The sequence below is a fragment of the Thunnus maccoyii genome, chromosome 20, assembly GCF_910596095.1.
Source record: "Thunnus maccoyii chromosome 20, fThuMac1.1, whole genome shotgun sequence".
Classification (NCBI taxonomy): domain Eukaryota; kingdom Metazoa; phylum Chordata; class Actinopteri; order Scombriformes; family Scombridae; genus Thunnus; species Thunnus maccoyii.
Window position 1 is genome coordinate 4589727 of NC_056552.1, and position 279998 is coordinate 4869724.

The window sequence follows — 279998 nt, forward strand, 5'->3', positions numbered from 1 at the left end:
TCTGACGGCGCTACAGATGTTTCCAAGCAGCTGATTTAAACGTCACTCAAGTGTTTACTTCGTGGCAACAATCTGATTCAGTAAATCAGAAGTTTGAAACTGAGGAAGGACTTTATGCACAAACTAGTGATGGATTTGTGAACAGCTGGTGCAAGCCGGTGGTCCCTCCCTGAACTTAACTTTAACTGGATTATATTGTGAAAACATGTGAGTGAATGTGAGTTATTTAACAGTAATCCAGGGGGGAATTATCACAACTCGTTTGTCTGATTCGGATCAAGCCACATTACACAACTTTCTTTTACTTTCCTGTGAGTGATGGTCAGTTCCTCTTCACGTATTTTTAATTTTTACAGACAGATGAGCTTGAAGACTGAACTGGCATCCAGAGAACTCTTAACTGTGATGTGAAGTTCTTTGTACAGTCATCACTGATCTGCATCTACTGTCACAGGCAGCTCCCAAATACTTAAGCCAAGTCTTTCCACTCTGGCGTCGCTTCAAAGAGCCAACTGTTGGTATCTAAACATGCCTGTCATAGTCAAAGATGTAATTATCCGACAGCAGAAAATGTTATCCGCGCAGCATCGTTTCACCGCAGGATTCTAAACAAAAACATTGTGGGGGAAATCCAACTAAATTTTCTTTTCAGTTCGAAAAAAAAGCCCATAAATCATTCAGCTGTAAACAGAGCACATTCATTCTTACCATACAGGCTGGTCTGTGTTCACTTTATAAACCAACACAGTTTTCTTTCACTGGAGTCACTGGTTTCAGGACACAGCTGATGTTCATTCTTTAAAAGGACCACATTTGGCATGTTCTAGGCCATTTACAAAGCAGTTATACATGCAGTTGTACATACTGTATACACATAAAAATGTTAAAATCAGGCTGTTATGTGTAAATGTTTTTATCCGAAAGAGTTCAGTCAACAGCAGCTGGACTCCTGGAAGTTCTGACAGACTTATTTAACCATGTGGTTCGTTAGGCCTCTTGTCTGTCATGTGACAGTCGTTAAAGTCATTAGAGTCGCACGAGTGAAAGGTGTGAATTGGTGTTAAAGGACAAGTTCACAATTTTTCAAGTGTGTCTTAAAACAACAGTCAGGTGTCCGTATGAACACTAAAGGAGTTTTTCCTCGTTGTAATCATTCCTCCTGTTCGTACTGGATATTAAAAGATCCTTCAAATGTGCTTTAAATGTAAGTGACGGAGGCCAAAACCCACAGTGTGTCCACACAGTCATTTAAAAGTTGATGTGAAGCTTATATGAGGCTTCAGCAGTCTGAGTTAGTCATATCAAGTGGATATCTGACACATTTACAGTCTTTGTGTTTCCTCAGACAGTGTTTCCCTGTTGAGCTGCGGTGGAAGTATAGTAACAAAAAGATGGACTTTGACACTAAAAAGACTGTAACGTTGAAAGATATCTACTTGATTTGACTCATTTGGACGCCGAAGCTTCATATTAGCTTCAGATAATCTGTTGAAAACTTGTGAACCCGTCCTTTAAACTTCCTGGGAAGGGCTGAAAGGGTTCTGGTTATTGTTATAGATGGATGATAAGTGGTGTGGTAGACCACTTCCTCTGTTGAGTGCACTTGTGGCACTTGTGAGAAAAAAAATGCTGTAATGTGAGGATGCTTTCAACAACAAGGCCATGAATAATAATGCAACATTACATGCTGAAGTACATCCAAGTGACTCAGATCTGATATTGGATGTGTTACAGTGTCACAGTTTCATTTAGCAGATGCTTTTATCCAAAGTGACGTAAACATGAGAGTTAATACAACACAAGTAAGTGCCATAAAGCTAAGTTCAGGTCAGATAGGATGTAGGTGCCAACGGGCAGTACATAGAGGCGATGCATAGAGTGCATAGAAGCAGATAATAGTTCTTTTATGTTATGTTTTCATTATTTTATAAGTTCATCAGGTGCTTGCGAAGGAGCTGGGTCTTTAGCTTTTTCTTAAAGATCGAGAGGGACTCTTCAGATCGAATGGTTTGGTAACTAGTTCCACCATCGGGGGAACTACAGAAGCCTTTCATTGGCAGAGTGTAGTGAGCAGGAGGGGGTGTAGACCTGAATGAGGAAGTTCAGATAGTCAGGAGCAGTTTTAGTTGCTGTTCTGTAAGCAAATGTCCAAGGTTTTTGAATTTGATGCAGGCAGCAACTGGGAGCCAGCGGAGGCCCTGTCAGCTGGCAGCGGCTGGCTGGTTATTGATAGCAGAAACCTTATCAGTAAAGAACGAGGTGAACGTGTCTGCAGTGAGCAGAGTGGAGGTCAAAGCAGGAGGCAGATTGAGGAGCGAGTTAAAAGCAGAAAACATTTTTTTGAGCATCTGCGGCGCCACAGATCTTGTTCTGATAGTAAGTGATCTCAGCTGTTTTTAACCTGAAGGAGAAGGATGCTCGGAGACGCTGATAGTCTGTGAGGTCAGTGGACTCTCTGGATTTACGCCATTTTTCTCTCTGCTGCTCTGAGCCCCACCCTTTGCTCTCTGATGATCTCAGAGAGCCGTAGGGGGGGGGGGGGCGTTATGAGCAGATTTGAATGGAGAGCCTGTGTGCCCGAATACAAATACATTATTCGGCAAAGCACAAATAGTGGGTTTTATACGAATATTTGTTTCTTACAAATATTTAAAAAATTATTTGTTGAGGGTGTTCCCCAGAGATAAAGCTGAGCTACTGACAAGTGCTCCAAAGGGACTCTCCATAACCTGTTGTTCCCCTTCTTTCTTTCCACAAAGTTAGGTTGTAAAAAATAGGCAATAAATGAAAAGTGCAAAGCAATAATCGTCTTTGAAGTTCTTCCCTATATGTTACATGGTGTGCTGTCTCTGTGTTATGGGTGTATAAATAGGTAGAGGTCTGTCTGTAATAAGGCGATGAATAAAGTTTTAGCTCAGCAATCAGTTCAAGACCTGGTGTGGGGACCTCCTTCGTAAGGTAGTTTATTCATGAACACTCATTGTAACACTTTAATTTTCTAAAATTAAAAGTGTCATAAAAACAAAAACAGGATTTTTAGGCCTCTTTGCACTTTTATTCAAATACAAATACAGATACAAATACAAATATTGGGATCTCTGCACATCCCTAATTAGTATTACAGTGTAAATTTCTCAAAGAACTTAAAAGACAAGAAGTTGTGATATGTAGCGCAACAAGCTAGCGAAGACCTGTAAACAGAACCACGTTCCCGCACATGCTCAGTATCATCCACCTTACACAGGACTACTCTCTAGAGACTGAAAACATGATCGCTGTTATTAGCTTTTGTAGCTGTTTCTAGAGAAACTAACTATCTTCGTGATGAAGGAACATGTCATCCAGTGCAGCAGTTTGGCTCACTGACATGTTTTTAATCATTTTTGGACAACAACGGAGGTCTACAGCACAGAGCAGTGAGATATATCAGGCTTTGGATACACACGCAACACTTGTAAGTGGATCAGTCCATTGCCGGTTTGGCGCTGCATATGAGATCTGTTGACAATAAGAACCAAATCCTTTAAGTGCAACTTTAAACCTTCTTCTAATTCCATTACTCCGAACTCCACTCCTGTTAATGTGGCTGGGAAACGTCCTCTAGTATCTCCTCCAGGTAGCCTCAGATTGCTCACCACATGAGGATTTAAGGGGTGTGTAAAGGGAGATTTTAAGCCTCAGACAGATCCTACGGCAGCACCTGGCCCACACTGAACTCTCACCACAGGATCAATCCAAATCCTCTCCAGCTACACAGCTAGTGGCAGCTGTTGTACTGGGCAGATTTCCAAAAGGAGAGAAGGAGGAAAAAGGAAAAATGGAAGAAAGAAGGCACAAAGAGTCTTGTCTCGCCAACACACATCACGGCCGCCTCGACATTCCCAAACAGATCTGACCGTCAATAATTCCACTGCTGTTTTTCCGGAGCTGAATGGTTTCTCGACTTAGTGTAAAAGTTGGCAGCCAGTGTGTGACAGTGAGAGGCCACAGGCAGGCCAGTGAAAGAGAAGTGACACAAGGGTGCACTGTTTAGTCCCCCAGGCCTCCGCTGTTTTATGTGCCAAGACTCGACCTTTGTGTGTCCGACCACACTGATCTTTTACAGTACTTCTGTTCAGCCTGGCTGTTTCTCTCTCTCACAAAACCACCACACATGTCAAAATAAAACTTTTGAACCCTTAATATAGATTTTTTCTCTCCTTTTATTTCCCCCTTAAAGTCCAACTGCATTGCTTTTCACTCGTCCTGTGTCCTCCTTTGAGAAACCAAATTTTAAGCTCTTTGATTTTATGATGCAAACAGTGAAATTAAATGTGATTTTAGTTTGACTTTGAAATAACTGTGTGAGGTTGTTAAAATCATCTTATTCCACTCTGTCTGATATTTCAAACAGATGGAAATATTTCAGTTGTCTTGTGCATCGATTCATACACAGCCTGAAATATTTAAAGATTCATTAAACTTCATTATCTGTCACATAGTAACAGAAAAACAAGTAGAAACAGTAAAACAGTAAAAACATCACAGTAAAAATAAGTTGAATGTTAACATCAATGCTGTTAAGTTTAGGTGTGAATATCTGTATGTGCCCAGTTTGATTTGTTTAGGACATAATTTGTCATTTTTGGGAACTTTGGGCTCCATTAGAGTTTAAATAAAGTTTTGTGGGTTTGAACAATGTTGGCTGCACAGCATGAGTTTATAATGATGCACCAACATCAATTAACCCTTGTTAAAGGGGTTAATTATTTGAATACATTATATAGATATTGATACAGAAAGATACAAAATGTATTCATAAACTGAAAATGCATTCATAAAAAATAAAAAAATTAAACAACATTGAATTAATGAGCAAATTTTAAAATTCATATAACTCATTTGTCTAAAAATGATATTTAATGTCTAAATTATATTCATTGAAATTTTATTCCTATTTCAGGTATATTTTCAGTTTAATTTTAGTTTATTTAATTGTCATTCTAACCACATTCATAAGAATACACACATGACAGAATGAGATATGAATCCTCACTGGAACAGGTAATAATTAAAAATAAATAAAATACAAATATTTTATTTATTTTCATAAATATGTTAATAAACATATTAACAATCAATCGATCATGCAATCAAAATCAATTATTTTTTTATTTCAGACTTGTGTTCTATAGAAGTTCAACATACAAACACAGTGTGTCCATATAACATAATAATACAATAATGATAATAATATGTATCATATATTTGTTTTAGGTGAACAGTTTATGTGCTTTTTGACACAACATGTAAACAAGTGATGCAGATAAGTCATATAAATATTGTACCATATATAACATACACAACATGGCCAAAAGTATGTGGACACATGCTGCTATAACAGCCTTTATTCTTCACAGACAGCATTAAAGTTCATCTCAGAGGTGCAGGATGAGGTTGAGGTCAGAGGTCATCCTCTTTATAAACCTGCATGGCTTTTTGTACGAGGGCTCATGTTGAAACAGGAAATGGTTTTCACTAAGCTGTTGCCATAAATATGGAAGCAAACTATTGTCTAAAGTATCGACTGCATGCTGTAGAATTGAGATTTCTCTTCACCTGACAGCAGAATTATAACGTCTATAAATTCAGTTTCCCAGTATGAAGACTTAATGCATTTAGATTTAGTGGACAAAATAATCTACCAGCACATTTCACAACAGTGTCGCAGCTCTTTGGAGATTTTGATCCTATCACATGGTCAACATCAGCAGATTGATATATAGCCTCTATTTATTCAGATTAGCATTTAGATTTAAAGCCTTCCCCATGCTGCCAGGAAGATAATACAGAAAGGAGCTGAATCCTTTCATTTTTATTTATTTGTTGATGAAAAAAGTTGTTAAATTTCAGTCCAAAAACACTGGAATCAGACTATAAAATAGTCTAAAAAGTGTTCAATTATAGTGTATTTTAAGCAAAAGTTTCCCTGAATAAATGGCATCAGTGTCCCTAAAGCAGGGGTGTCCACATACTTATGGCCCCATACTGAACAATGCAACATTCAACAGAGTATTTCATCATACAGCCTATATAAAGTAGTGAAATCATTAGAAATATAATCATATACCAGTATTAAAGCGGTCATAAAGTGTGTTTTTTTTTAAAAATATTTCTGATATAATAAGTGTGTGATAAGGAGCAGGAGGGTTTCTTGTAGAAACAGTGTCTTCGCAAAGCTCACACCTCTTTGTTTATGAAGGCAGATGGACTGAAGGCTGCTGAGAGCAGACAGGTTGCATTTCACCGCTCCGCTCCGCGCCTCACCGCGCCTCGCCGCGCCGCTCCGCAGCGCCCCGCTCCGGCCTGCCGCTGCACTGCGACCAGAAGCTCTGTGCGCCCGGTGAGCGACTGCCGCTGAAGAGACAACACCGCTGTCTGCACTCAGGTAAGAAACCCCGACATATTTCTTTTATTTGACCGATCCAATATACGTGCAATCGCACCAAAACATCCCGACGAGCGTCCGACACGCGAACCAAACGCTGCGTCGTAATTCTCCATCGGCATTCGTCTTGTCACTTAATATTTTTTGCATGAGGTGGGAGAGGTTGGGCCTCTGTGCGTTACACGTATAGAAATATTATGCACATGAATGAAAGGCGTTTTCGTGCATCATATGGCGACACAGATCCTCCTGCAGCAGCTTATTTCACACGTTTTAGGGTTTTCAAATCAGACTTTAATCGCGTGCGCCCTTCATCTTCATCGATCCTCTTCTTACAATAAACACTGAAACGTGTTTTTGTTGCAGCCGTCATCGCTCCGACACTGGAGGAGCAGTCACCTCCCTACAAACACGGCATATTGCATGTTTTCTGCTCATTCCTAGTAAAAAAAAAAAAAAAATGTCTCCATCATCCTCCGGAGCAGGTCCTGGTTTCGCTTCAGCCACACTGATATCGTCCTTGCGCGCTATAACAAGACTAATCCGCCAGAATATTTAGCCTATAATCTCATTATTAAAGGATCCCACGAGGACAATAATGTAATGTTATATCTGTAATGTTTCCTCCTGATTATGAGCTGTGGACACCTCTTTCCTTTGTCGTCTGATTTGAGCGCAGTGTGTGTCGGTGTGTGTGTGAGTGTGCGTGTGTTTGTGTGAATTTGTGTCTTTTTTCCCTCCGTTATTCTGGATCTTTCGTTTCTTTCTTGCATCTGAAGGCCTGAAGGGGTTTCCTGCATAGCTGTGCGTGTCTCACAAATGGATTCCTTTATTGTATAATGTGATATTCTACATCCAATCCGATGCATAATCAAGCCCCTTGTGTATTGCATTCATTAACGCGCCTCTCTGCTGCGTTTTCATATCCGCACATTATTTAGAGAGCAGATAGGGAATCCGAATGATGCGGCGCTTGTGCGCAAATGCCAAGCCCATTTTTCATTTTTCCAACAGTGGAGACAGTCCGCACAGCAGCGCAGCGTCTCCACTGTCACATACACAGCCTGAGCAGTGAACCAGACTGCTTATCTGACACATATGGGCTCTTCAGTAATCCGCCCAGGGTCAGTGGACAGGATCTGATCCACAGAAGGTGCATGGAAGCCTTTCAAACCTCTTTCACTCACCCAAATGAAAACAATAGGGCTTCATTTGATGTTTGCATGCCCGTGATAATACCTGTGCTCTGATGGACTGGATGGATTTGCTGGAATAAGGATCCCTTGTCCTCTTTCTTTGCCTCGGACACACCTCTCTGCAGCCTCTCGGGGAAGATCCTGTTTCTTGTTACATTGATGTCTGCGACAAGAGGGCATGTTGTAGTCTGTAAACCACAGCTGGAAGCCATTTAAGCAGCCGGATGATGAGCTGTAAGGAGTGAAAGACATCTCAGTGTCATTTAAATCATGTTTTGATACATGCAGACAGCTTTCTGCAAGTTTCTGCAGCCGCTGGCATGAGCTGTTAGCTGGAGAAATGTGCACACAGTGAGGTCTCTGGGTTGCACGTCTGCTCCACCCTCACAAAGAATTGCTGAACATGTAGTTCACTTTTTCAAATCTATTTTAATACACATGGCACCTGAGTTGTTTCTCCTGTCCATGAGTGTTGTATTAAAGGATCATTGTGAAAGATTTAGGAGGATCTATCGGCAGAAATGGAATATAATATTCACAAGTATGTTTTAATTAGTGTAAAATCACCTGAAACTAAGAGTCGTTGTGTTTTTGTTGCCTTAGAATGAGCCCTTTATATTTACATATGGGGCGGGTCCGCTTCCATGTAGCCCGCCATGTTGCTCTGCCATGTTTCTACAGTAGCCCTGAACGGACAAACCAAACACTGGCTCTAGAAAAGGCCTGTCACGTTTTTCACGGCCACTGTGGGTTCTCCTACACGCTTGATAGCGGAGGGGGAGGGGAAGGGGTGTTCTCACTACTAGATGTCCCTAAATCTTACAGACTGGTCCTTTAAAGGGACTCCAGTGATTTAGAAGTGTACTTTCATAAAGTTGAGGGACTCACCACGAGATTAAAAAAAGAACGGTCAAAATCGAAGCAGCAGATTCAAACATATTAGCCTAATGGATGATGGAAACTATCATTAGTTCTCATTAGTGGCTCTAATCTGCATAAAATCTGTACAAAACCTCTTGTAGCTGTGTTAAAGCAGCACTTCAGGGATTTAGTTTTGCACTCAGGAGTTGTGAAAGACAAATTTAAAAAACAGAACGATTGAAATCAAAGCAGTTTCCAGTAAAGTAACTCAACAGCATCTTTCAACAAGCGCTCCTTCCCTCTGAGGAGCAGGAAACACTCGTCTCCCTCAGACTCCTCGCATCCATTTGTATGCAAGCCCGAGAGTTAAACGAGTTGACCCCGATGACATCACTATGACATCACCAGGGTTATTTTCTCAAACTTACTTGTCTTAATTCACAGAAGACATTATATAACAGTAGTGCTCCACATAATGAATAAACTGATCTTCATCATGTGTAAAATCTGAGAAGTGTCAGTTTAAATCTGAAGGGATCCTTTAATTTTTAAATTGGAACTACAAGTTATTTTTTTTGTCGTCTGCTTTTATGATTTTCATTTTCCAGGATTTAATTTCCAATATCTCTCTGGTCGGACATTAAATGTTTCTCATTTTCTTGATTTTCTTGGTTTTTTGAACTGAGAAAACACCAGGGACGATGATGTACAGAGGTTCAGTCATTTACAATCATATTAGAATGTTTTTAATTAACCAAAACATCCTGCATTCAAACCACAGACAGTTATAATATAGTCATATCCTCAGAGATGCAGATTGAAACAGTCACTCTTCTTAATTTGGCTGCTGACTTTATTGAGTCATCATCGTCAGTGACATGGCCTCAGGCACCAGCGTTATGAAATGAATCCGCACTCAAGTGCTTCGTTCTGCAGAGACTGACAGGCTGTTGCCTCCCGCAGGCTTCGGTCCAAAGGTGACGGCATCAGGAGCTTGAGGAGCTTATGTTGGCAAAAACAAACAACATCACTTAATTTGTTTCTCTGCAGTCGAGCTTTTATTTCCAGTTTACTGTATACAACTCAGATATCTGCTGGAGAGCTGGAACAATTAGTTAATTAGTTGATTAGTTGAATGGCTGAAGATTAATTGGCAAGTATTTTGATAACTGATGAATCATTTTAGTTGTTTTTCAAGCAAAAATACAAATATTCTCTGGTTCCAGCTTCTCAAATATGAGGATTTGCAGTGTCTTTTGGCTAAAAAACGCAATTAGAAGATGTCAGTTTCAGTTTTGGATAATTGTGACAGACATTTTTCACTATTTTCTTTTACCTTCTTTCTTTTACATCTCACATGTTATAGACAAAATGATTAACAAAGGAAATAATCAACCGATTAATCGATAATGAAAGTAATGTTAGATGCAGCATTCTGTTTCTTCTGTTCTGACCTTTTCAGATAATCAAACATCAATTCTTTTAACTGCATATTATTTAAAATTAAACTTTTAAGCCATTTTTTTTTTTTGTAAATTGATTCTCAGGCTCATCCTGTTGTAGGTGTGTCATAAGAAAAAAAAAAGAAAAGATAAACCTGATAGAGTTTTAATATTTAAGAAGCTGTTCAGACGTCTTTCTGTCTGCTCGTTAAGAGAAGAAGAAATGCCACAGCGGGATTTAAACTGCATTCTTGTACGCGGTTAATTGGCACCATGCTGGTGGAGGACTTTGGCTCATTACATCCGTAGATAAGTGTGTGCGTGCGTGTGTGTGTGTGTGTGTGTGTGCGTGCTGGCAGATCAGATCTTGTAGCTCTGGGTTTTGTGTACATATTGAAACACGTAGCAGCTGGAGTATCTGAGGTCTATTGCACGCTGCGTCATGACAACACAAGAAGAATATTTCCAATTCCATACTGACAGATTGTCGTCTTTCTTTCCTCTCTGCAAACTGGAACCAGAAGTCAAGCATTGATAACGTAACAAACATCTTGTTTTAAGAGGCTGAGATGTCTTTAAGCTGAAAGGAGGATGTATGGAAAGGTAGCAGGGTGTGGTTTACATCCTGGAGGTATGAAAACAAAGGTGGAAAAGCTACTAAACGTGCAGGTTTGTAGCTGCTGAGAAGGAAAAGGCCGGTCCTGCAAGATATCCCCCCCCCCCCAGCAGCTCCACCTTCACTTCAGCCCCTCCACTGCAGGCCCACATTAGAAAGGTAGAGTCAGTCTGTGGCTGCCAGAGGCGGGGAGGCTGGGCGAGAAACGCAGAGAGAGGGAATGATGAGGAAAGTAGGTCAGAGATACAGAAGCAATCAAGCATGAGAGCAGCATCCTCGTCTCTTAGCTCAGCTACAAGCAGCGCTGGTGAGCAGGCAGGCTCATACTCAGCATCCAGACGAGCCCCCTTTGTTTTTTTGGTTAAATCGGCTTTAGCGCTGACATGATTAGCCGATGATTGACACAAAATTAGTTTGAGATTTTAAGTCTTTTATTGAACAGAAATGTAAAAGATGCTTCCAGATTCTGAGATGTGAGGATTTGCTGTTTTTCTCTGTTTTTTTTTATCATCATAAATGGAATCTCTCTTTGTGTTTTTTTTTGGGGGGGGGGGTCAGACAAAACAAGCATCTCCAAGATGTCCCCCTCAGGCACGCTGCTCTACTTTTTCGACATTTTGTAGATTAACCCTTTAACATCCACCTGACTGAAGACATCGTGTTTTTAAGGTTTCAGTCGTCTGATGTGTATTAGTGTTTAATCAATTAATGGCTGCAAACAACAATAATTATTTTCATTGCCAGTGAATCTGCAGATTCTTGTTTTGTTTATAAAATGTCATAAAATAGTGAAAAGTACACATCACGAGTGACTAAATCCCAAGGTGATGTCATCAAACTGCCTGTTTTGTTTGGCCAACAGAACAAAATACTAAAGATATCTAGTTTACTGTCAAATAAGACGAAGAAAAGCATCAAATCATCACATTTGAGAAACTGGAACCAATTAATTTTTAGGGTTTTTTGATTATTAAAACAGTTGCTGATTAATTTTCTGCAGATCAATGTATCCAGTAACTGAGTGGTAATTTTATTTTGATAATCAATTAATCATTTAAATTACTTGCTAAGCAAAAATGGTAAAAATATCACTGGTTCCAGCTTCTTAAATTTAAGTATTTCCTGATTTTCTTCATCTTATATGGTAATAATCTTAATATTTTGGGGTTTTAGTCTGAGAAAACTAGTTTTGAATAAGTCACCTCACACACTGAGAGCTTCTGTTGGCATTTTTCACTGTTTTCTGACATTTTGTAAACTAAACACTCAGATAATCGTCAGATTTAAGTCATTGTTAGTTGAAGCTCTTCTGTTCTATTTGAAAATGACCACAATAACCAAACTACATGAGTCAATTAATCTATTCAAAGGAGAGATCAGTTGAGAGAGTATGCCGATATTCATTGAGGTGAGCAGAGAAAGACCCTCTTTGTAAGCGTGGGACTGTATGAAGATCAGAGAAAGGACTGGATCCCCCAGAGTCTTGACGCTAGGTGGTGATGATGATGGAGGTAAAACTATCAGATTGAATCTTCTGAGACATCCTGAAGGTCGTGCTGGTGACGGGGAGGTGGTGGGTTGCTGATGATGATATTTAAAGAACAGTAAGATACACGAGTGTCACTGGTCGGATATGCTGATGGGATTTTGATGGAAGAAATGAGCAGAGATTCCCTCAAAGACAAAACATGAAAGAGCAGATCTTCCTCACTGAATTTTTTGCCAGTGCTTCATTTAACACGTCTTTCAAATTAAATGACAGAAAACAGTGTTTGTAGTTGAGCTTTAGAGCCATAAAAAATAATAATCATAATGTAAAACAAGCAAAAATGAAAGTGTTCCTCTGACCTGACGCTGCTATGGTTACAGTCTGGTTATGTTTAGGCATAAACAAAGGTTGGTTATAGTTATAAAAACAACAGTTGTGGTTACAAAAACCATGTTGAGAAACAAACAAGCAGTCTCTTGTGTCAGAGTCTGATGTTTTGTTGACCTTCTCAACCACCCTGAACTCCCTCTGTTGCATCAACATCACACAACTTCCTCCTTCGCTCTCAACCAGAGTCCTCATTACTACGACCGCTGACAGGCTTCGTGCCCTTGAACATAAACATGTCGTTTTGGGACATTTACTGAGAGGATAGTCTTGTCTTCATCACACTTTTTATTTACGGTCTTACTAACAGTCCATGATAGTTCTACATAACGCTAGCATCCTGCAGGCACACTGTGTGTTGTAAAATGCTAAACAAATAGTCAAATATTATTGTTAATCAATAGATAATCAACAGATTAATAGATAAAATCTGTAATTGTTTTAAAGCAATACTTGTACAGTTTAGTATTGCACTCAAAATTGAAGCAGAAGAAGCCGAGACATCCTGACTTTTAGTCCCTATTATGCAAAAATCACTGGATCCTACATTTCCCATAATGCAACTCAGTAGCATCTGTTCATTAGATCCACCCTGTCTACTGTCTCTGCCCTCATCTTTCCAACTCTTAATCTCCCATTGTAATCCAATCTAACTACATAATTTGATAGTCTCCGAGTCTAAGCCGAGCCTGATGACATCACTATGACATCATCGGGGTTCTCAGATTATCCCGCTGCTCCCTTCTGAAACAGGTGTTTACTTGTAAAATCTGGTTCCCTTATGAGAACATTTATTTCCAAATTCTTTGTCGCCTCTTTGATGCATCTCACGTTGTATTTAATGTCAGGAAACACACACACACAGTCCGAGGTGGCGTCATCGCTACGCGCTCGGCCCTCCTGGCGCTGTGTCAACACGGTTGTTGACCGTACTCCTTGCAGAGCCATCTGAGTGGTTTGCTCGGGCGCCGGGGCCTGTGCCAAGATTACATTTTCACACGCCCCTGAGAGGAACAAGCTGCATCAGCAGACCTTTTGGGCCTTTTCCCCCTCATGAAGCTGCGACAAAGACGGCTGTCATGTTCTCTTTCTGCAGCAGGTGAAATGTGTGTGTTTGTTTTTGTCCTAAAGCAAATCATCATGAGGCCTCAAAGCAGTGAGTGACAAACTGGTGTGTTGATGAAAATAAAAAGAGTAGACAGCTCTGAGAGGCTAAATTCCATGCAAGGAATGAAAAAGGTTTATTTTTCTGCAGTGCACAAGTATTTTGCATCTTTTATACAAGCGTCAGAGAAACTTAACTATGATCCGGACTATTTAATTCCCTCTGTACATATAATTATCAGCTGATGGATCCAACTCTTATCAGTCTTGAGTTTGTTTGCTCTCCAACTGTCGGAGCTGCCGGATGCAGAGTGAACGGCCTCTCAGAGGGATTGTCTTCGTTGGCAAGGGTGCAGCTTTCTTGTTGTTTGGATTCTGTCATGTGTAATGCCACAATGGGAGTTTTGTCTGGGAACTGTGTGTGTGTGTGTGTGTGTGTGTGTGTGTGTGTGTGTGTGTGTGTGTGTGTGTGTGTGTGTGTGAGGACGCTATTCATGAGAATTTCTATGGGACACACAAATGTCACTCTGCCATTTATAATATATCAGGACCTCCACTATTTTTTAATGCATTTTAACCTGTTTTAAAAGATAAGGTTGGTGTTATTCTATATTTTTCTTATTATCAACAAATCCCACAAAAAAAACAAACAAAAAATAATCTCTGTGCGTCTCCCTTTATGACCTCCCTGCCCCGTCTGTGACTCTCAGCCTTGCTGGGTTGCAGACCTCTGAACTGTCGCCCACATCTCCGATTTTTCCAGCGCTGGTGGCTGTTTTCCACTGTTTGGAAAACCGACTGAGCCAATCAGAGCTTTGTGGGCAGGATTAAGACATGGGGACGTCATGTTCCTGTGGCAGAGCCAGAAAAATTGGCAGGAAAATTACGACAATCGTGGATGAGATCGATGCAGCCGTACAGGTTGTTGTGAGTCAGCTTACAGAAATAACAACTCTAAAATCAGCATATTGCTGCAGCTCACCGGACAAACGTTAACTGCTACTAACAACCTCGACTTCTGTATCGAATGAAAATGCTAGTTTAGATTATGTCACTTGCAACTAATCGATTAGCAAACGTGCTAACATGAAGACAGTGAAACAAAATGGTAATTTAGTCTGATTATGAGGCTACGAAAGGCACAAATATCAAGTTTCATTTTTACAAAAGCTTCAGTAATTTCCTAAAACAGTTTGGTTCTGTAGTTTGTAGCAAATGTTAGTAAAAGAGGAGGAAATAGTACATTTGTTAGGGACTATTTTCAGCGGTGGATGAATCCACATTTGGTGTTTTAATGATTGATTCAGACTAAACTAGAGTGTGTGTGTTCATGGTAATAAAGGAACATGTCACCACCTGCAGCATTTATGTGTTTTTTAATAGTTTTTGGACAAAAATTGAGCTTTTATGACACAGAGGAATATGAATATCAGGCTTTTGATAGAGAATATTTGTTAGAGGGATCAATTTATTGTTTGTTTTGTCTTTTCATGGGATTTGTTGATATTAATATAAATACAGAATAGCATCAGACTCGAGCTTTATGTGTCTGTGAGGAGCATTTCGAATCCTCTTTGTGGTTTTTTTTAATGAGTTTTTTTTTTTTTTAGCTTTGATCTGGTTGCTGCTTTGTCTCATTCATGCCGGTTTTTTTTGTTGTTTTTTTTTGCCGAGTGTGGAATGTTGTTTAACCATCAAGGTCAGAAGATATGAAGCTACACAGAAGGGAAGGTCACATAGCTGAGCCTGGTGAGCCTTTTAGAGGAGGTTTTTATAGGTTGGAGTAACCACGGCAACAGTTTAGGCATTGCCGCCTGTAAAGAAACAGTTGCATCACTGGATTGCTGCGTATGGAAAAGCCTAAATAGGACACACATTTATGAGACTTGCATTTAATGAACGTTTCATATTTTAAATGCTTTGTATTCTGTAGGTCTAAACTATCTCTGCAGGCTTTAAGCAGAAGCTCTGAGAGATTAAACTGAGTTTATGTGCCAAACTGGGCATGAGGGTAAAAATAAAGATCCAATTCTGGCAAATCTGCATCACGATACAAACACGGTAAGAGCAGTTTGGATGCAGAGACTGATAATGCCATAAGCTCTCTGCTCTGGCTCAGTTTATGTGTGTTTTTTTTAATGTGTCTGATAGAGAGAGTGATTGTGTGAGAAGGCAGTGAAAAAAAAAAAAACATGATTCGAACTGAAAACTGCTGATGTAACCAGAGGCTTGGGTTTAATCTGATATGTAATCCTCTTTTTATGAGATTTGACACAATTCACATCTCGCTGGTTGAGGGAGCGTGTCAGGGCTGTGAAGGGTTATTTCCTGTGGAACAGAACTCACTATTAGCGTATTTATTATTTATTTTATGTGCAGTTCTCGCTGTGAAATACGGCGCCACATGAACCAAGTTCTGAAATTCTGGTTCTGTTAAGCGAGAGTGACTGAATCAGTTGAGAAGTGGTCCAGTGGTTGTTTAGGAAGTGCAACTTATCACAGCGGGGACAGCGTGCACATGAGCATGAGGGACTATTTTTGTCTGTGAGGCTGTAACATGAAGCTCCGACCCCACGTCAGGATGTATAAATAACCAGTTTTCACAGACAGAGTGTCTGTTTACATTTTGTGGTGACAGACTGGATTTTGCACGCCGGAAGACAAAAGTGTCCATGAAGTACGGCATCATTATATATTTAATCCTTTTAGTTTGTCATGCAGTGTGTTTGAAAGCCATCATGTGACCCGTCCTGGACGTCCTGTCCTGATCTTCGTTTATTGAACTTGCTTTTGGGGTTGTGCTCTGTTGTAGCCTGACCTGCGACCGGCAATGGACTACACGAACAACGCCTCCAACAGCTACAGCTCTGGAGACACCATGAGCTCCTCCTTAGCCAACATGACCATCAACGAGCAGCACCACCAGGAGAACGGAGTCCAGATGGGACACAGAAGCCCCGGAGATGCCAAAATGAAAGGTCAGACATGAGAGAGAAAGACACGAGCAACACAGAGAAGCTGTGAACAGTGAACACGCCAGATATAGAATAAAATGACATAATTTCTCCTGACATTATTTATATTATCTTCTTATCATTACATCATAGAGACGTGTGGTCAGCTCTGATGTCCAGAAATTTACCAGACACTTGGATAAAACCACTATTTCTCAGTCTGCAGCGAGCTGTTCATGTTCATGTTTGCTGCAAAAAATTAAAATCTCAGAAGTAATAGTTTAGTTTCCAAACATTAAACATGCAGTGTTGGACCAGTGTACAGTTTCCATGGCTACAACAGGTTTATTAACTTATTTAGATTCTCTTAATTAAACTCTGCAATAAAAATGTCTGCCTATGTTGAGATAAACAAAGGTTAATAGATCAGTTGCTTGAATGTTTATTAAGCACCCATGAAAATAAGTAATAAGTAAAATATAATTATACTCTGCAACATAAACTGGATTAGATTACAAATTGCATTTATTTTTATTATTTATATATCTAGACAATATGTTTGAAGCCATTCTAACAATATTATTAAAGACATTTTTCAGTAGACATACAGTAAATCACAGTATGGTGAATGTCTGCAGAATCAAACTGATGCTCAAAGCCATAAATATACATAACCAGACACCAAACTCTTCATATCTGTGCTTTTGTTAGTTGTTGTGGCCATTTGTCATCAATCAAAATAAAAACTGGAACAAACTTAGAATCAAAGCGTCACTGATGCACTATGGGAGATGTGATGTATGCACGCAAAAGGAGTCCACTGTCTAAACAATGTTCTCAGGTTTTCTGGAGGTTTATGTGTCAGTGTAACCAGAGATCTTGGCTCCCGCTGCGTCTCTCACTCTGGTAAAAGAGAAACATGGATCCTCCCAGGTGCTGCTGGTCCAATACCTGCCTGCATATATATATACACTCACATCGGTACTTAATATACAAAATACAACAAAATACTAGTAAACTTAAACTAAACATGATAAACAAAGCAAATAATTCAGCTAAGTAAATAACTAGCAAAAGAAAATACTATTGAAATGAGTCTAAATGGACAAACATCAAGAGTTATCATGTAGTATTAATAATACAACAGCAAAAAAACAATTAACAGCTCCTGCATTATGGTTAATTACAACTCGCTTGTAATCATTCATCATTACAGCAGAAATTTGTAGAATTAGAACATGATAAGATCAAATCTTAGAGGTATGAATCTGCAGAAATGCAATCTTTCCTGTTTGATACAGTTTTTTTTATTTCTATACATCATTTTATTATCAATTAGCTTAAAGTCCAGATGAAACGGCATTTCAAGAGCATCTAACTTCTGTGTTGTGACACACGTCAGACACGTCAGGACAGACAGGAGGGACGTAACGTTGGGAGGAAGTTGATTTGAACATTGAAAGGTGTCGTAATGAATCTCAAGTCTGTGCTGCTGAAAGCTGAGGATTGATTGATGGGTGGATGTCAAGCCTACATAAGCACACGTCACATTTTGTTTTACAGGAAGAAACATGATTGGATTTTGATATAAGAATACAAAGAAATCTTTTTTTTGGTATATGTTTTTAAATAGGTGCACAATATGATTTTAAAGGGTTAAACAGGCATTTTTCATTTCATCTCAACTTTAATATTATTATATATTCTTCACTTTTTAATCATCTGACCCAGCTGACTTGTAGGTGAAGTTAGGAGGTCAAAGATCAACCTGAATGTAAAGGCTTCATGTTAGAGGAGCATTTCTATTTCCATGTGTTTCCTAAAAGTCGCTGTTGTGTGTTTAGAGTCGGGGCAGAGGCCGTGTGTTTCAACCGGGGAGTTTCAACTGTGCTTTGTTTTAATCCCTCTTTACATAATGGATACAAGACATGCTCGACCGGCCCTGAGAGGCAGAGACTGCAGCTGCGTTGTAATCCCGGCATCTGGGTCAGACCCCTCAGAACGAGTCCTGTCTCCACGCTCGCTGCCGATTCAGCTAAACAATCAGGCTTTTAACGACACGCACACACACAACGTCAACTTCTTAAAGAGAGGCAGACTGTTATTAATGTGAAAAAAAAGCATATAAATGGCGACGGAGGAGCCGCTGTGTTTGTAAAAATAAATAATTGCAGCCCCGGATCGCTCAGCTTGTAGCCGATAGTCACTTTCAGATTGTGTTTTTCTCCTCCTGATCCCAATCAACCATTATGGCCAATTAGTACGTAGCCTAGCCTTCCCCAGTTTACAGCCCTCACTAGTGCTTTCGTTCTTCCCGTTTCCATATCCCATCGCCTCATGCACGAGCAGGAAGCAGCACTCAGAGTCAGGTCCATCTGCAGAGGTAAACAGCACATTTATCAACGGGGAAACACATAGTGAGTATCTCAACGACCTGTTTGAGTAGGAGACGTAGACCAGTAGAAAAAGTATTTGTAGTGTTAAAGTTAGTTGTGTGGTTAGTTTAGAGACAGTGTAGAGCAGTCATTGTGTTTTATATGGATGGTTTAAAGTGGTTTAAATGGTTTAAACTAATTAGGAATTAACTTATCATTTGATTTTATCATTTAAGTGCTGATGAGGGTTCGTCATTTTCTGTAAGAATCGTAGATTTAACTTGAACTTTACCTTCGTTTCAGGCCTTTTTAAAACTCCTGCGCACCCACACAGGTGTTTTCATTCACTCTGTCTGATTGGACGTCTCCTCAGGACTGTGTGGGGTTTATACGGAGCGTGATTTCCTGTTGGAAAGCTGTCAATATCAAGCAGCCCTGGTTCCACAAGTAAAAAGTCCCATTTAATATCCCATAGATGATGTTACATGACTGGAGCTCTGCTACAGCTGGGATCAATATAAAACTCTCCTGTTTCTGTTTCTTCGATGAAAACATTTATATTGTATAATTTGGAAGATGCTTTAATACCAGTTTAAGTTTATTTATTTGTATAGAACTTTTCATACAGTGGTTATAAGTCAAGATGCTGTACACGTAAGAAAAACATTAAACATAAGGAGACATTAAAGGTGCAATAAACATACTGAAGGCCAGTACATGGCTTTTAGAAGTGCTCAATCAGGTGTTTATTCTTTTCTAATTATAGGACAAGACATACACATTTACAACAAGAGTACATATACCCAACAAAAAAACAAAAAAACCCAACCCCCAAATTGGTCAAGAGCAACTTTATCCCAACGTGTACATAGTCACATCGGTTTAAGAGTCACTTTCTGCTGGTAAAGTTTTCCAGATTTGAGGCAAAACAATGAAGCATCAGAGGACAGTGACTCAAAACAGCCATGGTACGAATTCTCAAGTAGCTGATTAAGTACAAGTACAATGAGAAGTAGTGCAACAATCAACAAAAAAAAGCTGCGTAAAGTTGATTTTCTCTCTTCGCCCTGTAGTGTAGCCTGGCACCTTTTAAAGGTGTCTGTATTCTCCTTCAGCCTGTTAAAACTCCTCCACCTGCACCTTTCCCACAGAGGATAACAGGGGAGGCTGTGCGAAGCCATTTCTGTAACTTTACAAAACCGACAAGCCGACATTCACACCCGCCTCACACCGTGATTGGCTGGCTGTGCGGAAGTGAGAGAGGATTCTCTCTAGCTCTCCTATTTCTGTCACTTTTCATGCGAACGGCTTCCAGGAGAGACTGTCTGAAAATATATCCCCGTATTTCAACGATATCCCCCTCCTCCTCTCTCTGTGACGGTTGACTTTTCACTCCACCTTCAATTGAAGCCGGTTAGCACAGGCTATTTGATTTCCGACACGGTCGTTCAACACGTCGTAACAACCGGTCCTGAGCGACCGTAAATCGAGCTTAACTGTCAGCGATCAGCTGCGCCCAACTTCAACCTGAGCGGAGGTCCAATCAGCCTTAACTGAAAACACCTGTGATGGTGTGAAAGGAAATGACTGACTGCAACAGCTGATTTAAGCCCAATATGTCAAAGTGAAGTATTTTATATGTGATTCTTGAACATTTATTTCTGTTTATTTGACTGTTCTGAGTGAAATTAAACAGTTAAAGCCTGTAACTGCTGTAATATGATTCACCAAATATTGTCACATTAAGTATTTGCTCAGCAACGGTGCCTTATTTGATTTTGTCCTAACTGTTTGTTCTTGTTTGGAGTCAAATCCTAACTGATAATAATGTGTTTTCTTATTTCCTGAAACAGAGTTAAGTAAACATTTCTCATTTCTCTGGATTTAGCAGCTGAATAACACCGACTGTTGTCATGATTTTAACCGTTTTCTGATCCCTGTGCGATGCCTCCTGATGTCTTCTGTCATGACCTCCAACTCAACCTTTAATTCACAGAGAACGAAGCGGCGCTCGGTGAAAACGGGGACAAATCTGTGTCTGAACTCTCTGAACCAGAGATCAGCCACTGTGATGACGAGGTGCAACCCGGTACGCCTTCCTGCATGCCTCTCCTCACAAAGCTTGAATACCAAAGACCACTGTTAATACAACTTAACCCTCATTTAACCCTCAATTTGTGTTCAAAGTTCTCTCCTTTTACAAATAATTTTCCTTTGTTTCAGAGATATAATCGGAGAAATGTTCCTCTTGGTTTGTTGATTTTCTTCTACCTCACGGTTTTCATTATTTTCAGCCGTCCAACTCTAACACTTCTTGTTTTAAATATGGGTTTTTTTCTGCCTGTATGCTAATATATGCTGTAAACCTGCTCATTTGCCTGATATTTATAGCCCACTTGTCACAGCGAGGCACATGTAGCTGTGTCGTCACCACAAACAAAGTGTAATAAGAGCCGATTACCCGGGAACATGTAGAATGACCTCCTCATGAGCCACAGATCGCTGACTAACATGGAAAATAATGCCTCTCTGTGCTTGTAAAAGAATTAGCCACAGTAGCTCCACTCAAGTCTGGGTCAAGCATGCTTTGATCACAAGTATAGAGAGTGACAGCTTGTCCAAAGCATAGTGGGAGGGTTGAAAAAAGGCTCCTTGATCTGTTAAACAGCTCCTGAGTACATGAACATGAGAAATACCACAAGTGACCCGTCGCTGCAAACACGAGGTCGGGAGCTGTCATTCCAGCGCAGATTAAAGATGAATAAACTTGAGGAAAGTCTGTTAAATAAGGGTTTAAAGGGGTTTTAACAAATCCTATTTTCTGACTTACTGACATCTATTTGTCCAACAGCTGAAGTGTCTGCAGAGAAAGCTGCGTCTGAGCATTCAGAAATAGAGAGCGCCTCATGTGAAGATGAGGGGCAACTCGGTATGCCTCCTGCCTTCGAGCTCCCACCGCTTTGCAGCCGCTTGTGCATTTGTTTGTTTTGCCAGCATGTTTTAAAGGAATAGTTTGACATTTCGGGAAATGCACTTGTTTGCTTTCTTGCCGAGAGGTAGATGAGAAGATCGATACTCTCGCTCTCATGTTTGTATGGTGAATGTGTAACTGCAACAGCTTTGCATAAAGACTACAAACAAGGGGAAACAGCTAGGCTGGCTCTGTCCAAAGGTTAAAAAATCCACCTTCTCACATCTCTAAAGCTCACTAATTAAAGCTTCATTCAGACTGAAAACAGCCCTGCGTTTAAGCTATGCAAGGGGCTGCGTTGGTGGAGGCGTTTAACATGCTGGTGATGAAATACAAATGAAATACAATCCACATTATATCTCGTTTATTTAGTTTGTACACAAACTGAAGTGATCAAAACTCCACCAACACTTGTTGTATAAGAACAACTTTATTATGAGACCGACGCATTTCGGCGTGTAGCTGACCCTGATGAAGGAAGCTTTGACCTCTTTGGACTTCTTCCCTGCTCCATGCACCTTGGAAGTCGGTCAAGTTGTGCCAAAAATCCCATATCATCATATTTTTACACTTGTGTAAACTGTTTTTAAACAAACAAACATGATTATTGAGCTTTAGAGGTGCTGGGAGCCATGCTAGCTGTTTCTCCTTGTTTCCAGTCTATATGCTAAGCTAAGCTAACTGCTGCTGGATGTAGCTTCATGTTGAGCATCTAACTCTCTGCAAGAAAGCAAGTAAGTGCATTTCCCAAAATGTTGAAATTTTGCTTTAAGTTTTCAGACCAAAGTAGCCTGCTGCCTTCATGTATTTACTGCTTAATGACTCTCTTGCTTTTATTTCAGCGCCATGCTTTGGGATTCAGTGTGATTTTGGTTTGTTTTCCTCTTTGGCTTCATTCTTTTTTTTTTTCATGCTCGCTCTGACAGTTTACTCTCTGCTCCTTTCAGAACTGCAACATGATCATAAACAGACTTGAGAGGCAAACATCTCCCGTTTTTTTTTTTTTTTTAAACAAAAAGATGGTTACATCCTGGCTATTTCAGAATGAAAGCAATGTCCAAACCGCAGGCAGATTTAAGACTCCTGTGATCTGTTAAACAGATGCAGTGCTCCCAGTCGCGGGGAATGCCAGAATAATGTTAAAAACAGCTGAAGTACCACACTCAGCGCCAGTTTAAGTGTGGTACTGCTGCAACATGTCAGACTTAAATAAAAGCTGTGGCAACCTGATCACTTTGTGCGCTTGCATATTCATCCCTATGGTTTTTTTTGAATAATCTATTTTTGCTTTGGGCTTTCTCTCTGCGCTGACTGCAGACATGCTGTGTGTGGGCTTTGCATTGATTTCTTTGCGGTGCGCGAGTGTATTAATCAGTCACGAATGACAGAAACTCATTACTGACTTGCTGTCATGTCTTTTCCATGTGTCTCATCATGTTCAAACTGCAGCAGGAGGAGCAGCTTCAACAGGTAGGCTGTTATATGTTTTATTGATTGCACTTAGACTGTAATTATTATTATACTGCAGGAGTTAGACATCAATAGACTTTTAAGTGTAGGTGGTTAGAAAGTAGCCCAGAGGGGGAAAGAGCTGTTCTCTGTAATCTGATTTTTATAATATGTTTATTTATATTGGAGAGTCTGCAGTGTGCCCCCTGAATAATTATAGACTTTTACAGAGTTTAAAGGACCAGTGTGAAGGATTTAGTGGCATCTAGTGGTGAGACTGCAGATTGCAGCCACCTCAGTACCCCTCCCCCTTCCCCTCCACTTCCAAGCATGTAGGAGAACCTACTGTGGCCGCAAAACTCGCAAAAAACATGAAAGGTCCTCTCTAGAACCAGTGTTTGGTTTGTCTGTTCTGGGCTACTGTAGAAACGTGGCGGTGCAACATGGTGGGCTCTGTGGAAGAGGATCTACTCCATATGTAGATATAAAGGGCTCATTCTAAGGTAGCAAAAATACATCAATTTTTATTTTTAGGTGATCATACACTAATTAAAACATTCTTAATATTCTGTTTCTGCCAAGTCTGTTCCGCTGGCACTCAATTCTACACACTGCACCTTTAAATATAATTAGTTAATAGATTTGTCCAAAGTAATTATAAATTAATTAATTAAGTTTGCATTTAAAGGATGTAGTAATAAACTAAAAGAGAAAAATCTTTATGTTTACCAATCAGTAATTATTGTTGCTCTGTAACTGCTGGATGTGTAAATAAATAGCCAACTACTTCCTAACTTTGCTAATTTGCTGTATCAACTTAAACCTGCATTAACTGCTTTATTTTGTCCACTTGTTTTCAGCAGAAACAAGTTCTGAACACAACACTGATGTATCATCACATTTTAAGTTGATATGTTGAACTTGTTAGCAAACAGTTGCTTATTTACACATCCAGCAGTTACAGAGCAACATTATCATTCATTTGGAGTCCTGCTTGTGACCTCCTGGTGAATTTAAATCCAATATTCACTCTCGTTTAGCTCTGTTTTTGCTCTCTACCAACTCCTGAGGGAAATATCTGCCTGTTTAGCTGCTAAATGCTCCACTTTGTTCACCAGCTAGTCTACAGCTAACTGTGTCTGTTTGCTGTTTGCTGCTGAGCAGGTAGTGTACAGTGGCTTTTTACAGCTTTTTCTCTGAAAACGAAGCTATGAGAGCGCTGTTAGTGAACCAAAACAGTAAAGTTACAGATTGTAAAACCAAAAACAATAAACTGAAAGATGCAAAAGCTCTTGGAAACACATACACGACTCTTAGTGAATGCTAACATTAACACGTCTGTTGGATGTGTAAAATAGGCAAATCTTAGCTAACACGTTTGCAATAAGAATTTTAAAGTTCAATTATTGATTCATAAATTAAATACAGAATAAGTAAACAGAAGTATTAATTAACTAATTTAAATGTACACAAATGTGACTTTTGTTAATTGATTATCATTAAACACTGTTAAAGTACATATTTAATCTAGTGGCACACTCCAGACTCCACACTGTATACACACACGTTTTCAAATATTTTGCTTTATCATGAAAAACTAAGTTCAAAGATTATGTTTTTTTTTAAATATGGGGAATGCATTTTTTACAGTGTGAAAATCAGAACAGGAAGATTTAATATCACATTTCAATTACTTTTTTACAATGAAAATGCATAATTCAGCGGTCTGTCGTTCATTACGTTCACTGGAATGCATCATGTGCTGTCTGTCACCCCAGTGTGATGCATTATGTCCCATTTTCATCTCATTTTGTTTTAATGTGACTTCAGGTTGTTTTTCATATCACTTCTGAGTTCGTGGGTCTTGCGTTATCACCTTTTTATAGTTCTCTCATTTGTTTGGTGTTTTTCTGAAATACAAGAGTCTTTTATTTTCCTCATGGACATCAAGTGCCCAGTTTTGTTCACTTCTTCTTTCATTTTTCCTTTTCAATGGGGAGATGGAAAACAACTGCTATGAATGTCATCATTAATCTGCTTTCCAAACAAATTAGCAAAGCCTGATACTGGAGTCTGCAGTGAGTTTGCGGGCGACGGATCAAAGCCTGCTGTAGACGGAGCCGATGGGGCTGGCGTTGGCTTCATGGGAGTTTCCTGCTCCCCGGACCCCGGAAATGAGGCGGTTGGGGAGTGTGGGAAGAGGCTAAGTGACTCTTTATGGGCCTCTGAAGACCTCAGCTGTGGATCAGAGATTAGACGGGATGTGCCAACCAACAGGGGGAGCCCACAGTGGAGCGGAGCTGTGGATCCTCAGAGGGCCATCAGCCTCGATGCCTCTGGGTGCCTGACTGAAATGAGCAATCTGTCCGAGGTGTCTTTGGTCCGGAGTACGGCCTTGGAAGACCTGACATCCATCGAAGACAGACGCTCGTGGGTTAATAAGGGAGAGGAGGTCGTCTCTGAGCAAACACCAGATGAACTGACTGCTGATGGAGCGGCTTTTAAGTCCTGCAGTGACTCTGCAACCAAAAATATCTCCCCAGAAACTCAAGAACAGTCCCCTCGTACCCAAAACATGCCAGATTTTAGCTCTGCTTCTCATTCAGAAGATCCTCATCCAGCACATAGTGGTAGCAATGTTTCTGAGACGGATAGCCTTTTAACCAAAATGCCATCTGACACGGCCACTGAAAACGGCAGCAGTGACTCATCGTTACATAGGGGCAGCTATTCAAAGCCTGACATTTCTAATGACTCAGAGATGAGGAGCAGTGTGGCTCAGACCACCAGTACCGCTGAGCTCCAGAAAACAACCCGCCAAAGCTCTCCAGCCAGAAAGTCTTTGGTGCCGGTCGCTATTTTCAAAGGTCTGTTTGCTGTCATGTTCACCACTTCAGAACCAGTCCTCCTCAGTTAACTCCTTCCACTTCTTTGATTTACAAAGCAGCTTCTACTGTATGTTATGCAGCACTCTCCCTCCGAATTTTTTCCATGGACGTTATCTTTGACCTGAGGAGAAGCTTGTTGTCCTCCCTCCCCACTTTAGCTTTTTTGTGTTTTTTCATCCATCTGGCTCACTCTGCTGGTTATGCAGCCCTGAAAAGCCACTTTTCTGGTTTACCACAAGCACTATGTGTACATTATGTGTCACGACGCATGCTGCATCCCCCTAAATCACCGATTTCATTTCATTTCTTTGTGAATGTAAATAGTCACACACTTGGAAGCAAAAGTCTTACTTTGTTTCACTTGGAACGATATGAAGGAAATAAAAAAAAAAAAAAAAAACTGGATCAAACATCTTAAGTCTGCCTCTCTCTCCTCTCTGTAGCTCCAGCAAAGATGGATAACGGCTCTGCAGATAAGGTATGTGACCAAGAACATAGAAGATGTGTTGATCTTTTCTTTTAGACTGTTAAAGGATCATTCTAGTTTAAGGCGACTTGGGTCTTATTGTTGTAGTTTTGTCCATCATTTCTATAAATTACAAAGAACATCATACCCACCAAGTTTATTTCTGATGTCTGGAAATGTGGCGACATTGGAGCAAGAAACACAAACAGTCAGACTATCGGACAGATTAGCCAAACATGAGTGGAAGATCATTATCTAAGCTGTCTCTCCTGGTTCAACACAGTTTTCCAGTGCAATGATGGATGGTCCATTCAACCTCCAAATGAAGTGTTTGATATAATCTTGATAAACTGTTAACTTCATTGCAATCTGTCCGATCAACTGACTGCTCATATTTGGAGCTTGTCCTCAAAATGACAGTTAATGGTTTGTTCAAATGCCTAAAATAGTTTTACATTCACCCGACAAAGATCTCTATCAGCTGTCTGAATTATGACTCTTGTTTGTCAAGAGCAAAGAAAGAAATAGAGATTTTATTAGTGGTGCAAAATCTCTCCAGAGGAGTTTAGGGTGGATAGTTGAGTCAAAGAAACTGCTGTTTGCTTTCTGTTTCCAACCAACAATCAACATTGGTTTCTTTTCAGGATGGGCAATACCAAACTTTTTTAATTCAATATGATACTGAAACTTTTTGTTACAATTTTACCGACACAGATCATTTCTTAAATTACTTACTTGGTCGTGTTGCTGTCGTGTGGCACTTCTTTGTCACAAATAGTTCATCTTGCTCTATTTTTATCTACAGGTGAAAAGTAGCGACGCACCACGCTACGTTTCCGTTCTGCCATTCTGTCACAAGTTTGATGCGCGGCTGCGTCCTCAGTTCTAATGTCACATAGGTTTCCACCATCAGGGCTGTTTATTGGCACCAACATTTTACAAAAGTACTGAAAACATTTGGAGGTCATGCAGCCACCCACATTTTATATGTATATAATTTTATTATCAATATTTTTTTTAAAGGAATTGATACCAAATGAGTAGCTTGTGAGTATCGAAGTATCGATCTCGCAGTATTGATCCGCCCATCCCTAGTTTCTTTTATGAATGACCACAATCATTAGACAAAGTGATGTGAACTATGATATGTTGAACTTGTTCGTAAATTTCCACATCCAGCAGTTACGGAGCAACATTGTCATTCATTTGGAGTCGTGTTTTTGTCCACCTGGTGAATTTAAATCCAATATTCACTCTCTTCTAGCTCTGTTTTTTCTCTCTACCGACCCCTGAGGGAAATATGTGGCTCTTTAGCTGCTAAATGCTCCATTATGTTCACCAGCTAGTCCACAGCTAACTGTGTCTGTTTGCTGTTTGGTGCTGAGCAGGTAGTGTACAGTGGATTTTTAGAGCTTTTTCTCTGAAAACAGCTGCCTGCTGCGGCACAAAATGACAATCAGCTAAAAGATAATAAACTGCTCTGTAGAGCTGAGGGGTGATAATTCTCTGAGAGTTTGTCACTATGAGCGACCTATTTCTACACAAAAGAAGTGATTTTGTGATCATTGTTAATATAAAAATATTGATTACAGCCACATTAAGGTAGGTTGTGCCTACATCTAACCATCATATCAAAAAAATGCACATATTTGTCATTTTGGAGGATATTCTGACATTTATTTTGGAGGATTTGTTTCATGTTTCCTGCTGTCAGACTTCACATGTTCTCAGATCTCAGCAGTTATTTTGATGAGTACAATCTTATCTCAACAGACCCGGAATGATCCTTTAACATTATGTTCATGAAATGTTTCCTTCACATCATCTTTTATTTGTTTAATCGCTCCTCTGTTTTTATGTTCATTGTCATTAGAACTTTTGTTTTTTCGTTCATTTTTCTTCTTCATGAAAAAAAGACACAAACTGCCACCAAACCAACCTCTTCCCTTAAAAGACCATCAGTAGTCACCAAGGGCACCAAAACACACGCTTCCTCCCGAAACGGTCCCAGCTCGATCCCCATTAAAGCCAGCAGCACAGGGCCCAGGCAGCCCGGAGTAAGTACAGGACTGACCGGTCAGGGTTTCAGAAGGGATGGATGGATGCTCAGTTTCCTGGACTCTCCCTGATTTGTTTGAGAGATCACGGAAACATAACAGCTAAGGAGGTTTTTCAGACAATTTGAATGCACTCAAACCTGCACTGATTTCTTTCTTTTGTCGCCTACTTTAACAAAAACACTAATCAAAGCTTCATCCATTCATCACTGATAACTGTTTGACATTTGTTCTGCCAGACTAGATGTCCTCATAATGATTGGTGTGATTAGTGTATTCAAACATGTCTTGAAGTGCAAGTAGAGTAGAATAAAAGCACCTGCAGCTTTCCATGGAACAGTAAAAAGAACATTGTTGCTTTGCAGAGTCTTGCTGGTGCAAAGTCTCAAACCCCAGGAGCCAAAACTTCTGCCAGACCCGGAGCTCAACCAGGTATGAACCTGTTGTTACGACACGACTGTTTAAACTTCATTTAATTTCTACTTGTTTTCATTTATGTGAGTTTATAAGGAGTAAGATTTAAGATTTATTTATGATGTGTCATATTTTTGTGATACAGCTAGTGCCAAGAAACCTCCCACTCCAAAACATGAAAAAGGTAAAAAAATAGAAAAAAAAAAAAAAAAGAAGCACAAATCTGTAGAGATCAATTTCAGTGTCGCATGGCCACCAAACCACAGTCTGATCCTGTTTACTCTGGATCAGACTTGGTCAGCTTTTAGCCAGCAGAGCTCCTAGTTCGCTTTTATTTTTTATTATTGATTATTATTTCTTTATTATTTTCCTATCATCCATCACCTTTGATATGTTTAAATCTCTGATCCGTTGCCTCTCTGATTGCTTAAGATGAAAAGAGTGGACAGAGCAGCCCTGGTACCCCCAAATCTCCCTCTAGCCAAGCACTTTCTGCCAAGGCGGCGGCTGAGGCCAACAAAGTGAAGAAGATCGCTGTGGTGCGTTCCACACCCAAATCCCCAGGCTCCCTTAAGGGCCGCCCGCCGGCTCCTCTAGCTGCTCCGGCGGCCATGCCGGACCTGAAGAACGTCAGGTCCAAGATCGGCTCCACAGACAACATCAAACACCAGCCTGGTGGTGGAAAGGTAACGAGACTCTGACCACAGCTTTTACACTGAGAGCACCTCATACAGCACACAGTCCAAACCACGACTGCAGTTTGCAGATGGGAGTTTGAGATTCATTTATGCAAACGTATTTCAGGCAGAGCTCTGGAGGCAGAAATAATCTTATTGTTTGATTTAAATCTCAACTGGCAGATCAAGAGGTGCTCTGTTGTTTTTGTCAGAGCAGAAGCTGGATGTATGTCCCCTATAGACATACTTGTCATTCCAGACAGTCAGTCTCTCATTTCATGTGCAGTCCTGCACCACACAGTTGTTTTTATGTTTCCCTATTAAAGGCTTGTGATATTAGCTTTAGATATTAGCATTTGCAATCCTATAATATTGTCAGACTCATGATGGATAGTTTTTAAAAAAGGATGAAAATTGATGCCGCAGAACTACAGATATCATCTTTTTATTTCACACATTCTTCTTCCCTTTCAAAACCTGGTGCCTACATTAACCACAATACAACTCAACCGCTGACAAGTTGGAGATTGTGGAGTGTGATGCTAGTGGCTGTTAATTTAGCCCTTTTTGTTGTCCAAAAACTATCAATGAGTCACACCGCAGCACAGGGTAACATGTTGATTCATCATGAAGAGTTTGGGAATGGTAGTTTGTTAGAAAAGGCTCCAAAGAGTAAAAACAGCGATCACATTTCCACTCTCCAGAGAGTAGTTCCTTGTACAGCAGACACCATCTGCAGGAACGCGGTTCTGTTTACAGCTTCGCTAGCTTGTTGTGCTACATATCACAACCTCCTGACTTTGTACTGAAGTTCTTTGAGAAATTTTCAAGATCAAACACAGAACAAAGAACTACTCTCTGGAGACTGAAAATGTGATCGCTGTTATTAGTCTTTGGAGCCGTTTCTATGATCTTCTACATAATCTTCAGGTCAAGATCCTTCATTTCACTGTTGGTTTGGCTCTGCACATGAGATTTGTTGACAATATAAGAAAAATATAGAAAATCACCGGCCTTATCCTTTAAGTCAACTAACTAATCTCTAAATATTATTTCCCACTTCTCTCACCTCTTTTCTTTTTCGCTTGGCTTCAGTCTGACTCTGGTCAGTCAAAAAAACAAAAACAAATAATGTTGTGATTTGGCTCTGCTCAGTGAGATTTCAATCAACCAGAATATTTCTTGTTTCCAGAGAAATGTTTGTGGTCCTAAAACTCTCAATCTGTCTTGTGATCTTAAAAATACAATGTGCTTCCATGCCTCTGCGGAAGTATGTCAGTGTTTGTGTGCACTTGTTTTGTGGTTGAAGTGTGTATCGTCCATATTAGCATGAAAGACCCCATGAAACGAGCATCTTTAGCTTCTGTACTGTGACGTATTTCCCTGTGAAATCCCACTCCATATCGCTCTGTGAACTACTACGACCCACAAATGGTGAAATGCGGTTTTATATGACCGGTGTGGCCCAAACTCACATATGATTGGATGAACTTTTGTAATTGCTCCTGAGTGCAAGATCAGTCATCAAACATTTTAAACCACTGTACAGGAAGAGGAAAGATGTAAAAATACTCTGATACTAATTTTTTTTTAAAAAATATATACATATTTAGCATATAACAAGAGATAAATGAACAAGGTCACAGGATTAAAATGGGGAAAATTTATTTTTTATTTCATGGGGCCTTTAAGCACCTCAAGTCTTGCAGTAGGCTACAGTCATGCGTTGGGTGTTTTAAGGCTTAAATTGAGTTTCTTTTGTTGTGACATTTATGGACTGAAATGTATAATTTAATTTAAAAATTCTGTTCACTGCTGAGGACGGGAATCTCTTTATCTCACTGACATTTAAACAGCAGATCAAATAAACAGAAAAGAACATGAAAACTCTGAAATATAATCCAAAAATTCATTACAACAAGGCAAATGTTGTAATATTCCTCTCTGATTGTAATGATTCCCTTCCTGTATTTAGCCTCGTTGTTCTTCCTGGTCAATATTAGACTGAGGGAATAAGAACATATTCAGTTTCTTTCCTCAAACTGCATGCAGACACACAAAAGCACTGCAACACAACTCTGAACCAGTGCGATCTATTTCTCACAGGCTTCACAGCTCTTGTAATCAAACATTCATCTACACTTCAAATATCTAAAAGCTAACATTTTCATTTTTTCAGGTACAAATCTTTGATCAGAAGCTGGACTATAGTAATGCGCAGTCTAAGTGTGGCTCCAAAGGCAATATGAAACATGTACCCGGTGGCGGCAATGTGAGTAACTGAGGGATGAACTCAACACCAAGACTCTTGAGTATCTCTGCAGTTATGATCATCAAAACCAACTTTTGGTAAAAACAAAACAGAAAGTGCTCTCTTGTTTGTTCAAGGTTAAGAAGATGGACTTTAATGTCCGGTTTAAACAGATTAGTAAATTTGAGAATCTTTTCAGTCACTAATAAATTTAAATATCTCTTGAACTATTTAGTTCTTGCACTAAAAGCTCAATTATTAGACAAAAACCCACTGATTTAATATATTAAAGGTGGCATCTGTAATGATTTATTTGTTAAAATATCATTGATATAGCCATAAATATGGTCACGCACAGTAAAATGTGCAAAATAACAGCATATTTATGCTGATAATAAGCCCAGTAGTGTCATAAATCATTATCCAAGTTTTGTAGTGGCTTCCACACAATCTCCTGCCTCGACTTTGTCATCTTTAATACAGTTAAAACATAATTTCTGTTCATTTTCTCTCGGACATAACAACAACGTGCAAAAAGTTACGGATGCCAGCTTTAATGAAATAAATGGAGATATGTGTAGTCTTCATCCCTGTAACATCTTATTCCCTCCTTTTGGGCTGATCCTCTCCTGCAGCTATTTCCATTTTAATTCCTAAAAAAAAAAAAAAAATCTCTTGTTTTTGCACTCTCCAGGTGCAAATCCTCGATAAGAAGCTGGACCTGACTAACGTCCAATCTCGTTGCGGTTCGAAAGACAACTTAAAGCACACGCCTGGTGGAGGCAAGGTGAGAAAGCCGGACTTTTAAGTTTCACTTTTGAAATAATTTGTCTTTAAAATGAAACCTGTTTTATTTCTTCTGAGCCCACGTCCGTGATGCATCTGCCACAAGTAGAAGAAACGCATGGTATCATTTATATATTCAGTGCAGCAACATTATTAGTGGTACAAACATCTCTTCAGTTTTATTTTTTCTTCTTCTTATTATTATTTTCTTATTATCTTCCCTTCACCTCTGTACTTTTCCAGGTTAAAATACTTGAACAGAAGTTGGACTATAAAAATGTCCAGTCTAAGTGTGGCTCCAAAGACAATATCAAACATGTACCCGGTGGCGGCAATGTGAGTAACTTAAGGGATGAACTCAACACCAGTTTTGAGTATCTCTGCAGTTATGATCATCTAAACCTACCCTCCAGTAAATGGAAAGTGGTGTTTTGTTTTTCCAGGTCAAAATATTTGATCTGAAGGTGAATTAATGTGTCTAAAACAAAATAAAACATGTACTCGGAGGTGATGATGTGAGTAACCGAGGAATCTACTCATCATGAGAGTCTTGAGTACATCTGCAGTTACGATCATCACATCAAACCTTGTTAAAAAAAAACATGAAGAGGTCCTTCCTTTCCTCCTTAATCAGCCTTGTTCCCTTGAGCCTCCTTCCAAGATCTATTTTCCTCTCCAGCAATGGTCCTCATTTGCAGCTCTGCTGCTGTTGCTTCCTCCAGGATAACAGTCTTTTTTCCCCACATATTGACTTTCCAGGTACAAATTCTTGATAAGAAGTTGGACTTAAGCAATGTGCAGTCCCGGTGTGGCTCCAAAGATAATATAAAACATGTCCCCGGTGGTGGCAATGTGAGTAGATAAGGGATTGGCCCGTGGCAGGCTGCAGGTATGCAGCTGTTGCCAAAAACCCTCCTTCTTGCTTCTACTGAATGCATCTTCACCAAGAAGCAGATGTCAGACTGCACGAAACCTCCTGTCTGTGTTCAGCCCTTCTGACCTCGATACTCCCAACACTCAACTCTGACCTGTTAACACCTCCTATTAACAGTTTTATCATTCAACTTATAAACAGCCATGAGCATTTCATATTAACTATTGTAGCACTAAACTGTAGATTTACGTAACTACCAGTAGTTTTCTTCTATTGTGTGATTTTAACGATCATAAATGAGTGTTTTCATTAGTGTACAGTCATGGTTTAGTGCTCACAATGCATCTACTGTCACAGCTAACAGCGTTATGTAATGCTCATGGTCTAATGTAAGCTTGATAACTCTGTTGAATCTGTGCTTGATGTGATTAGTGTTCAGAAAAAATGTTTATCACCCAAACTGGCCCCTAAAACGACATGCATGATTCCTGTGTGTGTTTTTATTCTCAGAGTGCCCGAAACTGATCCGAGCCTCAAGTTGTATATTTTTTACAAACAGAAAGTATATTTAAATAAAATCATTAGTCCCTTATGAATCATGCCTTTTTTTAATGGAAAAGCGAACTAATTACGCCATAAAATGTAAGTAGAAAGAGCTTCTAGAACCGGAACAAAGAGTCTCTGTCCTCTCCACCAAACTGTGCCTGTTGTCGTGAACACTGTGATGATCTCAGCCGACAGAGACTGGGCGCTTTGTGTTACGAAACAAACGGCCATGACAGGAAAGCCTGAGATGAGGTCATTTTTTTTTTAAAGGCTTGTGTTGTGATGCATGTCTGAGAAATACAGCTCGGAGACTCGAAGGTGAGTTTATGATGACGCGTGTAACTCCGAACTGTCTTCTTCTTCTTCTTCTTCTTCTCTCTGCACAGGTCCAAATTGTGCACAAAAAGGTCGATCTGAGCAACGTGCAATCTAAGTGTGGCTCCAAAGTCAACATTCATCATAAACCAGGTAAAACAAAAGCTTCATATTAGCTTCAGATAAACTTTTAAATACATTTTTGCACAGAAGGAGGACTGTGGATTTCATCCCCCATCACTTCCATTGTAAGTGCGTTATGAAGGATCTTCTAATGGTCAGTATGAACAAGAGGAATGATTACAGCAAGAAAAACATGTTTCAATGTTCATTTGAGCTCCTGACTGATTGTTTTAAGACTGACTTAAAAAATTGTTTTTCACTCTCTGATTGTTCGGGGGAAAATCCATGTAATTTACTTGCTGATGCTCATGCGTGTTACCATGGTTACAAATATACAGCGCTTATACAGATCACTTCCTTGACAGTCCATGTCCAGAAAGTGGATTTAAGAATCTAAAATCAAACATCAATAATATATCTCTTATTAAAAATCCTGAGGTTGTCTGCTTTGCTTTGGTCTGTTTGTCACAATTAAGGCACCTGCTACTGTATTATAAGAAATATTTATCATTATAATTAATTTCATAATAAGGAAATACATTTTCTCATTAAAATAAGAAAACTTTCTCATTGTACATTAAGAAACTTTTTTTGTCATGGTGGCTTGTCGAGTACAATAATTTGATATAATTTAATTGTGAACTACATTGTTTTTGAGCATCGGAGTTCACTCTGGACTTTTGGGGAACAATATATGTAACAAAATAGTCTTGACTCAAAGAACCACTTACTAGCTTTTTGGGAACTTTCAACCAGATGTGTTGTTTGTCTCTTTTTGTGAATTAAAACAAAAGGCACAAATTATCCATATTTTATTACTGTGTATTTTAACAGGCTGTATATACTGTATATAACCATTTATTATATGTATATAAGTTAGATGTCACTTTTTTTACTTTATTTATTTATTTCAGCACTTTTCACTTCTTTGCACTATTTGTTCACAATCCATATAAACAGTTTCACCTGTTAATAGTCGTTCTTTGTGTAATTTTTGAAGATTATTGTATTTTTATTCTGTGTAAATACATTTAAAGCCACTAAACCGGAGTCTAAGTCCTTGTGTGCGTAAACATACTTTTATAGAATGTCTTTTTATGTGTGTGTATTTTTATATTTGTATATTTATATTTTTACTAGGTGGTGGAAATATTGAGATCAAAAACGAGAAGCTGGAATTCAAAGTCCAATCTAAGGTCGGCTCTCTGGACAACATCGGCCACGTTCCTGGAGGTGGACAGAAAAGGGTAAAAACATCAGTTCAGCAACAGTTCTCCCTGTTGAATAGCCAGAGCTTCATCTGCATCTCTGGACAGCTTGACAAACAGTTTTCACTCTGAACTAACTTGAAAGCAGCATTAGTAGCAGATCCTTTACAGATACAGTATGTATCATGATCAGGGTTTACTATTAGTGGATGAAACATGGTCAGCACCAAAAAGGTTAAAGGATACAGCTGGTTTTATTTCTTTATTGTCAACAAATCCATGAAAATACTAAAACTAACGATGTGTTAGTCTGTCTCTCAATGACTTCCCTTCATCTGTTGCTCTCAGCCCCAAAACCACTGATTCCTTCTGAATTTGTAAATATTAACAGAGATTTACAACAGCTCACAAATATATAGTGTCATTTAAAAAAAAAAAAAGGTTAAGTAATTTCCTAGCTGTAGTTTTTAGTAAACGTTATTCAGGCAGGAGGAAATTGTGCATTTGTTGGGGACTATTTTACGCCGTAGATTAATGCGCATTTTGTGCTCTAATGAGTTTTTACAGCAGCATATTGGTGATTGTGGGATTATCTTGATATAAAAACACGTTAATGAGCCACACTGCTGCACTGGGTGACACGTGGTTCTTCACCCTGAGGATTACCTTAGATCTTTAGTCATGTTAGTTTATTTAAAAATGGATCCAAAGACTAACAGTGATCATGTTTTCAGTCTCCAGAGAGTAGTTCTGGAGTTTGTGTTTGAAAAACTTGTGTTTCAAAACTTCAGAACTTCAGTGCAAAGTCAAGAAGTCGTGATTTGTAGCACAAGAAGCTGGTGAAACATTTTAAACAGAACCGCGTTCCTGCACGTGCTCAGTGGCGTCTGCCTTACACAGAACTGCTCTCTGGAGACAGAAAATGTGATCGTTGTTATTAGTCTTTGGAGCCATTTCTAAACAAACTACCGTGACTGTAATCTTCATGATGAAGGAACATGTCACCCAGTGCAGCAGTGTGGCTCACTGACATGTTTTAAATAGTTTTTGTAGAACAAAGGAGGCACAGAGGAATAAGATATATCAGGCTTTGGTTACACACACAATACTTGTAAGTAGATCATTTATTGTTAGTTTGGCTCTGAACATGAGCTTTGTTGACAATATCTCATATCCCTTAAGGAACTAAAAGCTTTTCAAGAACTAAATTTTGTCTTTAGATGCATTTTGGTGTTTATCCACTTGATGTTAAAAGGGCAGGTAGACTTTTCCAAATCAATAATGCTGCATCTGATCTTAGATTTAAAAGTTAAAACACAGAAGTGATCAACACTGGTGTTACAAGGGGTTACAGTGTATAGTGTGCCCGCTAGGTGACTGTGGCTTCCCACACACTCCCTTTCATTCATCTCTCATCCTTTCCTCTCCTGAGTTATCACTTCCCTCCGTCTCTTTGTGCGACTTTCAGCCGCTTCCATCATCACCATCCAGCTGATTTTCATCTTTTTTTCTCCATCATAAATTATTGATTGTTGCTTTTTCTTGCCATTCGCCAGATTTCATTTTGTTTTCATACGTATATATTGTGTTGCATTTTGATTTCTGTTGATTCCATCACATGTATTTTTGTTGCATGCCTTGTCATTCCCTTGCTGGGGCTCCTGTATAGAGGCAGAAGGGGAAGGAAGGAGAGGGCAGCACCTCAGGCAGCCCCTCAATCCCCTCCCCAGCTCTCACCCCCCCTCAATCACCTCAGACTGTCCCCTCAGCACCCGTCACACCAATCTTGACGAATCCTCTCATAAAGATTGAGGACTCCTGTAAGTACTGACAAGCTGTGTGCTGCTTTAAACTGGTAGTTAGAGGAGATTATAATTGTTGGTATGTTTCTGTGTGTATCTATGGTGAAAGCTCACAAAAAGGTGAGTCTATATCAAAAAATGCAAAGAGAAAAACATTTTAACTCACAGCCTTAAGGAGGTAAATATACACTTTCTAATAAACATTTATAATAAATCAATATTTTCTACTACTATGGTATTTTCACAGTTTCATCCAAAACTGTCAAATCAATATATGAAACACACACTGAGGTTGAGATATGAATTGGTACATGTTCCAATCTTTAAAGATTAATTTAACACCCCTTCGAAAATCCTGTGTTTGCTGACTGACACTGGTTTAACTGGATGTACTCCAGTTGGGTGTGGTCATAGGTGAAATATTCTATTTCAGGCTGGTGTTAAAGCTGGAGTCCGAGACTTTTACATATAAATGAACGTCCTTTACATTCAAGCCCTTCGCCAGACGAGTTCACACAATAAATCTCTTTATACAGAGTTTTTAAATCTGGTGTCTGGTATGATATTTATATGATATGCATTTTACATCAACCAGCAATGAAAGTAATAATTTAGATTCCCAATATGTGGTCAGTTTATCCAACCCCTATTTGGAAATTTGCTCCAACGTTTTTGTAGCTGTGAGGAGCTGCTGGCTGGGTGAAACCAGCTGGTTAGCGTACATCACAACGTCACATGCGTCGAAAGTGTTTTTGTAATTACGCTCACTGCCAGAGGGGGGAGACGAAAGTTCCACATTGCAGGTTTAAGTTAGGCTTTAAAGGCGCTTTGTGGAGTTTTTGATCGTTAGTAACGCTATAGAGTAATGTTTTTATAAGTGGGTCATGCTGTTCCACTGATTGACAGTTGGCGGTAACGTGCAAAGACGTGTAGCAAAGGTGGTGAAGAAGAAGTTTGCTGACAAGGAATCATGGATGTAAAAAGTGCAGGATTTTAAAAAATTCAGTTTGATTAAAAAAATCGAATGTTTCTTGAGGAAGGAAATGGAGGAGACACGCAGTTTGCCTTGGTGGGAAACACTGAATGTAAACACAACTTATGTTTGTTGACATGAAAGGTTTTAATCGGGGCTGGAATAACCTGTTAGGAAGCTCTGGGACAAATATTTACTTTTCAACCAGTTGACTAGAACTCCAGGAGTCCTGAAAGATCCAGGACTACTGTGTATCAACTGGTTTGAGGTAATTTAATCAAACATTTGTTTGGAAAAAAAGTACATCAGCTGACATGAGAAGGACCTTTGGGTGGCTTTAATACCTGATCTTGATGTCCTATATTTAAGTGTTCTCATGTGAAAAACTAGTTTTAGAGCCTTCATTATTTCAGTATTCCTCCTCTTTGTTCTTATGGATTTTTAAATAAATGTGTGAAATCAAAGTACTTAAGAATAATAACAGGGTTTGCACCTTTAAAATCAGGCTTTTCAAAAAGATGGTGTCAGGTGTGTTTGTGGCCAAAATCAGAAACAGATCACCTGCACACTGATAGAAAAGCAGAAGAGGCTCTTAAACTGCAAAACAATCAATTTATTTCATGTGCAAAACATGATACAGTGAGAAAATGAGACAAAATGTGAACGTTTAGGTCAAAGGACGATCGTCAGTACAACTTACAGACAACATGATTCTAGAGAATTTATAAAAAGACAATACATATATAGGAATGTGTATACATGCATATATACACACATGCATGTGTCTTAGGGCTGCCACTAACGCTTATTTTCATTATTAATTGTCTGTAAAACATCAAATAAACTTGAAAAATAACCATAACAATATGCTAGAGCAAAAAGTGGCACCATTCAGTGTGTTGCTTTGTCCCATTAACAGTCCAAAATCCCCAAATATTTTATTTACTATGATCTAAGACCAAGAAAAAACGGGGCGATGCAAGCAGTCGTTTTATGAAACGGGTACCACGGAGCAAATCTGGGATCAGTTAGTAGTGATGGGGAAACAAAGCTTTCTGAAGCACTGAATCAATATGAAGCAACTGTACTGAAGATAGTTCACAAGCGTTTGATGCAGTCAAAATATCTGCTGAGCAACTACTGATGTTACATTTGTATGGATGAACAGTTAGAATATCAGTGATCTTACTGCTTTCATTATTGTTATTTTGTTCAGTAAAGTCTTTACTATTAAAACTGATCACAGCTCTGTTTTTAAAGATACAAGTGTGATGTAACGAGGCCTCGTTCGGGTCAGTCAAGTGATTTTTGGTTAGTTGAACTGAGGCCTCAGAACATCTTGCCACAATATTTAGAAGGAAACTTGAGTTAATACGCAATAAAAAACTGTGGGTTAAAATTTTACCCAATTTGGGTGAATATAACCGATACAACACTGAGTTAATGTTACCAAGAACGCCACTCAAGACAAGGGGTTGTTTCAGCCCAGTTTTATGTTATTTTTTTTATTTTACTGTTGCTTATTTACTAAACTTGCATGTTACAGTTTGTTATTGATTGTTAATAACTTGTGTATCTTTTGAATGTCATATGCATATCAATTTGTAGAAGAAAACTGTGACAAACTTGGTCAAAATAACAGATTGCTAAAGTTAACCCAATGTTGTATTGGTGCTATATTAACCCAAACTGGGTAAAATTAACCCAGTGATTTTGGGCCTCTACACACCAAATTTTTTTGCCCCAGGGCCCCAAGCAGGTTAACTTTTTGGTTAAAATCCTTCAGCAGGCTCACAGACGTATTGTTGTCCTCTTACTACATGTAACTGTAACATTTCCCTGCTTTTATCACCGACTCATCCAGCATGTTTCCACCTGAACCTCTGATCTGACCGCAGATTGAGAGCCACAAACTGACCTTCCGCGAGTCAGCCAAGGCCCGCACCGACCACGGCGCTGAGATCGTCTCCTTGGAAGACTCCCCCCACCAGCTCAGCACCGTGTCCTCCTCCGGCAGCATCAACATGGCCGAATCTCCGCAACTCTCCACACTGGCCGACCAGGTGTCCGCCTCTCTGGCCAAACAAGGCTTGTGAATGCACTACCACCACCTCCCCACCCTCCTTCCTCCTCCTCCACCACCACCACCTCGAACCACACGACCACGTAGAGGAGTTGTGATGCCTTCCTCATTATGTTCACAGGACTTTTTTAGCTATCCATCACTGTTTATCCTTCACTAACCTTTGAAACTGTTCTTGAGGCATTACTGGTAGAGGTCTTAAGAAAACAAAAAAACAAAAAAAGGATTAACGAGTAGGCCAAAATGTATTTAATTTCTCTCTCTGTGGTCTTTGATCTCTTCATTTGCCATTATTTCTACCTTTTGTAAGTATCCCTTTAAGAGTTAAAGCAACCCAGCAGAGCAAAATTTTCCTTGTGAAACCAACTAATTATCTTATCTTTACACATTTCCTGGTAAATCTGATGTCATATAAGACTTGGTTTCCTGTCACATTGACTGTAAACCCTTTTTTTGTCCCCTTTTGGTGGGTGTCCCCCCCCCCCCCCCCCTCCCTCTTGGTAAAAATACAGAATATCAAGTTTGGAAAAAGGAAGGAGATGGAACAGTTACAGGGTACGGTGAGGGATGATTGTGGGAGGAAAAACTGTTAAAGAAACGTAGCAAATTTCTTCGTCAAGGCAGTAAAAAAAAAAAAAAGAAAAGAGAAAAATGCTTTCAGACCTCACTGCTGTCTTTGCTTTGTGAAGTCCCGACATGTGCTGCACCTCCAGCTACTGTAGGTGACAAGAGGTGTAACCTGGATTTAAAAAACAAAAAAACAAACAAAAAAAAAAAACCGGGCTAGAGTAGAAACTTTGGTTTGTGTTGGGCACAGTTTTATAATCGTATTCTGTGGATATATGACATGTATTTGATATGAAGAAAACATTTGTATTGTGCCTGCTACTGTCAGTGTTCTTTCTTTCTTTTTTTTTTTTTTTTTTTTTGTTACTGCTCTATTGTAAATGCGCTAAAGCTTGACTTGTGAGGAGGAAAAATTAACCTTAAAGGCATTTTAAAGTGTAACTTTCATGGCCAAATTATCACAAGAAGGATAGAGGCTCATCATTGATTACAGTATTTAAACTGCATTTATATGCACTTAAACGGTAGGTAGACTGTTGTTCATTGCAATTATTGAAAAAATATAACGATTCTGTAAAGGTTGAAACAACTAGTATTTAGAAAATGACTCAACCAGAGTGAATATGGCTGTCTTGCAAAGCGGATGGATGGATGGATGGATGGATGGATGATGTTTGGATTGAGGGACAAACTGTACAGCAATGAGTTAATTTAATCATTAAGTCTTTATCTGCACCAGCAGGACGATGCAGCACTCAGCTGGTTGCCTTTAAACTACATGGCCAAAAGTGTGTGGACGCCCCAAACATTGGACGCCTAAATTGTGATTGTTGAACATGTCATTCCAAAACTAATCCGCTATTAACAGCTTCCACTCTTCTAGTTTCTGACTTTAAACCAGTTTTTGTAACCCAGCTGCAGAGATTTGCTCCCATTTCAGCCACGAGAGCATCAGTGAGGTCGGACACAGTGAGGTCTGGCTCCCAGCTGGCGTTCCAGTTCATCCAAAAGGTGTTGGATGAGGTTGAGGTCAGACCTCTGTGTCCATAAACCATTTCTTTATGGAGCTGGTAAAGTCAAGTTGAAATAAGAAACAGACAAACACAAAATTGGAAGCTAATTACTGTCTAAAACTGCCCCAAAACTACCCGTGACCACTTCCTGTTGTTCAGCTGAAGTAGAGACCTGACAATGTGAGATTACTCGTTGTTTTGCTGAATTGCTGTGCTGTTTATCATCTTGCGACCCCTAGTGGTGACCCTGACCCCAGGTTGATCTAAAATATTATTAATTATATCTTAAAGTGCTTCTCATACTGTAGAATCGTAGATAAGAAGACACAACAATACAAGCAAATTAAAAGAATAAAATACTCAGCCTGACAATAAATTCAAATAGAAAGATTGATAAAAGTAAAATCATGAATTTCCTGCAAACATTGCAGATATTTTAAAACTAGAACTAAAGGGCCTAGACCACAATGCGGATAGGGGGGTGTCCACATACTTTTGGCCGTGTAGTGTGTTTCATATTCAGGCTTCATGAAAAGATTAGAAAAGATTATGAGGTTGTTGTTTAAATTTTTCAGTTCAGGTTTAACAAACTTTTACTTCCCTTTGATGCATGCTTTGATGATGTATCTCGGGAGTTTTTTTTTTTGTGTGTGTGTTTTGTATTGAAATTAATGCAACCAGCTGGAGATTAATTACCTGTTTGCTTTCTTCATTTGTTTTCAGCAACGTCCTGATCAATATTCCCAGTGATTCATCACTATTAATCACGTTAATATGACTTCTTGCATGCACCTCATGTAAGACAAGAGCTGTCTGCTTGTTGCCTCCCCTTCACAAAGTGGTCTCTTTGTATATCCTGTTTATATATGCTTTCTGAATTCGGAAGGATATACTGAACCCTAGGACTAAAAAAAAAATAAAAAAAAATGTGTGTGTGTATGTGTGTGTGTGTGTGTGTGTGGGAGCAGATGTAGGGCAACCCTTCATTCACAGGTGGTGATAAAGAGTCCAACAGTTTGTCCCCACTGTGTGTGTGTGTGTGTGTGTGTGTGTGTGTGTGTGTGTGTGTGTGTGTTCAACATGTATTGCCAACATGCGTAGATATAAAACAGCATTTTATCTCTATGACTGCAAAGATGCTACTTTAAGTTAAAAGAGCAGCCACAGTAGGACTTAAGGGTGCGCTCGCTTGCAACATAATCTGCATGCTAGGATTCTTTTTGGGTCAAATAGATTCATTCATCTCAAGTGTGCAAGACAGACCGTGTGAGTGCTGAGCGATGGCGAGCTGCTCCTGCTGTGCACAGAGAACAGTATAAAAAGGGGGGAGGGAGGGAAGGGGGAGGAGGAGAGGAGGAGGAGAGGAGTTTGTGTCCTCTCCATGTACCGGAGCAGGTCAGAGAGAGAGAGAGGGTTTTTTCTGCAGTAACAAAACTAGATCACCTTTTTGGTTACTTCTGACGCTGTACAGTTGTGGAAATGTGATTGTTCTTGTTATTGTGCATTTTATCAATAACTGGTTTATGATGATACTTGTTGCTGTATATGTGTATTTGAAAATAAATGCTATGAAGTCACTGAACTGTCGTTGTGAAGGAGTGAAACCCCCCGAACTAGATTTACTGTCCGCCATATTAACTCCAATCTACACGCTGTCATTTCTGCAACATGTCATATTTTATCAGTGGTGGAAAGTACATTTACTCAAGTACTGTACTGTTCTGGAGGTACTTGTACTTTACTTGAGTATTTCCATGTGATACTACTTTATACTTCCACTCCACTACATTTCAGAGGGAAATATTGTACTTTCTACTCCACTACATTTATTTGACAGCTTTAGTTACTTTTCAGATGAAGATTTGACACAATGGGTAATATAACAAGCTTTTAAAATACAACACATTGTTAAAGATGAAACCAGTGGTTTCCAACCTTTTTGGCTTTTGACGTCTTACAAAAAGCAGTGTGTAGTCGGGGTCACATTTCACATGTCTATGAGTTGTTAACAGCTCCACCAAATAGTGATTTTTCCCTCTAAACTTCTCACATGCTTTCATTTCAATAAATGTTCAAATGATCCAATATTTCAGCAAAAATCAAAGATTAGAGAAAAATTCCAAAAACTGAAAACAGATTTGTGTATCAGAACTTTGTTTTTTCTTCTTTCCTCTCCCATTAATCATCTCACCACCCCTCAGATTCATCTGCTGACCCTTTGGAGGGGCCCGACCCCTAGGTTGGGAACCACTGGACTAAACTAGCTAACTGTATATAAAGTAGTGTAAACTAGCTCCACCTCCAGCAGCTACAACAGTAACATGCTGCTCTAACACTGATGCTTCAGTATTAATAATCTAATGATGTCATATATAATAATATATCAGTCAGAGGGACCAAACCACCACTTTTACTGCAATACTTTAACTACATCAAGCTCATAATACTTACTGTATATATTATAATATTACAGTATTGGATCTGAATACTTCTTCCACCGCTGCTGTTTATAGATGCTCATTACATGTAACTTATTGACTATTTAGGTGAAAAAGTGAATGAGTGAGAAAACAAACCTGTTTTTTTAAACCAGGTGTTGGACTTTAGCTTCTGTGCATTTTTATTTTATTAACTGTGATGTGTAAAACTGGTGGAGTTCACCATGAAATTACCAAATTATTCTTAAAGAGTCTTAAGTCATGAAAAGAAAAGTCGTATCAGGTTTTGAGTGATTTCAGACACATCCAACGTTTTTGCTCTTAATGACTTGAGGCCAGAACAGTTACGCCAAGTTAAACATAAATGTTTTAATGGTACTATTTACAAAAAAGAAAAACAACAAAAAAATTTTTTGATTAGGTTAACTGCTGCAACAATCGAACAGGTACATTGACATCTTGCTTAACTACAAAATAAAACAGTGATTGAATGGCTGTGGCATAAAAACAGGTGAAAAAAAAAAAAACAACCAGATTTTTTTTGCATAGCAATTAGTTACTTAAGGGGGGGGGGCAAGAGTGTGTGTGTGTGGTTATGACATTGTGGGGTGGTAAAATCAAAATCCTTCTTGCAACAGAGTAGTTTAGATCGTATCAATCTGATATTGAAACTATTTAACAGCAGAAAATATTCCCTTAAATTGAAGAACCTGAGCTTGGGGTGGCTTCTAGCTGAGAGCTGCTACATTTTAAAATGTTTGCAAGAGAAAAAACTGATCAAGCTGACCCAGAAAAAGAGAGGAAGGGGAGCGGGGGGGTAATTTTTATGTCTTTATTTTGCCACAATTTGACTTTTCTAAACGTAATACAGCAAAGACTGTATGCGAAGAGGAAAAAGGGAGTGAAATTAGCAGATTGTACAATCATCCCTGTTACCTTTATTTATTTATTTTTTCTCTTAATAAGTGGAAATCTTCTGTGTGCTGTTGTGATAAGACTAACATTAGCATGTTTCTCAGCATGCAGCAGCGCTTTCTGCCGGGCAAGTGCTCAAAAAGACACCCCAGTCCTCTATGCCGTCACCGTCTTTTAACAGAACTGAGAGAGAGTAAGAGACCGCGAGGGGCGGGGGGGGAGGGGGGGGGGGGGCGACAGGAGCCGACACTGTCCCGAAAGAGAGACTGTAAAAAGGAATGATTTTACTATTCAAAAAAAAACAACACAAAGAATGTGTTACGCTGGAACAGACAGAACAGATTACAAATAAAACATGTCAGGAATGAAAAAAAAAAAACAAACAAAGAAAAGCAAACCGACAAAACTAGACTTGGCAGTTGGAGAAGTGCTCTGGTGATTTCAGGCGACCTCTAGAGGGAGAAGAAGAAGAAGACGGAGGAGGGGGGAAGGGGAGTGGGGGCTTGGGGGGGGGGGGGCCACATCTCAAATGTACCTGTTTATTTGGATGAGGGTGTAGGGGAGGAGGAGGGTGGGAGTGGGAGTCGATGGCGGGGTGGTAGGAGGGTAATTTTTTCTTGTTTTGTTATTTGTCACTCCACTAAAAATGTACATGGGAATTACAAGCAAACTAGTCAATAGAAAACACCCTTTGGCCATATTTTGAGGAGTCCGCTACATAGTGCGCTACAAGTGTACACGCGACATATGAAACACCACTAAGCCCCCATGTACATTGTTTAGCCTACTACAGAAATCATTTTTTGTAACGTGTTGTTTTATACTTTTTTTTTTTTTAACATTTATCCTTTTTTTTTCCTGTGACAAAAACAAGTGTAGGGAAAGGCTTCTATCTCCATAATGTTCACTAAAAACTGTGAAAAGTATTAGACTGATGTTTGAATATCAAACAACAGGAACCCATTTAATATCTTTTTGCCATTAACATAACCCATTTTTTAATATCTTTATTCAGCTTTTGAGGTTCAGCTTGTTAATGCCAGAGAGGAGCTGTGGGTGGGGAGCCGTGGGACCTCAGCCTGTCAGTCATTCATCGGTGGGTGGACGCCTTGTGTTTGGGGCCGCTGTCGTCGTCGCCGCCGCAAGGCAGGTCCATGTCATCTGAATCCAGTCGTCCGTAGGCTGTTCGGCAACCTGAGATGCTGCGCATTCTGGGCCTGATGTGGTGATCGCTCTCCGGCTCGGGCTCCGGGGCCGGGTCTTCTGGCAGGGGGAAGCCTCGACGTTCCCATGGCGCCACCGTCTGAAAAACACGAGACGGTGAATTATAAGTAGTTGCCACCAGGTTTTACACATGGATGTCAGTTTGATTGTAATCAGGAGAACTACTCAGCCTCTAATGTCTCAACACGGCTGATCATGTGACACAGGGAGGATCTAATAAAAAGATGTTACTGGTTGATTTATTGGAAGTGTAGAATCCAGAGATTTTAGACTTATTAGGGACTAAAAGTCAGAAGGACTCAGCCTGCTTCATCTGAGGTCAGTTTTATTTATAAATCCCAAATTTGTCTCAGACGGCTTCACAATCTCCAATTCAACACGCTTCAATTTGAACCTTCCTCTCATTCATCTCTGCAAAGCCTCTTCAAAATAACACAAAATAAAAGTCTGAGAGGTTGGTGATGTAATGTGTTTTTGAAGGATTCATTTCCAGCGATGTGTTCCTTCACCTCATGTTGGTGTGAAGTAGGGGGACAGACTAATGTAATCACAAATAATATCATATGTTTCCATGGCGACTTGCTGTTGAGCTCTCGCTCATTCAAAGAAAAAAAAAAAAACAAACCTTATTCATTCTCTGGCTCAGAAACAGATCTCTAAGTAACGTTATAGATGAATTATTTGTATCCTGTTTGATGTGTTGATGCTGATTGGGTAGAAATATTGAGTCACTCAACCATGAATTCCTATTGCAGACCCTCGATCAAATATTATGCTTTCAGCCATCAAACTCACATGAAAACAAACATAATTTGCAGGGGGCTTGTTTACTACATACAGGCACCAAATAATGAATTGATAGCATCAGAAACTACAACGGGAGCTGATTGACGATCCTATCTGATGTTGACTGAAAGACCGCCATCACAGTACCCACCCTTTCTTCGAAGGTGAAGTCCGGCGTGGAGCACCGTGTGTCCTCGCTGGACAGCAGCCGATGGGAGTCCCTCGAGCAGGGCGTGTGGGGGTTGGAGGCGGTGTCGGGGCTGGCCGGACTCATTGGCGAGGGCACGTGGCTGTAGTCGTGGAGCATGGGGCAGTGTCCCGGGTCTGGGGATGCAGGCTGAGGGGTGGGAGGGTTGGTCCCGCACAGCAGCGGCGTGGTCCGCCCGTCGACAGATTTGTACGACCTGAAGGATGAGACGAGTGTTACATCTACGTTCTACGATCAGGTGCTAGCGTGTCACTATGTGTTTCAGTAGTAGTTGTTGTAGTGACCTGCTGCCCCTCCTCTTAGCGGGAGCCAAGGCCATCCAAGTCCAGCGGGTCCGCTCCTGGTCCTCATAAGGCTGATGGAGCTGAGTGAAAGCTGCGTCTGACAGATCCTCCACCTGCAAACACACAATAAAAACACATCAGGAGCCTGAAACCGAGCCGGTTCTTCCGACTGTTTCCTCGATCAATCGTTAAAATAACAGAAAACTGAGAAAAACGCCTGTTATAGTTTCTTAAAGTCCAAAGTGACGTCTTCAAATATCTTGTTTTGTCTGATCAACTGTCTGAAACCCAAACGTGTTCAGTTTACTATCATGTGACACATAAAAGCTTCACATTCAAGAAGCTGCAACCAGCAAACGTTGCTGCATTTTACTGTGTAAAAAGACTAAAATGATTGATTATTGAAACAGTTGCAGCTGAATAATTTTCTGTCAATAATCAACCAATCATTTGAGCTGTAATTAAGTTAATCTGTTGAATAATTTTGACAAATAATTTAGCATTTAATTGATTTTTTTTGTCTTGTTGCAGCTTCTTAAATGTTTTTTTTTGTTGGTTTTATTTGTTTTCCCTGAGTTTACTCTATGACAGTAAACTGAATATGTTTAAGATTTTTTTTTATCATGTTCTGACATTCTTACACCAAATTACTTATTAATAAATAAATAGCAGATCAATCTATAATGAAAAAATCTTTAGCTGCAGCTCCACTTCAGTTTTAAAAGGTCATTGATCTGGATTAACTGAAAGGAGATAATCTTGCGACTGTTAAAAATCTGACCACCAGGTGTCACTGTTCACTCGCTGCCACTCAGTATATTTAAGTTGAAGTATTAGGAGGTAAAATACTGAATCTTCAGTGCATTAAATAGTGAACATGTCCATTAATCTCAGAAATTAAGAACACGTGAGCAGACAGGTGTGACTTGGTGGATCCTAATGAAAGACAAGTGATAATTTAAAAAAAAACAAAAAAACACATCATCTAAGAAAGAGACTAAATCAGGAAGTGGGAGTAAACACTTACCTCCCGTTCGTTCTCCTCTTCAGTTATGGGCTGTGAGAAGATGTCCACTCCTCGCCAACTATACAGGCAAAAAATAAACGTGAGTACAGGAAACCAGCAGTTACATGCTTCACTAGAGCTTACAAAAACAAAAAAAAAAACAAACAGGCAGTTAGTTACTGGAAGATTTGACCAATAAGGCCACAGGACAAACATCCTGAGTGGCAGCAGTGCAGGTTATTTACCTGGGTGTGAGAATCTCTTTGTACTGCAGCTTCTCCACTCTGGTGGTGGCGGCCACAGACATGGGGATTACTATGTTGTTGATGTCAAAAGAGCTTTCACCTCGCCTCCTCTTAATGGGCTGCTGCTGGGGGAGGGAGGGGGGACAACGGAAGATGTAAACATATAGTATTTCAGGGGATGTACGTAATAAAAACACCTGTGACTCAATATAGCAACACCGTAAATAGTGTGAGCATCACACGGTTGACTCGACTCTGACACAGTCTCAATAATATCAAAAACAATGAGAACTTGACAGAGGTTGTAGTTATTGCAGGAGTATATTTCATGTCATATATGTCAAATCTAGTTATGGTTTCTACTTTTCATGTCTGATGAAAAAAAAAAAAGAGTGGTGAGCGAGTGTGTTTCCTGGTGCTTTTTTCTGCTTCAGTAACCGCCAAGAAAATAAGTTGTTGCAAAATCAAATTAGGTTTCAGTTTGAGTTGAGTTTCTCTTTCCTTCTTGCCTCTTTTTTTTTTCAGTCTTGCTTGTCAAGTCTCTTCATATTATACATGACATTACTCTGCGTGTGCACTCAACAAAGTTGTGCCTAAATGAGAGTTTTCAAATTGAATCTGATCGCCAGTTTAGCCCAATATTCTTCTTCTTCTTCTTCTAATATTACACTACAGCGCAGTTCACAACACACTCCTACGAGTCGCATCAAGCCTCGTCTTTGATCGCCAAGACTCAAGTTTTAGTGCCTTCAACATGATCATCATCTCGTTTGAAAACATCAGATTTTCACACAAAGAAATGAAAAAGTGTGCGTCTCCATCATAGTTCAGTAATGAAATCCTGACACGCTGCCAGCCCCTCCTGCATGTCATCACACCAGACAGTGAACTGCGGTTTAGCAGATGTTTCTCAGATTTAGAAACGACGTGTGCTGTGGTGCTCTGCTACATGTGCAGTCAGTTCATTTTGAGACAAAGCTGGGTTTGTAAAAAAAAACAAAACAACCTGCTGTCACGTCGGGGAAAGAAAAGTCTGATGCTTCAACTGACAACTATGAGGCTCAAACTTGGGCTCCCAAAGTCCAAGTTCATTATCAGCTAATGAAGTAAACAAATAAGTAGTGACAAATGGTCCAGTGTTTCCTTACAGGTGTGTTCGGGACGCTCTGGCTGCCGGGGCCCAGTGGTGTGGAGTTCTCTGAAGACGTGGACAGCTGGCGTGTGAGGGGGCTGTGAAGGGACGAGTGCATGTTGGCCAGTGTTGGGCAGGGGCTGCTTGAGTCCAGGAAAAGTTTAGGGGAGGCTGGAGGACAGGAAACAGATTTAAATGACTGCTATGTTCCTATGAGCCAGAACAAACTCATCACTCGGATTTAATTTTTTTTTTTTTTTTTTTTTCACACCAGGAAACCTTCAATATGCAGATATGCTGTACACCACAGGCTTCGTTCACATAAGACTTACAGTCAGTCCTGTCCATCGAGTGCTCTCTTAATCTCTTGCGGCTGTAGTTCTTGTCGTAGGGCCCTAAGGGGGTGGAGAGGGCCTGCAGTCGCTCGGTCTTGCACACGGCCTGGCCCTCCAGCCTGGCTGTGTTCAGCACGGCGGTACTGCTGCTGCCACCGCTGCTGCTGCTGCCGCCGCCGCCGCCGCCGCCCCCCACGCCGCTTTCCGCTGTCCTCGGCTTCTCAGCACGGTTCTTATAGTGGCCCAGTCCTGCAACACCAGCAACACCAGGAACAAGTCGTGTTATCATTAGAGTAGTAAATATCTGTATATGTTGTCTACGACCCCCCAAATGTACGACATTCACACACTGATTATGTAATGTTTGCATGTTTCACCACTAAAAATGAATCTAACAATGCTGTAGACTTGTAGGTTGATACTACTGAGGGGGGGGTGACCAAAGCAACAGCCAATCACATCACTGTCTCTGCCCTGTGACATAAATAAGTAAGATAGTCACTGGAGAAAAATGGCGTTGTGAAATATTAACAGCTGGAGTGAAATAAACTCAACGGGCAATAAACTCTGTTATTGTGAAAAGAAGCAGGATGAAATAACATTTCCCAATAATGAGGCGAGGTTTAAAGATGTATTGGATTATTTTACAATGTCAGTTATGTGACACATTCTGACTGTATTTATTCACATGATTACATACAGGATATGGGTCTCCATATTGATCCTAAAAGCATGAACGTAGGCGTGTCTCTTTGGGTTAGCAGCATGTGTACTTACTGACTGCCATGAGTGAATTGGCGAACTTGTGCTTCTCTTTGGACGAGGAAAGCTTGTGTTTGAGGGAGAGCTTCTTCAGTGGTTTGCTCCTCTCCAGTGACTTGGTCTGCCACTGGCTCTTCATCACCTGCTGCAGACGTAGGCCTATACAAACGTCTGAGGGGACAAATAAAAACACTAAATGAAGATTTTACCCAGTATAAAACCAAAGCTGGATACTTCAGATTTTGCCATCTGTAGCTCAACATTAGAAATTTACGATGGTATGAACAATTTATAATACGCCAAAGGCAATCTATTATATGAGCGGATGCCAAATCCATTGTTGTGCTGTGGTTGTAAATACCGCTTTGTCTCAAATATCTATCGGTCTAATGCAGTTTTGTGTTTTGCATTTCGGAACAAAACATGACAAATTCCTCAGGAATGAAAAAAAACACCTCGATTTGTGGAAATCCTGTGCCTGACTTGAAAATACAAAAGGGAAGACAAAGACTGTGAAACTCCAGGAAAAGGCGAAAAGGAAACATCATCATTAACAAGAGCTCAGCACTGAGAATACGACACTTATTCAGGGGGGATACAATACCCACTACAGATAGAAAAGATTGTCTAAATCACTGAAAATATTCTAAGAACTTCCTGGTTAGAAGTATCTCTGCGACCACTCCTTGTTTGTCTTCCCTTAGATGTAAAGTAGGAAATGACTGCGTAAACGGAGGAGTCTGGCACTGACCGTCAGGGAAGGAGAGGATGGGGTGGACGCCAAGATCCAGTCTTGACAGGCGCTCCAGGGTGGGCAGCTCATACTGAGGGTCCTCTCTGGGGGTGGGCCAGCCACCGCACATCACACAGCTGGGGTTAACCCTGCAGTTACACTGGATACAGCTGCTTCTCTGGGCCTGTGGGGGGAGAGAGGGCGGAGAGCATGTCCCAAATCAAGTAAAGCTAAGCTGTGAACATTCATAATTCAACTTCATTAACACAACTAACTAATTAAACACGTATTAGTCTGAAGAACAAGTTACTTGTGGACATTTTCTACCGTTTTATACAGCACAGGAGTTAGATAAGTACCTGCATTTTACAGAAATAAGTCTAAAATTATTTCTACCGGGGAATGAACCACAGACTAATTTAAAACCAGAAACAACACTTCAAAATTATCCAACTTCAATTATGTCCTGAAACTTTTAACTATGTAATTTAAGATTGAAAAGAAAAGAATCCTTTGGCATTTAGTAAAAACTGATACAAGGAAAAATGGGATTGCAGCAAAGAGAAATCTGCATATAAAAAGACATTTTAATAGTTTTAAAGGCCTTACATTCACATAATTCTAAACCTCAGTGACCTGCAGACACCCTGAACTGGAATGTCATTGGGGGGAGAAACATGATCTATCAGCCCGTGTTTCTATTTTCCTTAACTAAAACTTGTGAGTCGTCACAAGGGCGATTACTCTTCTTTGTTGTTTCCACTCTGAAGTAAGATGCCCTACTTTTTCATGAATAAGTCAGCCATCTCTTGTTTACTCAGCTATCTGGTTACAAACCACGGACCTAATCAGTGAGTGCAGCCTCAAACACTAAACGTCCAAGAATGAAAGTCTGTTTCGTCGGCCTCAAACACGCAACCGAGCGAACAAAAACCTCTCAGTTACTTTTAAGGTGAAGGCACTGGATGTGTGAATCTTAAATAACTAGACGTTTGCACAAGCCTACAAAGACAGCCGATGAAAACTCACCTTGCCGTTGAGATTGGGCACAGTGTTGGGCTGAAGGAGCCGCCGCCGCCGACAGCTGACTAGTGGTCGTGTGCGCGCAGCCACGCATGTGCTGTCGTACGGCTGCTGGTGCTTGCCGTCTGCACTCTCTGCCATCCTGTCATGAGGACAAACCGACAGAGCAAATGAGGTTACGGATCTCACATCTTCAAATTAAACACACACACACTTTACCTCAAATGACATCAAAGTCAATTAAAGATGTGAGTAACACATAGAAGAATATATAATAGTAAAATCCTTTTAACTTAATTCCAATGTAAGATGCTGTAGCAACAGTAAAATTGGCATCTCGTAATTAAAAAATCCCCCCAAATCCGTTTTAATCAAGAAGTCCCCTCCTGTGTTTCTCAGAAAGCAGATTCCCTTCTGGGAGCTTGAAATGAGGTAATCGTTATCAGCTGTACCTGCTGAGGACGCCGTTAACTGGCTGTCCGTTTTGACCTTTCCAAGGCCCGGGCTCTGTGTTGGTGACGTGGGCGGTGCCCGTGTGCTCCAGCCGTTCTGAACCGACATCCTGCATTGACAGATAAGACAAAAGCCAGTGAGACTACACCTCATGTTAACTGGCAGGAGAACACAGACTGACCAACAGCACTCAGCGGAACCGGGATATTTAAAGAAACTACATAATAGACAAACTGAATCATCCCGGTCCTCTGGCCTTGAATTATTCAGACTAGATTTGTGAGAGAGGGTAGGCTCTCCCCAAGCTTTAAACTCTATTCTGCACTGTCATCAAGATGTATAGCGTACAGCTCCTTCTTCATAAGCTTTCACACAAATGAACATATTTAACTGTTTCAATCTAACCAAAGTTATTCCAGCTCTTGCTATCACAATTTGGAGAATGTCTCACACAACCCATTAATATCTCACTAATTCCACGCTTGCAAATTCATAATTTCTTTATATTTATTCAGAAATGTGTTTGAGAAAACATTTTTTTCCATTCAGACCAACAGCAAAGAAGCAAGATCATTTCACAAGGATGACAGAAAGGTAGAACTCACTGCATGACTAATCAAAAATCCAGAACTTCAAACGTAAACCACCGAGATAAGAAGCCAAACCTGCAGATGTACCGGTCTAACAAACATTCCTATAAACAATTTCAGACATATCCAGAGAGACAGAATCTCCCTGCAATAAAATATTTGGCAATTATTTGGATAAGGATGTTGAAGCAGCGTATTAAACAAAAGCTCTTTTGTCTGATTCACTTCAGACCTGAGGGGCAGATCAAAAAATATTTCCTGTGAACGTTTAACTTCCACCAGATGCTTTGATTTACAAGAACAAACAAGTCGAACGTTTCGCTGATTAACACGCACCTATGAATGAATCTGACAGTCGACAGCTCGCGTTTACGCTCAGACAATCAAAGTGCTGAATGAGGTCTGGTTTATCTAATATTTAGTGTGAACTTTATAGATTTATTAACTCAGAGCTGATGTCTCTCGTTCCGTTCGTTACGAGTGTTATTAATATTTCTACACACTTTAATTGTAGGTAAATGAGCTGAAATGTTATTCAAGCAGCAGCATATGGACGACATATGAATGTTCTTTTATGAGAGTGTTTGATGCTTAAAAGTTTAATTTCCGTTTGTTGCATAATGATGATTACCTACTGTACAGCTGCAGAAACTGTTCTAAAGATCATTTTTAATCTTAATGCCATTTATTACACATTAACTGAGCTCTTTAAACAAGTGCATCATTAGCACAATGTCATTTTTTTCCTCAATAATCACAAAAAAACCTCCACAAGATCCTGGTAAGACTCAGTGACTGAGATGTAGCACACAATACTGAATAGTCATTACAGCATGTGAGAGCCGGATCTGAGAACAACCGCAAACTGTTGACGACTCTTAATTGAAGAGTCTGCTTAGAGGCCGCTGACGTCACAAAACCATTTGGTTTACATTTAAAGCACCGAGAGACGACGGTAGAGGGGAACGCGCCCCGTTGTCAACCTTCACTCCGCTTACCTGAGTATTTACAGGCTCCGCTTTCACTTCTGGCCCACCTGCAGGCACCACACCGGGGGCGACACCTCCTAACTCTACTGAGCCCTGTAGGATCAAGACCTGAGCGTTACACTTTCACCCCAAAGACATATTGTGACATATAAGTGAGTCTCAGTCACACGACAGATATAGAAACATAACATCACAGCAGCTCCTTCATCATAGACAATCCATGGAAATCGTTATTCTCTATTCTTGTAACCGCTGATAGAAGAACATTTAAAAGACACACACACAGAGAGAAATCCAAACACTGACCTTGCTGGCGCGGATCTGTCTGTAGATGTCGGTCTGCTGTCGGATGCGGTACTCCAAGTCCGAGATGTGGGCCTGGAGCCAGTTCCAGTGGCTGATGATGGCAGCTCTCTCCACTGTGTAGCGGCTCTCCGCCCGCTTCCATCTGCGGGGTCAAAAAAAAAAAAAAAAAAAAAGGGGTGTGAGTGCTTTAAAGGCGAATAGATGACATTCTGGATGAAACTGTGCATGAATCAGCCTGTCCACCACGAATACACAACAAATATAATGTTTTATACACATTTATGTCTATTTGTTTTCCTTAATAGATTAACACAGTTATAAGGAAGCGTACAGGCTGGTGTGGTGATTGTCTGGTCTGGCATGAGGCATCCTATTAAGACACTGAAATTCAACACAAAACACTGATAAAACACTAAAATTGATCATTTAGAGCACACTGTCTAATGAGCCTCCAAGCATTTCCCCTGTCAGACTGCAGAGGTCAGTGAATCAGCATTAAACAAAGCTCCCAGCGATGGCAACTGCAGGCACCCAGTAAAAGCATTCAAATAAAAAACACAATGTGATCGGACTTATATCTTAAGTGTAGGAGAGGTATAAAAATGAGGATTTCAATTTCACAGATTTATTCCATGGCAAAGAATGAATGCCAACTGAGAGCAGAGTACTCCATTTTACCAGTATGACACACAGAATGGGCATTTCAAAGGCAGACATGAGAGGAAAATGTCTGCTCTTGCACTGTGCGGCAGCGACCACAGAGGGCGCCGTTTCATCAAAATATAGGGGCTGCCGTGACCGTGGCTGAACAATGAAAATAATGACTCAGATGGCAGACAAAGATAGACCTTGCACTCCTCTGTGCTTTCTCCTCTCTCCACACCCGTCTCTGTTTTCAATTTTCAGTGCTCCACCAGGATGGAGGAAGTCGAGAAAAGCTACTGCTGGGAGAGGGAGAGGAGACGTCAGGGGGGAAGGAGGAGGGGCGTTAAAAAAAAAAAAAAAAAAGAAGGACAACAAGGACTGGGAAGCTCTGGCAGCCTGGAGAGGAACAGACGGGCTTTAAAAGCAATCTACAGGCCACAGGGTGCTGGAGGGGGTGGGGCTGGGTCAGGGAACAGTGCAGCAGACACTGGGATAACCAATAATCCAACCAGGAATCCTGTCTTAATGTGAAACTGTGCGGAAGGAGAGTTATTGTGGGTTTGATGCAGACATCAGCTACCAATCAGTGTGATGAAATATGTCTTGATTCCTTCCTTTACTCAGAAGCGACACTTAGCCATCTATGGCTTGTTCACTGCAATACAGTATATCAAGGACACTGCTACAAATACAGCTGCAGCACTTCCTGCTAAATGACACTTCCTATTGCTATTCTATAGACTCCGGCTCTGTTCTGCATAGATAAACAAACACGTACTGTTCTTACACATTGTGTGGTGAGTGTTCATAAACACTGCAAGGCTCCTGAACACGCCCATGGCTGGCGCATCAGATCAATGCACTGGCAATTCATTTGCATCCGTGTGTCCCTGTGGAGACTCTCAGAAACAACGCTGGTGGCGCAAAGTGTGTCGCACAATCTATCGCACCGATTGCTGTGCCTGTGTCCCATGATTCGCCAAGCGGTGGGTGGACGACTGATCTAGCAAAAAGGGAGATAAAGGCCCAGGTGTAACGTCCCTCCGGGTGAACTGGAAAATGATCTCAAGGAGGATCATAATCCCTTTGACAGACAGGACCATATATTCATATTATACACTACAAAAGATACTCAAACCACTGAAGCAGAAGCAAAAGAACTCAATGTTGGCCTGCTCACAAAGGCTGGCAAGGCCATCCAGAAACATCAAAGCAGAGGAACACTGAAACCTGACCAGGAAAGGTGGGGAATTAAGGATGGAGTATGTGAAGGACAATTTATCCCAACTCATAAGGACTGGCTGAGTCCTGACATGCCAGGTGAATTCAAATGAATAATCGTCCACAGTGAACTCAGCAGTACCAGGATCCTGCGGAGAGCTGGCAACCACTAATATAGAGAGTGAAAGGGATGCAGGAAGAGCTGAATCTTGAATTTAGCAAAATATAAACACGCAGAGGCCATTAGGAGTCCAATGACCTTAATCATCACAGTGGAGGAGGAGGATGACGAGGAGGAGGAGGAGGAGGAGGAGGGGTCGCTTCGCAGCATTGAGAAATTCCTCCTCCCGACACTAGGAGCTCCACCCCCTCCTCTAACCAGGACATATTTTCCTCCCCCCCACACCCCCCCCCCACCCTCCCCCCGACTCCCACACACACAAAGCACCAGCGGCAATCACTACAGCCACCGTTTTCTGGCTGTCAGCACATTCTCCATTGTGGTGCTTCTCTGGATGCAGCACATATGTTGTATGGTGTGCTGGGCACCCCTATACCATACTGACCCTTTCCAAAACCAACATGACCGCTCAAAAAACGTGGCCCTGCTCTCCACCAAAAACAACAGGCCCCTCGGCTGATGGCTGGCCACTGAGACAGTCTACACCTGGTATTCCCTTCCTCTGGAAATTTACCATGAACACAGGACACACGTGTGATGTTCCTTCATGCCAAGAGAACCCATTTTCTTATGAGAAAACACCCTACAAGCGAAAACGCACAGAAATCACATTTATATCACATTTTATGTGTCAAGAACTTCATCATCTTTGATTAAATTTGCACAGACTGTCTCTCTCCACACTCTGCTAGCCATTATATGAAAATATCTTATGCCATCTTTCATCTTCCTGCCGTCTTTCCCTCCATAGTGTGTTTGTTAATACTGGAGGGGGTGCACTTCCTTTCCATATGGAGGCACAATTGGCTGGTGGAAGGAGATTAATTCTCTAACTGGGGAGGTATTTGTCCGATGCTTGTAAGAGGTTGTGTAATTCTGCAGCACACTTTACCAAAAATGGCTGAGGTGATTGGAATTTCTCTAGCAGATAAACTGATATATTGTTATTGTTTCATCAGCCAGCACTATGAATGGGTCAAACATGGGTTGAACTAACCTGATGCACCAGATGGTTTGTTACACAGAACCAACCGAGAAGTCGTCCTTAGAAACTGTTTGGAAAAGGGCCGGTGATTTCAAAAAATATTTGGCGATTGGATGAATCATCTGTATATCATTGGTTAACTTCAACCAATCAGATCAACAAACCGTATGATATAGTAGGAGAGCACTAAAGAGGAAACAACAAGCCGCAGTCTGAGGAACTTTGAAACCTAGCAAGTCAGTTTAGCTCCCTATGTGGTTATATAAACACTCTCCAGTTCTGACATTACTGATGCATCTACATTAACCTCTTCGTTTCTGTTTCAAACCAACAGTCGCTTCTCGCTTTCGTCACACGTAAACCACGCCCGCGACTGCCAGTAGTTTCTCATAGGACGCAGATTGGTCTGAACCGCTGAGTTTCGGCCACAAGTGCATAACTTGAAGCCTGACAAGATGGATTCTTGCAAATCCAGCTGCCTTGCAATGTAAATGTTGAACACATGTTCGGCAGACTGTGCACATGCTGATCTGCTGCATGAAAGGATACAAGTATTCAGAAATAAGGGTTCTGACGTACCCATGATACTGTCTCCAACACTCCTCTACAGGTGTTTGTTTAATAAAAGATGGACATGACTGCACTATTGTTAGTTTACTGCTGCGTTCTATAATCAATATATTACTTGATATTAAATGAGAGCGAGCAATACTTCCAAGGAATGCGGCATAAATTCAACTAAACACAATTCAAGATTTTTCATAGCAACCTTATGAAAAACCTTTAAAAATACATTTACAATACATTTAAATACTCAGTTAAAAAAATCTATCATTATTGTAAAAAAACAATGTCATATAACTGTCTTCTGTAACACCCAGGCACAAAAATGCCAAAGATGAATTTAGGGAGAAACAGTAAGTACAGACCGCAAAAAATGTCAATGAATACAGAAGAGGAAGTGAATTGAGCTGCATCAGAACAGCATGAAATATGCAGCCATGCAACGTTTATGTCCATCACACGCTCGCTGCTGTGAACATCACCTGCGCTCAGCTGATTTCTGACACTTTCATGCAAGGAATACAGACCAGACAGTTTTGAGTTTTAGTTGGAAATACAGCTTGCGCCTTTCCCTTTTCCTTAATTAGACTTAAGAGGACCTATTATGCTCATTTCCAGCTCTTTATTTTTATTTTTGGACTCTGCTGGAGTAGCTCTGCATGACTCACAGTTCAAAAAAACCTGCTTATTTATCTTATACTGGCCCTTTCTGCTGCCCCTCAGTTTAGCCTCTGTCTCTAACAGGCAGTCTTAGCTCCTGTCTCTTTAAGGCTCCCCTCTCATCTTTGATTGGCCAGCTTTCCGGAAGCCTGGTGTTTGATGACGAGCTACAGATGACCAGCACGCCTCCAACAGGTAAACAACTTTATTTTACTCTGCCCTGCTGTGGAATGGAAAAACACTCTCAGAGTGCCAGCTCGACCCGAGTCATGGCTCGGCCTGACTCCCCCCAAAACATTGGAAAAACACCATAACGGTAGCTGAGGGCAGCAGTGAACTAGCACACTGTGCGTGGAGCAGATGACCATATAAAGAAATCCCTCACAAGCCGACGTCAGCTTGGACTGAAAGTGGAAAAAAAATGTTGGAAATGGAAAGTTCAGAGCAGTTTGAAGCAGGTGCTTTTTGTTCACAGGGATTAAGGTACTTCCACAGATATTTACCTCATTATTTGACACTTTGGCCATGTTTAATATGAACATCCGACATAACATTATATATATATATATGACTGAAAATAAGGAAAAGCATAAAAGGCCCTCTTCAATGTAAGGTTACGCAGATGTGCCACATTGACTGAAAACAGGATATGAATGTCCAGATATTGCTCTGGCTGGCAGAGAACAGAGGTTAAGAGTCTCCAAACCTTCCTGCCACAAGAGTTCAACCTTCTCTTGAGGACTTACAAAAGAACAGGATTATAATGGGCCATTAAAGCACAGCAGTGCGGTACTGGGCTGTCAAACATATCTAATCTAAACTACACTGGCATTTTAATTCAGGCTATTATGGTGGACTATGTACCTAAATATATTATGAGGGGAAAATCTAACTACTCTATTGTGATTAATGACAGATAATCAATATCAAAAAACAGTTGATCAGGACAGCCTATGTCAGTACACAACGTGGTTAACTTGATTTGCTCAATTATGTACATTAGGTAACAGCTAATTCTATGATTTCCACTTTATTCATACCCATGTTCACATTTTGAAAAATGAGCTCCTTGTACAGAATCTGACAGAAGGACACTGTTATGAATAGAGGTAAGGCAAAACAAAAGCCTGCAGACATTTTGCTTTTCCATACAAAATGAAATAAAACCACTTTTCAATTATGCTTCACTAACCAGTCAGTCATCATTCATGCTCACTAACGAGAACAAGAGAAATCAAAGCAGCAGCTGTCATTTTAATTTCTTTGTTCTCTAGAGTCAAGGATTTTCAAAGCGTGTTGAAAGAGCAGAAAATGATCCAAACACTGAACGGTTTTGGGAGATTGAAACAACAATTTCTCAGGTTTATTCCGATTTGCCAGGATGGCTGGTTGAAATTTCACAGGCCAGCTGGTTAAACTCGTCTTTTTACAGGAAGAAACTGCTCGGGAGTCGGGATTGAACGAGGTAGGCCGACAGGGTGTGGGGCAGGAAAAACTAGAGAGGGCAAACTCAGCCAGAGAGCTGCAGCAGTCATTACATAAAAGAGGGGGGTTATGTAACGCCTGTGGGTTCGTGTTGAGGAACTCGGGCCGAGCTAAACACATCCAGATGTGTCAAACAGGACAGAAACCTATACATGCACTCACATACATACATAAGTACACACACACACACACACACACACACACACACAGACACACACACAGAGGAATGGAAAGAGGGGAGAAAAAAAAAACATAGCTAAGCTACTCAGACTGCAGAGTAATGCTGAGCCATAAGCATGAAAGGCACGCTGTAGTCTCGGCCAACCCAGTTACCCTAATTCAAGAGCAGCAGGAAGACAGGCATTTTAACAGTCTCACTGCATAAAGACCATACAAGCAACACTCTGGATCCTCTAGCCTTAGCTTTATCATTTGGCAGACAAAAAGCCTGCAAACCTGGGTACATTTTAGCGCTAGTCAGATAACAATTTCAGACATTTTCATTGGTCAGTCTACGAGCCATTATGTAAGATCTGAGATTTCCTGATGAGCATTATTGTTGCCTCAGAAACAAGACACAGTGCCCACTCTTTTCTCAACACAGCAACCCGTGTTCCGTGTAACGTGCCCTAATGACAGACTTTCCATGAATATGTAATTCTAAAACGTATTCACCAAGTAATTGTGCAGCTAGTATTAAAAAAAAAAAAGGAGACTGGCGTATTAACATTCATTTCTGAGGCTAGCAGCACCCACACCCTGCTAGAGGCCATTATGGACGTCACATTCACAGACAGACACACTGGCTCGAGCATAAAGGCCCTGCAGCATAAGCATGGCAACAGATGTTGGCTGGCCCCCAATCCTCTAAGATACGGGAAACCACGTATACAGTATAGATAGGGATGACGGGATTAGTTGTAAGCAATACACTGCATCCATACAAGCAGCCCAAATAGGTTATTTTCCACACTGCTGTCAACTCAGCTGACGTTGAATAATTGAGGTGCTGCTGCCTGAAGAAGACATTACATTGTCTGTAGTGTTTACTGGTGTAGTGCTGTAAGCCATTAATTGGTGACTGAGGCAAAATGTCAGTTGTGAAAATGTGACATTATGGTTATACGCTCACACACCCTACTTCCTGGAAGACTACTAACTTGTTCACAGTGAAGTAAGGTTTCTCCTATGTAGAGAACCAGTTTTTAACTTGTTGTGGGGTGGATGATTATACAATGGCATCGGGCAGCTGCTTATGAGGGCATTACAGACAGACAATTTTAGATTTCCATGGCAGCTTTCGCTCGGTGTACAGGGAATTATTAGGCTTACATGTGCTACCGCTTGGCAAACATTGGCAAACCTATAAAAATGATTGGTGCTATTGTGACGGCGACACAAAAACTTTCAAACGCGGCTTATTCAAGATCTTTTGAGCAAATTAACATGACCGAGTTTTATTTTGTTATGCTCAAATTGCATGATTTTGAGGCATTGTGTTGCAAGTAATAGAGGCCAACACGGCTGAACCGGTTGCCAGGTGCTCTCAGGTGTGGGTTATTCACATGGCTGAAAAATGACATCGGTTCTGCTGATGCAACTCATGTGGGAAAGTGAATCATTATTAAAAACAGCCACCATCTCAATATCAGCAGGACATTATGTGGGTCTACATCTAAAGATTATACTGAATAATCAGATTCCCCTCCCAGTCAACTAGATTCATTATCAAATGAATCCACCTTTATAGGATTGTGGTGTTAAAATTACATTTTAATAAGCCATATACACAACCAGAAGCCTGAATTACTACTGTACTACAGTTATCAGTGACTGCATCTGTGTTACATGTAGCCATACAAACGGAAACGCGTAGTAGACCTGGTTTGGTTTAGTTGTTTAACAGGTTCAGGGGAATTTAGTCTGAAAGTAAAACCTGTCACCATGTCAGCAACTTCAATTTGCCTGATGTTTTGGAGGTGGTGGTTCACACCAACAGTAGTAGACTTTCACTTTCACCTGCGACATTTAATACTGGTAGAATAAAAAAAAATTTAAAAATCCACTTTAAAAAAAAAAAAAAAAAGAAAGAAAGAAAAGCACTGAAAAATGTCAGTATGTGCATGGAGTCCTATATTTACACAGTGAGGACTTAGCAGTTGTTAACAATGGTGAAAATAAGCTCTAGCTGCTTCACAATAAAACCCTCATAATGGCTGGCTGCTGGAGAGCTTTCATGCTAAAGCGGCAACAAGATGTGTCATGTTTGCTATTACAAAAGATAACCTTATCATGGCAAGATGGCTGCCGACAGCAGGGTTGATTTGTTAGGCTCCACACTTTCCTCTACATTAGCGCTGGGCGATAAAACCATAACAATATTTATCTCAATATAAATGTTTGATATAATATATATACTGAGAGGGAATGAGAGCAGCCGTCACTAACTGCTTAGGTAAAGTAACTAGCAGATCTGAATAGTATGTAAACAACCGTGGGAGTAGTGAGAAAGTTGCTAAAAGAAGAAGAGAGCTATGAGTGCTTGAGCAGAACTAGTGTAAGTTTAAATGTACTGCAGGTAATTAGCTGCTGTAAAGAGAAGAATACAGCAAAATGAAGTAGGTTTAGAGCAGCAAAAACACTACCTGTGACAGGAAATGAGACAATACGCTTCCCACAGCACATCAGTCACAACTTCATCAGGGCAGAGGTGATTTCTGTAGGTTATGTACTGGGTTTGTTTTCATTTCTGTTATTTAGTTGGAGTTTAAATGCTTACATTATCGTGTGTTACTGGACATGTAACTCACTTTGTGGTCCGAACCATCATAGATGTGTGGAAATAGGATTTTACTTAATTTTACTCATACATATTTTGATGTTGAAAAAAGATTATCATTACAATTGTTTTGAATGTTGTACCTCAGATTTGTATGAAATGTCTGGCTGTCTGATAGGTGTTTGTCATGTTCTGACCATAAAACCACAATTAACTGTCTGGTTTCTTCAACTTTAACTGGGGAGCAAACTCAGCCTTTAAACGTGAAAGAAATAATGATTTGACTTCTCAAACTATATTATCGGTATTGACTGATATTAGGGATGTTAACGGTTAACCATTAATTGGTTAACCACAGATAATATCTTTGACTGGTTACACATGTCAGTTTATAGGTTACTTTGCATACTAGGGTCGGGTACAGAACTTATTACTTCACGTGAGATTGGTCGGTGCCAAATTTCGGTGCCTTGCCGGACTGAGAATGAGCGCAACCCTGAAATAAGTTTTAAAAACACACATTTACCAACCAAAGCTCCTCACACGGAGGCTCCAACACCGACAGAAACACCAACCCGCAGTCAGTAAGAGACGTGACGCATCCCTTTTACCTACCTGCACGGCAGCTAGCTGCTAGTTAGCATGGCTAGCATCGTTAGCATAGCCCTGCCGTGCGTAGCCCAAATATTGTGTAAGGTGTAGCTACGGTGTCTCTGGTTTAACAGAACCATACTGGTCAGGTGACAGGTGTGTTCACGGTGCTTGTGTGCTCTGAAAGACATTACGGCGCGAACATTAAGTCACACAGCTGACGGACTGTTAGCCTAGCGCACTAATCCTACGGTCAATCGGTAATAACAACATAGGTGTTACTTTGTTTATTTGGCCATCACCCAGTCGGTGTGCTGAATATTGAGACCGATATGCTGGCAATCAGTGTGGTAGAGGGTGAAGGATTGAAAGAGCTAGTTCAGTAACTCAAGCCTGAGTACGTTATTCCATCAAGAGCTACTGTGACTGAACGCATTGAAAACACAAGCTAGCTCTGACCACCTCTCACAAACAAAAGCTACATCAAATTTCTTTAAAACTAACCGGTTAGTTACCAGTTAATGGGCGTCGGTCTATCCAAAGCAAAATTAACTGAAATTAATATCCCTAATTGATATGAACATCTTTATGGCCCAGCCCTACTCTATATACCGCCTTTTCTTGCCATTTTTATCTACCTTGGTGTGTGTTTTGGTGAGTGTCTTTAATCCTCACCCATACATAAGCTTTGTCCAAGTGGAAAAGAACAAAAGCCAAAAAAACAAAACAGCCATAAGCAGGCTTTGATGATTTAAGTTTTCCTTTGAATCAGGAAGAGATGAAACATCAAACACCTCTGCCAAAATTTCACTCTTACCGGACAGAGTACAATTGAACTTTTTTGGCGACGGCATACTTTATAATTTACTCCACTTTGCAACAGGCAAAGACCAACATTACAAAGGAAATAACACATGGTGTGTCTTAAACACAGTACTGTTCCTACTTCTGCTGAGTGGAGATGCACAGATGAACCCAGGTCCAGCCCCAGACCTTTTCCATAAAACATCAAGTGCTCAGACCGACAGTCCTCCACACTTGATTACGGAAATAAGACAAGGGAAAAGGACTGCAAAAGGCTACAAGTCCTATATACACTGCATCGGTTGCATTTTATTTAAATGCAACAATGCCTACATGCATCATCCTTGCCAAATAAATAAAAATAAAACAGATTAAGGCAGATGATAAAAAATGCTACTAGTATTTTTTCACAATAGAGACAAAAGCAACAATGGCTGTAATGAGCAAGGTAGGAGTCATATTACCATTGTATTATTGAGGCAGCTACCCTAGCCCTGCTATTAAATCTAAATAATACCTCAACATCTTTCTTGTGCCTTTTCAAAAGATCTAACTACATGTAGTAGTGCTACATGGAGTGTGCGGAGGCTGCGAGAAATATGATTGGTCTCAGCAAACAACCAGAGCCGGATGATTTTGATCAGAGCATGAATATGACAGAATGGAGATGATTACTCTGGGTTTGTAAAAAATATGCACAACACTGCTAGATAATGTATGACTGTGCTGAGGTAGTGTTACAACAAAGGGTTAACTACTATGCATCTATAAACCAATCCTCCATAACACCGTGATGACCTTTAATTAATGCAGCCTTTAACTTAATTTGCCTTAGTAGGGTATTTATATTTATGTGATTTAATTATTTGCTGTGTTTACAAAATATGCACATGATAAACACTGTCGGTTCCAGCCAAATACAAAATAACAATTCATGGCTGTCCAAGATATTAAATTTGATCATTTTCATCTAATCATTTTATTCCTAAATTAATGAGAAAATACTATTTAAAATGTTGCCATTTGCTATTTTTATCATGAGTCTAATGTAGCTAACCCTCTCAAATGCCATTTACTATAACAAACAAATAAACTGATTTATATCTCCTGCTATATTTCAAAGAACATTTATAAACTGTGGAAAACACCTACTATTCCCAAGAGTCTCAGTTTTCAAAACTCCTCTAGATGGGTACATCTCTGACTACAAGAAAAACAACCAAATCATATGACTAATATCATAAAAAGAGTGGGGATGCAAATAATATTTATCCTTTAGTTATAAGTAACAAATGATTAGTCAACTGATTATCATACAGCTAATTCCAAAATAAAAAATATCAGACTGTGTATCAGAATATACTCATTATTTAAGGGCTTTGATATTTAAGCTTGAATGATGTGAATAATCATCAATCTTTGATTTATTTTGTACATTCATAACAGCTTATTTAAGTCTTTACTTACAATAAAACTGCCAGGGTAGGGCTTTTATTCACAGTCAAATTAGTTCACCTGAAAGGCTTTTTACTGCCTTAATGTCTAATTTTATGATTCACAAATAAAAAACAAAAACACCCATATCATGGAGGACAATATTCCAAAATTTCTACACTGTTGCTAATTTACTATAAATGGATCTTACATAACAACACCCAGCTGTCAGATCTAAACTCCTTTTCCATGTGAAGCTGTTAACACACTGATCTAATACCTCCTCTGATCTTAAATTGGATAAGAAAGTATGAATACGTCAACGAGGAACTTTTTTTTGTTGCTATTGTGTCATTCATGCAGCACACACGGCTTCCTGTTAGGTTTGAAAAATATTTAGGTCAAAGGTCTAAAGTCAACACAGAAAAAGGATAATAAAAATCAGTGTTCTCAGCGACTTTGTTAATAATCTACCCAATCCTACACAGGCCAGTTAGTCCATTAACGCTGCTGACCCACCTGCTGGAGTTTTTTTCCCCCTTCCCAACACTAATGACACAGAAACAAGTACTGTGATGTGAACTTCCCATGGAATACATTTGCAGGCTCCTGCTGAGGTAAACCTGACATCACAACAGGCAGCATGTAAAAACATAAAACCTGCACCTTCTACAAAACCACTGCCGCCCGAGTCGGCGTTTCTTTTCGGTTTCAGTTAAAACCAAAACATTCACTGGCTCTGTAGGCGCTCACTTGTTCGCTATGCAGATAAACAGAGCGTTCAGTTTCAGCCGTGGCCCTCTCAGGAGGAAGCACTGTGTGACGAGAGAGCTTTTTCACTAAGAGTCCATTCGAGCCTTTGTGTTCTCCACAGGATGATACCACCCACACCACTGTACATGCTCTCTGGGGGAATGGTATCTCTCTCCCCTCCCTGGAGTTTCAACCAACCACTACTGAGGCAGATGAGGCAGTTATAATTGTCATTAGCACCTGCTAGGCCTGAGTAGCGTTTTGCAGAGCCTGGAAATACAGGGACTTTAACAGGACATTTGAGCTATGAGCACCATGGTTGTAAGAGTAATGTGAGTTACTTTTGGTAGGGGGCAAGTGTAGAAAACAATATAGTCAATTTTTACTGAATCCTACAGAGGAGGTTCATTATAAAACCTTTTTTCCCCACATAAATACTGAATTCTCTGCTGGAGTGAATTCTCCATTGCTGCAGAATCACATACACATGTATGTAATGAGGGACACTTTACTTTACAAAACTTACATTTTGACATGTCGCTGTTCAATGTCCACTCTGGTCAGCTCCTCCTCCTCCAGGTCAGAGTCCCCTCCAGAGCTACTTTCTGTTACATCTGAGTCAAAGGCGCTTTCTGCTGAATGAAGGTTGGCTGATCCGCTCAGATACAGCCTCTCCAGTTCCAAGGGCATGGAGCCACTTTTCAGGAAGCGACTGAGACCGTCTCTGTTGTTTGAGGAAGAGTGGCGTCCAGTCCTCCATGTAGCTGTAGGGGTTGCCGCCTCTTTACGGTTCCCAGCCAGCAGCCGGCTGAGAGCCGAGTCCAAGAAGCCACCTAGCTGCTGCTGAATGTGCCGCTCCACTTGCTTAGCCTGTACCACCTGAAGACGTTTGCGCAAGCGCCGCAGCCGGCTTTCGATCTCAGCTTGGCGGCTGGTGTTGAGAAGGGTGCGCTCCCTAACGTGGGCCTCAAGGCTGTCCGAGGAAGAACTACAAGGAAGAGGAGGCTGTGGTGAAGGTGTGCAAGAAGGGGAGCCCTGCTGGCTGCTACCTGGTCTCTCCCTGTCCGAACCCTGTGGCTGACTGGTAGGCGTGTGTGAATCAGCCTCCTCCAAATTCACTTGTACAGAGGGGTTAGGGTTGTCATGGGTAAAGGGGGAAAGTGCAGCAGACTGAAGCACTGGTGGTTCAAGGTTTTTTCCATCTGTATTTTGAGAAACCCCAGAGGAATGCTTCTGTTTAAGGGTTCCTTTCACCGGGATATGCCCTGATAAGGTAGCTGTCAAGGTCTCAGAGTCCAAGGGCAGGTTCTGGGACTGGGAGTCTGTGGTGGCAGAAGGCTTGTCACCATTCACTGCCATCACACAGCCAGAGCCAGACATAGTGGCCAGCTTCTTGGCCAGGCCATTGACAGGTGCCATGGGCTGGCCACCTCCGTTCGTGCTGCCACTCATGAGGCTTTTGAGCTGGCCGCCAGAAAGTTCTATCGCCTGCCTCTTCCTCAAAAGGAAGTCTCCTCCGCCGTTTAGCAGAGAGCTGGGCAGTATTCTGTGGCTTTTCAACACAGACTGTTTGATGAGGACTCCTTGAAGCTTGATTGACTCCTTAGTTGAAGGGACAGGTGTCACATCAGAGCATAAGTAAGAAGCCACCAGTGGCTGGAGCTTGCCCAGGGCCGAGGCCTGGGCCACAGAGTCGGCTTGGGGCTGCTGTTGCTGCTGCTCCTGGTCGCCGCCACAAAAGTCAAGAGGACACTCTTCGGGGGCGGCTTTGCACTTAGCGGGGCCGCTGCTATGGATGAGGATGTTGCTGGCGTTACCGTTGTTCTCTGCACTGGCCGGTGAGAGACTTGAGGATGGGGCAGCCAGTTTGAAGCGGATGTGGTGAGCTTCGGCTGGGGCGTCGGTGAGAGCGGGCGCCATCGCAGCCATGCAGTGCAGAGGGACGGGCACCGCGGCCTGCTCCACACCACCCGCTTACTGCCCCAGAGGACAGCCTGGGAATAACAAAAAGAAGGAAAAAAAAAAAAAAAGACAGGAGAAACGAGAAATAAAGTTTAACAAAGTCATCTAATTAACTAAAAAACTTCAGCGTACATAAAACATTATTGCATCGAATTCTGATCCAGTTGGCACCAGAGGGTGTTGGGTGGAGATATTTTCCTATCAACAATTCAGAGGTAACATTCCCAACCTTGTACAGTGATGCACCCACAACCACATAGCGTAAACAAACACATACAGACACTACCTACAACATGTTCAAATCTTGATTTAATACTGCTCTACAGAAATTTAATTTGTATTAGAGAACTCACAATTATTCTTTTTTTTTTTAGTGCACTCAATTATTTAAGTTAGAAATGACAGCTAACTTGATAGCCTAAATACATGTTACACAATAGCTTGGTCTCAAAGGCAATGAGAGTGCTTTGTGACCAAGTGGACTCAAAACTTAAAATTAATACAAAAATATAAAGTATCTATTTATGCACATTTCTCCATAATATTACATATTTCTTCAGTGGGGATTTTGTGAAAAAACAACAGGAAGTCAAGCTGTACCTATATATAATAGAAACATACAACTGAAATACTTGCACTACAGGTTCTGTAAGCCTTAACAGTGAGTGGAAAATTACTTCAACACCACCCAAAAAGAAAGGAGCATTTGTTAAACATCTGACACCAAATATAAACTGTGAAAATGCACTAATACCACTGCATAAAATTAAGTCTCATATACTAACTCAAGCAGAAAAGTAAATATCTACGACTCATGTAGTTAAAAAGCCTCATTAAATGAAGTGGTGACATTTTGTTGACCTGGTTGACAAAAAAAAAAAAAAAAAAAAAATCCAGAAAATGTAATTTGATTCCACTGTAATCACAATAATGGATTAGGGCTAGGTCCACAAACACCCGTCTTCCAAGACTAAGTAGACACAAAAATACTTGTAATATGCACTGACCTTGGGGAGTGGGATGCTAACCATAAAGATGGAATAACAGCAGACATCTGAGCTAAATCCCAAGCCAATAAATAATTCCCACTACACCCATGCTTGTGTGAACAAGCCTTCATTGTAATTTACTTACAAGGCTCCTCTTCAAAGAATAAGCTTTGGAATTCAATTCTGATGTAGGAAGAAAGAGAAAACCAATGCAAATTGTCCAAACCCCACTGCCCTACATGTGGCCTGGCAAGTCAGTGTGCAGCAGGGTTCCACACAGGGAGTGTAAGTAGGTGGATTTAGGCCCCAGCATTAGTCCAAAGCACATGATGTCATCCTCTCTAGGTCCCTGTGTCAATTTCAGCTCAACCTATTATACCTTCTTAATTTACCAAATATTATTACCAGCTAATATGTTTTATTTATATACATATATTTATATATGTGTATATATATATACATAAATATATATAAATATATTCAGAACCACAATGCCTGTTTCACTGGTTAACATGTCAGTTACAACAGCTGCCTGTCTATCCATATCAAGTTGAAGAAAGACTTGCTTCTAATAAAACACTAGATGAAAGCGAGCTGCATCTCCGTGTATCGTCTGCAGGGTCAGATGAATGGGGCTCAGTATTTCACCGCAGTTTCTAGTCAGCGCGCACTACGCCATGTTGGTATTTCCGAAGCAGATTATGCAATGCAATTCATCTACCTAAAACCGCCCATTCCGCTCCAAACACACCGACCTCGTTCATGCTACAAGAAAGGAAATTGAATAACTATCGTCAGTAATCGCATAACCATGATTAATATGTTCGATAACTACTGGATCTCTTTAAACTGTCTGGCTAGAGATGCGACAAAAACGTCCACATCCACCGTTAGCCAACCATAACGTAATCACCAAAATGTCTTCCTGGTGTTTACAAAAACATTTGTAAATTTAAAAGGACGGCTGGCGCCTCTGTTCTTGGTGCGTAACAGTTACAAGTGTAATAACGCTATTTCACAACCTTGAATCCTTAACAGCTTCCGCGGAAAACCTTTTAAGATCAGACTGTGTTTTGTTGTTTCATTGAACCGTGCCAGTAAAGGGGGGAGGAAAAAAAAAATCCGCCACCGATCAACCACATCAACCTAACACGAAGCGAAAGATAAATATCTGGTTAAACCGTGTCACCCTGTACAACGGAGTGCGCTTCGCTTCTGGCTAACGTTAGCTCGGGAAAGCTGCTGATGCAAGAAACAACCTGCTCGCAAGCTAGCGTGCGGGATCTCTCAAGCCAACTGCAGTGTAACGCTACCTTCCCCTCATCATATTATGTGTGATTTTGTCGCTTTCGTTTCAGCAACTAAACTTGGCGATTTCTGGTATTATTTTTTTTGTTTTGTTTTTTAAGTGAAACCCGACTTGTGCAGCTTAACGCAAACCTCGTTTGGGCAAGTAAACATTTTAAGTCACTGGCTGCGTAACCTACGCTCACCTCGGTAATAGTTTTAAGTCAATAACGCCCCAACGTAAAATGCATTACACGTTAAAAAAAAGCCACGGTATCACATGCATTTGCATCACAGTTAAAATCCAGATACTGCAACATCGCACGCGTTAATATCTGACCACAATAACGTGACACACACGCACAACTTATTTTAAACAACGCGTTAAGACCTAATGCATAGTGGAGACATGGTATGCATTGCAATTCAAGGAAATACATACAGGAAGCCTGTTGTTGTAAATCTATGGTGACCGTCATTTGCCCTGCTTGAGCATACTGGCTGGTGGGCAATCAAACAGTGCGTAGCGTTAATGCAGATATGTCAAAAGCTGAGAAGTTGGGAGTAGACCTTGCCAGTCTAGCTAGCTCGCTAACAAAGAAAAAGGAGGAACCTACCACGTGACGAGGTTGCACTATCCGAGGGAATTTCGGCAACAATCCCCTGCAGTTTTTTGGTGAAAAAAACCAAGGGTGCTATCACAAAAACGCGTCTTGACTCGATCACTATGCCATCAACGGGTCCAAAAATGCAACCAGAATGCCAGAAAAGGCCCAGTTCACAGAGCCGCCCGGGTCCGTTCCGGATTCAGGCGACGGGCGAATCAACGATCTACACCTCGCTCGGCTGCTAGCTCGCCTCGCCGCTACAGCGAATATAAGACGAGGCCGTGAAACAGTCCTTTCTAATCCGAAATACTTCACATGTAGAGGATTTCACGGCACTCCTGAACAAAAATCCCGATTCTCAGTAAGCGAAATGTAATCCTGATGGCAGTTTGTCGCGAGCCCTTTTCTCTCGTTTTAGGGAGAGACGCTTAGAAAATGGCGGCTAGCTCCTCTCCCTCGGATTTGAGTCTGACAAACACAGAAGTGCTGTGTGTGTTTGTGTGTGTGCGTGCGCGCGTGTGCGTGTGTTGCTTGCTGGTAGGCGGGAGACATTTCTCATACTCACCACTAGAGTAAAGGGCAGATAAGAAACGACATAAAAGCTCAAAAGAAGATACCACAGGAGGGCATTGTCTTCCAAAAGATAGCGCAATGTCAATTCTGCACTTGTTAGAACCAGGCTGTTATAAAAAGCTGCTGCCGGAAGGTAATGTGGAAATATTTCCACTGCTATTTATGACTCTCTCATCCACCGTACGTGCAATAAATATTTCCCGTTATTGCACATGTTTTGTATCCACATAAAGCACATGGACACAAAACCAAGCCAAGATTAACATATAACTGACATGTCCCTACATAAAAGGATTGATTTGCTCTTTTAAATAGCTAAATTATAATTGGTACTTTTTTCTATTAGGTATTACATAACAAATAATTGCATTAAAGTAACGTGTACATTAAACTATGGCACAGTATAGTAATTATTTGTAATTTTACATTTGCACACTACATGTACCATTTATACTGTTTTTATAGTTACTTTTAAGCAATCCAAGTCAATATCTTGTGAAATAAATGAATATATTTTTACTATATTTACAATATTTCACATTTTAATTGTACATTTTTATTCATATCGTTATATCTTCTATCTTTTATGGTTGTATTTTTTTTCTCTTTCTTTGTACAGGTACTTGTGTTGTATATTTTTTGACCGCTATGCACCATATCACCAAGGAAACTTCCTTGTTTGTGTAAACCTATTTGGCGATAAATCTGTTTCTGATTCAGATAACAATAGAGGGGATTAACCCTATAAAGAAAACTGAGCTGAGTCTAGATCGCCTCTTTTCTTTCATGTCACTTTTCAAAGGGAACTATAGATCACCGTCCACTACAGCAGCCTTTGTGAAGGTACAGCTAGTGGCCACTTGAAGGAGCTCTAATACACATGATTGTTAAATTCAGCTGTAGCCCAAATAGAAAACAACGTCACCTGCTGTGTACGGATCGGGGGAAAGCACCCAGTTGCACCCAACCTAACGACCTACACTGATCTCAACATATCAAACTACAGGGGGTGGACATAAAGCAAAAACACTAATATAATGCAGTCAAATACATGATTTGTTTAGTCTGTAGTCTGTCTCAGAGGTTGCTAATTTTTCATTTGAGGTTAGCTGGTTGAGTTGTAGTAGATTAAGATGAACCTAATATTTTATAATGTAGTACAACACCACCTCAAACTGTTATAGTTATAATTAAGTTATAATGATAAACAATTATGATTACAGTCTCAACAAAACTGTACAAAAAAGCTTTAAATAGGGCTGGGTATTGTTTAAAACTGATATTTTTGATACTAATACAATACTTGAGGTTTAGCACCAATACTAAACCGATACCTTGTTTTGAGAAAAATGAGGCTAAAGTTCTCAAATATTAAATACTGTCTAAGAACAAGCAGCTGTACAAAAACTTTAGTCCTAAATTGGCAAAATTGTGATTCAAATTGGGAATTGCCTGGTCAAATAATAAGTCAACAAGGCAACAAATTGAACCTGACATCTGGATGCCAGCCTTCAGTACTTGACAGTGTTTGATACTTGGTGTTGTACCCCGCCCTAGCTTTAGGAAAGTAATACTTGTTGCAGAGATATTGGATTGGACTGTAGGTATTGCTTTACTTGTGCCCATCCCCTATAATTATTAACTGTTAGAAATAGGACTTGGCATCTAATTTATGAATGTATACAGCCTTGTATTTCCATTTAGCTTTTTCGGCTGATGAGAGAATTAAGAAAATTTAAATTTTGCATCATGTAGCTCAAAATTAAGTTTAAGAATTTAACACATTTATTTACATAGATGATGAAAGTCTGTCTTAGCATTACAATGATTAGTATTAAAATGTGACGCCGACATTAGAGGTGGAAATATGATCTAAGGAATTTTTCGTTCAGTCACTCAGTGTTTGTTGGTACTTATTATGACTAAATCCTCATGTTACAGTGTAGTTGTGGGGCCTCTGTAACATTATACGAGTATTTATGTGAACTGAACTACGTGTTCAGTTCTGTGATATCTTGTCTTGAATTTTAAACTGAGGATTAGTTACTCGCCTATTCTTTGTCTGTGTAGTGACTATCATTGCTCATGCTAATCCAGTTTATCTTATGTAATATTGAAATTAACAACTGTTTATCACTTCCTGTGCACTAGAGGATTTTCACAGGAAAGACATGTCACACATTGGATGTTTTATGACATTATTTGACAGGTTATAACACATAAATGTCAATATGTTAATGTTGTTTATCATTACTTTAAGCCTGCTAATCATCAGAAATGGGTTACGTAAGTGTTGTGAATTTGGATGAGTTCAGTACCCCTGATCAGCCGGTGCTTGAGACTCACACTGACGTACACCAATGTTACTGTTAAGTAATGCAAATGAATGCATACCACTTACTTCCAACAGGTCGGGCATGGCCTCTGTTCATTATCAGACTACCAGAGTAGACATGCATAATTAGTTATTATCAATGTGTGTGCATGTGTGAGTGAGAGAAAGAGAGTGAGCTGTCTAATTGCCTGTGTCGAAATTATATCAAATCTATATCTACATAAAAGCCTTCAAATGCCAGCATCAAATTGCTGACGTCTTTGATAATTATCCAACAAGCTGCATTTATCCTCTTCTGCTATACAGGGAAATGCCAAAAAAACAAAACAAAAAAAAAAAATCCATTCATCCGTCTTCTTATCAGGTTCTGACTCATGGTGGCAACAGGCTGTGCAAAGTTGCCTTAACTTCGAGCTCCTGGGCCATATCCTCCAGCTCCTCTTGGGGGCTCACAGGGAATTCCAAGGCGTTCCCACACTTGCTGGAATATGTAATCCATCCAACATGTTCTTGATCTCCTCCCGGTTGGACATGCCCAGTGTCCCAGTGGGATGAGTCCAGTGAGTATCCTAAATGAGATGCTGCACCTCATGTGGCTCCTTGAGACGAAAGAGCAGCCGTACCTTTAGGGTGAGCCAAGGCACCCTAAAATGGAAATTAATTTCGGCCGCAAGTATCCACAATCTCATTCTCGTTCTGGCCACTTCTAAGAACCCATAACCGCGGGTGAGAAGTGGTTAAGAGCACGCCCTCCGGCTCACTCAAAAATAAAAACTAAATAGTAGTAATGCTTATTTAGGAATACCTTTAACTCCATTGTTGAAACACTCCGTTTAATAATCCAAGAGGCCATAATCCCAGTGTCCACACGTGGAAATAATATGACACCTAAGAACAAAAAGAATGAAGAGACAAACATTAGTTGAATATTTCGGCACAGAGCCAGGCTCAGTACATAAAGTTAATTAAAGGGCAGGTTCACAATTTTTCAAGTGTGTCTTAAAACAACAGTCAGGTGTCCATATGAACAGTGAAAGAGGATTTCCTGGCTGTAATTATTCCTCCTGTTCATACTGGCTATTAAAAGATCCTCTTCAAATGTGCTTTCAATGCAAGTGATGGAGGCCAAAATCCACAGTCATTTTGTGCAAAAATGCATTTAAAAGTTGATGTGAAGCTTATATGAGGCTTCAGCAGTCTGAGTTCGTCATGTCAAGTGGATGTCTAACACATTTACAGTCTTTTTAGCATCAAATTCCCTCTTTGTGTTTCCTCAGACAGTGTTTCCCTGTTGAGCTGCGGTGAAAGTATAGTATCAAGAAGAGGGACCTTGGCACTAAAAAGACTGTAACGTTGAAAGATAGCTTCTTGATTTGACTCTTTTGGACGGAAAGCTTCATATTAGCATCAGATAAACTTTTAAATAAAATTTTGCACAGAAGGACTGTGGATTTTGTCCCCCATCACTTACACTGTAAGTGCATTATCAAGGGATCTTCTAACGGCCGTTATGAACAGGGGAGATGATTATGGCAATAAAAACAGTTTCAATCTTCCTTTGGGCACCTGGCTGTTTTTTTGACAGACTTGAAAATTTATGAACCTGTCCTTTAACTGTCTTGTTGAGTCTCGGTGTTTTTTTTTTTTCACGTCCAGCTGGCAGGCTAACGCTAGCTGGCTAACGATGCCTCCACTCACGTTATCATTGCAAATTTATAACGTTAATGAAAAAGTTTTAGATATTAAATGATGTCAACACCAAGCTGCGAAATTTAAACGTTAGTTACGAAAGGGGCTTCTTTATTGACTGTCGCGTCAAAGAGTTCACTGCCAGTAATTTTTGTGGTATAACTACTTTCTCTAAGCTAGTGTTTGGGGTACACCGACGTAGTGGAGCTAACGCTGAGCGGCTGGCCAATAACAGCCAACTTAGCTAGCAGGCTAAGCTAATGCTCGTTAGCTTGTTTGCTTCCCGATCCCATCCTGACTTCTCAATGACTGCCGTTTTTTTTGCACGTTTGGCTGAAAAGTGCACTTAAAAAATACAACCTACTCAAATCAAACAGCCGACGGTTTAACCAAATGAGTGTTTTTTCCTGACAAGCGGAGCGTTTGTTAATTTTGAGGAAAATAACAAGACAAAATCTTACTTACCTGCTTGTCCTGTTACTAACCGTTTACGACTTGATAACAACCCTCCCCCCCTGCGCTGCTATTGGTCAATTCTTACATTTGAGGCTATCTATTGGCTCCCGTCGCTGTCAGTCTGTACAAATGCCCGTACAGCGGAAATGTGGACGAAAGTTCATAGCACGAAACTTCATTATCCCAAAATATTGTTTTCATTTGAAAATGTTTTCTTTAGTGTCCCAACATTTATAAATGACTGCTTTAACTGGCCCATTACACGAATGTTACTTACACCGCTCGCATGCTAGCTACTCATAGTCCAACCTGATGTATTTTCACTCAAAGTAACTACAGTATCTAATATTTTTAATGCTTTGTCTTTGAGACTTTACTTGTAAATAAACCGCTCATTTTTCAAAGCACAGTGCGAATTACAAGCAGATACCGCTGATGGCTGCAAATGAGTTTGTTCATAATGTTTAATTTGATCTTATTTCGTGCATCCAATGCTAAAAAGATGTTGCTGATTTGAATGGTAAGGGTCTTTCAATCCATCCTCCCAAAGTAGGAGAAGGGACAGAATTGGAAGCATATGCTTTACATGAGTGGACAGAAGCTGAGACAGGAGATAAGTATAGGCAAGGGACAGAGGATGCATGTAAATATAAATTAGTGAGGCAGCACTGGGCTAGTGGTATAATAATCCAAGCTGTAGCATTGCAGTGGGACAGTTACAAAACAATTCTGAGGGATCCTGAGAGGTTCCTATAAAGTGATCGACCATTTCTCCACAGTTTCATTAATGCTTAAAGCCTCCGGGGTCACATCTGCAGGTAAATATTGAGTTACTGATATCCCACACCTATGGCAGCATAGCAACAAGGCCTGTATGAGAAGGATGGCCTTATAGATATAGAGCAATAATGGCTACAAACACATAATGGAAATGTGGGAGTCCCAGCAAACCTGTCAGTCAACATGTTATATTTACATGGATGTTTTTTATGTGTTGGCTTGGCTTCAGCTGATCCATCACCTCTTAAATTGTTAACACCTTCCTTGTCTTTAAATCTCAAGGGTCAAAGTTGGACAAGAATGATGTAGTCATTAATGACATCAATCAGTTTTATTATTATGCAAGACAGACAATGGTGGAGGACATATTCAGATCCTTTACTGGAGTAAAAGTAACAACACAATGTAAAAATACTTCAGTAAGGATAAAGCAGATAAAATTTGCAAGTAAAGGCCCTGAATTCCGATTTTACTCAAGAAAGGCGCAGAAATATTATTGACAAAATGTAGCTAATCAAAGTAAAAGTGCTGATTATGCCAGCCTCTATCATATATATTCTTATATATCATAATATTGGCATATTATTACTAATTAATTAATTCGTAAGTAGCATTTTAATGTTGTAGCTGGTCATGATTGAACTCATTTTAACTTGATGTACTTTCAGATAGCTTAATCCTTGACATTGCATCATATTTACTAAAATGATCATATGTATTATGTAAAATTTAAAATAAACAGCTGTCAAACAAATGTAGTGTATTAAAAAGTATAGTATTTCCCTTTGAAATGTAGTGGAGTAGTATAAAGTACCTCAAATTGATCTTAGGTACAATACTTGAGTAAATGTACTTAGTTAAATTCCACCGTGGAGGTTAAGTGATGAGTTTATTTTTGTTAATTTCCTCACTTTCCAGATTCAATTAAAGGTAATTCAATATTTACACATGTCTTCATAAGTGTAGGTTTTAACTTTAAAAGCATAATATAGATGATAATGTATTCTTCTGTTGTGGGAGTTGGTGCTACTTCACTTTTTTTACTTTACTTGTATTTCATGGTTCATTTCACGTTATGGTATGTGGCCATAGATCAGCATTTTTGCCTGTGATAACTTGTGAATGTAGTTCCTCAGATAAGGTGGAGAAGTGCAGCTGTAAAGACATGGCCCCAACCAACGTCTGTTAGTGTTCTAGTGAAGTGTGACTTCTGCATTTTCAAAATATTCTTGGCACATTTTACAGAATGTCAACTTGGGATGTGACCAGATAAAAACTGGACTTGTCCTAACTGCATTATTGATGCACTATTTCATTTACCACTGCCAGAAGCAAAGTTGATGTTGACTAAGCTTTGCTAACAATAGCTCAATCTGACATATTTTTTATCATGTCTGAAGCTTTTCTCCATTGATTCTCTCCATCTGGCATCTTTGATATTCCTGTCTTTATCTCTCCTCAATCTCTCCATATTTCTTCCCTCAATCCAGCTTCACCCATGAGCTTTCACTTGTCATAGTGTGAGTTACAGTAGAGTGTGTATCGGTATGAGAGTGGTATCAGGAGTTTATGGCCTTCATCCTCGTGATCTGACCTTTGTGTGAATGGATTTCCTTCTAGTCGAGCTGATTGAAAGTTCCTCCTAACTTCTTTCTGATTAATACTTTTGCCTCGTAATGAAGATCTCCCATTTCAAGGGCTCGAAACGCTGATGAAACATGTACATGTAGTTATAGTGAATCAACACTAGATGGAGCTGAAACATCACGTTCAATAACATCAGGTAATGCTCTCACCCTGTGCTCACTATGGAATAATTCAGTTATTGGCCATACTCTAGTTAACCACTTGAAGCCTGATGTTTCCAAAACTCCCCTTTAATTTCCCTCGAGGCAGTGACAACATAAGGTAATCATTTTTCCAGGCTGTTGAGAGGCAACGCTTATTGTAATGTTTATGGTGTGAAATATTCTAGTCAACGACACGTTCTTCAAGGTCTGCAGTGCAATCATTTTGAGATTATATTATCAAATACCATTTTAATGGGAAAAAACTTGAACATGATTATAAGAATAGATGTTTTATTGCCATTCATGATGTACTGTATGGTAATTTCATCATATTGTCTTCTGCAGTGTCTGTGGACAACACTGTGTGTTATTTTTCCTCTTCATATAGGAAAATCCAGTTACTGTAAGTGATCTCATCTGCATAATAACATCCATCGTTCCATGAAAGCACACTGCACGTGATGTGACTGTGATGTTTGCTAGAATTAGAATGTGCGTCTGCACGACAAGAGTTTGTAGTAATGGACCTACCGTAGAGTCTGTGAGGTTGAAGAGGTTATCTGGATTAAGCTGTCAACTTCCCATTTTCACTGACCAAATAAAACAATATACCAATATGTGCTTTATTAGTGGCCAAAACCAAAAGTAAATGAAGTAAGATTTTTAATTCACCAGTAAGACGTTCACCAGGTTTCTACAATGGAGAAAATATGAGCTTAATTGGGTTATTCTAACAGAGTTACATTGTTTTCATGTGGAAACCTGAAACTGGTTAGTTGATAACCATGTTAGGAGATAAACTCTCATGCATATAAATGCACCATTGAGACCGACAGTTTTAGCCAGTAGGCATGACAACTCCCTCATGGGACAGATTTCCGGATCATCTGGAGTCCGTAGTTTTATGACCATTGCATCAAATGGAAATATTCTAAATGTCTTGTGCATCAGTTTATACAAATTTCCCAAAATCCAGCCAGAGATATTTGGTATGCTTGGGGACTTTGGAGACTGAACTAGAATAGAAAATAATGGGTTTGAACAACATTTAGCTGCACAGCATGAGTTTGTTTAATGGCTGACTCACCATCAGGTCAGTGAGGTGTAATAGATTAAATTAGGAAGGGACGGACATGTAGATTTATTGATTTTCCTTCAACTCTTTCGTTGAATTGCATTGTTGTGAAGGAGCACAGCTTGTGATTTGTACTCTGAAAGAGATTTATCTTTCTCACTACAAAATACACAACACCAACACAACAGCGGCGGCACTAATACTGCTCCAGAAAAACAAACAGTCATTATGTAATCACCGGAGAAACCCTGGCTGTGAAACTAATGAGAATACAAATGAAATCATCCTGGCTAAGGCTTATCAGTAATTGTAAAGATGAGCAACTCTCCCAAAGCTAGAAACCCTGATTGTAAAAAATGAATCCTTAAGATGGCAGTAATAGTTAGCCTGAAGCTGCTCTGTAGGCGATGACTAACCTTCTTGGTCTCTTTAAGTGTTTGCATGAAAGTTCACATCCGTTTTAGCATTATGATAGCGCCAAGAGCTAGAAATCACAGCGCATATTGTGATCATCTGAAAAGCATCATGAATACTGTCACAGTCAGTATTTTCAACTTGCATCCCCATATTTCATGATTAAAAGCAGGAAAAAAAGTCCTCTCTTGTTCCTGTTCATGGGAGAAAATAGTGGATGCTCACTTGGGCAGAAGGATCTTATTTAAAAGCTGATGTTGAGCTGCACTCCCCTTTGAGACACACAAACACACACACACAAAGCTTAAAAGGATCACACGATGCTCAAAATGTATTTCTTGTTTGTTTTTGTCTCAGGGGACTGTGGAGACAAATGGCAGTGTGATCCAGAGCCAGGCTCTAAAGCCGGTACCCCATAATAGTAGCTGAATGTATATATGTGTACTTTTTATGGAAAGCGTATTGTGTTGTCTCTATAAATAACACTTGGCTTGACAGCTCAAACCATTTGTTAAATTTTTCATTCAGTCAAATGCAACACACAGTTTATTATCTCTTGACATCTTTTCAAGTATGAAAATAACAATATCGAAAATAAATAACAATAAATAATATCGTGAATTACACTGTGATTTTGATCAATCACCACATGTACCACATAAGTATAAAGGCGTCATTGTCTCAGCTGGAATGACAGCAAGTCACCAGCATCCTATGCCGCTTATTCCTGCTGACATGAAACTTAAATTGCTGCATTAAAAAAAAAAAAAAAGACATTAACATTAACTTTTCTTATCGGGTAACTTTCTTTACATTGCAAAAAGTGCATGATAAATAGACGTTTCTTTAATATGAGCACATCTGGTGTTCTTGTACCTCAAAAAACCTCTGATCATTCAGGAAACACAGGCTGCTTATAGTTTACAACAGACGATTAACATTAGATTAATACACATCACAGTGGCATGTGAAATTCAGTTGTCTTAAAAGTTTTTGATGTTTTGCCACAACCAGAGCTCACACATCACTTGAAAGGGTTGAAAACAAAAAGAAAAACAAAAAAAAAAATCATGATTTTAGGGCGACAAAAAGATGAGGTTCATACACAACTGGACATAAACTGCAGTTCATAGAAATGCACATGTGCTAGGCATACTGGTATAGTAGGAATGTGGATTGTGAAATGCTGATCACATGGATAATGTGCCCATATGATTTACAGTGTGTGGTTTGTGTTTTTGGTTTATATTTGTGACGACTCCACTGGACGCCCCCCCCCCTCTCTGGTATTTATATATTTACAATAAATCAGTAAACAGAGTTACTGCATAGCCCACTCGAATGTCGTGCTTCAAGTCAACCAAACACCACAGAAAGTCACTTGGTAGATATGAGAATGAACAGCATCTTGATTGGATTCAGTGCATCATTCTCAGCTGATGATGCTCCGTATGTGGCTCACTGGTAGAGAGGCAATAAGTCTAGTAAGTCTCTTTATTCAGTTGAAGAGTTTTGCTCCAAAACATTATGAATCCATGAGCATGAAAGTTCATTCTTGGCCTTGTTGATAGAAGTTTAACAAAAAAAACCCTGACTCAAGACCTACTTACTAGCATTTTCTAGAGCTTTCAATTGATGATTGACCACCAGATGTACAACACAATCTGGAACCTAACTTAAAGCTGCACTAATCAATATTTTTATATGAACAATGGGTCAAATGACAATGTTTAATGTGAAAGAGGTCAGGTAGTGACCAACCAACCGATAATTGTCATCTGATTCTGTGGCTCCACTGAGGTTTATGGAGCATTTTAGCCTCTTTCAGCTCATTGTTTTGGTTTAACTGCCCACAGCTTTTATATTTTGGTTCTAATCAGCATCATTTAAGACGCAGCAGGCATCTATATTAGTAAAAAAGCTCTGAAAATCCACTTTTCTTTCCCTGTCCCCCCACACAAAACAGCAGACAGACAAAGTTAGCGACTAGCTGGTTGATGTAGTGGAGCATTTAGCCGCTAAAAAGCCAGATATCTCCCTCAGGAATTAGTGGAAACCAAAACAGCGCTAAAAGCAGAATGAATATCTGGTTTACATTCATCCGGTGGACACAAAAACAACTTGAATGCTAACGTTGCTCTGTGTCTGCTGCATGTGTAAACAGGCAACTGTTTGCTAACATATTCACCAAAGCAACTTTAGATGATAATATGTCAATGTGTTTGCCCCCAAGCCGCCAAAGGTTTAAAGGTGCAGGGTGTAGGATTTAGTGGCATTTAGTAGTGAGGCTGCAGATTGCATCCAACTAAATACCCCTCCCTCTCTCCTTCCACGCATGTAGGAGAACCTACGGAGGTTGCGAAGCGAAACTCATTAAAAACACAAAAGGCCCTCTCTGGAGCCAGTGTTTGGTTTGTCCATTCTGGGCTACACTAGAAACATGGCGGGCTCCGTGGAAAAGGACCCGCTCCCTATGTAGATATAAAGGGCTCATTCTAAGGTAACAAAAACACAACAATTCTTATTTTCAGGTGATTATACACTAATTAAAACATACTTATGAATATTATATTCCATTTCTGCCAAGTCTTCTGCTAGATGCCACTAAATTCTACACGTTGCACCTTTAAGATTATTTTGTCAAGCTACATATTAAGTTTAGATACAGTAGTTGCTCAAATTAGGCAGTATGTGAAAAAAAAAGATTATAACCACAGAGGAATATTTCAACATTTTGGGAAATATGCTAATTTGGTTTTTGTCTGGGAGAAGAAAATGAGCCTTTACACCTAATAAAAACCCTATCTTACTCACTAATTAACACGTTATATCTTGTTTGTTTAATCTGTACATAAACTGGAAAATTGACAATTTGGGATTTTAGGGAGAGTTACATGCTGTAAGTATTTCATATGTGTATTTTTGAACATCATAGGTAGCCGAGTTAGCTGTTGCCCACTGCCTCCAGTCCTTATGCTAAACTATGTTGATTGTCTCCTGGCTCTAGCTCCTTACTTAATGCACAGACATGAGAGTGATATTGATTTTTTCATCCAACTCTCAAAATGAAAGCGAATGACTTGAAATGTCACTACTAACCCATTATCGGCTTGACTTAATTGATAGCGGTGTTTGCCATACATTTATGTCATGGTGGGAATATTATTTTGGAACAAAACTCTTCAGGTAGAAAGTATGGAATGTGTTAAACCTTTCTGGAAAGTTAACGAAAGCAGCACGACTGCACCAAGCTGATAGAGGACAGAGAAAAGTAGCACAACACCAAATTAACAAACACAACGACCAGACAATAATCTTTGTGACAGCAAAATAAAATAATAATAATAATAATGATAATAATAATAATAAAAAAAGAAAATAAAATCACTTAATCTTTGCCCCAGTAGCATTTGAGTCCAGCGTCCGCTGGGATGGGATCCAGTTCAGTGCAGTCCAGCGGCACAAGCTCCAAGTTCCCTCACGTGTTAGAAAGCAAAAGAAAAAGTGTGCAAGCAGGAATATAACAGAAAATGTCTATGGCAAGCAAACAATGAAAGAAAATGGAGTGCTGTACATTCACACCCAAATTCCAGATCCAAACTTAGCTTGGTCACATGCATCTTTTGATCCACTAACCTCTCATCTCAAAAAGTCTGCAGTGTCCTCTATCCCTGTCCCCATCTATTTTCTCCTGAAAGTCTGTATAATGTCCCTCTTGAGGTTTAGGAGACTGATGCAGTCTCTTTCTCTCTTGCTCTCTCTAGCCTTGCCCCAGCTCAGAAAGTGTTTTAGTGTACTCCAGTGATGTGGCAGAAAATGATGACAACGACAGCTGGAGGTTTCTCCCAAAGCACATGTCTAGGACAAAGCTGGTTTCCTCTCTCATAGCGATGTGGACTGCTTGATGCTGTGAAAGCTGACCCGCGAGGGTGAAGTGGGGATGGACATAGCCTGGGTCATCCTGGCTCGGATGGAGTGCTGCTCCTGCCATCGATGGAACCGCTTTCTTACAGCTGAACGCACCTGTCAGTCACAAGAAAGACCAATTAACAAACTAGATACGCAGTCAGCTGATTACATTTCGTTAACATGGTCACGATTTAATTTATTAACAAGCACAGTTGTCTTATTGTGAAAAATGTGCTTGTTAATAAATTAAAAATGAATGAACTTAGTTTTATTGTTCTGTTAATAATTAATAATAATATGTGTATTCAAATATTCCACTTACATGGATGCTAAAAACCTACATTAAAAACATTCTTAATAATTCTTCAAGGTCACTGTGGGGTATGTATGTATAGGGTTTAATTTTATATAGTTCATATATTAATATTTAATTAACTAGAAAGGTCTGACACATGTGAAGCCTAGACAATTGTTAAGAGTATTAATCGGTTTAGTATTAATGTAGGTTAATTACATTAGAATCTAGAAGCCTGTTACTGATGGTAAAATAAAAAAGTAGATAAATAAAAATAAATAAATGGATATAAATAAATAATAATAAATAAATATATATATACGTCAAAATGTTGATTTATTTAGTCAAAAATAATTTTACTGAGATTTATGAAGAAAAAGTAAGCGATACTAAGTGAAAATATTAAGTAAAAACAACAAGTCAAAATGTTGACTTAGTAAGTCAAAATGATAAAATGATTAGATGTACTAAGAAAAAATATGAGATACTACATCAAAATTGTAAGATAGTAACTAACTGTGAGATTTATCTTGATATAATAATGCAATTTTTTAAGATATGGAGTCAAAATTATGAGACGTGGCTTAATATCTCATTATTTTGATTTAAAAAGTAAATCTTTGGATTTATGTCATAATTTTGACTTACTATCTCATAATTGTAACCATACTATGATTTGACTTGGCATGGTCATCCTTATTTTTTTTTATTATCCCTTTATTCCTTTTTTTTCTTTTCTTGGCAGAAATGAGCTTCCATATAAAATCAGCCTCTGTGATGTAAAAACTGCCTTTACAGGTCCAGTTCAAAACACAATCCTTGGTAACAACACGCCATACATCATTTTAATGATGATTAAAAAAGGTTCCTCCGCTCCTCTCTCACCCCCCCAATCCCAAAATCAATTGCCCCATATGTCCCACTTCATCCCTTACCCTCACTAATCACAATATAGTTTGAAAGCAAAAAGCTGATCCTCAGAAAATAACAAAAACCCCCTCATCTTAATGCACCGAAACATTTTACAGCTCAAATCATTGGTGCACTAACCAGCATTGTGTTTGGCTATTGTCCTTCGGCTCAATGTTTGATAATTTAATCCTCTATACATGTTTGAGGACTAAATGTTTTCTTTTTCTCTTGAGTGTGACCGCCGCTATCCTCTGTTCATCTGTCTCATTTCTTCCCCTTTGCTTTTCCTGTTACTCTCAGCGCGTAACAAAACACTAAATCAATATCCTCTGTAAACTACACATACTGCTTAAGCCCCTTGTTGGAGCTACAACACGGTTCATGATGAGATATTCATTTATCATCCAGCCGGCTAAAGCAGTGTGGGATGGTAACCAAAGGGCAGCAGTCAGCTGATGCATCCACATACTACTCCAGGAATAACTTGTAAGATAACAGTAATGGTTTCTCTGTGATATGATGTTAAGCTTCGTAGCCAGATGGAGCTGTACAGTGGACTGGAGAACCAGATTATGATTCAGCTGACGAACCAGCAGCTTGCCTTGATTAAACCTAAAGATCTAACAAAATCCTCATTATCACGATGAAAAGGTCAAGCGTTAATATAATTATCTTTATGCGTAGCTTCTGGCTCAGGTGGCCCTATTAGGAGCTATTCGGTAACATCAGGCAGTATGTCACAGGTTGCAGTCGAAGCTAAAATGGTATTGATTGAAACTTTGAAGAGTATGATGGCGTAATTAATTAAAAAAAAATGCTTTTAAGTACTAAGCTGTCCTTTCTGAGACAAAACCTTTTAAGTCTTTGAAAATCAATTCTTTTCAATCTTTCTGCTTTTCCCACTTTTCCCACAAGTTTTTTTCACATGAGTGACTTTCTGTATTTTTTTGCTCTCGCTCGTTTGAAGCGAGAGCTCAGAGCTCGTTTCATATTTCTGTGAATCAGTCAGAATTAAAAACATTTAGATGCAACATTTGGATCAAAATGTGATGACAGCATTAAACTTTTAAGATTCAGATTAACAATATTATTATCCCAGATGGAAATGTGCACAACATTTAACATGCAGAATAAAAACATACGCACTAAAAGAGAGAAACAAAGAGAAACAATCTGCATTAGTCCAAGACAGTAAAAGTACACAAAACTACACGGCAACGTCCTGCAGTGCTTTGTAAATAATTATATAATAACAATAAAACCAAACCAACTTTGACTGTTGCACAGTTAGTAGTAATATTTAATGTTGCAAGAAATACTTTTTTTTTTAAAACCACATTTCCACAAGCTTTAAAAATGGTTTCCAACAGGAAGCCAGAAAGGAAAAAAAAAACAACAAGGGTCAAGAAGTTGCAAAGTTTGCTTTAGTATTTCCACACTGCTGCGGTTTAGGTCTACAGCTTCTTTTTTTTCCTCTCCTGTTTTACGCTGTTTGTGTGGTTAAAAAAAAAAATGAAATAATTGTTTGCGTTAGGTGCTGGGAAACATCTGGAGAGACGGAGCAAAGAGGGGAGGGGGATAGTTACAGATAAAGGTGGGAGGGAGGACGGGAGGGTTATGAGTTCTGGATGGGATTAAAAGGGAAGACGGAGGATTTACTTTCCTAATTTGTGTTGTCGGGAAAGGAGAACACTGCATGCATTTGTTATTGCATGTGGTCACAAAAAACAACAAAACAAAATACTGCTACTACACACAATAATGACATTAGTACTAATAAAAATGATAAAAATACAACTACTGCTACTACTACTAATAATGAGAGTATTACCACATATAAAATAGTACAATTTCTGCATGCATCTTAATATTTCTGTGCTATTTTGAGAGGTTTCACCCCTGATTTCTCCATGGAATCAAATTAGGGCTGACACTGTCATAAAGCGTCAAAAGTGATGTCACTTATGTTGGTACATGACAAGTCTTAATTGTGCCCTAAATATAAGTGCTTCGAGCTTTATCGCTCAATTCCCTGCAATAACACACAGCAACAGCCACCAAAAGGGAGAGTGGAAGCGCCAGAAGCGGAGGAATTATAAATAAGTGTTTGAAGCAGGTTGAACATAAAATGTTAGATCAATAAGCGGATGTGAATGTGCTTACCTCACTGTTTAGGAAGCAGTAAAACACTGACACAAAGAAGCCCTGTGTGAGAGGTGGAGAAAGATAAAGACAGGAACAAAACATCATCAAAAAGGAGGGCATTCAAAACATCAACGCCCTGATCCTGTTTTAAATCGCTCACACAGCAGCTTATCACACACACACGTTACATTCATTCAATCATCTCCTGAGAGGAACAGTAATTTCACCGTCCCTTCATTACAATTACTGTGTTTTTTCACATATATATATATATATATATAAAAATCCACCCACACAATGATGAAATTATACTCTCTCTGAAAGCCATCTAATCCTTTATTGTTTGCAGGATAAATCGTACCTGGAAGGATTCCAAAAATGAGTTGAAATATATGAAGACAATTTGAGAGATCTCATCTTCCCCCGGGTTCACAAAGAACAGCATATAGGTGATTCCCAGGAGAGGAAGAAGTACCAGTGTAGCCTTCACCGCTTTCCTGTAGACGAGGAGAGCAGTGAGCAGGAAAGCATGTCAGACAGCCACAGCAGACTTTTAGATGGAGGCAGGTAATAGCTGTACGACTGTATGTTTAGGCCCTCTTGACTCCCTTCACCACACTCCACCGATCAAGTATAAAACATGAATAATTTAAAGTGTGTACATGCAGGAGCATCTGAAAAGGTTTGTCTTTTGACTTTCTTTCTCGCAGGTATACAACAGAATACAGCAGGTTACAGCACACGTACCTGTATTGGATTGTCTCCGATGTGGTAGAGGCTCGCAGTTTGGTCATGAGGATTCTCACAATGTTGAAGAGGAAAATAAAATTGATCTGTGGGGGTAAACAAACAAACAAAGCACAGTGAGACTCTTTATTAAGGCGCTACAGTGGTCTTCATTGAGTGGTGCGGCCTGAACCACCTGAAGCTAAATGTCAGCAAGACGAAGGAGCAGGTCGTGGAGCCAACTCTGACCCCTGCGTCCATCCATGGGGAAGATGTTGAGATAGTCCCCTCCTACAAATACCTTGGAGTGCACCTTGATGACGGGCTGGGGCGGACTAAGAATACAGAGGCTCTTTACTTCCTGCAGAGGCTATGATCCTTTAACGTTTGCAACAAGATACTGCAAATGTTCTATCAGTTAGTTGTATCCAGAGCCATTTTCGACACAGTGGTGTGCTGGGGGGCGGATTTGAACAAGCTTGTTAGGAAAGCCACCGCTGTCATAAGAGGTGTGATTGAGCTAGACTTCCTGGGGGGCGACAGCAGAGATAAGGATGCTAACCAAGCTAGTGAGCAAAGTAAACAACACCTCCCTTTCCCTCCATGATGGGCTTGTTAAACAGAAGAACACCTTCAGCTTTCCCCTTTGTCACAATAACTGATAACTGGCTAAGAACTGTACTATATGATTATTATTATCGTTCTGCTCAATGTAATAATAATAAGTCTACTCGTTTTATTTTTTTAAAAATTATATTTCATTATATACTACATATATAATTACTTTAACTATTTATCTTGTTTTATTCTATTGGGTGTGATGTGTGCTGGTCAGTGCTGTTATGACACTAATATTTCTCCAAGGATTATTAAAGTTTTTCTTATTCTTATTCTTAACAATGTCAGAGATACAGAAGGTTGTTTTCTGTTCCACATTGTTGTTCTCAGCCGTTGACGGGTTTCTAATAAACAATGGACACATGTGCAGAAGGCGGGTAGAAAATGGGTAGAAAATTCATTGTCACAATGTTCTTATATTATAAATGGGTGTTTTCAGTGGAAACGTTAGTGCATAATGTTCGTCTGCAATTGTATTTCCCAAGGTTTAAACATATGATATAACACACCTGAGGACAGAATATATCAGGAGCATTAGATAGAAAGGAAAAACAAAGCTGTCATATAGTACATACATTTCTCAAACATATGGGTTTTCCATTTACAAACAACGGATACAGACGCAGCAGGGAAGTAGAAAACTCAAAGCCATAATGTCTTGATGGCTTATATATGTACATTTTCAGAATTTTGAAATATGGCAACTTGCTGCAAACCGAAGGGGTAAATGTGTATGTTGCCTCTAAAACTTTTTCTACCACACATTGTTGATAGATAACTATAACGTTAGCGTATACTGTTTCCTAAAGTCTGAAACTCCACAGATACAACAAAAGTAAAGTTACATGCATTGTCTGCAATTGTAATTCCAAAGGTAAAAACTCCACATTCAATATATCACAAAACACCAGGAAAGCCGTCAAGTGCAATACTACAACACATGAATAAAGTACATCTATAGATGGGATTCCCATTTATGTACACTGGGGTATTCAATACCACAATACCATGATAGATTATTGAGATGTTTTTAATGTTTAGAATTAAAACAAATAGCTGGAAACCAGCAAAATTACTATTAAGAGGTACATGTATGAGTGGCTCGTGTCCTCACATTTCTAAAACTTTTTTTTACCACATGTTGATAACCACAAACTATCGGCTCTAACTAGCTAACGTCACTAGCTAACGTTAGCATAGATGGTTTCCCAAACTCCAAACATATGCTATTTGCCTACAAATGTTGTTCCCAGGGTTCAAACTGAAAACTTCATAGATAGGCTACAACATATTACAAAAACGGATGAGAGAAATGTCAGAAGGAAAGGAAAATATATCAGGAAGAAAGAAAAAACACTGGGAAAGCTGTCATACAAATTTCAAACACATTAATCATCTATAGACAGGTTTTCCCTTTATAAACACTGGGGGATGTGGGCGCAGCAGGGGGGTTGAAAACTCAATGCCATAATGTCATGATAGCTTATATATGGACATTTTCACTATTTAGAGATAACGCAACTTGGAACCCTGAAAATTACTGTTAAGAGGTAAATTAATTTGTATGAGGCTCCTATTCTCACATTTCTAAAATTATTTTACCACACATTGTTGATAATGTATATAACTATTCCAGACAGCAGCTACTAGCAATAATGCTAACCCAGACACAAAATGAGAAATGTGTATGTCTGATCAAGGGGCAGCAGGTTAAGAGAACAGACGTTTAGGCTGTTTGCCAACACAGAGGCCCCCACATCCTGGATATCAGTAATGTTAGCATTATTAACTCTGAGCTGAAACAAGGGTTTCCTTCTTGGGATACTGAACATTTTCCATGAAATTGCTTTTGATTGGTGCAGTTCATGGCACAAAAACATCTTCTCACGTTGATCACACCCATAAGCTCTATAAATATTTTTAAAAATCCATAAGAAATATTTTACGGATAAGTCATGGTGTTTTGTTTCTGTCATCACATCACATGAAAAGACCAAAACCAGTGTCAGTCTATCTCTCATTAACGTGTTTCTCAAATATCTAGGCCAGACTGCTCACTTGAGCTAATGCATTTAATATATTCATCACCTTTATTAATCTGTTGTTTATTTATTCATCTGTCCAATACATTTGTCTGTTTCGCTTGCACTTTTTAGACCCAGCAGGTAACCATTGGTCTATACAGAAGTAATACTGTCCAATGTTTCAGTATTATATTTAAGTATGTTACCTGATATCCTTACATCTGTATTATTACATACCTGTATATAAAACACTACCTGTATAATATACATATTTAATGTGCAGTTACTTTTGTTTGAATCGATGCAAACTCAGTCCAGCACCCTGATATATAGTACACAACAGATCCTACTTGGATTAATGTATATGGCGCCATCATTGTACAGTACAAACTAGAGTTTTTGGAGTGGTTGTTGTTTTTAGTTCAGTTTCTATCCTCAGACTTAACTTCATTCCAGTTGATTGTTTATTATTTATTATTCATGGCTTTTGTTATATTTGTTCCTCACCAACCTCCTTGATTTGACAGCTATAATGCGGCAATTTCCCAATGGGATTAATAAAGCACTCTATCTCTCATTACTTTCTGACATCCCAACCCTATCAGTGGCATGCAGCCACAAGCCCACAACCCAAGTTCCTACAGAAGACATAAATCTTCAAACAGCTGTGCACTGTAGTTTCTAGAAAATGATACTCAAACGGCAGTAAATAGTGCATTTGTTGCGGACTATTTTCAGCTGTGGATTAATACACATTTAGTGCTCCAGTGAGAGCAGCAAGAGGTGGAAATCAACTGAATACATTTACTTAAAGTGGAAACAACAACTTTTCAACTTTCCCCCACTAGTGTTTCAATATTGTTTGCGCCACTATCGCAAAGACAACCAGATAAACTTTCCGTTTTCCTCAGAGTGTAGCTCCATGAAGAAATGATCAACACCACTTTGGAGATAACAGAGAAGAAAGAAGCATGTTCACTGAAGAGGTAAATTGAAATTGTCATAATTTTATACTGAATTTGGAAACAGGCAAAAGCTATTGTAATGATGTGCACTGCATAGTAATAACATAGTTTGATTAACGTTATTGCCTCACACAAACAAGTAACTACAGAAGGGGTCGATGTCGGGGGGAGTAACATTTCCAACCTTTTTTGGGCAAGCGCCCCCCATCAATTATATCCAGGTCCCTTTCCGCCCCCCATCAATTAAAATGTAGGCTAACCATCTTCATTTAATATTAATGTCATTATTATTTTGTGTTATATCATTAAACAAGCATGTCATTGAATGCCAAATAACAGATTTGATTTAACTGGACAGTTGGAATATGATTATCATTAGTTTCCCATGCAGGGAGCAAAAAAGCCCTGTGAATAGAAATTATATTTATGAGTGTTAAACAAATGCAACGGTTAGAAATTAGGTCTTGTTATTGATCACAAACAGCAGCCAATCAGAAAGTGGTACTTTGGTGCTGGTGCCAAACAAGAAGCATTATTATTAATTGTTCCAACTGAAAACAAGAGCAGTCTGCCAAGGAACTGGAAAAAAGCAGGTGTTCAATAGAATACTGGCACCATTTTTTCTTGTTCTACACCATTTTGCTGATTTGATGTGATTATTGTTGTTTGATTATGCCATCCAGTTGATCAGATAATCGGACCTGCAGCGGTCTGGCAGAGAGCATCAAATAAAATAACCCAGTTCAAGGCCCACAGAGGCTTTCGGTCGAGGGATTTGGGGGTCCTCCTCAAGAAAATTTGATATTATTTTACTATAAACCATGCATTTTCACATTACGATATTTATTAAAAAAACACACTGTGTGCCATAAAAAATAATAATCACAACACAGTGGTAAAACAGGCTTATAGTGAATGGATTTGAACTGTAATTTTCTCGTCCTCCCACAGTGTTTCCCACAGGATTTTGTGAGACTGTGGTGGGTGGACCTTGGACCCTCTAGGGGAAAAAAATGTGTACATTTTAAAGTTAAATGCATCAATCTGGTGCACTTTGAGAGCAAAAGAAGAGGCTACTTCTGTGAAGAACACTGTCCCATGAAGAATGAAGAACAAGGACATCAGTCACTGTCTTCATCCTGTCTTCCTCTTTCTCCTCCTTCCTCTGCAGCTGTTTGAGAGGAGGGTCTCTTTCAGCCAGTAGCTAAGTTTGCAGGAATTTGGCAAATTTTAATGTAAGGCTACAAACTAAGCTAAACGCAAACACCGACAAATAGAGAAGAAGAGAGGCACGGATGTATTATAAGAGCTGGATACCATGTTGCAGCTCAACCTTGCAGCCAATTTCTCCCAGTGGCCACTTGTAGTATTACAGCCAAAAATCCCCCTGCGGCCCAAAAAGCATTCTCCCCATAGACCACCACTGTAAAAGAGACGTCTGTAAAACTGTTGACAGACACCTTGAACTGCAAACATATGAATTTTTGATCCATGGAGGTTTTATATTAACTTTACTCGAGCCGAGAAAAGCAATTTAAAAATCTGTGACGACTTGCTGGTGGGGCCAGCGGGAGAAACACTACTGCACATATTGAGTAGGCTCCAAACCCCCCAGAAGTAAACGCGGAAGCTAGAAACTTTTTTAGCATATGTACCAGACGAGCAATTCTAATTGAACTGAAAAGGCACCATTTTCAGTCTGGTATCCAGCTCTTATAATACATCCATGAGGAGAGGTCAGAGAAGGTAGCGTGACCATAAATGACAGCAAACTGCACTATAGACTCAGCTCCCCTGTGTCTCCGCAGAAACATAGCACGTTTAGCAGAGCAGCATCAGCGAGTTCTCTGTGAATCTACACAGGGCATTGAGGTGCAGGGTAGGTCACCCGTGTTTTAGAATCGCTCAGAGCCCTATACACAAATTTGACTGCAGTTACATAAAACGGAGGAATATAGACTTAGGAAAAGCCCAAAGTCCAATGATAAAATTGTGAGAATAATAATGCTAAAATTGTGAGAATGTACAGGACTAAACTGGCATTAAAAACACAAACGCTCCCTAAGAACACCTCGATGCACCCCTTTCAAAAATATTGCTGCCAACGCCCCCTAACGTTCTATGAACGCCCCTGGGAAGCGGTACTGCCCCTGTTGAGAAATGTTACATTAGAAGAAAACATTAGGAGAAAAAGCCTGAGTTTGTTCATTCATTTGGTCTATAATGGAGACATGAAAGCAGGAGATCGTACCCGCTGGCAGACAGAACGGCATAGTGACAGTGAGGCTTATAGGGAACCAATCTAAACGCCGATGGTGTCATTATTCTATAGCCGTTACACTGTGCAATCAACATTGACTTCATAATGATAAGTGAAAGCAAAAAAGTTGTCTATTTCCACTTCAAGTACTGTACTGTTAAGTACTTTAATTATTTTATACTACGTCATACTCCTACTCTACTACATTTCAGAGGTAAATATTGTACTTTTAACTTTACTACATTTATCTGAAATCTGTAGTGACAGCTGTAGTGAAGTTACTTTGCGCAATAAGATTTTACATACAAAATATATGATGAGCTTATAAAATAGGATGCGTTTGCTACAAATTAAACTATCCAATACAAATACATAAACAAAAAAATGCTCAACCTTTATAATAAGGCTGCTTACATGTTAATGCATCTGTAACTCTATATGTAATGTACACTACCAGTCAAAAGTCTGGACACACCTTCCCATTCACTTGAATGAGAAACGTTTGACTGGTACTGTGTATATATATATGTAATAAAACTTTGAGAGGGGGCACTCAGCATGAAGATTACTTTTGCTTTTATTATGTATTTCTGGTTTTTTACCTAAGTATAATTTTAAGTGCAGGACATGCAATGGAGTATTTTTAATTGGTGGTATTACTTTTACTGACAATACGAACGATGCAAAATATCACCAGCCTTATACGTTAGTAATGCAAAAACACAGTATCTTGATTATCTGAGGTGCTACTTAAGAAGAGCAGAGAAGCACAATGTGATGAATGACAAAATCAATAGCTCATGCAATACGTGTGAATGATGTAACATGGGAGTAAAAATAGCTGTTGGAATACTTTCCAGGGCCGGTTGACCTGACCTTGGCCTGAACAGATGTACTGTATGGCAATCATTCAAGAACTATCCATTCTACTGGTCTTCACCAACCTCATGTATTTGTGCTTCTGCTAACATTTTAATAACATCTTGTATTTATTCTTTATAGCAGTACATCATTTATGTCTGACATTAAAAGCCACCAATGGTAAGGCATGGAAAGTTCACAACCACAGCTACCTAACAAGAGATACCACAAGTATTCCGACGACCCGAAAATGATCCTGCAGGATCAAGTGCTAGGCAAAAAAATAAAAGACTGAGAGAACATGCTATTGTAAGCAGGAGAGATATTGAAGGAGGCAGTTATGTGCTTTAGGGGAAAGACAAGGCAGGAGAGACAGAATCATAAAGTGCCTCTTGAAGAGACGACTTTTTAAACTAAGGAGAGAAGATAAGGGTATGTGCTGTTTCTGACTCGGACGTGAAGGTCATTCTACCACTGGAGACCCAGCAGGGAGGAAGTGGTCGCAACTGAGCAGAGAAATGGCCAAATTGCCTCAGCGAAGGGACTTCTAGCAGAGGTAGTGGTTGGAGTGTGAGGGCACGCATGTGCATAAGGGCTAAGGACAATATTTTGGAAGCCCAGTCAGGAGGGAGTTACTATAGTTCAGACAAGAGATGACTAAACCTTGTACAAGGAGCCAGGCTAAGTCCCCGGCCAATCTGCAAATCTGCAGGATCATTCACACATGAGCCTTGCCCAAGGTCTGGTTGTCTAGCATCACATAGATTGTTAGCATGGTGAGGAAGAGTCACAGTAACACAGCTATGTTCTGAATGCTGAAGGAGAGGTTTTGCAAGTGGTACATATCCAGTTTAAGGTGATTTATTATCTGTCTTGTAATTTAAAGCATAGTAGCTGAATGTAGAGCTGGATCCAGATGAAAGAGTTCAGTTGAAGTGACAATACCGGATTCACAATAGTTAAAACTTTATAGAATGAAGGAATAAAGCATTAATAACTTCTCCTGGGGGTATGGAACTGATCCAGTGTCAGAGATAATTCCTAATAGGTACTAACAAAACTGAACATGTCCTTGGATTACGTTCCTGTTTTTCAGTGCAGAGTCCAAAATTGATTCCCATATTTCTTGCAAAGTGTCAAGTTGCAGAGATTTAAACGTTACACTTGGTAGGTAAAGTGTTAGAACTTCACATTCATCTTTTCTAACATTACGAATGGGTTGACGTATCTAACATTTCATGCTTTCTAGGCATCCTGAAGATTAAAGAGTAAAGACTAATATTATCAACGAGTTACGTAAAACTGGTTCTGTGCTGAACGCTGCTACTGCAGGACAAAGAAGAAGATCTTACCACTAACACAAGAATCATGGGACCTTGGTAGATGTAGTCTGTGTATACTCCAGCTCGCTTCCCAAACCAGCACCTGAAACGTCAACAAAAGCAATCAGTCATGTCTAGTTCTAACAGGCAGATGTATTTATGTTGTCAGTCATCATTCTTAATAAAGAAAATCCCCTTCAAAGTTGAGTGTGTGTGGGCGTAAATTAGTGCTCAGGGGTGTAAACATATGTTTTTCAGTCAGTAATATACCCAAAATATGAATTACAGAGAGTTCAGTGATTAAGTATTTGAAAGCAATGCTTCAACTTGAACTCTTTTACATACCACATTGTACAAACAGCTATAAATAATATCATCAAGTTGTTTCCATCTGTAATTGAGTCGTAAAAAAACCTTTCCTTAAAGCAAATGAAAACATCTGCCAGTGTAATGACTATATTTCAGATAGAGCCAGGAGAACAATAGAAATCTAAAACAATTTGAATGCTTGCTGAAATATTAAATAAAATAACATAGTTAGAATAAATATTCTTACTACAATTGTAGGTTTCGTCACTTCACACTAAATAAGAGTTTATGTAGTTCTGTATTTTTCATATTGTCAACAAATTCCATGAAAAGACCAAAACTTTATGACTGCTCTCAACCCCAAACCCACTGATTCCTACTGGTGGCTCAGTACAATTCCTAAAACAGCTGGGCAGTGTCTTTTTTAAAAAATAAGACTCAAACATAAGTAATTATTCCACTATTTTCAGCTGCGGAATAATTCTTCTTTCTACTGCCAAAACTTTTACACTATCTGTGCCAAAACCCCATTTATAGCCAAGTCGAATTTACAAATTTATTTACAGAGCACAGTTAAAAGCATCAGGAATTGAGAATCAGTTCTATCTTTCACTGGTAACCAGTAGAGCGAGGCCAGTCAGGGGTGATGTGGTCTCGTTTTTTGGTGCCAGTGACGAGTCTCGCTGTTGCATTTTGAACCACTTGCAGACGAGACAGGGAGGACTGACGGACGCCCACATAAAATGGGTTGCAGTAGTCGAGACGTGAGGTGATAAAAGCGTGTAAAACTGTCTCCAGAGTGCCAAATAAAGAGAATATATAAAGTACAATCTGGCCTTTATATAGATTGTTGTCCAGCTCCTGTTATATGTATTTAATTAGAGCTGCAACTACTAAATAAGTCGATTAATTGATTAGTTGATCAACAGAAAATTAATCTGCAACTATTTTGATAATCGTATCATCATTTTAGTCATTTTTTAAAGAACAAATATCAAACTTTACCTTTATTCAGTATCTCAAATGTAATGATTTAATGCTTTACTTTGATTACTTTATGATAGTTACTGATTATCTTTGAGTTTTTTAAAGTGTCCTTTGACTCTGGGAAATTATACTAGGCATTTTTCACTTTTTTTTGTAATTTTATAGATAAAATAATGAAAATAATTATTAGTTGCAGCCCTTAATGTAATATCTATATGATTCAAGATGCACTAATCAATATTCTTATATTAACGATAGGTCCCATCACTATGTTTAACATGACAAGAGTCGCTCATAGTGATGAACCCACAGAGAATTATCAGCAGTTCTGCAGCTCTACGAAGCATTTTAGCTTCTTTCAGCTCATTGTTTTGGTTTTATGGCTGGAAAATTTATTGATTTGTTTCAGCAGTAGGCAGCTATTTAAAAAAAAACAACAAAAAAAACTCAACCCACTTTATGCTACCTGCTGAGCACCAAATGGCTTAAAGGCAAAGTTAGTGGTGGAGACCAAACTGGAGCTAAAAGGAGAGTGAATATTGGACTTAAATTCATCAGGTGGACTCAAACACATCTCCAGATAAATTCGAACGTTGCTCCATGTCTGCTGGTCGCCATAACAACCGTATAAGATAATAATAAGTCAATGTTATGTTTACAGCTTTTTGTGCAGCCCCAAGTGGCCATAAAATCTATTCATAGTGCTTTAAGTTTGCCCATATTTGTTTGGCTTGTTAGCTTTTTAGCTGTATGTAAGTACATGGAAAACCACTGGAAACACTTGGAGTCAAATTCCTTGTATGCATCAACATATGAGTTAGTATTTCCGGCAGCTGACAGTGTATGTGGAAAAATAAACTAGAGCGGCTCAATTCATGATCATTTTTAGTAGTTTTTTGATAACAATGGAGCGCTATGGCTAATACGCTTTATCAGGCTTTGGATATACAAACAATACTTGTTAGAAAGAGTAACACATTGTTGGTTTTCGCCTTTTCATGGGATGTTTTGACAATTAGAAAAATATAGAATATTGCCAGACAATAAACAGTAAATATGCCAGAAGTTGGATAAACACTCCACTGAAAGCCCAACATTCATTTAAATTACAGAAATTCCTTAAAAAAAATAAGGATTTTTTTTTTCTTTGCTCACTTTTAAAATTGTTGTTCTAGTAGGTGCAAAAAGAGACCACTAATATCAATCAAGCACTTCCCAATCAAAGAGAAAACGGTTGCAGGGGTAATGTGCAATTAAGAATATCGTACAATGCAAATGTGATTACATCAGGTTATTAATAGATATTCATCTCCTTAATGCAACACAGTTTGACTTTGCCCTTGTCCTGCTTTTATTACCAGGCGAAGAAAAAAATACTTAATTCTCTTTGAATATAGAAGAATCTCAAGAGTCACAACAGAGGACTTACTTCTCATTGTCGTAATACAGCTTCCCAATGGCCCAGGCCACAATTATAGGGAATGGTATACCTGTGAGGCAAAAAAAAAAAAGACAAAGTGACAGATTCTTCTTTCATCTTTCTCTGCTATTCAAATCACAAAATATCACTCCAGGGATTTCCCGCTGGAATATGAAAACCTTTTCTTTTTTTCAGCATGGCACCAGCGCTTGCCAAGCTCTGTCACAAGCAATTGTTGCTTGCGTGCTGTGATCTACAGATACAAGCCAAGACTTGTCACCGTCTGAATTTTTCTTTGTGAATGAATGAAAAGCTGGACTCCGGTTGATGATAATGCAGAGTGATCTGTGATTTACTGACTTATAGGAGTATAATAACGAAGACAAACAGCCATTACTCATATCTAAATGACTAATAGGAACACTAAGACCTTGCCAGCTGCCACGTCACACATGTAAGTCTCACGTCTCTGGAAACTTTCCACTTCATTAGCAATATACTGTCATCAGTGTAATGTTGAGCCTCAGGAAAATCTACTCTCTCAGCCCCCAGATTACTTGAAAAATGTGATTTTTCTTGTTGTTTCCAGCTCTCGTCCACACCTTTCTGTCTTAGTCTTAACATTTCAGCTCTTGAAGCCTGAGAGTCAAAGCTAAGTGAAGCAAAAAAAAATTTGATCTTATTTATTTTTTCACAGCGCTTCTGAAATATGCTGCCATTTCCCATTCACACAGAGGCTTCACACTGCCCTGAGGGAAATGTAATCCAGCTGGCACAATACACCTAATCTCAACAGCACATAGTTTAGTTTGACAGTGTGAAACGGGGTGTTAGTGAACTCCACACCAATACATTTCCCAGCTGCCAAAAGAAATTCTGCTGTCTCCATCAAGTCAACTGAATCCCATTGTTGGGTAAATGTGTATCTGACCTTCAGTTTTTTCTTTTTTTCTTTTGAGAAATATTATGAGTTTACGTTGAATTTCTATCAAGTTGAGATGAAATCGAATTGACCAGAGTTATTAAACGAATAATTTGACATCTTGGAAAATACACTTGTTCGCTTTCTTGCCGAGTTAGCGAGGATTCAGACCGAAACAATAAAATATGATCCAGGAAGTCCGGTTTGAGTAACAGATTTATGCTTTTAAAGGTTTATTAGACCACAAAACACTGCTCAACGTTTTGTATTACTCACAGACAGGAAATTTACATCTCTGGAAAGTTATCACGGCAGCAACTATTTTATCTTTCATTGCGACGATTGAGAGGTAAACAGTAGGAATTGGCCAATGTTGGTCTGAAAGGTAGCTTAGCTTAGCATAAACACTTGAAACAAGGGGAAACAACTAGTCTGGCTTTCTCTAATGTATAAAAATACATCTACCAAGACCTCTAAAGCTTATGTCGTATCTTGATTGTTTAATCCATACACAAACAGAAATGTAAAAACAAATTGAGGTCTTATGGGGTGTTACATTCCAGGCTAGCTGTTTCCCCCTTGCTTCCACTCTTAATGCTAAGCTAAACAAATCACCTCCAGGCTCCGTGCTTGCCCACAGACATGAGAGTTTTATCAGTCTTCTAACCTAACTCTTTGCACGAAAGCTGATAAGCGTATTTTCCAAAATGTCAAACTATTCCTTTAAAGGTTTCATACAACTGTAGGGGTTAATCGTGCAGGTCAGTTGAAGAGTTGAACAGTAGGCGTACGTACACCAGCCGATGCAGATGAACATCCACTTGCGCAGCTTGTCGGTGGAGTAGGTGAGGACGATGGCGGTGTGGAGGTAGCAGCCTTCGCCAAACATCCAAAAGAAGTTGGTGGAGTGGAAATAGTTGAAGGAGGCGGTGACCAGACGACACCAAATCTACAAAATAAATCATTCTGTTATTCGTCTTTCTCAAAGATACAATAAAGGCTGATTTGTTTAAAGGGTCATAAAATATCTTACTTTACCTTTATATGACATTTTTCAAAGAATTATCTTCATTTGAGCAGGAAGTTACTCCTCGTTTGTACTTTTGAGTGAGCTCCATTTAATATTTTAGTGTTGACAGCCTTTTTAACTATTTTTCATGACTTCCATGTTTGCTAATTATTTGTTTTCCGAGTTTTATCTCCCAGCAACATACAGACATGTGACAAATTAAAGGAAAAGCCTAAATAAATGAGTGGAGAAACATAAAAAATGCAGGTGTTTCCATATTCTATATACTGTGGCCTTCAAAGTCACCAGATCTCAACCTAACTAAAGGAGACCACCATCTTCAAAACATCACTTGAGGGAAAATCTTTAGGAAGAACGGTGTTCATCTTTCCGGTAGAGCTCCACACACTTGAGAAATCTATGACAAGAAGCATTGAAGCTGTTCTGGCGACGACCCAACACCTTACTTAAACACATTTTGGCACTTTTTTGCTCTAATTTGACACCCATCTGAAGTGCGTGAATGCAGCAGCAGACTCTCAAAACTCAAAGCGAGACACCAGTAAGGAAGAACTTTGAAAACAGTCTAGTTAAAATATGTTGATTGTCATTGTTCATTTCTACAAGAGAATAAAAAGGTTTTTTGCCCCACTTAGTTTTTCTGCAATACACAACAAAACCGTAAAGTCAATTTTCAAATAGATTTGGTACAAAGAGAATGATTCAGTTTTGTGGAGCGTGTATGAGATTGGTAATTTCTCCCATTAAGGGAGGATCATGTTTAGCCAGCAAATACAGGTTTGATTAGAAATCCAAGCGGTCTAGTTGCTTAATGGAGGAAAGGATAAGCTGTCGACAAATCCCATGACAAGATTGAAACCAACTATGTGTTAATCCGTCTGTCAATATAATCTGACTTTTCTATCCTGTCTGTGACGCTCAGCCTCAAGTTATTGGTTCCTACTGAAGACGTAAATCCTAAAAAAATGTCTCACAAATACATTAACGTTCGAAAGTTTGGACACATTTTCCAATTCCCTTGAACGAGAGAGTGGTATTTTTAATAAAAAGCATACATTTCCTAATTTGTGCTCTGGGGGGTTAAACATATGTTTTCCAGTAAGTAATTTTATCCAAAATATGAGTTCCAGTTGAACTCTTTTAGATACCAAACTGTACAAAAATTACCATATTATCAAGTTGTTTCAATCTATTGTGCTATAAATGTTGTTTTCTTAATACAAATGAAAACATCTGCCAGTATAATGATTATATTTCAAATAGAAACTGGAGGACACTTTGGAATACTTGTTGAAATATAAATTAATATATATTACTAGAAATAAACAGGACTTTAAAGGATAAGGTTGATGTACTTCTCTATTTTTCATATCATCAACAAATTCCAAAAGTTGTCTCTCAATAGTTTCTGACTTCTGTACCTTGGCTCTCAGCTCTAAACCCACTGAATCCTACTAAAGACATTAATCTTTAAAAAGGGGTTTCAAATATATATCTTCATTTTTAAAAAAGACTCAGTAATTTCCTAAAAAAAAGCTGGGCACTGTAGTTTTTAGCAATAAAGCAACTGCCTTTGTTAGGGACTATTTTCAGAGGCAGATTAACACACATTTGTAGAATTTTAATAATCTTTATAGCTAAAACTAAGTGTTTTTTGTACTTATATAGTATATTATATAGTGACACGTACCACATTGCTCTCGTGCACCTCGGGGCTCATGGTCAGCTGGACGATGAACCAGGTGGCGTTCCTCAGGATGAAGGCGGTGATGAGGTTCCAGTGGATGATGTTTCTCAGGCAGCGGATGCTCCTGTGAGAGAGAGAGAGAGAAACAGAGGAAAATAAACCCGTGTGCTGAAATGTTTATGCCGTTTTTCCAACATTTCTCCTGCGGTGCCTGGGAAAATAATATGATATCATACTGAGGAGATAAAAACAAAAAAAGATGGGAAAAACAGTCTAATGTAAAAGCAAACATGTGACCATACTGGTGGGAAATATCTGAATGAAATATCTCTCCCTGCTGAGTTTAAGTGTTCTAGTGTATTTTATACAAAGACATTAAACTCACGGTATTTAGCTTTTCTTCAACAATGAGATAAATGGAGATGATGACTATGAATAATGAAGAGATTTAGCCTCAAAGTAGCATTTCAACATCACTTCCCAGTACCCTTCACGTTTAATATAATATAAAGTAACATTTCATTCCCACTGTTTGCACTCTTCTTTGTGCCATGTCTTGAAAGTCTCATGTTTTTTTTTTTTTTTAATGCTGTAAATAAATCGACCTTAGGATACAATTAAAATCTGCCCAACTGCCTCTGAGCAAGCGGTCGAAAATAGAAGCTCACAACTGAACGGACAGAACAACCCAACCTCGGTCACTGTAGTGACAGCTTCGTTTGTTGTCACCAGCTGACGGCATTATCAGCCAGCAAAGCCTGCTTTCTCCTCTGCCAACCATGAATGACTATTTCTTTTTTAGCATGCATTAATTTTTAATAGGTGTCACTTGCACTGGCTTTGTGCTGACTGAGCAGACGTGCATGAGTAAGAATTTTCCACAGCGTATTATCATCCATTTTTCCATTTTTATTAACCATGGAGCTCTTATAAGAAAATAACCCTCTTATTAACACAATAACAGCTGCATACAGATGCAAAAACTACTTTAGTTTCGAATAATTATAATATTACACAAGAGTTTTTAAAAAAGCAGCCTTCAGGGTAGAAAAACGTTGTGTTGTCCTACAAACAAGCAGCTAATTTTCTCCCACTATGTCACACTGTTACTGGAGCTGCTATTAGTATCACAAAGGCAGCGACTGCCACGCCAGAAGCACAGAGAGGGAGGTTTTCTCAAACAGTTGTATTCGTTACGCTGTGTGACCTCACGTTGGCATCATGCCGGTGGGGGCAGCATGGCCTGATGTGTATTAATTAAGAGGAAAGCCGAACCCTCCTGCAGACAGGTCTTTGTTCGAGACACAGTGAGACAAATAAAACATATTTTTCACAGCGTTAATTTTGCTCAGATGAAACACTCCTGTGTCTTTGCGTTAAGGGAACATAACAGATTTTATGAAAAGAAAACCTTTAAGATAATTAAGTGTTTGTTGTGTTGTGTTTCACTCTGTGATTGTAACTAACTAATTAGTTGTTTTGTCTCTAAAATGTCAAAAGACGGTGAAAAATGTCCATCGTTGTTTCCAAAAATCCCAAAATGCAACCTGAAACGTCTTGTTTTGTCCCAACCAACAGTCCACAACCTGAAGATATTCAGTCTAGCATCATAAAAGACTGAAGAAACCAGAAAATATTCACATTTAAGAAGCTGAAACCAGAGAATTCTTGTCTTTTTTTCTTAAAAAATGACTCAAAACAATCAATCAATTATCAAAATAGTTGGTCCAATACTTTTGTCCATCGACTAATCGATTAATCGACAGATCATTGCAGCTGTATTTGACTGAGAACACATCACAGAAGCTACAGATGCTCATTTCACTGTCTTTAAGATGAACGTAGGGAAAAAATACTCCTCACCGCAGATTTATCATGTTTGACTCAACTAACTATTATTTTCATTGTCGATTGATCTGTTGATTATTTTTATTTATTCTTGATTAACCGAGTCGTTTTGTCTATAAAATGTCAGAAAATGATGAAAAATGTCGATCACTGTTTCCCAAAAGCTGCAAAGGTGCAACCTAAGATGTCTTGTTTTGTCCAAAACCCAAAAATATTCAGTTTACTGTCATAAAAGACTAAAGAAACCAGAAAATATTCCCTTTAAGAATCTGGAACCAGAAAACTCAATTAATCAATTATCTAAATAGTTGGCGATTAATTTTCTGTTAATCGACTAATCGCTACAGCTCTATTTGACTCAGAAAACACATCACAGAATCTAAAGATGCTCTGACTATCACTATCACTGTCTTTCAGATGAACTTTTTTCTCAGTTGCCCTTGAAAATCCTGCTCCCTTCCTCTTCCTCTTCCTCTTCCTCTTCCTCTTCTTCTCTCTCCTGTGATTCTCTAACTTCTCTTTCCAGTTCCACAACCCTGAGCAGGAGTGTCAACCTTTCTCTCCATCACACTGACAGCAGCACCCCCTTTCTCCTAAATGGTTCCCAACTCAATCTCATTACCAAGTGGGGAAGGTGAGTATTAAATGCCAAACTCCTTCACTGCCCTAATGCAATTTTTAGCGGTCCGGCCGACACTCGTCCTCCCTCCCTCCCTCCCTTCCCCTGCTGCTGCCCTCCCTGTCCAAGCCACTGTGGCCCACAAACACGGGTTGTGCATAAACGCCGTTCTGTAGAGCTTCTATTCATTATTCCTCTCTGTGGCCTTTCACGCTTTTCGCACTCCCCGGGGGTGTCTCGAGGATCGATAACAGCCACGGCTGTTGAGGGTGCTAAGACCTTTCTCTCGTTAACGCTCGGTTTATTTCGGTTTGTCAGAGAAACCCATTCCACCTCCACCAGTCGTCCCAGCAGGCCTCCGCAAAAAAAAAACTATCTTGGTTTTTTTTCGGCGCTTTTCTGAGATGGGTCTATTATTCCCGTTTGTGGGGAATGTGCCCTAGTTTTTTGCGGGCGTCTAAACCCTTTTACATCTGCGGGATTGAGATAGGGAAGGTTTCATCCCATGACCAAATGGTTTTTGAATAAGAACGAGAGGCGCTTTGAACGAGGGATCTCGAGAATACTGACGTTTCTGTCACATCTAGGATGTCTTTAGGATTATCAGTGGACGGGCGGCTGAGAGAACAACACTTACCTCAAACACAAGAAGAGGAAGAAGGCTATGAGCAGAGCCACCATTGAGATGCAGTGACCCAGGAAGTTTATAATCACAGCTATTTGGTAGTGCATCTTGCCTTTTTTCTGCAGGGAAGAAAAGAAGAACTGTGAGTCTTTCGGGTATTTTCTGATTTACAGAGATAAGATTTTCAAGATAACAAAGAGATACAAAAATCTGAACATCCTTTGTCCTATTTTTTTTTTTTGAGCTGACTCCTGCTGTGATTTTCAAATAAATATGTGGATGCTTGCAAGCACACACACACACAAACATATGCAGTACACACATGAGGTCTCCTGGCGCCAAAGGTTTTTTTTTTTTACATAGAACACAGTCTCATCTTCCACTGAATCTGTGTCTAAGACCACTGTCTGTGACTCAGATATCCATTGTGATCGGATTTCCCTCACACTACCAACAGTAATCTGTGCTGTAAGTGGATTTATGTAACCTATTGGTGTCTACGCCGAGATTAAACGCGGGCACGTTTAATCCCTGCCGTGCCCAACCTCAAATCACGTCATCTGACCCATTCACGATATTGTGGTGCAGCAGCGACTGCGGACGGATGACATGCTGTCTCCATGTCAACTTGTTCTCCTTTGATTCGTAAATGTACATCAGTGTCTGTACGATGCTTTGTTAATATATATATACAGGGACATGTATTAGCGGGACCGTTTTTTCTGCACAACCAATCTGCTGTTGGTAGGAAACTGATGCTCCCCCAACCTTCTATCAAAGAGCTTTTGCAGAGCTCTAACAATGTCACGCTACTTCCTCCTCTGAGAGAAGACTCTAGCTAGGTTTCCATCCGAATGTAGCTTAAATTTTAACCACATTTCCAGAATATCAGCAAAAAAACCCCAACAAAATAATGCACATTATCATCCATTGCCATGATGTTAATATTAGGAGTTGGGATGTCGAGATAAACAGCTACTGTAGCGCCAGTCGGGAGGTCATTAAACCACTGCAGAAGAAGAAGGCGCAACAATAGGATGTAATTAAAAGAGTGTCAGTCAAACGTCAAATGGTGAAAAACCATGTGGGAAAACATTTAATGACATTAATTAAAAATGAAAATGAAAATATGGCATTTCTGTTTGTTTGATCTGATGTTTTTTCATCTGCTGCTGGTTTTCGTCTCTTCAGTCGACATTTAAGTCTTGAAGTACGTCGTGATTCATGTACATATGTAAAATGAAAAATAGCTCAATGGACACATTTCTAATAAATACTTTCTTGACCAGTAAAGGCCGGTTGTCAGGAAATCATAAACAGGTTGCTTTAGGTGTTTGAACAAACCAGTGGTGACTGGTTTTACTGGTGAGGACAGTCTTTTCTAGTAATGTGTCTCCCAGCATGTAGGTTTGGATTTTTACAAGTCTACTGTAATAAAATACTCACGTCATGTTAATGGTTGCTGTGGGGCTGCAACTAATGATTGTTTTCACTATTGATTGATCTGTTGATTATTTTCTTGATTAATCGATTAGTTGTTTGGTCAATAAAATGTCAGAACATGGTGAAAAAGGTCGATGACTGTTTCCTAAAGCCCAAGACAGAGTCCTCAAATGTCCACAATCCAATTATATTCAGTTTATTGTCATAGAAGACCAAAGAAACCAGAAAATATTCACATGTGAGGAGCTGGAACCAGAGAATCTGGACTCAAAACATATATTACAACATAATTAAATATAAAAATGGTTGCCGATTAATTTAATAGTTGGCAACTTATCGATTAATTGACTAATAGTTGCAGCTGTAGGTTGCTATAATCATTGCTCCAAACTATACTGTCCATGGAGTAATCCCTTCATAGTGTGACTCCACTGTAAACATGTTAGTATGCTTTAAAAAAAGTGCTTTTTGGATACTTAAACAGCTTCTGACCAATCTAAACAATAACTCTGACGCATCTAGACTCTAAAATATCCCAAACATTGGTAGTCAGAAGAGAGACAAACAGATAAATTGTGCAGCGACGATTTAAAGTCACAAAGAAAAAACATATTTTGCCATTTTAAATCAAGTTGCAGAAAGGTTTTAAGCGGAGGGAGCAGCAGACATGAAAGCTCTTTAACCTAATACAGTGTTAACATAAGAAGAGTTAAACATAACTTGAGGGGAGGAAGAGCGTTGCTGTTCACACACCTTCGAGGGGAGACTGTCTAAAATCGTGTCCCTACAGAGACACACGACAAACATTCATTTCTTGGAGCGAGATCAGGGAAAGAAGTGTGACTGCAGCCTTTCTTTTTCTCTCCACCTACAAACAGTTTTTTTTTGTTTCTAGACCTGATTTGACGTCATGAACTAGTTTATTTCGAACGAGGTGAACCCGTATGAGACGGGGGACAAAATCTACAGTTGAATATGAGGCTTCAGCAGCAGATTGAGTTAAACAAACCGTACGCGTATTTTTGTCCTGGGAGTTTGTTTATCGTCCGTGCTTTTGGCGCAGTAAGAAAATAAAAACCTAAATGCAACTACCAGGACATATCCTTATCCCTTTAGCACGGTAGAATACATTTTTTTCACTGAACCTGAACTGTGGATTTTACCCCCAATCCTTTACAGAGAGATGAAGCTATAAAAGGATCATTTCCAGGGTAGTATAGACAGGAAGAATGATTAAAGCGACCATAAACTCTTTCAATATACATATATGTGGGTCCTGTATTAAAATAGACTTGAAAAAAAAATCTGAATTTCCTGTAAAATATACTCTCTTGTGCAGAACTGGCTAACACATCAGGGCACAAATCAAGCAAGCAGGAGGTTTTTAAAATGGATAGCAGAGCTCTGAGAGGAGGGGGTGGATGACAAGAGGATAATATAAGACCCACCCACCACTAGCCTCAGGTCTCACAATATGTGTGGGCCACAAGTGTCAAAAGCAAACGTGACTCACTTTCCCTCTGTAAGAAACAACACAGAAACTTATCGTATATTTGAGAGAATAACCTCCAGCGAATCCCAAAAGGAAAAGAGGATTTTTTTTTTTTCCTTTTTCTCCTTCAAACAAACTTTCCAATAAGCGTTTGATCCACTCAGTTCCTCTTCCCAGTGGGACCGCTGAATATCCGGGTTCAATACTGACTGAACTTTAAAGAGAATCTACTTCAACTCTCCCTCCTTTTTCCCCCTGATGTCAATCACGCCGCCGCTGCCAACCGGTGATTTATTTCATGGCTACAAAAGGAGAAAAATCAAACACACATTTTAAAGGTCAGACACTCTATATCCATCTTCTGCTGGGGATCGATTGGACATTGGACTCAGGGAGTCACTTCTCCACTAAATGAAGGCTCTCATTCCACAACAATGTTCACTCATGCTCACAAGTACAAATGACTTCAACTATACCGTAGCTGGTAACTTAATTGGCAGGGAAACACGCCTTCATGATTTAGATAAAATCCGTTTTTAAAAGGGATATATCATGCATATTTCATTTCCAGGTCTATATTTTTTATTCTGTGGGTCTACTGGAATATATTTGCATGATTTACAGTTAAAAAAAACTACTTATTTATCTTATACTGGTCCTTTATGCAGCCCCTAAGTTCAGCCTCTGTCTGAAACAGGCAGTTTTAGCTCCTGTCTCTTTAAGGCCCGCCTCCTGTTGAGCCCACTGCGTTCTGATTGGTCAGCTTCCGGATACTGCTGAAGGGAGGCTGCGAAAACAAACAATGGCTGAATCCAACTGTCCAGACGGACTTCACGGCATTCGCAGACTCGTGGACTTTGCGGGTGCTTTCCTGGGAAGTCTGCGAGTGCTTCCCAAATCCGCAGCTTATCAAGTCCACAAGGACCCTCAAGTGGACTTTCTGCAGACTTCTAGAGAGTCCTCGCAGGGTGCAGACTTCACTCGAGAAATTACCCATAATCCTGGAGCGATAGGCTTTAAAGTGACGATGTAAAGAATACTATTAATTATTATTATCAATAATAAAAATGCAATAATAATAATAGGCTGTGTAAAATATTTACTTTTGACGACTTTTTTCACTTTTGTTGTGATGTAGTGAGGATAATCTAGACACATAACAGGCCTAAAGGCTTAATAATGTGCATTTGTTTATTATAATCTGCTAAAGTAGACGGGCAAACGTTGGTTTTTGTCCGTCTACGATGTGAAAGTCCTCAGTTGAGTTTAGCAGCTCATGTAAAGGCAAAATCTCACTGAGCGTTCTGACTAGATTTGCTGAGAGCGAAGCAGCAGACCTGCACGTATTCAGAGCCATTAAGAACTGTTCAGAAAACACTTTGAAATGAGAGTCAGGAATTTCAATTTATCTCTGCGAAAGCTCTCGAGGTCTGAAGTCCCGTCTACAGGGTGCATTTTTATCCACTTGTGGCCCAGTGAGCTCGCAGACTTGACAGTGATGACAGTGAACACTTGTGACTGAAATCCACGAGGGCTCAGTCTGCAGGTCCAGAGGGTCGACATTTGGATTCAGCCGATAGAGTCCCCCCCTCCCCTTCTGCTGTCCCCCGTAGGAAAAATAAGTACAGTAGTCAATATGTATCATGAATAATACATATGATGATTTACCACAGTCTCTTTCAGCCAATCATACCATTGCTGCTAAACTTTAAATCTGTTGCTGTCAGCTGTCATTTCAGTGCAAATCGTTGCGACCTCCTCCCCCTACCGCTTTAAAAACTACGATCACATCACGATGGGGTCCAATCACCAAAGACTTTTCAACATTTCTCATCATTATTGTGCACGTGTTGATAAAAATCGCTGTTCACTCTAATGAAGTCTCTCCTGATTGGTGTTGAAGGCCACAGAAAGACAGACTAACTCATTGTTGGTTGACAGTAAGAAAAAAATACAGAATAACACAACATTATCCTTGAAAACAGAAGACGAGGATTTGATTGCATCATACAGACAGACAGACAGAGCTCTCTGAACCTGCACAGGGTTGTAATGTTTATGGAAACTCAACTCAGCTGTTTAATATTCAGTTTCAGCAGATGGTGAAGCCAAGCAAAACAAAAATACTGTGTCTCATCTTTCCACTATGTTATATCTATTATATTTATATATATGTATCATCATTTTATATTTAACATACGGTACTTTAAAAAAAGAAGCTGATTTGGGTCTGTGTGTTCTGTCTTGCTGTTCATTTATAATTAAAATAATCGCTCATCACATCACAATACATCATCCAGGTGGAGGTGGAGAACATGCACAAAAAAAAAAAAAAAAAAACACACCACAGCAACATGTGAATGGATACAAATCTGGAGCACAGCAGGACCTGAACAGCAGCACGCTGTCGTTTTCAACCAAAACAGGCCGACCTCGTTCTCTTCCCTTTTCACAACTTGCTCACATCGCCGGGAGATCGGTGCTTTTTGTCACTTTTTCTTTTGAGGAAATTACTGAAATGAGACACTTCTTGTGTTCAGAGGAGGAATAACTGCAGGTTGATAAAGAGATTTCAGGCTCCCACTTACATATAAAACCAACCGAGCATCCCCAACTGCACGTGCGAGATGACATGACAATGAACGCTGCACAGTGCCAGCGCCTGTGTAATGCAAATTTAAAACATTTGTTATGCTTTTGAACCTTCAAGTCATGCTCTCAGGCATATTCACAGTATTTTTTTTTAGTGTTTATGACTGTGGTGTCCTTTCAAGGCTGCAGGCTCTGAAGGAACCCAAAGCCTGAATCCATATTTACTGTAAATAAGGCTCAAGTAGAACCCCTGCATTCATCTTCCATTGTAGCCTTGCCTTTGTTGTTGCTTTTCTGATTAACGTATGGAGCTGTTCCATGCTTTGAGGGTCTACATGAAAAGCCTCATTAATCAGGACACATGCACAGAAACACGACACACCAGACTCTTACCTCCTCGTGAAGTATGGCCTTACACATGGAGTAGTTCCCCTTCAACGCCCATGTCCCATTTGCGAGACATTTTCTATAAACGTTATCTGCATAGAGAGCGAGAGAAGAAAAAAAGGGACAGAAGGCTCTGATTAAAAGCTGAGGTGAGTCATTTTTGATTTTTCCACATATTTCCTTCATGTTTCAAGTGCTGTGTGGATAAAATACAAGATGTGAATTCCTGCTCGATTCATAGCGGCAATGTGACCTTTTCTGCATTTGAGACTAATAGGGAGCGATATCATTAGAGGTATTCTTACAAGCTGTGATTTTTCACACATTTGCTGTCAGGACAGTCTACCACCCTCCACCCAAGCATTATTATTATTCTTTACATTTAGACGCCTGCTTTCGCCATCGAATGACCTGCAATCAAACCTGTGTTTCTCCAATAATTTGCACAAAACTCGCCGCTACCCATATTACTCATCTGTCAAGCTGTCCACAAAAGGTGTCGGAAAAGGTGATTATTGTCAGTTTTACTACAAGCATTTGTCAAATCTATCTCCTTATTTAAATGAAAAGACAGTGTTCAAGCATATAAAGTGAACCAATTTGACAAGGGTGTTTATTTTCTATTAAAAAAAAAAAAATTTCTGATGCAACCCACGTAATGGCAGGATGGCATGAAGACTCTGACAAATGATGTGAAAAATACATTTTTTCCATGCCGGCCTGCTGTATCATGGCACACACGTTTTGTGCCCACATCCACACAGACAGAAATGCAATAATCTGAAACAAATTTCACATTTGTCATTTCAAATTAAACTGAAGGAAATGCAATTTGTTAAATAGGCCACTGTGGAACTGAAATACCGTAAATGAGGCAATTTAAAGTTGAAGGGAGATGTGTCAGAATATTTTTAAAGATGATATTTGTTACGTCGGCAGCTGTCTGCAGGGGCACAGGTGAGTTTTGAGGCCGCTGAATCTTACATCCTGTGGGTAAATGTCCGAGACTAAAGCTTGCGGGTCAGCTAATTTAATCATAAGCATGTTTCAAATTAAATTAGTTCTGGTGCCTGCTGCATAATAACATGAACAGGTGGAAATGATTATGTGGTAGGCATCAGCTGCAAAAAAACAGTTTTGGAAAATCATTCCATCTTCAGGTCAGGGGTTTCTGTCAGCGGTGGAGGATTTCAATGATCAGCAGTGAAAGCACGTATGTGTCATACACTAAATCGCTCGCCTTGTATGGAAACATTTTCCGCTGAGCAGGTTTGGACAGGTCTGACCCTCATACGGAGGCAGGTTGTCTCCACGGGTCGTTAGACAGCTTCTCCGGTGACAGTCAACCTGTTTCGAGAGCTCGGTGAAAGGAGAAAGAGAAGTTTGCAGAGCGCTCGCTGACACGGTTAAAAGCTGCCGTGTGTGATTTTCTTTTGCAAGAGGTTTTTCGAGAGCTGTCAACATCCAGAAATAATGAAACATGGCATGGAGTGCTTGTTTGCTTTAGGAGACAGTTTGTACTTTGCTCTCAGGTTACTTTAACCAAACATTTAGCCAAAAAAGCAAAAACCTACTCTGTCGACACTTGACTCACTCCAAACCTCTGAACTGCTGCCCGCCTCTCTAATTTTTCAGTGATATGAAATAGGTCTGAGGTTGTGCTCATTCACAGCTGTCTCCTCCAGTTAAGATTAAGAGCAGAGATGTCATCTTCTTGTGCCAGAGAAAAAAAAAATAGCTGCAAAAATGGTGTCGAGGGTCGATAAGATTGATGCAGTTGACTCGCAGCAATAATAACTCTTGCATTGGCATATTTCCTTCAATTAAAGAGAAAAACATTTAGTTTACTGCTTATAACATCCACCATCCACCACTGCTACTTCTGTGTCGACCGAAAATGGTGAGAGACGATATGATCGAACGGTCTCTCTACGAATATACATGATGTCAGAGTGAATAACGAAGTGAAAATGAAATGACGATTCAATCTGATTCACTGCAGTTTGTTTATTAATATGTCTGTTAACGAGTGTAACTCCTGCTGTTGGTATCCATGAGTGGAAGCTGCTGTATGAACAGATAACGAGTGACGATATAAAACACAGTTGTAATAATAAATAAGTGTTGCCATCATTATTATTAAAATTGCCTCGAGAGACAATTCATCACAACATTATGTCCATTTCCACATCAACCTTGTAGCATGAGGGTGACATTTTCAAAGTCATCCATCCTGGAGACGAACTCTGTTTTGGAGTCAAAAACTGTAAAAATGGATGAAAGACCAAAGCAGAGAAACATGTATCACATGTATCACATGGCCTGAGATGGAGGCTGATGATTCTAAACACATGATTTAATAATGAGAAGATTTTTGGGGAGGGTGGGAGATAAAATGGGATTGGGTTGCCTGAGGGCAATAATGTGCAATGAGCTGGGTAGAAATAGCATGTTGACGGTGTAAGGCGACTGTCATCCCCAATCAAGATTACCTAGCTCGCGATATTCCCCAAACCCCAAATGCAATATCCTAGAGAGCTTTAAGAGAAAGATCTGTGTTGAGAATTATGCCAAAGTCAAAAGTTAAGATAAGAAGACAAAGTTCTGCAACGTACTGACCCTATAAAATACACATCATTTATAGTTATGTTAATTTTTTGACTTCTAATGGAGTTTTTAGGAATCCAGTTTTAGTGTGAATCCATATCTGACAAGTATTTTGTCTATTTACTGTCTATCTCTATGCTTTTTTTTTAACATAACTTGCATATTACATTTATTTTGCACACATTGTCAAACTATGTGGGTATATACAGCATATATATACTATTTGTATGTACTATATATAAGTAACTGTATATTCCTTAATTACAAAATATAGTTTTTCCTTTGTAATTTATTCTTTAATGCTGCTTTGTTCTATTTTATTGTTTTATTTCATTCTAATTTAAAATATTTTAATATTTTTGTGCATTCCTGCATTGTATGACGACATTTGAAATGAACTTTGAACCCTAAACATATGTATTTCTATTTCTATCAGATTTGCATTTAACTGACTTTGAGTCCAGCGTCTGCTTTGGCAAAAATCTCCTCACTAAAGATGCACATTTTCACAGAGCATTCCTTAAATCTCTCCGTTTATTCAAGTCAAAATTTACATGACACTGCATGATTGGACACATTTCCTGCGGGGTTCACAGTCGCAGATCATTTGCATGGATTACAGTCAAAGGAGGGTAGTAACTTTATTTAGAAAGCACATTTAAAAAGCAAAGTGATGTGCTAAATTTTTAAAGACGGTTTACAAACCAAATGTGTAAAAAAAAAACAGACAAACAGATGCACACACGCACTGAGACATCAGTACTGGTCCTCGTTTAGAGCCACAGCTGAAGGGTATAAATTCCAATTAAACAGTGTGACCTTGAAATAAATTCTTCCTGGCACTGGACCACAGAGTGATTTATTGCTTTTAAACCTCTTTATAAAAAATAGACAGTATATCCTCCAGTTTTACAACAAAGAGTGAATGTCTTTGAGGATATTTCTTTACGTAATAAGCAAATTAAGAGACCTGGTGAAAATCCTCTTTGTGTCGTTGATGTCCTTTGTTTTTTTTGGCATTGTTTTCATTTTGCGTGAGAAGAAGTGAAAGGAGTTTTACAGCTGAAGCAAATGAAGGTGGATATGTGCCCAGGCACCACTTAATTATTTGTTAGATATAGTACTGGAGCGGTACTGTTGTTGTCATTGGATTTGGTGTTTGTTTCCATTTGTGCTGCAGTAAACAAACCCTGTTTCATTCCAACAGTGAACAAACACAGTGAGCTTGTCAGGTTTGGTACCATCGTGCATGATCGTGCATCAAAACCTTTGTTCACTGACCTATCTGGCAACACACGTTATTGCCAGAAAAACTGTAAGTAATTTGCAAACGGATAAACTGTTGTTAGCCAAAAATAGTTTCAGGAAGTGAATCCTCCTAAAACCTTAAGGGGCGGCGTGCCCCAGTAGCCTGCTGGTTAAGACACATGCCGTTTAACTGCAACGTTAAAGGGGACATATTATGCTTTTTGTGATTTTATGTCATTTATATACTGTTACATTGTCCCAAAACTTGAGGTGGACGTATTTAAAAATGCTGCCTTTGAGACAAAAGTCAGGGCTTCAACCTGCTCTTAACGCTCCGTTTGCAAAGTTACCTCCCCGTCGAACTGACGCTTTTGTCGCTAAGGTTGCTCCATAGGTTGTTGGATTTGTTGTTGGGACATACAGATGTTTTTGAGAAGTTTCCATTAAGAGTAAAGAACAGTAATAAGAAGTCCAGTAACAGAAGAATTCTCTCCACTTCTGTTTGCACCTTCCAGAATGTCAGAAGTCAGGCCAGACTGAGACAAATAAGGAGTTTTTAACTGTAAATCAAGCAAAAACATTCCAGTAGAGCCCCAGAACAAAAACCTAGACCTGCAAATATGCATGATCTATCCTCTTTAAAATGTCATCTTCACATTTCTGTCTATGTACGCCTTAATCAAACAAGATACAATGTGTAACAGACAGCTTTGAAGTAAGTGTATTTTTTCACTTCTAGGGAAATAATCAAGGTACATTTCGTACCGTTCTTATCATTTTAAGTTGTACTTTACTTCCATGTCATTATACATCTACTCCTCTGCATTTCAGAGTCAAATATTGTACTTTTTACTCCACAACATTTATTTCACAGCTATAATTACTTTTCAGATCAATACTTTATACGTAAAATTATCAATTTGTAAAATATGCATCGTTATAGATTAGACTACCCAACAGTAGCTCTACCTTGACAACATTAAAATGATGCTTATACATATCTGTCAATGAATCAGCACTGATATTCTAATATATGAAAAATATAACACTCTAAATGTCTATTTTGCATTACGAGTCATTTTACTTTTGCTACTTTAAGTTCATTTTACTACCAATACTAGTGTACTTTTACTTAAATACGATGTTAAATGCAGGATTTTTAATTGTAATGGAGTTTTTTTTCGTTGTGGAATTGCTACTTTTACTTAAACCTGCAGAAACTGTTTTTTTTTTTTTTTTTTGAATATGTTGAACTTGTTAGCAAACAGATGCTTATTTCCACATCCATCATTCATTTGGAGTCGTGTTTCTGTCCACCTGGTGAATGTTAGTCCAATATTCACTCTCTGTCAGCTCTGTTTTTGCTCTCTACCGACTCCTGAGAGAAATATTTGGCTCCTCAGCCGCTTTTAAGTGAAAGATCTCAGTGCTTCTATCACCACTGACTCTCTGTAAGAAAAGCAAATTAGAGTATTTCCCAAAATGTTGAACAATCCCTTAAAAGAATGAACAGGGTTAATGAAACAGTGACTGAATTCTACAGAAAATGAACACTGTGAAAAACATGTTCGGGCCAGCATTCGTGTGGTTATGTTGGGACAAAAAGTTCCTGATGTTACTTGGAAAAATCTCTCTCTCTCACTTACTTTATCAAAATTTACAGGGCGCACTTTGAGTAGCACATGTACCGTCTGGGACATTCATACATAACATGCACGACTAATGTGAGATCTCTTCTTCTCATTCTTCTCATTTTTTTTTTTTTTTTGTTACAGTACACATTACTTAGACTGCAGCGGCACTCCTTTATTAACATTCTCCTGCAGTCTTCTAAGGTTGCAGGGAATGAGCCACTGACAGCATCGTAAAATGCCATTTGCATGGGTCACGAGCTCAAGGTCCCTAAAATAACTGCTGATTTCATGTAGTGGCTGCTGCCAAACGGGTGATTTGCCAGTAGTTAATAGCAGACAGGTTTGTCTCTGGAGCATCTTACAAGACTAACAGTGGATTTCATTGTTTGAAGGGATGTACGCAACTACACGCTACATATTGGTTTTCATCTTTGCTTAGTGACCGGCCATTGTTGTTTCTGAATGGGTGTTAAAAACAGCGACCGGTCTATGCCAGGTGCTAAATCCTCCCTGTGGAAACAGGAGCTCTAGGTACATGTGGATGGAACACAGGCACCCCTCCAAGCCCGGAGCTAAATGATCCTCTTTTCATTTTATTTCCAAACACTACCAGCCGTGCAAGCAACACTCACACTTGCTTAGTTAAAAAAAAAAGATCATTCTATAGAGGATCCTCTCTGTAGCTGAAACCACAGAATACAGCATAAATACCTCTCGCACTGAACTGTAATTGTAGGTCCTCTGCAAGCAAATATGCTGACCCAAATTCAGTCACACTTGCTTAGCACTTCATCACACTGGATCAATGGCTGCAGCTTAGAAGCATCTCCCTCCTCTGTGCATTTCGAGCCGGGGGCTAATTAAAAGCAGCATCAGCAGGGAAGAAAATAAATTATTTCTACTAAATGAGAGAAAACTCCCGTGTTTCTTGTATTGCAACATAACAAAACAAACTAAAAAATCTGAGCTGTAACATGATGTGTTTTCTTGTTTATGCAGGTCAGCCATGTTCATGACGAGTGAAGTCACTGTAAAAGGGGGAATTAATCCCAGCGTCTCCTCCACACATAAATCTATTCACTTGGCAACTCATGAAACCTGATGTAAGACTGAAACGGAGCAGACAGCATGCACCATATATTACTGTAACTTTCCACGCTTCACCGCACTTCCACCCTGGAATAATCACAAGTATTCAGGTGAGCAGTTGTACCTGAACTCTGAAAAATATGTGGTGCATGGAAAAGTTTGCTTCCACCTCATTTTCACTCAAAGAAAAACTTGTTAAATTTATCCAAAACTGGAAACTGGAGCAGTTCTTGAGAAATTGCAGGCCGTCTATACCGAAGGGAATTGATGCCAGTTTTCACGCTGGGTGTGTATTCTGGCTCACTTCCGTTAGGTTCTGCACAAAAGACACCTCAAGGGTTTGCAGAGGACCGCAGTCTGTTTTTGAAAGGAGGTTTAAAAGAGAAAATAACAATCCACTTTACACTGCGTACTTATTATAGAATCACGCAAGGAGAAAAGACAGGTAGGCACGTATGTGCTTGACACACGCAAGCCTGCATATCACAACACTTTTGAATCTTTCCCTCTGTCTTTCCTGTCTCTGATGTCGCATGTCTACACGCCCACGTGCATGCATGAATTAATATTCAACGAATGCTCCCGCCGTGCTCGAGCTCATTCAACAAAAAGACGCATTGCATTCCTTGTGAGTGAGCAGGAGAGTGAGCCAGGGCGAGGGTTTTGCCACCCCACTGACCGCGAGCACTACTCTAAATAAAACTACCCACCCTCTCCTCTCTGTCTCCTCTCTGCCTTTTCCCCCTTCATCCTCTGTCTTGCTTCGAATGGCGCAAGACCCGCTCACGCTCTCAGGCACACATACACATATAGACATACATATGAAAATCCACTGGCCTCCCTCTGGGGACCATTAGGGGAAAGTCAAGCTTGGCAACGACTGGTGAAATGGGTTTCCGGGTGGGGCAAGACGTGTAACAACAAAGATAGTAATGCCAAGCTGAGTCACGAACCCAGAGGAGGGCGTGCAGCACCACGGGCACCTGTCACGAATCAGTGGCTGAGCGGTCTAGACAACACCCCCTGGACGTCTGTCATCCCCTCCGTGCAAATGTTTGACAACATGCTGTAATTGTCTGAGAGAGCATCAAAGATATTGAGGAGCTTGCAAATGATTAGCACGATGTTTAGTATGCGTTGATAGCTGCTATTAGACTTCTTTCAAGGCTCCACATCTCAGCAGGAAGGTTAACTCAAGTGCATTCATTTTTTTTTTGATCTTCAGACCTGAAATTTTCCCAGTCATTAGGTTTTAATTCCAGTATTTTTCTTCTTCTTCTCCCATGAAGAAATAAGGCCGACTTGTTATGTCGTCTCGTGTCTTTATTATATTGTTTCATGTCATTCAGTGAACGCCAGGAATGAATATCTTGACATGTTATGAGAGTTTTTGTCATTATTTGTGTTATTGCACGTCATTTTTTTTTACTTTAAAATAACAAAATTAGTGGAGAATTCCTTTTAAGGGCAACTTAAGGCCAACGAGCGCTCAAGTACATACATGCCAGTCATGCAATGAGGTCAAACATCTTATCTGGCACATAACATAATACAGTGGAAACCGCTTTTAATGGTCCTGGTTACAGTGATCAAACGCTTATATGGATCAAAAAGCTCGGGACAGACAGTTTAAACAATTTGCTTATAGTAATCAAATTGTCCGCTTACAGTGTTCATTTTGGGTCTTTTTTTACATGACAACATAAGGAAAAAGAAAAAATGACAATGGCAGTTCTATTTTTTTTTACTTAACTCCCATGACACATGTGTGACATGTACTTGGCGGCGTGTGCTGCATTGAAATCATGACGGGAAAAAGAAAATCATTCTCTCTCAATGGAAAACGTCTCCTTGAAGCTTCTGACAAGATGCCAAGAACAAGCCAACGAGATGCAGCAGCAAAACAACGAGCGTTTGAAACAGCCGTACCATATTTTGAAGCTCTATATTCATGTAATAAATATACAAGTATCAATTAGATGGTAATATACATAAGAGAAAAAATTCAGTTATAATAATCATCTGCTTATAGTGATTTGACATATGTGATCACTATAAGCAGTTTCCACTGTACTCATATGGCTTCAGAGGTTGAGTGACTTCATCTGTAGGTATTTCAGGTATAAATAATAATAGCTGTAAATGGCACCATAATGCTATTTAATCTCCTGCCTACTGTTTTTCATGTTCCTCTACCTCATCTGTCTGCATGTCATCATCTGTTAATGCAACCTCGGCTGGCACTACTGGCTCTATAGCATCAAAGGAACATCTCCACTGTTTCTGTCTTTCCCAGAAGGGAGTTAAAAATACACAGTATACTATATATATATATATATATATATATATATATATATATATATGTCTTATATCTGACCTCTGATTCATTTCATATATTCTTTAAGGACATTGATGCTATTGCTTTTTATTTTTATAACTTTCATACTAAAAAGATATTAAGCTTTTTTCAACATTTTTTTTTTTACAATGTAAGTAAATAGTAGCAAATGACACACTTCCAGGATGACAATGTCCTAATTCACAGGGTATTATCTATTTCATGTTTCCTAATTCCTAATTATTCCAGAACGAGGACTTCACAATGAAATGCTTAAGTGACTTTTTAAATACAAAATGTAACTATTTATCTGACACACCAATACAACAGCTGCTTTCTGGTGAGTCAGGTGATTTAGGCCTATTTAATCCTAGATGTGCACCAAACACATGAATATGAACTTTTAAGGAAAAATGCCAAAAATGTGTAGGTTTCCGCTTCTCAAATATGCGAATTTGCTGCTTTTCTCTATGTTACATCACTGTGAGTTGAATTTCTTGGGGTTTGGGACTGTTGATCGGACAAAACAAGACATCTGAGGAAGTTCCCTTGGGGCTTCTTCAAATGACACCAAAATAAAATTTTGAAGTTCTGAGCAATTTAATTTGGTCTTCAAAATAGATGTGAAATTGAAAATTATTGCCTACAGCAACTGAAGAACTGAAATCCCTCCCTATGAAAAACTTTCAAGTTACAGGCCAGTATCCGCTTTAGATGAGTCCAGTCACTGGAGTGGTAACGCTGGGGGAAATTAATATTCAATACCAACACTATTTCAGCATACATCATACCGAGATTTCTTTGAAGCTCAAGCAACCTCAGTGCTCACATTCCAGTTGAGCCAAAGAAGAGAGATAAATGACAGGATGAATGTAGGACTTAGCATACAAACATACAGTATGTTAAATAGTACCAAAGTTCTATATTTACTGGTTCAGTCAAGCTATTTATATCCAAAACCAAACTATTTAGCTTAATTTTTCCTGGTTAGAAAAATGAGTTTTGACTATTTCAGTATCAAATATTTCAAATTTTACCATCAGAGGAGGAAATTAGTTCTAGGATTGTTTTATTTGAATAGTTTTTAGAGGCTGTGAAAAAGTGAGTGAGACCAACGTTTTGTGCCCATTACACTTCCTGCCATACTTGTCATTTGTTTACTTAGACAGTCACATTGCTGTCACAAACTACCCTGAGTTTTGTTTGTGTTTAGCATTGTTTTGTTACATTTACATCTGTATTTGTGGTTTAATCGAGACTGAAAAGTATTTAAGGTCATTATTTATTGTTTATTGATTTAAGTAATGAGTTATAGACTAGCTTGGGTTGTAACTTGCCATATACCCACCATGCTTTCCAGGAGATAAAAGGGACAAAAGAGCAGGCACTGAACCACTTCCTGGTTTTAAGATCTTGCTGACATCACCAGTGATGTCATGGACAACAATGTTGTCGTTGATGTGTGTGTAAACAATGTTAACTGATACAAGTGACATTGTCATACACCAGTTGTTGGTATAAGGGAAAGGACACCCCTGATAGAAATATGGTTCTGCCTAGATAGATTGAAGGACCTATTTAAGGGGAGAGATGTTAGTTTGAGAGAGAGCAGAAATGAAAGAGGATGTCAGTGTAGCTGTGTGAAGGTAAGTTTGATTATGCTTGATTTCATTTGTTAGTCTCTCAGTCTGTCTCTCATCACCTTCCTTGACACTCTGGCAAAACTTCCTCACAGGTAAAACTTCAACTTGCAAATAACTGTAAAAAGCCAGAAAGGGTTGCAGAAATGTTTCATTTTTCTTGTTTCCTATCTCGTCAATAGTCTTTTCCATCGAAATCCTTTAGGTTTGAATTGCATTGAATTGAATTATTTAAATTGTATTACATGCAAATGAAGATATTTACTACTACAATGTAATGTCATAATAATAATAATAATAATAATAATAATAATAATGTAATGTAATACTTATTCATATAAGAAAATGAACAGAACATTAGTGGGTCACCAATGAGGGAGAGGAGGGGTAAGAGACAGACAGTGATGATGCTGAGTAAAAGAGAACAAGCAGCTTTACATTAGTGCTGTAATCTCTCTTAACTTTTGGGATTGTACTAAAAACAGTCCTCTCATCCCCATGTCCAAACTGTGTGAGTGTCAGCGTGTGTGTGTGTGTGTGTAACACTGTAGGTCAAGGCTGATAATTAGTGTGATTACTGCAAGCAATCACACTATTGTAGCAGTTTGCAACAGCAGTAGCAGCAGCTCTCTACAACAGAGTTGGCACATGTCCGCCTGGACAGTGGAGGATGATTTTTCATCCATCCTCATCCAGCAAATCACTAGGTGAGTTCTTTTTTGCTTTGCTTGGTAGCATTGTCAAAATACATTACATTTCCAAACAATTTGAATTGTGCTATATGTCCTTACTTTTGTCATGATAATGATTTGGTACCGTGTCATCCGATCACAACCTCAAACACAAAAACGCTATTTTACTGGTATGTATTTTTTTGTTCAGCCTGTGATCTATTCTTTGAGATTCCTTCTGACTTATTGACCAATCTTGATGATTTGGAGTTTTTGTTCAAATTGTTTTCCTGAAGAGAATTTTATTCAGATGAAATGCGAAAGGCATCTGACTTGAATTAAGTTTTGAAATCAGTCTTGGTAACTAGCTACATCTGTACTGTTGCTACAATAATGTCTTGTTTCAGTGAAAGGTCAACATTTCTGAGGGCGGAGCTGGACTTGTGATTCTGATGCTTCAAATTACACAGTGAGTTTCAGTTTACTTTGTTTTTTATGCCAACGTCTCCAAATGACTTAATTGTATTTGGATAATGTCCCGTAATAGTGTGTACCACTTTGTAACTGATAAGTTGTCTTCTGTTATGCTTAAATACTGGTAGACTTAGTACTATAGTGGCCTATATGAAACACATCAGCAATCTACAGCAATATCCCAGTCCTTCAATGTCGCATCCCTGGATGGATGCAACACTGAAGAATGGATGTGCTACATAAAATAATAATATTAAGAGCATTATTAATAATAATAATATATGTTTTCACATGTTTTTCAGCACAAAACCCAGAAAACACAAAACTCTTCATAATAAAAACCAACCTGCATAGAGACACCACAGAATAAACATGAATAGAACTCAAAATGCCCAAGCAACACAACAACCTCTCATCTCCAACAAGCAAAACCAAAAACCCCAAAACACAAAAAGTCCAGAAGTTCAAAAACACAAAAAGTCCAAAAATACAGAGTCCATGACAGAAAGTCTAAAACATGGGACCAATAGCGCCACCATGTGGTCAGTTATTACATGTTTTACATAACTCATGAACTTAAAGGCATATGAAAACAATATTTGCACAGTGTGTTCCTTGGACAATGCTGATTCAACTGATATAGGCCACACCCATTTGCGCCTGAAAATATTTTCCACCATTTAGGATTTTTTGTTTCTGTTGGCACATATTTCATCTAATCTTCACCAAACTTGGTAAATACCATATTTAGATGATCCTGGAAAGACCTTTGTCTGTATTGGTTGCCAAACTTTTGGAGGTGTGGATGATGCCCTTAATGGGCCAGAACATCTTCAATGCTAAATTGGATTGCAACCTAGTTTGGGAATGTTGTACATAAAGCCACATTCCCCACAGTAAAGTAACATTGTAACATGATATTTCTGCAATTATGTTGTCTTTAATAAAATGAAACTTGGTACACACGTTCTTCATGAGAATCTGCACGACATACTGAGTCATGGCACCAATCGCCCCACACTGTGGTCATGACTAAAACACCACCATACTACTTATTAAATGCCATCCCTTAAATGTAATATACCATGGTAATCAAATTCTGCGAAGTTGTACAGATGGGGATGCTGAACAAGTGAGTTGTATTTGCAGCAATGCCTTGCAAGTTATTTCATCTGTCAGCATTCACAGGCATTTTCCGCAAAAAATACATTTCTTGTTATATTTGTTTGTTCCTTTTGCTGAAAATATTTGGGGGTTGTGAATGAGTGAACAAATGAGAGATCTGTGAAGCTAATGTGTTGCTAATACAACAAATATATAAGTAATTGTTAATTTACTGTTGGGCTAACAGTTAAATATTTTAATCTTTGTACTTTTACACTTGTGAACTCTTACTGGGTTTTTTTTTCCTTTTAGGAACTAAAGTTGTTAAACACTGTTAGTCACTATTTTGACTTGTGAGTACTTTTGTGTTTCAGTTTGCTTGTTAGTGTACTCATTCATTTTTATAATACCATCTGTTTTCATCTTTTTCTGTAGAGTTTCCACACATTGGGTTTTGTTCCCAAAAAACATGTCCTTTTCTGAAAAAGGCAATGTTTTGACCCTACCTATTTTTTGGGAGCTAAAATCCAGCGTGCAGACACTCTTTCATTGAATCTTTTGTCCTGCACCTGGCACAAATATTTCATTATTTTCTCAAACCACTGTCACTGAATTTGTTACAAAACATTGTTCACAGTTTTACAGTCACCTTGGATAAAAACTTCAAAAGCAATTCACGTTGCCAGTAATCATCTGCTCTGTCTGCTATGTTGAGCATCATGCAGCCGCCTATCAGTAACTATCTAGAACTAAATCTAACGATTATTTTCATTAAATGTCTTGTTGTATCCAACCACCAATCCAAAACCCAAAGATATTCAGTTTACTGTCATGCATGACAAAAATATCAAAATAATTGATGATCAATTTTCTGTTCATCCACTGATTGATTAATCGACTAATCGTTGCAGCTCTAAACTCAGGCTTAACATTAGCTGATTAGCTAGCCAGCGCTGATAAATAGATTCTTAATGTCGACAGTCTGTACAGAGCCTCACATGAATACATAGATACATAAATCCAGTATGCATCCACAACATAACTGCATGAAAGACATTCATACAGGATACATCCACATTTATACACACAAACAGAGCACATATACTCCAGCTACAGTTACCAGAGTATTTTGTTTAGTAATGCTATGGCAGAGGGGGCAAAACTCCTGCCATAACGTGCCTGTTTCCAGGCCAGGGATCTGTATCTGTGACCAGATGGAAGCAGTGTGAAGGGGGGGGGGCCTGGGGTCATGTACTGTGTTGCGTGCTCTGTGTGTAATGGCTTTGCTGTTGAGGTCTGAGAGGTTGGGGGTGGGGAGGACAATAATTTTTGGAAGCATTGTGTGTGATGCGCTTGAATTTGCTCCTGTTGGAGGCAGTTAACAAGTTGAAGAAACAAGGGGAGCAGTAGAAGAGAACGGGTTGAATTATACTTTTGTAGAGCAGCAGAAGGTGGGGGGCAACAGAAACTGCTTTGAGTTTGTGGATGGCAGAGAATCTTTGTTGGCAGCGTTTGTGGATGTCAGTGGTGTGTTGTTCAAAGCTCAGTTTGTTGTTCAGGGTGAGTGTGAGATATCTGAAGCACTCCACCATCTCAACAGTTTCATTACTGATGCAGGTGGGGTTGTGGGTGGAGTTGTGGGCTGTGCTGTGTACGCTGGAAATGTTAATGAACAGTCCTTTTGTCTTTGCTACATTCAGCTGTAGGTACTTGTTCTTGCAACACTGTGTGAAGTGGTACATGGAGTCTTGATAGTCTAAAACAGAGTTATTGTTTTATTTTTTAAATTTTATTATCATCTGTGTGTAGCAGGCAGAGTTAAACAGAAAAAAAAAGAAAAGTGACTTTTGTTTCTAAATTATATTACTAAGAATGATTAGGAAGGAAGGAAGTAATTGATTACTTGTCATCAGTGTTGAATGTGCATGTTCCTTATTACACACATTTACTTGGGAGACGACTTTAGTATGTCCAACAAAAGTAACACAGTGCCTTGTAACATCTGCATTTCTGGCAGTAAAACGGACAATTTTAATGAACTGGAAAATACAGAATAAGGACTATTATAGGTTGGAAAATTGGCTCAAAGAATATATGGACTCATTAGCAATGGAGCAAGCAGGATACACCGTCCAACGAAATCAAACTAAGTAAATTGTGGACACATGTAAAGACATATTATCAGTAATCAGTTGACATAATACACATAATACATATGTGTACATAATACACACACACTGGGCCCTCATTTTGCTTTGTTAATATGATTTGAAGAATTACAGTAGCTTTGATGTCTGCTGTGTGGGCGTTGATTGACAGCATTGATTGACAGATGTGACTGACAGTTGTCTCACCTGCTGCTCTCTGGGACTCGCACTGAATCATACTATTGTTGCCATGTTTCAGCACACACAAATACACAAACACATTTCTATATTGGATGCTGGCTCTGAAGGAGATCTATTCATCTCCCCTAATCTGTGTGGTTTGATATGCTGCTGGACTCGTTTTGAAAAAAAAAAAGACTGGAAGTGTACAAACACACTCTTATAGCTCCAACAACTTAAGTTGAGGATTTGTCACAATCTAATTTTGGAAATCCAGCCTCGTACCTCTGTCCTGATTCATGGAACTCCCCTTTCATAGTACTGCTATTCAGAGCAGGAACATGCTCAAACGTCAGACACATCAGTTGTCGGATGTTTTTTGGGGGGGTTTTTTGAACAAAATGTTTATTTATAGTTATGCACATTTGAAATATACACAGTTGCTCTGTCAGGAAATTAAAGGAAAACAGAAAAGGAGAACTATTCACAGTTTGGCAAACAAACAATTATAACAACAATTATAAATCATGGGATCATGTGCTTCCACAAAGAGAGGAATCTCCAAAAATGAAATAAATAAATAAAATAAAAATACCTAAATGAAACAGATAGTTAGTTAGTTTTGGCCAAATTCACAATTAAGTCAGTACAGCAGTTTATTATATTGGTAATCTAAAATAAGCAATCACAGGAGCCCATTGGTTTAACAACGTGTCTTTACATGGAGTTATTTTTTATTGAGTACACTTTCATTAACCTGTCATGCCATTGATGTAGGGTGGGTGGCAGTGGTTTGAGCCAAGATAAAGTTATTATTTGCCACCAGTAAAAGAACATACAGCAAGTAAGCCTTTTTCTTTTCCATAGCTCCATCAGGGATTGCTCTTATAATATAATACAATGAGTATAATTGTAAATCAATGTTAAAAATGGCACATATTTCTGTATGAATCCCTTCCCAGTATGATTTCAGCTTTAGATAATCCCAAAAAATGTGTGTGTGATCTCCCGTCTGTTTACAATCCCTCCAGCACAAATTCGTTTTACTTCTGTCATATTTTGATACAATGAAAGGAGTTCAATACTTCATTTTTAATTTCCAGTTCAGTTCTTTCCACAGTGAGCTATAAAGTTACTTTATGTCTCCCTTCACATACTACTTCCTGTGTTTCATCTTCGATAATAACAGTCATCTCCAGCTCCTACTTTTCTTTTATATCCAGAGTATTCCCATTCAAGTCAATGGGAAAGTGGTCTTAGACTTTTGGACCCTACACCGTATATTTACGTAATGATTTTTGTTCCACTCTTTTCTTCAATAATCCTTCATAAAAAGATTCTATGGGAATGAATGGTCGCTTAAGGGTGTCCCATTCCCTATTTGACAATAAATTTCTCAATTGTAGACACCTATGTAAATCTTATAACCATAACCCAAATTTATCTTGTAATTGTTTAAATGATTTTAAAATTTCCCCATCAAACATTTGGTCTATTGTAATAAGTCCTATCTCCGCCTACTCCCTAAACCCAGTATCTAATTTACCTGGCAGAAAATCCACATTCTTTGTAATCTTCATGACTTTTGATATTGTAAAAGGTGCTTCCACCTTTTTTTCTCACCAGTGACTAGACTTTCTGGGTGCAGTTTATCCATTCATTTTTTTTTACTTTTTCGCCAGCTTTTTTGCTCCAAAAATTGCAGCGTCTCAAGAGGTGCTAGAGGACATGCATTTTTTCCTAATCCCAGCCGATTCATCACCTCATCTTACATTAACCACTCACCCATTCCATGAATTTGTGTTGCCCAGTAATATAATTTCAAATTGGCCTCCTTGATTTTTTTGGGTAAGCTAACAGCTTCAGTTTAATCCTAAATTTCCTCCTCTGCCATATAAATGTGGAAATCAGCTTATCTAGCATTTTAAAGACCAATACTGGTATCCAGATGGGTAGTGACTGAAAAACATATAATAGCCTAGGAAGTATATTCATCCTAACCTTTTCAATTCTACCAAATAATGAGAGTGGGAGAATCTCCCATCATGCCAAATCTGATTTTATTTGAAAATTAATCTAACATAATTTGCTTTGTACAATTATGATTTTTCTGGGGTGATCATGATACCTAGGTACCTAAATCCTTGTACTGACCAATTAAATGAGATCTGCTTATCCAATTGAGATGGTCATTTACCTACCAACATCATAGACTGATGGATTCATTATCTCTATAAACTGACACTATCCCCAAATCCTTCAAACATTTCAAAAGTGTTGGGATAGAGGTTAGAGGGTCACCAATATACAGAATGACATCATCTGCGTACAGTGATATTTTAGGTGATCCTCCTCCAACTGATATTCCATATGTTCTCTTCCTTATCAATTCTGCTAGCGACTCTCTGCTAATCTCAAATAATAATGGGGATAGGTGGCACCCTCGTATGGTCCCCCTTTTCAATTTAAATTGTTCAGACATGACTCAAACTCTTGACAGTGGTCCAGAATACAGTATCAATTAATAAAATTAAACCCCTTTTTTCTCAAGTGTATGTTGCAAATATAGACAAACTATTCTATCAAATGCTTTAACAGCATCTAAGCTGAGAAGCATTGAAGATCGTTTAATTTCTTGTGCCAATGATGTTATATTCAAGGTTCATCTAATGTTATTTGTTCCTTGTTTTCCAGGTATGAAACCTGTCTGATCTGGTTTAATTATTTTCATTAATACACATCTTGATTATTTTAGTTGATATTATACTCAGTATCTTTACATTACTGCAGTGCAAAGCTACAGGTCTGTATGACTCATTTCTAGGTTTTTCCCTTCCTTGGGAATCATGGAGATTATTGCTTCTGACCATGTCTTAGCAGGGTCTTTCTCATTGAGAGCATAATTAAATATTCTTTGCGGTAGAAGTGTGACCTCCTCTTTAATTCCCCTGGGTACCTGTCAATCCCCGGTGAGTTATTATTTTTCAAATTCTTTATAACTTCTACAATTTCCTCCTCTGTGATTGGCTCTGTCATTGTTTTCAAATCTTTTTCATTTAATTTAGATAGATTAATTCTTCCAAGTAAAGTTCTATTTTTCTGTTTTATCTTCTATTACTGGCAATTCTTAGAAAGCCTTGTACTAAACAGCAAAGGCTTCTGCTATGTCTTTAGGGTGAGACACTGTTTTCTTAGAGGAGGGGCTCACAATTTTCAGAGCTACCCAGCTTGCTTGTGATTAATGCAACTGAAATGCCAGTAGCCAGCTAGCTCTGATTCCTAATTCATAGTACCTCTTATTAGAAAACCATATCATGCCTTGGGCTTTGTATTTCAGTAGGTCATTTAAATCCCGTCTGTATCAGCCAAAGGATTTCAGAGTGGTTTCATTATTTGTCCTCTTGTGTTCTTGTTCCAATTTCTGTATGCAGTTTTCTAAATCTAATTGTTTCTTGTCACATTCTTTTTTTCAATCTAAAGGAAAGTGCTCTTATTTTCACCCTAAGTACTACTTTTGCTGCTTCCCATAAAGTAGATAATGAAACTTCTCCATTATCATTATGTTCCAAATAATTATTTAATTCCTCTCTTATGTTTTGTACCGCATCGGGATCATTTAATTGTGAAACATTCAACCTCTAGTGTTTATAATGCTTTTCTGTTTCCAAGTTTATTGACATTAACAGTGGTCCATGATCTGAAATGGTTATGGGTTCAATGTGACAATTGGTAACTTTATGGGCATCCTGTTTTGAAACACAGAAAAGGTCAATTTGGGAGTAGCTATCATGTACTTTTGAGGAAAACGTAAAGTCCCTCCTCCTAGTATGTTTAAATGCCATATGTCTGCGAGCACAAGCTGCTCTATCATACTGCATAGTGCTTTAGCTTTTTGCATTTGAGGTCCTTGTTCAATTGGGCGTTGATCTATTTTTTTGATTCACAATTGAAATCCCCTCCCACTATTTTCTGCTCTGAGTGCTGCAGTTTCTGTAAAGAAGCCCGGATCATATTCATTTGGTGCATGCAGTATAAATATTCCCAGTTGTTTCTTGCCATTTTCTCATGACGCACCAAAAACCTGCCCCATCCATTTCTTTCTCAGCTTCTTGTGTTCCTTGTGATTCAAATGGGTCTCCTGAAATAATGCTACTGAGCCATTCAGTCTTTTGAACTGATTAATAATTTTCTTCCTCTTTATGGGATGATTGATTCCCTTTATATTGTAACTAATAAAATCCAATGTATGCATATTTCATTACCATTAAATTAACTATCCATCCTGCAATATTTCTTATGTTTCGGTTTATACTGTATCTTATAGTCATGCCATGTATAAATTAAAATCCAAGTATTTTTCATCTTTATGAACATGTTTGCCAAAAAATGCTGAACATTAAGAATATATAAATGATGGAACATTACTAGACAAGAAAGTAAAATCAACCTTTTCAAACTTTTTTACAAATAAAAATTGGTGAGGTTGAGGTTGGAAATCCTGTCACCTTGTCTGCAATACTCTCACCAGAGTATGCAGCATTCATATGTATCCCCCTCTCCAGTAAGACCCAAAAATATCAACTAAATCACTTATAATATAGTCCTAGCCAATCTTCACTATCTGTATATTAATTTCTCATCGATAAATTATTATCATATAATGCAGTTGTCCCCGCTGTCGACACTTCTCAATCCTTGTGTTTGAGAGTTATAACTTGACTTATGTCCCTTCAATTATTCTGCTCCATTGTCTCCATGAATGATGGCTCTAACATCCACAGGATTCAGCTGCCGGTTCCTCCTCCGACTCTCCTGGGTGATTAGGGTTCAGTATGTCCCCATCCTCCATTTCAGTGTCGAGTCCAAGCTCTTTCAGTGTTGGCTGAGCCTCCAACAGCGGGGGGAACACTCTCACTCCTGTATCCAGGAAAATTTCAAGTTGGGCAGGGTATGGTGAGTGGGCTTTGATGTTCTTCTCCTTCAGTTTTTTTTTATCACCTATTGTACTCGCCTCCTTTTTCTTCTTGCATGTCGTACGTCTCTGCGTGCTCTCGTATCTCATACAGCCTAATATTGTTGCGCTGAAGTCTGTTTTCCATGTTGTCACATTTAGCCATTACAATAGCCTCTCTCTTCAGTAAATAGCCCACAGCCCTTTCTTCACATATGCTTCTGTCTTCTGTGGTGCTCACTCTGTTCTCTGCTGCGGTTATTCTTTCATCCAATTTCTGCTTTATTTCACCCATGGATGTTACCAGCCTGTTCAGCAATAGTTTAGTGTCCCGGAAAGAGTCACTGTTCTCCTGTCAGAGTTTCCTCAACTCTGCTAGCATCTCCGATTCACCACTTGATTCACTGTTAGCCGTAGATAGCGTGGTTGCTGCTAGTGTTTTCTGATTCAAACTCATTGTAGTAGAAAGTTTGCCATGCAATCTAATGTTCATTTGTCGACTATATCTCTGTTTTAGGCTAGTTTAGTTTCAGGCCTGGTGGAGCTCGGTATTCAAGCATCTCCCTTGGCCATGGCATAGCCAGAAGTCTAGTCGTCAGATATTTTTAAGAATTAAATCTATTTAGCATGTTTATCAGCAGCATTTATTTTTGGTTTATTTAGTCTTTCTACTTCTGATGTGTCATGCAAGTGGGTCAAGACGAGGACACGTTTGTTTCTTTTTAATTTAATATTTGTTTGTTTCTTGTTTGTTTCTTTTTATGATTTAATATTGTGGGTTTTGAGTTCCATATTATAAGTAACTGGAGCAGAGACAAGAATTCACATCGCTCTTTTCTCTGTACTAGCTCACAGTAAGTTTTAGAATCCGATTTAAGATCTTCTTATTGTTCATAAATCATCTCATGGATTTGTCTTTGCCTCTGGAGTTTGTTGATCTGCTGCTGAAATATGTCCCAGATCTTCAGCATCTTTCTGTACCAACAACTCAGACAAACAGGGAAGCATTGACTTGAACTCTGGAATAATCTCCCTCTGGATCTCAGGACAGCAGCTACATCCACTGAGGCTTTTAAGTGCCCACTCAAGACTCACTGTTTTTCCCTTGCCTTCACCTAAAGCCACTTATTACTGTCCTAATACTACTTACGCTACGATTACTCCTTCCTCTGTCCTGTTATATTTAGCTGAGATTAGCCCTAAAACCTTGTTTGAGCATTTAAGTTTGTTATCTTTACTAATTCTTGTACTGAATATGTTCTTCTTCTTCTTCTTCTTCTTCTTCTTCTTCTCATTTTTATTACAAACAAATGAATGTTTTCACATGTGAAATGTCCGAAAACCACATCCACATACTGTATGTGTGAATTATTTTTGAAACACCATTTCACATGTAATACACATATAAAAAATGCTAAATAATAATAACACATTAACAAATGTTCTTTTTGTTAAAGTGTTATTGTTATTATTAATACTTGTAATAGTAGTTGTAGCACTGGTCATAATAGTAGTAATGATATCCTGCCGTTCACTCATCTTTTATGTAATTTTGTGATTTTTTTTTCTGTTTGTTTGCTTATTTAGATTTCAATTTGTGAGTGTTATATTAATAAAGGTAATAAAATAAATATAGCACTAGTTATTTTTGTTAGTAGTACTAGTTTTTTCCTATCAGATTTATTGGTGTTGTTTTTATGTTGTTTATATTCATTTTTGTTTTTGGCCAAACATTGTTTTTAATCCTGTTGTAAAGCCTCTTTGCATGAAAGGCATTATTTTATAGTAATATACAGGAATCAGCAGTACACATTACAATCAACTGACAACCCAGCCTATAATAATAACATGCACAATACACTTCTACATGCTTATTTTCGGAATAAAAAACAATATAAATGCTCTGATCAGTCAGAACATTCTGATGTTTGAACTATGACTCATTAAAAATCTCTTCAACTATTTTTAATCCCTGAAAATGACAAAATCAAATGGTGACTGTTTGAACCCTCATGCTTCAGGTCTCTTCTGAAAGTTCAAGTGATACTGAACCACATTTGAAAAGGCACAAACATGGCGAAAATGTATGTTTTTTTTCAACGCCTATTTTATTTATTATTTTTCATTTTTTTCATTATCAGTTTATGTTGCTGTTCTGTTTTGTGTGATATCACATACATAGAATAATGGAAAGACTGTTTTATTGTGATTTAATTCAGGGTTTCTTATGATGAAGAAGGGTCTATTTAAAATACATATAATAAAATACATATATATAAATGTTTTTTTTTTAAATATTTGTTCTGGGTATCTTATCCATTGTCACTTGTCTAGTTTTGTACTAGTGCTTACAATTTACAATTACAGTTTTATTTAGCAGACACCTTTATCCAAGGCGACGTACATCTGACAGCTGAGACAAAAGCGAGGATCTCGTCAGGAGAGAACAACATGAGTAAGTGCCTTTAAGCTAAGTTTGAGTCTGATAGGACGTAGGTGCCAACAGGCACAGAGGCCATGCATAGATTGCATAGAAGCAGATTTTTTTTTTCAGTCCATCAAGTGTGGAGGTGTTCGCAAAAGAGCTGGGTCTTTAGTCTTTTCTTAAAGATTGAGAGAGAGTTTGGTAACTCGTTCCACCACTGGGTAACTACAGAAGAGAGGAGATATGAACAGCATAGTGACATGTGCTGGTTGGCCTGGTTGAAGACCAGATGCACCACCGTGTTCTTAATCATTTGCAGAGGTTTGAACGTGCATGCAGGGATGCCTGCCAGTAAGGAGTTGCAGTAGTCAATGCGTGATATTATGAGAGCCTGTACCAGGAGTTGTGCTACATGCTCAGACAGGTAATCTCTCTGATGTTGTTCAGGGCAAACCGACACGACCGAGCAATTGAGGCCACATGAACCTTAAAGGTTAGTCTTATCTCTAAAGAAGGTAATCATTGAGAGAAAATACAGTTTGGCTGTTGTTGAACACAAATAAGCTTTTTTTTTTTTAAAAAAATTCTACCTTTTCTGCATTCAACAACTCTCCTTTTTTCTTTGTACAACATAAATATCCACAATACCTCCACTTCACTTTTACAGACAGATAAGCATGCAGTCTCTTAAATCTGAAGCTTATGCAGATCTTTTTTGGCTGCATTGGACCATATCACCAACAATTGTACAAACTGCTTTAATGCGCTTGGAGATAGAAAGATTCATAACAGATATAGAGTACTCCTTTGTCCATTTTAATTATAATTGTCCAAGTCCAAGACATTTTCTCATCATACTGAGATGCTTAACAAAGAAGGGTTAGAAAAACTTAAATAGATAAAGACAGTAGATCTGCTCTTTACAACGTGTTAGACAGCTGTACATAGAAGCACAGGGATAGGTATAACCTCGTCTCCTGGTAGCAGCAAATCAGCTAACAATGAAATTGAGTGGAAACTAATTCGTTACAGCCTGTTCAGCCTGTATCTCGACATTCTTTGGTGACTGTTCTAGCTTTTATTGTCAAGTACTTTTAAATTTATTGGTGACACGATTCAACACCTCCACAAGACATCCAATCTCTCTGTAAAGTATAAAAGATGAGAAGTGCTTCCTGCAAAAAAATTCCAAATCTCTGTCATAATATCAAACACAATGTGCAGTAAGTTTAAATGGGTCACTTCATTTTGTCACTGGAATGTGTCAAAATTAGTGGAGAAGCAGACATTAGACACTGCATGGCCCCCATGGGGGAAATAATAGAAATAAAGAATGTAGCACCTGAAATATCACACAGTATTAATCCAAAAAAAAAAAAAGCTGTAGACACAAAGGAGACCTTAAAGGGGACATTTCATGCACATTTCAAGGTCTATAGTTATGTAGTGGGGCGCTACTGGAATATCTTTGCATGATTTACAGTTAAAAAAAAACAAAAAACAACTCCTTATTCATCTTATTCTGTCCCTTTATGCAGCCCCTCAGTTCAACCTCTGTCTGAAACAGGCCGTTTTAGCTCCTATCTCTTTAAGGCCCGCCTCCCGATGAGCCCACTCTGTTCTGACTGGTCAGCTTCAGACGTAAACAAACTATAGTAGTAAGATTTCACTTCTTTTTCTCATTCTTCACTTGAAATACAAACTTCTCAAATACATTGACAAAATTTGATCCGAAATGTGAGTAGACAACGCAAACAACACATGGAACCACTTTACAGTAGCAACAACCTTAGCGACAACGACTACCAACGGACGACTATTTGTGGCAATCTGACGTCATCACAAGGAGGAAGTAGAGGTAACATTGGAAACAAAGCATCAGAGCAGCTAAAACCCTGGCTTTTGACTTGAAGGCGGCATTTTTTACATACGTTCACTTCAAGTTTTGGAACTATTTAACATCTGACACTTGACATCATAACAGTATATCAATGACAGAAAATCACAAAAAGCATGTTATGTCCCCTTTAAAGGTGCCACCAGACTTTAAGATTAACAACAACTACAGTACTACTGTATATCCACAAACATACACTGATTGACAGTCAGAAAGGAGCAAATATTGGGACGATTGAGGAGAAAAAACAAAAATTCTCACATGTTCTTTAACCAAAACAGAAACAGGTGCCAATCAACAACAGTTTGCTTTTGGTAGGTTACACAGCAATTTGTGCAAAAAAGAGAAAACTTTTAATCTAATCTGTATCTGTTTTTATATGCCTTGTTATTTATTGCCTCTATTCCAACAATCTTAAACTATCCTTGTGATCCTTGATTATCTCTTCATATTTTATCTAATTCATTACTCTGTGTTCAATGTGCTGCTGCTCTCTTGGTCAGGACACCTGTAAAATAGATTTACCTTTCCTGGTTAAATAACGTTATGTTCAGTGCATTTGGATGAGATGGTGGACGGAGAGACGAGGGCAAAAAAGATTGTAAATTGTGCAAGAGAGAGAGCTGGAGGAGAGAGAACTGAGACTAAGAGAGTACTGGTTCTGACCTCAAACCTCATCACGTGGATTATAAAATAATTATCACACACAGGACACTGCACCATTTTAACTTTTAAATTACTGATTCAGCTGCTATGTGATATAAATATCAAATATCTTCAAAATAATCTTAAAGGGGAATTTTATGCATCAGCATGTGTTTCCAGGTGTTGGGGAGAACTACTGCATATGTGAAAACAGTAGTATGAAGCATTGTGTGTCTCCAGAGGGAACTGCTGTGTGAAATCTGATAAATTGCCTCAAGTAATGTCACAGTTGGGGGCTGAAGACTACAAGTTTGAAAATGAAAAACATCTGGAGGTGTGGAGTTAGACAGCAGTGGGGTTACTAGACCTCTGTAGCTCGCTCCTCATCTCTGCTGGAGGCTAGCAGCTGCAGGCTACATCAGCCACTACTAGCATAATGCACACCAGAATCTCTTGACCAAACTGTCAGCTGTTGAGTTGCTTGTGGGTAATGTAGGCAGTAGGTGTTGACAAGGAAGCGTGTGGAATAAAAATTAGGGTTCGGGTTAGGGTTAGGGTTAGGGTTAGGGTTAGAATTAGGGTTAGGGTTAGGATTAGGGTTAGGGTTAGAATTAGGGTTATGGTTAGGGTTAGGATTAGGGTTAGGATTGGGGTTAGAATTAGGGTTAGGATTAGGGTTTGGGTTAGGATTAGGGTTAGAATTAGGGTTAGGATTAGGGTTAGAATTAGGGTTAGGGTTAGAATTAGGGTTAGAATTAGGGTTATGGTTAGGATTAGGGTTAGGATTGGGGTTAGAATTAGGGTTAGGATTAGGGTTTGGGTTAGGATTAGGGTTAGGGTTAGAATTAGGATTAGAATTAGGGTTATGGTTAGGTTTAGGGTTAGGATTAGGGTTAGGATTAGGGTTTGGGTTAGGATTAGGGTTAGGGTTAGGGTTAGGTTTAGGGTTAGAATTAGGGTTCTTGCTGAATTGAATAATTGAATTCTTCAACATCGCACACCAGTCTATGATTTTATCTCTCAACAGTTAACACCAACTGACCCAAACTGAAATGTCAGATCAGTCATGACACCCAGTTCACACTTCAAATCTGCCCAACAGTTGTGATGTGTTGTTTCCGCCCCCCTCCTTCAACTTTCAAAGACCCACTTTGACTTTTTGTGCTTTTAAGTGCTGCTTAAAAATGTGCTTATGAAAGAAAAGTCAAAACTCTGACAGCCTTGTGTTAAGTGTCCCTGATGTGACAACATCCCAAACAACCCGCTACCTTCAGCTCAAAGTGATGAATATGAGGCCTTTAATGAAAATAGAAAATTAGCACTTCTAAAATTGATGTCTCAAAAGAATCTGTAAGGTCACAGTGTTTGTTTACCTCTGAAATAACGAATACGTTCTGCAGAATACAAACACATTCGGCTAATGAAAGGACAAACAACTCAGGTGTTGGTGCTCTTCCTCTGACCTCATCAGTGAAAAACATAAAATATTTAATAACAATTAATAATAGACGAATGCTAAAAATGCACCATAGCAAGGTTTAAGTTGCTATGCTTAATTTGTTATTCATAGCTCCAAGGAGGAATTTAACATTCAGTAAGTCTAAATACTAAAGTGAATCAGGCCCTAAACATCTTGTATACTGAACCTTTTCATCTTCACTTTTTTAACTAATGACCTTTGCTGGCAATGTCAGCTGATGGGAAGTCTTTTTTAGTATTGTAGGCTATGCTTGAATAGAGATTACGTTAATCCTGAAGGTGAAATGAACCTTGCAGTGTCAAATTACTGGCGAGCTCAGGCTGAATTATAGCCCGGCTCACTCTCTTTCTCTCAAGTGACTGCCGACGGTCCTGTGGGGGTTTTAGACTTTAAATTACCGAGAAACACACTTGCTTTTATCGCCTAAATTTGCTTAATTGTGTTTACTGTATGTCCCTTGGTGGTGTTTGTATTACCTTCAGAGTGCTGCAGTGCCCTAAATAGATACGCATCACTGACTACAGACCCATGTTTGATAAAAAATCACTTATATAAAGATTGATGTTGGTGATCCGGTGTTGAATTTGCCAGTATTTGTGTAAATCACAGTGGTGAGAGTGAAGTGAATGAACTCTTTTACATTGTCTAAATGAAAACATGAATTAAACATGAATCTGATAAATTATAGAAATCAAATCCTTCATCATCGTGCTGAGGACGACCTGAAACCACCTGAAAGGGAAAAACACTCTTAAGGAAAACTACGCTAAATTGAAGGTGCTGTGCTTAGAGTCTCTATTTTAATAATAATAAAAAAAATCAGGTTTTGAAGTCCAACTGAAATTAAAAAAAGTCTTTCTGGCAGCTGATGTTTGAGATATTTTAGAGTCTAGATGTGTTAGTCTCATTAAGTTAAGTCTTAATTATCTTTTTTTGGTTTTGGCAGCTCTTGGATTGTTTTTTATGATGCCATCTTTTATATCTTATTCATGTATTTGTGATTTTATGTTTTGCATTTTTGTTTAATTCTGTAAAATATTTTGTTTTAGAGCTGATTTAGTCAATTATCTATTATCTATCTATTTGGCTATCAATAGAAAATTAAATCTGCAACTAGTTTAATAATCGATTCAAGTAAAAATGTCAAATAATCTTTTATTCCAGCCTCAAAAATGTGATTTGCTGCTTGTACTTATCATACATGTATATAACAGTAAATTACAAATGTTTATATTTTGGACTTTTGGTTGGATTAAACAATTTGATCAATCACATTGTGCATTTTTCACTATTTTGTGGCAGTTTACAGACTAAACAATGAACTCATTTAATCTCAGTGTGGATTTCTTGGTTAAGTTAATGTTAAATAAATAAATTCCTAAAGTTATTTTCAGATAAATTGAATATGTAGAGATTTTTTTTAACCCCCCACCACTGAAATTGAACCTCATCTCCACTATATTTCATCTACTTTCTCTTTCCTTTTCTCTCTACTGTCTTTGCTTGCCAACACACACCAAGACACACACACATACACACACTCTATATATATATATACAAGATATCGCTACTCCGTCAACCCGCATACACCACCATCACAGTCAACACCCTGTCTTCGCTACTCATGCACTCAAACCCTTCTCTGTTGTCGACTAGTGTTTGTTTGAAGTGTCCCTTCTATTTTTTAACTGTTTCAGTCTTTGTAACAATGTTCTGTGTTTACTGCGTTTAGTTTATATTTTATTACTGAAAGGAACGAAAGAGTTCCCTTGGAGTAGAGAACAATTATTTTCATCATTGATTAATCTTCAGATTCTTTTTTCGATTAAACATTTAGTCTATAAAAGGTGAAAAAAATGTGAAAAAATGACATTCAAAACTTCTCAGAGCCCACAGTTATGGCTTTAATTTGTTTGTTTTGTCCGACCAACAGTCCAAAACCTGTTGGTCGGACAAAGGAAAGCGACAAGTCCTCAAATTTGAGAAGGCAGAACCAGACAGGAACGATTATTCTATTATTAAAATAGTTGCCAATTAATTTTCTGTCAATCGACTAATAGATTAATCGACTTATTGTTGCAGCTCTGCCTGGGAGATTCATCAGAAATGCTCCTTTATCCACTCAGCTCTGAGTGGACAGGTTGATTGACAGCTGAGTCACCAGGGGCGATGTCAACAAATATTTAGCTTACAAGCTAAGCACCGACAGCATTTTGTGAGCAGTGATATTGAAGAATAAGCACCACAACATTTAGCATCTAAACAAAGTGGTGTTCAGGTTTTCAGCTGTTTCAAAGTGCTACAGTTTTCATTTTACTATCTAACCTGCAAAACCTGTTTGGTTGCTCGACTGGCAAGCTGAGATACCTACAAACAAACCACGTGTCCAGGTTTGTAGATAAGAAGAAGACACTAACAAGACAGCTTATGTGGCTCTTTTTGTGTTGTGTCTGATCTGAAACAGACTCCTGGAAAACGCAACCCCAACCTGATTTGCATAAATTAATTTTCAAAAAAATAAATAAACAAATGAGCCTGACCTGAAAGGGACCTGAGAACACTCCGGAAATAGAGCCGAGGATAATTAGACTGGATCCAAAATGTGGTCAACCAAACAGACCAAAACAAAGACAAAACACCAACATTGGCAGCAGCAATGATGATCCTCCAATTAACAAGCTGCCATAGCCAAACAGAGCAGCAATAAATATCTCAATATAATTTGGACTTCAAGGACCTTTAGTGAAGAGAAAAACAACAGTATTCCCATGGAGTTCCTGATAAATATAAAATATAAATGTTTCCCTTTTAGGAACAAATTTTAGTTTTTAGTTTAGTTTTTAGTTTGACCATATAAAGAAACTGAGGTAGGAGATTACTTTACAATTTAGCATTTATAAGCAGTATACATGCCTTATATTACACTATGATATAGTTACAAACAGATATTTTAAGTGTATTAATGTGCCATGTTGGACCACAATTATAACTTTTCCTACGACGACCTAATTCATATTACTGCAACAATACTACCATTCATTATGTGTTAATACAGCTGTCTCCACTTACAGAGACAGAGCGCAACACATCATACTCATAATATGCAACCAAGAGCTGAAACGCTAACAAATAGCTAGCTAAAAACATTAGATTTCAGCACGTCAAAGGACTATTTTAGCACCATAAGACATATGGTGCTTAAATAATAATAATAATAATAATAATACCAGAGAAGAAAAGGTATATTACATATTATATATTGACAAACTCAGTATTGTTGGTCTATCTCAGCGTCCTTTCCCCTTACTTTGCTTGCTTGCAAACAAAACACTGCACAGCTGTCTGATTTATCTGTATTCCACTATAACACAAGTTGAATTCTGTCAAAATGCTTCAGTTTAACTTAAAGAAATACAGTTTGCCTAAAACTGACATTTGGATATTTGACTTACCAGTGACAAAATGCTTGCTGCACATGTAAACATACTGACTGTCAGGACCTCACAGTTACCCTTTCTTCCTGCTGATGTCTCACATCTTATTGCCTGTATATACTTACTTATCTTTTTAAAGGCTCAGTTTTTGAGGTTTGGCAGCTTATAAAAAAGTTAGTTCTGTTGGTAGTGCATCCAATCACACAGCAGCTTTTAGGTATTTTTCTGTTCTTGTTTGCAAACCGGTGTAAATAACAAGGAGGCACCTTCATGCAATGAAAAGTCAATGGAGAGTGATGAATTGTCTTCACCTCCGGAGTGGGTGGAACTTAATTACGCTCTGTCTGTATTGGTGCCCACAGGAGGAGTTATAGTTGTTGACCAATATGTTAATAAACGCTTATATCTGTGTGAACACTGAAACATGTTTTGCTCACTGTAATTGTTCCTCCAGGTCATACTGGACATTAAAGATGCGACATACGTCATTCAGCCCCACTAGATGTCACACTATAGCATCAGCACCTCAGACCAAAACAAATGTGCCTGTCGTTTACTCAATAAAGTTGGAAAAAAACAAAAAGTGGTCCCTGATCTGACAGCTCACGAAACCCTGATTAAACTGTCAAACTAGGCAGTGATTCTTCCTCTTCTAAAGTGTTTTCAGAAACATATTTTAGTGAAGTTTGTGACCTGGATGCCATGTTGAAAATGGACGTGGGGAGGACACGGAGGGACTCTAACATGCACGTGAGGCCGGACCGGCTATCAAAACAAAGAACAGAGAGGCTAATATTACAACACACACACACACACAGAGGGAGTGTGACTTCATTCATTCAGTCGCCATTACTCCACTGTATCTTTACATAGCAAATAACTGTTTACTGCTATTTTAATGTTATAAAACAGGCTGAATGTCGTATATTGCACCTTTAAAAGATCCTTTCCTAACATGCTTTCAGTGCATGTGATGTGGGACAATATTCACAACCCTCCTTTAATGCAAAAATGCATTCAAAATGGATCTAACGTTAATATGAAGCTTCAGTCGTCCAAATTAGTCAGATTATCTTTCACAGTTACTGTCTTTTTTGTGCCAAATTCATTCTGTTTGTTACTATACTTCCACTGTTTGGGGAAAGAAAAAGAGGTAATTATGCACTAAAAAGACTCAAAAGATAAGCTTTTAAATACATTTTTGCATACAAACAGGAATTATTACTTTTTTCATTCATTTGGATTTATTTTGCACGTATGTATATATACTATTTTGTATGTGCTGTGTTCAGTGCTACTTTTATTTACTTTGTTCCATTTAATTGCCAAATTGATTGTATCATTCTATTCTAATTTAAAATATGTTAATATCTGTGAATGCATTGTCTATAATAATTGTCTAGGGTCTTTATAATGACAAACAATTATAATGAGCTTTGGACCTTTAATGACCAGTATTAACAGAGGGAATGATTACAGTAAACAAACCCTGTGTCTGTGCTCCTTAAAAGCACAATACTGTACTATAACAAATGTACAGTGACTCTCCAAATACTGTTTATGTAGTTCAGATTATTTGATTTAAAAGTAGTTTTGACTGATTATATTGATTATAAACACAACAGATACAATATGATATTTTACCAGTAACATGGATGTTAAAAAGTGAAAACATTTCCATCAATTTATCAGACTTAAGGTCCCTTTATACTCAGCAGTTTTGGGCTGTTTGAGACAAAAGTTGACGGTAATTTGACACGTACATGATTGTTGTTGTCGCACAGTCTAAAGGAGCCTTAAAGCTTCCCGAACAGCAGAGTTTAAAGGTTAAATTTTGTGGTGTTATCCCATCAAAACACTGTTTTCCTGCTTTCAGAACATCATGTTTTGAGTTCCTTTATTCTGGCGCTCCACAGTGATTTATATGCAGCAGTCCTACTTTGTGTACACATTTTTTTTTTTTACACGTTTGTGTGCCTCTCATTAATTTGTATGCTCATGCTAATTTCTGTATACACAATTATGTAAACAGGATGTGCCCGAAGGGGAAGACGAGTGGGGCGGAGGGGGGGGGGGGGGGTGAAATTAAATCTTGTTTTTAATCTATTGTTTCTGGTTTTGCTGGCAGGTGCTCAGTGTTTGTGTGGACTTACTGGTGGTGTTGTATCTGACACCGTAGAACATCTCTGGACAGGGTCGTGACACCATCTGGCCAGCACTGCTCCTGGGCCAGCAGGTGCCAATGCCATCGATGGAGGTGTCACAGTAGATTCCCGAGCCTGCAGTGTGGGGGGACAGAAATGTCAGACACAGACCCACATTCTCGGCATGGCTCAGGACTACATATAGCCACGCTGAAATTCTGACAATGGGCTTCGCAATATACTGTGGAGCTGAATAAGCTGTTTGTGTACATGGGCTCTAATGATTACTGCTGCGCTGTGCGGAGCTTCGTCTCCTGTGGTACCGCGCCAAGTCTATTTCCAGCATTGTTCTCGTCTTTGATGTTAGTCCTCATAATCTGAGTTCAGATCAAACTTGTTTCCCTCGTGGGGTATCCCACAACAACTCTGCTTTGTAGTAACTGCGTAGGGAATCAGTTTCACACATCTGAGAAGAGCAACGTGTCCAACTCACCGCTCCACTGACCTGTGGCATTGCTCAGGGTTTGGTTCCAGGAGGAGGCCAGGGACTGTACTGAAATCCAGAGAGAAAGAGAGAGTCTCATCAATAACCGCACCTTAATCCTTGTTTGCACAGTTTAAAAGAAGGCTATGAAAATCTCATTAGATTCAGCTTAACAGCTACAAAGGGTGAACATTAAAGGGCAACGGTAAACACTGGTGACAGACCTTTCCTCGAGCAATAACAGGACGATAGCAGCAAATATGAATCTAGACATGCCCCGAGGGCCATGCTATTATTTCTGCAATAACTCAAGACGATTCAGATAAGGAGATGCGGAAATCGAGGGCAAAGTTGACGCTTAATTCTAATGCTTTCAGATGTTTTTTAATCAATGTTTGCACACCATTTTGTGGCGTTATTTGAAGTAAGCACTTTTTCATACTGTCCTCTTCAGAAAATGGTAGTTTTGGTTGTTTGTTGGACTCTTGTCTGTCAGGAATAGAAAGCAGAAGTTTCATGACGTTGTTATAAAGCCACAAAACCACAGTAGTGGTGGATGGTTGGGTCAACAATGTGTGACTTTGACTCATCAGATCGCTGTTTGTATCTTGTCTCCTACCAACAGCCTGTCAGCATCTATCTTTCTTTTAACCCAAATAATAATGTTTCCCTAACCTTAACCGAGTAGCTCTTCCATCTTATTGGCCACTTGTTAACAGCTGAAACAACAACACCTGACATATCATCATTTTTTAAGTTGATATGTTGGACTTGTTAGCAAACAGTTGCTTATTTTCCACATCCATCAGTTACGGAGCAACGTTATCATTCATTTGGAGTCGTGTTTTTGTCCACCTGGTGAATTTAAGTCCAAGTTTCACTCTCTTTTAGTTCTGTTTTTGCTCTCTACCAACTCCTGAGGGAAATATCTGGCTCTTTAACCGCTAAACGCTCCACTATGTTCACCAGCTAGTCTACAGCTAACTGTGTCTGTTTGTCATTTGGTGCTGAGCAGGTAGTTTACAGTGGCTTTTTAAAGCTTTTTCTCAGAAAACAGCTGCCTACTGCGGTTGAAAACGATGCTATGAGAGTGCTGAGAGAGAACAGTTAAACAAGGAGCTGAAACTCGCTGTAAAGCTCCATAACACCCAGGATAAAACATTTTTGGAACTAAACCCAAACTAGGGACTAAAAGTCAAGGTATCTTGGCCTCTGCTGCTTTGTTTAACAATTCTTTTTAAAGTCTGTCTCTTGCAAGTTCCCCTTTAACCAAGTAGTTTTTCTGCAGTTTTATGTCATACTGGGATGTTTTTGAAGGCAACAAGTGTTTTATCTTTTCCTCCGGAGGACTTATTACTCCCATCATAACTCAGTCATCACTAGGACTGGGTTTTATTTCAAACATTTTCTATGCCCAAGTTTTGGAGTTTTGGTGAAAACAATACTCTTTGATATTTTACATTCTCTGATTCCAGCTTCTCAAATGTGAATATTTTCTGGTTTATTTAATCCTCTACGACAGTAAACTTAATAATTTTGGGTTGTGGATTGTTGGTCGGGACAAAATAACAGACATCTGTGGACATCACCTTTGGTTTTTGGGAAACAAAGCAAAGTTTTTTCACAGTTATATATTAATAACAAATTAATCGATAATAAAAATAATCATTAGTTGCAGTCCTGCTCAATTTAACAGTGTTTAATAGAGAACTTTGCCCAAATAGAAAATAGTCTAAAGTTAGTTGAGTCTTTCTTATTTATTCAGTCTTCATATTTTCAGGAAATATCTGATCAAAGTAAACAAGCCTGACCAATGTGATCCATCATTAAATGACAATTTTTAATACTTGACACTAGAGCTGAAATAAGTAATCAATCAGTCAATCAAATGAAAATTCATCATTTGATAATCATTTCATAATCGAAGGGTTTCCTGTTTATCTATTTTATTATAATGGAATAAAAATAAAATTGTAACAGAGATTTTTCACTATTAAACAACTAACTGAAAAAAAAAATCAGATCTACTCATAATGTAATTATTATTTACTTGAAACTTGATCCTACAGATCCATCCAGCTGCAGCTATCAGTGAGCGTGTGACAGCATAATAATATAATAACACAGCCCAGACAGCATTGTTATTACTCTACCTGGGACAAATTTGAACATAACCAGCGGCGAATCACATGAGGATCATTCCTGTGCATGCGTGCACAGTTGTGTGTGTGTGTGTGTGTGTGTGTGTGTGTGTGTGTGTGTGTGTGTGTGTGTCTGTGAGTATGTGTGCTGCGGTTTCAAGTGTTCAATAGCCAACTATTACTGTACTTGTGAGGTCTACACGGAAACAGAATAATAAGAAAAGGCATTTTGCCAATATCCACAAGAGGAAAGTTGTGATTCAGGGTGAGTGTTTGGCATTTAGCGGTTATGGTCATGAGATGGAAAAGACTGAAAATCAATTCAATCTTACAAGTAAAGTAACGTTGAAGCAACTTTCAACACTCCTTTCTGTCTTTTTAAAAGCTTGTAAAACATGTAGTAAAAAAAAAAAAATGCAGCTGATGTTTGTCCTCAACTTACATGAGACATTCCCTGATAGCATTAGCAGAGCTTCACATGTCAAATCTGCTAAAGAGCCTGAAGGCAGAAGGCTTATGATGGCACACACCTGCAAAAAGAGAGAAGTCACAAAGGTCAGGATCAATCAATGAATCAAATTCTAACATGCGTGACGTTAAAAGATGGAGCTCTACAGCACAGAGGAATATCTGGCTTTGGATACACACACGATACTTCTAAGTAGATCAATTCAGTGTTGGTTTGGCTCTGCAGATGAGATTTGTTGGCAATAAGAAAAATACAGAAAATCGCCATCCTTAAAGTAACACTATCTGACCGTCCTGGTGTTTCTTACATGCCCGTTAAATCCCCTCATGTACAGTAGAGGAGGTTCTGCTGAATCTGAAACTGAATGACTCTCTGTGCCCTTGAGCAGACGATGCATGTATTAACAACTCCTCTCGCCTGATGCAGCACTCCTAATTTGGAGCACTTTGTAGTTTGTAATCACTTCTCTCTCGTCAACAGGCTTTGATGTTTACAGATACAAGGATTCAATATAATATAGAGGCTAAGAAATTACTAACTGCCTTCTTAAAGGGCTGTAATGTAAATTCAAAATATTTTTCCGCTTGTGCAGTCGGTGTTGCTGTTAGCCTAGTTTGCAGAAACATTGAATAATGCACATAATTATAAATCTACAGAAGGAAGCTCAGAAGAGGTTTTGCGCCTGTATCTGCTGGGTTTTTTTTTTTTTGCTTATTTCTACCACAATAACAATATAAGATATCATCTGCTCCAGTTACACCACCGTGATGAAAAAGGTGAGAACCTCTTATTATATGGAGGGTTTTTGTTAAATGACAGCAGAGTGGAATTTATTGTGCGGATTATTATTTCATGCACACGCTTTGATCTCAACTGGATTTTATTCAGGCCTCCTGGATGACTGACTGCTGGACACTCTCCAAACCAGGGGGGTTGGCAACACTTTAAAAAAAGGGACTCAGTGAATTTGTGTATTGTGCTGCATGTTGTACCGCTGACATCTGGAAACCACCGATCCGCTGCTGGCACACATGCGGCAGCTGTCAGTGCCATTTTTCGAGAGGCAGAAAAGACCACAAATTGTTAAATGTCATCAGTTTAGTTTTTGTTTGGGCTAGACCGGCCTCTCTAATTGACCCCAAAGTAGGTTAGATCTCGGTGCAGCTGTCCTTGAGCAGACTGTTCCCTGTGGACACGAGATGCCGGCTACTATTACCTATACAGCCGATGTTTCATTTCCTCTTTAAATAAAACATTCCTATTAATAATGCATCTGAAATGGTAAATATTTCACATTTCTCAGACAGAAAAGGTTCACTTTACATTCTTTAAAATTCCTCACTTCTGCTTTTTTGAAAAACGTGTAATTAGATGTGTCATTCTGGTGTAAAAGGGCGCATTCATACCTGATGATTACAGCAGTAGTGGATGTAGCCGCATCATATAAAATGCTAGTCTGCCCCAGATTTCAAAGAAGGGTTTTCCTGATGCTTTGCTGCATCTGTTTCACGCTCGGTGAAGCTCGAGCAGGTATCAGCGTACAGTAACATCCTGACTGCCCACTTCTTTCCACGTAATTAAAGCTCAACAACTGACAGCCACCATTTAAACCAGCGGTAAGCAAATAGCTGCCAATTCCAGCCTTGCAGCAAGTATATCTGGCTCCCTGATGAAAGCTGAAGTTCTGACTATCATGGTTTTCATCAAAACTAACTCTCAAAACTTAGAGAAGCGTTAAAAGCGTGTTGTTTGAACACTGCACGCTGCTGGAATTAAGTCTAATAAACCTGTCAGAAATGGAATTTTATTTGAATTCTGACTTTTTGTTTTAATTCCACAGCTTTATCCTGTCGGACCAAAACAGATTTGTGCTTGCTTGTCTTTGTTCAGCCTTGTTGTGGCTGTACGTTCATGTGTATCTCCGGAGTTCTTGTTGTGAAGCACATCGAGAGCCTCCAGAAAACCGGAGTCAAATTCCTTGCATGTGTGAACATACTTGGCCAACAAAGCTGATTCTGATTCTTCACAAATAGGTTGAACTGAAACGGTATGTTGGTGCCATTTCGTTTCTACGACAACGACAACAGAACTTTCAATCAACCATGAATGAAGGCCGCTGTTTATGATGTGTGGATAATCAATAAAGTATGTCTCCAGCTTCCAAGTGACTCAGTTTTTATTTGTTAGACCTCACTTGCTAATCTGCTAATTTAGTTCTGACTTTCACAGTTTACACTCAAATTTTTACAGAATCTTTCACAAATCTGCTGTAGATAACAAAATAAGTCCCATTTAATACAACATTTTTTACATCTAAAGCTGCCTCCGCTGCTAAAACCAAGAGTGAATGCTGCTGAAATTAAGTCTAAAAATCTACCACAACTTTAGCCTGTTGGACAGATTTGTTCTTCACAAATACCAATTGATGACAGTCTAATATAAATGGTGTGTTGATGCCATTAAACAACAACAACAACAGAACTTTCAATCAACTGTAAATGAAGCAGGCTGCTGTTTACTGTACGTGGTTAACCGATAAAGTAGTCACCGAGTGAGTCTTTTTTCAGCCAAATGAGTATTAAAATTACTAATGAGATGAAAGCAGAGGTTTTTGACCTTCATACTTTACATCTGAACTTTTACACCATTTTTCACAAACCTACTCCAAATAAATCCCATTGAATGTTACATCTAATACTGCCTTTAAAATGAAGGGAGGCATTAAAACTATTTGAACAGTGCATGCTGCAGAAATTAAGTCTAATAAACCAACTACAAATAAAATGTTAACATGTGAATTCGAACATTGTTTTAATTCCTCAACTTTAAGCTGTTGGACCAGATCAGATATTTGTTAACTTATTTTTGTTCAAGCTTTGTTGAAAGAAGAAAGATGATGTGTGGATAAATATATCTCTAGTCTCCAAATATTTTAGCCAAACGACCATTAAAATAAGGTGTTAACCCTCATTTACAAATGATACAATCCTAAATATTGTTATATTTATATTTTATTCTTAAATGAAGCCTGCGTTTCCATGGCGCCGCCCCATGAAAAATCCTGTCAAACTGGTCCACGGTTGAACAGCTGACCCCTGATGCAAAGATGGGATAAAACAAGTCTGCACTGCTGATAATGTGATCTGAAGCTGCAACACTTCGATAAGTATTTCATCAGGGGGGCCTCATTTTTTGACCTTAGCAGGCATGTGATATGTGAGTTACTGAGTGGGTGGGGTGGGGTGGAGGGTGGGAGGGTGGGGAGGGGTTGCATGGTCTTAAATCACAATAACGGGGACGCAAATAGACGGTGGGGGGGGGGTATTTCAAAAAAGGGTTCAGAGGATTCTTGACTATTCTTAGTGCAGCAGCTTTCCTCACAAAATGGGTAGGAGGGAGATGAAGTAATTCACCTCAGGCATCTGTATCAACATCAGCATGTCTCTGCTGAGTGCACATGTCCTTATATTGTTGCATCTGTAGGACTCAGAATGAGCCACAACTAGGATAAACATCATATATATGTGTAACTGATCTCAGAGGAGCATTTTGAGATTAGAAAAAAAATGTGAATTTTGTTCACTTTCCTGATGTGATCCAAATAGAATAAGTGAGAGGAGGAGTGCACTTGCTGCATTAACACCCTTTTAAATCTCCAGTGTCCCAAATCCGGGTGTTTCAGCATCAGCTCCAGTCTCACATAGAGGAGAAATCATGTCACCAGGGATCGTTTTCTGATGCCATCTTAACCCAAAAAGTCCTGGTTCACGTTTCAATGTTTCCAAGTAAATACGCCGACTACACCTTCAGCGCCTATTTGAACTAATATGAATCAGATTATTCTTAATACTCAAGAGCTCCGGCGGTGGAAGGTGGGAAGAATCTAATCCTACAAGTCTCTGTGTCAGATTAATGTCCACTTAAAACCTTTTAGTTTACAGAAAGAGGGTTCCCTTTCCTGCTTTTAATGGTTATTATTTTTTAATGGCTGTGAGATGGAGGCAATGGCCAAAACTGACATCTGGATGAAATGAGTGCTAAATCCCTTCGCATCAAGATTATACTGTGCTGAAATCCCTGAAAATAAGACAGATCAACTTGCTTTTATTAAGCTATTTTAATTAAATGCCACAAAAAAAAAAAAAACCCCAAAGCGAAAGGGTTTAGAGAATGTGTTTCAGTTCATGCGCAAAGACGCATAACTTACCTCAAGCAGACAGATGCATTTGCGACGCATTTCCAGACCTTTATTTTTCACATAATTCTCATGTGTTTCATTAATTGTCTTCTTATGACTTGATAAGATCTTTTTTACACGCCTTCCCCGCACTCCACTGAGACTATCCTTTGAGTTTAATAGTGCCAGCAAAAAGTCGCGACAACGGATTTGTTTAAAACGGTGCCAAGGAATTGTTGTTGGAATTGTCACTTCAGTCAACAGAGAAGGCGCGTAGCCAAAAAGAAACCGATCAGGTCTCCAAATGAGCTTGCCCAGATGATATCAAAGGTTATGCTCCATTAAAATATCAAATGAAGAGATATTTCAGCCGGTCTCCAGGTGATGAAGTGTCCTTTCCGCTCGTGAAATACTCAAATGAAGTCGCCCCAGTCAGTTTCTGTTACCGGACTGGAAACTGAATCCACCTTGGAGAGACGCGCACCATCACACGGACACTATCGTACCCCTCAAGGCTGGCAGTGAACCAGAAACACCTTTTACACGCATGGTTTACTGCCGAGGTTACCCGGAGCTATACGCCGTCATCCCTCCTGCTTCGTATCCAGCTTGTCTGACTCCTGCGTGCAGCCGCTGCGTTTGGTACGGATCGTCTCCTCAACGCGCCGCCCACGTTGTGCCACTTAGTCGGGAGTATCCGACGCGACTGAGGAATAACTCGTCGTCGTGGAGTTAATTATGCAACGGCCCTCCGCTGATCCGGATCCTAATCTTTAATCCGTTTTCTGCAATCTCTGAGAAAGTTAGAGGACAGGACGGCCCGTGGGGGGAAACTGATTTTAGAGGGGAGGATCCGCGCGCATCACTGAGGAGGAGAGAGGCTCTTAGTAAGGAGACAGGAAAGGAAACCCTTTAACTTGTGCCCCCGTTTCCAGCTGAACGAGTGCCAAAGCTCTCAGAGTTAACAGATTTGGCTTTGAGCTAAGATGGACAGATGGTCCCACTGTGTCAATACAGTGAAGCATCCCCGGGGAGCTTTTTAAATAAAATCCAATGCAAGTGACTTCCAAAAACATGCTCCTCTGTGGTTAATTAACTTAAAAAAACAAATTCTAATGTGTTCAGATTAGTGCTGGAACAACTGATCGATTAGTAGATTGAAAAAAAAAATCCCAAGAATTTTAATAAGGGATTAATGTCTTGTTCCCAACCTGTGGGTCTCGGCCCTCTGTGGGGTCCCAAAGCTTAATGTGAGGGGGTTGACCTGCAGCTACTGATTATTTTTGGCCACCTGGGGACAGCAGAAACACACTGTGAGCACAACACTGACATTACATCACATTTTAAGTCGATGTAGTGGATTTCTTAGCAAGCAGTTGCTTATTTACACATTCAGAGGATACAAATAAACATTTATATGTCCACCTGGTGAATTTAAGTCCAATATTCACTCTCTAATAGCTCTGTTTTTGCTCTCTACCAACTCCTGAGGGAAATATCTGGCTCTTTAGCTGCTATGTTCACCAGCTAGTCTACAGCTAACTGTGTCTGTTTGCTGTTTGGTGCTGAGCAGGTAGTGTACAGCGGCTTTTTAGAGCTTTTTTATCTCAAAACAGCTGCCTGCTGCTGGATGTAAAACCAAAACAATGAACTAAAAGATGCTAACATGCTACGTGGAGCTGAAGGTGGCTGCAGAGTCAGGGTGATAATTTTCTGCAGGTTTGTCACTACGAGCAACACCTTTCACATACACGTTGTCATGTGATCCTTTGTTTATATACAAATATTTATTATAGCAGCTTTAACCTCTTCAGGGCTCTCACTCTTTGTGTCCACATTGATACTGTAAACAAGTAAACATGCTTCATTTTAAGAGGTCAACCTAGAAATACCAAAAATGATCTGATTCAAACTTCTGAAATATGACGATTTTCAGCTTTTCTCCGTTTTACATGATTGTAAACTAAATATCTTTGTGTTTTGGACTGTTGGACAGACAAAACAAGACATTTGAAGACGCTCCCTTGAAAATCATGATGAGCATTTTTCAGTTAGTCATACATAAGCAAAACAACTAACTAATTAATTGTAAAAAAAAATTTAAAAAAAAACAGATTAAACGATAATGACTGAAATTAGCTGCAGCACCCGTTCAGATTTTGCAGCATCAGTGACTTCCTACCTTCCCTCTGGTCCTGCTGTCTCTGTTGGTTTCATTCAAATTAATATTTTACACAACTCATCATATTATGAGACGTGATATTACGCTCGCACGTGGGAGGAGGGGTGGTTGGCTTCTGTCCATACCACCGAGGCTTTGAGTGCACAAAATGCTTTATGCACACTGTGCTAAAGCTTTCTTTAGACACAGTGACGTGCAAAGAGGCATTATTCAAAAGATGCTTTAATCCAAGGTGACAGTGCCCTCCCCTGAGTATGCCATCTCGTGAAGTGTCACTTGTGGCAACAAGGGAGTAGAGGACCATGGCAAACTGGGTTATATGGTTAAGATACTGTTTCAACTTATTAGTATGAGCCCGCTCCGTGTAGGACACAGTGTACCTGCCTACATGAGCACACCTGTCTCCAGGATCAGCATTCAGGTGCTGAAATCCATCATCTTAATCAATCTGACAGGTGTCATGCACGCTTTAGTGGAACCATTTGTTTTGGTGTCGGTGTGGATTTTCTGGCGGGTTTATTCAAGACAGTTGTGTAAGACGGTCTTCCTAATCTCTTTCCCTGCAGCTGGAGGAGTTCATCACCAAGCAGACTGTAGTCTATCCCCTCCTCCTCCTCCTCCTCATCTTCCTCTAATCTGAAGCACATTTTATCTTCAATCTAGGCTTGAGACAGGGGCTGGAGCCTCTATACATACTCTCTCCATGGCTTCAAATCCTTGCTCTTTGTGTGTGAGAGAGTGTGTGTGTGTGTGTGTGTGTGCTGCACCGTGTTAAGGGTCATTCCAGATGCATGGGTGATGACAGAGCAGGCATTCATTGCATGTTGGGGTGTTGCACATTTATGTAACAAACATGCGCTCGGCCCCTGTAAAGGTCTGGATAAACGCCCAGCACTCTTCACATGAGTGCATTCGGTGATGAAGCGGTGTAATCTACAGACCTACAGCCTGATGAGGTTTGACTGGAGATAGCTGGGTGGGAAAAGATTAAATAAGTGAATTTCAAAAGTGCCTTTTCTTATCCTGCCTCCAGAGAGGGAAACATTTTTGGAGCCGAAATAATTACATGGTTAGATCCATCGGCAGAAAACTGTCGTCCCAAGATAAATGACACAACAGGTACGTTTGAATGACAGATGTAACCTAGCTACCGTAATAATTATAACCTGGAGCAGCGGTGTAATTCAGATGACGTCCGTATGTGTCGATAATTTTCTTCATTTGGTGGAGGAGGGGTGGATGGAGGTATTAACCCGACAGTGGACTTTGCCACAGGAGACCACTGTTCATTTCCTGTTTACAACAGTGAGTCGGGACAGTTTTTTTACTAGTTTTTTTTTTCTACAATTTTTTTTTTTACCCAAACCATGATCTTTCCCTAAACCTAACCAGACCTTAACCACAACGTTGTCACATCATAAAACATCATTATTGTTTAACAGTGATGTGTAACGGTTTTGGAAAGCACAGACTAAGGATGTTGTCCTGCCCTGATTACTGCCGATGGGGGCGCCAGGAGAGCACATGGTCAAACAATGTTGGAAAATTAACCACATTTTTTTGATGATGGATTAATCGTTGGAGCCATTTATCAAGCAAAAATGCCAAATATTCTCTGTTTTCCATTTCTTAAATGTGATGATTTGCTGTTTTTTTTTTTAGCTGATTTGCTTGTCTTGTCTCACAAGATAATAAATCGAATATTTTTGAGTCATTTGGACCAATCAAGCAATTTTTAAACATCACCTTTTTTGATTTTATGATATTTTATTGACAAAGGGATTAATTGAGAAACAAATCTGCATTTTTATCAACAATCAGTCTTTATCAGCAGGATGTGTGTGTGCTCAGTTGAGTCATTAAATATCTTTTTTTGACTTTGGCATCTCTGTGATTGAGCAAATCCTATCACCAGACAAGAACGTCAGTATTATTACTGTATAACGTTTGTTTTTTTTAAATCAATGCCGATGTTTTTAACGCTTTCTGCAATATCTGCACATAACAATTACAATATGGTTAAGGTTAAGAAAAGATTGTGTATTAGCAAAAATAGGCCACAAGGGTCCAATTTGGTCCACCTGGCGTAAATTTCGTCATCCTCCCATGTCCGCGGTGTCCGCACAGACCCCTTTGTGGACATCCCAAAATTTGTGACCGCATGGACTGTACGCATAGCAAGCATGCTAACTGCGCATGTGCCAGAAATGCAGACAAGAATGCCTGTCTCGTCTGCTTTTTGAATGTACTGTAGTCCTATTCCCATTAAGCTGTCACATACAGGAATTCCTCAACTGCATTCAGACTGAAAACAGCCCTTTATGAAACAATACAAGGGGCTGTGTTGTTGTGAGCGTGTTGTTTAAAGTGCTGGTGAGACAATGAAATACGATCCAGTAAGTGCGGTTGGAGTAACAGATTATTGCATTTAAAGTCTGATCAGAAAAAACACTGCACAGCCGTTTGTAATATTCACAGACCGGATTTTACAACACTTGAATGTTATCACACTGGAACCATGTTTACTAGTTTGCACATGTGGACGGTGTCTGTGTCCACGATCCCCTGAAAGTATTTATGGAACTGTGTGCACGTCCACGGTCTGCGTGCAAGACCACAGCTGTCCGCAGAACACGGAAAGCATGAATTGGCCTTAAGGTATGTTTAGCTTTAGGCAACTACGCCTGGTTAAAGAGTATCTTCACACCTCCTGAAAGTCTTGTCTTTGCTGACCTCCTGTGGTTTAACTCCTTATCGTGCTGCGGTGATGTACAGGTGTACTCCACAACCCTGTGACATCAGTGTTAGGTGTGGTCACAGGTGCAACAAAACACACATCTCACATCAGTGATGCTGGTTGTGCTTTGTGGTGAAACACACTTGATACTTTCAGAGGGCAGTAAAACTCTCCTTTTCAGCTTGGTGTTAATTTAGGGTTAGGGGATGAATATGGGGAACAACTTCATTTCTAGCATCACTGGTTTGAATTTTCATGTGTCATTAAATGTCTCCTTATGATTTAAAATTATCTTTTTATCTGTGTCATTGTGGTTCAGCACACTCCGCTGAGATTAAGTTTTGGGTTTAGTGGCAGGAAATGTTGCAACAACAGTTTTATTTTTGACGGCGCCAACAATGTGGTGTTGGGAAAAAAAATATGAATTGTCACTTCAGTTAGTCAACAGAAAAAAACATGTAGCCAGAAAGAAACTAAACTTTCTTGTGATATGCTTGAAAGCTCCAGAACAAGCAGACCTTGAGTTGAGATTGTTTTATCATCTGCTGTTTCCAAGGACAAAAACTTTTAATCCGACATGGCTGAGAATTCCTATGGATGCTCAGAACCGTGGAGACATTTCTGCAACAAAAGAGCAAACTGATTAAGACCTTTGATATGGTGGAAAGCTCCAGAATAATTGAATAGATGGACCTTGACCTGAGATTGTTTTGTCCTCAACTGCTGAGGTCAAGAATGAACTGTCAAGCTCAGTTTTAAGCCAGAAGTCCTAGAAGTGCTCAGTTCACTCACAAAGACCACACCGACAAAATTGTGGATTTGAAATGATTTAATGGATAATATAGAAGGAGGAGAGCTGGGATGGATTGAAGGTCAGGAGGAAAGAATGAAGGGATGTGGGTGAGGGTCAAGGGATGGTGCAATGAAGGGATGAGGCAAAGAATCAGGGTTGAGGATGGATGAATGGAGGTGTACGTCGATGAACCAATGTCAGCGGTGGGAAGATAGGAGGGAACAAGAGGAGTCGAGACTCTGAACCGTTTCTTCTGCCAATCGGCTTACATTGAGCCCCCAGTGGTTCCAGTATTCAAACTGTGGAGAGAGATTAAAAAAAGGAGGTTTGAGGGGGAAGGATGTGAAAACTGAGATGAAGAGGAAAGGAACAGATAAGGTGTGCCAAATAGGGGTGCACCCAAATACAAATACATTACTCGACAAAGGACAAATAGTGTTTTTTTTTGTTTTTTTTTTTACAAATATGTGTTTAATACAAATATTTTAAAAATTATTTGTTTTTGGAAAGAAAAACAACATGTCAAATACCAGCACACAGGTTGGTTACATCACTATCTCAGTCTCTCTCCTCTGCTCTGCTGTTACGTCTATCAGCAGGTCTCAATGAGTGGGAGTCACATCCACCTGCTACATGACGCACATTTCCTAATTTGGATTTCACTCCCGGAGTTGGGGGTGTTCCCCAGAGATAAAGCTGAGCTACTGACACATGCTCCCGAGGGACTCTCCATAACCGATTGTTCCACTTCTCCTTTCCACAAAGTTAGGTTGTAAAAAATAAGCAATAAATGAAAAGTACAAAGCAAGAATTGTCTTTGAAGTTCTTCTACATGTTACACGCTGTGCTGTCTCTGTGTTACTGGTGTATAAATAGGTAGAGGTCTGTCTGCAATGAGGTGATGAGTAAAGTTTTAGCTCAGTAGTCAGCACAGTCGTCTATGATCTGGGAGACTCCAGTTTGAGACCCGGTCTGGGGACCTCCTTCGTAAGGTAGTTTATTCATGAACACTTATTGTAACACTTTAATTTTCTACAATTAAAAGTGTAATAAAAACAAAAACAGGATTTTTAAGCCTCTTTCCACTTTTATTCGAATACAAATACAAATAATTTTGCTGCCTCAACAAATACAGATACAAATACAAATACTGGGCTCTCTGCACATCCCTGGTGCCTAAATAGTGTGGAAATAGGATATGTACGAGGTGTGGTCTTTGTTCCTGAACTTAGTTGTAAAACTTAATTTTAACATGATTATGACAACTGAGCAAGCTTGATGAAGACCGTGTGATATGGTTGAAATCTCCAGAACAAGTGAGTAAGTTGAGTTGAGATTGTTCTGTTATCAGCTGCTTCCAAGTTCAATATGAATAAACATTGCTACAGATGCTCAGAACAATAGAGATATTGAACGTTTCCATGACAACAAAACAAACTCAACCTACTGATGAAGACTTTCAACACACATCCTGCTGCTGCTGGGAATCTGTTTGATATGATGTACTCAGGATCTGTTTTTAATGTGCCCTCCTTAAACTGTACCTCTCAGTTCACCCTACAGGCCTCCACTTCCTCTGTTGTTAAGGAGGCACTTCAAGCTATCAATTGCAGGAAAGAAACTGGGGAGGATAAAGTAGGCCCTTAAATTTTTTTTTTTTTTTAAAGCTTTGTGCCCCATTTTTCGCTGAACAGATTACATATATCTTTAATCTCTCTACTGGAGTTAACCCTCAGGTCTGGAAATCTGCACATCCTACTGCATAAGGGTGGAGATAAAAATGAAAACTATCAGCCAATTTCCAAACTGTCCTGTCTTGCAAAAATCCTCGAGTCTTTAGTTAATAATCAGCTCAAATCATTCCTCTCAAGAAATTCTGTGTTAAATCCACATTAGTCTGGTTTCAGAGCTACTCACAGTACTGTCACTGCTACTACTTTGATTATAAATGATATTGTATCTGCTGTTGATGAAGGGAAATATTGTGCTGCTCTCTTTGTCGATCTAACAAAAGCATTTGACACTGTTGATCACGCTCCTACAGAGGTTATGTGATATCAGTTTTGATTATAAGTCCTGTAAATGGCTTCAGAACTACCTGTCTTATAGACAGCAATGATTTTGGGAAATTATTGTTCTGTCAAAAGGGGTTCCCCAAGGTTCCATACCGGGTCATGTCTTGATCACAATTTATATTGACAATATTACATCCTTTATAACAAATTTCAATGCCCATCTTTATGCAGATGATACAGTTCTCTATTGTTTTGCTGATACTGCACACTCAGCCACTGAAGCCTTTGACAAATTGCAAAATGCACTTTTTAATTTGAAATTAGTCAACACAAGACAAAATACGTGCTATTCTCTAGAGCCAGAGATATTGTTGACAGTGGTTTGCATATTACCACTCTGAATGGACACAGTACTGAGGGTATAAATATCTCGGTATCCGGCTGGATCAAAAAGTTAAGTTTAAATTTCACATTGACACACTTGACAGCAAGCTATAACAAAATATTGGATATTGGTTCAGAAACTTTCCTATCCTCAGTAGGAAGCGGATAATTGAGGCCGTCTTCTTGTCTGTTTTAGATTATAGTGATGTTATCTATAGACACGCCTCTGCTTCCACTCTTAAACCCCTAAATTCAGTTTATCACTGCCGGTGACATTTATTCTCCTCATAATTGCATCTTTTATGAAAAGGTTGGGTGGACATCTCTAACAGTAAGATGTGACAGACATCGCTTTCTATTTATTTATAAAGCCCTTAATGGCAACTTGTTATCATAGATCTCTTCCTTTTTAAATTGGACCTATAGTAATTATTTTACTTGTTCAAGAAGTCCTGCATGCAAACACTACAACACAAAAAATTTAACACAACTGTATCTATTGATTAATTTAAAAGCATTATTACAAACTACCCCACTTTTGAATGTTTTTGTGTGTATTTATACTGTTTTAATTGTACTCTGTGTTCATTGGAAATTACGGCATGCCTTCAATGATTCCGCAAGATTTAAATAAAGGTTGAATAAATTAATAAAATTAATGTTAGGGATGGTTGAAAGCTCCAGAACAAGTACATAAGTGGACCTTGAGTTGACCTTTTTCCTCAGCTGCTGTTTCTAAGGTCAAGAAGGAACTGTCAAACTCATCTCAGATAAATGGAAAGTTTCAACGTCTGCGTTTCTATGCCGACTGAGCAAACTCAATTTGCCAGTGAAGACTGGGTTGAAGGATCCAGAACAAGCAAGAAAGCGGACTTGGAGAGTTGAGATTGTTTTATCAAATTTTCAAAGCAGTTTTAAATACATCAATTGTCTGCCGGAAAAGTCTCATTATCATAAATTCACAAGGCAAACTTCAAAAAGCTTTCCGAGATAGGAAAAACTTGTCAGGTCACTCAGCGAGATGCTGACCTAGAAAAAGGCATCAGCTTCATATTAAAACTGTGTGTGTGTGTGTGTGTGTGCGTTTATGTGTGTGTGTGTGTGAGGCGTGTATGCTCGTGCTGATTCTTGTTTTGAGTTTTTGCCACATCTGTGCACAGTCTTACTGGCACATTCGGAGCAACACTTCAAGAGCTCACCCAACAATAACAAACACAAAGCGGTCTAAAACACACTCGCAGAACAATCTGCTGGCGCGGTCAGGACGGGTGTGTGAGGAAGAAACAAAGACAGCATGCTTCAGAGAACAAGGAACACCAGTTCTGCTCATGCACTAAAAGGACGACCACATACTGTATATTTATGATGTGCATGTTTCCAACCACAAGCCTTTCCTCTCCTCTCTCACACCAAATATACAGAGATATTTCATGTGGTAAACAATTTCAAGAGTCAGTCCTTGAACCGGGTTTGTGACAAAGCCAATATGAGTTATTGGTGAAGCCTTCGGAAGATGGTGTATCGATTTTATGACAGGGCTGGATGTAGTAGCACCTTCCAAACATGACACAACTCTGTGCATGCTAATAAGGCAGCCTGACAAAGACGGGCTTTGTGCTTACATGCACTACTAACCTTTGTCAGATACAAGTAGGTTCATTTCGAAAGCCCTTTTTTTACCCTGATGAGTGGCCTCGTTAGCATTTCTCAACCACATGCAAAACAGCCATGACATTTACGCTCTGTACTGTAAGGACAGTGTGGAGAGGCGCTGTAAGAGAGCACAGGATTATTGTTATATGGTTACAAAAAAGGAGCGGTCTTCAGCAGAGGATGAAATAAACATTTTATTTCTAACACTTTTTAGGGGATTACTTCTTGACAATCATATTTGGAAAAAAAAAAAATTTGGTCTGTGCAATTTTAGTGACATCATCATTTCACACTTCTGACATTTACAGGGATGGAGACGGTGGTTGTGTAAGACAATAACGACACAGCTGAAATTGCTATCTGCGCGGGAATAGATGTCATTGTGTTCGTAGGTGTCTGGTGTTGTCCATGTAACAGAATAATTATGTTGGATTGGAGGCAGCGTAACACTGGACAGCTGCAGTGCAGAGATCTGTTTTCACTTTGACAATAAAGGGTCTTTTTCTGATGATCACGGTCAAAAATGCTACTTTGAATCTACTTGAAAATTCCAAAGGGGGAGGTGAATAATTTTAAAGACACTGTACAACCAACGGTGATTATAGGGGTGGTCTGTGGTGACCACAGCCACCCTTGTAATCTCACTGGCCACCCGTTTGGCCACCCCAGATCTGATAGGTCGTTCATCAACACAATAAAGTGGGACAAACAGATGTAGGGGCCAGTTTGCCATTTCCTTCTAATATAGTAATGGTAAGACTGAGGCCGTGAGAGCTGATTTCTAGTCAGCATACTTCTCACGATGAGTCAGCTTGCAGTCACAGTGACCGCAAGCTGAGCTAACACCATGATGATATGTAATAACAGTGCTGTTTTTTGTTTTTTTGTTGTTTTTTTTAACTGTTACAAATATGTTTTGCACAGGTAACAAATGTATAATGTGACTGTTATGGTGACATAATAGAGTAAACTCCCGTAAGTGTTGTGGACATTGGTTTGGGGTCACATATAATGTGAATTTGAATGTACATGTGAGGCCAGGATGTGCGTATGTGCTGGAAGCGTTAGCATTTCATGTTAGTATTTAGCATTAGTAATTAGCTTACGTAATTCACAGTCTAAGGTGTGTTAATAGCGTTAATGGCCATTTTGATACAACAAAGCCTGTGAAATGTTTAGTTTATGTACACCCACCACAGTAGTTTGTTTAGTTTTGTTTAATAGCATTTTACTGCGCCATGTAGGTAATGTTATTTGTGTTCAGAGTGTATAAGAGTGAGATTATTGCTACGATACAGGCGGTTAAACAGCCAAGTTAAACCTGTGAGCCTGTATAGATGTAGGCTGGAAAGGTTTCTTGTATTTCCCAGCCATTGTTGGACTGTCAAGGTCATTTGTTAAACACAGTTAAAGGTGTAATGTAATGTGATGTTTTCAACTGGTTAAACAGTACAGTCCATGGAACATAAAACAGTTTTACTCACACAGATGAGAAAATATGTTTATGTATGCTCAATATTGTTCCTGTATTGTGTAAGAAGTGTTAAGATGCAGTTTACACATGTAGGTATTTGTAGCATTGTGTACAGGATGTCTAAATTAAGTGAAATCCACTTTTAAGCAAGATGATAAACTAAAAATATCACAATGAAGTTCACAGTTCAGAGATAGTAGAGCTGATGCAAGCTGAGTTAACACCATGATAAATAACATTGCTGACAATTGTTTTAAATATGTTTTGCACAGATAACCCCTGTGAATAAATGTGTTGCACCCAGAGCTTTATTCTGTACCTGTAACATATAACATATTTACTCCACTCCAAGGAAACGGCTCTTAGAAAATGTGTAGCCTATCCTGAACATAATTACTGACTGAAAATAGACATATTTAATTAACCTCTGCTTCCCAGAGCAAATAGTGATAGGTGGAAATGTTAAACTGAATAGAACGGTAGCTGCATGTTAGTGCTGTTCTAGGTTGTAATATTATATTTAGTTGTTGTAGTTTACAATGGATGCTAACATGAGTTTATCTGTGCCATAGGTTGAAGCAATGTGATGCATTGAACATCTGTATTTACACATTTTGAACACCTGTCATTCATTAAGGTTCGTTATGCCACGGTCACCACACACACCAGCTCTGTGAACCATCCCCAGTCAGAATGTCCTGGATACGCCACTGTGTACAGCTACAAATGCAAAATACAAATGCAAAAAAACAAATAAATAAATAAATGAAAATGCACACTCACAGAAAGACAAATGTTCCCAGCCTACAGGGAATTGAAGTGACTGTGGCCTTAATTTATCTGGACACCAAAAGTGTGTTTCTGTCCTACATTCATCCATTACAGTAATGAAGCCACCAACAAAATGGACAACAAGATGCAGCAGGTCAGTCTCCTTGAACCTTTTGTAACGGATCTGCTTCCATTTTTTCACCCATCTATCATCTGTCAATTATTTTTCTATCTGTGTGGATCAATATTTCCATCCATCCATCCATCCTGTATCATTTTATGTCTTTTCCTGCCTCGCTGACTGTTTTCATGTTAGGAAAAAAACACAGGTGCGGCATGAGGTGACACATATGCAACATAGAAAGAAGCAGCAGGAAAAAAAGGGGGGATGGCTGCCTTTATTCAGCAGCCTCATAGAGACTATGCAGGTCCGGGCCCAGTTCATGGAGAATTGATTATGGCTTGTCAGCGGTTCTGGTGGCAGGCTTTTATTTATCAAGTGGTCGTGTTCCCATGGACCTGGCAGAGCTGCAGCAGGTGTGAAGGTCAACAAGAGAGTCATATTTTAATCAAAGACCAAGGAGCTAAAAATAAAACTCCCCCAGCGGGCACCGCACTGAGAGACTCAAGGAGATGTGAAAAGCCTCACTAGTGTACATGTTGCAATTATCACGCATACACACTGGGGTTGTTATTATGCATAAATGTCAGCCGGACAGGTTTTCTGCTAAGGAAGCTATTAGTAGTGAAGAATGTGCCGCAATGCACCGTGAGTCCGAGCCAAGACTGACAGCAGCAATCACATGCCACGAATCAAGTGACAGTCGAGAAAAGAAAACAGAGATTACTGATGGTGTGTGTGCCAGGGCTATTAAGTTATCTAATCAGCATGTGTGTGTGTGTGTCGATCTGCATTTATATTCTATATACAGTCATGATTGTTGTTTGAATAATACCCTAATTATATATTTGCATATATATGTTTTGTCAGGGTGTTTGATTTACAAGTGAGACAACATCAAATAGAAGCTCTGTTGTTAATTTATGTCCCTTCTGTAAATTAGATGCAGAGTAAGTGAGAAACATGAGAGGAGGATCTCCTTTTGTTCAAGAGCTCCTTTAGTTGTCTTTCCAGAAAGTAACATCATGTTCCTTTCCATCCACCTGTTTTTATTCGCATCTTCAATTTGTGCAACCTGAATGGAAACAGCAAAAAATCTTGAAATATTGCAAAAAAAAAAGTTTCTACTCTCAGCTGAGGTGGAAATGTTGGGGAATCAATAAAAGTGTAATAGAAACAGATTAGCAATTAAAGGTGCAGTGCGCAGAATTTAGTAGCATCTAGCAGAACGGACTCGGTAGAAATGGAAAATAACGTTCATAAGTACGTTATAATTAGTGTATAATCACCTGAAGATAAGAATCATGTTTTTGTTACCTTAGAATGAGCTCTTTATATCTACAGAGGGAGCAGGTTCTCTTCCACAGAGGCCACCATGTGTTTTAGCGAGTCTTGCAGCCAACATAGATTCTCCTATATGCTTGAAAGGGAGGAGGGAGGGGTATTCTGTTAGTTGCAATCTGCAACCTCACCACTAGATGCCACTAAATTCTACACGTTGCACCTTTAAATCATGACGTACATGAATCATGTGACTTAAACATTCACTTACATTTCTGCTCCACTAAAAGACACATGAAATAGTGTCAGACAAAAAACATCAGATCTGTGTGGAGCGACGAGGAGACCCCAACGTTCCTCAGATTAATACATGAAACTAACAGAAATGTTATATTTCCATCATGTTTTCTACATTATTTTTCACAGTTTTAGGTTTTACTGCCGACGTCATCTCATCATTAAAAGCGCGGCAGTTATCTTTATGAAAAGGCGCATACATTTAAATTTTCTTTTTACAATATCCTGGAAATGTGGTTAAAATTTGCGTAAAATTTTAAGGAAACCTAGCTAGAGACTACAGCCATTCTAGTAGTTCTGTGTGGCTGTACTTATAGGTACAATAGTACTTTGAACTAAATGCTAACATGCTGATGTTTATAGGTATAAACTTCACAACTCGTCCTTAAAACGACAATATAGGTTGAAAATTCAGCCGGCAAAAACAGCCTATAGTTATGTTTGAATGACATCTAGCAACTGTAGTAATTATGACTCAGATAAATGACGCAGTTCATATGATGTCATTATAAGATGACATAATCAGAGGCAGTGGTGTATCCAGGATATTTTAATGGGGATGGGACACAGAGCTGGTATGTGTGGTGGCCATGTCATAGCGAACCTTAATGAATGACAGGTGATCAAAATGTGTAAATACAGATGTTCAATGTATCACATTGCTTCAACATATGCACAAATACACTCATAGCCTGGTTTTTAAATGAATTTTATTTATTTTATCTACATGTTTTAGCCTGTTTTACTACTTGGTATATCCTTTCATTCTATCTTTATTCTCTTGATTGTTTTCCTTTTTATATCCTACCTTTTATTTTTGGTTTTACTTACTTCAACACATCTCCTCTCTTTTAGTATTTTATTTTATTATTTTATTTTATTTTTATTTTATCTTTATCTTTCTTTTCTTTTTAATACCCTACCTTACATTTCTGGTTTCACTCACTTTAATACATCCCCTCTAATCTCTTTTATTATCTTTTTCACACTTCAATTTTGTATTATTAATTTATTTTCCTATTCTGAATGTTTACATTTTTATCCTATCTCTGGTGTGTCCTCATTGCAAATTCATGAGAGTTATGGCAGCGTTTCCTCAGTTCCTGTTTTTACTGAGTCTTTTATTTATAACAGAGTCACTTATTGTTTTGTGTATGGATGGGGGTGGGGTAGGGTGGGGGGTAATTGTATTGTTTCTAATTGTGTGAAGCACTTTGTGTTACATTGTATTTGTATGAAAAATGCTAAACAAATCAAGTCTGATTGATTGAATCTGACTAAAGGTGCCATGCTGAGCTCCCACAATAACTAAATATAATATTACAAGCTAGAACAGCACAAACATGCAGCTACCATTCTATTCAATTTTACATTTCCACCTATCACAGTCTCTGGGAAGCAGTGGTTAATTAAATGTCAGTAATTCTGTTCAAGATAGGCTACATATTAAGAGCTGTTTCTCGGTAGTGGAGTAAATATGTTATATGTTACAGGTTCAGAATGAAGCTCTGAGTCCAAACTGGTGCAACACATTCATTCACCTTTGCAAAACATATTTAAAACAATTGTCAGCAGTGTTACTACAAATACCTTCATGTGTAAACTGCATCTTAACTGCTTTCTTACACAATACAGGAACAATACTGAGCATACATAGAGATATTTTCTCATCTGCATGAGTAAAATTCTCTCTTGTGAAAGAGCATGGTCTTTAGTCTTCTCTCAATCTTTAAGAGGATACTAAAGATCCAGCTCTTTCACAAACACCTCTGCACTTGATGGACTGAAGCAAGAGAAAATACAAAAAAAAATTGCTTCTAAGCACTCTATGCATCACCTCTGTGCACTGCCTGCTGTCATTTACGTCCTATCAACTCAGCTTTATTGTGTTTACTCGTGTTGTTCTCTCCTACATAGATCCCTGCTTGTGTTGTATCAGCTCTCAGATGTATGTCGCTTTGGATAAAAGCCTCTGCTAAATGAAATTGTAAGACTGTAAGATCATGTTCCATAGATGTCTCTTACTCAGTTTAACCAATTGAAAACATCACATTACATTACACCTTTCACTGTTTTTACTGAATGACCTTGACAGTCCAACAATGGCTGGGAAATCCAATAAACCTTTCCAGCCTACATTTCTACAGACTCACAGGTTTGACTTGGCTGTTTAATTGCCTGTATCGTAGCAGTAATCTCACTCTTACACACTCTGAACACAAATAACATTACCTACATGACACAGTAAAATGCTATTAAACAAAACTAAACAAACTACTGTGGTGGGTGTACATAAACTAAACATTTCATGAGCTTTGTTGTATCAAAATGGCCGCACATCCCAGCCTCACATGTACATTCGAATTCATGCGACCCCAAACCAATGTCCACAACACCTACAGGAGTTTACTCTATTTTGTCACCATAAGAGTCACATCATACTTTTCTTACCTGTGCAAAACATATTCAAAACAGTTAAAAAACAGCACTATTATTCATATCGTCATGGCGTTAGCTCAGCTTGCGGTCACTGTGACTGGCATCCTGAGTCCTTACGGCCTTATTGTGTTGATGAACCTACCAACGACCTATCAGATCTGGGGTGGCCAAAGTGGTGGCCAGTGAGATTTCAGGGGTGGCCGTGGCCCCCCACGCTACCCCCTAAAGTTGCCATTGATCGGAGGAGGCGGGTTGGGTGGCTGGTTGGTTAGATAGATAAAAGTGGACTTAGCTGCAGGACACTGCTGTTCGCTTCCTGTTTCCAACCACGACCAACAGACAGTTTTAAAAAAATTGTAACGTAGCGTTTACTGTTGCCATGACGACGAAAGGTTCTGCATCATTGAGAGTCAATCCACCCTCAGACTGGACCAGTGAGAGCAGAGCTGGAGCTGTATGATACCCCCATATAGGGGTCCAAACATATGGAGAGGGCAAAAATAGAAAAAAAGATGAAAGTCCTCTTCCACTCCAAGGTCCATCATATGGATGTTGTTCTCTTCTCTGTGCAGAATGATGTATGTGAAGAGTTTGTTTTCACAGACATCTGCTGAAAGAGGAAAGTTTCTCTGCTCATCTTAAATCTAAGTTTAAGGCGCGAACCTACGAGCACGATTTATGACATCACAACAAGTTTGGAGCCAACTGTGGTCCAGACTTTTCATGTGGAAAAACCATATCAGACACAAATTATTGTTCCAGGCAGGGTATTGTATAGCAGTACATACATTACAGTACAGTTATGGTGACAAAATAGAGTTAACTACTGTAAGTGTTGTGGACATTGGCTTGGGGTCGCATGAATTTGAATGTAGAAGCTGCAATGCGGAGAAGGCGGTCCCTTATTTGAATGTGTGGTATTACAAGAACACCTTCCTCTTGTTCTGCTTATCAGGCATCCTGGTAAGGTTGAGCTTGATCCATGTCATGAAGGCTTTGTATGAGGACACATCAATGATATAATGAAAGATGATCCAGCGGGCAGTCATCCTCCTGCAGCTGTAAGTTCCCATCACCTTGTCCAGGTTGTCCATGCCTCCTTTGTTGTGGTTGTAGTTCAGGATGATGGTTGACTTCCTGTCCTCCAGATCACTGATCTCAGCCGTTTTGTGCAGTGTGTTCAGGAGGACCACATTCTTGATCCTCTTTGGGAGATAGAAACTAGAGTGGTGGTTTTGGGGATGAAGGTAAACTTTGATGAGAAGGCCTCTCTCCCCCTTGTTGCCAGGAGAGCGGGGGGGGGGGGGGGGCTCAGGCTTATATATTCTCTTAAGTCTGCCAACCACGGTGACCTTCCTCTTCAGGAGCTGCTGGCTGAGTTCATAAGAGGTGAAGAAATTGTAACACGTGACATTGCAGCCCCTCAGTCCATCTGTCACATCAAGCACAACCCGCATCCCCTGATTCTTCTCCGGGCCTCCACTGGTCAGCTTCCCTGCGTAGACTTGCATCTCCCAAGCGTAGCTGGATTGTGGGTCAAAGGCCACCCATATCTTGATGCCATACTTTGCTGGCTTGCTCGGCATATACTGCCGGAAAGGACAGCGACCTCTCAACAAAAGAGATTAGTATCAGTGTCACAGAAAACAGTCACATAAATCAATGATATTACAGCAATACATAATAAAATTACACAGATATGAAAACAAAAAATGTACCAGTTGCTCATCCACAGTTTCTTCAGGCTCAGGGTTGTAGATGTACGGCAGACGCTCCACCTACTTCTCCCAGACCGCTCTTATTTCTGCCAGTTTATCTCTCACACGTCTTGCAGGTCTTGACTCACGCTTTACGGGTCAACCTTATGACATTTTGTGCTGCCCTGGTTGTCATATGGTGGCAAGGACCTTGTTATTTTACTGTTCTTTTACAAAAAATGTCTCTCTGTCAGCTTGGGGGATTTCTTCTTCATCTGAAGACGATGCATTGTGCTCTGGTTTGTATTCTTACTCATCGTCTTCGTCAGATATCATCAGAAATCCGATCTATGACCTGATGGGCACTGAAACATGCACTCATGGCTTCAGCAAAGAGAGAACTGTTGGTACTGTCATGTGCAGCACCTTTATAGCCTCTGACTGCATTTACCATTGGTAAGAAATGTTTATTTTATCTAAAATTTTGTTGTTATTTTTGTCTGTGAACATGATTCATGTGTGGGGTTGAGGAGGTGAGATGCACATGTGCACATGCACAAGGAAGTTTTGTCTGAGTTCAATCAGTAGCACACATAATATCAGTTTTTTATTGTGTGTGTATTTGTGGTTTTTGTGGTGCGTAAATGATTTTATAACTGCCGGGTCAAAAATGACCCTAGGATAATCATTGCACCCTGGTGTTGTACAGCTTATAATGGAAATATGAACAAAGGTGATGTTTCACTTTTTCTAATGTTGGGGTCACTCTAGAAAATGCCATCACATTTCAAGTTGAAAAAAGATCATTTAGGGGGGTTTAACTCTACTGTTAAACATAGTGGCAGGTCATTTTTGACCCTTAAGAAAACACAAAGGTTGACAAAAGCAAAAGAATAAAACAATGAGGCAGAGGAAGGTTAAACCCCTGTGTGTGATTAGCTGTTCCTGTCTGAGCACATGTGATCATTCAAGGGATGACTTGAGAGTTGCTCTTAAAGGTTACTCCTATCCCTCAGTGTAAGCAGGAAGGTAAAGGTATTCACGTAAATTGGCTCTTGTGAGCATTCTCACAAGCCCTGATCTTAGTTTTATGGTGGCAAACTGTATTCACGAGTGATCTATTTGACCTGTGTTTTGTTCAGTAACTGATCATCTTACAGGCTAACATATCATATCTACAACCATCATTTGCCACACAGCAGGATCACCCTCAGTGCAAAACATGTGCATCCCACACACACACATCGGTTGTCTGAAATTTCAGATGTCCCTGCACAGCCTTCAGCAAACACTGCGGTCACACGGCTCACATGAAGATTAAAGGTGTTGATAGTGGGAGCGGTGCGCCTCATTTCAGACGATGACACATCATACTCCTCTTTCAAGGCATTCAAAGACGACACAGATTCAACAAGTGTACCCTCGCTGCCATGACAAGTGCACTATGACAAAGGTCACTGTCAGCAGGAAATGACTTGTCAAGCTCTTCTCTGCCCCCTGCTGTTGCATTACTCTCCATGCAAGGAGGTTGATGAGTGCAGCTTCAACACTATGGCACCTGGAGGTTTTAATAACGTCTCCACCTCTGCAGACCTTCACTCACTATGGGAAAAGCAAAAAAAAAAAAAAAAAAGGGGGGGGGGATATAAGGCAGGTGCAGCTCTCTGCTGCCCCCAGTCTGCCCCCGCCATCTGTTATTCAGGTACAAGTTCATTATTCAGCAGAGTTTTGAGTCTCAGGAAAGAAACTCTCTTAATGATCTCATTAATTTCTCTGTTGACACTCAAGGATGCACCAAAAAGACATTTTTAAAGTCCTAAATCTTAAAACAATACTAGTGTAAGATGGTTCATTTTTGTAAAGATCCATTTTGTTAAATTGCCTTATTTTGGTCATGATTATCATTTATTGGGATGATTTATATAAATCAATTAATGGTAATTATATATGCATTATATTTTTGAAAAATGTGCTTTTAGTGTTAGCAACTGATTAAAGTGGCGGAGTGATACACCTACTGCTGCAGCGGGAATTAAAGTAGAAAGTTCAACTTTGTCCCCATGCTTTGACTTACCCACAACCAGCAACTTTAATGCAGTTACTATCAAGTTCACAGTTAATGTTAGCAGTAACCATAGTTACACTAGCACGCCCATATTTAAATGGTTTTTGGTGGCTGTAATCACTCCTTCTGTCCATGATTCCCACAACAATTTCAATGTAAGTGATGAGGGACAAAATCTACAGTCCTCCTTCTGTGAAAAAAAATGAAAGCTGGAATAGTTGGAATATCAGCTGGAGCTAATATGAGTATTCAGCAGTCTGAGTTAGCTGAATCAAGCTGAGTATCTTCCAAAGTTCTGGTCTTTTTAGTTTCATTGTGTTTCACCAGTCTGCAGTGCAGGAACAGTAACACAAAGAGGGAACCGGTGAGACTGTAACTCTGGAGCATACCCACATGAAATCTAGTAAAGTCCATTTTTATTTATATAGCCCAATGTCATAAATCACAAATTTACAATCTGTACAGCAACTCTCTATCCTTAGACCATAACTTGAATAAGGACAAACTCCCCAAATGACTGACACACTCTTCCTCAGCAGTGTCTCCCCCATCACTTAACTTAAAATGGCTCTAAGAAGGAATCTCCTTGCAGCGTTTATGGACAAGAGGAACAATTACAGCAACCTAAACCTGTTTCAATGTACTCCACATATGTGAGTATGTGGTCAGAAAAATGTGAACCTGTACTTTAAGTTTTTTCCCAGAATCAAACACTGATTTAAAAAAATACGACAACCTTTAAATCTGTTTTCAGTCTGCAGAAGAGGACTTGGTCAGGTGATCGTAAAGAAGGTTATGGGCGGAAAAGAGCACCTGCAGGAAGATGACTACAGATGGACTACTAAACAGACAAGACAGACAATATAATATACAGTATAACAGTTTACAACCATGCTAGCAGCTCTGGGAGGCTGTACTTACTGTATAGAGTTTTGAGCTAAACAGTGTCAGCGTGCTAACAGGCTCATAATGACAAAACTAACATACTGACGATTAACAGGTGTAATATTCCCCATTTTCACCATCTTAGTTTAGGGTGTTAGCGTGCGAACAATTTGCAATAAACACAAAGGCCAACTGAGGCTGATGGGAATGTCATTAGTTTCTCAGGTATTTTTTTCCAGAAAGCATAGTATTGGACATGGCTCTAGAAGAAAAGATCATCCTCAGAGGAGCATTCATGTCTGTACAAAAAATTTCATGGTAATATATTTAATGGTTGCTGAGATATTTCAGTCTGGACCGATGTGTTGGTGAACACCCAACGCACGTTGCTATCCGCAGAGAAATGCCACCAACAAGTTAAAAAATGGAAATGAAAAGCCAAAGAAAGCACATCGGTTTAAAGATGCTTTTTCAAACTGATTTAGCTTCTCCGACCTTTTGAAAACACATCAGCAGGTCTGACTCATTAGCACATAGGGATGACATGACGATGTGTCTGGTTATATGAGGAGTCTGAGCATTGGGCTCTGAGCTCGTTAGCATGAGGGAGATAAAAAAGGATTTGCCCAACAATTAGCAGATGCTGAAGTCCTGAACACAGTTCTTTCATAGACTCATCCTTAAAGGGTCATTCTGGTTTATTACAACTTGCATCTTATTGTTGTAGCTTCGTTTTTTTTCCAGTTATGAGAACATCGCACTGAGCAAAGTAATTGCAGAGATTTGGAAAACTGTGACATATCCGAGTACAAAAACAAAACAGCTGTTTATCCAGATTATCTAAATCACTTAAGCTGGAGGTAAAACTGAAAGTGATCGCAAAGGAAACATCAGTAAGAATCCTTTCCACAGCTACAAAGTCTGTTTTGTGTTTGGGTCATAATTTCACAGTTTGCTTTGGTTTTCGTTTGCAATTATATGATTAACCTGGTTTGTTAAAAACCTAATTGTCTTCCTGCTCGTGTCAGATTTCTTGCTCTGTGAGACTTGGTTGATCTCAGTTATTCATGTGTGAAAAATGGCCGAAATATAAGAAAATAAGGTTGGAATTATCCTTGAATGATGCCTGGTAAAGGACTCCCAGTTACAAGACCTGCATGCGCACTGATTCTGATATGGAAAACAGACACAAAAACATATGATGCCTCTGCTCCATCTGGAGTTTTTATTAGCTCGATAAAACACATAAATGGTTGCTCAGCTCGAAATGCACAGATCCAAATCCATACAGTTAGCAGAGACAGAATCTAATATAAATAAATAGAAATACTGAATTTGAAGTGTTGGAGCCCACAAAGTGTGAGATAATCACTGACTGTAGTTACTACTGTATATAAATGGTCGCCATAGATGGCAAAACTGCCAAGATATGAAAAATGAAAACTTGGAAAACTTAAGAATATATATATATGTAGAATGCAAACAATATAAATGTGAATATTCTTAAAATCAGACAAAAAAATCAGCCAATACAGATAATAATTTGCCACATACAGAACAATAGTTCTACATCTGGTTTTATTTATTTTTATTGCAAGTCTTTGTTTTTTTTAACTGTAAACCAAAGTAGGCATACTTTGGAGATCAAAATTGATGCAGCAAGTTCTGAAGAACAGAAGATCCAGCACATCACATAATCCAACTTGACAGCAACGTTCGTTACTTGTCTTTCAAATCCCACACCCCCCATTTGTGAAAATGCAAGCTATCTGTTATAGATTTGTAGTTTCCAAATTGTTATCACATGAGTAATTTTTCTCAGACTTTAGAAGACTTTAATGTGAATACAAGAACATTAACTCTTTGTCATGAATTGTTTTTTATTAAAGTATGTTTGTACACTGTAAACATATTAAACTTGCTGCCTTAAAAATGTGAGATAACTGAACTTAAACATGCATTAACTGATATTTGTCCATGTGTTTTCAGCAGAAACAATTAGTGAACACAACTCTGACATAACATCATTCTTTAAGTTGATATGTTGAACTTGTTAGCAAACAGTTGCTGATTTTCCACATCCAGCGGTTACAGAGCAACATGATCATTCATTAGGAGTCGTGTTTCTGTCCACCTGGTGAATGTAAGTCCAATATTCACTCTGTTTTAGCTCTGTTTTTGCTCTCTACCAACTCCTGAGGGAAATATCTGGCTCTTTAGCTGCTAAATGCTCCACTATGTTCACCAGCTAGTCTACAGCTAACTGTGTCTGTTTGTTGTTTGCTGCTGAGCAGGTAGTGTTCAGAAGGTTTTTACAGCTTTTTCTCTGAAAACAGCTGCCTGCTGGGGCCCAAAATGACGCTATGAGAGCGCTGAGAATGAACCAGAACAGTTAAGTTGCAGCTGGACGGTAAACAATGAGCTGAAATTGGCTATAAAGCTCCGTAAAGCTGAAGGGATTTGCAGAGTCACTGATAATTCTCTGTAGGTTCATTAAACACTGTCATTTCATGCATTGTAACTAACAATTATAACTGCTGTAAGTTTTTAATAAGTTAAAAGTCGACCCATGAGTTCTCTGAAATTGTAGAACTTCCTGAGTTAACTCAATTATAGAGATAACTTTCTTAAGTTTAATCAACAAATGTTGCAAATCTGACTGAATGTTTGTCATATTGATAAACATTCAAAAAGTCAGATTTGTTTTCCATTTACATTTTTTTGCAGTTTGAAGATTCACTTCATTTTTCACAAAGGACTCGCAGCTGTGGCGGCTGTTGCTGGATCAGAATCAGCACAAATACAACATGCGAGACCGCTGTCAGTGAGACCGTTAAACTTTCAGCATTGTTTTCAATATTACGAGGAAGAAACAACGCTGACGTAAATTCACATGTATCAAAGACATACATCAACGTCTGTTTTGTTTAAACTATGTAAAAGAAGGGTCTCCGGGGGAATTGAAACTCTCAAACAATGCATGCTGGGAAGTTGGCTGATCATGTTTCTTTACAAACTTAATTAAACGAGTTGAATGAACTTTCAGCAGTACATTCATTCAACTTCATCATTTCATGTACAGAGACTTCCAACCAGAGGAACTCATGTTTATACGTTCTGAAATAATCAGAAAATGAAAACTAGGAAGTTGTATTAAAATGGATCAAAGTTATATATTTACATCAAGTTAATAATGAGGGATTAGGGGTTTTTTTAGTCATATAAACTGCACAAAAAACAATGCTGGATAGAAATAACTGAGAGTAGTTAATTTAAACCACGTATCAAGGACACAAAACATCATAAAAGCATATTTATCTACATGTGACTGTTACTTAAAAACCATCAAAATTAAGATAATAAAAAAAAGCACAAATAAACAATCTGCACATGAATACAAATACAGTCAAATTGAGTCCAGATATTGCAGAAAAAAAGGACCCCAAGACTCTTCCTGTTTGTGTTGACATTTTAAGTTATTGGAACGCAGTTTTTCCACATGTGGAAACAAAAACAAATTCGTGCAACCAGTTTCTGAAACATGCTGGAGCTCCACGATGAGAGATAAGTTGATTCAGCTCAATTCCTGTATGATGTTTTATATTGTGCACAGAAACTGATAAATTAGAAAGTTATTACTGTTTTTTACTGCACTCTCTTAATGCTGCAATCCATACATTTTTATATTTCCATTCATACATATTTTCTAGTGAAATTTTGTGTGTTGAAAATGTTTTACTCTCTGGTGTCTAGTTTTTCCCGTCAGTATCTGGCATATATCCTCACATGGATCATTTCAGTTTGTTCCCATAGTTGACCCCGTGCACTCGTGCTCATGACAAAAATATGATGCATGTGTGCAGAAGATAGTCAAACATTTGGCCTCACTTGGCCTTCATTCAACCTGAAAGGAGACAGTTGTGTTCCCCGAACTTGCCAGAGCACATGACCCTGTGAGAACTGTAATAAAAAGACAAAAGGAGAGTTGTTATGATGCAATGAAATCATGTTTCATCCAGGATCAAATCACTGAGAGCAAAAATATAAACCAAACTGATAAATTCTCCAATTTAGCCATCGATGTTTTACCAGGCAAACTAAATATTTTGCATTTACGTCTATTAATGAACATTTTTAGCAAATTATATGGTAGTTGCTCTCTTCAGTGAATGTTTGGATAATGTCTCTTTACATAAACCGACAATCATCGCAGTATAATCATTTCTCAAACTGAACAAACAACTTTCTGGACCGTCGCCAGTAGCGCAGCAACCATCTGCTTCTGATGACTTGTACATAATCTGTATATGAAAGCAGTTACCATGTCAGAGTGCAAGAAATACGTTCCCTACAAGACATTTCACTTTTTCGTTTTTTCCCATGAGATGCTCTTTAATACGCTCCATGTTTCTGCTGTTTGTTGCTCAACGTGAGTAGTTTTCTGGAACATCAGATGAGCACAAAATGAAGCAATAACAAAGCGCCTCCAGGAGAACAACTGCTGATTGTCCGAGGAGAGATTTTCCAAAATCTCCGCCCCTCCTCCTGCAGATTCAAGGTTGCTTCCTGATCTGCATGTTGAGGAATGTCATGCATAGACATCAGAAGTTACTTTAATTATGGGTTTCAATTTCAAAAGAGTGTACACATTTATCTTTACATCTCTGTAAATCTGTCAGCGGCACTTTTAATCTGATTTAATATGTTCCAAGTAGCAGCTGGCTGTTTTCCAAAACCCATTTTCTTTATGAAGCCATTAAGAAGATATTAAAGAGATAAGAATCCTATAGAGAACAAATTAGTTTTAAAGAGGATGAGCTATAGGTAAAGAAAGGTTGTGTCTGATGATACCTTTTTGATCTTATATTGGAAAACTTTCAGACTTCATTTGATGAATCAGTTTTTTTGTTGACAGTCCATTACTGTAATTATGTTGACAGGTAATTTGTAGTTTAGTATATAAACATAATTCCTAGAAGACACAGTGTGCTTTGGATAACACTAACATGTGTTGTAACAGTATACATGACTCTTAACTCACATAATATTCCCTCATTGTCACCCACGTGGGTTAATTTCCACACATTAATTTATAAATACAGTATCTATTCCAGCATCATTTGCACTGCCATGCACTCTTGTACTTTGTGTACCCCAACGGATTTCATATAATAAGTCTGACCTTTATAAATATGGTATACTGTCCAGCTCTCGTCTTTATATAATAGCTATAAAATATGTTTAAGTTAAGTTACATCTGTTTAGCTTGATATCTTTGTTAAGCTGCATGTATCGTTCTGTAAGTTTGTCCCCTGCATGCTCTTTAAAGGATAAGGCTGGCAATTTTCTATGTTTTTCCAAACCAGTGAATGAATTGATCTACTTACAAGCATTGTGTGTGTGTATCCAAAGTCTGACATATCTTATTCCTCTGTGCTGTAGACCTCCTTTGTTGTCCAAAAATGATTAAAAACACATCAGTGCGCTACACCGCTTCACTGGGTGGCATATTTCTTCATCCCAAAGATTATGGACATGTTTAGAAACGGCTCCAAAAACGAATGACAGTGATCACGGTTTCAGTCTCAGGAGAGTTGTTCCTTATACAGCAGACAGAACAGCGATACCGGACAAGCTCAGTGAGGTCTGCCTTACATAGAACTACTCTCCAGAGACTGAAAACGTCATTGATTTTATGAGTCTTTGGAGCCGGCTCTAAACAAACTAACGTCACCAAATTCTTCATAATGAAGGAACATGTCACCCAGTGCAGCGGTGTGGCTCACTGACATGTTTTTAATAGTTTTTGGACAACGACAGAGGTCTATGGCACAGAGGAATAAGATATATCAGATTTCGGATACATGCGCGATACTTATTAGTAGATCAGTTCATTGTTGGTTTGGCTCTGCACATGAGATGTGTTGACAGAAAATCACCAGCCTTATCCTTGTATGTGTACGCACAATAAAGTTAATTCTGATTCTAATTTCTTACTGTTTTTTTGTTGTTGTTGTTTTTAGATTATTTTTTGGCATTTTTGCCTTCACTCCAAAGTTGAAAGTGCAAAGAGAGACAGAAAACAGGGTGGAGAGAAGGATATGACATGCAACAAAGGTCCATGGCCATAAATCAAACCACAGACATTGCAGTTATGCATCTTAACCATCAGCCAACAGGGCGCCCCCTTTCTTACTCAATTTAACCCTAATGTTCTGTTCGGGGCCCTGCAGACCACAGACCTCTCAAAAAACATAGTCTGTATTCTCCAGAGCAAAGTCAGGAACAAAGGCGGCACTCCAGAAACAGTAAAGAGATTCACCTCATGTATTATCTACAAATGTTGAAGATGAATCATAATTACAACCAGTAAACTGACAAATCAGCAGAAGCATTTTAGCATCAAGCCTTCCTCAGTGCATGTATGACAGCAGTGAGCTCTCTCTTTGTAAAGGACGTATCATGTGATCATTACACTTGTACACCTGAGAGGAGGTCCTCTACTTCCTCCTCCACCCAAAAACACGCACCACCAGCTCTGCATTGATAACAATATCCAGAACAGTGAGGTTAGTTAGGAGCTGAAAGATGAATGAATCATTTAGACCAGACGGGACAACTGCATTTAGTTTCTCTTTAAGACAGAAGTTTGGGAGGTTTCCACCATGTATCCACCACCTGTTCAAGGCCAACAAACCGTAAAGAAGAAGGAGGGTCATGATTCACTTCCATATAGTGTTTGGTTGTGTAGCAGAACCTGTTTTTTTTTTTGGTTCTGATTGCAGTTTTGTGTTCAGAAAAAAAACATATTTATAGTTTTATCACCTTGATATTTCATGTCCTTCCCCAAATTTGATGAGAATTTGCTTATAAACATGATTTTAAAAGTTTCAGAAGTCAACTACAGAAAGTTTTTCTACTTCTTCTGTTTGGTGTCTCAGAGAGTTGAGCTGTAAAACTTCCATAATAAAGTGGATTTTTATATCCTCTACTGTACCGTGTATCTGTGATTGGTGTTGAAAATACTTTTTACACAATAAAAAGAAATCCAAAACATTCTGTTATTGGAGTTTAAGAGGTCTAACAAGGCAGGTGTATTTGTATTTTCTTTACATATTGCATTAAACATAAAAAAAACAGTATAAAACATTAAGATGCTGATTTAAAACAACAGAAAATTAGATGCAAAAAGCTAAGAACAGATAAAAGATGTACTTACAGTTCAGTCAAAGGCAGCGCAGCATAAAAAGTATTTAACCTGCATTTAAAGATGTCGGCGTTTGTCCTCTGGAAGACTGTTGCAGCTCATGTTCAGTCTGACGACCCAAGACGAGGCAGAGAGGGTTCACTGGGTGAAAGACAGAGAGAGATTTATTTTGCTTCTATGCCACTGAGAGATTTATAGATTTATAGACCAGCAGCAGCATTTTAAACTCTATGAGAAGTACTGTGATGTGCTCAGATGTCTCAGTTTTTGGGGGTTTTTTTTGTGCAAGATGAGCGATTAAGATTAACAGCAACAACAAAAACAAAAACATATGACACAGGACGGTAAAAACTAAAAACTGAATAAATAAAATTTTGGATTGATACTAGATGCATGTGCGTGTGTGCGTGTGTGCGTGTGTGTGTGTGTGTGTGTGTGTGTGTGTGTGTTTGTTAATGTAGGAAGACGAGCCAGAGCTTGGCCAGAGCAGAATTATATATTTTTTTTCTCATTTTTTATTTATGTCCAAGTTTTTATACTCCCTCTTCTGTCCTCCTCTGATTCTTGCTGTGTCTTTAAGATGGCAGAATGCAGCGTTTCTAATTGATTTGATGTGGCTGTTAAAAGTTTAACTTTGCGTCCAAGATTTCTGACTCTGACTCGGTTTTTGGTTTTTACAGAGACAGACATTAAGAGCTAAATCTCAACCTTCTTTCTTTCGGGCCAAAGACATTTATCTAACGGTGGTCTCATCCTCACTATGTAGGATAACATATGGTTCATTTCTTTGTCTGTGAACGACTCGTTGACAAGTCAAATTAATGTATATTTGTTCATGCATAATATAAAGATAAAACATTAAATATTTGTAGAAATAACAAGTTTTAAGCTCTTTTATTTTCACTGTCATCAACTGAGTTTGAGGCAATAGGGAGCTGTTTCTATACTTCATTATTGTTCTACATATTGGGTTTTAATGAAAGGTAAATAATTGGATGATTTAGCATTAATTTATACACATTTAGCAGAGTAGTCTGTGGGACCCAAACAATGAGGAAATAAAATAAATGTCATTAAAGCACACGAGTTAAGAAAGTCCTTATTCTCCTCTTAATGTGGCATAAACTAAACATAATATTTGCATGCATAGACTTGCAAGCAGGTTATTTTACCCTCCAGTTTCTTTATATTTGAGTTTAGCAAGATGTTTCTAAAGTTTAAATTTAGCTTTAGTCGTCTATAAAACCGACTCAGCGCAGATGCTCAATAGAGTCCATCCGAAAAGCTTTTACAGCCACGCAGACAGCAGATTGGATTTCTGTAATGAATATGAAATACCACCGAGCTAAGTGTACAACTTTCTCTTTTTTTTTTTTTTAAACTATAAATCTACAAACACCTCACACCGATGCCAGGAATAAAATCCTTGTGCAATATGAATTTTTAATTAAATAATAAAAATGATAAATATGACTACCAGCTGCTGTTGTGGAGCAGTGAAATTAGGCAGAAAGAAACCTGGATCGATGAGTCCGTGCACTCATCCCCTTCTCTAAATTTCAGCACTAATGTGAATAACAGACACAACACAGCGGGAGGCTTGATCTGCAAACTTTGACAGAGCTGCTTCACTTCTTCGGTCCAAAGAAACAAACAAATAGAAAGAAGATAATATTCTTATTTTAGATGCCTTTATATATATATATAGCTTTATTTAGATCCCATTCAAAATATAACATCAGTAGTAAAACTAGCAAGGCTATCACTTAAAATACTGCACATAAGTAGAAGTCCTGCATACATTTTACTTACAAAATACAGAATTATCATTAGCAAAATGTAATAATGATAATGATAGTATTAAAACTTGTAGCATTCTTACAATATTTATATAGAAAATAAAGAAAGAACACTGAATAAACAAAACTGCAGTGGAGAAAAACAAGGTATTAATAAGGAAAAACAAAAAATATTCATTAATCATATATACTAATTGTAATATATTCAATTGATTGCAGCTGTGACCTCTCATATATAGAGCTACATCTGCCTCCTCCAAGACTAAATTCCTCAATATTGTTTAGTTTTGAGCCTCATATTTGCACAAATCAATGTCAAATAGTTCTTTAAATTTGCAGTATTTTGCAAAAGTTTTAAAAGTAAAGTGAGAATGCTTTCAAAGACAATGTCATGAGTAGTTTTTTTATTTATCAGTTAATTTCATACAAAGTTCAGTAAACAGAAGAAACATAAATGACATCGATATGTTGCTGTGAGCAGCTTTGCCTCCTCAGTTCACCTGCACACAGTTTTTCAGCAGGTCGGTTGTTCCTGCATCTTGGAGAAGTTGCCACAGTTCTTCTTCTGTGGATTTCGGCATCTCAGCTGCTTCTGTCTCGTCATGTTAATCCCAGACTTGGGCAGCTGTGGCTCAGGAGGAAGAGCGGGTCGACCACTAATCAGAGAGGTAGCTTGCTGCCATCGGTGTGTGTGTGTGTGTTTGTGTGAGTGTGTGTGAATGGGTGAATGAGCAGCACAAACATTGTAAAGTGCTTTGGATAAAAGCGCCATATAAATGCAGCCATTTTCCATTTTTGCTATTTACCAGACTGACTCCATGATGCTGAGATCAGGGCTCTGTTGGGGCCATACCATCTGTTGCAGGACTCTTTGTTCTCCTGGTTGCTGAAGTTCTTTATGACTCTGGCTGTATGTTGGGTCATTGCTGCAGAATCAATCTGGGACCGATCAGATGCCTTTCTGATAGTATTGCATCTAAAATGCTTAAAACCTTTGCACAGTAGCCTAAAGTTACTGTACTTTAGCTTTACTTTTCATTTTACTTCAACTACAACACATTTCAGAGGTAACTGTTGTACTTTTTACTCTAGTACAGGCATCTGACAGCTGTAGTGACAGATTACAGATTAAGATTTTACATAAAAAACATACAATCAGTTTCTTAAATATGATACATTATTATTATATTCAAACTATCTAACATTGTATAAAAAAGTAAAATTTTGACCAGCTGCTACACTTAATGCTGTTCACATGTTAAAGCATCTGTAATAATAAAACAATGTTATAAAACAGCATAAATAATAATACAAGCATTTTGATGCTTTAGAGATCAACTCCAGACCAGTTTTGAGATATGTATATAAAATACTCTACTTTGAATAATAGTTTGTGTCAAATATGTTTTTCCCACTGAAAAAATGTATAATTGCTTCATTGAAGTCCTTAAAATGACATCTGCTCCTTCTCTCTCATTGAAAATGCCTGAATCTATGAATATGCAAATATTTTTCATTTCTCAAGTTTCCCTGCTGGACACCAGATGTCTCCTCCTTCACTGTAAAGTTCATTCTCACTGTTTTTTTACTCTGGAGGCTTCAAGTTTCCACATCACACTTGTGTAAGTTGAATATTGGATCACGATTGGCTTCCGAACCAGTTGTGATGTCACAAATCCTGCTCGTAGGCCCCTTAAGGTTAGATTTTTTTTTAATGAGCGCAGAGAAACTTTCCACTTTCAGCAGATGAATATAAAAACAAACTCTGCACAGTGAAGCTCAAACATTCAACTGTGGGAACAAGAAGAAAAAGATATTTCTGATTGGAGGGGACTAAGTACATTTTGTTGATTATACTGTATTTTTAGGTAAAATTTTCAAGTATTTTTACATTCTTTGGATTAGTATTAAGCTTTGGATTATTATTAATGATATGTTAATGTATAATAATCATTTTGTATCTGGTCATATTGGGACAAATTTTATGATTATTTTTTAAAATGTAAAATATGAATCTGTTATGTAAGTATGACTATCAAATAAATGTAGCGGATTGGATGTAAATGCAGCATGAAAGGAAAAAAACTCAAAAACAGGATTTTAGAAATACTGATGCCATGGTTTTTTGACTATATTTTATGTAATTTCCACACATGAAGGTCTAAATGTTGTTTCAATTAAAGGCTTCTCCGCAATGCCAGGAAAAAAAAAATCAGTTCAGGAAACATTGAACCTTTTACTTATTTATTCATTTCCTGACCTACCGATGGTCAAACTGAAATATACTGAGTGTAAAACTACTGCGTCTAGCCTATAATATACCCGCCATGTGTTTTATTGTGTTTATTGTTGCTTAAATCCAGATTCTGAGAAAGTATAACATGACATCATTGTTCTCAATGAGAGCTGCTGAAGTAAAGTAAAAACCTCCAGATTTTACTCAAGTACAGTATCAGTAAATGAGTTTTATATACAAAAAGCTTTATAGTCCAGTATGTAAATAAAACATACATTATATGACAACATTTTGTGAAGTTTGACACATTTTATTATAAATTACTTTACCACCAGTCCTGACAGTGTGTACTCTAAAGCAGGGGTCGAAAGATACTGAGTAAAGTTACACAAGTACTTAACTGCAGTTTTGAAGTACTTTTAAACACACAAAGACTTTATTGCTATACGCACAGAGCAACAGGTCACACTAAATGATAAAATTCTTACTTTGCAGTCTCTCTGCATTGCCACTCAAGTATATTAAAAAGGAGAAATAAACTTGCCATGGTAAAAATCTTACTACTCCAAGTCACTATATTTCAGTTGTTGTACGTTTTTACTCCACTACATTTATCTGACAGTGAGTTATAAAGTGCACATTAAGATTTTACATATAAAACATATGATAAGCTTCTATCTTCATCAGTATTTAAAGTAGCATCAGTTTTAACAATCATATAATAATCAGTTTTTTTTATTTTGATACATTAAGTAGGTTTTGCGGGTAATAATTTTGTACTTTGCTCATGTAAATTATGAATGTACTGCAATACAGGTCTAATATACAAGCCTACTTACTATATGTAAGTGCCAGTGATGGAAGAAGTACCAATAGAGCAATGTAAAAATACTCCATTATAAGTAAAAGTCCTTCATGAAAAATCCTACTTAGTAAAAGTAAAAGTACATAAGTATTATGAGCTTGATGTAGTTAAAGTATTGCAGTAAAAGTAGTGGTTTGGTCCCTCTGACTGATATATTATTATATATGACATCATTAGATTATTAATAGTGAAGCATCAGTGTTAGAGCAGCATGTTACTGTTGTAGCTGCTGGAGGTGGAGCTAGTTTCAACTACTTTATATACAGTTAGCTAGTTTAGTCCAGTGGTTCCCAACCTAGGGGTCGGGCCCCTCCAAAGGGTCACCAGATAAATCTGAGGGGTCGTGAGATGATTAATGGGAGAGGAAAGAAGAAAAAACAAAGTTCTGATACACAAATCTGTTTTCAGTTTTTGGACTTTTTCTCTAATCTTTGATTTTTGGTGAAATATTGGATCATTTGAACATTTATTGAAATGAAAGCATGTGAGAAGCTTAGAGGGGAATAAAAACTAAAAACAACACATATGACACACATCATTAATCACACATTGAAAGCAGTTCTGAAAAGGTGAGTATTGATTAGTGATTCGAACATGGACAGAACGGTGCTGTCTCGGATGTGTTTGGGGAGAGAGTTTCAGAGGGAGGGGGCAGCTATGGAGAAAGCTCTGTCGCCCCAGGTCCAGATCTTGGTCTTAAGTGGTGTAGACAGGAGGTTGGCATCAGAGGAGCGAAGGCTGCGGGAGGGAGAGTGTGATGGTGGAGCAGGTCGATGAGGTGGGAGGGGAGTCTGGTTATGAAGAAGGACATTGAGTTGGATCCGTTGTTGGACAGGAAGCCGGTGGAGGTTCTGGAGGACAGGGGTGACGTGGTCAGGGGAGCGGGAGCGCGTGAGCAGGCGAGCAGAGGAGTTCTGGATGTACTGGAGTTTATTTGGGACTTTGGATGATGTGCCATAAAGAAGGCTGTTGCAGTAGTCGATTCTGGATGCGATGAAAGCATGGATCACAGTTTTGGCAGCAGAGGAGAAGACTGATGGACGGAGGCGAGCTTTGTTTTTAGGTGGAAAAAGGCCGTTCTGGTGATTTGTTTGACATGGTGTCAAACAAATCTGTGGTGGAGTAGAAAGAAACAATATTTCCCTCTGAAGTGTAGTGGAGGGGAAGTATAAAGTAGCATCAAATGGAAATACTCAAGTAAAGTACTTAAGTACAGTACTTGAGTAAATGTACTGAGTTACTTTCCACCACCGGTAAGTGAAATATACAAACAGAAATGTGTCATATGTTTGTTTTTTTTCTTTTTATGGAGTTTGAATCATTGTGAAATCTAGTTCAGTGTTTATGTGGATCATAACTGAATGTGTGATGCAGTGCTGCAGTGTAACAACTAGAATATAAAATGTAGGTACTTGTACTCTACTTGAGTATTTCTGTTACTTTACATTTATACAGTATGATAGGTTTATAAAATACAATACATTTCCATAACTACACCACAGTATAATATAATATAACTGCACCTCAACCTGCTACAACACTAAATCGCTGCTTAAATGTGAATGAAACAGTAATAATAATACAATATATGAAGTTAATTAATATTATGAAATACTTATACATACTTTAAGTACATTTTTCTGATAATACTTCTGAACTTTTACTCAATGGAAGTAATGTAAAACTTTTATATGTAATTTTTTACTGTAATACTGCTACTTTATGTCAAGTGAAAAGTCTCAATACTTCTACCAAAGACAAAATGTTTCTTATGTAAAATGTTAATCTGCAAAATAACTTCAGGTGTCAAATAAAAGCAGCGGAGTGAAACGTAAAATATTTCCTTATGAAATGTAGCAGAAGTAACATAAAAAACTCAAGAAAAAGTCTCAAGTTGATGAGTTGATTGTTAGATTAAACCACTGAATTACATTTAATAGTCTTTGAATATTACTTACAGGTGTATATGTAAATGAAATATGCATTATAGGCTATATTACATGCTGTAGCTCAGTGGTTCTCAAACTCTTTCGCATCAAAGACCCTAAACTGACACAAAGATTATTACTTTTCCATGACCAACATAGTCAAACATTCTGTCATTGTGTTACTTATAGATGGAATAATACTGAAAATAAATTATTCCCCTTTTTGCTGGGTCCCTCAGGGACCCCTAGGGGTCCCCGGACCCCACTTTGAAACCCACCGCTGCATCACTGCTGTAGATTTTTCACAAAGGGAAACACAGCTTATGAAATATAAATGTAAAAGTATCAGGGATTAATTTTAGATGAACTCTCTCAGTTTTGTGTTCATCAGTCTACAGTCTTGCGGAATAAGAAGCAGAAGCTCAGTAGCTGTTCCACCGGAGATCAGCAGAGGGAAACGTAGGACACTTTTCTCTCTCCGCCTCAGACAATAAAAACAAGGCGAAGCCCACACAGACGGCAGCATCTCAGCACCATTCAAAGACTGGCACCCGAGCAATGTCTGAAGAGTGAAAGGCTCACATACACACACACACAGCTGGGAGAAAATATGCATACATGGCCGCCGATGTGGGACTAGAGATGTAGTTGCAAGGATGCCAGCCAGCTACATCTCTCGTTTGCTCCTCTTCGTCTGGATCTGCGCGGTTTGGGAGGCGCTGGCCAAATCTCTTCCAGATCAGGGAGCATTTGGTAAGCTCGCCATACGGGGGGATGCAGCACAATGAGAAGATGGGAGTGGTTGCGTTTTTATGATCTTTTTGTCGACAAATCGTCGATCCTTGCAGCGATTCGCTCTAATATCACGTTGTGCTTGAAGGAAATAGATTTTAGAGGATGTTTTTTAGGCGGATCCGTTGGATAACGCTGGTTTTGATGGTGTAGATACATTAATATCCATGAGCTGATATCACAGAGAGGGCCATACTAGTGTTGGAGAGGTGATTGTGCTCCAGTGCTGTGCAGATGTCTTGCCTGAGAGGCTGATCTATGTACAAAGATTGTACTAGGCCTTCAATATACTGTAATGTAATAAGGGCCTGAGTTGCTGTAACCCGGGCCTGCATGTGTTGTTTGCTTTGCACATTAATGACACTGAAACCAGGATGGCCTTAACTCCACAATATGAGTCAGTCACTATAAACCCAAAAATGCGTGGGCCAAAAAAGGAAAAAAATGCATTTGCATGAATAAAAACAGTATTTTTACGTTGAATAATGATGTAGCAGTAGCCTTAAAAACAAGCAGTGTTCATATTATGGTGTTTGCATTTTGAAGGGCATTATGTAATTACATTATATTATGCATGCCTGAAGCTGTGTGAGCTGCATGAATGGTTACAGACAGTTGTGGAATGTAATCAAGTACATTTACTCAAGTATTGCACTCAAGTACACTTTTGAAGCGTTTTTCATTCTCATTTCGTGTTATTTTATATTCATACACCGTTACACTTCAAATAGAAATATTGTGATATTTGATCTGACAGCTATTTTTACAAGTTACATTGCAGATTACATACAAAACACACGTCCAGACTCTACAATATGATGCTTTGTTGTAGATTAAACTGCAAAAAGTATATAAAGTTTCCAACATAAGCTCCACCTTGATCAGTTTTAACAGGAAAATGCTTCCTTCTATGGCTGAGTGACGTTGACAAAATATCACAATTACCCAATACCTTAATATTGATACTGCGACAATATTGTAGCAATGAATATTGGTGCTTTCACAAAATATTGACACAATAAGATTTTTGATAAAGAATCATCAGTAATGTTGATATAATGACTAAGTTGGTAAAAGCAAATAACAGAACAGCTACAACATTCTGTCACTTTACTGTAATGTAGATTTAATACCATGAAAAATCAACACATATTAAGATATTTTGATATCCAAAATCTAAGATCATATCTATCTATATCAAAATTTTATATATATTATATATAATATTGATATATTGCTCAGCCCTACTTCCTTCACATTAATACATCCAACAATAGGCCATATAATAATATACAGTTATACTCATGGGAGCCATTTATCTGCACAATGAATAATCACTTTTCATACTTGAAGTACATTTTGCTCATCCTTTGAGGCACTTCATATTAAATCATTCATTATATGTTACTTTATACTTAGACACCATTCTATTTCAAATGTATATATTGTAGTTTTTACTCCACTTCATTTATCTGACAGCTTTATTCACTAGTTACCTTTCAGATTAAGATTCTAAATTTAAAACACATGATCAGCTTTGTTATAGATTAAACTACAAACAGTATGTCCAAAATATAACACTGACAGGGCAATTCTCCTGCATAATTTAATGTATTTTTACATTTAATAGTTAAAGTACATTTTGCTGATAATATTTGTACTTTCATTGGGTGTTGTTTGTCTACATTGTGGTTTTGCATTTGCTACTTTTACCTAAGTAAAGTAAGAAACTAGAACCACTGGTTTTAGAACAGTTTTTGAACCTTGAAAAACTGTAATTATCGTTTTGGTCTATTATAATTAATAGACTAAGTGACCTAATTTACATTAATTTTGAATAGAAAATTATTTTATTACATAGCTGTTGCTCTATTTATTTATTTATTGCATATTTAACAGGGAAAAATGCACAACACATTTATTGTACCAGACGTAGCTAAAAGCTAATTTCCACCTCTACTCTCTGCATGGAGGCAACCAGCGATGTGCAAGTTACCGAAATAAAACATTACACTTTGAAAACAGACACAGTACAAACAACAGTATTAAAATCAGTAAAGAAACTTTTTTTTTTTAAGAATAACACTACTAATCCCCAGCTAGGGAGGATACCATCAGTAATCTCAACATATTGAAGCACAAACAACTAATCATTATAAGACACGTTGTACTAATGCAGGACAACGCAATCAGTGTGTGTTTAAAAGTACTTACTAATTAAATCGTCAATTACTTGATACCTTAGAAGTGTAGTAGATCAGCTCAGCACTTGTTCTGACCTGCAATAATTCACAGCAGTTAACATCTGAAGAAAACTGCAGTTTTGCAGCAGGGAGCCGAGTTCAGTATGTTGTGTTTTTAGAAACTTGAACACCAGTGATGTGTAGAGGGGAAATGTGCTAAATTTGTTGATTATAAGGGGACATATTATGCACATTTCTAGGTTTTTTAATCTGGGGCTCTACTGGAATATATTTGCATGATTTACAGTTCAAATTTCCTTATTTATCTTATACTGGCTCTTTCTGCAGCCCCTCAGTTCAGGCTCTGTTTGAAACAAGGTAGGGGAGGCAACTGTTGCAAACAAAGTGGTCAGTGCAGGTTGAAGCCTTTCTACGTACATTAACCTCATGTTTTGGAACTTTACCCATGTTTAGCACAGATATCTGACATCATAACAGTATATAAATAACAGAAAACCAGAAAAAGCACAATATGTCCCCTTTAAATGAGAAAATGGCAAAATATAACTTCTAAATGACCAAATTCTCACAAAATATCAGTTTGATGCCACAGATTTTGAGTTATAAGTATTTATCTCGGCTCAGAATAGTAATTACACTGAGTTTAGGAGGGTTTACACTCCATGAACTCTATGCTGAACTCATATTAAAGGACTCTTGAGTGTGAAAATTTCCCAGACTCTCGATGTGACACAGTGACTCTCAGTGTTTCCGTCAATGGAGACGTTTCAAGCGACAGTGATTTAAGTGTAGAGCCCAGATTGAGGAAATCCTCTCTCTATACACTCACACACACAATGGGAGCCTTTATTGAACCAGTTATGGTAATGGATGACAGCATTTACACAAGCACAATGGCTATAGACACACATGCACACAAAAAAACACGCCGCGTATTATCCGGATGCAGCCATTAGTGAGGCTGAAAACTTCTGCATCAGGGTGGGGGGGTTTTGAGTTTCTCGCTAGAGGCCTGCAGGGGGTTTAGAGGACGGCTCGTAGCACTGCACGGACTAAGCTGAGCGAGGAAGCACAACAAGCCAGCTTTTGGAGAGTCAGCGTGTATCCATGGAAACATCCTCAGCGTGACCCACATCCACGCTGTCCAAGAAGCAAGATGAGAAACAAAATGTTCTGGGGCTGCACAAGGCCAGGGATGAAGGGGCTAAAATAGCCACGCAATGGATTTGTGATGGGTGTGTCTGCGATGGCTGCAAACATCATCACCATCATCATAATCTACTGGAAATGATTTGGTCTCTACTGTTTGTGATGATGTCAGCTGCTGGTTGTTCGATGCTAACGTGCTCTCTCATCAGTCTGTTGCATCATGATGTATTCCTTGTAAGACAGTCAAGAGTGACTTGATATATTGAGCCATACTGAAGTGTAATTACTGGTTTAATACTATAATCGGACTACAGAAGACTAGTCAATCATAAAGCTCTCTAAAACACTTTATGCTGACTGCAAAATATCTCCCTGAGGAAAATATTGATTCTGTTTCTGTGGCGTTTAGTGCTTCAACTATCAGTTAGTCAAGTTTGAACATTTTTGATAATTGTTACAGTAATTTATTAACCAAAAATCCCCCCAAAACATTCACAGGTTCCTGCATCTCAAATATGAGAATTTGCATTTTAATGTAATTTCCTCAGAGGTTTTACTGGAAATGTAATTTGGTACTTTTAAAAGGAAAATAGAGACTGTTTTTGGGTTTAGTTAGTTGTGTTGAGTTGAGTTAAGCAGTTGTTTATCCATTTAAACCCAATTAAATATTAATTTATTATAGGCAACATTATTTGTCATGTATGTTAAACTGTGTACTTGCATGTAGAAAATTTTACATTTTTGCAGCTGATTGTCTGCAACTAAAAGACTCCAGTTCACATGCAATTAATCTGAATTAATTAACTAGGGCTGCAACTCATGATTATTTTCATTATTGATTAATCTGACAGTATTTTTCTTGATTAATCGATTAGTTTGGTCTATAAAATGTTGGAAAATGGTGAAAAATATTGATCACTATTTCCCAAAGCCATAAGTGCAACCCAAAGATATTACGTTTACTATCATAGAAGACTAAAGAAAACAGAAAATATTCACATTTAAGAAGCTGAAACTAGAGAATTTTACTATTTTCACTTGAAAAATTACTCAAAACGATTATCAAAATATTTAGTGGTTAATTTTCTGTTTTGACTAATCGCTGCAGCTGTACAATTAAGAGTCTCCACTTTCCATATAATAAATACCAAATTATAGTTCTTTTCAGGAACCTTCCTATGAATTTAGAGTTGTGTATGATTTATTGCTTTTTTACCATTTTATATGATTGTGAATTGATTATCTTTGGGGTTTTGGACTGTTGGTCAGATAAAAGAGTTATGGACTTATTTGTGACTGGTTCAGTGACTTATTCAGTCACAACAAGCAGCAAAGTCAATATTTAGTGTCACAACAATCTCTGGGCTCATGTTACTTTACATAAAAATGATCCCAATGAGAGCTGGTATCGGATCAATACTCAGAATCAGCAGATACCCTGAGTGGAGGCTTTGTATTGGGAGAGAAAACATCAGATCAATATGTCTCTAAAAGCAAGTCATTTGAAGAAGTCGCCTTGGTTTCTCAGAAATTATGATGGGCACTCTTACTCAAGCTTTTATAGTCTTAAGAAATAATGATAAAGGCTGCAACTAACAGATATTTTCTTCATCAATTGATATTTTGAATATTTTTCAATGATTCATATTGTTTACAGTCTGTAAAATATCATAAAATAGTGGAGAATGCCCGTCACAAATTTCCTGGAACCTTTAATGACATTTTCAAGTTCAGATATTCAGTTTACAATGATATAAAACAGAGAAAAGCAACAAATCTTCACATTTAAGATGCTGGAACTAGAGGATGTTTGGCCTTTTTTTCTAATTTTCCAAAACACACAAGTTGAGACACAAAGAACTGAATTCACTCTCTCTCTCTTTTTGCTCTCACAGAGGTGCAAATAAAAGTCCAGGTGTTCGACAACAGCGACCTTTCACCGCTGGCGGACGCTCAGGTGGAAGTCCACGGCAATCAAACTGTCTTGGCGTCTAGTAAGGCAGGCAGCGATGGCGTCCTGAGGGTGAGCTTCCTGTACCGGGCAGGAACATGGGTCATCATAACAGCCTCCAAACAAGACTACGTCACCAACTCGGTGCCCTGGCACTCCAGTCGCATCCCCTGTAAGCTTCTTTTTCACCGTCCCTTTGTTTTTCTATCACACCCTAAAATCTGCCTCTTAGCAAGATTGCTTCATTCATCTCGTTCGCTGGCTCTGCTGCATTGTTGTTACATCTGGAAATCTGCTATATTCATCTCAGTGTTTCTTCTTTTTTTTTTTTTTAATAGTGTATGCATCTGTCAGCTTGTACCTCCTCGTGCAGAGGCCAGGAACACTCATTCTGTACGATGACGTCCTGCAGGTGCTGTCTGGGTCACCAGGTAACGAAAATAACCATTTTTCAGTGGAATAACTTGCAGGTTTCATCATGCATGCTCACTTATCCTGTCAAACCTTGAATTTATGAAGGATTATTAGCTTCTTCCAGAAGACTGAGTCACAATTTGTCTTTACAACTTTAGAAAAACTGCGAATAACAACATGGCATTTACAAACTTCTGATCTATTTTGGTCACTTGGGGAATTCAGTTTGACCCTTCAACAGTTATTCTGTCATCACATCTTAAATTAGTCTGTCTCCAGCAGAGAGTGAGGATAGATTCACACCCTTCTCCTTTCAGGCATCCATGGTTTTCACTCCTTAACATTTAGATGACCCTTTGTTATTTGCAGCTGCTATCACCATGGCAACAACTGTAGCAGTTTTTTTACACTTATTACAACTCCAGCTCAGTCAGAGCCACCTCCTCATATCTTTTATAAACTCAGATTCTTGTATGTCAACTGTCTTTTCTACTAAGACAAAAAGCTGAAGGTTGTAGAAGGATTTACAGACCTGGAGTGTGATTGTTTCTTCGCAGGAGCTCGTAACCAGCCGCTGGTGCAGCTCCAGAGGAAGTCCCTTCAGCTGCCATCCAACTCCAACTACACGGCGCTGTCTGCCGCGCTGACGACAGCCAGGAGTCAGTATGAAATCGGTGGTTTCCCTTTTCTCCTGGGCCAAGAGACCAACAGCTCAGGTTGGTGCCTGTCTCGAAAAGCAGTGTGGAGAATAATCTAAGATATAATAATGAAAGTAACGGAAGAATAATGACGTGGACACATACTTCTGCGTGCTGGGCTGTTGTTCATGGTTTGTCTTGGTCCCTTAGTTCAAATGAAGGGAAATCTTAATGCTACAGCTACATAGATACTTGAGTAGCAACAGTTTGTGATTGGCCCTTTCCTGCTTCAACATCACAATGCCCCCCATGCAGAAAACCAGGTCCATAAAGACATGTTTTTCCAGTTTAGTGTGGAAGAACCTGACTGGCCTGCAGAAAGGTTAATTCATGTCTGCCACAGTTACACATAATCATCCAATAATCTAATCACAATCTCCCAAATAGCCCACACAGTGGGAGTCAAGCCTCCTGGAATGGTATTACTTTATCTCAGAGCCGCCAGTGTCAGCTGGTCAGTGGAGGAGATAAAGCCAGATTTACTGTGGACACTGGTTTGTGTTGTTAAATTTGCATCGTTGTACTGGTGGTGAATCAAACAAACGTTACCTCTTAAAAATGCTCTTTTGTACCCAGACTTCGATTGATAGAAGTCAAATAATGTTATCATAAAGGAGATATTCATTGCCATTCATAACTGGATGAAAATAGAGCCCAACCAATATATTTAGCTGATATTATTGGCCTGTATTGGATGCTACCTGGTACATAATTATGACTTTCCGTGGTATTTTATCTGAGCGTCGTTAATCTAAGTTTCTCAGTGCGTTCAAAAATTTGTCCATGGCATGTAATATGTACAAATCCTGTATCATTCGATTCTTAGAGTACAACACTGAGATGAAACTAGTAACAGGGTTCAGTTCTTTTGTAAAACTGTGTAGCTGATAGTGTGTTTTTCTTCCGTTCAGGTGCAGAAATTGGGTGGACAGATTTGACAGCACTGGCAGTGGTCAGCATTCAGCTCTTTGACAAAGATGGCAGTGCAATCCAGGTCTCAGATCCAATCCACCTCTCTGTGCCGCTTCCATCTGACACCCGCAACAGGATGGCCACAAGTGTTCCTGCTTGGCTGTATCAGCCTAAGACGGGTAAAGAAAACATACATCATAAATGTTACGGAACAGCTGGGCACTAGAGAAGAGAGTATGTGTTAGACCATGTTTACTAATGTAAAATGTATTTTCATATGTATATTTTCTATAATGTAGGTATTGTATGCTTCTGTTTAACCTGTATGTATGTATTGTGAGTGATAATTATTTACTTTTGTCCAGGACTGTGGGTTAGGAACGGGACAGGCTACATCAAAAAGGACGGCACACAGTTTGTCTGGAACGTTGTGGTTCCTCAGATGGGCTACTGGTTAGCTGCCTTCCCCACATCTTCAGGTACTTTAACTCATCTCACCCTCCACTCTGCTGTTTGTGCTCTTTTCTGTCCTTTGATGTCCTTTCAGGAGACAAAAGGAGACAAAAAGAATGTAATGTTCCTCTTGGTATTGAAGGCCAGTTGTTGTAGCATAATTTAAATAAGTCCATAGCATCATATTGAAATTGGTCCATGGAATTATTTGATATGTTGCTCTTCTTATTAAGCTGTAGTGATATTTTAACTTTACAAAGTGATAATCACATCACTAAAAGAGTCTTCAACCATGCTAATGGCTGCTAATGGCATGCTCACAATGAAAATGCTAACATGCTGTTGTTTAGCAGGTAAAGTGTGTAAAGTCATTATTTATTTATATAGCCCAATATCACAAATCACAAATTTGCCTCAAGGGGCTTTTTAATCTGTACAACACACAACATCCTCTATCATTGGACCCTTGATTGGAATAAGGAAAAACTCCTTAAAAACAACCCTTGAACAAGGAAAAAATGGAACAAACCTCAGGAGGAGCAACAGATGAGGGATTTCTCTTCCGGGACGGACAGACATGCAATAGATAATGTGTGTTAGCGTGTTTGCATGCTAATTTTTGTTGATTAGCACTAAGGACAAAGTACAGCTGAGGCTGATGGGAATGTCAATACTTTTATAGATACTTAGTCATAAACCAGAGTACTGGACTAATTAAAACTTTGGCCTTATGATGGCGCTAGATGAAAAGTTAATGTATACCAAAGTTATTACAAGTCATTCTGAGGGCGGCATGAACGTCTAGATGAAATGTCATTGCAATCCTTCCAATAGTTGTGAATTTTTTACTAAAATTTTGCTAAAAAACAAAAATATCAACCTCATGGTGGCACTAGAGAAGAAAGTGAAAATTTTAATCTGCTGGTGGCGCTAGATGAAATGTCAATTGATCACCAAAGTCATTAGGATTCATCCTCTGGCACCATGACTGTCTGTGTGAAATTTCATAGCAGTTCATGGCTAATAAACATATTTTTCATGTTAAATTGCTTGTTACTTGGACTGTAGAACAATAGCAATATTATTGTGATACTGGACAATGCCAGTATAACATCATATCCTCGATACAAATGATCCAAAATGGGATGTTTTATGGTCAGCCAAATGCTCAATGCCTTTTCTCCTTTCCCACTTTGACCGACCTTCACAGATCTAATAGAGCAAATTAGACCAAATTATACCTATTTATTTGCAGATCATCAGTGGCTTTTGCCAAAATAGTCCTGTCAGATCTACTGAAGTGTGTTAATCAGCATGTTGATGAGGAGACATTTCTGAATGTTTTCCGAGACAGCTTTCTGCACGAATTGTCTTGCAGGATTGGGTCTGGCTCACCCGGGTTTGAGGGACATCACCACTTACCACACCCTGTTCCTGCTCTCCATCCTGGGCTCGCTGGCCTTGCTGGTGCTCATCCTGCTGTGTGTGCTGCTCTACTACTGCAGGTGTGGGGAGCGTAGACGCAGGTCTCAATTTTGGGCTTCTATCAAAAGCAACAATGACAGAATTGTGATTTTGGTGATGATACAATAATTGCAAACAACTTTATGTAAATGTGGGTTGAATTGTATGATCTCATTAGTTTGGGCTGTTAAAATGGTCCTGTTTCTTGTAATCTCCAGGCAAATAAAAGGTGCTCCTTTCATTTCTGACCTTTTGTCTCTGTTTACCCTTTAGGCGGAAGTGTTTAAAACCTCGTCGACAGCAAGGAAAACCCCACACTTCCAATCTAAATGGCGCCAAGAGAGACCAAGGCACATCAACTTCACGCCTAAATCTGATCTGTGGAGGCCATGTTGAGTCTGGCCCCTCTAATGAAAAATCTGATATGTCCCCATCTCGAGACTATCAGAGTTCAAGGGAGGACTTAACCAAGCATGTTCCAGCTCACATGCTTCGACACGCAAAGGGAAAAAATACTTCAGGTCCCCAACGGGGTGAAAGCTTCCCCATGAAGGTCACACGTGCCACAGAGACCAACAACCTGGACAATCCCTTGCTGCATGAAGACTACAATCGGAGCTACAGCCCAATGGAAGGCAAGGAGTCTGAATATCACCGACACCACAATGCCAACGACAATCGCGGATACTCTTCCGATCCCCCGTCCCCGCCTCGCTTCCAAGGCTACGTACCAAGCCAGTCTGACAAACCTCCAGAATATTCAGCAGCGGCGGCAGACAGCCTTGCTAGACCCACCTCCCTCAACACCCAGCCAGGTCAGATCATCTTCTGCAGCTCCATTGACCAGATGAAGGAGAACATGTACCATAGCATGGTGCCAACCCTGGTCATTCCAGCCCACTATATGCGCCTGCCCTCTGAGTTTTCTGGTAAAGATGGCAAGGACCAGAAGGACCAAGACAAAGATGGTGCTCCGATGGGAGGCCAGCAGCATCATCACCACCACTCCCAGAAACAGGGCCAGCAGCAACAGCAGCAGCAAGGTGGATCCCAAGGTGACGACTCTGAGGAACCAAGCTGGGCGTCTGACTCCTCTGGTGGACCGGTGACCATCCCGGTGCTCTTCAATGACTCTACCATGGCCCAGATGAATGGCGAGCTGCAGGCTCTGACCGAGAAGAAGCTACTGGAGCTGGGGGTGAAACAGCACCCCAGGGCATGGTTCATCTCCCTGGATGGACGTGCTAACGCCCATGTGCGCCACTCCTACATAGATGTTGGCAACGACCTGAGTGGCGGCGGTGGCGGCAGTGGATTCGGAGGTGGTCCCAGCAGCGGTCCCAGAGACATCAACCTTGAGCCACCTCTGGAAGCTCAAGAGCGCAAGTCAGCGGTCAACCGGAAGGGAAAAGACGAACGCTGGGGGACGGGAGGACGGAAGGGACACGGTGTTGGAAGTAGTAGTGGGAAGAGTTACTCCAAGCTGGCCTACCCCGACCACAGCGAGCCCAGCAGCAGCGAGGGACGCCCAGTCTCACCCGAGGAGAATTCCCTCACCCCTCTTCTGGATGAAGGGCCGTCCTCCCGAGGATCCACCATCCCCAGAAGAGGACGCAGTCGTGTGAACAGCAGCCGCAGCAGCAACAGCGAGAACCGCCGTGACTCCATGACCAGTCCTGAGGATGATCCCGACGACAAAGATGAGAACAAGAAGAGCCCCTGGCAGAAGATTGAAGACAGGCCTCTCATGGTCTTTCACCCCAGGAAGTAAGCTTTGTGAACTTAACGTACACTGGACCTTTAACAATCTTTTCAAAGGGGGAATCTTTCCACGTCAAACATGGAAGAAGAGTGGTGAATTCAACGAGAGAGATCACAATAAGCACAACCATGCTTCACTGGTCCATTTTCAGGTTGTTGTTTGACCTTTGTGTTTCTGGTGAGGTGCTTTTGCACTTTCTGATTGCTCTTGTAGTCTCACTGTCAGTTAATCCCACTGGTTTCCACTAAGATGATCTGTGGTAGATTGAAACCTATCCAGCTTATTGTGAATCCTGTCACCTATTACACCACTGAACCATCGTCTGAGCCATTGCATATGCTGTATTGACTGTGGAAATAGCCATTTTATAGAGCAAAATATAAGAATTAAAGCACTTATTAATAATTTGATAATTGATTGATACAAGTATTTGGAAGTGACTGACATTTTGTATGGTATGAAGGGTATTTAGGTGAATTAGATTTGCTTCCCTGGACTTGTATTTGACACAAAGGCCCACATTGACATTTGAAAATGTGCACCTGTGTTTTCTTGACTACTCTCCCGTTCTAAACTGTAACTAGGTTAAGTTTTCTTTTAAGGAAACAGCTTTCCAAAGCCTGAATATGTAGGGAAATTATCAATTGTACTAATTTTTTCTTGAGCCCCTGTGAACAGATAATGCACAGTCCAACGTGCAACTTGCATTTTGCTCCTTCAGGGATGTACTTGATTTCCTTTTCCTCCTGTACTGTGTTCATGTGTTGTAATTACTTACTCAAATATTAATGATTTGAAATGTTGAGCATCATCTTCAAGTAATTTGTCATTGTTTCTGTCATTGATTTATAGCAGTGATCTACAGTTCTGCCAAAATATCGCATTTCTGCCTTTCTCCTGTTGTTGAGACTTCTTTGCGACTTCTGTTGTGTAAATAGATTCCCAGACATTTGAAAGATCATTTGGTAGAGAAAGGTTGCATGCATATGAATGTATGAAATAAACAGAAGGCACCAAAAGCCCCCCAAAGTTCTTCAGGCTCCTGCGTAGACAACCCTTAGTCGCCAAGAAACTTGGGTAAGTCTAGAACAGATGCGGCACAGCAAAAACATCACTTGAAGGCTTACCTATTTAATATTCTACTGAGATCTACAGGGGTTGTTTATAGACAGGGCCTGTACCACTTCTCTCCTGTAAGTGCCTTCTTTCACATAGGATCGAGTGATAGGCATGGAGGTCCCTTTTTAAAATGCAGTTAGACGACACCTAAACTATGCTGTCAAGACCGGCAGGCACTAATAAGCACACTGCATTGTGGTAACAACAACATACGTCACTCTGGGGAGCATGCCTGCCAAAACTGACAACTTTTCTCGCGGCTGTTGCGTCCTTGGATATCTTGATTTCTTGTATCTATCCTCTTTTTCACCAAACTTGTAAATGGTATGATGAACTATATGAGATTTTATGTGTATACAATGTGCATGTAACTTGTAGAATAGGGTGTTTTTAATGAAACCTTTTTTTGAAATGATCCAGGATGTTTGGCACAAAATGATGATGCGCCGACGCATTGAATTGTGTTGCCAGATTGACTTGGTTATATAAAGATACACTGACTTTTCCCTTAATCCAGTTCTAACAAAATTCACTTCCGGTCGTAAATGTTTACAACAATAACATACTGACCAACACGCTCCCGCTGTTTCTAGCATCACCGCTGCCTATGACGCATCGACAACTGTGAACTGTGTCATCAAAATTCGTAAAAGCTCACCAGTTTGGAAAACCTGAAGAGGGTTTTTGTTTTGTTTTGTTTTTTGCAGAGTAAAATAGGTTGATTATGAAGTAAAAACCTTTGGAAATCTTTAAGGCTGTATAAAAGTCATGCTGACTTGTTGGTCCTTTTCGCCATTCGCTTGCTGTTCATAAGCCTGTGTCAGTAGCCTACAGTACAAACTGAAAATGTGATGTAATTCAAAGTCTGAAGAATAACACAGCCATGAAACGAGTCCTACTGAACTGTCGTGTCCACTGCTGTAAATGTACCTTTTTGGACCAGATATAGAATTATTATGAGTTGTGCAATCGTGGCTTTCCTTGCTTGTTTTCGTTTTACATGAGAAATCTGTTTTCTCGGTAGGTTTTGTGAACTTGTGTTTGGACAGTTTCGGAGAGCATTCAGTGATGTGAGGAGGAACTGAAGCTCTGAGAAGACACATCAAACATGCTTTGTTGTTGATAGTACAATCCATATGAGGGTCAGGAGGATTGAACTGTAGGCCTTCATCCTGTGCGGTAAATCATTTGCTTCATTAAACCTGGTCAGTTGTTTGTAAACTGTAAATTGATTCTTTCTGTACATGAGACAAAATAGAAATAAATTTGTTCCCACGGTCAGTCAGAGTTTGTGATTTTATTTTTAAAAAAGAGAGATTGTGGTCCTAGTGTTGAAAAATGTCTTCATTTAAATGCCCTGAAAACCTTTTTTCTTAAATCTGTATCTTACTATGAGCAATGGGGTCCAACATGAACACACTATTTTCTGCCACAGTTAGACTGAAAGTGCATATTTGACATGAGAGATTTCTGTCTTTGTGCTTTGTGATGATGTTACATGTTTCCATGCAAAGAAGGCGGACAGGTGCAGGACAAAAGCAGCATACAAACAAAGAGAAGTAATCTGCACACTTTGTATTTCAGGCTCCCAGTGTTGTTTACTTGACAGCTACAGTTACTTTTCAGATGAAGATTTGACAAAATGGATAATTGTGTCAAATCCAATCCAAAACCAAAACCAGTGGTTTCCAACCTTTTTGGCTTTTGACATCTTACAAAAAGCAGTGTGTAGTCAGGGTCACATTTCAGATGTCTATGAGTTGTTAACAGCTCCACTAAATAGTGATTTTTCCCTCTAAACTTCTCACATGTTTTCTTTTCAATAAATGTTCAAATGATCCAATATTTCAGCAAAAATCAAAGATTAGAGAAAAAGTCCAAAAACTGAAAACAGATTTGTGTATCAGAACTTTGTTTTTTCTTCTTTCCTCTCCCATTAATCATCTCATGACCCCTCAGATTTATCTGCTGATCCTTTGGAGGGGCCCGACCCCTAGGTTGGGAACCACTGGACTAAACAACTAGCTCCACCTCCAGCAGCTACAACAGTAACATGCTGCTCTAACACTGATGCTTCACTATTAATAATCTAATGATGTCATATATAATAATATATCAGTCAGAGAGACCGAACCACTACTTTTACTGCAATACTTTAACTACATCAAGCTCATAGTACTTATGTACTTTTACTTAAGTAGGATTTTTCATGCAAGACTTTTACTTATAATGGAGTACTTTTACATTACTGTATTGGTACTTTTACTTGAATGAAGGATCTGAATACTTCTTCCATCACTAGCAAAAGGTTTGATAAAAATATTCATATTCAGTCCATGTGCTGAATGTTACTGTATTTGTGTAATGTCCCTTTAAGAAACACACCAAGCTGGAGAGTCACATGAGAGCGTGTCATGTGATTATTGAATTGAGAGTCAAAAAATAGCTTCAGACAGTCCAACCTTGTACTCTCTGAATGTTTTGAAGCAGGATAAAATACGACATATATGTGACCATTCGGACCTGTTGCACCAAACCTGCGAAGTAAGAAAATCTGTCACTGTTTCCCAGATAAATAAAATATTGCAGCTAAGTCATTCAAACCAGCTAGCTGTACTGTTAGCCACCTAGCCTGCTAAGCTAATTTGACTGTGTTGTTTTCCTTTGGATTAGCTACGCGTCTAACGGCAGTTCGCTAATTTCAATAACCGTTAAAGTTGTTTTCGTCTCTTGACATGTTCTCAGATATTTTATACGTTAGGTACTACATTTATTTCAGTATTTCTTAGTCTTTTTCTCACAATAACATGATGATTAATGGTGTTTTTGCTCTTTTTTTTTTAGGTTGTAAGAGGAGTATGCATCACAGTGCTCTTTGTTAATATCAACTCCACAAGTCAGCTTCTAACAATGGTAAAGTAAACCATATAAGTTCATATTTTAACTCATTTTCAATATATTAGCCACTATGTAAAGGTTTCATTTGCATTGGGAAGGTTTTTTCCCATTTATTTAAAGTATAAATTCATAGTTTTTGTTTTAAAACAGCAGTCAGGTGTCCATATTAACAGTGAAAGAGGTTTTCCTCGCTGTAATCATTCCTCCTGTTTATACTGAATATCAAAAGATCCTTCAAATGTGCTTTCAGTGTAAGTGTCGGGGGTCGTTTTGTGCAAAAAATGCATTTAAAAGTTGATGTGAAGCTTATATGAGGCTTCATCAGTCGGAGTTATTGTGGTCAAGTGGATATCTGCCACATTTATAGTCTTTTTAGCATCAAAACAACACTCATGAACCTTGGAGAGAGTAAATATCTGGACTCCCGGACACCTTGTAGCAGATTTATGTGTCAAACTATTGTCTTTTTAGTCACAAGGGCTCCCTGCTGCCCCCATAAATCACACTGTAGTTAATTTTGTTTTCTTTGCGAGGTGAAAACACTGTCTCACTTTCTTCTGCTATGTTTAATTACTTATATACACTTGTTTTCTTACTGTTATGACCTTTATTTGATTTATGAGCAAGCATCACAGTTCTCCCATTTATACATAGATGCAGGGTAATTTATCCCATTAGAGGACCAAAAAAATGAGGTAAACTGGTGGATGAAACACCCTGAGAAAAGGCAATATGTGTGTTTTCTCAATGTATTTGTTGAAACTTCTTGTTCATGTACCTGATGAAGTGTGTGTCGAGTTTCCTTAGAGCTGCAACTATTAGTGAATGAATCGATTAGTTTCCAACTATTAAATTAATCGGCAACGATTTTTATAATCGATTAATTCAAAAGTCATTTTTCTCTGATTCCAGCTTCTCAAATGTGAAATTTTCTGGTTTCTTTACTCTTCTGTGACAGTAAACTGAATATCTTTGGGTTTTGGAGTGTTTGTCGGGACAAAACTAGACATTTGATGACGTTATCTTGGGCTTTGGGAAACAGTGATTGACATTTTTCACCATTTTCAGGCATCAAACGACTAATTGATTAATACTAAAATAATCAATAATGAAAAAAATTGTTAATTACAGCACTAACTTTAATGTTGTAAATAAATATATCAGCAATAAGTCAAACAGTGTGCAAGATTTTTCGCTTTTATTCAACAGCCCTATCACACATTCAGCTTTGCAGAGATAGAATCTTTTCTTTCTTCAAGACTTTATCAGTTGCCACATTTCTGCAGCTCTATTTACATGCTGATGTTGCCTAATAACTTCGTGTTTGTGCAGCTTTTACTTATGATAGATTTAAAAAAAAAAATGCAGCAGAAATAACGCTCAGTGTTTAAAGTCTTAATTATCTGTTCTTCCTTTTTGCCTTGCGCAATTTTTTTCTCTGCAACAGTTACAGCTGACTGAAAGAGTGTGAGAGGAACTAAAGCCCTCATAAGAAAGAGTATATGCATGAAATCTAGTGGCTTTTGGTATCATAGTGCTGTTATATAGGACACGAAATGCGTGCTATAGAAAGATATGTGTGCTATAGATACATGAAAGCGACACGAACATTACAGCAAGAATCTGGGTTTGTTTAGTGTGGAAATCCAGTTTATCAGCTGGAATGCTTGCAGAGCTGCTGCACATACTTACACAATGACTTAGTGGTTTCTCACAGCCAGAAAGAAACACAGAAACCAAGAAGATAAGATAAAATGTGTTGACAATAGCTCAGGATCTTTGTATAAGGTCAGTATTTTATTACCATGCTAACAGCCCTCTGTTCTCCTTGTGTTCAGACCCTGCAGATGGGGATCCTGTGTCTGGCTCTGCTGGGCCTGAGCACAGCGTTAGTCTGTCCCGATGGAGGCATGTGTCAGGACAAAACCACCTGCTGCAAGAACAGCGTGGGAGATTACGGATGCTGTCCACTGCCACACGTGAGTTTCCGTTTATTTATGTGTCTCGATGAGGAGGGAATATTTTAAATTAAACCGCTGGAAGTGCTCATTACTGTACTTGTTGCTTGTTACGGTCAAGTTCAACAGACTTATTTGCCATTTGCACAGGTGCAGAGTACAAACACAAAGGAATTCCTGCACGTTTCTCTGTCATTTAATCAGTGGTGGAGGAAGCGTCGAGATCGAGTAAAAGTAGCAATACTACCATGTAATAACAATATTACAACAAACCTTTAGTTAAGTAAAAGTAAGAAACTATTGGTAGCAAATGTACTTCATGTAAAAGGCAACAGAACAGTGTGAAATGATATTGTATGATTTATTACTGATGCTTTACTGTGTAAGCAGCATTTAGATGTTATAGCTGGTCTATGTGGAGCTAGCTTAAACTACTTTATGTTGTTTTGTAGTTAAATCTATAACAGTGCGTTATATTTTATAACCTGATCAAATATTTTATGTATAAAGTCTGCATCTGCAAAGTAAATTGTAAATATAGCTGTAAAATAAACATAGGGGAATAAAAAGCACAATATTCCCCTCTAAAAGTAGAGGAGTATAATTAAAAATATATTTATTATCTATTTTATTCATTTTTATTTGCGCACATGTACAACAGCATAAAATGCATAAAATATAAATAAAACTGATGTGACAGACAGGAGAGGTCAATTTAAAACAAACAAAAACAAACAAATGTAACACCAATTAGCAGACAATAATCTGTATAAAAACTAGGAAATAAAAAACCAGACATCATGAATTTTAAATAAAAAGACTAAAACAAGGGAAAGATCTACAAAGATGGGGGAGCATAAAGGGGGGGGGGGGGGGGGGGGGGGGGGGGGGGGGGGTTATAAATACAGTTATATACAATATATGCAGAACATTTGGTGTTTGCAGGTTAAATTCAAGTCAGTTCATGAATTATCTCATCACTGATTTCACCACCAGGCCTCTGACACAGTTTAGGTTACGACTGTTGCACCATAAATTTTATGGTCTGAACTTCATTGTGCCACAAGGGTTTATTTTATTAATTGAGAATATGATATGTAGATAATGATATATTACATACAGTATGTACAATGATGTGGTATTGTATTAATATTGCTAACTATACTATTAGCTATTACTACTAATAATGAAGGAGTATAGAGAGAATTTACAGTGAACTCATTTTCCTCTTCCTCTTTTTTAATCTCTCACTATCTCTTGTTAAATCCGTCTTTAGGCTGAGTGTTGTTCGGACCACCTCCACTGCTGCTACGAGGGGACGTTTTGTGATCTGGCCCACGAAAGATGTGTTAACGATACAGTTTCTCTGCCCTGGATGAGTCGACTTCCCACCAAACAGGTCCCTCTCGTTTCTCAGGTAATGATAATAAAAGGCTTTGTCAAGTCGCAGACATGAGTTTACTGTCTCCTCTGAGCTCATTAGATTCATTCTTTGTAGGAAATAAGGGCTGTTTGTCAACCTTTGCTCTAAAATCAATGACGTTCTAGCCGACAGTGATTGTTTCCTCAACTTCAACCTTTAGACGTGGAAATGCAATCATTTGGAGAATATAGGTCAAATAACACATTTGACACATAGACACCATTAGACTTGCTGCATTTGCACTTTGTTTATTCTGATCTTTATTTACTGTTGCAAAAAAGCATACATAGTAAGATATCTTTTATTGAAGTGAACTTTTAGACCTAAACATGTAAAGATTAGTGCGAATGAAATACAAATGACACAAGGACACAGTCAGTAAACAAACAACCTAGTTCAACACTATGTTCCAGGGCAGGATATCTCCACAACTTAATTGCCTGATAGTCATAAAATCTGTCAGTTTTGTATGGATTTCAGTTTTCCACTGAGGATGATTTACAGTGGTTTTGATAAGACCCTTATCTTCTGTCTAGAGCCACCACAGGGGCAAAACGTTAAAATGGTTGTTTAATGGTTGAATTTCCATAAACTTTGCTTTGGATATTCATATGGTGCGTTTCCATCGACCTGTTTTTTATTTGCATTTTCACTTAAAAAAAAAAAAAAAAAAAAACTTGAGTAGAAACAGCAAAAATTTGAAAAAAATGTTTTTTTTTACGCTCGGCTGAAGTGGAAAAGTTGGCGTATCGATAAAATGTGTCAAAGTGCAACAGAAGCATATTTAGCGATTAAATTGTGACATACATGAAGCATGTGACCGCTGAGGAGACCAGAACATCAGATTTGTGCAGCGTGAAGAGGAGAATGTAACGCTTCTCAAATTAATACATGAAACAAACAGATGTGTCATATTTCCATCATATTTTTCTACTTATTATTACTTATTTTTCACTGTTTGAAGTTTGACTGATGTGCTTTTACTTACTTGTTATGCCTTAATAAGGGCTGGCATTCATATGATTGTTTAAATTAATTATATTCGTAGGAAAGAAAGTCTGTGTGCTGTAGAGCTGCAACAATAACTATAAACGATAATTGATTAACCAGTTGTTGTTTTTTTAAAGGAAAAATGTCCAAAATTTGCTGGTTGCAGCTTCTAAAATGTGAGAATTTTAAGCTTTTTTTTTTGGTCAAACATGATAGTAAACAGAATATCTTTGGGTTTTGGACTGTTGATCAGACACCTCGGGCTCTAAGAAATTACAACGGCCATATTTTTTCCATTTCTGTTATAGACAAAATGATTAATCATGAAAAGAATTGATAATTGCAGCCCTTAATCCATATGAATAGCTGTTTTCCTGCCATTGACGTTTTTTTTTGTTGTTTTTTTTTACCATGTGTGCTCTGGTCATTGGTATGCATCGGCTGTGATGCTCGCAGCTCAGTGAGGAAGTGAAGGCAGTCATTTGTCCAGACCAGGAGTCTGAATGTCCGGATGACACCACTTGCTGCCAGCTTCCTGACGGCTCTTGGGGCTGCTGTCCATTAGCCAAGGTAACCTACATGAGCTCACCCTCGCACACGTTCTCACACATACTAAACCACTGTCGCCTAAAAGCACCGGCTCAACACAAACCCCAAGCACTTCACACCAAGAAACCTTTTACATGGTCTGCCGCTTATGTGTCTAGTCATTGTTATTTGGAGAGTCTTACCATCTTAAGATTTTTTTTGGTCATGTTTACAATTTTTGAGCAAATTTAGAATTTCTTCCATACACTAAGCACACAGCGCTCATGTTGAATAGAGACATTTAATTTGTTAACAGGTGTATCTTCAAATTCTATTTAACCTGACAAATACAGTCTTTAAAAATGCATTATTTCTAAATGATGACACATTAAATTGTAGTTTGCTTGTAATGCATTTTGTAATCCTCTCTCCGACTCTCAGCATTCAAGCTGTGTATCTGCACTCAACCATTATCTGCAGAAAACAGTGTCCTTGACTGAAGAGCATCCTGACTGTCAGAAGTTATTTTCCTCTCTCTACAGGCGGTGTGTTGTGAGGATAAGCGGCACTGTTGCCCGGAGGGAACAACGTGTGATCTTATTCATTCGAAGTGTGTGTCTGCCTCACAAGAGTCCTTCTCCTGGCTGGAGAAGCTGCCTGCCAGAAGGAGGGAGAATAATCCAGGTGAAGAATACCTCATTTAGCAGTTCAATTGTTTCTGTTTGCTTGTGTTTTAACAAATCATCCAGTTTGATGATCATTTACTGACAAAACATCCACTTGAAAAATGTCTCTACGGCTATATGCCGATGATACTGTACTAATAATTAATGACCATATTTCTCTCTGTGGTCTTGGTGTTTCTGCAGTTTCTCCTGTGGGTTCAGTGACGTGTCCTGGTGGAAGAAGCAGCTGCCCAGACAGTTACACCTGCTGCTTGCTAACCAGTGGAGACTACGGCTGCTGCCCCTACCCAAACGTAAGCATGACTTTGTTGTAATTACACTTATGTAGATCAGCAAAGAGTTAATCTACAAATTATCTGAAGATTTGCTGCTTCTTGCTGTTTTATATCATTGTAAATCAAATAAATTAGTTCAATTTGTCTTATAAAATAAGCAGTTTGAAGACTTCAATATATGACATGACATGATATGATATATGACCCCAGTTTGGCCAGGGTTTAAGATTTTAGTTACAAATTAATTATTATGTATTTAATTTTTAAAAAATACAATTTATCGAAATAGGTTATATTTCATCCACACAGTCCATTATTTAATGACTGTATTCTGCATTATTTAAGTCTACTTAAGTAAAGATGTGATTTTGGCTCAAAAAAGAATCTACTGAAGCCAGATCATGTGTTTTACTCAAACAAAGTGTGTTTAAAATGTCTTAAACATTCAGTAAACGTTCAGTAAACGTTCAGTAAATGTTGAGTACAGTTAGACCCAGCAGTCTCCATTAGGTTGGGCTAGTTCAAAGTTGTGAAAACAACGGGGGTGTTTTGAATACACCCCCGTTGTTTTCACAGGTAATTTGTTAGTCTGTCCCTCCCGCCGCAGGAAATAATAATGGATCAATCCTGGAAGGCTGTTGATGTAGCACTTTTCTCCTTATGAAAATAACACAGAGATTATTCGACCAATGAGAATTTAGTCGGACGAGAGCATATCGACCAACTAATCGACCAGCAGACCAGCAAACTACAGTCCTTGTATTTTTAAAAACAAAACAACAAAACTGGACAATAATTGACTTGAAATTTCCCTTTTTTTCCTAAATTTGTATCTTCAATCAACAAAAACAGATTTTTTTTTGTGATGCCCACAAAAAAACCATGCAAAATGCAAATAAGAACAAAAATACAAGCTTATTGATATGAGTAACAAAAAAACACAAAATAAGTAAATATTACAGCTACATCAGCAGTTGTGGATCCATTATGAAAAAAACGTGTTACTAAGTGCTTTTCTTAAAGAAATTCAAGACTTTTTACTCTTTGAAAACAGCAGTTTGATAGACTAATCAGTACTTTGGCGTAGAACCCAAAAATGAATATGATTCTTATTTTGCTGTGTTGGGTCATACTTGTGATTCAAATGTTTTAAACATGACTTGAAGGCATGAAGTGTCTTTGGGATTTATTACACCAATAACAAAACTAAAGAGGCACAGGAATGTTGCACAAGTAATAACCCGTCTGTTAGATCAGTAACATTTAATATCACGTATTAAATTACTGTCCCAGTATGCTTGTGTCGACATGCACAGGCACTCATGCTGGGAAGCAGCAAACTTACAGTTATATGCTGCAGTTTTAATCACATCACATCTTCATAATATAATATAATATAATATAATACCCACCAGCCGAAGAAACATATTATCAAGTTGTGTAACTATATCACACCAGAGAAAACGAAAACACCTTGTTGGCGGATCTGAAACGTTGGCTCAGATCATGTACAAACAGGAACAACGACGCCAAGCCAACTGCTCTTTTATCAGGAAGCCTTTGTGTTGTTGCTTAAAATTTGATATATTCATGTTTCAATGCAATATGATGAAAATTTAATGCAACATTAGTGTGCACACAGTTGTTGTCATTTCACAGCTGCCCTTATGATGCTCTTGGGTATATTTCAACGCGGGTGTGGTGAGGATGCGGCAATACTGACATACATGTTGGTTTGTGGGTTTTATTGGAATGAGATAAAGGTTCATGGTGAGAGATTGAAGCTGTCAGAGCAGAGAACACTGAACTGAATGTGGTTGTGTTTGTGTGCAAAAACAGCAAACTTACATTCTTTGACTCACTCTGTGTTTGATATTTTAATCATGTCCAGGCCATGTGCTGCAGCGATCACCTCCACTGTTGCCCTAGCAACACAATATGTGACCTCGAGCATGGAGTCTGCAAGTCTGGTGAGATGCGAGTGCCGCTGTTGAAGAAGATCCCGGCTATCTCAAATGACGGTAAGCAGTTATCACAGTAGAGAGGCTTTATATTCATTTAACATGTATGTCCCACTGAATGTATTTACATCAGTTTCAGAACTAAAAAGATGAAAAGGAAACAAGTATCGATCATTGAATCCTGTGTCTGTTCTGTCTTTTCATCCTGTTAGTCGAGTGTCCAGACAAGAAATCGGCGTGTCCTGATCAGACCACATGCTGCCAGAATGAAAACGGCACATACGGCTGCTGTCCTATGCCCAGTGTAAGTTGCTCCAGTAATACAGCAGACATCACCATCCAAACCAAACCAGCTCCCGTGAGCCGTGTTGCCAATTCAGCAACTTTCTTTTCTCTTTCCAACTTTAAAACCACTTTATCGACTTTTTTTTAAAGCACCCAGACAAATCTAGAGAGTTTCTGGGCAGACCTTACCTCCTCTCTCCCTCTTGAAGAAAGTCGCCAACATTTTTCAGTGAATGTACTCTTATGTGGTCGTGGACCGACTCAGACGAGCCAGACAGAAACATAAATGAGCCGTGAACGTGCATACCTACAACTAATCACTGATCCCTTCTGTTTGTCTGCAAGCGCTCCTTCTTTTTTGATTTATTCTAAATTATTGAACTATAATTAAGTGTACAGATCCTCTGTGTTCATGATACTTCAGTTCCACAGTCTATATAACAGTCTGCATTAAAGTTCTTGATATTAGAGGTAGAAGTAGATTCATATTGATGAGATGATAGCTTGAAAAATAGTAATAGCTAATGTTAAAGCTAGCTAAAAAACTCTCTGGCTTCTTTGTATTTCTTTCAACCAATCACAGCCCAGGATGCAGCGACGTTGCCCCTGCAAAATAGTGTCGGGATGAGAACTTGTATGAGTCATGGCATTAGAATAGCTAAATCCGTATGTCGACTACGTGATACGCCTTGCACTGATATAAAAAGACAAACATAACTTGCCATTTTCAGCGCGTAGGTTGCTAGCTCAGAGGTTGTTGTCGTTTACCGTAGCGACACGCAGACAGCGGAAGGGGAGCAGATTGAAATAGTCGGCTTATCCCCGACACTCTACATCCGGTCAGTCAGACTAAATTTAACTTGACTTTGTAACTCATTTAAAAAATATTTTAGCAACACCGCCCACAGGCCCCAGTTTGGTCAGAGCTCCTCCGTCTAATTTGTTGGGTTATTTGGGGGAGTCTAGTTTTTGCTGATCAGATGTTGTGTTTGTTGAGAATTGTTGAACAGTTTATAACTATGTTGTATCAGTGTAGTCTCAGAAAGAGTTTCATGTGTAAAATTAATATAATTGGCATCAGTTCAATGCAGAACATACTTAAAGATATTCTTATGACATCACTGTTCACTCAATTCTGTGCCTGAAAATGATCAAACCCAATCTTAGCAGCTCTTTATCAATAAATATCTGATTAATTAAAGCACAAATCACATTATTTTTGAAGTTGTGCGTAAATATCGGCTCTACATTAGTATGAATCAGGTAACTTTACTGTATATGGATCTAAATACTGCTACAGCACTGACACAAACCAACAAACTGCTCAATTTGGAGCTGAAAAGCATCAATTCAGCCTTATATTGACACTGATTGTTACTTTCCTCTTTTCTTCCAGGCTGTTTGTTGTTCAGATCACATCCACTGCTGCCCTGCAGGCACAGAGTGCGACTTGCCTCACAGCACCTGTGTGTCCGCTCAGGGAGAAACCTCCATGGCCGTTAAGATCCCTGCAGCTGTGACCGAGCAGCTGGCGGCTCAGAGCAAAGGTGAGAGTGTGACAGTCACCGTCACCGGGGGAGTTAGCGACCGTGTTTACATGCACACAAGCATCCAGGATATGTGTTGATAAGATTAACACTTTATCCAGGTTTCTGATCATTCTCATCAATACAAGTTATATAGTAATCAGTCAGTATAACAATAAAATGATGCTGAATGATGATCAATACGCTGAAATAAAGTCTGACTGGTGATGCAGACAGCCAGAAACTAAACTGTGTTCATCCTCAGAAAAAAGAAGCTGAGATGTTATGATCGTGTCTACCAAGATAGAAAGAACCAGGTTTTTCATGTTCCATGTAAAGGTCATATCCCGAATATGATCAGAACCAAGATAAGACTCAGAACAGGGATATTAATGCACAAGTAAACACACTCAGACACACCTTGCATTCGTCTGGAGGAGATTTTCCAAGATCCTCCGGATCAAACTCTGTAAATATTTAATTACAATTGAATCAGTGTCTCTAGCATCTTGATTTAAGGTTGTGCAGATGCTCTACATCATCCACTTCGCCCTAAATTCATTGTTGGTGGAGCAGTTTTAGGCTTTTTGTTTAGTTTTAAAGGGAAGTTACAATTACCTCAAACCGTGACAAGATATTCATGCTGTTTGCTCCATATATTACGTTTTGATGACTTGTGGTGTGAAGGTTATACTGTAGTCGTCTGGTTTCTGGCTGTGATGCTGTTTATGTTTCGTGATAACAGGAATAACAAACAAGAGCTGCAACAATTCAGTCATTATCAATATATTTTTGTAGATAATTTGTTTCGTTTTGTCTGTAAAATGTTTTTTTGTTTTTTTTTTTTAAAAAAAAAGGTGAATAATGAGTTTGCAGAGCTCAAGGTCTTCAAATGTCTTCATATAAACGATATAAATTCTCACATTTGAGAAGGTGGAGTAAGTGACTGTTTAACATTAATAAGTTATTTAAATGATGAATTAATTATCAAAAAGTTGTTGTCTGTCAGTTAATTAACAGTTTCAGCACTATGACTCATTATAAAACAGTCAACTGATTAGTATTTAGAGAACAGTTTGCTCATGTGTGCATTGACGATAATAATAATTCTGCTAATCTTTCAGCGGGTGCCGTTCCCTGCAATGACTCTGTGGCCTGCGCCGACGGAACCACCTGCTGTAAATCATCAGAGGGACAATGGGCCTGCTGCCCCTTACCTAAGGTACCAGCATACTAATGCGTATGAATCAGTGTTTGGCTTTCTGTCCAGCTGCACAGAACTGATTACTAAAGCTGGTGATTCATTTCCTGTCTGCGGCGTTTTGACTTATAGCTGTCGGTGATCTCCGCAAACAGCCTCTCCGCTGATGGACGGTCTTTATAGTTGTTCAGTCGCACTCAGGGAAATTTGTTTTGTTGCAGCACTCTGCTAAAGTGTGTAGAAGTAAAAGTAACATGATCATTTATTCGGTCTTGGCTTGTGTTCAATTTCGTCGTCTATTAACGGAGGTCGACACCAGGTTATTAAAGCGCTGTTCAGAAAAACCAGCCCATAAATCACACGGACAGGCTTTGTATTATTCTAATTAATAAATATAAGATGCAAATTAGTTATTTCTCCTCCCCGCAGGCCGTATGTTGTGAAGACCACCTGCACTGCTGTCCTCACGGCACCATTTGTAACCTGGCAGCTTCTTCGTGCGACGATCCTACGGGCAGCGCCGTGATGCCCTGGCTCGGACACGTACCCGTCTTCCCCTTATTGAGCGATAACAGCAAGTGTGACAAATCCACATCCTGTCCAGGAAAATCCACCTGCTGCAAGACCGCCAGTGGAGGCTGGGCCTGCTGTCCACTGCCTCAGGTAAGTGAGTAAATGGGGACACTGTGAAGGTTAATCCACAATTTAAGTGTTTTTTTACTCTCCAGGTTTTGTTATCTGGTGCGTTTAGTGAAGGCTAATCTCTACTGGCAACCGTTTAAATCACACAAATCTCCCGCTGTCTTCACTGTATGTCGTGAGCTTACTTAAAAATCACCTATAATTTATTACATTTTCGCAGTTTAACACACATTTATAGTATATTGATTTAATATACGCCTCCTTTCACTCAAAAATGCGTCTTTTTTTTCTTGTTCCTTCAGTTGGATGATGTTCTCGTCTCTCTGCAGGATGATCTATGAGCAGAATTTGTTTCACATTCATCTGCTGAAAGTTTCTCTTCGTTCACCGTAAATCTTTTGAGTTTAAGGCGTTTAGATACGAGCGTGATTTATGACATCATAACTGGTCCGGAGCCGACGGCGGTCCGGTTTGCAACTCACACGAGTGTGATGGGGAAACTCGAAGCCTCCGGTGAAGTACGAGACGTCTCGCGTCCAACAGTGAAACTACTCAAATGAAATATGTTTGCATATATAGATTCTTTGTTTTTAATGAGGGAGACAGAAGAGACGTCATTTTATGAATTTCTGACTAGTTAATCAAACTTTTTTTTTGTGGAAAAACCGCATCAGACACAAATTATTATTCAGAGCAGAGTATTTAATGTGTCTTAAAACATGTCTGGAGGGAATCTTTAAATCATAAGCAGTGCTAGTTTTTCCTGTTTTAGAGCTTTTTATTATTTATTTCATACTTTAAACTTAAACTTTTAGTGAGTAGCTAATCGATCAGTTGATTATCAAGCCGATATAAGTAGGTGGAGCTGCAAGTTTTTATGATACATACTTTAAAGGAGACATATTCTGCACATTTCCAGATCTCTATATTTATATTCTGGGGCTCTACAGGAACATCTTTGCATGATTTACAGTTAAAAACTCCTTATTTATCATCGACATCCAACATTATAGCAGCATATATGTGACAGGAAATCACAAAAAGCATGTTATGTCCCCTTTATATTCTTATATTCTGTTTACCCGCCAGGCTGTTTGCTGTGACGACCACATTCACTGCTGCCCTCACGGTACCGTCTGCAACCTGGAGGCTGAAACTTGTGACGACATGTCGGGCCTCTTACCGTCCGTCCCCTGGGCATCAAAAGTCCCCGCTCTGACCTCGGAGCTGCAGGATGAGAAATGCGACAAGCAGACGATGTGTCCGCGAGGCACCACCTGCTGTAAGAAGATCTCTGGACAGTGGGCCTGCTGCCCCTTACCTCAGGTCAGTGTCTTCTCCACGGTTAAAGGAAAGCATTTTAAGAGATGTTGACGATGGGTATTGTGTTTCTTGTCAACTGTAATAGAGTTAAAGACGTCGGAGGAGTTATTTTAGGCTTAAAAGTTTATTTCCTGTATAGATGATGTTAGATGACTTTCAAAGCTTGGATGGACATAAAATCTCCTGGTTCAATCAGATAAACAACTGTATTAAAAATATCTTGTTCTTTGATTTTAAAAAAAAGGTGCAAGTCTGTGTGTGGAGCGTTGCGTGCAGCACTCACAGCGAGGTGAAGCTACAGATCACACTTTCAGCAGTTTTAATCACTTTACTCTCAGATTCTGCAGCGACGCCGTGATGTTTTGTTTCCAGCTGTGATGTTGAAGTGTTTTGAGTTTGCGTCTGACTGGCTTAATGTCCATCAACAGAAAAGTATTTAAATCAATTAATCTTTTTTTGTTTGTTTGTTAGTTTGTTTTTTATTTAAAGAAATAATAGTAAAATTAGTGAATTCCAGCTTCTTGAATGTGATTATTTTCTGGTTTATTTAGTTGTCTATGTGAAAACTGAATATTTTTGGGTTGTGGACAAAACAAGATATTTAAGGTTGCACCTTGGGCTCCTGGAAAAACATTTTATAGACCAAACGACTGATCAATTAATCAAGAAAATATTCAACACATTAATCAATAATGAAAATCATTAGTAGCTGAGATATTTGAGTCTCGTCCAACATCCGGAGAGTCACTGATAGCATGGCTAAAAAAACAATCTTTCAGAAACTACATTGAAAATAACTAATAATGAATTTAAAACTAACTAATATAAACCTTTATTATTATTAAATTATCCAGGAGACTCCTGTGTTTGCATGTTGAGGAACATTAAGCTCATCCTGATGTTTAGATGCTGTAGATCACAGAAGAAGAAAAGACAGTGGAATAAAACAGCTTTTCTTTTTAAAAGAGCAACATTTTAACAGTGTTGAAGGTTTTTTTTCCAGATAGGAGATCAGAGTGTTAAATCTTAACATGGATCCAGTCGTATAACACTCATATCATCTGAACAGATGTTGGTTTCTTGGACAGAAGAAGAGCAGGAATATATTAGCAGGGCATTCTTTAAGTTTTATGTCATTTGTTGAAAGTTATGTTGCATAAAATCTCCCCGGCTCCCCGCTAGTTTCTTACATCCGTGGAACTGAAAATCGGACACTTAGAGGGATTTCTGTCGGTATTTTCCAGGCTGTGTGCTGTAACGATCATGAGCACTGCTGCCCCAAAGGCTACAAGTGTAACGTGGCTGAGCAGACTTGTGACAAGCTCGGTGAACGCAGCCTCCCCTGGCTCCAGAAGATACCAGCCCTGCAGAAGGTTCCCAGACAGGCTGTTGGCAGTCCAGCTCGGCCAGCCAAGAACATGTGCGACGCCCAAACCAGCTGCCCCGAGGACACGACCTGCTGCTTCATGAAGGACACCCACAAATGGGGCTGCTGCCCTCTACTGAAAGTAAGTGTATGATTATTCTGAGCACCTCACACTCATTGAAAGTGATTGTGAATTTATGAATCTATGAAGCGACAGAGTAACCTTTCCTGCTCCTCAGGCAGTCTGCTGTGATGATGGAAACCACTGCTGCCCCAGCGGTCACACCTGTGAACCCCACCGGTCCTCCTGCTCAAAGGGCCCCCACGTTATCCCCTGGTTCACCAAACTGAGCGCCATGACCGAGCCGGGCGCCGTCACAGACGTTAAATGTGACGACAAGAGCAGCTGCGCTTCAGGAACGACCTGCTGCAAACTGCAGTCAGGAGAGTGGGGATGCTGCCCTCTCGTCAAAGTATGTACATCACTGACTTCCTGTTTATGTCTGGAGGTTAATTTGATGTAAGAGCATGTATTTGTGTAACTGTGAGGAAGCTCTGTTGGGTTTAAAATGCATAAACGTTGAGTTAACACTGATCAAAATGTGGTGGTGAAAGTCCCGTCTGATTAGATAGTGGCTCTTTTAAAAAGCGCTGATGTTTATTGATCTTTTTCTCAGGAATCGAAGCACAGTTGGCTGCGTGGCTGAAGACCATTTCCATGTAAAATGAGTAACAGTTAACCTCCTGTTTCACAACATGAATACATAAACAGTAGGTCTTTATTACTGTAGTTTTGTTAGTTTAGTCCCTTCGTTCCTGCTGGAAAATCCTACTTTTTATTCCTTAAAAAATACAAACAACCAAACAAAAACTTTCATTTTCAAGTAATCTGTTGATTGTTTTCTTAATGAATCATCTTTAACCCTTTAACATCCACCAGGTTGCCGGTGACCAGCTTAAGCCAGTTGTTAGCAGCAGCATCACGCAGTAATGAGTCAAAGCAACTGGCACAATTTGGCCAATTAGAGATGATTGGAGAGGTTCAGTGACACCACAAACTAAAAACTCCCCAGCTCCCATTAGGTTAGGCCTAGAGGTCTACAGGTTGACAAAATGTAGAAGGTTTATGGTGTTCTACATAGTTCTGGCATAAAGCATGTCTTAATTATTGTTATTCAAATATGACTCATTATAGACGAGCTTATTTGAACTGATGTAGTTTTGTTTGTGTTGTAGCCACATGCTAAACAAACACATTTCCAGAAACTAGAAGATGTCACTTGTCAAATGAAGCCTGATACATGAATCATGGCCTTACAGGTCTTCTGTTATAAGCTTTTCCATTTGGGTGTGCCGAATAGGTGAAAATTCTATAAAAAGGGGTTAAAACGTCAGAAAATGGTGAAAAATATCCACCACTGTTTCCCAAAGCCAAAGATGCAACCTAAAAAGCCGTCTTTTATCCCGATCAACAGTCCACAGCCCAAAGATATTTAGTTTACTGTCATGGAGGACTAATGAAACCAGAAAATATTCACTTTCTCTTCTTAAACTGATTCAAAACGATTAATCGATTATTAAAGTAGTTGGTGATTCATTTTCTGTCACTCGACTAATCGTCGCAGCTCTTAACAAAATACCGTGTACGTTCAGCTGACAAGTTAAAATCCTTTTTAAATGACATCTACTTCTGCTCCCTCACTGAAAAAATCCAGAATCTATGAATATGTAAACATTTTTCATTACCAAACTTAAACTGCTGGACACCAGATGTTTCCTCCTTCACTGTAAAGTCCATTTTCAGTGTCTGAGCACCGCAGGCTTCAAGTTTCCACATCACAGTCGTCAAAGTCGCATACCGGACCAAAATTATCCAAACTAGTAAAGATGTGACAAATAATGATTGTAATACATGTGTTAAACTGAGATTTAAGGTGAGAACAGAGAAACTTTCCTCCTTCAACAGATGGAAACAAACATACATCATTCTGCACAGAGAAAAGAACAACATCCAACTGAAGAAACAAGATTAGGAGGCTTTAACATCGTGGTTTTAAATTCACAACCCTACCAGGGGACAGAACTGACTGGCCACACCATTAACTGATAAACCAGTCCATGTTTAAATGTGTTGTAAAGCGCTGACGTGTCGTTCCGTCTCCTCTTCAGGCCGTGTGCTGTGCCGACCACGAGCACTGCTGCCCTCAGGGCTACACCTGCAACATGGAGACAGGAACGTGCGAGAAGAAGGAGCACGACGTGCTCATAAACACCCTCCCTCAGAGCGAAGTGGTACGTCCCAAGCAGAGAGACGGCAAGGCTGACGTACCATGTGACAGCACGGGGAAGTTTCACTGCCCCGAGCAAGAAACGTGCTGTAAGATCTCAGCCGCAGAGTGGGCCTGCTGCCCCACACCCAGGGTACGCTCATACATCACTCTGACCTCTCACTCGATCATTTCCTTGTGGGGAAAATTGATTTCATGAGTATTATAGTGACATAATTTGATGTGATAGCTCTTCTGCCTCCTCTGGAATGTGGATAATGTGACCAGTGAACATTGTGTCACATGATGCAAAGCAACTCTGTAATCAGTTGTGTAAGCTTTCCTGTTTTCCGCCTGTCTGTGGTTCCATTTAGTGTTTTTTTATTGTTCCACTCTTTTCTTGACATTAGTCTTAGAGAGCACCGTGCTCTCCACATGCCTGGAAAGACACTTGCAGCATCTTATCAACATAGTCTCATTGTTGTGTTTGTTTTTGGCAGGCTGTCTGCTGCTCGGACTCCAAACACTGCTGTCCCGCCGGATACTCATGTGACCTGCAGGCTGGAGGTTGCACCAGACAAACCCAGCTGACCTGGGACATTTTCTTTGGGGACAGAAAGACAGACTTTGTCCCCCGTGGTGGACTTTAATCCCGCTAATGTGCAACTGTCTTCGTCAATTTTAAATACATAACATCTATCTCCAGCTCATGTCATCTGTGGGCAGTGAGGGCTTTTCCCACTTCCTGTTTGTTTGTTTTTTTTCATTCATGGAAGTGTTTTTGTGTGTAGTTGTGGAGAAGACTTTTGGTTTTTGGTGCAAGACATGAAAAAATCCCCTGAATGCTGCAAGGCTACATGAGGTAATTAAGATGTTTTAATGAAGTAGGAATGTTATCAGCTGACAATACACTGAAATGTATCTTGAAGTGAGAAACAGTTTGCAGGAGTATTTTCATGTTTTGCACCTGTCAAAAAAAAAAAAAAGCATCACCTTCACTGAAATCATATTCTGTATATACAGATAACAACTATGGGAAGTATAGTAAGGACGCGCTGCCACAGAGTTGGGTCAGATGAAAGATGAGGCTTTTTCTTATCATCAACAAATCTCATTTAAAAGACCAAAACCAACCACGTGTCGGTCCGTCTATCAAAACTTCCTACTCCGTCTGTGGAGTATAAGCACACTGTCCGCTATAAGCACACCGTCAGCTATAAGCACACTGCTCCCACTGAAGACGTCAGTCATCCTAACACTGCTGGGAAATGTAGTTTTTATGAAACGTTACTGAAATAGAAGTCTCTAGTGCATTTGTCTGGGACAATTTTCAGCCACAGATTTTTAGTAATCTTAGTAAATCCTATAAATGCTTTAAAAAAAAAAAAAAAAGCTAAATTGAAAACTTGCATTGATGCAAAATTTTGTGCCCCTGATAGTAATTTCAACAGGCTTAATAAATATCCCCCCCAAAGCTAACTTAAAGACATCAAAATTAAATAATCATTCCCATTTCGTGATCATCTGTGCACCAGAATATTTGAGGGTTTTGTCGAGCCTTCCCATAAAATTTGGACCCAACTCAGGCCTGGAGTCGGTCTCTGATACTTGGAACCACGAGGACCCGAGAAGACATCCACTCCAGCAGCAGCAGGACGGTGTATGTGGAGTTCAATGAAAATAAACTTCAACTGTGTGTGTGTTCATGATAATAAAGGGGTTAATTGATGTGTCTTTAACAGTTTTTGGACAAAAAAATGCAGCTCTATTGCACAGAAGAATAAGATACATCGAGCTTCTGATACACAGAAAACACCAGTAGAATCACTGTGTGCTTTGGTATTTCTGTGGGATTTGTTGATTATAAGAAACATGCACAAAATCACCAGACGTATCCTTTAATTAGCTTCAGGAAGTTAAAGCTGTCTGTGTCCTTCGAATGTCAACCAGCTTTACTGTTTTTTGATCATTATTATTGGAAGTGAGTAATTGCCCCAGAGCTGTTCCATTAAAGAGAAACATGAATGTACTTGATGCCTTATTGTGGGCAAAATTAAACCGGAGATTCATTTAAGATTAACACGTCATGTTTGGTCCAACAGTAGTCGTTTGTATTGTCATGTCCCCTCTTGTTGAGGAAGCAGCATTTTGTTTTTTTTATTTGCTTGAAGAGCACAAGTTGATGACTGTTAATCTGCTGGTCCGAAGGCAGTTTAACTAAGTCACACAGCTGATTTTTTTGTGTATGTTGATTTTATTTCATCTTTATTTTTTCTGTGATTTAACAAGGGGTTAAGAAACTTTTAAAAAAGTGAAGATTAATTTAATGTGAAGCAGATAGAAAGATAGAAATAGTGTCTTTACGTTTGGTTAAAGCAAAAGACTGCAAATGACACGATCATACAAACAGCTCGTGCCTTCTAAAATTTCACTAAGAGGTGCCGGTTGGTCAGTATCAAATGTCTGATTTCTGCTTGAGGAAAAGTCTTGTCAATCATTGGAAAGGAAAAAAATATGCTTTCACTTTGTGTCTTGGACAGCTGTGTCTGGATTTTCTCTAAACGCGGCCAAGAAGTAAGAGCCAAAGCACATCGTAATGTCATGAGGAAACAAATTCTGGTCTCGCTCCATTACCAGAGAACAAAAAAACTCTTGAGACGATACCATGTGTGTGTGTGTGCTAAGATTTTTAACTGAGATTAGCTTGTTTTGTCTAAAGGAGAAAAAAAAATGTTTGTGTTTGAACGGCAATCACAGTCAACTTTCCAGTTATTTTCAGTGCAGCAGCTCTAGATCCGTATCATCATCAAGTCTTCTGTCTTTTTGGGAGCTTCCCAACATTGAAGGTCATAGGAACACTACTATTGAATTGTGTATTTCATGAGTTTTTTTGTTTTTTGAAGGCCTCAAAACCATTTACAGATCATGAGGAAATTGTAATTTTATTAGATTTACTTTTTACAATTTTAAAATTGGACACATGCTGAAATAAAATGTGAAACATGTCGTTGATTTGCATCGATTCCAGACTCTTCTGTCAGCTGAGTCAACAGTTTAATTTCCATTTTTTAGATACTTGTCTGTTTTTTGTTTGTTTTTTTGTCCCCTGCTGTGATTTGGACAATTTTTGCAGCCTTTAAAAAGAAAGATTTAACTTTGAGAAGAGGGGTGGGGGGCTAAATATTCCAGAGTGAAATAAAGTTCTTCGAAATATCAGTTTGGTCGATGTGATAAATTCAGTGAGGTCATCCTCAAAGTTTATCAGTTGACAGGATGTGCAGACACTCACAGAACAAGCCCACACACTTCCTCCCTCCCATATCCTCTTACCCCCTCCACCCCCACCCCCACCTCCCTCTTCCATGTCATCAGAAAGTTGTTGTGGCGACCCGAGTAAATACACCAGGAGGCCCGCTGTCCCACTTTTACAGTCAGCTTGGCAGCCCGGCCCTGCCAGGCTGATAGAGGATCTCTGTTTTATCATCCGCCCTCTGGTGGCCGCAGAGCACTTTCTGCTCGAGTTGAAAACAAAAGGCAACACATGCTGCCTCAGCTCAAAATGAGGTCAGATACTCCTCTCTTCTGTGTGGCTCCATTGTTAAGGATCTCCAGGACGGTTATTTATGTGACCACTCTTCAACACAGACTGCTGTCTTTGTAAGCAGAGCTGTGGAAGAGAGTCGTCTGTTTGCACTGTTGAATTAATTTAGGAAGTGCTTTTTAAAGGGGAACTCCAGCGGTTTAGTGGTGCATCTCAATTAAGTTGGAGGATTTGTATGTGACAGATTTGAAAAAGAAAGGTCAAAATCAAAAAAAGAAAAAGGAGAAGCTGAGATATCCTGACTCATAGTTCCTAGAATGGGTAAAAAAAAAATGCTGGATCCTACAGTTCCCATAATGCAACTCAATAGCAGCTTTAACTAGACCGTCCCTGCAAGATGAACGCCCATGTCTTTCAAACCAAAACAACAGTTTTAATGCAGGTTTTCTCTTTTAAATCTCTCATCTCTAAACCTAAGTTAAGTTGAAGCATCAGTTCATGATTGGAAGAGGTTTTTCTTGCTGTAATCTTTGATCCTGTTCATACTGACCATTAGAAGATCCCTTCATAATGCACAAACAATGTAAGTGATGGAGGACACAATGCAGTTCTCGTTTTGTGCAAAAATATGTTCAAAAGTTTATTTGAAGCTTGCATCCAAATGAGTCAAATCAAGAGAATATCTTCCAAAGTTTTAGTCATATTTCCTCAGTCAGCGTTCCCTTGTTGAATTGCAGGAATAGTGACTATAAGATGGGAATTTGGTACTAAAAAGACTAACTTTGGATGATTACAGCAAGCAACAACTTTTTCAATGTTCATAAGGACACTTGACTATTGTTTTAAGACAGATTTAACATCATCAGGGTCATTTTCTCCAACTTGAAAGCTCCTTAAAAGCCAAAGAGGGTTATACAACTGAGTAATGTATAAACTGATCTTCATGTGTAAAATCAGCAGTGCCCTTTAAATGTTAAAGTAATAGTTTGACATTTTGAGAAATTTATTTTTGTTGTTGTTGTTGTTGTTGCCCAGACTTGGTGGAGAAGATAAACACCGCACAGACGTATCTGTCCGTTATGTTAAAAATAAGCTACAGCCACCAGCTGGTTAGCTTAGCTTAGCATAAAGACCGGAAACAGGTGGAAACAGCAGGTCTGGCTCTGTCCAAAGATAACAAAAGCTGCCTATCATCATCACCTCTAAAGCAACACGTTTTGTTGTGGTTTTATGGGGGAGTTACATGTTTGAACTATCCTTTGGCCAAGTGCAGTGACAGGCTAGCTGTTTCCCCCTGTTTTCAGTCTTTATGCTAAGCTAAGCTAATCGTCTGCTGGCTCAAGCTTCATATTTAACGGACGAATGTGAGAGTTTTCTCATCGAACTCTCAGCAAGAACATTGTCCTTTTTCCTCAAAATGTTCCTTTAAACAGACTGATAGAAGAAATATGTTTGGTTTTATTGTTGATTTATACCAATTAAAAGCTTTCAGATATCCACATCAGCATTCACATATTTATCAGTTTAACTAATTAATAACTTTCTGTAAAGTAAATGAGACCTAAAGAGGCTCAAACAACCCTGGTGAGGCTTTTCAGTTCTATGTATAGCTGACTTGACCTGCCAACAGCAGAGAGGACTGAAGTGACAAAAACCCATTGACGTATGAGCAAACTTTCTCCTCAGCTTCACTATTGGTCAGTCACTGATCCCATTCAGATGTTGCCAGGGAGAGGGACCCTCCGACCCAAATCACACACACTCACACACACACACAGCACTCTCAACACTCCCCCCTCTGGTATTTTGTTAATTCCCAAAGGAATGTATAGATTCCAGTCATCTCTATTTGGGACAGCAAATGTTTTGGTGGAGACGAGCCTGCATTGATGAGTTGGTGCCAATCACCCGCATGTAAAAAGAACAATGTTAGCAGATGTTATTGTTGTTTTTCTGTACTGGAAGTTGATTACACAATGAATTTATCCATTAATATAATCTAGAAACATGACACTTGATGACAAAGATGTATAATACTCACTCTTTGGGATGTTTAACAGGTAAAACATGCAAATTTGTTATTGCAAAATCTGTCACAATCAAATCTGACTTGATGACACTTTGTGATCTGATTTTGCTCCTTAAAGTAAAAAAACAACACTTTTGCTTGAATCTTTGAAGATTTACATCTAAGTCAGAGGATCCATTGTTAAAAAGTATACTTAATTGTGCATAATTTTAGTATACTACATATACTTGCATGTGCACACATGATTTATGTACTTAAAGTGCACCATTTTTGTACAAACACTAAAACTGTAGTTAATGTATGAATGATTAACACTTCTGTGCATGTGACTACTGTTTTGAGACACCATGAAGTTACAATTATTACAATTTAAGTGTATTTAAGTACACTTTCTTGAAGTAGTGGTTGACCTGTATTTAGAGTGTATTCAAATACATTAAATCATAACTTTATTAAATATAACTTATACTTAACTGCTAACACACTGTACAATATCAGTATGTCAAAAATAACACATAAGTACCAAAACAATAGTACTGTTTTGAGTACAATCTAAGTATTTACTTATAAAATTGTAATAACACATTTGAATATGTTATTTGAGTAGAATTTTTTTTTCCCAATATGTATTAAAAGATTAAAAAGTACTTGGTTACTGTCTTAATTTAGCACTCAAGTATAATCAAATATATCTTGTCTTAATAAGACTATTAGTATTAGACTGTATGTGAATAATGTTACCAGAATTATAAAAAGAAATTAAAGATTACAAAAAATTACATGTGAAATTCATGTTTTCACATGCAAAATATAATTCACATGTGAAATATCCAAATACCAGCTGTGCCTGTGTGATATTACATGTGAAATTCATGTTTTCATGTTTTATATGTTACATTTCACAAATATCTGTAAATGTCACATGTGCCTGTATTATGTGAAATGTTTACATCTGAACTGATGTTTCACTTGTGATAAATTCTCATGTTTTATTTCAAAATGTATATAATTAATTCTATAATTAGAATATGTTGATAATACATCTGAACATGTAAATTATATTATATTTCAAGTATATCTAAAGTAAGTGTATTTATATACTCTTAATTATAACTTTAATTTAGCCCAGTGAGTGAATTTATTCATTAATGTAATCTAGAAACATGACACTTATTCTCTTGTTGATACTCTTGACACAGATTTATAATACTCACTCTTAGAGAGGTTTAATAGTTAAAACATTCAAACTTGCTCCTGCAAATTTAGTCACAAGCAAATCTGACTGATTATGTCAAACAACATTTATGCACTGGATGATTTGGATCTAAATTTGGTCCTTAAAGTAAAAACAAAATGTGAAACATTCAAGGAAGGAGAAGACAGACCTCCAAGTGTCACTGAGGGCACGTACAGTATCTGTGGAGATCGGGGCGTGTGGGTGGGCTGGGGTGACTGAGGTGTAAGAGCTCATAGCTCACACACATGGTCGACCAATCGACAGAGCTTGCGGGGGCAGGAAGCCGGTATACTTGGACGCGGATACACACATGACACAGGACGGACAGACAGTTAGAGAGACAGACAGTCAGGAAGGAGCAGAAACTTCTTTCTCCTCTTTTCTACAGGACCATTGCAGTGATTTCACCTGAACCTGAGACAGGAAAGGAAAGGATCGACTAACTGATTCTCCCTCTGAGGTAGTGTGTGCTCTGTTTGTGCACTATTTCACCAAAACTGGAACTTTAAACCACACTGTCAGTTTGACTTTGTTTTACTGGAGGTGTCCTCACTCTCAGCTCACAGAGTGGCTTTTTGGGAAGCGAGTAGCGTAGCTGACAGGAAGTGAACTGCCGGTGCACCATGGGAGGAGTGGATCTGTCATTGTTTGGGATGTGGGACCAGTGTTAAAGATGTAGATCTTTGCATGTCCTGGGAGACTGATTGAGCCTTAAATAGAGTGTCACCTCAGTACCAGTAAGTTCAAATTATCATATTAAAATAGTTAGTTTCCTTTGGGAATGTTCATAACTCATTGTAACTCTTTATTTAACCTGTTTTCAACACTGTCTTTCAAAACAGCCTTATGAAGGTTAATTATATAACAAAATTACAGAGTCGCAGGTAAAAACAGACACCTGTTGATTTCTACACGCGTTCACACATAAACTCCTTACATTATCAAACAGAAGTACTTCAGATACGCTATCTCCTCTGCTCACAGGCTCTGTGTGTGAGGATTTCAGGACAAGTGCTGTCTTTCTGTGTGGGAAGTGTCTGTGTTTTGATCCCTCAGTGTTCGCTGTCGACATGGCGAGCGCTGAGGAAGAGAGACTCTGACAGCTGGCCGGCCCAGTGGAAGGCATGCGGCTAGTTCTCAGCGTGCCAAATCTCTGCATGCTATTTATACTCACTTTGCCAGGCTCACTAGTGGTGTCTGTTCATTCACACCCGGCCACGGCAAATGCCACCACATTAAGATGCTTGCCAATTACCTATTTACTGTTTTACTATAGTTGAACTGACATGGGTGGTTTCTATTATGGGGTCAGTTTGATGCCTGAACGTTTCTAAAATGATCACACCTAGAATTTATTGTAACCACAGTTAAAATACTCTAGGGTTTAGAGCTGTCGCAGCTTCTTAAAGGCTGATTTTCAACCTTATCTCTAACTATCCGAATTAGGGATGTAATGTGAAAAATGCCTCTGTGTCTCTGGGGTGCAACCATGGATGTATTATCAGGATGTATTATAAGAGCCGCTGCACCGTTATGGTAGTTTGTTTAGGAACGGCTCCAAAGACTATATGTTTTTAATAGGTTTTGGACAACAATGGATGCCTACAGCACAGAGGAATAAGATATATCAGGTGTTAGATACACACACACAATACTTGTAAGTAGATCAGTTCATTGCTGGTTTGGCTCTGCACATGAGATTTGTTGACAATAAGAAAAATATAGAAAATTGCCAACCTTACCCTTGAAGGCAGGATGAGGCGAGTTTTACAGACCGATACCTCTAATGTAGTAGTTCCCGATTTCTCACTCGAGATCACAGGTTGCATATGTTTAAGAGTTTTACACAGTTCAACCAAACAGTCATGTTCCCTTCTCAGAGCCTGAACAGGTAAATCTATCCATTAATCCACAAAATGGCAAAAATAATCAACATAATTTTCTGTTGTGGAAGTATAGTTGTTACTTTTTTTTCTTTCTTAACTTGTTAATCATCTTTCGACACCTAAGATTTATCTTGTGACCCCATCAGGGGTCCCAACCCATAGGTTGAGGTGACTCAAACCACACTTGATCACACACCTTCTAAAATAATGACCAAAACAAACAATTTATCACCATAATGTATAATATATATAATATATAATATAATATAATTACTTGCCTTTTTCATCTCTCTTGGTGTTACAGATTGTTTTAAAGTAAGTGGCACCAAAATTAACTCTAATTAATGACTAAAATTATTGATGAAACAAATTCATGCCTATACATATTACTCTTGTCCTGCAATATTTTTGTTTGAAAAATTTTGGTCATGATTTCCACTTTCAGAGCTTGAAATAGGACATGACTGACCCAAAAACATCACCAGAAGTTATGTGGTAGTATGTCTGTACTGATGTGAATCCTTTTAGATCTGTGGGGGGTTTTTTTTCTTCAGCTCTCATAATGTCAATGCACAGCTACAGTGACAGAGAAATGGCCATTCCTCGGATGTTCAACTCCAACGCTCCGTTTGTCATCGTGACCGGGGGATCTGAGCTCTCGTTTGTTGGCAAGGAGGACGACAGCCAAGCGTGCGAGGAGGAAAAGGAGTCGCTGGTCCAAGCTATCACCCCCCATCTGAGTCGAGTGATGCAGCACGGCACTGCCAAGCATGTGGTCATAGCGGGGCAGGAAGTGTCTGAGGAGAACGCATGCGTCTCCATAGTGGCACAGGCTCAGAGTAAGACTGTGGGTCTATGTGGGTCATTGCTGGGGTTCTTCTACTCTAATAGTGGGCATAGAGGGTTAATTTCCCACTGAGATTATCTAAACTATACATGGCATGATGGATGTTTGACACTTTAAGAAAATCCTTTATCTCAAGTTTTCATAATGTTTGGATTTTCACCTTCTCTCCACTCAAGTCTGCAAACCTCTGCTGAAATCTGCCCAAAATCTGCTAAATTAAGTCAAAAGTTCATGCAAGTTAAAAATTTCAAAGAAGACTGTTTTCCGAGTTCATAAAAGAAGGAAAACACAGTTTTTATCAAACAGCGGCGATATGCTTTGTGAACACAGTAATGCACAATGTGTCATTAATTTAAATACGCTGACTGAACCTTTTAGAAAACAGCCAGTAATGAAAAACTTATCCACATTCCTTATTTTAACAATAATAAACCCTGCAGGATAAAAGACAAGGAATTGAATCATTGTGTTTCCTTCCTGCGGAGATACCAAAGATCATTAATATTCACAACTGAACAGTCTTACTTAAGAAAGAATTTGGGGAATAATTGTACCATTATGATAGCTGCTGATAGCCCAGATTTTTGTAAACCTACCAAGAAAATTCAAGCACCAAATACAACCTCCTGTCAGTAGCGTCAGGCTGTTGATTGATGAACTGACTCATATTTTTGAATTAAAACTCTGTTAATAAGATGTCGCTATCTCTGTCACAGGAGAAGACTTTCAGGAGTTCACCCCTTCCAACACAGAGTGCCCGTACTCGAGATCCCAGCTGCTTAAAAAGAACAGGTACTTCACAATATACACACTAAATACTATAGTACATACAACATGGCCATAAGTATGTGGACACCTTAACTTTACACCAATATGTGATTGTTGGATATGTCAGTCCAAGACCAATCTGCTGCTATAAAATCCACCACAAAAACTGATATTACTGTTTTACTGGCTGCCTGGATTATTAACAAATTTGACACGAGAGAAGAAATACCAGTTCCATATGTGTTTAGTTTAGGATTAGGCAGCAAAAGCACTTTGGTTAAGGTTAATAAAAGATTGTGGTTTCAGTTAGATGTTAATAAACACTTTTCGTGTGTGTGTGTGAGTCTTGTGCTTAAATTCACTGCAGACTTTTTCTGATGATGATATGATCTTTCCTCACCAGGATCTAAACCTAACAATACACGACAATAAAAAAGTTTGACAATGCTGTCGTTACTGTCAGCGGATATTGTACTACAAGGTCAGATGGGAAACAAATGCGTTGTCAGTGAACATTTAACCTTCTGTATGAGCATATTTGCAACTTGTCAGATATGTTTCTTTACAACATTCCCTCATTATGTTACTAGAAAACATAATCTGGACCATATTAGCTCTGTCAAAACCAATTTGCTGACTTTCCACCAGATGTTGGAACTGGGCTGCAGTGGATTTGCTCCCATTCAGCCACAAGAGCTTTAGTGAGGTCCAACACTGATGTTGGGAGATAAGGTCGGCTTGTAGTCGATGTTCCAGTTCATGTCAAAGGTGTTGGATAAGGGTTGAGATCAGGCCTCTGTGCAGACGAGCCAAGTTCTTCCACGCCAAACTGGGAAAACCATTTCTTTATGGAGCTGGTTTTGTGTACAGATGCGTTGTCACGTTGAAACAGGAAAGGGACAAACACAAACTGTTGGTATCACACTATTGTTTAAAATATCATTGTATGATGTAGCTTTAAGATTTTCCTTTATTAGAACTAAGAAGTCAAACCCACAGCAGCCTCAGACCCAAAGTACGTCCTGTGTAGGCCTTAAAAAATTCTGACTTTAGTGATTCCCTGTGGTAGTATCAAAAAAGGCACTTTTACTCGCACACACACACCTCACAATGGATCTGACACAGGGTTACAAGACATCGACTGCACATGTTTTCACAAAAAAACCTTATCCCATCAGAATAATTGGAAAACACATCATATATCATCTCATTTGCAGGCCTCTCAGCAAGGAAACTGCACTCACGAGTGACACAGAAGACGAGGACTTCGACGGCGCCACCAAACTCCCGCACTACCACCTGCAGAGGAAACAGCGCAGGAAAATTAAGACACGACAAAGCGAGGTGGAAGGGGAAGAACCTCCGATCATCAGGGGCCTGTGGGTGCAGGAGATTGATTGGTTGAGATCAGCAGACAGAGAGATGACATCATCTACTGAAATCATACCGCCGCCTCCTCAGTTTACTGACTCAGTCTCACACCCTCGCAGCCGTGCAGACCCGCACTCCTGTGTGTATGAAGGTCACAGCAGTGCAGATGTGTGTGACTGTGTCAGGGGATTAGAGGATGTGTCACTATCAGAGGACCAGCACAGATCAATAGACACAGAGGACACATCCAGCACTGATGACAGAGGAGACTCAGACTCTGACTGTGCCGAATCTATTTACACTCATGAAAGTGAGTCAGACTCTTCTTACTGCGGAGAGGATGACATACAAGTGCGAGACAGGTTTATAGTTGAAGCCAGCGTGTCAAATCTGACCTTTGACTTGATGGGAGTGTCCGGTTTTAACTCCTCATCCTCCCACGGTCAGTGGGACTCTGACTTCTCCAGTGGTTCCACAAGGGCTTCAGGGTGTGCACAAAGCCTGTTGGGAAATTCAGACTCCACATACACTCCCTTGCTCACTGTAAATACATCTCCGTGTGTGTTTAGTCTTGCTGACGTGAGCGATATTGACACAGTTTTGGACGGCCTGAGAGGAAGAGTGATGCGGATGCCAAAACTCTTTGTTTCACCTTTTTTCGAAGATTTGAAAAAACAGACTCTGAATGACTGGAAACAAAGTGTACCTGTCAATGAAGGACTCATATTTCATCATGTAAGACATTTACATTTAGCTTATCTTCACTCACAACTTTGCTGATACTAACATGCCAACATATGCCGTAAAACTATAATAAGTAAACACCAAACACTGCATTTAATAAGTTTCAGGCACACACTTCTAGCCCCAATCATTCATGTCACAACAGAGGTCAAAGAAGTCACATGTTTCTTTACTTAAAGGCGTACTCCAGCAATTCTGTGTTGCACTTCCTCAAAGTTGGGGGATTCACAAGAGACATATTAAAATAAGAATGGTCTAAATCGAAGCAGCAGAGGCAAAGATATCTTGATTTTTAGTCCTGTGTCAAGCTCCCAAAAGCCCATAATGCAACCAATCATTAGATTAAAGTAGTGGAGTAAAAGGTACAATAAATGTAGTGGAATAGAAGTAAAAAAAAAAGTTTCATAAAATAAAGGACTTTTTGGTCACTTATGGGGCAGCCAAACAAGCTGTAAACACAACCTTGTCTTATCAGTTATCTTATTAGTTGTTATGGTGAACATGTTAACTAACAGTTGCCTATTTGTTGGGCTAATGTTAGCTACTTTAGCTAAATTGTGCTAACACGGCACGTATCATAATCAAGTTACATTAAACTTAGTGAAATATTGTGACAACAGTCTGGCTCAGTGCGAATCCCAGAGCCGGGGAGAGCAGCAGGTGAGCCAGCCGTCAATCACAGCTGTCAATCAACACCCATACGGCAGACATCAAAGCTACTATTCAACTCTTATTAACAGAGCAATAATTTCCAAATTGAGCACCAGCACACTTATTAGATGATCTGAATTTAGAGATTGAGACCATAATGACTCTTGAAAAAAAATGAGTATTTGTAGAGAGACGTTGATACTTTTTGAATGGAAGTCTGTTGGAGCATCTAGTGGCTGTCGGTGGAATTGCACTTTAAGACACATTAGTATCTGCTTCAGCCTCAAGCAGTGGTAGCTGCCGTTCGGTTGCAGTGGGTATTTTTCCTTTGACAACTGACAGGAAACATTTGCCATGACCTTATGATTTTATGTTTTAGCTGCTCCATCTTTTCCTTCGGCCTGTTTTTCATTTATGCTTTCAATGTGTTTCTTTTGTATCCTTAAGCAACTCCAGCCTAATAGTTCTCAGTACAGGGAGGGAGAGGAATATCACATCCAAAACCACATCCAGAACGGCTCATACGGTGATGTATTCTGTGTTCGGGACAGAAGGACTGGATTCAAATGTGCGGCCAAGAGGGTAAGCCAAGAAAGAATGAGTCACTTAAAATCCAGATACGCACCACCCAAAGCTTTCTAAACAATATTCCCCTTATAGATCGAGATTAGAAATGATGATCAAGTTAAAAATTGCTGAAATGTTTTGTGAGCTCATCGATGTCCACTTATCTCAGATTCCACTGAGTCATTTTAGCAGAGAGGAGGTGAACACGTGGAGCACTCTGAACTCTCCTCATGTTGTGGAGCTCTTCGGGGCTGTGAGGGAGGGGCTGAACGTTATGCTCTTCATGGACTTGAAACCAGGTAAAGTCAACAATAACACAAATACTCTATTATAATGAGAATGTAACGAAATGTAAATGTGTAGTTCGAATAGTCTTATAATGTAACCGCACATGTCCGAACCACTTCAGCTTGTTTGGCCCAGCTCTTAAAAGAGATGAAAACCCTACCTGAGGATTTGGCCCTGCACTACCTTCATCAGACACTGGGGGCGCTGGAACACCTGCACCACAGAAAGGTCCTGCACCTGGATGTCAAAGGTAGGATCATGGTTTAGAACAGAAGATTAAATCTAAGCGTTTAATTCTAATACAAAACGGCATCTCTGGTGAGGCAAATAAAAGCAGTGGTGGGAACATTTACTCAAGTCCTGTACTTAAAGCTGCCCTAATCAATATTTTTATGTCAATAATGGATCAAATGAGTATTTGTAATGTGAAAGGATGGAGTAGTGAAGTAACCTCAGAGAATTATCAGCCAACTCTGCAGTTCCCCTCAGCTTTACGGAGCATTTTAGCATCTTTCAGCTCAATGTTTTGATTGTCTCTCACAGCTCTCATCAACCTAATTTCCAGCAGTAGCAGGAAGCTGTTCTCTGCAACAAAGCTCTGAAAAACCCCACTGTACACTACCTGCTCAGCAAGAAATGAGAGACAGACACAGTTAGCAAATAGCTGGTGAACATAGTGAAGCATTTAGCAGCTAAAGAGCCAAATATTTCTCCCAGAGGGCTGAAAGGAGCCACATTTTACTTCTACTCCACTACTTTATCAGGTGGCTCGAAACGTGACTCTAAATGAATGCTAATGTTGTTAATGTTGCTAACACATTCACCATATCAACTTTATAATGTGATAATTTAGCTTGTTGCGCTGCTCTCAAATGGCAAAAAAACAACAACATGTAATTAATGCAGCTTTAAGTTTTCAGGAACTTAACTTGAATATTTCCTTTTAATGCTGATTCATACTTCCTTTCCAATGAACTTATAGCTTATCTTCTTATGATGCATTTAACTCCCCAGTATATAAACTTGTTATGGTTATCTCCTCCTTGAGCAGCCACAATATTAAAATGCTGCTTACATGTTAATGTATCAATAATAATAATAATCCATTAATATTATATATAAATAGTGATATAACACTCTTCAAAGGGAAAGTATTCATAGTAAATATTTACTACTATGTGCTGATAATACCTCTGTACTTTTGAATGAACGACCTTTCATTGCAATGGAGTATTTTTTTTTATGTATTTTATATGGAATATTTTACAAACAAAAGGTCATTCACTGTGTTTTCTCTACATTTTAGAGCCGTCTTGTATTTTTATAGTGTATCATAGATTTTTTAAAAATGTACTCATATCTTATATATACTAATATATTCATATACTCATATGTTGTGTGATATATGTACATACAGGCTATGGACTCCAACTTTACCTTGTTTGGTTAGTTGTGAGACCCCACCGTGTCCCATCTCTCATTGTCGTGATAGTGAATTTGATATTATCAGCAATACTTACAGGGAGGGAGGGAGCCTAGTAAAGCCTCTAGCTACTGGTTGTCAGCAGACATTCGCAGTGATAGTCCATAATCCTAAACTGACACCTCACCCCTAAACCCTCAGTAATCCCCGCTGAGAGGATTGAGTAGGAAGGGGCTCGCTCAAATTAGGCCCCTCCATTGTCCTCTGAGCTCGCTGCGAGCAGGTTTCTTTCAGTCAACAACCATCAAATTAACCAGTCTCATCATATTAGATCTTCACAAAGAGGTGGAAAAAAAGTGTGTGCATGCTTTATTTTTGGAGATGTTACCTTGTGCAGCCTCAGGATGGCTGTTCAGGAGCTTTGGCCTCCTGTGTACCCATCACTCTGACAGCCTCTGACAGCCTCCTCATTTCTCAGTCAACTGTTTCATAATGAGCACCAAATGAAAACAAGCTGTCTCTCTAAATCCTGTGTGTTGATTTTATTCCAGTTGACAATGTGCTGCTGTCTGCAGACTGCAGAGACACATTCCTCTGTGACTTTGGTCTCTCAGAGACATTAGATGACAATGGATGGAGCACGAAGGCCTTCAGGGGTAAGTAAATTCTACAGAAGTCAGCAATAAATTGTGTCAAAAACTGAATTTTTGTATCACTGTGGTAAAACACAATAATTCACTTGATAGTTATTGGTCACATATTGGAATTATTTAATAAAGAAACACAAAAGAAGAGAAAGAGTCTTCTACCACAATAGTTCCACTCCTACTGAGAGAAATAAGCAGCTGACATCGGTTGGTTTTTGCCACCCGGATTTTCATATTATCTTGTTCTTCAGCAAATCCATGATAATAACGAAAGAGTTGAAGGTGAACACGCTGACAGAGCACAGGAAATGACTTCAGCATGTAGTCTTTAAGTCATTTTGACATCTTGAGTGTTGGTGGTACATTTTGCATTTATGTGTTTGACTGATGATCTTATCAAAACTAACTTACATTGACTCCAAAAACAAGATGAACTTAAAGAGAACCCCATTGATTAAGTATTGCACTTTCATAAAGACTCCCAAAAGCTTATTTTTAAAAAAAATAATGGCAAAAATTGATGCACCAGAGGCCAAGATAGCCTGACTTTTAAGCTAGATCTAAGCTTGACACAAGGGGATATAATACTGTATGTGATCAGGTTGTATCATGTTTTAATTATATTCCCCATGTAACAGGAAGTTTACCTTCTTTCATTCACTTTGTGATACAAGTCAAGTCAAATTTATTTATAGAGCACATTTAAAAACGTGTTCACCAAAGTGCATTACAGAGAAATCTAAATAGATAAGTAAATGTAGCAGACACAAGTAAAACAATTGTATCATCATATTGATATATATATTGGGAAGGATTAACATATATGGGTTGCTTTTTTTATGCTTTTCATTCTCTGTGATAGAGAGCAGGCATTGTGGTGAGCAGAAGGGTTTCTAGGAATGTTTTTGCTTGATGTGTGTTACTGAAAAGGAAAAGATAAATAATAAAATAATAGTGATACATTTCATTTGTAGCTCACTTTTCATTCATAGTGAAACCCAAAGTACTACAGAACACAACATAAAGAAAATAGTAATAAGAGTTCAGATGAAAAAGCCTCCCTGGATAAAAAGGTTTTTAGGCCTTTTTTAAAATAGACTAGGGTCTGTGCTGCCCTCAGATGGTTCAGGAAGGCTGTTCCACAAGTGTGGTGCAGCAGAGCAGAAGGCTCGATCCCCCATGGTGCAAAGCTTAGTACTGGAGGAGCAAGCAAGCTGTTGGCAGATCTGAAGGTGTGGGTGGAGGTTTGTGGTGTGAGCAGTTCCTGTAGGTAGGGAGGCACATGTCAAGTGATGGATTTGTATGTGAGTAGCAGGACTTTGAAGTCAATCCTGAAGGAGACAGGCAATGAAAACAGAATTGGTGGTTGTGTTTTCGCAGTCTCATCAGGATCCTGGCAGCGCTGTTATGAATGTACTGGAGCCTCTGGATGCTCCTGCCAGGGATCCCTGTGAAGAGCACGTTGCAATAGTCCAGTCTTGAGGAGATAATGACACGAACAAGTTTCTCTGCATCTGACAGGGTTAGAGAGGGGCAGAGTTTAGAAATATTTTTGAGATGGTAGAGAGAGGTTTTGCATAGATGTCTTATATGGTCATCAAAGGTCAGCTGAGGGTCAAACCTAACACCCAGATTAGTGACTAAGGAGGAAAGAGGGAGGTCCTGGCTGTTTAACTGGAGGAAATTTTTGCTCATCCAGGCCGTTATCTCCTCAAGACAGGTGCTGAGGCGTGACATGCCTGCAGAAGGGCTTGGGGCGGTTTTGATGGGTATCATCAGCGTAGCAATGAAAAGACATTCCAGTCTGCTGATGACACGTCCAAAGGGAGCATGTGGAGGGTAAACAGGGTGGGGCACCCTTGCAGAATACCACATGTGATAAGTAGCGATCTGGACCTGCATCCTCCCAATGAGACATACTCAGTCCTACTGGAAAGGTAGGACTGAAACCACTGAAGTCTGACAGTCCAATGGTGGTGTGGAGGTGGATAGGTTGCTGTGTTTAAGGTGGTCCTGACGGTAAGAAGCAACCACCTACTCTGACACTTTTGACAGGAAAGGGAGGTTGGAGATAGGTCTGTAGCTGGCAAGAACTTCTGGGTCCAGGGTGGGCTTCTTGAGGGGAGGTGGAGCACTACCAGTTTCAAGGGAGAGATTGACAGTTTGGGTGATCAGGAGACTGAGAATGGGGATGTATGATTTGAGCAGAGCTGTGGGAATGGGGTCCAGGGCACAAGTTCAGAGTTTCTTCTTTTTCATACATTCATTCAAACCTTTATTTATACAGTGTACGCCACTGAGACAAGCTCTGTTTTTCAAGGACGCACTGACAATTGCATTGTCAGTGCGTCAATTATAAAATATAAGAACTAATCGGCAAATATAAAAATCAAATATGGACAGATAAGCAATAAGCAACATAAGATATAAGAAACAATAAAAGAGATGTATAAAAACAGATAACATGAAACATATTTAGGCAATAAAAGCAATACATGCACATAAAAGTTAAAGCTCAATTAAAAGACGTGCATTCACACCGCCCTGTGTCAGCTAAAAGAGATTTAAAATGATTAAGCGGGATTAGCTCGTCTAATTTTGCTATTTTCTGCAAGTTGTTCCACTTGTGTGAAGAGTAATATTTAAAAGCCAGTTTCTCAGTCTCAGTGCTAGTGTGTTGATTTTCAATGACCAAATAGTCTCAGGACCTAGTGCAGTGTGAAATTGAAGTACAGTTAATAATCTTCCTGAGGATTTCCTTAATGTGGCTCTGCCTGGCACCAGTAAAATGGAGTAGAGACGACGAGCTCCTTGACAGAGGGTCGATGACAGGAGGAGGCAGAGAGGAAGAGCTGGACATCAGAGAGCGGATGTTGTTGACCTTAGATCTGAAAAAGAATATTTATGGTGGAAAAAAAGATGCTTTGGGTTGCCATGATTGTTATTAATGAGGTTGGAGAAGAAATGTGATCGAGCATCTTTAAGGGACTTTGTCCTTTGATGTTCACGGACGGCCAGTTTATGGACAGCGAGCTCAGAGCGTCTAAAGCGTTGTTCCAGGACACGTCCAGCTGTTTTTATTTTCTGCAGGTCATGAGTGAACCAGGGAGCAGAGCGTGGAATATTGACCTCATGTGTCATGACAGGGGCATGAAGATGAAAGACACTGAGGGCCACTAGGTCATCTACTGATGCAGAAGCTGGGCAGGTGATGTGCTGGAGGTCCGTAGTCATGATGGCTGGATTGATGCTTGTCCAGTTCTGAAAAAAAGCATTTGACGCTTAGGTTTAGTAGAGGGAGACAAGAATGTCAAATCCATTAATCTTGTGGTCGGACATACCCATATCATAGACTTGTAGGTTATTGATGGAGGTTGAGTTAGTGGTGACGAGGTCAAGTGTTTGCCCCCCTGGTGTGAGTAGGGTCATCAACATGCTGCTTTAGGCCAAGACACTCAATCAGTCTCAGGAACTCCACTGCAAAATGACCAGAAGGGTTGTCAACATGTATATTCATATCACCAACAATGACAATGTTGGTTGACATGTTGGAGCAGACTGAAGTGAGGAGGTCGTGTATCTCAGGGAGGAAAGGGAGGTTTACATTTTGGAGCAAGGCATTCCATAGAAAAAAGATCAGGCATTGGCAGGGGAGACAGTTTCAGTTCAGCCTGGTGTATGATTGCTAAACCACCACCACGGCCGGAGCTGCAGGCCTTTTTCCATGTAACTAGCCAGGAGGGCAGGCCTCATTAAGCACAGAGTAGTCTCCTGGTTTATGTCAGGTTTCGGTTAGGCACAAGAAATCAAGCTTCGTCTTGTCTTCTATCTCTGAACAATCTTTACCAGCATTAGAAACTTTTAGGACAAAACACAAGCAGCCAAGCTGACTAATCACGGTTCTTGTGGTCCCCGTGGGGTATCGTAGGTAGGCAAAAGGGAGAGATCACCTAACCGCCTTAAGTACGGCATAAGCCCTTAATGCAAAAGTATAAATCCAGCTTTAGTCCCTGATACAGGTCAAGCTCCAAAAATGCTGAATCCTACAATTCACACAATGCAACTCAATAGCATCTTTTATTACACCCTACTTTCCTTATAAACACCCACATCTTTGAAGCCAACAACATCTTTGGTTAGTAACTTAGACTTTATTTTTTTAATACAGTCAAGCCCAAACCAAGAAAACCCTGATGACATCTTCATGACATCATCAGAGTTATTTTTCCTGACTTGACAAATCTCCTCCAGAGCCACAGACATTATGCAGCTGTTTTAACAGGCTGAGTAGTCCTTCTAATGACAAGTAAACTGATTTTCATGTGTAAAATTGGTGGAATTCCCCTTTATACCTCAACTTTATACATTATGGACAATACAATAGTGCAAGCTAATGGTTAAAGCCACATTACAACAACGACAATAACAACAACAACAACAAAAAAGGCAATGTATAAACACAACAGAAGCATGATCAATGAGGGAGAATAAAAGGTAATAAAGAGATAAAAGAGAGAGATCATAATTAATTTACTGTTTGTCCATGTAGGAGCTGCCTTCCCCGGCACAGAGACCCACATGGCTCCTGAGGTGGCACGAGGGGACCAACTGTGTGCCAAGGCCGACGTGTGGAGCAGCTGTTGTATGCTACTGCACATGCTCAACGGATGCCACCCATGGATACGTTACTATTCCCATCCACTGTGTCTCCAGGTCAGAGTCTCTTCTTTTATCGTTACTGGTAAAAATCAGATATTTTCACCCTGAATTGGAAAAAAGATTGATTCACATTTCTTGTCATCTGTGTGTCAGATTGTCAACGAGCCTCCACCGCTGTGGGAGGTGCCGTCCAACTGTAACAATTTCACAGCCAAAGTGTTCAGGGCCGGACTCCAGAAGGACCCCGACAGACGAGCATCGGCAAAGGAGCTCAGGAAGAAAACCACCAAGGCCCTCAGAGCAGGTCGAAGCACTTAACAATAAAGAATCATCTTAGAATATAATTATTTGTCAACTAAAAACCTGTAAAATCTAACCAAAATTAATTTGCATTTTTTATCTGCCACAGCACACATATCAGTCACTTGTCTTGTGTTCTGAAATCTGAAACCAAAAGGGAGAAATTTATATTGGCGCCCCCTAATTTTTCCATTGATTTGACAGAATACAATTCTGTGTAGCTGGAGTCCTTATTTTGATACAGTCAATCAAATCTCGCATAAAGTGATAACACGTCCTTCTATCTAGACTGTCTGGTCAGAGCAGACAGTCGCACTGAGCCTGATAGCATCCTGTTATACAAGATCCACAGACTCTAAACAACCCACATTAGCTTTCCTGCTAAAGTCTCCTTCTTATCTAACTTACAATCACGAACACACACGTCTTGTCCTGCAGCTTAGCTTGTTGAATGAGCCACAAACAAACAAACATTCACTGGGGAAAAGTGCACCGTACTCTGGTCCAGTTAGATGCTGGTTTGCTAACAACACACTGTCTGCCCATGACATGTAGCTACAGCACAAGTTTGTCTAACTCAAACACCCTGCTGAGACAAAAAGGAGCATTTCTGTTTCCCCAAAACTTATTTTCTTCCTTTTAATAATACAAAACCATTAACAATACATTTACAACCACATTGGCATCATTTTTGACCACAAAAACTGGTAGCTAAATGTGATTTCAGTTGGACTTTAATCTCAAGTGACACTGAAAATGAATGTTTTGCTCCATTTTTTTGCTGCACAGTTGGAGGTCTGAGTCCCTGGTCCGTCGAAACCGCCTGTGAGAAACTGTATCACAGCAAGACTGAAGACACCCCCCGTTCTTTGTCACCAGGGATCCCCGTCACCCCGAATAAACCACCCGCTCCCGTCTCAGCTCCCACGATGTACTGGGTGAGCCCCTGGAGAACCACGGCGGTGGACGAGGACAGCGATGACCTGGAGGACGGTGACTCAGACCAAGAAGTGGAGACGGATTCGCTGAGTAGAGAGTGGGAATCCCAGCCAAAATCACTGCGGGATGATTACATCGCAGATGAAAATGACTGGGACACTGGGTCGGATTCGGAAGTGGACATCTATATGGGAGAGGAGGAATATATTCAGGAGAAGTGGCTGAAAAATGACAGGGACTATGAGGGGGATTGGGAAGAGGAGGAAGATGATGAAGAGGAGGAGGAGGAGGAGAAGGAGGAGAAGGAGTGGGACTCTTCCGTGTCTACAGAGTACCTCCGTGCTCTGCGAGGCCTTTTCCCTTTGCTGCAAAAAGCCCGACAGACAAATAACAGTTCGGGGGGATCAGAACCGGAGCTGGAATACATCAGAGACGGTGAGTCAGTAAAGCTCTGCGTCATGAGGACAGCTCGGCGTGGGTAAAACACTCCTGTTTACCAGTTTGTTGTCCAGAATCATTTCATTTCATCTGCTGCAAACAAATGTCATCAGGATACTGCATCTCACAAACTGATAAGGTGGCTGTAATGAAGAATAGCTGATTTCATTACCGTGAAAATCATATTTATTGTGATAAATGTGATGAAAGTAAACATGACTTGTAGTAAATGCACTAAAACATGAAGGAAAAACACTGATATAGTCATTTGAATGGGAAGGGAAACATAACTCAAAATGCTAACTGTTAACATTGTCTTTAGGTGTAGCTCTTGGCACCACAATCCAGGCCCCCTCCCCTGAACCTCGAGACGACCCTCCGTCCTGTTTCAGCTCTTCGGACTCATCGCAGATCGATGACTCAGACAAGGTGTGCATCTAAAGATGAAACTTCTCTTACGTAAAATTAAAACTGTGCAAAACTAATGTTTCTTTCCCATTTTTTTTTTTGAAGGAGTCCGATCGTTCGTCTGATGACCTCAGCTCTGGAGTCTTTTCCTCCTGCAACAGTCACACAGATGGACACTTGGAGTGGTTGGCCTCAGCCAATCAGCCCTCCTCATACTGCTTTGAAGGTAAAACGGCAGGAATCTATCTATCGCTAAGTTATAAGGTTGACTTGCTGTTGGCATCATTTTTTTTTTTACTGCTCTGACACTTGCAGGTGTTGACATCTGGATAGAGAACGTCCAGGGCGAGTGTCTGAGGATTCGGGAACGCCGGCAGGTCAAAGTTGGACATGTTGCGATAGGAATTAGTGATCAGGTAAGAGACAGTTAACTGATGTCACAATTGCTTGTTTGAATGTTTGAGATGTGTTTTCAGGCATCCCAAGCACAGTTTATTCAAGGATATTGTTCAGTCGAGGTATTAAGCCACCCAGACTCTGATGTATCTTGTCTCATGATTAATTTAGTTAGTAGATGAAACAATAGGCTCAGCGACACGGGGCCTCTGCTCCTCTTACATTTTTAAAACGATATTAGCAGCGGTAGACTTTTCGTTTCAAGCGAGGTAGCCCACCTCTGCTATAAAACACTGTGGGAGACTCTGCCGCTGTAGGACAGTCAAATGATAATTTCTGACCATGTTTTTGTCTCAGTCTGGACTGTGGTGGCTTCAAATGCAGAATGTGGAGTTTATCCATAAAGAGCACTGATGTCACTTCCTGTCTAGTAACCCATCACACACACAATCTCTCATCAAGAGTTTTTTTCATAGGTCTACAACAGCATTTACTGTTAGAATTTGAAACTACAATTAACTTGTTGGCATTTTTAGCTCTAGTTTCTGTTGTCTAAAAAACATCTACGCTGTTCAGCTCTACCTGTCTCGTAGCTCGCCACTCGACTGGCCTCAGTCTGTCGAGCAGGTGACATTTAAGCCTCCACTGTCTTGGGCTTGTGGGAAATGGTGTTCGTTAAAGGCAAAAAACCCAGAAATATTCCAGTAAATACACAATAAACTGTGAGGGAATTACTGACTATTGAGTAAGGTTATGGGCTGAATTTTAGTACTTTGCGTAGTGCAGCAACGATTACTCGATCAATAAATCAAAAGAATATGAATTGGCAACTATTTTGATAATCAATTAATTGTTTAAGTCATTTTCAAACAAAAATGCCAAAACTTTGCTGGTTGTAGATTCTGAAATATGAGGATTTGCTGCTTGTTTTTATCTTAGATGTTTTTGTTTTTGGACTGGATAAAACAAGCAATTTAAATTTAAAAAATAATCATCAGATTAATCAATAATGAAAATAACCTTTAGTTGCAGCCATAAATTTGTGTTACAGATGTCAGTGTGATTTTGATTGAGGTTTTACTTGGAGGTTTTGTGGAACAAAACCCAGAAGGTCCGTCTTCGTTTTGGCTCTCTTTACCGTACAATAAGTTGATTTTGTAGAGTTTGTTCTTCACAGCTGGATCTTTGTATTGATCCCACAGCTTGTTAAAGGGATGTTAATATTGCACCATTCTAGCATTCAACAGTATGTGTCTGACTAACATGTAAAGCTGGGCATTGATTGAAACTTTTCAGTATTATTGTCGATACAACACCTGAGTTCTGATACTGATGAGTTTGAAAAATATGAACATAATTCTCTACAAAACTCAAAAAAACAAACTTCTTGAATGTTAAATGTTGTGCTTTGCCTAAATAAAATAGTCTAAAATTGGAAATAGTTTAATTTAAATCAGGATCATGATTAAATAATAAGTAAATAAGATAAGACTCCAGATGTTCGATGCCAACGTTCGACACATTTTGATTGGAACCAAAAGAAATATTTAGGTTTGATACTCAGCCCTGATACATCATCCACATGAATCATCCCATCTGTCATTCAGATCTCAGGGAAAGCCTTTACTTTGGAGACCCTGGACAGGAAGACGGTGCCCTTTGAACAAGAGATCAAAGAGTCTTGTCTGTGGCTCCGCTGTGTTCCTGCTCCGGACAGATGTCAGCGCTGGAGGTGGAGGGTCAGAGAGGGCAAGCTGGAACTACGAGAATGAGACATTTTTGTTGTTTTTCTTTTGTTGTTGTTGTTGCTTGCACATGATTATTTACTGTTTGTTCTTAAGCCATGTGGTCAAAAAAAAATGCATTTACATATAGATAATGTGTTGTCGATTCATTTTCCTGCGTGAAAGTTGGATAGCGAGTGTTGATGGTGAGAATTTGAGATTAGTAAATTTTCTCATAAAATATTACAAGATGTGATTTTAAAGATAGTTTTCTATTTGTAAAGATGATTTCCTCAGTTTATATTAAACCAAAGAACTTAGTATATTACAGTATGTTTTTGTTCCCTCTATGCTCTGGAAACTAGAGATAGTCACGTTACTTGGTACCTTTTAAGGTTTAGAAGCTGCTTGAAACAATGAACAATTGTCACAATATGAATACTTGAATTTTTCTGACATTTTATATCTTAATAAACAATGACCTCTAAAACAAATAGGCCTCAATTTATTGTCTCCTTCAGCTTGTTCCACACAGGAGAAGAATGGTTGGTTACAAGAGCAGTAAAGATGCATTCAGGACTGACCGAGCTGATGAAAAAGCCTCTTATTCTACGACAGACCATGACTAGACCTATAGCATGATAATAAAGAAACCTTGCCTTGTGCTCACAAAGAAAGTACATGTGACTAGATCACGTGTGAAACATGTGATCAAATCACATGATTCAAGCACACATAGTTTTTCAGGCATTTCATATAAATTCACAGCCTATTAAGCACATGTGGGTTTCACAAATGAAACGCTTCCGTTGATGATTCTGCACGGTGATGTTTGAGGAAGGTGGAGTTAATAGGGTCACTTGAAAGACTCCTTTGGTAAATATTTAAACACAGCCTGACACTATATAGAAAGCCTGAGGTCGCCAGTGGCTTGAAACCTGCTCGGTTTAGAAACTGTCTTGTTTCTAGCAAACAATAAGAGATAAAAGACTCTGGATGTAATTTACCAGCATCCATCATTGTAGTTGTGCTGTCATTTGTAGGAGTGTTGTCTTAAAACATCAGTCAGGAGCCCAAATGAACACTGAAACATGTTTTTGCTGTAATCATTCCTCCTGTTCATACTGACCATTAGAAGATCCCTTCATAATGCATTTATAATGGAAGTGATGGAGGACAAAATCCACAAGCTGTGCAAAAATGTATTTAAAAGTTTATCTGAAGCTAATATGAAGCTTCAGACGTCTAAATGAGTCAAATCAAGTAGATATCTTTCAACGTTACAGTCTTTTTAGTGCCAAAGTCTTTTTGTTACTATACTTCCACCACAGCTCAACAGGGAAACACAAAGAGGGAATTTGATACTAAAAAGACTGTAAATGTGTCATATATCCACTTGATATGACTAACTCAGACTGCTGAAGCCTCATATAAGCTTCAGATAAACCTTTAAATGACTGTGTGGAAACACTGAGGATTTTGGCCTCCATCACTTACATTGAAAACACATTTGAAGGATCTTTTAACAGCCAGTATGAACGGGAGGAATGATTACAGCGAGGAAAACCTCTTTCACTGTTAATATGGATACCTGACTGTTGTTTTAAGACAGACTTGAAAAATGTGAACCTGCCCTTTAAGGTTTTGTTCCTGTTTAGCCACAGGAAGTGGCCATCTGTAGATACTGGGTGATAAGGCCTGGCTGGCAGTTCCAGTTCATCCCATAAGTGTTGGATGGGGTTGAGGTTAGAGCTCTGTGTAAGCAAGCCAGTCAAGTTCTTCCACACCAAACTGGGAAAACCACTTCTTAAACTGGCTTTGAGCATGGAGGCCTTGTAATGTTGAAACAGGCAAGGGCTTTCACCAAACTGTTACCACAAAGTTGGAATGGCACGACTGTCTCAGATATGATTATATTCTGTTGCATCAATATTTCCCATAATTGGCACTTCTGGGTCTGAATGAAAGACAGCTGAAGAACACCACTGTGCACATATTTTTAGCCATATATATTTACTTTGAAAATAATCCAGTATCAATAGCATGATTTCAGATGACAGCAGCAGCATTTTGTGAAGCTGGAGCTATGATATCACGCCATCATAACAAGAAAACACAGTCAAAGTCCAGTCAGTCAGTTGTGTTGTCCACTTGTGGTTGAAACTTGAATAAACATGAAAACATATTCAAATTTAAGAAGTTGGAATAAGAGAATTTGGACATTTTTGGTCTATGAAATGTCAAAAAATGATGAAAAATGTTGATCACTGTTGACGATGAGGCCCTCAAATGTTTCGTTTTATCTACAACCCAAATATATTCAGTTTACTGTCATGGAAGACTAAAGAAACCACAAAATATTCATATTTGAGAGGCTGGAAAGAGAATTTGGATATTTTTTTCTTATAAAATGAGTTGTTTGGTCAGAAAATAGTGAAAAATGTTGAACACTGTTGAAAATGACGCCCTCAAATGTATTGCTTAGCCACATAGTTCATTGTGAAAATAATCCAGTATCAATAGCATGATTTCAAATGACGACAGCAACATTTTGTGAATTTGGAGCTGTGATAACACGCAATCATAACAAGAAAACACAGTCAAAGTCCAGTCAGTCAGTTGTGTTGTCCACTTTTCAGAGAGTCTGTAGCTGAAACTTGAATAAACTTGCGTGCGGTTCACTTCCTCGACATTTTGTGCACCGTGCAGACAGGGATCAGCTGATGCAGCGATAGGACGGCCGGCCAACAGAGGCGGGTTATTACTTACTCTACTTCCACTGTGATTGGGTCGTTAGGTCGGGTTTGAGAGTGGGAAGTACCCGTACGCCGGTGTCTCCCTGGTTGCGCAAGACGCCATTTTGGAGTGACAGTGAAAGATAACGGAAAGATCGAAAAGCTGTCTTTCTAAAGGTAATATTCAACTCAAACGCGCTGCTTTCTATCCTAAAATGTCTCACTATGTAAAGCGGTTGTTGCGCTGCACGTACAACCCGTTTTAATCCGTGTTTAACATGACGTCACTGTGTTCTCTCTTAACTGTGACGCGGCAGTTAGCTAACAGCAGCTAAGCTAGGCGAGCTCGGCGAAGCAGTTCCTGAAACGGACGGACTGGGGGAAAAAGAAGCTGCCACCGTGGGTTTTAATTAATAAACGGTACAACTTTAGTTTCACCGACGCTTTTTATAACATGTCAATGTTTAAGATGTGTTAATACCGCGTGTCTGTGTGTTGTAAACGGCGCTGCTCTTTACATCGGAAGATTTCGCCCGCTAGCAGCGAGCTAGCTAGCTAGCTGAAGCATCCGCCCTTAGTGAAGCTAATCTGCTTCGAGTGGTGGAAACCCGCTAAAGATACTTCGGCCGTTAAAATGTTTAAAAGGAGCAACGGTTTACCTAAACAGGGAGCTGGTTTCACTTTAAAATTAACCGTCACGTACGCGAATTTAACCGCCGGGTGGATTTTCCGGCCTTCTGCTAAGGTCGGGCTGTTGTTAGCGTCTTGTGACGGCTCACGCATACAGTAGCTAACATTATCCTGCCAGCTGGAACAGGCCTCTCTTATCTGGCCATCAGTTAGGTATTCAGCCTGTCCGGGTTTGGCTAAATAATGAGGTTTCAAGTAAGATGTAAAACACGCTAAGCTAACAGCGAGGTCGTAAAACATATGAAATGTTAGGTAATGTTTGACGTTGTTGATGGTTTAGCCATAAGCGTTCAACGTAACGTTTAACCATTGAGTAAACATCTCGCTGGTGTCCCCACCATGTTACATTCACTGCCTCTGGTTCCGCGACAGTCAGTAGTAGCCACGATTAGTTGTGTGGTCCATAAAACATCAGAAAATGGTGAAAAATGTCGAAATCGAATAGGAGATGACGTCCTCAAATGTCTTGTTTTATCCACAACCCAAATATATGCAGTTTACTGACATAGAAGACTAAAGAGATCAGAAAATATTCACATTTGAGAAGCTGGGATGAGAGAATTTGGACAATTTTAGTTCATTTGGATCATTTTGCTTAAAAATTAGTCCAAACGATTAATCAATCAGTCGTTCTGCGATAAAATGTCAGAAAATTATGAAAATTTCGATCATTACTGAGGATGACATCCTCAAATGTCTTGTTATGTCCCGATCAACAGTCATCAACCCAAGTATAGTCAGTTTACTGTCATTGAAGACTGAAGAAATTTATTCAAATTTGAGTAGCTGGCACTGTAAAAAACTGACTCTAAATTAATTAAATAATTGACAACTAATTGATTAATTGTAGCTCTAATCAGGAGTGTCCTTGATTTAAAATATACTGCGTTATCAACCGTCTTGGTTTATTTTAATTTTATCGTTATGAATATTACATTTACTGCCAGTATACCACCTATACTGTAACAGGTGTTGTTGATCATACCCTTCTCTTGCTCATCTTTTCCTCTTGGCGTGTGCTACCTTGAAACTGAAATACCACAGACGTGAGACTCTTCTAACCTCTGTTTCCTTCTCCACCTCGACAGCTTCGTCACCATGGGGAATGTATTCGCGAGCTTATTCAAGGGCCTCTTCGGCAAAAAAGAAATGAGGATTCTAATGGTTGGACTCGATGCTGCTGGGAAAACAACCATCCTATATAAACTCAAACTTGGAGAGATAGTCACCACCATTCCCACCATTGGTATGCATATCTATGTATTCATCTGTTTTTTTTTTCATTCTTATTTTACAGTTGTTGTTTTCTTTGTTTTTAATCAACTTTACCACTTGTGTATTTTTTGATTGTAGAGCTGTTACTCAAGTTACAGTTACAATTAGTTATAGGAACTTTATATGATACCTTGCTTTGAAAAATGTTTTCCTGCAAAACCTGTTTTTGATGTAGCAAAAGAGGCCAAGATTCTCAAATGTTATGTTAATGTCTGAACACACACAGTCTTGGAAGAGCTTAGTTTTTAGTAGTAGTAGTAATTAAATACACTATAAAAGAAGCAAAATTTGGATATAAATCAGGAACTATCAGATCATAAAATAAGTATAAAAGATTATGAAGCTGACCAGTCCTTTCATACTCACAGTTGGCTAGCACCAAACTATTATTAAGGTTTGATATCTAGCTCTAGTTGTGAACTACTACTCTTAAACATTCACACCAACGTTGAGTTTTGAATTAAATTGACTTTAAATTGAATTTGGATACACAGAAATGTTAAAGCATTGAAGGTTCGATAGCTTTGTTAGCGGTGTCTGGCAGGTAACGTTTCAACATTCACAACTTTTTTAAATGTGTGAAAGTTTCTTCTGCAAGTAAGTGATTTCATCTGTGTTTCTCCTTTTTATTTTTCTCCTGTTCAGGTTTTAATGTTGAAACTGTAGAATACAAGAACATCAGCTTCACAGTGTGGGATGTGGGCGGTCAGGACAAAATCAGGCCGCTGTGGCGCCACTACTTCCAGAACACTCAAGGTGAGGGGGACTTGATCTCAGCTGGCAATAGTGTCAGTGAACATTACTGCCTATAGGTGGCCTCATTGGTGCATAAGAGATGATCTTAAAGCAAGTGAACCAGTGACTCATACACCATTGTTCCATTCTCAAAGGGCTTATTGTGTCATTCCTCCACTATTTCCTGAAATTTAATTCATCTAAATATGGCAAGGCAGTAAAGACTAATGCTGCCTAGTATTTACCCCCGGATGATGCAACCTGCAGGTACATTCTCACTTGAACTGGTGTTTTGTTATAGTTTTACAATGAGGAACTTACCATGATTACAGCTGATGGAGGAGTTTTACTCCCGTTTTCGATTAGTCAAACATCTTGCAGCAGCAAACACCATCATCCAGTTAGACGCAGCATTATTGATCAATAAAGGGTTCAAGAATATTCTAGAAGAAGCATATTTGCTTCTGTTTCTTCCCCACGTGAAGATGTTGGTGTTTGGTTGCATATCCATTAACTTCCTGTCTGGAAAATGTCACACCCTCAACTGTAGTGTTTCACAACCTTAATGGGTCACAAGATGATTAAAACAAATAGAAAGAAAGAAAACAATGTTCAGACTTCTCTGTATTTTCTCTGGTTGTGTTTTTAGATTTGCAACGATTAGTTGAACGGTCGATTAATTGATAGTCAGAAAATTTAATTGATAGCTATTTTGATAATCAAATAATTGTTTTAATAATTTCTTTAAACAAAAATGACAAACTTGCTGGTTGCAGCTTCTCACATGTGAGGATTTGAGATGTTTCTCTGACATATGTGATAGTATCCTGAGTATCTTCTGGATGTTAGACTGTTGAGTAGATGAAACAAGATGTCACCATGACCTCTAAAAAAAATTTACAACAGACATTTTTCACAATTTTCTGACATTTTGTAGACAAATTGATCAAATGAATGATTGAGAAAATCAGCAGATGAATTGATAATGAAAATAATCATGAGTTGTAGCATTTGGTTATCTAAAAACCTTTCAAATGAAACAATCTGAGGATGAAAAGTGACTCTTTGGTTGAACTGCTAATGCATGCCTGTACTAAGGTCACAATAACCTGTGATGGCTGTTAAGACGTAGCTGCTGCTTTGTTTTTCAGTGGTATACTGTGAGATGAAAAAAAAAATCATCGAAAGCATGCAAAACTACCAGCATATGTTAGAGTAGTGATTACTGTGCCTCTCATTTTAAGTGTTGACATTTCAAACTGCGTAATCCTCCGTCTCTGAAAGGCTTGAAGAAGCAACAATTCCTCTGACTTTGAAGATAAAATGTGCAGACAGCAACGTGACTCCTGGTGAAGTGCTTTACCATTTTGTGTCAGAATACGAGAGTTAAAACCTTTTTAAAAGTGTGAGCTGTTTGCAGAGTGTTGGCTCCTTTTTGTTTTTGTGCTATTTTGCACCCAGCAGAGAGTCTGAATTTAACCAACAGCACGTCAAACAGAGCTGTGTACAGATGCTGCTACAGCAACCCAAGCAAGTGCCAGCTCCTCCGCAGGCTGGGGTTGTCCATGTCCGCTTCGTCTACTGTTACAATGAGCCTAAAATAACTTGTTTGTACTTTGGTGAGCTGCAGGGATAATAAAATATTTGCCAAACTTGCTGGCACACATTTCAGGAAGCCCGGCCGTCCTCTTCATGATAAATTCAAACCTGCCGTTTCATCACTCGTCTCTTTTGCTTCACAGTTTGTGGCTCAAACAACAACAACACAGAATCAGACGAAATAGGAAAAATGCTGCTGCGTTGTTCGCAATACGTTGCTCTGCTTTCTATGCACCAATCACAGGTGTCAAAGTGTGTGACTTCCTTCAGTTGTCAATCACGTCACTATTAGGTGCGGCTGCAGCAGCATGCAAGTTTTTTTAAAAAAAAAAAGGAAGTTAGCCTTGTAATTCAGTGTGATTCTCTGTATTTCTTCCTCAAAATGCTTCATTTATTAAGTCGTAGGCCTGTTATGATTGGCTTATCTCCCGATTCAGTACTTTCACAATACTTAGGTGTGAATTTGATATGTGTTGTGATTCTTAATGGATCACGTCATCTGCATTCTTTTACGAGTTCAAATGGAAACGCCCATTCAGCCGTTAGCAAAAAGCAGTGACGCAGGTTAGAGCGCTGATTTTTCCCCCCCCTCCCTGCCCGTCTAGTGTCGACACAGTTAGCATGTTTAGCAGAGCAGCAGCAGCAGTGAGTGCTCTGCCTGTGTGTCTGTGTGTTAGTTGGCTAGTCAAGCTGGAGGGTTTATATGTAGCAACTTATACAGAAACTAACGTCAGGTCACATGGAAAAATCTTTCTAGAAGGACTTGGGGAAAATAGCATTTTGACACTAGAACATATGTACTTCAACCAAGATTTGAATACATGTGGAAGCTACAGAACGAGCCTCAAAAAATAAAATTAATAAATGGACTCTGCCTTCAAGTATTGCAATTCTACAAGTAGTGAAGTTTGATATTACTATTTATTGTGATTTTTGTTTACTTTTTTGACACTAGAACATGGGGAAAAGTTGAAACATACACTTCTATAAACTGTGTATATCATGAGTCATATTACCAAAAACAATGCACATAACACCAGCTCGTTCCCAGGCTAACCGTTAGCTGTTACTATAATTTTATACTGATTTAAGGAATCAGCGTGGCGATTAAGAAACTGTTAAAAAAAAAAACTCTTAGAAATTTACAGGAGGAAGTGTTGAAATGACTTGACAGCACTACGTCATAAATTTAACTGCACTTAAAGTTATCAGACACCTTTTTTAATGACGTGTTTAACAGGATCTTCACACGCAACAGAACTGCATTTACCAAGTGACACATTTTGAGTTTATTTTGTAATTTGTTTTTCTCTACACTTGAATGCTGAGCTGTGTTCATGACTTTCAGCAGTTCACGTTTATCAGTATAATCCTTCAAGGTTTTGGGTATTAATCAAGATAACATTTCTGGCCGTGTTAGTGTTTTGGGCTGCACTCATCCATTACAAAGTGTGAATATGAAGCTTTTGTCGGGTCAAACAGACTTATTAAGCAATATGAACAATTTGTGAAGAATTTGTTATTAATGAGACAAATTTGCAGTTTCTGTTCCATTAATAAGAAGAGACGAAAATGCTTTGAAACCAGTAGATGCACCAGTGTTTCCACTTCCACCACTGCCTTGTATGGATATAGTTTGATGTTGCCTTAAAACACATAACCCGTTCCTTCCGTAAAGCCTCGCCGGTGTTTGCGTCTCTCCTCTCTCACACTCTCTCCGCACAACCCCACCCCCCACTCGCTCGCCCACAAGTTCTCCTGCAATAGGAGGAGACACAGCGCCGGTCCAGGCAGAGAGCGAGGCGACCGGGTTCAGCTCAGATAATTGCGATGAAGTGTCAGAATGAATATCAGCAGCAGTGTGTGTTATTAAGCACAAGGCGCGTGTGGTTACGTCATGATAAACAGTGGCGTTATTTGTGAATGGAGCCACGCTAGCTGACTAGCTTGTAGCTAACTAGCCTGTGTTGCCAAGCGTCTCCTTTCCGCTCATAAACATCAGCAGCCAAGTCAAACACAGACAGGTCGTTTTTTTACTGGACTGTTTCTCTTCACTCACTTCCTGTCTTAAGTGTGCTGTCTGTTGCTCCGCCTGAGGCTGTTGATAGGCCAGTTTTCCTTTCACGAAACCTGTAAGAGATGTACAAGGCTACATAGGAGGAAATACTTTGTCTACCTCAGTCGAGAACTTAATTATGTCAGAGCAAGTAGGCCTGTTTGTTCTCTTTACATTTTTATTGTTATTTGCACAGCTGTGCAAGTAAAGCAGTCAACCTGGAGGAACCACTGATGCACGATCACAGACATTTCTGTGTTGTAACTAATATTACAGCCATATGTAACATGGGTGTGGGGCACTGCGAAGGTTGCTTGAAACATACCATATCCACTTCCCTCCCAAAGTAAATTGGAAACTTCTGTGAAACAGAGGAACCATGGTCATACGTTGTTCAGCAGTTAATGTAGCTGTGTGTTGGTTTTCAGGGCTTATCTTCGTGGTGGACAGCAACGACAGGGAGAGAGTGAACGAGGCGAGGGAGGAGTTGTCCAGAATGCTCGCTGAGGATGAGCTCAGAGACGCCGTGCTTCTCGTTTTTGCAAATAAACAGGTGAGATTTCAGTTTTTACAAAACGTCCACATGCTTGTGAATATGTATAGAGATGTCTGGCATTTGTCTCGAACCTGCATCATGACAGACTTCTTCTTCTTCTCCCAGGATCTCCCCAACGCTATGAACGCTGCAGAGATCACAGACAAGCTGGGCTTGCACGCCCTCCGCCACCGCAGCTGGTACATCCAGGCCACCTGCGCCACCAGTGGGGACGGCTTGTACGAGGGCCTCGACTGGCTCTCCAACCAGCTGAAGAACCAGAAATGATCCATTCCACCAGTTTTGATTTTTGTTTGTTGTTTATTTTCTCTGTTTCAACACAGTGGCAGCACCGGATCCAGGCCCCCTCGCTCCCATCTAACCCAATTTTCAAAACCCCAGCTCTTTCTTTCAAGAACTTCCTTCATTCCCTTCCTTCTGCTTTCTCCCCCGGTCCCTCGTCAGTACTCTTGGGGCTCTAGCCTGTGCTGCTTGTGTGTGTGTGGGCGTGCGTGTGTGTGCGTGTACCTTGTGTGTTCAGCGAGCGTGTGCGTGGGTGTGAAGGCGTCTCTGTGTATGTTGGCTGGGATTGGGAGTAACCCTGGCGTGCCTTTTACACACCTCCTGTGGAATCAGCAGTCTGGTTTTCAAGCCCCCTTCTCCATCCACCAAACTCAGCCTCTGCCCCACTCAGCCTACCCCCACTCTCAGTCTTGCACGGCCCCCCCCCCCCCTTCTCCCCACCCTTACTCTCCGGAGGAAGCATGGTTTTCATACGGCAAAGAAAGAGCAAGGGTGCAAGCTGTCCCCCCCCCCCCCTCTCTCCCTGTAGTATATATCTATGTTAACTAGAACCGTTCACCCGATGTAGACTGAATGCTAGATGTTCATTTTAACCTCCTTTTTTTTTTTTTGATTTTGAAACCCGCAACCCACCAGTAAATTGCATCTTAACCTGTATCAGGTCGAAGCAAATCAAAAAATAGAAAAAAAAAGGAAAAAAAAAAAGAGAGAAACGCCCATCCTCGATCATTCTGGTGTCATTTGAAAATCATGCTGTTTGTTTTATTATTATTATTATATTGGAATATAACAGATTATTCTTAGCAATGGTTCTCCAATGAACACTACCTTTCTCCCCCCCCACTAACGAGACCGTGAAGCACAAGGCAAGCCAACAATCTTAAAAAAAATAAACAAACAATTAAATCTACTTAAAAATTAGAATCTGCATATGTGCAATTCTTGTCTTTTCAAAAAAAAATTTTCTTTTGGTTAGCTGATGTTTAATTCCCCCCCATCTCACCCCCCCACCCCCCCCCCACCCCACCCCGCGGTTAAATTTGGATTTTGTGATGACCTTCAGTATAATCATTCTGACAGTGTTCATACTCTCGTAGGTGGAATATAAGGTGTTGGGCATTTCACAAACATGACTTCAGCCGGTTAAAACAGAGACAGGTGTCCTGATACATTCACAAGCTTCACATGTTATTCCTTTAAAGAGATGTTACATGTGTTATTTTTTTTTTTTTTTTTTCTGTAACTAGTTTTAGCATTTCTATTTGTACTATGACTGCTGAACCAAATGCATTTGAGCAGTATGACAAATCCTGTATATGAGAGTAGTGTATCCTCGAGGGCCTCAACTGCGTATGATTTTCATCGAAGAGGTTTTTTTTTTTTTTTTTTTTTTTTCTCACCAACGGTTGGCAGTTTTTACGTTTTTTGAAATCCGAAAGCATCCAGCTGTCTAATTTTTTCCTGGTTGGGATGAAGGATTGGCACCAAATATGAAGGCTCTTTATTTCTGTGAACAGTCCAGACATGAAAAAAAAAAAAAGAAAATGGAAACCTAGTTCGAATGCCTGGTTGTTTACAGGCTACTACACATTATAGCACTGCGTACTTCATGAAAAGACCAACACGTCGAGTACTCCGTCAGCGAGTGACGCGACGGCGAGCTGGAAGGACTCGGTGGTAGGCCTGTTGAGGGGAATGGGTGTGCAGTTAACTGGTCGTGAGATTCAGCAGGCGTCCTCAGTGTTGAACCATGGGGGTTAAGCTGGCACTTCTGTCAAGAATGATTGTAAATCTGTAAGCTCCCCTGTAAAACTGTTTCTGTGGGGATTTCCTGAACACATTAATAAACATGATTTGATCCAACAGTTGGTGGAAACAGACTTTTCTTGAGTTTCTAATTTATGTTTTTATGTGCTGCTCATGTTGTGGAATAAGTAGTCAGATCCTTTACTTGAGTAGAAGTCATAAAAATACTTCACTACAAGTAAAAGTCCCGCATGAAAAATTAGAAGTACTATCAGTATTGCAGTAAAAGTAGTGGTTTGGTCCCTCTGACTGATATATTATTATATATGACATCATTAGATTATTAATAGTGAAGCATCAGTGTTAGAGCAGCATGTTACTGTTGTAGCTGCTGGAGGTGGAGCTAGTTTACACTACTTTATATACAGTTAGCTTGTTTAGTCCAGTGGTTCCCAACCTAGGGGTCGGGCCCCTCCAAAGGGTCAGCAGATAAATCTGAGGGGTCCTGAGATGATTAATGGGAGAGGAAAGAAGAAAAAACAAAGTTCTGATACACAAATCTGTTTTCAGTTTTTAGACTTTTTTTTGGGTCTAATCTTTGATTTTTTTGCTGAAATATTGGATCATTTGAACATTTATTGAAATGAAAGCATGTGAGAAGTTTCATCTTTAACAATGTGTTGTATTTTAAAAGCTTGTTCTATTATCCATTGTGTCAAATCTTCATCTGAAAAGTAACTAAAGCTGTCAAATAAATGTAGTGGAGCAGAAAGTAGCATCACATGGAAACACTCAAGTACAAGCACTAAACGGCTTGTGGTTCTTGGATGATGTCCTATCAGTTTTATGGTCTTAAATCAGAATATCTTGACAACTGTATGTATTGTAATGAAATGAATACACACATTAATGATCATTGGAGAATGAACCATAATCCAGATTAACCAGTCTGTGTCTTAGTAACATCTGAAGGTTTTCACAGTGGATTTACTGAGAAGCTGTTTATATGTGTCATAGATGACAGGAAACGGAATATATTTATCACACAAAACAAAACATTTCAAAATGTCACCTTGGTCTCTAAGGAATTATAACAGCTATTTTTCACTATTATGTGACATTTTTTTTAGACAAAAGGATTTTCTCATGTGTAGCCCACTGGGACACTGTAACAAAACCTCAAGACAGTTGTAGCTGTTAAATAAATACAAATAAAATATGAAGATACTGAAATGTTTCAATCCAACAGAGAGTTACTGTCTACTGAAGACATCACCATTAAAACTAAAAGTCTGTGGATCATCAGAATAACAACTAATAACCAGGACAATGTTTCTGAACAGACATGATGTTGAGTTTTTGTTTTTTAATCACTTGAGTAGCACAAATTTCATCCTTTTCTTTTAATGAATCACTCAAACGGTGATGCAAAAATACTCAACAACAGGATAACATTTATTTTTCTTATGCCAAAGAATGCAGTCACAACCAGTTTGTCCAGGAACAACAGCAAGATCAATATTTTAATAATAATAATAATAATAATAATAATAATACATGTTTAGCATTTTTCTAAATGTTACAAAGTGCTTCACAAAGCCAATAAAAACAAGACTGTAAACAAATGAAAACATGAGCCTGTTCACATGTCTGTAAATATGTAACTCAGATTGAACTGCGGGTTAAATTTTACTACAGCTCAGAGGAAAACAAGATCAAGTACAAAAACAACTTCTGTCACCAGATAATAAAATTCAACCACTAGGTGGAGACAAACAGTCAGTAATGACGCAGCTAATCAGTATCAATTATCTTTATTGGTCAATATGTTTACACATATCAATGTTATCACTATCAATGAGCTGTAAACACGATACAAACAGTACAAAGGACATAATATATATACAGCCTGTTCACATATACAGTAATCAATTAAATGTTGTGTACATGTTGTTGCACAACAAGGGTGTAAAAGTGTGTTTTTGCAGCTATTTTTAAATTAAATGTAAGTTGCCTTTAAAAAGGGGAAAATATTCATTTATCAAATCATTTTCAATAAAAGTAATATTTTGTAATAGAAAAGTCTTTTTTATCCCTCATCAGCAAAACTATTTCTGCATTTTCTGTGTTTCATTTCTGGTTTAAAGAGAAGAGAAATGAAAGGAAAAGACGCAAAAGTACATGAACCCGCTGTTACACTGTATTCTGTGACCTGCAGTACTCACATCCTTTACTTCAGACCATAATGTAAAAATACTTCATTATTAGTAAAAATCCTGCATTTGAAATCATACTTAAGTAAAAGTATAGAAGTATTACCCGCTAAATTTACTTAAAGTACTACAGAAGAAATACTAATTGTGCAGAAAATGCTGTTCATGCATTAACTCTTCATCTTCTTCCAACACTGCAGGTTACTGAATCTGATGGGTCACCAAATACGGTGCAACACCTGTTAAGTATTTGCACCCATTTGAACCCGAAAAACGCCCCGAGCAGCAGCAGCAGGGAGGAGGAGGAGGAGGGGGAGGTAGGGGGGAGGAGGCGGGCCTCGGTGCACACCTGACGGCCGGACTCCTCCCTCCCTCCCCCTCTCCAACACAGATCATGCTGTCGGCTCTGTAGCGGATAGCCGCATCCTGTTTTGTTTGCCACATATAAGAAAAAACTCAGCATCAAAAATTCAGGATCAAAAGCGATGCCTGACAGCTGAAACCTGCCGAGTCACAAGAAAAAAAACCTTCACAGGTAGGATTTTATATGTTATTCCGAGGAGATACTAACAAGCTCATTTTAAGCCTTGAAACAGGTGCAGGCTGGGTTTTTTTAAAACCGCGAATAAAAAGTTAATATAAAGAAAAGGAGATTAGCCGAAGTTAGCCGAATTAGTAATTGTCTTAATATCAGTGTAATTGAAGTGTGTTGATGTGGACTGAGGCTGCGTGAGGACAGGTGAGTCATTTTCTTCAGTTTCAGTCTGAGGTTTTGGCGCTGTGCCCGGCTACACCTGTGTCAGCTCAGATTTGAGGCTTTGGGGACTGAAGAGAGTTAGTTTGAACAGCTGCAGCCTTCACAACCTTTTTTTTTTATTTATTTACACACAGGATAAGAGACAAAATGTACCAGAGGAATCACAGTAATCCGACATTTCTTAACTCAAGACTTTAAGGCTTTATGGTGGACTTTGTGAAATTGTTTTTTTCCCTCCACAGCAGCACACAGACTCTGTTAATCACTCAGTGAGGTGTTAGTAGTCGGATAACAAGCATGTGTAATATTAAGTCTCAGGTGCTGCACATACACTGGGAACCTTATTATTTTGGCCTTTTTTATAGTGTAGTATGTGTTATGGCATAGCTTTTTCCACATTTTTGATCATTTATTAATAGTTTTAGTCATTCATTAAAGAAAAAAAGCCAAATTTTCTCTCATTTCAGCCTCTAAAATGTGAGAATTTGCTGCTTTTCAATGTTTTGTGTCGCTGCAAATTGAATATCTTTAAATTTTTGACTGTTGGTTGGACAAAACAAGTAATTTCAGGATATTTTTGCTATATTCCGGCTATTTTTTTAACCACAAAATGTATCTATTAATTGAGAATTTATCGCCAAATGAATTGATAATGAAAATAATCATTAGTTGCAGCCTTGTTTTAGTAGTAATTTAGCTTTAACCAGCCAGAAATCAGTGTTGATAGATGCACGTGGTTAACATATGAGGGGAAGCTATTTAAGTCCTGTGAATTGATTAGTTGATCAACAGAAAATGTATTGGCAATAACTTTGATAATTCATTAAGCGTTTCAGTGCTTTAAATGTTAAATATTCACTCATTCCAGCCTCTCAAATGTGAGGATTTGATACTTTGTTTTATATTATTGTAAATTGATTGATTGATTTTCAGGTTTTGGACTGTCGGTCACATCAGGCTCTGGAACTTTTCCCGCTCTTGTCTCACATTTTATAGACTAACTATAAGCCGGTTAATCAAATATTAAAAGGTTAATCAATAACAAAGATGATTGTTAGTCATCTGGGACATTCAGCATTTTTATGAGTCTTGTCTGCCCTGACTGAGGAAGCAGGTCGTCCTGTCAGTTGCGTCGAGCTGCTTATTGTCTGCTGATGTCGGCGTCATGGCAACTACTTTCTCCTTTATACACAAACACCTGTTAACACACACATTTTTCAACTTGGATCCTCACCTGCTGAGAAGAGACTTTAAACCACTAACTAGTGCATGATGGGTCTTTGTGTCTGCCGCTGTCCAGAAGAGGTGGTGATGTCCGTTACGCTGCTCTGTGTGTGTGTGTGTGTGTGTGTGTGTGTGTGTGTGTGTGTGTGTGTGTGTGTGTGTGATAAAGGAAATATTCAGATTCAGTCCTCGCTGCTTCCTCAGCTGATTGTTTCTAAACCTGCAGGCTGCACGATCTGCATAGCAGTAATTAAACATTGTCAGTATCTGAAGTAGAGATGATCGATATAGTTGATTTGACATTAATATGAGCTGTTTTTAATCTCACAAAATGGCAAATGTACACAAAATCACATGTAAAATAGATGTTAAATGCAACAAATGATGTTTCATATTATGTTTTACTTTAGACTAAACTCTTCAAATGTGTAAAACCAAAACCTTCCATAATTCATTTTCTCTTTTTCATTTTGAATTATTAGTTTGTGCTGCAGAATTTTGTAAAACAACATAAAGGTTTTATATTGTCACAATATGACACCTCTGTAAATTAATTAGTGGACTGAAATTAACGGATTATCACCCAGCCTTAATCCTACAACATCACTCCAGGCTATGTTTTAGTTTTTGACGATTTACAGGCTGAACATTACTCAGAAACAACATTTATAGACTAATAAAACAATGAAATAATCATTTTTTACAGTGCTAATAGAAAACCATCCGAAGCTTAATACTTGTTTTGAAACCAGCTGTGAATATTTGATGTATTTCTACTAAAGAGAGAAAATGTAGGTTTGGATTATTAGTCTGACTGACCGACTCTGACTGGTGCTTTGAGCTAAATGCTAACATGCTAATGTTTAGCAGGTGTAGCTTAGCGTTACTTTTGCAGATATTTGGTCGTAAACCAAAGTATTGGACAAATTAAAACCGTGGCCTCATGATGGCGCTGGATGAAAGTCAGAGGATCATAAAGTTATTACAGTTTAACCAGACGGATGACATGAGTGAAGCACATTTCATGACAGTCAAATAGCAAATGTGAACCTAATGGTGGTGCTGAAAGAAAAAAGGACAACTACAGTCGTTAGGATTCATCCTCTGAGGACAAAGAACGTTTGTACAAAATCTCACGACAAACCGTCCAATAGTTGTTGATTGAGATGCAACGGCTGATCAATTAGCTGCCGACTAATAAATCAATCGCCAACTGTTTTAATGATCAGTTAATCATCTTCAGTCAAGAAAATTTCCAAATTCCAAATCAGTTTCTTTAGTCTCGTATGATAATAAGCTGAATATCTTTGTGTTGTTGGTCGGAGACAGTTGTCAACATTTTCTTTTAAAAGAAGATTTTACATTTGTCTCTGTGAACAAGAGACAAAGAGGTCAGTTAAATCTGATCTGTTCAACGTCACTGTTGGCATGAAACTCTCATAGTAGTGACATTTTTAGATGTGTAGCTGATAATCTGAGCCAGTGTTGGTCCTGCATTAGTCAACACAGAGAGAGAGAGAGAGAGAGAGAGAACAGGCAGTTCCCTGATAACTGAAATAACACTAATAATTAAATAACCACAGCACGTTGAACACATTAGCATACAATGACACAAGAGCGACAATGCTGTTGACTAATACTTTCGATACTCAAAATAGACTTAATGTGGCGTGACGCCAAAGACAAATATGAACCAGAATTTCCACACACTGGATGACACCTGCTGCTGCTGCTGCTGCTGCCAGCTGCATATAAAAGCATATTTTCTCCAGTTCAAACATCCGTCGACCACAAATAATCTCCAAAAACACTGAATAATGAAAGCACAGTAGAGTAGTCTGTGTATTATGTATTGTTTCTATGCGCTGCACGCTGCTTTCTGTTAACTACACTACAATAAATTACTGTACATTTACTGTTCTTGACCAAGAAAATAATCTTAGTTTTCTTTTTTTTTTTTGTCAGACTTTATTCTTTTGTCAATAAGCCATGAGGGTAAATAAATACAATAACTGTCTGACAAGCGAATAAACCAAAGCCTCAGTGGAAATGTAGTTTATCTGCTGGTCTGGTCTCATTTGATAAGCTTGTATTATTCATTTCTAGTTGACATTGTGGGTGTATGTGATGTGCTTTGTATTTTATATTATGTGTCCTGTGTGTATTTTGTTTTGTACTGCTTGTTATTGTCCTTTTATATGTTTTAATTATGACCTGCTGAAGGGACTGCAGATGGAAAATAGCTATAAGATAACTCTGGTAAAGCACATCACATGGTAACATTTATGTTTGACACTGTACATGATCCCAATAAATAAATAAATAGATAAGACAGACAGAAATGACACAGCAGGCGTCTGACTGCCTGCTTTGATTTATATGATTCATTTACAACAAGTCACATCTGGATCAAACTGTGGAAATGGAAAAAACAGCAATTGTTTTATTGCTCATTACTTATTTATTGTCTTATTTCGAATTGATGTGTTTTCATTACCTGACAAAATAACAACAGTAGGAGCAGAAGATAAATCAATAACATCTTTTATAGATTCACAGTAGATAAAATGATCTTAAAGTGTCCAAACTGATCATTTTAAAGCAACATGTATTTAGAAACTAAGGAATTTGGTTATTGAAGGTTTTGTTTTACACATTTTAAGAATTTTGTCTGATGCAGTTTATAACAATAATAAAGTTAATCAGACTGAACATCAATTTACTTATTTTACACATGATTTTACATACATTTACCATATTGTGATATTGAACTAGGAAAAATGTTCTTATTGATATTGAGATATGTATCTCAGCCATATCAGACATACAGGACTTTATTATCTTGATTAATGATCCAACAAGTTTAAATTATTTGATTAACAGTTTTATATCAAGAAGAGAAAAGTATCAGATCTTCTATCGGATGGGTCGCCATGACAACTTTTATTCAGTGCATTCAATGCATTTTGTTTCAGTCTAAATCCAGGTTTAATCCAGGTTGATTTAGAGTCCATGTCCAGTAGTTAAGTGTGTGATTTAGATTTATTGGAGCTGTTTTTTACAACATTTAATGAAAAATCTGTTTCCTCACATATTACAGTTTCTAGTAGAAACTCACAAGATTAAAACTACTCTCATGGAAATGAGTTTTCGTCACTTTTTACCACACAAACGGAATATTCCTCTTGAACTTGGTACACTCGTATCTTTTTCCTTGTTATCATTTATTTAAACTCTCAGTTGCAACGTTGTCTTTTATCATGGTTATGCAACTACTATCTGTTACACATATTAATTATGAATCACTGCTGCCAAAGACACCTCACTCTGAGTAAGTTTCCCGTGTATGAATGAAAGTCAATCAATGAATCAGTATTTCTCTTGAGCTGCAACTAATGATTCATTTCATTATTGTTTAATCTATTATTTTCTCAGTTAATTGATTAGTGGTTTGGTCTATAAAATGGTGAAAAATGTTTCCTAAAGCTCAATATTCAACCTTAAATATCTTGTTTTGTCCCGACCAACAGTTCACAACCCAAAGATATTCAGTTTACTGTCATAGAAACCAGAAAATATTCTCATTTGAGAAGCTGGAACTAGAGAATCAAAATAGTTGACGGTGAATTTAACAATTTGCAGGTAATCGATTGATTGTTGCAGCTCTAGAGACAACCATCCTTCGCTGTTCGGTTCGGAGCTGGATGGACAGCTGTGCCTGATCGTTAGAGGCTACCGCGACTCCGTCCCTCCTCTCAGGTAACATGATGGAGGTGGAAGGTCCCTGGACCGAAGTATTCGAGGGTTCGGAGACGGTGAATGAAAAGTCTGGAGGAGCGGAGACATTGCTGGGGAGCTCCACTCTGACCCTGGCTCCTCTGATAGCTGATTCTCCCTCCATACGCCGCTCCCAGCCCATCCTCATCACCTCAAACAGGTATGACCAGGAACGTGCACGTAAACACAGACGACATTAGTCATGTTCTGCAGAAGCTGATTAAGCAGCACACACTCACACACACTCACACACACACACATATAGTGGACATGAGTCAGGAGGCTTTTTGAGTAGGTGGATATTGACTCAACTTAGTGACTCAACTGCAGGTCATAAGTCATCCGATGTATAGAGAGAAGTAGTCAGTTTCTGTAAAGACTACCATTGTCCCAGCTGGAAAAACACCAGTAACAAACAACAGTAGAGTGGGCCGGCAGTGTGTGTTTTACTAGTACTGGGTCAACTGGTGGTTTTCTTTCACGTCCTTGTTTCTTTACTTATCTGTCGTACCTTTGTTTGCTCTGCCCTAAATTCCTGAAGAAGTTAAAGGACACGTTCACGGTTTTTCAAGTGTGTCGTAAAAAACATCAGTCAAGTGTCCGTATGAACAGTTAAAGCCTCGCTGTAATCATTCCTCCTGTTCATACTGGCTATTAAAAGATCCCCTTCAAATGTGCTTTCAGTGTAAGTGATTTAAAAGTTGATATGAAGCTTATATTCAGCTTCAGCAGTCTGAGTTAGTCATATCAAGTGGATATCTGACACGTTTACAGTCTTTTTAGCATCAAATTCCCTCTTTGTGTTTCCTCGGACAGTGTTTCCCTGTTGAGCTGCGGTGGAAGTATAGTGACAAAAAGATGGACTTTTGCACTAAAAAGACTGTAACATTGAAAGATATCTACTTGATTTGACTCATATAAGCTTCATATTGGCTTCAGATAAACTTTTAAATACATTTTTGTACAGAAGGAGGACTGTGGATTTTGTCCCCCATCACTTCCATTGTAAGTGTATTATGAAGGGATCTTCTAATGGTCAGTATGAACAGGAGGAATGATTACAGCAAGAAAAACATGTTTCAACGTTTATTTGGGCTCCTGACTCCCATCCTTTTATATATTTGAGTACATAAGCAGCGTCCTATCTCACAAAATCATCACAACCGAGATGGTGTTGTACAGTAATTGCAATATTGTTTTGGTAAGACGTGAAAAGTGAATTTCTGTTTTTTTCATTTCAACATCACAGACTGTAATTACAAGATTCAAACAGATAGCCAAGAATGCTTCTGCTGAGTGCGACACCGAATCAAATGCGGTTTTATTATGTACATGAAATTCGATATAATAATTCAAATGAGATTTTACTCAACTAGGCTTTTGTTTCCTCTGCCCTGAATTCCTGAAGAAGTTAAAGGACACGTTCACAGTTTTTCAAGTGTGTCTTAAAAACAACAGTCAGGTGTCCGTATGAACAGTGAAAGAGGTTTTCCTCGCTGTAATCATTCCTCCTGTTCATACTGGATATTAAAAGATCCTTTAAATGTGCTTTCAATGTAAGTTAAAAGTTGATGTGAAGCTTCAGCAGTCTGAGTTAGTCATATCAAGTGGATATCTGACACATTTACAGTTTTTTAGCATCAAATTCCCTCTTTGTGTTTCCTCGGACAGTGTTTCCCTGTTGAAAAATCTTTTTTTTGATGCAAAGAAACATATTTTGATGTTTGAGTATGCATGTCTGCATGTAAACAGGAATATTAGTGGAACATTCATTTTCATTATCCATGTAAACAGCTTAGTAGGAATATTGTCTCTTTCAGAATAAAGGCAAAAACCAGAATATTTAGTGCATGTAAACGTAATCATTGTGGCTCATTGATGTGTTGCATATAATTGCAAATTAACTATGTGATACGATACTTTGTCAGATTTTCTTTAATTGATATTGGCTGCTTCTGAGCTTGTTATGTTCTTTTTATTTGTGTCAATGACTTTTTCTTTTTTTTTCTTCTGTTTTCAGGGCGAAAAGCGTCGAGTCGTTCTCTTCCTCTGTCCCATCCATACCCAACCCCTTCCCAGAGCTGTGCAGCCCCTCACAGTCACCGGTGCTCATTAGTTCACTTCCACCGCCGTCAAGTGACAAACACGTGAGTCCAAAGCCTCATTAGTGTGCAGCTGCTTTACGAGTCTATTGAATCTGAAAAGGTTTGATAAATATATACAGACCCAGATTTGTCACTTTGGTTTGAGTATTTTATTCATTCTGTAATGACTTTACTTCACGTCACCGTCAAGTCTGAACTCACAACACCTTTTTAATTCCCTTCATTTCACCGTTTTAGCTTCATTTTTTACATCACAGACCATTAACCAAATGAATCAGTGAATTTGGAGGCATTGAACGAGTGCCAGTGTGATGTGACCCACTTGATTTTCCTGCTTCATCGCCTCTGAAAGATGAAATTAAACGGTCAGGACTCAGAATTCAAGCCTCATTTTAGACAGAAATTTGGATCCACATGTAAAGGATGAGCCTGGTGATATTGTACATTTTTATTATTGTCAACAAATCCCATTAAAACGACGAAAACCAGCGATGAACTGATCCTATTAACACGTATTGTCTGTGCAGCCAAATCCGCCACTGAAAATAGTCCCCATCAAATGCATAATTTACTCCCGTTTGATTAATGTTTGCTAAAAAAAATGTCAGTGTCCAGCTGTTAAATTAAATTACTGAGCTTTTTTTAAAACTGAAACAATATATTTGTGAGCTGTTTTTTTTTTAAAAATGGGCTTTGGTAGGGAAGTCTGCTGAGACATTGTTGGTTTTGGTCTTTTCATTGGACTCGTGACAGGAACAAAAAAAAAAACCACAGAATAACACTTTATCCTTTAAGAACTATTAGTTTTGGACAAATCAGCACATCTTCTGCGTTAATCCCGTCACACCTGCTCCGACATTCAGGGTCTGACAGATGGCATCAGCAAGTGGATCCTTTTTGAAATGTGTCTGGACTTGCTCCCTGAGAGTGCAGGTACAGGTCGGTTATGATTGTTAGTGACAGCGAAAGCCGCGTTGCCATGCCCGCGCCGCCTTATTTTGACTAACAAACACTGCCAGAGTAAACATGTCTGTAATTACAACAGCATGACACCGAGCCACGCTCACCTAGTTTCACGTATAGTAACGGAGGTGAACAGGTGCACGCACTCCGGTCATTTGAGCTGATTTTTAAAAGAAAACGTATTCATTTGTTTTTGGATTGTTTATTTTAACTTGTACATGTGCGTTTGTGTTGCTGTGGGGTTGATTTATGTTATGTTTCCAAAACCGTGAATCATAATCCTCAGTGGAAGCATAAATGATCTGCAGAGTCACTTTTCTATTGATTGATTTGTTGGTTTTATGGAATGAAAACATAAAATATAAGGTGTTACACTTTGTACTTCTGCTCTGGGGCTGATTTCATGCTTTAGGCTCAGCTTCAATGAAGGCAAATCTTAAAGCCCCTGAAAATGTTGCTTCAAATATTAAGTAAGAATTTAACTCCCAAAAACTCATCTTACCTTCTTCATTGCGTGTTTTATCAGATTTGATCACCGGCGACCAAAAAAGCCACCAACTATCATCAGAAGCTGATTCAAATGTTGCTAAATTTGATTAATTTGTGCACAGAAGCACCTTTTTCCAACTGAACCCGGCCTTCTTCAAACCAGTAAGAAGAAAACAGACAAAAACTCTTGCGTGAAAGAACCAAAACTGCTCTAAATTTTGCAGAAAATAGTCTGTTCACCACCCGTGCACAAAGCCAGCTCTATAAACAAATGTTTTCCCCCAGTTTGGTGTGTAAGAACTTGACTGGTCTGCACAGAGCCGTGACCTCAACCTTTATCCGACACCATTAAGATGCGCTGGAATGCCGTCTGTGATCCAGACCTTGTCAGCCAACATCAGTGTCGGACTTCACTAACGCTCTTGTGGCTGAACGGGAGCAAATCCACCGCAGCCGACTGGTGGAAAACCTGAAACCAGAACAGTGGAGGCTGTTGCTTCCTGAGTAAAGATTATTAAAGCCCCCCACTGAGGCAAATTTGTGACATTAGACTATATAGATAAAAAATGATTAGACTTGTTGTAGCAACAGATGGATTTTAAATGACATCTTAAACAAACACATATTAGTGTTCATACTTTTATGCAGCTTATCTCTTTGTTTAGATTATATTAGTGCTTTGATGTAATATCCTGGTGAAGAGCAAATAGTTCAATCTCTCAGTTGTTCTTTCTTTCAGCTCTTTATTTACTTTTTAATTTGCGTGTGTGTGTGTGTGTGTGTGTGTGTGTGTGTGTGTGTGTTGCAGTCACGCACAGTAAACTACAGACATTGTGCTCTGCAAAATCAATTTGGAAGCAAAACAGATAGAAGTCACTCCATAAAACCAGCACCTTTCCATTTTAGATTGCACTCAGAAAATGAAATCTACTCAAGTGTGTCTGAGTATTGAACGCTGTTGAATATCTGATCTAACCTCCGCTGTCGGCACGCATTGTTGGCTTTTGTGTCCTAAGCTCAGAATTTACTCTTGAGTAAAGAGAAACATATTTTCCCTTCGCCTCCCCTGCTCTTTAATAAAAAAAAAAACAACTCAAGTCATAGTCGTCTGACCGGATATTGAACCGCTGCGACGTTTCCACTCGAAGAATGTTCCTCCCCCGGGTTGATACATGGCCATTATTTGTCCTGACTGACGCCGGCACTCGCCCAACCAGTCAGGACTTGTTGATTGACCGCTGCAGGTTTCTGGTTGGGCAGGTTTGTTTTCTTTTTGTTTCAGGAGTGCTGCTGTATCCAGACGCTGTGTCAGACAGCGTGCTCTGAGAAATGTACTGACCCCTGAATAACCTGCACCCGCTTCACCTCAGTAGTAGCAGCAGCAGCAGCAGCAGCAGCAGCAGCTGCATCAGGGACACACAGGCTCTCTCCTCACGCCTGGTTGCATCTCCAATTGGATCTTTTTCCTTAAACAACAACAACAGGAAAAAACTGGGGAGTGTAGCCAGACTACAAGAATATTTAAAGTTTCTTTACCAGACAGCTCAGTAGGTGCAGAATCAGTTATGAAAGCTCTAATTTCAGCAGAGAAAGTTAAGATTCAGATAACATTTTGCAAACGTGCAAGCTGCGACTTGAGCGACACGAAGGTGATTTTCTTCTTGTGTTAATTTTGACAGGTTTAATTAATCAACGTTAAGTTAAGACCCGTGCACGGGCATGTGAGAGAGCTGTCACAAATGTATCTGAAATTTGCGCGTGACAGTCATTTGTGAAAAAAACGGGGAGCGCTGGCAAGTCTTTGCGATCTGCGTGTAAGAAGTGCTTGTTAATCTCTTTTGTCAAACAGCCCCCAGAGAGAAACATGATTTTACCCCCCTGATGGTGCAAAATTAGAAAAAAAAACTGAATTGAAGGCCTCATCTTTAAGTGTCAAGGCCTATTAGTTACAGGATGGTTGTGTCTGCCGTTGCAGCGTGGTTGACAGATTCTTGGCCTGATGTTTTGGCTTCTTGTCATGAGTGTGCTAATATTGATGTAATGCCAAAAACCAGCTGTGAAGTGAATGTTGTGTTTTCACAGTTACTCAGTCGCGGATTAAACGTATTAAACTTTCCCAATTTTTTTCAGGATAATTCATTCAAAAACTATTTATAACAGAATCACATGGGAATAGAAGTGAAATAACTGTTAATTGAACCATTTGCATTTACTCCAGTAGTGTATTCAAGTACAGTTTTTGAGGTACATGTATCCATTTTTACATGTTTTTTTAATTTTATGCTACTTCATACTTCTACTTTTTACTCCACTGTATTTATCTCACAGGTATAGTTATTAGTTACAGATTAACATTTAAAGGTATAATATGTAATTTTTCCACATTAAAATGTCTAAAAACAACTAGACCTATGTTATATATGTTGTTGAGTTGTGTACTTACATTATCCCAAATGTTTCCAATAATTTTCAAACCCAGAGAAATCTGTAATTTAATCAAAGTGACGGTTTCATTTGGTCGCATGTCAATGGCGTCATACCTCCTCTACCAAAGAGTAAACACGCACAAGATGCATACGGCGGCGCCGTGTTTGTCTGCTACAATGGCGTCTACCAAAGAGTAACTTACACACATACAAGATAATACATCGGTGTTGTGGTTGTTCCAAACAAACTGTTAAAAATTAACTTTTATTCAGTTTTAAGCCACATTTTCATGATAAATTTAGGTCGTTTTTAACTATATCTTTTAGCTGGAAGAAGGATTTTAGTCATTGGACGTCTGGATCTTAAGCTATCAGAGAAATAAACTGGACAAACGTTAGCAGCAGCTCGGCTAACAGCCTGTACCGGAGAAACACTAATTTTTTAGGTAAAACAGCTTTAATTAGTTTTTTAATGATTTTAATCTGCGTGTACGTTTGTTCTGGAGAGGAGGAGACCTCTGTGGATAATTCGGCTCCCGGTAAAAACATCCCGAATGATGAACACTGGAGTAATCCTATCCCGGTGAAGCTGGTTATTTAAGAGTGAAGACAACAACTCCCATGATCCCTTGCTACTTCACACCGTCATCACACTCTGTCTTTTGTTATTGTTTTGATTGAGACCCCTAGCGGCTGAAATTACATATTGTGCGTTTAACATACAAAACCTGTGACCAGAGTATAAAATATGATTCGTTGCTATAGAATAAACTACTAAAATGTATAGAAATTAGTGAAAATTAGCTCCCTATGCGAAACAATGAAATGTTTGTTGTACATGAAAACATTTATTGGGTTTCATATTTTTCTACAATAAATAAGGACACAAAACAGAAATAATTTAATAAAACAAACCAGGTAGTGCGAACAGCATCGCTATATTTCTTTGCATGTCTGTAAGTGATCAAAAGTAATATAAAATTTTGAATGCAGGACTTTCTACTAGAATATTTATACATTGTTATCCCTCTCTTGTTTCCTGTTAGTTGATAAAGGTGTACGGGGAGGATAGCCACAGCAGGTCGGTGTATGTTTCTCGAGGAGCCACAGCCAGAGAGGTTTGTCACATGTTGGTCCAGACGGCGCATTGCAGCGATCAGGAAAACTGGGCTCTCCTTGAACTCCACCCCACCCTGGGCCTGGGTAAGACCGCACTGTGAGATTAAACTTAAATGAGCACCAAGTACAAAGCTAGAACCATAAAATGTTTATATTTCACACACTTTCTCCTGACTCCTCAGAGAGATGTCTGGAGGACCACGAGGTTGTGCTGGAGGTTCAGGCAAACTGGTCCCTCAAGGGTGATACACGGTTCGTTTTCTGCAAAAACTACGCCAAGTATGAGTTCTTCAGGAAACCAATGGTACGCAGCCCGCAGTGTGTTCAAGGATCAGGCTGCTGATTGTCTACATTTTTATTATTGTCAACAAATCTCATGTGCAGAGCCAAACCCACAATGAATTATTCTACTAACAAGTATTGTGTGTGTGTATCCATAGCCTAATATATCTTATTCCTCTGTGCTGTAGACCTCCTTTGTTGTTTAAAAACCATTAACAACACATCAGTGAGCCACAGCGCTGCACTGGGTGTCATGTACCTTCATTATGAAGAGTTTTGTCATGTTAGTTTGTTTAGAAACAGCTCTAAAGACTAATAACAGCGATCACATTTTCAATCTCCAGAGAGTAGTTCTGTGTAAGGCAGAAGCTACTGAGCATGTGCAGGAACATGGTTTTGTTTACAGCTTCACTGTATATAGAATATAGTTTTTGGACGACAACAGAGGTCTACAGCACAGGGGAATAACATATATCAGGCTTTGGATACACACACAATACTCATAAGTAGATCATTTCACTGTTGGTTTGGCTCCAAACATGAGATTTGTTGACGGTAAGAAAAATAAAGAAAATCATCAGACTTTATCCTTTAACATGTACTTGTAACAATCCAAACTCTCCTAACAACATGCAAGGATGCGGTTTAAAATAAATACCCATCCCTTCTCTTTACATAACAGAACAGCTCAAGCAGGAACAAGGAGGATTTTCACACTATTAAACATGTTGTTTCAGTAGACGTTGACAAGGTGTGACGTCACGGTGGTTAGTGATCCCGTGTGATTGACAGGTTGCGTGCTGGTGCAGACACGCTGACTCAATGCCTCAGATATTTCATTACATGAGATCTGGTGTGTTGCTTGTCCTGTTAAACAAAGCTGACAGTTCGCATTGAAAAATGGTTTTGATGAACCTCCCGCTGGTGTTCCTGTGAAGCGAGCCCACACTGCCTCCAGAAGGTGCAAAAGGGAATTTTTTTTATCTCGAATTAACAACATTAAACTCAATATGTCCTCTGTTTTTATTGTGAAAAATGGATGCATTTGCTTCACATAAACAGTTTTCACATGCATCTGCAAATTGCAAACAGACACTAGCAGGATCTCCGTCTCCCTCTGAGTAAATTAGGAAATTGGACACCTGTTGGTTTTGTGCACACACGGCTTCCTTTGCATGATAATTTACCTAAGCCTTTGTCTGAACACGCAAGTTATTATTTCACCTCCAATACATCTTAAACAAAGGAGGCATAATTTCCCTGCAAGGTGTATTTTATCTTCACATTCAAGATAGTCGCGGTCCAAAGCAGAATCCCGATCAGCTGGATGATGAATTGATAGCAGAGCAGACTGCTGCACAAGCAGCTTCTTTGTCTTGTAAATGAGCCTTTCCTCCCTCAAAAGGGATTTTAATGACAACCTTCTCCTTCCTTTTCTCAGCTCTTCTTCCCGGAGTCCATGATATCCGACAGCGCTGATGTCAGCAAGGGGATGACATCATCAGAGCTCATTCAGGTAAAATCAGCTGAAATCAGGGACTCATTCACGCCGACACGCGAGCGACGCATCGGAAAACAGGTTCACTGAAGGTTCAAACTTGATGATGTTTATTCAAAGTCACAAACAAAAAGGCTGAAAATGCAAAAAAAAATAAACTCAGGAAATTTCCATTCATGGTTTCACTTTAAAATTATGATAAACTGAAGAAGCAATATAACAACAATAGTAGCATTTACAGTGTAATACCAGTAAAATTTAGACTGTATTCATTTTTGTCTGATTTTCACTGAAACATTCCTACAATAGAACATTTTCTGATTAATCATTAAGTCTAAAAAAAATGTAAGTAATTGTAAATGTCTTATTTTGTTTGACTAACAGTCCAAAAACCCCAAAGATATTCAATAAACAAGATGTCAATGGGATGCATGAATGACAGTTATTGTTAGAAATGTGAAAATACGGGAATGTTTCTCCTCTTTGGAAACAAGTAATATTAAAAAATTATTGGAGAATCAGAATCTCTCCAGCTGTTGAGGATTATTCTCCACCATTGGTAGAGTCAGACAAAGCCGGATTTTACTGAACGCTTAAAATTAATAACAGACATTGTCTCTTTTGAGTCTCTAATCACAAGGACTCATGTAACCGTTTTCCACACCAAAACATTTGCTTGAAAATGAGGTTGAAGTGTAGCTTACAGCGCAAAACCGACTCAGAAATCATCTGCTTATAGAAAGAAGGAGAAAATGCAAATGAGCTGCTGATTATGCACCATAGTTCATATAACTTAGTAAACAAAAAAAGAAAGTGTTTAAACTGCAGAATGGTTGTGTTGTACATTGCATTTTAACATCAAACTTTTATATGTATTATCTTCATCTTCTTCGGCTAATAACGAGTGCTGTGTGTTCCTCAGAACCTGCTCCGGTCTGGCACGTGTCCAGAGATTCAGGGTTTCCTGCATGTAAAAGAACCGAGCCGCAAGGCCTGGAAGAAAGTCTACTTCTTCCTGCGACGCTCCGGCCTCTACTGCTCCACCAAGGGCTCCTCCAAGGTCAGCAAGTCCGATTTTTATCGCAGCTTTTAATCACATTTATAAAAACAGGAACTGAAGAAAGACTCTTAACGTGGAGAAATGAGACTTTTTCTGTGTTTTTTTGGGGGCGACTAGGAGCCTCGACACCTGCAGTATGTGGCTGATCTGGAAGATTTGAACGTGTACACTGTGGTTAACAGCCGTAAACTGTACGGAGCACCTGCAGACTTTACTTTCTGTATCAAGGTAACCACTTCCTCTGGGCTTGAAGACAGAAAAATGTTCTCAAAGCAGACAGAACATTGTGTAGCAAACACTTAGAGAACAGCCTGACCTGAGGGTGTGTGTATATGTACAGTATGTGCATGTGTCTTTGATTTATGTGCAAGTTAGAGCACCCCCCTCCCCCCATTTAGCATTCATGTCATTCTTGTGATTGTGGATTATTGAGGGAATATTTTTCACACTTGAAGAGCAGAATCTAGAGCGTTAATACTCCCGAGCTTGTCAAGAAATAACTCCATGTTCTGCAGCGCTGACAGTGATTGATTAACTTGGAGGAACATTCAGTCATATCAAACATACCAGTAGTTTGTTGCATAGTAGATTTAAATCTTAGTAGTCTTAACAATAAAAAAATCAAAGTGGATATAAATACGCTGCCGGGAAAACATCCAGTTCCAGTTTTTATGATGTTACAGTTCTTCTGGTCGGTGCTGCTTAGAAAATCATTTCCACACAACAGCTGATATGAGTTTACAGCCGCTACAGAGTAAGCAAAGGTAAAAATGCAAGACATTGGCTGACAAAGACGAAGGTTTGCTACACTTACATAAAGACTGGAGAACATGTTTTGCTGAAAAATATTCATTGTTAACCTTAAAATATATGAACCTTGTTGTGGCGACTGTGTTAAGGTCTCTTTATTCTGTGTGATTCTGGGCTTTCTGAGACAAAACTTGACAATCATGAGAGAAACGTAGTGAAATCTTAAGTCGTCGATCCAAAAAAGGTGCTGCTAGATCTCACTGAGACTCTTTATGACTAGATTCTCACAATGTGACTGAATGCTGCTGCGACGCACCAACCAGTCAGAACACAACATGAAATGATGCAGAAGACACTGGCCAGCGTGACGTTTCCTAAGTGCAGTTTTAAAAAAAATAAAGTTCAGGGGAAAAACACACTCGTTCTCCTTAATATGTCAAAACATCAGAGCGCCGCAGATGGATGACTGGAGCTGATGATGTGCATCTGCTTTCATATACAGAACTTGTTTCTATTCACACTGTAGTGCTATGATTCACCATTTGTGTTTAAGATTTAATTAGAGCCGTCTCACACAATGTGATAAAATCTTTTATTAACCAGTTGCTCATTTAAACATCCAGCTGTTTGCGGTTCCAATTATCACTTTGTGTTCTGTGTGTTTTTGTGTGTGTGTGTGTGTGTGTGTGTGTGTACTCGTGCAGCCCTCGAGAAACCCCGTCCGTGCTCAGGACCTGAAGAAGATCCTCTGTGCTGAGAACGAGCAGACACGAACTTGTTGGACATCTGCGTTCAGATTATTCAAGGTTTTACAGTAAAATCCAACAATTAAATAATCATCTGTTTTCTTTCTGATTCACTATGAAACCATTTTAATTACTACTTGTTTAATTAAAGCTCTGAAATCTAATCTAAAATTTTGTAAACTGAAATATAGACAGTACAGCAGAGCTGCAATAAACACTTATTTTCATTACTGATTATACTGCTGATTATTTTCTCAATTAGTCGATTAATCGTTTAAACTACGAAATGTTGAAAATCTATTTAAAAATGACTTTCACAATTTCTCAGGGGCGACAGTGATGTCTTCAAATTGCTTCTTTAGGTCCGACCAACAGTCTAAAATGTTAAGATATTCAATTAACTCTCATATATGTGAAGGAAAAACAGCAAATCTTCTCATTTGAGAAGCAAGAAACACCAAATATTTGGCATTTTTGCTTGAAAAATGACCAAAGCGATTGATTTGACGATTGACTAATCGATTAATCGACTAATTGTTGCAGTTCTAGTAGACAGTACAACCAGTGACTAATGTATCTTGTGTGTGTGTGGTCAGTATGGGAAGCAGCTTCAGTGTAACTACCAGTTATCCAAGTCGGCCCCGCGGAACCTGGAAGGATCCAACCTCCCGGAGAGCAAAGTGAGCTCATCAGACATGACACGAATCATCTCTGTAGTGTCGTCTTACATGTATGCAGTTATACATGTTCTGTGTGTGTGTGTGTGTGTGTGTGTGTGTGTGTGTGTGTGTGTGTGTGTGTGTGTGTGTGTGTGTGTGTGTGTGTGTGTGTGTGTGTGTGTGTGTGTGTGCAGTCAAATTCGGAGGCTAGCCTGGTGGCCATGGACTTCTCAGGGAAGGCCGGAGGACGAGTCATCCAGAACCCAACAGAGGCTCAGAGCGCAGAGAGAGAGGAGGGACAAGCCTGGAGGGTGAGGAGGAACGGAGGGAGGGAGGGAGGGAAGGAGGGGGAGAGAGAGAGAGAGAGGCTCGGGAGCTGCTAGAGAGAGAAGAGGGCGAGCAATAAAAAAAGAGAGATAAAGAGCGACTGAGACAGTAATGATAATCAAACGTAGCCAGACTTTGTCTAGACAAGCTCACAGAGGTCTGTTACACAAGCAGGGAGAGGAGGAGGAGTGAGGAAGACGGGATGGTTACGACTGTTTTAACTTTAACAGAATAATTGCTGTTTTTATTTTTCTAGTTTTAGCCGTAAAAGCTGAGATCTGGGAACACAGCAACATCATTAAAAAGCCAGAAAGGCTAAAAAAAACACACAGATTTTCTTACTTTATGTAATAATTTTACCATTTATCTTCATTTTCTCTTCCAAATAAGTTCAGGTTTGTTTCCAGCCGGTCTGATCTTCTGACTGCTGGAGTTTCTTTGTAGTGATGTCGCCGCATTTCCAGATCTCAGCAGTTAACTTGATATATTATTATTATCACAAATATATCGTAGCAGTATATACTCACTCTGGCCGATAAGTAACAAAAAATTGCAGCACTGGTTGTTTCTATTCTTGTTTAGGTTTCAAATTTCTTTCATAAACAAATTAAAAGTTGTATTATTGCTAATAGGAATGATGGCCAAATAGCTATAATAAGCAGGAATTATTCCTTTAGGAGGAAATGATGTAGTGATGTTAAATAAACAACCTAAATGTGTGATTTTGTGACCTTTCTCTTTTTGGTTTTGGTTCTCCTCACCTGACGCAGAGGAGAGAAGCCCTGAGATGCAGTCTGCCCAACTTGAACTCAGCAGCGAGACCTTCCTGTAAGTCCACATGAGGAGGAGAAAAGGTCCTGATACTTTGTGGTTTCTCACTCGCTCACACTCCCGTCTTTGTGTGTTCTGTTTCTAGCGATCCACAAGATCCAACCATGGTTTCACGGCGGCGTGTCGAGAAAAGAAGCGCAGAGACTGATAGAGAAGCAAGGGCTGGTAGACGGGTGAGTGGAGGGACTTCACTAAAGGCTTCTTACACTGTCTCAGCAGGCCAGAATGTCAAGGAATTATATCCATGTGAGACAATGCTGCACCTCATTATTTATGTTCAGTACCAATACAGGAAGTTGTGTCTTTCATGAAGCGAGGTGGAAAGTAAAGGTGTAGAGGTTTTGCAGAATTGTACAATATTGATAGATTATCCCAGGATCTCCGATAAAAACTGACAATTTGTGAGAGAAACTTAGTGAAATGTTTTGGTTTGATAAGTCAGATTGGTGGTCGTAGATTGACATAATGAGACACGTCCACCAACAGACGATTTAAGGACAAAACAAGCTGGTGACACCTTGATGCCGGTCAGCTTGTCAGGAAACATCACTGTCCTGTTTCTCAGCATCAATCCGCCTCAACTCTCCAGAAAAGCAGCAATTTAATAACATGAATTCCATGGACACCAGACCTCCCAGCTTACTGTACCATGAGCACTTCCTCTGTCTGTATGACATGTTAGGTGTGTACTTCAGGCAGCGCTACATGAAGCAGCAGATGTGTTTTGCACGTGATTGCTGCAGGAAACCAAAGACAGCCTGCATAAAAAAGTCAAAAGAAACTTAGGATCAGATTGTGTCAGCGTGACAGCTGCTGCAACATGTGTCCACAAACCAACCGAGTACATCAAAGTACATCATGGTATGAGGCGGAATACACAAGGCTGATGCAATACTGTAAGAGCTATTTTTGGTGCGATATGATATCGACGGTCTATTTCTTCTGGCATTTCTGTTTCTTGGGCTACGATTCACCAGCCGTTCATCGTTCGATCTGACGCTTCAAAACTGACACTAACACGTCTCACACAGCAATTATTTTCATTAACAGTTCATCTGTTGATTATTTTCTTGATTAGTCGTTTGGTCTATAAAATGTCAGAAAATGATGAAAAATACAACCTTTTTGTTCCGACCAACAACCCAAAGATGTTCAGTTTATTATAATAGAAGACTAAAGACGCCAGAATTAATCAATTATCAAAATAGTTAGCATTTGCTGTTATCACACAGTGTTTAGAGGCCTTAAGGATAAATCTGTTAATTTAATATTCCTTGATGAATATTAAAATCATCAGTTGAGTTCATTATTGGAAGATAATAACTCTGACCGTGTTTCCATGGCATGTTAAGAAAATTACATCTGTTGTGTTTCTCAGCAGCGATGACATTTACTTTAGTCTTGTGTGTGTGTGTGTGTGTGTTTGAAGGATGTTCCTCATCCGTGAGAGCCAGCAGCACGCGCAGTGCTTCGTCCTCTCGCTCTGTTACAAGCTGAAGACCAAACATTACCTGGTAATCCCTGTGAGTTCCCCTCATTGTCTCAAATAGTCTTCATGCTTAAATACCACACTTCTTCTTCTGTATAGTAAAACCTAACTGCTGCTATTCTTGCGTCTGCAGTGTGAGGAGGGCGGCAGGAAGTACTTCACCATGGACGACGGCTTGACCCTCTTCATAGACCTCCTGCAGCTGGTGGAGTTCCACCAGATCAACAAGGGCATCCTTCCCGTCTGCCTCAAACACCCCTGCGTCTGTGTCGCACTATGAATCCATTGTTCCTTTACACGTAGCCTTTCTGACCTCTGCTCCACTGACCCGCGATCCCCTAACGTAACCTCTCCTCCTGGCCCAGGATCAGTCGTTAAGACCTTTCATTCCAGTCTAAAGTGTGAGCCCCGATCTTAGTCATCAGATTGTGTTGATATCTGTAAAGCACAGTTGATAACGACCGCAGTGCAGTGCAAAGGTGTGTAGTCCATGTGATAATGTCTTCAGGCTTGTTACACGTGGACTCACGGGAAGAATAAGCCAGACGGCGTATTGTCTGATCGCCTCTTTAGCATTTTTAATTATTCTGGACTACATGTGCAGTTCCAGACAGTGGTTGGTTTTTTATTTTTAATTAATGAGCTGCAGTCTCCGTGGAGGCAGCTTAATTAGCCGTGTTGGACAGACTTTTAAGCGCTTTGGGGGATCTTTGGAGAAAGAGAAGCTGTTAATGTGTAGATTCAAGACGCATGCAGCTGTGATGACAGTTTCAGGACGAGCAGGAGGGAAACTGTTTAACTGTGGCTGCACCAGATCTCAGTGAAGAAATGAACGACTGTGGCCACCAGAGGGCACTCTGCAGCCGTCGACCTCCAAAAGAGGAATTCATGGGGTTTTTTTTTCTGCAGTGTAATGCAAGAGATGAAAACATTTTGATGTAATTTTGATGATAATACTGAAGAGAATTGTGATGATGTAATCATGAAAACGCCCCAGGTTGCAATCATGTAGCATGTAAATTCTTACTCTTCCGTCTGTGTTATTTTTTTGTACATGAACTTCTTATTTGTGCCTTAATCTCACATTATA

General features: G+C 39.1%; 8 protein-coding genes and 1 long non-coding RNA gene across 20 annotated transcripts; 7 read left to right on the forward strand and 2 right to left on the reverse strand.

The window, feature by feature from the left end:
• Positions 1-6338: 6338 nt before the first annotated feature.
• Positions 6339-41233, forward strand: mapta (microtubule-associated protein tau a). Of its 3 annotated transcripts, XM_042397177.1 has the most exons (19): positions 14328-14449; positions 16161-16199; positions 16335-16500; positions 20848-20940; positions 21703-21780; positions 23272-23292; positions 25326-26138; positions 26603-26637; positions 28542-28682; positions 29048-29114; positions 29242-29280; positions 29529-29782; positions 31953-32045; positions 32719-32811; positions 33054-33146; positions 33570-33662; positions 34617-34698; positions 35809-35915; positions 40550-41233. In XM_042397177.1, exons 1-19 carry the CDS (start codon positions 14357-14359, stop codon positions 40745-40747), a joined length of 2598 nt encoding a protein of 865 aa, XP_042253111.1. In that variant the 5' UTR covers positions 14328-14356; the 3' UTR covers positions 40748-41233. The 3 variants fall into 3 exon arrangements, with proteins under 3 accessions (XP_042253109.1, XP_042253111.1, XP_042253110.1); XM_042397175.1 differs by lacking the exons at positions 14328-14449; positions 16161-16199; positions 33054-33146 and adding exons at positions 6339-6427; positions 37546-37696 and having other exon boundaries at positions 40516-40600; XM_042397176.1 differs by lacking the exons at positions 14328-14449; positions 16161-16199; positions 16335-16500; positions 33054-33146 and adding exons at positions 18145-18859; positions 37546-37696 and having other exon boundaries at positions 40516-40600.
• Positions 41234-45101: 3868 nt separating this feature from the next.
• Positions 45102-77816, reverse strand: kansl1a (KAT8 regulatory NSL complex subunit 1a). Of its 5 annotated transcripts, XM_042396460.1 has the most exons (16): positions 77754-77816; positions 76405-76487; positions 68372-69839; positions 55744-55885; positions 55447-55530; positions 53858-53967; positions 53412-53547; positions 52401-52566; positions 51665-51820; positions 50885-51145; positions 50569-50723; positions 49421-49545; positions 49197-49254; positions 48170-48282; positions 47829-48081; positions 45102-46970 (listed from the first exon to the last, which is right to left on the reverse strand). In XM_042396460.1, the coding sequence occupies exons 3-16, from the start codon at positions 69772-69774 to the stop codon at positions 46758-46760; spliced, it is 3375 nt and encodes a 1124-aa protein (XP_042252394.1). In that variant the 5' UTR covers positions 69775-69839; positions 76405-76487; positions 77754-77816; the 3' UTR covers positions 45102-46757. The 5 variants fall into 5 exon arrangements, with proteins under 5 accessions (XP_042252394.1, XP_042252398.1, XP_042252397.1 ...); XM_042396464.1 differs by lacking the exons at positions 76405-76487; positions 77754-77816 and adding an exon at positions 72701-73225 and having other exon boundaries at positions 50885-51136; XM_042396463.1 differs by lacking the exons at positions 76405-76487; positions 77754-77816 and adding an exon at positions 72701-73225 and having other exon boundaries at positions 49421-49542.
• A 6574-nt stretch (positions 77817-84390) lies between these two features.
• LOC121886469 (corticotropin-releasing factor receptor 1-like) lies at positions 84391-152684 on the reverse strand. Its single transcript, XM_042396465.1, has 14 exons — positions 152611-152684; positions 148377-148464; positions 145803-145862; positions 145319-145444; positions 113208-113293; positions 107300-107406; positions 104199-104319; positions 102274-102427; positions 100566-100626; positions 97871-97943; positions 89812-89897; positions 89426-89561; positions 89083-89124; positions 84391-85826 (listed from the first exon to the last, which is right to left on the reverse strand). The coding sequence occupies exons 1-14, from the start codon at positions 152638-152640 to the stop codon at positions 85686-85688; spliced, it is 1311 nt and encodes a 436-aa protein (XP_042252399.1). The 5' UTR covers positions 152641-152684; the 3' UTR covers positions 84391-85685.
• LOC121886470 lies at positions 85741-90484 on the forward strand. Its single transcript, XR_006092744.1, has 3 exons — positions 85741-85828; positions 89414-89631; positions 89775-90484. It is a non-coding gene; the product is annotated as an uncharacterized LOC121886470 (long non-coding RNA).
• A 34748-nt stretch (positions 152685-187432) lies between the features above and the next one.
• LOC121887571 (protein FAM171A2) lies at positions 187433-200103 on the forward strand. The gene is made up of 8 exons (XM_042398467.1): positions 187433-188162; positions 193450-193677; positions 193844-193936; positions 194477-194635; positions 195529-195708; positions 195895-196008; positions 197361-197487; positions 197720-200103. The coding sequence occupies exons 1-8, from the start codon at positions 188066-188068 to the stop codon at positions 199215-199217; spliced, it is 2496 nt and encodes an 831-aa protein (XP_042254401.1). The 5' UTR covers positions 187433-188065; the 3' UTR covers positions 199218-200103.
• Positions 200104-202738: 2635 nt separating this feature from the next.
• grnb (granulin b) lies at positions 202739-222668 on the forward strand. Of its 2 annotated transcripts, none has more exons than XM_042398027.1 (17): positions 202739-202871; positions 203172-203240; positions 205064-205204; positions 206460-206600; positions 208053-208166; positions 208667-208808; positions 208994-209103; positions 210977-211106; positions 211259-211350; positions 212728-212878; positions 213982-214079; positions 214488-214721; positions 215790-216026; positions 217268-217531; positions 217629-217862; positions 219559-219810; positions 220157-222668. In XM_042398027.1, the coding sequence occupies exons 2-17, from the start codon at positions 203238-203240 to the stop codon at positions 220304-220306; spliced, it is 2493 nt and encodes an 830-aa protein (XP_042253961.1). In that variant the 5' UTR covers positions 202739-202871; positions 203172-203237; the 3' UTR covers positions 220307-222668. The 2 variants fall into 2 exon arrangements, with proteins under 2 accessions (XP_042253961.1, XP_042253962.1); XM_042398028.1 differs by lacking the exon at positions 202739-202871 and adding an exon at positions 202988-203088.
• A 4077-nt stretch (positions 222669-226745) lies between these two features.
• Positions 226746-245451, forward strand: LOC121886854. Of its 2 annotated transcripts, none has more exons than XM_042397189.1 (15): positions 226746-226923; positions 228904-229188; positions 229913-229988; positions 231182-232070; positions 233178-233312; positions 233467-233596; positions 233707-233835; positions 235560-235664; positions 240205-240368; positions 240468-240618; positions 241404-241988; positions 242314-242420; positions 242505-242625; positions 242715-242815; positions 244403-245451. In XM_042397189.1, the coding sequence occupies exons 2-15, from the start codon at positions 228912-228914 to the stop codon at positions 244565-244567; spliced, it is 3135 nt and encodes a 1044-aa protein (XP_042253123.1). In that variant the 5' UTR covers positions 226746-226923; positions 228904-228911; the 3' UTR covers positions 244568-245451. The 2 variants fall into 2 exon arrangements, with proteins under 2 accessions (XP_042253123.1, XP_042253124.1); XM_042397190.1 differs by lacking the exon at positions 226746-226923 and adding an exon at positions 227165-227200.
• Positions 245452-247313: 1862 nt separating this feature from the next.
• On the forward strand, positions 247314-256312 carry arf2b (ADP-ribosylation factor 2b). Of its 3 annotated transcripts, none has more exons than XM_042397191.1 (5): positions 247314-247431; positions 249033-249190; positions 249865-249975; positions 254038-254162; positions 254271-256312. In XM_042397191.1, exons 2-5 carry the CDS (start codon positions 249043-249045, stop codon positions 254430-254432), a joined length of 546 nt encoding a protein of 181 aa, XP_042253125.1. In that variant the 5' UTR covers positions 247314-247431; positions 249033-249042; the 3' UTR covers positions 254433-256312. The 3 variants fall into 3 exon arrangements, with proteins under 3 accessions (XP_042253125.1, XP_042253128.1, XP_042253127.1); XM_042397194.1 differs by lacking the exon at positions 247314-247431 and adding an exon at positions 247548-247653; XM_042397193.1 differs by lacking the exon at positions 247314-247431 and adding an exon at positions 247567-247674.
• Positions 256313-258760: 2448 nt separating this feature from the next.
• On the forward strand, positions 258761-279650 carry grb7 (growth factor receptor bound protein 7). Of its 2 annotated transcripts, none has more exons than XM_042398496.1 (15): positions 258761-258941; positions 264030-264324; positions 266185-266311; positions 271194-271350; positions 271449-271570; positions 272990-273064; positions 273969-274106; positions 274224-274334; positions 275561-275662; positions 276199-276282; positions 276456-276572; positions 277359-277416; positions 277505-277592; positions 278849-278942; positions 279042-279650. In XM_042398496.1, the coding sequence occupies exons 2-15, from the start codon at positions 264152-264154 to the stop codon at positions 279186-279188; spliced, it is 1593 nt and encodes a 530-aa protein (XP_042254430.1). In that variant the 5' UTR covers positions 258761-258941; positions 264030-264151; the 3' UTR covers positions 279189-279650. The 2 variants fall into 2 exon arrangements, with proteins under 2 accessions (XP_042254430.1, XP_042254429.1); XM_042398495.1 differs by having other exon boundaries at positions 264051-264324.
• Positions 279651-279998: the final 348 nt, after the last annotated feature.

What these genes read in the sequence shown, in the direction of transcription:
- mapta (XM_042397177.1), top strand. Translation starts at nt 14,357, where the DNA reads ATGGGGACGTCATGTTCCTGTGGCAGAGCCAGAAAAATTGGCAGGAAA. An exon ending in CAGACCCGGAGCTCAACCAG is followed by an intron (nt 29,115 to 29,241) that starts GTATGAACCTGT and finishes TTTGTGATACAG; the next exon opens with CTAGTGCCAAGAAACCTCCC. An exon ending in ATGTACCCGGTGGCGGCAAT is followed by an intron (nt 33,147 to 33,569) that starts GTGAGTAACTTA and finishes TTGACTTTCCAG; the next exon opens with GTACAAATTCTTGATAAGAA.
- kansl1a (XM_042396460.1), bottom strand. Translation starts at nt 69,774, where the DNA reads ATGGCTGCGATGGCGCCCGCTCTCACCGACGCCCCAGCCGAAGCTCAC. An exon ending in GACAGATCCGCGCCAGCAAG is followed by an intron (nt 55,531 to 55,743) that starts GTCAGTGTTTGG and finishes TTGATCCTACAG; the next exon opens with GGCTCAGTAGAGTTAGGAGG. An exon ending in GTTAACGGCGTCCTCAGCAG is followed by an intron (nt 53,548 to 53,857) that starts GTACAGCTGATA and finishes TCCTCATGACAG; the next exon opens with GATGGCAGAGAGTGCAGACG.
- LOC121886469 (XM_042396465.1), bottom strand. Translation starts at nt 152,640, where the DNA reads ATGCGTCGCAAATGCATCTGTCTGCTTGAG. An exon ending in AGGTGCACGAGAGCAATGTG is followed by an intron (nt 102,428 to 104,198) that starts GTACGTGTCACT and finishes TTTATTTTGTAG; the next exon opens with ATTTGGTGTCGTCTGGTCAC. An exon ending in TCGGAGACAATCCAATACAG is followed by an intron (nt 89,562 to 89,811) that starts GTACGTGTGCTG and finishes CCTCGTCTACAG; the next exon opens with GAAAGCGGTGAAGGCTACAC.
- LOC121887571 (XM_042398467.1), top strand. Translation starts at nt 188,066, where the DNA reads ATGCCAGCCAGCTACATCTCTCGTTTGCTCCTCTTCGTCTGGATCTGC. An exon ending in GCACTCCAGTCGCATCCCCT is followed by an intron (nt 193,678 to 193,843) that starts GTAAGCTTCTTT and finishes TTTTTTTAATAG; the next exon opens with TGTATGCATCTGTCAGCTTG. An exon ending in GCTGTATCAGCCTAAGACGG is followed by an intron (nt 195,709 to 195,894) that starts GTAAAGAAAACA and finishes ACTTTTGTCCAG; the next exon opens with GACTGTGGGTTAGGAACGGG.
- grnb (XM_042398027.1), top strand. An exon ending in CCTGCTGCCCCTTACCTCAG is followed by an intron (nt 216,027 to 217,267) that starts GTCAGTGTCTTC and finishes GGTATTTTCCAG; the next exon opens with GCTGTGTGCTGTAACGATCA. An exon ending in GCTGCTGCCCTCTACTGAAA is followed by an intron (nt 217,532 to 217,628) that starts GTAAGTGTATGA and finishes CCTGCTCCTCAG; the next exon opens with GCAGTCTGCTGTGATGATGG.
- LOC121886854 (XM_042397189.1), top strand. Translation starts at nt 228,912, where the DNA reads ATGTCAATGCACAGCTACAGTGACAGAGAAATGGCCATTCCTCGGATG. An exon ending in CAGCTGCTTAAAAAGAACAG is followed by an intron (nt 229,989 to 231,181) that starts GTACTTCACAAT and finishes TCTCATTTGCAG; the next exon opens with GCCTCTCAGCAAGGAAACTG. An exon ending in AGATCGATGACTCAGACAAG is followed by an intron (nt 242,421 to 242,504) that starts GTGTGCATCTAA and finishes TTTTTTTTGAAG; the next exon opens with GAGTCCGATCGTTCGTCTGA.
- arf2b (XM_042397191.1), top strand. Translation starts at nt 249,043, where the DNA reads ATGGGGAATGTATTCGCGAGCTTATTCAAGGGCCTCTTCGGCAAAAAA. An exon ending in CACCACCATTCCCACCATTG is followed by an intron (nt 249,191 to 249,864) that starts GTATGCATATCT and finishes TCTCCTGTTCAG; the next exon opens with GTTTTAATGTTGAAACTGTA. An exon ending in CTACTTCCAGAACACTCAAG is followed by an intron (nt 249,976 to 254,037) that starts GTGAGGGGGACT and finishes GTTGGTTTTCAG; the next exon opens with GGCTTATCTTCGTGGTGGAC.
- grb7 (XM_042398496.1), top strand. Translation starts at nt 264,152, where the DNA reads ATGATGGAGGTGGAAGGTCCCTGGACCGAAGTATTCGAGGGTTCGGAG. An exon ending in CCACCCCACCCTGGGCCTGG is followed by an intron (nt 271,351 to 271,448) that starts GTAAGACCGCAC and finishes CTGACTCCTCAG; the next exon opens with AGAGATGTCTGGAGGACCAC. An exon ending in AACATTACCTGGTAATCCCT is followed by an intron (nt 278,943 to 279,041) that starts GTGAGTTCCCCT and finishes TTGCGTCTGCAG; the next exon opens with TGTGAGGAGGGCGGCAGGAA.